This window comes from Heterocephalus glaber, unplaced genomic scaffold (genome assembly GCF_053883595.1).
Source record: "Heterocephalus glaber isolate CG9 unplaced genomic scaffold, H.glaber_assembly_v1.0 deba00001463, whole genome shotgun sequence".
NCBI lineage: Eukaryota > Metazoa > Chordata > Mammalia > Rodentia > Bathyergidae > Heterocephalus > Heterocephalus glaber.
Window position 1 is genome coordinate 17,942,128 of NW_028258310.1, and position 288,358 is coordinate 18,230,485.

Sequence of the window (288,358 nt, forward strand, 5' to 3'; positions counted from 1 at the left end):
ACTGTGCTGCCCACATATTCATTGCGTGTGTGCGCGCGCGCGCGCGCGCGCGCGCGTGTGTGTGTGTGTGTGTGTGTGCATGTAGTGCTGGGGATAAACCAGGGTCTTCGTACTAAGCAATAGCCCCAGCCTTTTTTTATTTTGAGACACCATCTCTCTAAGTTGCTAAGTGCTCCAGACTGGACTTGAACTTGTAATCCTTCTGCCTCAGCCTCTCAGTGTGCTGGGATTACAGGCATCACATACTCGCTCTTAATTCATCCTGCAATTTCAATTAAGCATTTACTGTGCTTCAGCTACCATTCCAGCATAAGCAATAAAGACAAGGCCCCTACTCCCTCAGAGTTTACAGGTTAGTGAGGGGAAACAAACCAATGATAACAAAAAACAAAAATCTGTAAGGTGAATAAATGCTACAATACAAGTAAACCAAAGCACCACCGTAGGACTTCTCTGGAGTGTTTACCATAAACTGCAGTCACGGGAGGCCTCACTGAGGAGGTGCTATGGTTGGACTGGATACCCCAAGGGGTAATGTGTTGGAAGCTTAGTGCCCAGTGTGGCAAGTGGGGTGTAAGATGTGGGGCTGAGTGGGAATTTGCCACAGGCCCCTCTCCAGTCTCTCTGGCTTCCTGTCTCACCATGTGATCTCTTCCTCTCACACACTTCCACAGTAGCGCCATCTGCCACATTAGGAGGAAGCCAGGGGAGCCTCACCAGAGGCTGAATGGACCAGGCTACCCGACCTTGGACATTCAGTCTCCACAACTGAGCTATACAAACCTCTTCTCTTTATAAAGCACCTACTCTCAGGTATTTTCTCATAGTAAGAACAATAAAAGCTGATTAAGAAAAACGGTAAAATTTAAGCCAAGACTCAAATGACAAGAGGGATCCAATAAGAAATGTATTATTTTTCATATATTCAGAATTTTTATATTTTCTAGATATTGACTTTAATTCTTAATTTAATTCCATTATAGTTAGAAAGTATATTCTGTATCCTTTTAGTTCTTATAAATTTATTAAAACTTGTTTTATGATCCCAGATATCATTTATCTTGCTGAACGCACTCCAAGCATTTGAAAAGAAGGGGGTTTTTTTGGAGTTGTCGCATATATATTTGATAAAAGTGACTGGTGGTGTTATTCCTGGTGGTGAATTATATTTTTGTCTACTTATTTTGTCAATTGTTGAGTTTTCTAGTAATGCTTATGGGTAGGTCTATTTCTCCCTCTAATTCTGTAAATTTCTGCCACATGTATTTTGAAGACCTGTCATTAGGATCATACAGCTTTATGGTTGGTCAGTTATGCACTAAGCATCTTATCACATGTCGCTCATCTCTATATTTTAAAATCTGCTTTAATATTAATAGAGCCAAACTCCTATGCTTAACAATTGCATGCTCTATCATTATCCATTTATTTTTATTCTATTTGTGTCATTATACTTAAATGGGTTACTTATGATTGAATTTTTCATTTTTAGCAATCACTGCTTTTTTTTGTTTTGGAAGCAGATACTTTTTATTAACTGACCAAATCATAAAAACATCATGGTAGATACCTTAGTTCATCCTTCTAATAACCCTCTTGATCTGGTCTTCCCTATTTCTAGCATCTCCACTTTCCATAAAATGGGTGGTCTTTTTCTTCATTCCACCTCGTGGAGATCATTTGAAGGGCCACAGGAAATTATTTGCCTCTTTGAAGCATTTTCCAACTGTATAGATCTCATGAATCAGATCTTCCATGCAAATGATGCTATATTTACCAAGAGATCGAGCAATCAGTCCATTATCGGTCAAGCCAATTCTCTTCTTATTGCTTTTGCCATAGCCACACTTGCTTTGCTGACTTCAGGTTTGGGTACCCCATGCAATATATGGTTCCACAATTCTCAGCTTGTTAATTGAAGCCTTGTTAAGCTTAAGAAAGGTACCACTGAAGATTTGGCGAAGGCAAAGAAGCTACAACACCGTATGGACCTTTAGGCTCACCCCATTGATCCCCCTGATCCGGATGACAAATGCCAATTGGGGTTCTGCGGGGACATAGAAGTTTCCAGCTTTTCTTGCCCTCCTAGCCATTCGAATCTCAGTTCTGTCCATTTGTCTGTACTCCTTATGATAGCGCCTGGCTTTTCCATAGATGAGCTTCCTCCTTGCCTTTTGAAGCATTTTTTGGGCAAACTTCTTTCTCGGGCACTTTACCTTCAGCTCTTCAAAATGTCTTCACTTTTTCTGGCACAGCAGGAACCTTCTTTTTCTTCTCTTCGACAACCTCCAAGGTTTCAGCCGGAAAAGAGAGCAATCACTGCTTTTAATCAAAATGTTTATTGTACTTACATTCATTGTAATTATTTATTACCACTGGCCCCTCTCCAGGGGTTAGATTTAAATCTAACATTTAACTATTTGCTTTCTGCCTATCTTTCCTATTTTTGTTCCTCTTTTCCTCCTTTTTACTGAGTTAACCAAACCTGTTTTGGAATTCCACTGTAATTTCTCTATTAGCTTTTTAGCTCTACCTCTTTGTGTTTTGGGTTTTTTTTTAGTAGTTGCTCTACAGACTACAGTATGCCTCCTTAACATTTCAGATGTAGAATTAACATTATTATCTGAATGTGAGAACCTTGCAACTGTATAAGTTCATTTTCTCCATCTTCATTCATTATACAATAGTTTTTAGATATAAGACAATAATGAACCCCAAGACACGATGTTGAAATTTCCCTTTAAACAGTCACATGTGTTTCAAAGGAATTAAGAGAAAAAAAATCACCTTTCTGATTCTTACACATACTTACCATGTCCACTGCCCTTCTTTTTTGTTGTTGTTTCTTTTTCTTTTTCTTCTTCTTCTTTTTTTTTTCAGTACTGGGGATTGAACCCAGAGCCTTTGCAGTGGGCTACATCCCTGGCCCCACTTTATACTTTATTTTGAGGGATGTTCACACTATGTTACCCAGGCTGGGCTCAAACTTGCAATCCTCCTGCCTCTCTTTCCAGAGTGCTGGGATTCCAGCCATGGCACCACACCCAACTCCCCTTCATTCCTAAAGTGACTTTATGTGCACAAAGGATTCTGAGTTGACAGATTTTTTTTCAGTACTTTAAAGTCACTATTGCACTGTTTTCAGACCCGTGGAGATTATAAAGTCACAGTCAGTAATTCCCATCATTTCCCTCTCTGGCTCCTTTCAATGTTCATTATCTTTGCTTTTCTGCAGACTGATTATGATTTGCATGGGTGGAGTTCTCTATGTATTTATTCTACTCAGAGCTCACTGGATTTCACAAATTATTAAGTGCATGACTTTTACTAGGGCCTAGTCCTTTTCTCTAGTCCAAAAACTCCAATTAAATGTATGTTAGACTTTTTAATATTGTTCACAGGTCCTTCAGGCTCAGCTTATTTTTTTGTCTTCTTCCTTTCCAGTTTTCAGCCTAGAATATTGCTATTGACTTATCTTCAACTTTGTGGACTCTTTCTTCAGTAACCTCCAATTTTCTGTTAAGCTCAGCAAGTGAATTTTTCCAGATACAGCACTATTCACTTTCAGAATGTCCATGTGGCTCTTTGGATAGCTTCTCTTTCTCTGCTGAGATTCCCATTGATTCATACATTGTGAGCATACTTTCTTTTATGTACTTGAACACAGTTGTAACAGCTGCTTTAAAGTTCCTGTCTGATTACATTCAACACATGGATGTGAAGACTTGTTTTTGCAGTCACATCATCCTCTTTGTATGTCTACTAATTTTGGATTGTATCCCAAAGAAAATGAAATGTTGCAAAGCCTTTGGATTCTAATATCCTCCAGATAATGTTTAATATTATCTCATTATTTTAGCAACTGGACTTGACTTGTTTTCAATCCCCAAGTTCTATCTTCCCTGCACGGTTGGTAGTTGACAACTTTTGGGAGCTCTGTAAGCCTCAGTCAGGTGGTTGGAGATCATCCTAAACACACATAATTTAGAGGTTGGCCATAATCTGGGACAGTTATACTTAGAATTTGAAGACACTCCCTTACTTTATCCCATTTTTTATGTATAGACCCTCTCCCAACTATGTCCCCTTTCAGTCACTCTTCAGTACCTCCAAGTAATTGGCTCTTTTTCCCCCCAGAGTCTATGGTTGTTCTCTATGTGAGGGTTGGTCTGAGAGGAGTTTGCCGGACAATATTGGAAATGGTCCATTAGAAGTATTTAGATGGGGCAGTGACAAGAATGAACTTAATTTAAAGAGATAATTTTGGCTCCTAGGTGGAAGAATGAATTTAATCAAGAATCAATGGTAGAAGCACAGGAACTAGTTAGGAGGCACTGTGATGGTCCAGGAGAGAGGAGGCCGGGGTCTGCATAAGCACAGGGGCAGACGAAATGGAGAGAAGTGGACTGATTCAAGTATGAAGGTAAAGTCAACAGAATTTGCTAAAGGATTAGAAGTGGCAAGAATGGAAAATTCTAGTTTAACTCCTGAACTTGTACTTTCAACATTGAGGTGGATAATGGAGCCTATTAATGAGCTACAGAAGATTTAGAAAGAAGCAAGTTAGGGGTAGAATATATTAAGACATAAAGAGTTTGAGATGTCTGTTACACACTGAAGAAGCAATGTCAAGGATGTGGCCAGATATGAACTCCAGAACTCCCTAAAGAGGGTGAAAGGATTTATTTTGCTTCTGATGTGTGTGTGTCGGGGGGTACTGAGGATTGAACCCAGAGCCCTCACACTGAGCTACATCCCCAGATCATTTTAAATTTTTATTTTGACTAAAAAAAAAACACACAAAAAAACCCAAAACAGTACAAGCAACAATTTATCAAGGTTAAATTAAACTAACTCCTCAAATTAATGAATACCCTGGTCCTTTCGATCTCAGCAAGCACCCTGCCTTGTTTTTCCTTTCACGTTTTTTTTTCGTAGTTTACTGAAAGCTTTTTGTATTTAATACAGTAATAGAAAAATCTTCACCTGCAAATACAAGGTAGAATTTGTTTTCACAGTTATAGGCTGTGGCATTAATTTCTCCAGATAGTGATGGAGAACAGAAAAAAATACTTGGCATTGTTAATTCCAGATTCTAAGAAAACTGTCCCAGGAGCCTGTTGCTACAGTCATGCCATCATCAGTTACACCTAAACAGCTGACGCAGTTGTCAGGACCAGCAGGGACACCTGCACAATCTCCTTTCAGCGAGTCCCACACATTGCAATTGAAATCATCATAACCAGCTAGCAGGAGGTGCCCACTTTTTCAGAAGGCTACTTGGTGTTTGCTTTTTGTTAAGAACATTTTAAATTTTGTATACGTAAGAAATGTCTTATCATTGAGTTTTGTAGTGCAAGAATCAGGCCTCACAATAGGTGGAAGTTATAATATGTGTGTGCTATGTTTAAGGAAGTCCTCTTGAATTTGACATTTCTTTTGATCTAACTCTTAATGTTTAAGAGTATTGTCAGTGTGGTGGTACACGCCTGTAATCCCAGCATTCAAGAGTCTGAGGCAGGAGGTCACTGTGAGTTCTTGAGGCCAGCTTAGGATCTACAGTGAGTTCAAGGCCAGCCTGAATTACATAGTGAGACCCTGTCTCAAGAAAACTAAATAAATTAATAAATAGTGTTGACAGGGGAGGTACCTCTGAGAAAAGTCATTAGTTTCTTGTGCATCCTTTTCCATACCATTCTACACAAGTGTTCATTTTCAGTCCTTTGAGGGGACAAATAATACGAACACCAGAGAAAAAAGATTACACTCTGACATTTTGGATACACCTAAGAAACTTCATTAGAATTTATTATATTAATAAAACATAAGTACCAGCATATATATAATTCTTGGCACTTTAAAAGCCTGGTCATGATCAGTTGAAACTTTTGTGTACCTCTAAGCCGCTGGACTTGCCCATTGACTTCATATTCTGGAACCAAGTTTGTAGAGTGTAGTTACATTTCAGAAGTTTGATAAGCATCTGGATTGTCTCTGCATCTGAAGACTTTTACCTAGTGTTCTCTACTAGTAACATCTAGACAGAAAATACTGTGTGACAGCAGTAACATTTTTGAGAGAAATGTAAAATTTGACCATTTGCTAGCACTGATTGTTATCAATTCTAACAAGGTGGCTTTATGAATTTTATGTCATATAAAATAATTATGTGGCCCGGCATGGTGGCACATGCCTGTAATCCCAGAACTCAGAAGGCTGAGGCAGGAGGATTGCCATGAGTTCAATACCAGCCTGGGCTATGTAGTTGAGTTCTAGGCCAGCCTGAAATACACAACGAGGCCCTGTCTAAAAAAAATAAATAAATAAATAAATCTGCATTTATGTAAACTATCTAAGCTCCCACCTTTCTTAAAATGAAACATTTAAGGCCGGGGATTTAGCTCAGTGGTTCCAGCACCTGCCTCGAAAGCGCAAGGTCCCAAGTTCGATCTCTGGTACCAAAAAAAAAAAAAAAAAAAGCAAGAAACATTTAAGCTTTTTGCTCTCTTGTAATATTTCTCTCCTTCCCACAAAATACTGGTTTTTAAGTGGTTTTGCTTCAAAGAATATCTGAATCTCAGTGACACAACTTTAAAGCCAAATTCCTAAAGCAAAGGAGTCAGGAATATACCAAGACATTCCTCCACTTGCCAGTGGTATAATATCAACTATTACTAGAATATTCCCACCCCTCAATTTAAACAAAGATACTTTTCCTCTCTAGTTTCTCCTAGAAATGTGACTGATAGAATACTGTTAGTCTTGCTTGATGTGAAGTCATGTGTTATTCTGATATATAGAAGTGCACTGTTTTGTAACTTAGTAAACTTACTATTCAGTTAACTTTTCATCACCTGTAACCCTAAGCTAAATACTTCTAAATTTTACTTGTAAATTTTCATTTTTATATTGCACATATGCTGATATTGTGCATCAACTGTAGTGAAAGCTGTGTTGTTTATTAAGGTCAGTTGATATTAGAAATAGAATAAAATGGATAGAAGCAATGTAGGACCAAAACAGAAAAAAAAAATTTGTTGTTTTGAAACAAAGTCTCATTAAATTGCTAAATGGCCTGTGATGGGCTCCAATTTGTAATCCTCCTGCCTCAGCCTCCCAGAGCTCTGGGATTATAGGTGTGCACCACCATGCCTGGCATATTTCACTATATTTAATACAAATAAGGATTGGTTAATTAGTATCAATAGGAACAAAATCCTACTGTTATCTGATTATCAACAGATAACTAGTAGTCATTGATTTCAATGAGTCCCTCATGAACACCCTGTGTAAAATTTTAACTATATATGTGTCAAAAGTCCTGTATAAGAATGGTCAGTCAATCCTTTTAATGATGAATTAAATGGGATTTTCCTATAATTGTGAGCATAGGGAGCCTGAGCCAGGCCTCAGTATCTGTGGTGTGGATGTGCAGACACTCCACACCTCCAAAGGTTTCCGGCCCCTGGTGATGGCTAAATTGCATAAGCTGGTGTCTGTGCAAAGTCCAAGAGGTTAATAATGAACAACTCTATTTTATCTGTGGCCAGGGAAATGGACTCAGTGTTGTCAACACCAGGCAAACATAGAGCAAAGCGCTTCCCAAGAGAGACCCAGAGAGATAAATCCCAGAGACGCACACCTGTTAGAAAGGTGATGCTTTCCCCAGGATTTTCTCCTGCTTTCCTAACAAATGCTCTTATTTGTCCACATGAGTCATTATTTGCACTTCTGCCTTACTTAGCTTAACTAACAATACTCAAAACAAAGACAAAAATTAGAAATTTTGTTTTCTTCTGAAACATATTAGAAGGAAGGGTAATCTTCATCAATGCAAAAACATCACAGCTGGGGGTGTAACTCAGCAGGGAGTGCTTGCCTGGCATAAGTGAAGTCCTCAGTTCTGTCTCCAGGACCACAAGAGAAAAAAAAAGACAAAAAAGATGATCAGATTTCCCATCTACAGTCAAAGGAAAAGCTCTGAGGGTGATACCATTTGGTTTCTAGAAATTACACAGTGAGGCATTTATTCAAAGGCCAGATTTCCCATTGTTCTCATTTTGGGGTCTGGAATTTGCCTGAAGGTAAAGCAACAAGAAGAATAGCTATTCCCTAATGATTTGCATATATTTAGTATGCTATCCCAACAGCCAGAACCATCATATTCTGAAAGTAGCAAAACACTTTTAAGATGAAAAATAGAAAAAAGTGTCTCTCTCCAAGTTAAAAAAAAAAAATTCCAGGTAAGCCTTCTGAGTTTTCACTTAGGTTTACCAGGAAGCCAAGCTCCAGGGCCCTTGCATTAAGTAATGTTCCTTCTCTGGCCTCTTTAACATTTTAAATGAGCAGACAAGGTTTTGTTACCACCAGCAACTCATCCACAAGGCCCCCTCTGCACTCGCACATGCAAGTATGAGAAACTCAATCTTCCTGCTTCTACAACATGAAAGGCTGCCTGGCCTCTTGGTGCCGAGGAGTCTAGGATATCCCAAGAAAGGGCTTAGATCACAGGCCACCTAGGCCTTCTCTGGGAGTTGCGTGCTGACAGCAGGCAGAGAAAACACCTCCAAGGCTGGGTGCTTATGCGTGAATTCTTGTTACTTAAATTGTCTTCTGAACTGTAAAACTTTTTTCAGGTCTTCAAGCAGCATGAAAAGCATAGATTCTGCACCAAGTAGCAAAACTGCACAGAGAGGAGATAACAGAATCAAACATGCAGAGTGAACAGGAAACAGGCACCTACTATTGATCTCTAGGTTCTCTGGTCTCCCTGGAGTTCATTTTTATCAGCCTAACAAATATCTGACTCCTTTAGGAGAATTAAACCCTTCACTACAGTCACAGAGGAAAAGCTTGGGTTTCTTCCCATTTTTATTAAATGGGTGGCTAGGGAGCCTTTTTAACACATGAAAGTAAGAACGTGTATATGTAAATGAGAGAGCATGTATATGTTAAGGTGAGTCCCCTGGAAGAGGTAAAGGATGAAGAGGAGACAACTATATGTTCTGTTATGAGGGGCAGACCCAGAGAGATAAGTTTCTCAGTGTGGTCCACAGGTCACTTGCATCAAACTCACCTGTGATGTTTGTTAGAACTGCAAATTTCTGGCCTGGACTTCCCACTTCTAGAGTCTGACTGAGTGATCTGGGGTGGGTCCTAGGAGTCTCCATGTTTTTATTCACTCCCCTAGGGGTTATTAGGTACCCTGGAGTTTGAAAATCTCTAGCATAGAGTATGGGAAGCACTGCTATTCTGCTGAGTCTCTTGGACTAGTACAAGTCATCTCTTTCATATTTGTTTTCAGACTGATCAAGGTTATTTCACAGCCCCTATTAAGGGTACATAATAAAGTTTAATTATTCAAAGTGTGAGGCCAGGACAAGTGGGCACATATATGGAAAGATAAAAACTTAATTTCTGACCATACCATACATAAGATTAATTTTAGATGAATGAAATTTTTTTTTTTGGTACTGGGCATCAAACTCAGGACCTTGACCTTGTGAGGCAGGCAGCGGCACCACTGAGCTAAATCCCTGGCCAATGATTGAAAAACTTAAATGTGAAAAAATCAGCAATCTGTATCTTCAGAAGAAAAACAAATGTTATGATAAGGAAGGATTTTTTTTGAACAAGCTCTAAGAAAGTACAATGTATAAAGAAATAATTTATTAATATGGCAACATGAGAAATTTTAAACTCTTTATGATAAATGACTTGAAATATAAAAGACATACAACCAAGTGGGAAAAGATACTTGCAACACATAGATCTGGAAGATTACTATTCATACTTTCTAAAGAACTTCTATAGATCAGTAGGAAATAGACAACCTAATACAGAAATGAACAAGGGATATAACTGGCAACTCACTGGAAAAATTAAAAACCAAAATGTCTCATAACAAATGAAAAGATGTTCAACTTCACCATCAAATCTCACTGGCAAATCCAAACATTTTAAAAAATTAGATATTATTAAATATTTATTTGGGTGTTTGTGAGAGTGGGAAGAAATGGCAGCTCTTCTGTATCATTAATGGTACTGTTAATAAATTTAAACAGTTTAGGGAATGACTTCTTAATTTCTAACTTAAAAAGGCACATACTTTATGACCCATCAATTCTACTTCCAGATAGATAATGAAGAAAATTTCACATATGTATACAAGGAAATGTATGTAAGGATGCTCAGTTTGGCATCATTTATAGTATTAAAATAGTAGAGAATAGCAAAATATCTATGAATAGGGTATTGAATAAATTGTGCTATATTCACACAGTGGATTACTGGCAACAGTAATAACACAATAGGTATGCTGGGTCTACAGGATGAACCTGCAAAACCTCAAGTCAAAAGAAAAGCATTTCTGAACCACACATACAGGGTTGGAAATGTGGATCAGTGGTAGATCACTTTTCTAGTACATACAAGACTCTGGGTTCAATCCCCAGCACTGCAACAAACAAGCAAAAACAATATAAGCAGGGGCCGGGGATTTAGTTCAGTGGTTTCGCTGCCTGCTGAGGAAGTACAAGGACCAGAGTTCAATCCCCAGTACCCAAAAAAAAAAAAAACTGCAGTTATTTTGCCGGGGATTTGGCTCAGTGGCACTGCGCCTGCCTCAAAAGCACAAGGTCATGAGTTTGATCCCCAGTACCAAAAAAAAACAAAAACCAATAAGCAAATAAAAAACTAGCATACATTAGCATACATAAAGAGTAATACCACTGAAGTACATCATAACAAAAGAAATAGTATTATGTGTTACTCGATGAATAATCAAATGTAATAAGCACTATAAAGCACATATACAAATGATCCACTCAACTTTGTTAATTTCAGTTGTGAGTAAATAATGTTTCTCGTACTATCTGTGTAGACTAAAATTTTTATATACAATCAAAAGAAAATCTAAGAACAAAAGCAAGCACAAAGATATTATCAGGTTAGAGTCTGGCGCCATCCATTAATTGTCCAGTGTGCGGAACGGTTCTCTGAGAAGCCTTGGACTAGCCCGGCTCTCTTCTCTTTTTCCCTTGTAGTTCTCACTAATGACTGGAGCACATGCTAGGGATGTGACGTTCTGAGATAAGAAGAACTGGCTGATACAGCCTCAGCCCTGTTCATCCCCCCTAGTGACAGGGTGTCCTCTGATGCTTCCTCCCAGTAAGTCCTGTTTCCCCAATGTACAAAACCCAAGCCAGTCTGCTCTCTGGGGTCCTGTCAGTGCAGTGTGAGTGGGACACACAATTTGGACTTTATTTGCCCTGTGCAGCTTTTCTGAACCTCGGGGGACAAGTTCATAGCAATCCTAGGCTTCTGTGGGCTCTGAATGGTTGTTTGTAACTTCCTGCTTGGTATAACTTATACAGCCATGTGCGTGGGTGTTCAGTCTCACTAGGCCCAGGGAAGTTGGAGTCAGGTATTAGTGCACAGTGAATCCACTTCGCACTGGGATACACAGAAAGAAGCAGGGAGTTTAATCAGTCTCTTCAAAGAAAGATGGCAGAGGATGGAAATAAAAGACTTCTATAAGAGCTAATTCCTACCGTATTTGGTTAACCAAAATGTAAGTATTTACTTGTGGACAGAAGACTGGGACACTGATAACTATACAAGTAGAGCGATCTCTTACACTCAATGTTTTTAGCAGACAGGAGTCAATGTGGTTATACTTTTTCTCACTAAATAAATCGGTCATAAAAAAATTGGTCATAAAAATAGCATCAAAGTCAAAGAGATGAGGATACTTAATAAGGTGAAATACAAAACATCACATTTGTGACATCCTAAAACAATATACTTTGCTCAGGCCATACACTGTCAGAGGCTAAGATCCAAACATATCATATTCTGAGACTCAGAACTTGAATCTTCCTTGAAGTCATGGACTAAGGACCCTGAGGTCAACGCAAGCACCTCTTTTTCTGGGAGTCTTTGACCTAACACCATGATCTCCAGGTCCATCAGGTGAGTGCTTGGTAGAAAGTAGCTCTGTGGAGCAGTCTGCATTTAAAATCAGGTTCAGTAGGCCAAGGGAAACTCGTTCCTTGAGGATTTTTCAATCTTTTTTCCTGGGCAACATTTTAGAAAGCACTCAATAAATATTTACTGGGCACCATCGAAAAGCCAGGCCCTATTTCAGAAGTTGGAATAATAGTGAGGAATAGGAATGATGGCTCACTATTTTCATGGAGCTTACATTCCAGGGAGGGGAATTAAGAAGTAAACAAGTTGGGCGGGGATTTAGCTCAGTGATTCTGCCACCTGCCCTAAAAACACAAGGTCCCAGGTTCAATCTTCGTACCAAAAACAAAAAAAAAGAAGTAAAAAGTCAATGAATCAAAAGAGTTCAGATAGTGGGAACTGCCCGGCAGCAATGAAGCAGAGAGCTGTGTTCAGCAGTGATCAGTAGGAGCGAGACCTGCTTTTGACACAGAAATGGCACAGGTCCATCTGAGAAAGTAACATCTAAGTGCAAATCAGAGGAAGAGTCAGCTCATGAGCACCTGGGCACAGAGTTTCCATAGCAGAGGTAAGGATTGTGTGCAAAGACCCTGAGGAGGAAATAAGCTTGTAGAACTTGAAGATCACAAAGTGCATGCATGTGGCTGGAAAGGCATGAGAAATATGGGCATGGTGGATGAGGTTGGAGAAGTCAGCAGGGACCAGGTCAGGTAGGGCCTTGACCATGGCAGTGTCGATATTATTCTAAATGTAATGGAAGTCACTGGTGCAGCTGCAGCGAGGGCCGAATAATGCGTGATCCTGTCCCCAGGAGGTTCCATTTCAGCCTGCCTCTGGTGTGACCTCTCAAAAGACCACTTTACCTATTTCTCTGCAGGACCGAGCCCTCTGAGGCTCAGAGTTTCCCAGGATACAGCCCAGGTCCAGGGAGCAAAAGGAAGAAGGCTGTCTTTATGCCAAGGCTCTGGCTTTGGTCCTGTCCCCATGAAGCCACTGGAGGCTGGCTCATCTCTATGAGGGACACATGGGGTCTGACATATTAAAGAATCTCCCAAGGCCTGCAAACTCACATTTCTTCGACTTCTCTGCTTGTTTGAAGTCTCATAATAAGCAGCAAAACTTTCTTTTAGAAAAAGAAAGAAAAAAAGTAGGTCAGGGCTTGTCTGCCTGGTAGCGCACGGAGTACTGAGCAAACTCCAAAAGCAACTGCTCCACTTGGAGGTCTCTATTGAGCAATCGTGGTGATGTCAGATCTGAGGGCCTCCGAAGCAATAGGATTCCTGAACCTGACCTCACCCGTGGTTTTCCTGGTAACTTTTTAAAACCATTACTTCCTGCCCTGTGCTTTATTTATCCCACTTGTTTATTTTCTATATAATCTATTCCAAAACAGAGCTCTGTGTGAGTTTCCAGGTCACCGTGTCCCATCGGGGCAAACTCAACAGATGTGGGATGAGCTGAAAGATAAAACCAGCCATCGCTGCCCTTGCTGAGCACAGGCTGCCACCCACTGCAAGCGTTCTCATTCTGGGCTGGTCAGGGAAAGCCAGCGCCTGTCATTTGTGCAATCAATCTTCCTTCTCTGAAGGTCAGGCTGTGGGAGGGCAGGTCCTCCCAACCCCCACACCTATGGTGTCCGTGCTGACATGTTCAACATTAGAGTGGAGGTCAAAGCAATGTCCAGAGATTCCTGAGAAGCTTGCTTTAATTCCTTTTTTGCTTCGGAGGGCACCAGCAATTTCCTCCCATTTAATTCATTCTCTGAGTCTCCTGGCATGGCCTGCTGTTGTCATGGCAATGGGGACCAGCACTGCTGCTGAGGTTAGTGTACCCTGTGGCCCACTGCCCATGGGCCTCTCAGCCTGGCCCAGGCAGCCAAGCCCGCACCGGGCTAGCATGCTGCCCACGCCCTTCCCCCAGCAGCCTGGCCACCACCCCAGGACCAGGAGCTAACAGAAGCTTCAGACGAGATTGATGTCCCCTGTTCCTCTACTAGATCCCAACAAATTAGAAAACCAAAAGCGCTCCCTAGAAAACCAAACCCCAAACCTTTGAGCTCTGCTTTGCTAAAATTAAAATTGATCTTTCGTGCTTCTGAAACCACAAGCAGAAGTTTGGTTTTGACTGCAGGCTGTTTTCTTTGACCTCTTCCGGACAGGAACTCATTCTTCAGGGCCATGCTAGGGTGCCTCAGCACCAGGAGGCCAGCACGCATGGCAGCGGCGGTGGCAATGAGACAGTATGCATAAAAAACGATAGCGCAAGTAATCATGGTCAAAGAGAACAGTTGGTCTGTGCCCTTTGTTCTTTATTATTGTTTATCATGCATTATTTATCATTACTCCATTCTCAGCACCTAGAACAGAGCACTAGCACACAGTAGGTCATCAATACAGATTTGTTAAAATAATAAGTAACATCCCCTTAGCTCCTACTGTGTGCTAGACACCGTAATAATATATATACATCTGTCTCAACTTTTATTATAGGAGTATTGTAAAATCTAAAAAAGTAATTCCCTCTCCACTGGAAAGGCATTCTCCTTCACATGTTACTTATATTAACACAACTGATGTTCGCACCAACCCCGTAGCAAGTTGAATGGTGGCTCCTAAAAAGATACATCCATGTCCTAACCCCTGAAAACTATAAATGAGAACTTATTTGCGAAAAGGATCCTTGCAGATGTAATTAAGGATTGCAGGATGAACTTATTTTGGATCAGCTGTGCATATCTTAAATCCAGTGACAGGTGTATTTCTAGGAGAGAAGAGGGAAAGGTTATGTGAAGATCATGGCAGAGAATTGCTGCCATAAGCCAATGACCACAAGCTGGTGGAGGAAAGAGAGAATTCTCCCCAGAGCCATCAGAGGGAGAGCGGCTCTTCAACATCTTGATTTTGGACTTTCACCCTCCACAGCTCTCACAGAATAAAATTGTGTTTTAACCCATCATTTTTTTTTGCAATAATCAGTCATAGTAGCCTTAGGAAACCAATGCAAATCCTCTCTGTTTTCCAAAAGAAACTAAGCACTGAAGATGGAGTGACTTGGACAAGTTCACAAAGTAAGTGGCAGATAGAATCTGAACCCAGGCTATTTGGCCTTCTTGCTCTTAATAACTACCTTTATCCCTGGGGGAGATTATTTATACACTTTTTTCATATATATATATACACACACACACACACACACACACACGTATATATAGTGCTATGCATGTTAGATGTTGAGATACAGCTATAAACAAAAGAGATAATGTATTTTATAAAGCTTATGTGGGAACTGATGTGATGCTCAGAAGGGGTGAATACTTTGCCAAAGGTCACACAGCTAGCAGAGTAGGGATTTGAACTAGAAAACATGATTACAGATCCTGCCCTCTACTCACTGAAACAAAATGGGAGCCACTGGCCTAGGTGGGCCTTGTAAACTATAACTAAAAGAAGGTGAAGTACAGTGGTCTGCAGCCACTGTCCCCTTCCCTCTGAGCAAAGTCTCTTGTCAGAGGGCTTCACTCAGGCTGCCCATGACAGTGGAGAGATGGTACCAGAGCAGACCATGGTAGCCAACTGGTCCACCAGGAGGTGGAGGTAGAGAATCTCTTCTGCCACATCTGGGAACTACACCTGGGGATGGGGGACATCGACTTTGCCCCTCCAGATTGAAGGCAGACTAAGACATTTGACCCAACCCTGCCAGCACCAGGGGCAGATCTGCTTCTAAATTTGCCACAGAATAATCTGAATTCCACCTGGAGAACAAAATGACTTATTAAGTGAAACCAGATGTCATTCTCCAGGTCCAAGGGCAAAATCTCTGAGGGGTGCATCTGCACTTTCAATGAGCAGAGATGTTGTGTCCTGGGACTTCTGACACTTAAAGACAAACACATTTAAGAGGATGAAGGTGCCAGAATGAGCTGGAAATGTGTTTTTAATTTTTTTCTTCCTTGGAGGAAAAAAAAGACCGTGTGTGTGTGTGTGTGTGTGTGTGCGCGCGCGCGCGCGTGTGTGTGTGTGTGTGTGTGTGTGTGTGTGTATGCTTAACCTGGATAAATGTGGTGTAATTTCCTTTTTGGAATTGAATTTTAACTTGTTCAACTGCAAAAGCAAAGAAAGCCAAGTAGCAGAGTGAGAGGGATAAAAGAATGAAAAAGTGAAGACTGGAAAAAGTAGAGAGATAAAATAGGGAAATTCTTCCATCAAAGAAGAGAGAGAAATAGAGGATGAAGTGGTGGCAAGGGACAATGTATAAAGGGAAAATGCCAGGGGAAATGCCAGGGAGACAAAAGGCAAGACAGGTGACCAGAGGAAGTGGAGGCAAGAAAGATGGTTATTTTCTGTGTCTTTCTCCAAATGATCCTCCCACTGAGGCTCCAGCACCCCTCCCCTTGGCCGCTGCTCAGGGGACTCTCTTATCAGTCTATTCAAGACGCAGGAGGCTATCAGTTTACAAGAAGAGAGGAAGCAGAGGAAGAGGAAAGAAAGCAGACAAATTACTAAATGAGGAAGCCAATTAGCCAGTGCACCGTACTTCAAGCTGTCATCAGGCTGCTACTCCTCAGGCACCTTTGGGCAAAGGGGTACTCAGACCCGGAGGCTCTGCTGCCATCTGTTCTCCCCGATGAGGCAATCTAGACAGACTTCCCCTAGCACGTTCACATCAGAGTCCCAGCATCCTGGCTGAGATCTTTCCATCCCAGAGACCAGTATTACAGTATCACCAGATCACGAAAGCAGGCGAGGTCTCCAAATAAAGCTGCCCAGGAACTGCTTTGGTTTCCTATTTGGACAACTACAGGGTTTCTTTGGAGCCTTTGCGGACTTCTCTAATGGCATCAAGTGTAAAAAGCCAAGAGTAATAGATTTGCTTCAGTCAAAAAGCACAGGAGGGTAGAGAGGGAAAAAAAAATCTTTTATGGCTGCCAAAGACTAGAACATGGAAAGCAGCTCAGCACACAGTATCTTCACTGATGAAGAATTCTTTCACATAAAACCCTTGTGAACATGGATGCAGAACAAACTAAATACCACCTCATTTCACCCCCTGGGCTGGCACCGGCACAGCTGTACAACTGCACTTCCAATAATTGGATATGGGGAGTTGAGGGCACAGAAGGGCAGACAGAAAGGAGATCAAACTGCGTGGAAAAGAATCCTGCTAGTCAGTGGCAGATTCCACTTTGCAAGAAACATGAATTACGCCAGGCTTGGTGGTGAATGCCTGTACTCCCAGTACTCGAGAGGCAGAGGCAGGAGGATCACCACAAGTCCAAGGCCAGCCTGGGCTACAAAGTGAGTTCAGGGCCAGCCTGAACACAAAGCGAGACCTTGCCTCAAAAAAAAAAAAAAAAGAAACATGAATTACAGGGCTGGGGATTTAGCTCAGTGGTTCTGCTGTCTGTCTCGCAAGCACAAGGTCCCGAGTTCGACCCTGGGTACCAAAAAAAAGAATATGCATGGAAAAAATATGAATTACAGAAAAGAGACAAGGCATGGAGTGAGTAGCAGCAGCCTGGTTACATAACACCTCCATCCAGAGTGAACAGCCAAAGAAACACCAGTAGGGGAGACCTCTGAGAAGTTTTAAATTTATGATACCCTGTGTTTTCTTATCCCTTGAATGAAGTAAAGTGGTTGGCAAAGAACCCTAAGGAAAATGTGGGGTTTGTGATGAGGCTGCCCGGGGGATGAAGGATGCTGACCTGTGAGTGATTACCACAACCCCGGATTCCTCTGAAAGCAAAACCCTGCCCAACATCCTGTGCAATTCTACAAACGCCTCTGCTTCCCCATAGACAGCAATGACTGTCACTCTGGAAAACAGTGATGGCATCCAATACAGCCACCTTCCTGCTCCACAGGTTAAAAATGATGAGCCACTGTGACAGCCTCTCTAATAACGATCTCAGTGGTACCTGCATCAGTCTCCAGGAACACAGTGATGACGGACATAGCTAAATCAAAGTTTCTTAGCCATGAGGCTCAGAAATGTGCTTTTTTTAGTACTGGAAATTGAACTCAGGACCTTGCACTTGCAAGGCAGGCGCGGTGCCACTAAGCTAAATCCCCGACCCAGGAATGTACTTTTTAAAAGCAGCTCTGCTGGAGATTCTCATGCACTCTAAAGTTCAAAAACTACTCTTCGGGCCAGGGATTTAGCTCAGTGGTTTCACCACCTGCTGCACAAGCGCAAGGACCCAAGTTCGATCCCCAGTACCAAAAAAAAGAAACTACTCTTCCATGAAGTGTACTTGTTTCCTTCCCTCCATCCATTACAATCTTCAGGAGGCACCATGTTCAATGCTAAAAGTGTTATTTTTTTTTTTTGGTACTGGGGATCGAACACAGGTCCTTGTGCTTCAAGGCAAGCACTGGAACCACTGAGCTAAATCCCCGGCCCTCTTAAAGTGTTATTGCCAAGACTAGTTGGCCACACCCCCAGCCAGGTCCCTGCAGCTGTTTTTGCCTCTCTCTACAGCTGTAGGAACCTGACCCAGGATGTGGCCCTAAGACAGTGTTGTTCATCCTCTGTTCATGTTATACCAACATGTTCCATGTCAAAGAAAATACAGTGGCTCTGAATTACATTGATGCAATACCTTTCTTGAGGCAGTAAAGATGAGAAATTCCTTAGATTCTGAAGAGACACTGACAAACGTTACCAGTGCCTCCCTGCACTGAGAGGCAACATCCTTCTCTCATTCCTGAGGTTTCCTAGTTGGCTTTCATTTTTGTGTAACATCCTAGCAAGCCTCCAGCAGCCTTCCTCCTGTTCTCCTATAACTTTGTGTGAGTTCAAGATTTGCTGTCCTTTCCCAGGTTCATAGTTTCCATTTCTCTTTTCTATAACAGTATCTTTGATCTTTACCACCATCCCCCCCTGCATCTTTCCAATGACTACAACTTTCAGAGAAAAATGAAACAAATTCCTTGTCCAAGTTTTGCATGTACTTTAGTTCTACAAATAAAACTGGCAAAAGGAACTCCAAGAATTTTAAGTCAACCCTAAAGCATGCTTTTGAGTATGTATTTCTTCCTAGACAATCACAAGGCCAGAAATGGCAGGTACCATGAAGGATCCAGAGGTGGCAACAATGCTGTTTCTGCTCTGCTGCCCCACTTAAAGAGAATGGAATGAACCAGGAGGAAATCCTGCCTGGTAACTATTAACAGACCCTACTGCTTAGTAAGAAACAACAGATTTCCTGTGAGATGGGAAGTGCTGCGTGCCATCACTCAAGTTGCAGAGCAAGTTCGCCATGGGAAAAGAACGAAAGAACCTACTAGTCCTATATGATGTCTGTTTCTTTTTTTTTTTTTTTTTTTGGTACCAGGGATGGAACTCGGGTTCTTGTGCTTGCAGGGCAGGTGGCGGACCCACTGAGCTAAATCCCCGGCCCTATTTCTGACACTTTGAATTTGGGGTAAAGCTACCTACCATTACTGGTTTCTTTTCCTTTCCTCCATCCCTCCTTCCTCCTCTCCCTTCCTTCCTTCCATATTGTTCACATTTCTTTTCAAACTGTGTTCAATGGTTGTGTTCAATGAGTGCATGTTCTACCCTGCCTTTAGAGTGGGATCCTGGATCAAGAAAATTAAACCATAAGTACCAAAGGCTTGAAAGCCACATGCACAATAGTTTCTGTGGGTTTTCAGGTGCTTGAGCCAAGGCAGAAGGTGAATACAAAAAGGAGAGAGGAAATCATTCAACCTCAACATTGTTCACTGTGGACCACATCAGGTTGGCTTGAAATCTACTGAAAAATTATCTTGGCTCTAGGAGCCATCAGTACTGGGGCCAGAGCAGGGTAGGCTGGAGAAATGCCTTTGTCAGGGAGATATTCTCTTTCTTCATTTCCTCCCCGCCCCCTGCTTTGTGGTACTAGAGATTGAACCCAAGGCCTTTACACTTAGCTCCCTCCTCAGCCTTTTTGAGTCAGAATCTCACGAAGTCATTAAGTTGCTCAGACTGGGTTTGAATTTGTGATCCTCCCAGATTGCCTGGGTTACAGGCATGCACACCATGCCTGGCTTTTCTGTTGTTGTGACTTATCGAAGGTGACTTCTCAGAATATTCCCAGCAGCTGATACAAGCAGTAGGGAAACTCTCCAAAGACTGAGACCCTGGATTTTTAGCAACCCAGGCTTAATCAGAGACTTCACAGGTGGTGAGTTCTGTGATCATCTTTAACTGCTTCAGCTGATCATCTCTCTGGCTTGTTGTGGATAGCAACCTTTCTGAGTTCAATGAGTGGCCAGTGGACGGATTCATTAATCTTTTCTATTGAAACAGACCCAGGGAGCTCCCATAAAGCTAGAATGTGCAGGTTCTCGGCAGGAATCAGGCTTGCAGGAAGGTTCATTATGAACTCCTCCAGTTTGTAAAGGGGATTCTGTGTTTCTAGAAAATCTTGCCTGTTGTAGGTGTTGGGTGTTGAAGTTTTCTACAAAATAATTTAAAAGACATCAAAAGGAGGATGAGGTAGGGGCTTTCATCACATGGGCATGTAGGAAGAAAATATCCCAATTTCTCAAGAGGCGGAGGCAGAGGGATTGCAAGTTCAAGGCCAACTTAATACACAATGATGGGATCTGGATCCTCATCCTCCTCATGCTCCTCCCCATCCTGCTCTATGGCTGTCATCATGTGCTATGCACACTACCTCACTGGTCCTTGAAGTACACCTGCAGATACCATCATTATCAGTGCTTTACAGGTGATAAGCCTGCTGCTCAACACTTTTAAATGATCCCCTAGTTCATACCTAATTTGTGATAGAGGTAGGCCTCAAAGTGATGTCTTTAACACCAGAGGCTGAGCACTTACTTAGCAAAGAGATGAGGAAGTCTTAGCTCAATTTACCCAGGGTGTGCTCTGAGATACAATAAAGAAAAACTTAGGAAGATGTGAGTACTTAACCTTTATAAAGAGCTAAGGCAAGGCAGATTTACACAGAAATTTTAATACATATAATTTGAGATTTCCATATACAAGGTGAGAAATTTATGAGCACATAGATTCTTTAATGAATCACAATGAAAAAATAAAAACCATTGATTTGTTTAGCAACAAAAGACTGGAAAGACCTCTCTCTTTGAAGGCTCCTGTGCCTGGGCAGGAACATGAAAGGCAAATAAAAACATGAAAAGGTGCTCTGCTGGAGAAATGTGTTGAGTGTATCTGTCAGGGCTCCTGCACTGAAAGTTTGGTCCCCACTCTAGCAAGGTTGACATGGCAGAACTATCAAGAGTGGGTGGGATAAGGGCCTGGTACCGAAAAAAGAAAAGAATGAATGGACCATTGCTCTGCACTAACTCGCACTGCAAATAAACAGAAAAAGACAGGACAGACAATGGAATTTTACTGCTTTTTGTGGGAAAGCTCATGGGAAATTCAGTAGAAATTTAGGTTTAAAATACTATAGGTAAACACTTTAAAGTTCAGGAATCCCAGTGTGAGAGAGCATGTTTAGAATTCACTGGCAAATTTTAGTCAGAAAAAAGGGCTTAGGAGCCAGGGATTTAGCTCAGTGGTTCTGCTGCCTGCCCCATAAGTGGAAGGACCTGAGTTCGATCCTCGGTACCAAAAAAAAAAAAAAGGAAAAGAAAAAAGGGTTTAGGAAAAAAGAAGACCAGAAGTTTAAAATCTTATTTTCTCATTTGCACTTTATTTTTCACCAGATTTCATGCTTTTTACTTCAGTCTACGTTTTAATTACAAGGCCTGTACTATCCTCGCTCATTTCTTTCAGGCATAGCGAACCTGTGCTCTTCAGTGTGAGTCTTTTGGAATTGGATCAGACTTGGGGTTGTAAGGGAATTTGGAGTTAAAGGGTAAAAACTAGTTTATCTCTGGAAATTAGTTGATTCAGTAACTACCAGCGTTTCATGGTACCAGAAAAAGATCATGAATAATTTTATTCACATTGAGGAAGTCTGTTATTAATATATGTTTGGTTAATACATAATCTTCCTTAAAAGTATGAACTGTTTGTATAATTTTTCAAATTAAAATGAAAAAGTTCTTTTGTCTTTTACACAAGAGACTATGTGTTAACACTCCACAGGTGGCATGATCACCATATTGTTTTTCAGAAGCCTTGCTAAATTTAAAATAATAAGGAAAATTATTAAAAGTTTATTTCTTAGTTCTGATAATTGTATATTTTCTAATATAAAACTGTAATTACATCAACATTTTGAGCTTGTATCTGGAAAGAATATATTTTAAAAGTGTATCATTTAATATTTTACAGATTTTTTTTTTTGGTACCGGGGATGGAACTCGCATCCTTGGGCTTGCACAGCAGGCGGCGAAGCCACTGAGCTAAATCCTCGGCCCCTTCATTTAATATTTTAAAAGATCACTATATGATTGATCCTTTTTTGGCATCATAAATTGTCAGTCTGCATTTGATTTAAAACTTGAATTTAAAATATTTAAAAAAAAAAAAAAAGAGTGAGATGAATCCCTCACCTGTCTGCTTCCCATGGACTGTTTCTCCTCTGCAATCCCCCTCTGCCTTGGAGCCAGCTGACTACGGACTGAAATCTCTACAAATCCTGAGTCATATAAACCTTTCCTCCCTTAGAGAAAAAAAAGAGGTAGGACAAGTGTAAGGTGGTCGGGTCATGAGGGCCCTGGATGCACAGGGATTGATGTTTTTCTCTTGGTGAGTTAGTTCTCCGGAGAAAAGGTTGATATAAAGGGCTCACCCTGCAGGCCTAGTCCTTTCTGCAAGTGGGTAACCCTTTCCTCTGACACCTGTTGGGAGCCCTTGCCAGGATGCCAGCGTCATGCTCTTAAAACTGAAGAACTATGAACTAAATACAGTGGACCTTCAAGTCATGACCGGCCTGACATACAAACAACTTGGGTTATGATCAGAATTTTAGTTTTAATTTATGACCAAAGTCTTTAGTTACGACCCAAGCGCCAGCTGCTTATACTTCCAGATGGTCTCAGATATAAATTTAACCTTTAAAGAGTTCTGGTAGGAACATTACAGCATCCTTTCATGTGTGGGGTTAATTGAGAAATCCTGGGCCAGTGTCTCTCTAAGGACACTGAGATCTGCCTGTGTGCAGGAAAAAGACTGTGAAGACTGTGAAAAAAGACTGTGTAGAGGAACCTGAGCCTTCAATTGACCAATTTGAGTTGCAATCAGCCCTCGGGAATGAATTGAGTTCATAAGTTAAGGGTCCACTGTAAACCTCTTTATCAAGTATCCAGTCTCAAGGTATTTTGTTATGGCAACACAGATGAAACAGAGACAGAAGGGTAATACCAGGTTCCCCCATAACTCAAAGTTTGTTACAAGAAACATAGTTGTCTAAGAGAAGTCTATCAAAGATGACTGCAGATGGGAAAGTTGATATTAACACGTCCTTTGGTGTCATCTTTGAGAATGTGCAAACAGTATGGTTAGAAATGATCATAGAAAAAGAAAAAAAATGATCATAAAAGAGTTTTTATTAATAGTAAAAATAATAAAATCTGCATTTATACTATTTTTTTTCTACAGTACTGGGGATTGAACCTAAGACCTTCACACTGAGCTATGACCCTAGTCCTTTAATTTTTTTTTTTAATTTTGAGACAAGGTCTTGCTAAGTTGCCCATTCTAGGTTCAAACTTGCAATGCTCCTGCCTCAGTCTCCCAGAGTGCTGGAATTACAAGCATGTTCCTAATCTTTTGATCCCGGCTGTATCCTACCTAATCTTTTGAAAGACCAAGTGAAAAGAAAATACTGCCATTGCCAAAGACCTCTGCCCTATCCCTTCAGCACTAAGCTCACCAGATCAGGGTATGCAGTCTGCCAGACATGGAAATGGTAAGAAATGGCCACACACTTATCTTGTTATCTATAGGGATAATAAATATTACAGAATGTTTTGAACATGACAAGGATGTCAGTGATGAGATTATTAATGCAGTCCACAGATGATTTGCAGAGCTAATGCTGGGCAGCACAGGGCACCAAAGAGTTTTAAATAGTTTGATGGACTATATGGAAAATGGGAATTTCTTGGGTTGACCAGGGATTAGCCAAGAGATTGGCTACTTCCAAATCCAAAAACAAAACAGTCTGTACTAAGTAGAGGGAATGGGGTAGATCCCACTGAGGAGGCTCCAACCTCAGCCCAGATGGAATGGAAAACCCATCCCATATTACATAAAGGAGCTGCCTGAGAACCAGAAGTGTTCCCCGAAGACATGTAATGACAAGTAGATTTGGGTTTGCAGGGTGATGTATTAGCTTATTCTGTGCTACTTTAACAAAATACTACAGACTAAAATTGAAGACCAAGACACCAGCAGGTTTTGTGTCTAGTAAGGGCTGCTCTCTGCTTCCAAGGTAGTATCTTATTGTTGTAGCCTACAGAGCAAAGGCATCCTGTGCTCTTAACTTGGCAGAAAGGATGGAGAGTGTGAACTCACTCCTTTTAGTCCTTTTATTAGGCACTAATCCTTTCATGAGGGCAGAGCCCTCAGGGTCTAATCATCTCTTAACAGCACTTCCTCTTACACTGTTGCACTGGGGATTAAGTTTCAACACATGAATTTTGGGGAACACATTCAGACCACAGAACACACACACACAAACACACACACGCACACACACAGACACATGCACTTGCATTGCTCCCATACAGATACAGATACACACAGCACATGCAAGCAAGTAGCTATGTTGCCTGTATCTCCAGAGAACAGGTGAAGGGCAGCCTGGGGCTGGAACGAAGCCTGCCAGAGGAGACACAGGGACTGACAGCCATAGTCATCTAATCTACAGACTTCCTCTATGCTTTGCTCACAGTGAGTCCACATCCTGCCACCTTGAATGTACCTGCAAACATGCATGCTCCCCATGAACCATTCTGCAGATGCATGAGCCCCATGAACCATTCTGCAGACATCACCAGGGGTAAACTGTTCTTCTCCAAGGAGTCTAGCCTTGGGGAAACCTTTTTTTCTTATCAGTTCTTTTGCCCCTTCCCTGTGCATGGTCAATTGTCAAAGTTTAAAACTATTTTACCAAAGGGCGCCAAGCACATCGGGATGGCAGCTTTCCTGGGTAATTAATGAAACTAATTCCACACACTTGCCAAGGAGCTGTGTACAGGGATACTCTTCATAGTGATGATGGCATAGAATTGGGAATTACCGAAGTGCCCATCAAGAGGAGCACAGCCTAATAAAGTGGGGGTCACTTAACCCAAGGAACCGGTCCAAGGGACGGAGGTAGATCTAGATAGATCAATGCACAGGTCTCCAGGGCATTTTTTGAATGACAAAAGCAAGTGGCAGAATAATACTTACCATCCAATTAATATGTCATAATTCCTCACCAACAAGTAAAACTATGGTTTATAAATCTCGTATTTACTTGTAAATCAAGGTCTGTCAGGCAACATACCAAATTGAAATCCTAAGATTCTCTGGAGAGTAACTGGGGGTGCTGGAATTTGGGCCAATGGCTAAAAACTTCAGTCTTGAAATTTTCTGATTTTGACACCGAGTTACTCAGGCTTCTAATTCCAGCTACTTAGGATACTGAGGTAGGAGGATCTCAAGTTTGAGGCCAGCCCAACTTATCGCGACACTGTCTCAAAGTAAAAAATGTTTCAAGTCCGATTCTGTTTATAAGATCAATGTAGGTATTATTTATAAAATTAGAAAAATTTAAATATGTTTCAATACTTCAGATCTGTCTCTTCTAGCAATGTGACACCCCCAACATACGTAAAATAAAACTCCTTAGCCCCAGGGACCTCAACTTCATTGCTGACATAATTTCCCTAACCATCATTCATTCACATAGCCAGCAAATGTTTCCAGAGGGGCTACTGCCCCGTTCTGTAAACCCTTCACTCAGCACAGAGCTGCCTTCCGTGGTCTCATCATTCCCTGATCCTCCCCAGAACTCATGTCCTAAGCCCAAATTCTCTTCTGTCAGGATCCCTCACCAAGGCTGGGATTTAGCTCAGTGGTGCCACCGCCTGCCTCTCAAGTGCAAGGTCCCAAGTTTGATCCCCTATACCAGAAAAAAAAAAAGGATCCCTCGCCAAATAAGGTTTCCAAGCTCTCACATGAGCTCCCACCCACTCAAAAGTGATCCTTTCAGACACTCAGCTCTTCCCCAACAATACTAACTCCACCATTCCCCTGCCTACCACTGAACCAAAGGGCAGTTGCTCCACCCCTGATCTGACTGGAGCATCCTCAAGTCCACAGAGGGTAGGATTGGGAGAGGTGCTCCCCACTACCTCCGCCCCCATGGCTCACTGTAGAGAAATTTATGAGGGGCCTGGGATGTAGCTCAGAGGCACTGCACCTGCCTGGCAAGTGCAAGGTCCTGAGTTCGATTCCTGGTACCAAAAAATATAGTGAAATACACTCCCCAGCTGAAAACTGCTCCCCACCCCCTTGCTAGACACAGAAATGGACTGTTTGTCTGAGGCTTGGCGCTGCTGACCTGACCACACATCCTGAGGTACTGCTCTGGCTGTAGCTGGACAGAGAGGAGACATCTGACACTAATGAGGTTTGGGTCTTGTCTCAGCTTTAAATCATTTCTGCCAGTGAACACTCTCCAGGCCCAGACTCAGCTTCACTCTCCCTTGCTGTTTTAAAAAGGCGTGTGGACCTTGCACTTAAAGCCTAGTTTCTGTTAACTTCCCTTTCTTCAGTCAGCCTCCCAAACCAAAGAATGTTAAAATTCAAAAGCAAAATTCCGCCTGGTGGTGGTTTGGCAAGATGCAGGTTTCTCCCAAGGAGAAAGAGAATTTGTGGGTAAAGGGTTAAACATTAACATGCTTCCCTGGCAGGTCCTTTCTAGCCTGTTAATGGAACTCAAGTGCAAACCTTGGCAGGAATTGAGCATTAGCTCATGACAGGTGTAGGCTTCATGCTGGCCGCTGCTGCATTTCCAGCAAAAAAAAAAAAAAAATCAGGGACATGGGGACTACTCCATGACACAGTAGGCTGGAACAGATTGCTTTGCAGAGATCTCTTCTGGCTGAAATAATTCCCTGTAACAACTTCCTTGACACGCTGTTGGGATGGGCTGTTTCCAAGGTAATGGCTGAGGCCTGGGGACATAATAATAGACATCATCTTCGACCTTCCGGAGATGTAGTCGCCTGCTGCATTCTTGAAACAGAGTTGTTGATTGATGTAGCAGCCTCTTCTACCGTGGCCCCCTTGACTACATGCTCCCCAGCAGCCCCCAGGTGTTCCTACCCCATAACAGTATTCCCTTTTCCTGTAAGTGTGGGTCAACAACTCAAATGTCTTTGGGAGCCTGCCAGGCGACATAAGTGACCATGGCTGTCTGATGACCAGAGTCCCTCGTGTCCAGGAGAGGCCACTCGCAGCTCTGGCGGATGGATGGTTTCAACCTCAGGAAGCTGTTGTGAGTTTTTTGTAGCACTCTTCTGGATGAAATAAGGTTCTGACAAATGTTAGGGTGGTCTGTGCTGGCTAGAACCTTGTCTCCCAGAATTTATGTCCACTCAGAACCTCAGGATATGACCTTATTTGGAAATAGGGTCTTTGTGGATGCAGTTGAATTACAATGAGGTCACACTGGATTGGGGTGGACCCTGAACCCAATGCCAAGGAGACAGAGAGATGCAGACACACACAGGAGAAAACCACGTGAAGGCAGAGGTGGTGGAGAAGCGATGTTAGTACCCAGCCAAGAAGAGCCTGGGATCCTTAGCAACCCCTACCTGACTGAGAGGTGGCTCCTGGGCTTTATTTCTTTTTCCGGTACCGGGGATCAAACTCGGGTCCTTGTCCTTGCGCAACAGGTGGCAAAACCACTGAGCTAAATCCCCAGCCCTTCTTTTTCCTTTTTATTTGCACATAGGTATGTAGGTAGGTAGGTAGGTAGGTATTTTTGCTTATAAAACAGCAAAATCTTTCAATGAAAGAGAACAAAAACAACATACTTTTGGGCCTCTGTGTCTCATGGAGTTTTATCTGAACAACCAGAAAGACCCCAGATCCACTCAGGCCCCTTTTAATCCACTGTACACTGTAGCCAGAGGGATCTCCTGCAAGCTCAAATCAGATGATATCACTCACCTCCCTGAAATCCCTTCATGACGGCCTAATACTCTTCTACTAGTGACTAAAATCATTACACAGCTCATAAGGCCCCTTGGGCTCTAGAGGTCCCTGCTCCCCTTCACTCTCTGCGTTAGTCTCACTGGATCCCTCTGTGTAGTGATGGCAAACCTTTTAGATATTTCAGCGATAACAAACAGCCAGTGGTGACATGTGTGGGATAGGTTCGCCACCACTGTTCTGGTGGCGCTGCTCCCTGTGCTTTCTTCAACCTCAGGACCTTTGCACTTGCTGGTGTCTCTTCCTCAAATATCCTCACTCCCCCACATACAGGGCTCACATCCACATCCACATCCACAGACACACATACACATACACATCATACTTAGACAGTATTTGTTGGGTTCTTAAAGACATATTCTTAAACCTTTCCTTTTTAATAATACCAGAAAAGGCCTGATATAGTTGCAGAAAGTGTGGCAGAGGTTAAGAGCTGGGCTCTGGAGCCTGAACCCTAGGCTTGAATCCACTTCGTGGCCAGCATAAGTCAAGGGAGGATAGCTTTGGACAGGAGGGGTACCTCTTTGCAATGCTAACTCTACTGCTTTGAAAGCCTTCGTTAAAAAAGCCAGATTTGCCACCACATAGGTTCCCATCACTTACAAATGCCTTGCTCAAATGGGCCTAAACTCCAAGTTTTACCGGTTCTCGGGGGTGATTCCCCCAGTACCCCTCCCCAAAGGCATTAATGTGTGGAGACATTTTTGGTTGCTGCCATCTGAGCTTGGGGCAGAGGCAAGGGTACAGGCCAGGACTGCTATAAATGGGTGACTCATGGGTGGAACAAGACATCCAGACATCCTGCGGCACCAAGGATAGCACGACACCTCTGCCCCAGCTAAGGATTATCCAGCCCAAAGTGACAACAAAATCGTGGTTGAGAATCCTTGTTCTAGACCATTGCAACTAATGTGCCAAGGCTCCTGGACTCACAGACATCGCATTGCAGGTCTCAGCAATTCAGCCTCTATGGCCTCTCTATTTGCCCTTCTTTCAAAAGAAGAGCCTTTGGGCCAGGGATTTAGCTCAGTGGTTTTGCCGCCTGCTGCGCAAGTGCAAGGACCCGAGTTTGATCCCCGGTACCAAAAATAAAAAAAGAGCCTTCAACAATAATCAATGTGTTTCCAATTTTTGTAGACCACAACATAATTTGCCCTGATCCAAACTAAATCTTTTATCTGTCCATCCAGGCCCTGAAATGCCCTGTTCTGGCCATCGTCCTTCTGAAAGGAGCACAGAGTTTCAAGGAAGTCCAGGCCATTCAGTGTATGCAGGACATTTATGCTTAATCACTTGAACCTGCATAACTTCAACGGTGATTTTCCAAGACCTGTTTATTGTTTCGCTGTTCGGCTGCTCCAGAGTTATCTATGACTGAAGTCTTAAATTTATTTGTAAAGCAGAACAAGGTATATTTTTATTCTCACATCCCTTCCAAGTCTCTGAATTAAATTAGTGTGAACTTTCCAAAATAAATTCACCTTTGAGCTGAAACGAACCATGGAAAGTTCCAGCCCCAAAAGATACTTTATTGGAAAGTTAGAAGAAAATGAATGTGGGATTAGAATGGGCATTTCTTTGTAACTTCTTCTTAGTAACTGGTAGTTACCAAGGAGAGAGTATTTGTTAATGTAAAAGATTCTCTAACAGGGTTGAAGTATGCAGTCCAGGACTTACTTTCAGTTCCCTTTTCTTCAGACTAAGAAAGAACAACTAGAAATAAACAGAATGGAAAAATCAGCACATGTGGATCTCATTCCCTACCATGTCACTGGTTAAAATGCAAGAAAAGAATGTTTTATCAGAATGAGAAAAGAGGAACAATCAGTAATAGGAAGACCTCCGATTCTTTCACTCTATAAACATAATTTGTTGGACCATGACTGTGGTCTAGTAGCATTTGTCAACAACTCCAAGTTCACGTTTTATGTGGATGGCCACCTTGGTTTTTCCTACAGAAAACTATTCCCATAGCTCTTGGCAGTGTGCACCATAGAGAAACGGTAGGCCTTTTGCAGCATGTTTCCTCTGTTAATACTCAAGATGGAGAAATATTTTCCAAACACCTCCAACCCCTAGAAGATTAAAAATCTAGATGATTCTGAGGCATGCACCTCTAAAAATCCACCCAACTGGGATTTTGCCTACATGAGGCCCAAATGCTATTAGTCAGTACAACACTAAAACTAGCACAGGGCTGGACATGTAATTCAGTAGTAAAGTGCTTGCCTAGCATGAACTGGGTTTGAGTCCCAGCCTCTAGACAAATTATTTTCAGTTTTCAGCAGTAAGAGTGCTTCCCTTCCACACAGTCTTGGGCAGAATATAAACATTTAAGGCTCCGATAAAGCAAGGGTCCCAGAAGCTCAATATTCTTTCTCCTCTACTGTGTGGTAAAACACACAGAAAAAGACAGTTTCAGAATGTTGTGCAGGATTTTTATCATTTTTCAATGAATTGAACTGGCATCATTTAGAGCTTGTCATTATTTAGGTATAAGAGCAGGTATGTACTTCTAGATTAATTGTAGTAACTCAGAGAAATAATGATTACTGTGGAATATAATTTGGGGGGAGTTGACTTTTTTTTACTTTCCTTGATTCTGTATTATTTGCATTTTTATCATTTGCCCCAAAAAGCAGTTTGTACTTTCTAAAAAATGTCTTGAAAAAAATTATGATTTTGTCACATTTCTTTTTGTCTTTTAGATTGTACACTGGCAAATGGAAGCGAATAAAGGGACAGATTCCATCTTCCTTTTTCTTCACTCATAATTTGATCAAACAACCACACATGAACATAGATAGTCAAATGGATACATACCATAAAGCTATAAAAGGGTCCTCTGCACTTTCCCACGTGCGTTTTCACTGATGTGGTCTCTAGGAACGTAAGAATCTGGGCCTGTGATCTTTGTCATCCACTAATGGCCAGGCTTCATTCTGGTGTCTTGGATGGAGAGAGAACAATCCTATCCTTCAACCACAGCCTTAGACAGTCCTCCCAATACTTAGCATTGAAGAAATCCCATTTCTAGATGAAGGAAGAGACTAGTTCTGCCATGTACCAAGACAGTTCTGCCATGTACCAAGGGCACATCCTTGGCACAGACTAATAAAATCAAAACGTGCATAATGTAAAGGCTATGATGAGTATATGGGGTAATTCTAGGTTTTTAATAAAAACATTTAGTTAACTTCACAGAGCCTTTAATTTCTACTTCGAATAGGAAAACATCTTTAAAAAGTTTTTCATCAGAAAATGGTCTCCCCAAATGCATACTATTACCAGAAAAATAATCATCACTTCAAAACTGTAATCCTGAAAAAGAAAACTGTATGACAAGAGCAGTTAGATGACAGGGGCTTCTGGAAGGTTGACTCCCTAAAATATCCTTAGCATTCCTCTTTAAAAAGCATGGGGGCAGTGGAAGCAGCTGAAATTGTAGCTTTTTCCTGGCTAGTTCTGAAAAATAATGTTCCAGAGTCTCTGTGTCTTATCTTACGGTCCACATTTCCAGTGGGGTTGAATACAGAAAGTGCATTTGGATTGGCACATAGTTTGAACTATTTTACTTTAGAGAAAGAAAAAATTGAGCAACCTTGGAAGAACTCCATATTCTTCTTTAAAAAAAAAAAATTTTAAGTTGCTCTTGAAAACTAGTTAGGACTTTGAGCAGGAAAGAAGGGTTTGGAACAGTTGTCCCTGAGTGAGTTGGGAGAATGTTAATCACTGTCTTTCTTTCTTGTACTTAAAGATTAGCTCACATCCCAGGCCCCGGCAAAAGGAAAGTGCATATACTTAACTTGCGAGCCCATCGTGAGAAATATTTCTGTAACAGTAGTAGCATGTCAGCCGGATCTAAGATACTAAAGTCCGGAAACTTACCCCCCAGCATGGAGAGACCACAGGGTCAGCAATGGACATTTGAGAAAGTCATTTATTTCTTGACTAAAGTTCCCCAGGAAAAAGCATAACTTAACAAAACAGAGTAAAAATGAAATTTCCATATACATGGGCATCTGTAACTTTAGCCAAAGAGTATTCTTAGGCAAAGAATATCTGGATTAGGGCCGGGGATTTATTAGCTCAGTGGTTTCACCTCCTGCCTTGCAACTGCAAGGTCCCAAGTTTGGTGCCCTATACCAAAAAAAAAAAAAAAAAAAAAAAAGAATACCTGCATAAACCATGTTAGGTTAAAAATATTATTTTGAGTGCAATGACTTCTGTATATTGCTGGGTGGGGAGAGCAAAATATGAAAAAAAGATAATATATAATTCTATTTAATAAAATTAATAATGATTCTTCCAAGATAAGCTTTTGTTCCCTATATGATTGTAAGCACATAATTAGGAGTGGAAGGATAAATGAGTTGCTATGACTCATAACAAAAAAGGTAAGAAAACAGGCAGAAAGACATCTTTTTAAAAGAGAAATCGCTATGAGATACAAAAATATGCATGGTACAATATTGTGGAAAATTAAGACTAAAATTCTATCCTAGATTTCATCACAAATGTGTAAAAACTGAATGTGTACAGAGACAAGAACTGAAAGGTGACACACAGGAGTTGCTTTCAGGATGAAATCATGGATAATTTTGTTAAAGCAATTGCCGAAAAGCATCTTAGAAATACAGAATCTGGTAGGTCCTCTCTCTGCAGTAAATACCCTCTAACCCTATGCTCATTAGCTACGCCATGGCAAGACAGAAATGAGATGCACCTTAAAGGGGATCTGAGTCATTGTGAAGACAGACGGTGGTCTATGGGATCTGAGCTCAGAGCATTCCAGCCATGCACACAATGGGACAGGAGTGGGTTGGTTCCCCTCCACAGCTGATCTCCTCAGGCACCTGGGACCTCCCAAAGAGCCAGAGACCACCACACCAGAGCAGAGGTGAAGAGCTCAGTCCGGTCCCACTGGGTGAACATGAGTCCCCTCCGCTGGGTACCTGTCAACAAGGCACCAACATGACAATGCCTCTGGTCAATATGGCAGCAAGATGCTGGATTTCAGCGGTGGATAGGAAACAAATCAGAAAAAAAAAAATTAAGGAAATAAAATATTAAAAAATGTAAATGTGACGGAAATTATAAACAGCCTAAAGCTCTCTCCCTTTGGGAACAGCTGTGTCTGCTAATCCCTCGAGGAGTCCTCCCTGCGATCTCCCTTCCTTCCTTCCTCCGTCTCTCTCTAATAGCTCCCTTGTTCCTGCTGGACAAAACGAGCCCTTTGTGGCTGCTCTCAGAACAACATTAAAAACAGGAATAGGGAAATTGTAAACAGGAGGCTTCTGGCCTACAGGCGAAGACACACACAGGCCTCTGAGGCCTACTTCATGCTAAGCAAAGAAACAGACCTTTGTTGCTGAAGGGATTAGGACTGCGGATCTCGGAGCACTGCTGAGGTCTTCAGCTGGCCTGAAGCAGGGGCTTTGTAAAGAGACACCTCCATTAGAGGTCTGCGAGCGGAAGTCATTCCTGCTCTTTATACAATCTGGGTAATGTGATAGTGTTGCACTGCTAAGCGCCTCTGCTGAGGCCGGGTCCTATCTCCTTGAATGGCAAATTCTTCAGCAGCTAAATAGATGGTGGTATAATTACCTTCACTGACTTTTTGTGGGGCAGAGGATATCTTCTATCTTTAACCCTTGAAGGGAGTCACGTTTAAAGGATCATCAAGAGTCAGCAGGATGCAGAGTCTTTCCAAGTTGGCTCAGAAAGAGTCTTTGGCTTTTTAGTGCTGGCAAAGTGTCACCCAAGAAATGGAACTCTCTAGGCATCATCTTAACAAATAAATAGTCACTGACTACTTTGTGCCTACATTCACCAGGATGACGAGTGTTCCTACAATTGCCCTCTTCTGGGCCCTTGGCTGGGAATGTCCTCCAGTCTGCCTTCCTGTCCACCCTATGCCTGGAAGTGCCAGCCATTCCTGACCATTCCTGACCATGGTGGGTGGATGTCCTTTTTCTGAGATTTCTAGTGTTCGGTTAATCCCTGTCCCACTGCATTCTCCGTAAATTTTGAGACTGTGTCTGCCTGCCCTAGTCATTGCACTTCTGGGAAGTGGCTTACTTCCCACTCCCTGGCCCTTAACGGGTGCCTAAGGAAAGCATGTGCTCAGCAGGAAAATAAGATGGTTGGGTGGATCTGCCTTAAGATCGGTCACTATAGTAGCTAGGAAGACTGTATCCACCTGAGTATTTCAGTGGCTTATAAGCATTTTTAAATTAAAAAAAAAATCAGTGGAACGTCTAGTGAAGCCATGATTCTTAAGAGACCAAGCAAAATATACTATGGCCAAGTAGGAAAGAAAAACGAGCCCTTTCTCATTTTAGGAAGGGAGCAAATTGCCACTCCCATAAAGGGGCAGTGGCTTTCTGAGGAACCTGGGGGTCCTGACCCTGCCTCCACACTCTCCTTGGTGAGGGAACAGTCACCAATAGGATGAGAATGTTCTTAGGGTTACATTTGAAATCCCATGATCCAAATGTTAATTATAGCATCAGCTGTTGCAGGCTTCAAAACATTCTCCACTTAGAACTATACAGGGCCAAAATACTGCATCCTAGCTTAAAGGACCCTTTCTCCTGGCACGATCAGACCTGTCCTTGATGCTGACAAATTCCTTCTGCCAGAAAGTATGGCTCCCGGTAGATGTGGGGTCTTATAGTAATTTCACTTGGAAGGGGTCCAGGTTTCTAAGACTAGAATGGCAAATACGAGGGAGGCATGGTAACAACTGTTAAGTCTGTTGTTTTTCCCTATGGGTGCTTTTACATATCTGCGCCATACTCAGAAGCCAGACCCTGAAAGGAAAAACAAATTCATAAGCATATTTGGGACAACTAAGATATTTTGAATATAAGCTACATATTAGATAATATTATATTGATATTAAATTGGGAGATGGTAATGGCATTAGTAAGAGCGTGTCCTTAGTCTTAATAGACACACGCTGAACTATATATGGCCAAGGAGTCATGATATCTTTAAGTTATATTCAAATAGTTAAAAAAAAGATTGTTGTGTATGTATATATGTACATGGGAGGAGAGAATAAACAGAACATGTCAATTAGTGAATATACATGAAAGAGTATTAACATTCATTGTACCCAGGGCCTTTACACTGAGTTATATCCCCAGCCTTTTTAAATTTTTTTATTTTGAGATAGGGTTTCACTGAGTTGTTGAGTTGCCCAAGCTAGGCTTGAATTTTCAATCCTCCTGCATCAGCCTCCCAGAGGGCTAGGATTACAGGCATATGCTACCACGCTAGTTGTACAATTATTTATGTTTGAAATTTTTCAAAGTAAAACATTTGCTAAACAACTTTAAATATGCACACACGCACACACAGTTCAAAGCCAGGCATGGTGGTACATGCCTGCAATCCTAGCATTTTGGGAGGCTGAGGCAGAAGGATTGCAAGTTCAAGTCCAGTCTGGACAACTTAGTGATGTAGTGACTCTATCTCAAGATAAAAAATAAAAATGGGCTGGGAATGTACCTCAGTGTGGATTGAGCGTGAAAGGTCCACGAGTGAAAAACAAAAAAAATAATCAAGGGTTAACCATTGGACTGAAAAAGAACAGAGAGGTAGATGTTAGTCAGCTAAAGGCAGAGAGAAAGGCACTCCAGGGAGGGAGCATGGCCAGCTCCGGGAATTTGGAGGCAGTAGCGGGCACATCCCACGGAGGCAGGGACCTCATCTATCTTGTTTACCTTTGTATCTCCACACATTGAACCACTCCTGGCATAGAATTGGCACTTGTAGTTTTTGTCGAATGAAAGAGTTAAACAGCACCATTTATTTGGGAACTGCAAGCAGATCTGACTAAAGGGAGCATTCGGTTTGTGTTAAGGGGAGATGATTCAGCAGCCGAGGCAGGGGGCCTAGGCATGGAAGCCTTTGTATATTCTGCTAAGGTCCTGAGACTATCCTGTGGGCACTGTGAGGAGAGCAGGAGGAGAAGCAGTCGGATTAGCACTGAGAGGGGCTACCCTGGCAGCCAGGTGTCATGACTGACAAGGCACAGGCCCGGAGGCAGGAAGCAAGGGTGCCAGCCCGGATGATTTCAGCTGCCTGAACCCTAAAGCCCTGCCTCCAACTGGCCGCTTCTATGGAGAAACTCATTAGCCCAAGCAGCTAGAAGTTCTGAGATGACAGGCAGCAGAGGTGGCTGATTCAGTGCCTCAGTGATGGCACCTGGGACCCAGGTTCCATCCCACCCTCTCTGCAAAGTACCACTTGCTGTGGTTAGCTCTGCCTGTCCTTCTCTTCAGAAGATGGCTGTAGCAGTTCCTAGAGCAACATCTGGACAGAAATGACCACAGACCATCTTGTCTGTGTGCTACTTTCTCAGCAAGGAAGATTTTCCTGGAGCTTCCCAACAAACTTCCCCTCATTCCATTGGCCCCCACTGGGTATAAGTCCATTACAAAACCAATCATAGTCAGGGGACTAAGATGACATCCTTGGCTCAAAATAAGTTATATGTAAGGAGAATCAACTGTGATGAACCACCACTCAAAACCCTTGCAAGGCTACTGGTCCAGGCAAAAAGTTGCTAGAAGTCTAAGCTGGATAAAGTGGTTAGGGATGGAGGAGTGAAAACAGTCCCAAGACTTATTTGGAAAATAATGTTGGGAGGCTTTGGATGTGAATGCTGAAGGTGGAGGATAAGGAAAAGGAAAAGAAGAGAGCTTCCTCCACATTTCTAGCTTGGATGAGCGGACAGAAGATATCACTAATTGAGACAAGGTACACAGGAGAAGGAGAGGGGTTTTCCGGAAAAGCTGGTTTGGGAAGGTTCAATTTTAAGAACCTGTGAGCCTTAGAAGAAAGGTATTAGGTGATCAGTGGAATACAAGAGATAATCCATACTATTACGGTTTAGATCTAAAATGGCCTGGTATTGTAACACTAACCCATCTAGAGAACAAGGTGGGACACTGCATGAAGGTTTAAGCAGAGCTGGCTTTGGTACCTCCTTTATCCAAGGCCTCAGGCCTCTTTCAGAGGAGAGGCCAGCCAAAGCAATTTTGAGGGGCAATTCTTTTTTTTTTTTTTTTTTTTTGGTACTGGGGATCGAACTCAGGACCTTGCGCTTGCAAGGCAGGCACTGGAACCACTGAGCTAAATCCCCGGCCCAAAGATATGTCATTTTTGTTTTTTGGGGTTTTTTTGGTACCGGGGATCAAACTCGGGTCCTTGCGCTTGCAAGGCAGGTGGCGGAATCACTAAGCTAAATCCCCGGTCCTGCAATTCTTTTTTGATGAGGCTTTCTCTATGCTGGGGAGTCAGGCAGACTCCAAGGCAATGGGTTCCCCTGAGCCCATCATTGCAGATCAAGGTCTTGATTATGACAAAAATAAAAGTTCCTTCCTAGTTTGGGCCACAGGGGTCTGGTTTGGGTCTGAGGGCCCGGGTTGGGAGTACTTCAGTGGTCCACATCCTGTGATTCTAGCCAGAAGCCCTGAGGAGTGGGTAGCTGCCCACAACCACATAGTCAATCCTCTTTATGCCCAATTCCAGATACAATCTCCAAATTCAGTGACTTTCCTCTCAAACTGTACGTGGGACAATACCGACAGCAACCCGCAAGCACTCTGGTAAGCGGTAGCCTGCCCTCTCCCTGGCCCACCCATATTTTAATACAATTTCCTAAGAATAATGATTTGGATTGTCTCTCTTCTGCATCTTATGTTTTTATGGTGGCGTTGTTATAATGCCAAACGAAAGACAAATAGCTCTTTTATTAATTTAGAAAATGCAGGCAAAATATGTGTGGAAAGGCCACTGTCTTGAGAGCAGGTACCCCTGGAATAACCAGGACTTAGTTGATATAAAATTTTCCATGTCTCAAAAGCTACCTCTAATTGTTAAAATAATGAAAATCTAGATACAGCATTTGTGCTAGAAAAAAAAAATCAATATTCTTTAATTTCTTCTGAAAGTCAGGAGCATTAAAAATAGAACCCAGGCAGAAGAGGTAGGCACACTGGCATCCTTTCACCTGTTTTGAATTATGTGGTTTAACCCAGCATGCATTTCCCCAGAGGGCCTGTGGAATCTTCTTTCAAGAACATGCTAAACACCCATCTGTCAAAAACAATTTTGGGGTACTGAGGTGTAGAGATGGCAAACAGAACAGACCTTCCCTTGAGGTTGCTGCATGTGCAGAACAGTTCTATCTCTGCTAGATGCAGGGACTCATTATCCTTGATCAATGGTGTCCTGAATGGCAAGGAAGGCCTCCCACGCTGGGGACACAGCAGCCCATGTCCTCAAGAAGCTCATCCTCTCCTGGCAGAACCAGATGCCCAGACAGACCATTCCAAAGCACGGCCGCATTGTATGAGAACAGAATGCCAATGGGAGCCCAAACCAGACACTACTGTTACCAGTCTAGGCCGGTGGTGAGGGGCACCACTGAGAGCCACCTTCTTATGCTCATGGTCCTGAGAACATAAAGTGTTTCTCACCACCACTTCCAGCTGTTCAGGAGGGGGTTTTCTTTTCTCACCAAGGTGAGGAGGGGCAGAGCTGGGTATGAATCCAGGTTGCTCTGATTCCAAAGTCCTCATGCCCAGAAACACAAGTACCATGTATTTAAAATAGCCTTTCCCAATTCTCTTTATGAGTGTTATTTATTTGTACTTCTCTGGAAGTACAAATGGAGGCAATTGCCTTAATCTGGATGTAGAGTCCATTTGTGTTCTTATCAATTTTACTGGACCATAAAGTTCAAAGGCAGGGACGGAGTCTCTTTATGTGTTTTCAGAGTGTGTGTGTGTGTGCGGGGGATTTTTTAGATAAGGCATGCCTCTCTGATGAGGCGATCTTTAAGCAGACACCGCAAAGAATGAAGAGCAACCCTTGAGGCACAGGAGAGCAGGGTGGGGATGGCCCACACAGCGGCCACAGCAAGGGCACAGGCCTTGTGTCAAGGGGCAGTTTCGGAACAAAACCTTCACCCTTCTACCCTGCATTCTGTCTTCTCGAACGGCTTCATTTTGTTCAAAGCACATTTCAGTAATTGACACCATAGCTGTGCATTTACTTGCTTACTGTTTAGACCTCCAGCCAGATTATGGGTCCTATGAGGACATGACTTTGTCTTTACCAATGCTGATACTCAGCACCTGGTAGATGGAGAAGATGCCATACACACTTGCTTAGGAATGTTCTATGCATTATTTAGAGGTCTGTGTTTTGTGTTCACTAAGTTCTTACCGTGTACGACTACTGAGTGGAGCACTTTACGTACAACACCTCACTTGACCCTCACAAAAGCCCTACCTGTGTGAATACTAACATTTTACTCATATCACAGAGGTGAAAGTGAGGTTAGGTGAATGGCTAGGATGACTCAGCTACCAAGTGCCAGAGCTGGGATGTGAGCCCAAGTGCGATCCCAAAGTTTGTGCCTTTCAATCAAAACAGTATGCTAATCTTGCTAACCCCAATGTGGCCACCACAGTGTCATGAACACAAGAGGCCCGCAACAACTAGTCACTGACTACCTTAAACGTATTCAGTGCTGGGCGGTGCATCTCAAAGAGACTGCAGCCTAGCAGTCTCTTTAACCATCCCTAGGAGACAGGGTTAAAGGATGCCTCCTTCCAGTGTAGAAACTAAAAAAAGACCCGCATAAAGGAAATATGCACATTTCCCTCCCAGAAACCTACTCTCGTGAGAAACAACACCCGTGTGTGTCGCTCCGGTGATGAGGGAATTTCTAAAAGACAGGCTGACATCCACTAAAGGCAGACCAGTTCCAACATCAGAAATCATCTTCTCATCGTGGCGAGGGGTGGCTGTGACGACAGACCTTTCTGGTGACTCACGTAGGTGCCAAGAGGCAGAACACTTGCCTAACATGTGTGAGGCCCTGGGTTTGATTCTCAGCACCATAAAACAAACAAAAAACCAAGTGTGGGGATGCTGGAAAGGGAGAACTAGAGAAGACACCCTGTCACAGTTTACCCAGGAACCCTGCATGTGCTGGGGTGAGGAGGTTCAGTTCCTTGAAAGATAAACGACAAAGAGTAAGACCAACAGGTCTTCATCTAGAACCAAAGCTCACTATCCCCTTTGCTTTGATTTCTTTCTTGCTAAGACCAATTCAGTTCCTTGACACTAAAATCAAGATTCCCAAAATAATCAGCACAGGTTTCTCCATCTTCCTAGCCACATCATATACATCTCAGGAGCAGGGTGCTGGCAGATGATCACCCCAAGGTGAGCAGTGCTTGTTATGGCTTATATCTAGATTCCCCCCTAAAGCTTCATGCATGCACTCATAGGTTGGGCTTTTCAGAGCTGGCTGGATCTAGCGTGTGTGACACTGGGATTAAGGATGTGTAGTACTAAATTAGTCCGCTGACTGGTTTAGCATAGTTTTCAGTATGGATATTGGGAAGACCCACGCTGGATATAGGTGGCACCACCCAAAAGGCTTGTATCCTAGGTGGGATAAAAGGGAAAGGGAGGACGGCTACTGCTTGCTGCCTTCTGCCTGTTATGGACTATTTCTCCTCTGTGATACCCCTTTGCCATGCCACCCTGGGTTGGAACCAACCAACTATGGACTGAAACACCAACTTAATTCTTTCCAAGATTCTGGTCATAAACTGAACTAGGTGAGAACTGCATTAAATTTCCCCATAAGGTCAACATTGAACCTTGATTTGATTTGGTTCTTGTCCAATTTGGTTTGCAACCAGAATCATGGAAAGAATTAAGTTCGGAACCGAAGTACCACCCCATTTCGACCTCAGCTTCTGCTAAGACGTAAGACAGGCCCCATAAGAGGGGCTCCCCTGCTGGTCCACAGATATTTCCAGTGACTGCATCCTCCTCTCAAGAAATGACACCACTTCTCTCAAGACAGAAATATCTGGGACTCATCCTTGATTCGTGTTTTTCCTCAGCCCCTTTACTTAAATCATTGTATGTCATGCCAAGTCTACCTCCACAATACATCTCAAACCTGTCCTCATCTCTCTGTGTTCACGGCTCCTTCTCTAAGTTAAGCTGTCACCAACACTCACTCAGGCTTCAGACCAGCCTAACTGATCCATCCTTTACCCCTCTTGGACTCTGTAGCACACTGCTAGTTGTCCACGAAATCCATTCTCTTCTTTTGAGTTCAAAATATGAAGACTACATTTCTCAGACTCCTCTGCAGCTAGTTTGGCTATGTGACCAGATACTTGCAGGTAAACAGTGAATGTAAATAATGTGTGCAATTTTGAATCACTTGCTCCAAAGGAAATCAGTTCTCAGGTTTTCCTCTCTTAGTCCCTTTTGAATGGGCTAGAATGCAGAGGTGGAGCAATGCCAGCTTTGGCCATACAGATGAGCACAGAAACCTAAGGGAAGATAAACACCAAGGAGCTTCAACCCCAGGATGATTTTTGCAGAGCAGAGCTGCCTGCCAGTCCTGGATCGCTGTGGCTGCAGTGATGAGAAGAGAACTCAAGCAAGAGATAATGGCTTCCGTGAAGGTAGCAGCATCAGAAATGGTGAGGTGGGTGTGGCCAAATTCTGGCTCTATTTTGAAAATACAATTAGATTTCCTACTAAGTTCTATACACTTCTGGTATGAGAAAGAGATGTCAAGGATGGCTCCAAGGCTTTTGGCCTAAACAATGGACTGTGAGCTGAGATGGAGGAAAACCAGGAGGGGGACAGTGATCTTCGGAGAAAAATCAGGAGTCACATTTTGAATGTGCTTAAGAGGAAAGGGCTCCAGAGCCTTCACTAGGGTCAAGACTACCTGGATTTGAACCCTGATTCTAACACTTAGCCCCATGACCTTGCTCAAGTTACTTAAATCCTCTATGCTTTCATGGTCTCATTTATAAAATGACGCGCAGTAATACCCCTAACTCATAGAGTTGATGTTAACAGCAAATAAATGCATTCCAGGCTGTCTTTTGTGCTGCTTGATTCTTCAAAAAGACTGAATATTTGAGATCAGGAAGAGATCCTCCCCATTTCCATGTCTGCTTATCCCATCTCAAATAACACTAAGCCCCCAAGATTTTGAAAGGAGAGATGTGGCTGTCTGCTGCGGTTTGGGGACAGCTGTGAGGAAGCTTTCGAAGCAGCTGGTATAGGCACATAACCAGAACATTTTCTTCACCTCAGACTCCTGGCAAAACAAGGCCTGTAGTTAGAAGGGAAAGGTTTCAATTACCAAGCCACCTGTCCAGCCATCTGAAGCCAACCCCCTGGCTGGCTCCTGGTGGGCAATGGGGCATTTAGGGAGACCATGCTCAGAGTCCCTAACGCCTTTCACATTTCTCAGCACTGTACAATCAGGGAAAAAATAGCTCTCAAAAGCAGGCCCCATTACCATTTCCCATTTGTTAATAAGGATGGAGTCAGGCTTTGAGGGCTTGGGTCAGGAAGAGCTTGCATTCCATCCTTTCCTTTCATGTGTTCAGGATAAGGTAGCCCCTAAAACCAAATGATCTTATGCTCTCCAGTGCTAACTATATTCCCCTCGTGCCCTCTCCCAACAGAGGTAAGTGGCTCCTAAATTATAAATTATCCACGGAGTTAAAACAGATAAGTGTGCCGGGGATTTAGCTCAGTGGTTCCGCTGCCTGCCTCACAAGTGCAAGGTCCCGAGTTCGATCCCCAGTACAAAAAAAAAAGAAAACACTTAAGACAGATAAATGTATGAAAGGTGTGTTGGCTATATCCAAGCCTGTCAAATAAGAATAAAAATTAATAGAAATTCCTAACATCAAAAAGAAAGAATGAGAAAGAAGAGATGTAAGGAAGCTAGAAAGGACAAAAGGAAAGGAAAAGTAATAATTTGGGGCGAATCACTTATTTAAGCCATATAAAAACAAACTTTTTAAAAAGTTTTTTTAGACAGAGTCTCACCATGTAGGCAACACTGGCCTTGAACTTATAATTGCCCTGCCTCAGCCTCCGCAATGCTGGGATTAAAGGTGTGTTTCATTGGGCCTGGATTTTTTTTGTTTGATTGTTTGTTTTTGAGGTAGGGTCTTGCTATGTAGGTTCAGGCTGGTCTTAAACTCAGCGCTCTTCCTGCAACACCTCCTGATTGCTGGGATTAGAGGCATAACCCACCATACTCCCCCACAAGGGACAGATATAAGCCACAGAATAAAATGAGACCACGTAAAAAGGTGCAAGGACCAATTCAATTGCAGAGGATGGCAGATACTGGTACACAATTCACTACAGCTGTTTCTACTTCTTGGGCCCATAGCTAGAGTATTTCTCCCTTCTTTGAGGTAAACTGGGGCCTTGTGACTGAGCTCTGGCCAGAGGAATATGAGCAGAAGTGCTGAATGTCACTTCCAGGCCTGGCTCACAAATATCTCTCCTGCATAAAGCACCAGGCTCTTCTTTCTGCACAGCCTTGGAAAGGCTGTGGAAGATGGTGGGGCTACAGGATGGAAGGAACCTGTGATCCAGAAGAATCTCTCTTCAGAGAACCACTTGCTGATTAGGGTCATCCAGTGACAATTCAATGTGTGTGTTTCAAGCCGCTGAAACTTTGACGTTTACCTGTTAACAGCAGGTAGCTTGACATAACTTTACACAGCTCAAATAGCCTGTCCCCTCTGTGGAGCCTCACTTTGACATTTGCACACACTGAGTTTTCACAAGACCATGACAGGGGCTGGGGATTTAGCTCAGTGGTTCCACTGCCTGCTGTGCAAGCGCAAGGACTCGAGTTCAATCCCCGGTACCAAAAAAAAACACAAAAGTACAAGACCATGTCAAGAGTTACAGGCAAAATTAATGGAAGGATTAATCACAACCAACAGAGTACATCTATGTTGGCCTAGTCAGCCTCACCCTCATGACATTAACTAAAAAGCAATACTCTCAATAGAAGTACATTATTTCATAAAACAGCATGCATTAGGAACATGTTGTCATCCTTTTAAAAGGAACAAATTAAATTTAGAAAGATAAGAGCTGCTACAGAATTAAAGGCAGAAATGAAATAATCCATTAGCTTGCCACAATAGCATAAATGGCACGCCTTCTACCAGGCGGTTGTGAGCTCCATGGGGACAAGAACAAGTCTCTTCCTGCCACAGAGCCATTGCACATGCTGTTCCCTCTGCCTGAAATGCTGTGCCTGGCACACCCTCATGGCCTCCTCGGCCTGGGTATTCCTCCTCCTCTTTCAGATCTCAGCACAAGTACCCTTCCAGGTCTCTGTTATACTCCATTAGAGCACTGTGCATCTTCTGCGTGATTTTTACATTTACGTGTGTGATTTCCTTCACTGTATTTGTCTATATTGAAAGTTATCCTAGTTATTCAAACATGTTTCAATCACCTATCTCCCCATGACCTGGCTGGGGCCCTAAATGTTTTATCCACAGTCACCTCCCAATGCCTCCTTCAACAATGCATGATCCACATAACGTCCTCAACAAACAAGCTTAAAAGTCAATAAACAAGCATGGGATACAGCGTTATTCTCATTTAGTTGATTTTATCCAGTCTTCAACAGTCCAGGTTGACTTTTTTCCATTCATGTTTTAATAGCACATACTGAGAGTTATTTGTTAATATCAACAAGATGAAAAACCATAAATAAGACACTAATAATACAGAATCAAGAAAAAGTAACTCATCGTTAATTCTTCTGCCTGACAAATGTGTATCTGGTGCCTTTCCTGTGCAGGGCACTGTCAGTTATCCTAGAGAAATATGAGGAGGAATGAAACACAGTTCCCTGTCCTCAAGCAGCTTATCAATCGGGTAGCAGGAGGATATTATAAAATAAGGAGGGTGAGTTTTTCTCCAGCACTAGGCCAGGCTAGTCTGGGTTCCTGCCTCAGGGAAAAGATGACAAAACATGGAGAATGATTTCTTTTGAGCATCCAAGTTTATACCCTGCTGGGGATGGCATGGACCCAGGTAATTAACACTTTGGGGGCAGATACATGACAATATCAAAGTAAGCCTTCCTAACCCCTACACAAAAGCCCCTCTACCCAGCCCATGAATGTGGGGGAAGAGGAGACAGCAGAAGTTCCACAGAGGCTAGACGCTCTCAGAGGAGGTATAGCCAAAGCTCTGATCCAGGGTCAAAAGCTTTGAGAGGCAGGGCCACCTGGAGGCAGCTATGCAGCCCCCCTTGCTCTGGCATGGGGTGGGGCAGGAGGAGGCACCACGGGTCTACTGAGAACAGGGATGCAGTGGATGCCATGAGATGTGACCGTGAGGGTAACAGCCATCCACATGTCCTGGTGACCAAGGTCTGGACAGGGTTTTGCATATCCCAGCAGAGACCACCTGACAGGTGCCATCCAGCAGATGCCTTGACCGCAACCCTAGATCCTGCCCTGGGAGGGAGGCAGGGAAAGTGGGGAACAGGCTGGTAGACAGACACCTTTCCACTGACCAATAAATAGTTTGACCTTCAACTTTACAATGCTGGAAAAGTGGCAGGCAATCAGTAGAAAACATACTTTAATTTTGATCTTTTCCCCTGGCTAGCCACATTCAGGAGAATTTTCTCATGATGCTGAGCAGTGACATCAGGCTGAAGCTCCTGGTCAACCACATGATCCCAAGGGAAAGCAACTGAAATGCTACAGTGTACTGTGCTAAGCTATGATGTTTGGTACGTCAAGGACATTAATGGCATTTTAGACTTAGTTTTGACTTATGATAGGTTTATCAGGATGTAAGTTGAGTAGCATCTGCATTCACAAGCAGATGAGGAACTCAGCATAGAAAATGTGTTAAATAAAATTAAAAGTCCAATGCAGTGTCACACACCTGTAATACCAACTATTCTGGAGGCTGAGGCAGGAAATTCACAAGTTCCTAGTCAGCCTGGGCAATTTAGTGAGGCCTTGTCTCAAAATAAAAATTAAAAAGCGCTAGGGATGTACTCAGTGGTAAAGTACCCTTGGGTTAAATCCCCAGCAATGCCAAGAGAAAATTAAATTGAGCCTGACATAGTGGTGCATGATCATAGTCCCAGCTACTTGCAAGTATGAGGCCAGATGATCCTTTGAGACCAGGAGTCCAAGGCCAGCCTGGGCAACATAGCAAGACCTTGTCAAGGAAAAAGAAAAGAAGGAAGGAGGGTGGGAAGGAAGAATGGATGGAGGAGAGGAGGAGGAAAAGGGAGGGGAATCTGTGGCAGTGAGAGTGGTGCCTCCTATAAGATGAAAACAGTTGGGGCCGGGGATTTAGCTCAGTGGTTCTGCCGCTTGCCTCGCAAGCACAAGGACCCAAGTTCGATCCCCAGTACAAAAAAAAAAAAAAGATGAGAACAGTTATTCTATTAAGGTAACTGTGCCAAAAGGCAGAGGTCATCACAGAGCCACGGCTAGTGAGGACAGCTATGCACCAGGGAAACCATGGAAGGCTGCAGGAAGGGGGTGAAATAGGAGCAGGGGCCTTGTGCTGGGTAGAGTTTTAAGAGACAGAGATAGAAGAGCCAGGGACTTAGCTCAGTGGTTTCAACTGCCTGCCTTGCAAGCACAAGGTCCTGAGTTCGATCCCCAGTACCAGAGATAGGAAATGGTGAGGCTGAAGAAAAACGCATTTCAGAAGTAGGAAAGCAGGGCCGGGGATTGAGCTCAGTGGTTTCACCACCTGCTGCACAAGCGCAAGGACCCAAGTTCGATCCCCGGTACCAAAAAAAAAAAAAAGAAGTAGGAAAGCAGAGGCAGAAAAGCTTTGAGTAAAACAATGGCTTCAGCTGGGGGAGTAGCTCAGTAGTAGAGCATTTGTCTAGCACATACGAGGCCCTAGGTTCAATGCCCAGCACCACAAAAATACAATACAATAAAATAAAACAATGGCTCATCTGTATGTAGGTGAGGGTCCAAGATCACCCAACAGAGAGCCTTAAATGGTAGACCACGGAGTCCGGCTACTGTGTGGTAGGTAATATAGAATCACTAAAGCTAACTGCACAGCGATATGAGATGACCAAACTGCACCTTCAGGCCCCTGAGATGGCACAGAAGAACCAGAGGAAATAAGGGACCAGACATGGAGAGATGAGAGACTGAAATGCGAGACCAAAGTACAGCAGAAGTTGCAGGAATGGAGAATGGCTGGAGGTAGAGGTGGGCATCCTAGCAAGAACAGATGACAGGGAAAGAGAGGAAGGTGTTAAGGATGATGTCATCGGGGTTACAAGGACAAGAGAGAACAATTAGAGGAAGGGCAGCTTGGGATGCAAGTAGAATATGTAGGTTAGAAACATTGAGTTGGATCTGAGAGAGAGAGAAATATCAATTTTTAGCATTTGCTATCAGAGCTTGAAGGTATTTTAATGACTCCCCTAACCAGTGCTTTTCAAATCTTAAATGTAAAGGTTGTGATCAAAAAATATGCTGAGTGTTTCAATTTTTTGAACTTATTACATGAAATACACATCACCATTAGTCCCCCTCAAAATACTCCACCTCGCTTTGAACATTCTTATGCAATCATTATTGCCACTCTCTAAAGCAGGTCTGGAAGTTGTCTTTCATGAGTATCTCTAGTTTTGCTGTCCTGGCTGCCTTAATGTCCTGAATTGGTTCAAAACATTTCCCTTTCATGGTCATTTTGATTTTAGCGAAGAGCCAGAAGTCTCACTATGCCAAATCCGGTGAGTAAGATGGATGACGATACACTATAATATTTTTCCAAGCCTGTCTTTCTACTGGGTGGCACTCAGCAGCAGCATTCACCATCTTTATGATCACACCTCATAAAGACACAAACTTCCAGAACTGCTTCAGAAATAGCAAGAATGATGAGATAAGTGTGTCAGAAGCAAGGGGGAGTTTTGTGAGGGGGATGAATGCAAACGCATCTTACTGTAATCAATGGTTTTAAATACCCAGCATATGGACATATGTGAACATCACCTCCATTAAAAAAAAACAAAAAAAGTATATCCATCATTAGAGATCTTTTTAAAATGCAGATTCTGATTAGAGAGCTATGGGTGAGGCCTGAGACTGCCTCTAACACGCTCTCAGGGGGCTGATGCTTCCCAAGGACCACGGGTATGTTTGACAACACAGGCAAGGGTTTCAGATGACTCCTAAGCATTCTACAAATTTTCACTTACAACCATGATGAGAAGTTTCTTTAAATGCATTTGAGTATTAAAAAGTTGGTTTAAAGAAATAGTAAATAATAATAAAGGAGGCTAGCACTGGTGGCAGAAATCGGGGAAGTAGCTTGTAATTACTACAGTGTGAAACAGGCAGGGAGAAAGCATTGGAAAGAAAAAAATAATAATAGGAAGAGGGAAAAAAATTCCAGTTTAGAATAAGTAGCAGTGATGCGAGAGAGAGAAAAACGTGTGCGACATGATGGACACTAGAGTGCACCCTGAGTCTTAGAGCTCAGCACTGTGCTATAGTGTCACTGACTGCTCATGACGGGGGGCTGTCCCCTGTTGTCCCAATGAGGACACTGTGGCTTGGGGAGACTGCCCAAAGTCACACAGCTTGGGCATAGACAAGTAATTACCAGGGGCAGGATATGAACCAGGTCTGCGCGATTGGTTCCTGAGCAGCTTGCTCAGTGCCCTGAGCTCAGCCACCCTGCACAGCACACTGGGTGTTTCTGTACGGAGTTCTCCTTCTCCTAATGTTGCCACTTGCCCCGCTCATGCACCGTTGTATAACACTTCCGCATTTATGTCAGCCAGAGCTGTGTACATTCATATTCACTGAATCCTGTTTTCTAAATCCAGGTTATTATCATTCCCATTTTCAAGATGGCAAAGTGAAGCTTGCCAGCATACCACAGTCAAGATTTAAAATTCAGGCCCAGGGATTTGGCTCAGTGGTTCCGCTGCCTGCTTTGCAGGCGCAAGGTCCTGAGTTTGATCCCTGGTTCCAAAAAAAAAAGATTTAAAATTCAGGTCTCCAAGACACCAGATTCAAGGTGTTTTCAACAAATCTCACTGTGCAGGACCATGGTTCATACAGACTTTTCTCCCCGGGCCACTATTTGCCAAACACACGTCCCCCAACCTTGCTCTCCACCCTGGTGGATACTTGAGACTGTTTAAACTGATTCAGTTTAACCTATAATCTTGGTGTCAGCTGGTGGCTAATAGCTGCCTTGTAACTTTAAGAGGTGCACCAGATCTCCGACAGGTGCAGACAAGCCACAAAGAAACCCACTCTGCTTCTTCTGCTGGAGCTAGATTAGAAGCCAAACTCCATGCAGCCAACCATCCGGCACGGTTCTTAGTTTTATCGGGAATGCTACAGAGATATTTTTTAGAACTAAGCTTTATTTCAGATGTTACAAGGAAAGGTGCTATAAATAACTGTCATATGGGGCTAATAAATTATTCTTCTACACCAAGATCTATTCATATGGCATTACACCAAAGTCTGAAATACTCTTATTTTGCAAAGAGAGCATTCTAGAAGCGAGGATTTAAGTGTCAGACAAATAACATTTACTCCAGATTCTAGCCTACATCCTCTTTAATTTATGTGAAACATGGGCTTTTAAGCCATCACTTTTTTTCTGTCTAGAAGCCAGGCTCTCAGCCTTCCCTTTCTCGTCAATTCCCACAGCTCTTCTCTCCTCCTTTTCCCTGTTTCAGGCTATTTTACACAGATTTCATCTCCATCACTCTCTTCCCTATTCTGTACACCAGGAGAGTGGCAGGACTTCTTCCCACCTCTCCCACCAGACCCACTCCCCTAACAAAGTCTGTCCAGGGCCCGAAGGCACAAGCTGGGGGCCTGAAGGCAGACTCCAAAAGGTGAGACTCCTAGGGCACTAAGAATGGATTGGCCAGAGCACAGAAAAACCCAAGTTCAGCCACAAATCAGCCACCTTTCCCCATGAGGCCTCTAAGGGAAAGGAGATCCATAGAGAACAAAGCAAGGCAAAGCCACACTTTATTATGGGCTGGGTTGGGTTAGCCCCAGGCTCTCACTACTCCTCCTGTGTTCCCTTGATAGGGCCAGGACAGCAGGAGTGCCCAAAAGGCCCAGGTCAAAGCCTACTCTGCCAGGGCACACCAGAGCAAAGAGCAAGCCAGAAATGCCTTGCAACAAAAGTGATGAGCCCCATCCTAGAATGGAGTAAACCTAGACCAACTCCTCAGACCCTCTCCAACAGAGGAGAGAGCATGGGCACCCTCAAGGGGGTGGGTGGGATCAGAAGGAAGAAAGGAAGTGAAGGAAGAGGAGGAAGAGGAGTAGGAAGACTGTGGGGGAGAAGGGAAGGAAGGAGAGAGCAGACAAAGGAACAAGTAGCTGGTAGTGAAAGAAGGACAATCCGCCAGGCCTTCTCTGAGTGGCCCAGGCCTGCATCCAATGACTTCTTAGCCTTCTGAGAGGAACAGCAGATGGGGCAAGAGTAGGCCCCAACTCTCAGCCCTCAGGAGCAGAGGATGAAGACATTACAGGAGAGAGAAGATCCCAAGAGGGAACAGTGCTCGACTGTTACGGTCTAGTCACAAGAAGAGATAGTAAGGAAGGTCCATCCAAGGCTGTGTCCTTCTAGCAGCCTGAAGACTGAATTCCCTCCTGCCAGTCCTTCCACATAGGCACCCATTTCCATCCTGCAATACTACTCCTCAGGCCCATATCCGGAATGGGCCAAGAGGAAACAGAGATGGATCCGAACTCACTCTCCTAGATAGCTATGTTATACAGCCACCTATGTTTCTAAACCATGAAATCTTTTCTTTTTCTTTTATTGAGGTATAACTGAAGAATACAATTATATATATATATTTTTAAAATACATGAGATGATTTGATGTATTTTGAAATAACTACAATCAAGCTAATGAACACAAACATCGCCTCACAGATCACTGTCTGATTTGGCAGTGAGAATGAGAAAGGTCTACCCTCTTTGCAAAAGTCATGCCAAATGGAATTATTAATTATATTCCTACCATACTGTACATCAGAGCCTCAGAATTTATTCATCTTGTAACTAAAAGTGGGTACCCTTTGGTCAACATCTCCCTAATCTCATCCCCATCCTGCAGCCTGTGAAACAATCATTTGACTCTGTTTCTGAGTTTGAATTTTTTTTTTAAGCCTTAAATTTTGACTTCAGCTTTGCCCAAAGGGTTTAATGAACAAAAAGAACCTGGAAGGGGTTCTGCCACATTCTTCTCCTACCGTTCTTCCTCCATGGTGTGCTGGTCAAGCAAAACCAAGTAAGTCAGAGATGCCAGGCAGGATACAGCAAGCTCTGGTCCACCATAGCTACTCGAGGGCAGTGAAATTCCCAACTCCCTGCCTTTTATTCCCTTTGCTTCTCCTCAGCTGCTGGCCTTTGTCTCCCAAGCTGATGCAAAAGTCCTTCCTCATGTCAAGACAACTCTCACGCATGGCACAGGTTGGGGAGGCAGAGGACAGATGACAGGGCTGCCCATGCAGGTCACTGCAAAGACCACAGATTGCTGAGGGGTGATTGTCCTGGGGTTGTTCTCAACAGAGGGACACGACCCCAGAACTCCTGACATGAGGCTTACACCAAACACCCCATTCTCCTCTTTCCTCTCTACCCCCACTGCAATATAGGAATTTCTTTGAAGGGAAATTCATGGATTTGCTAAGCACTCTTCTAGTTCACTTCCTAGCTCCTACCTCCAAGGAATACTCTGGTAGTTGTTACAGTATTTGAAGAAACACTAGGAGTAGAATTTGTAAAAATAGTAACAGAACAGGAATTTATACCTTAAACAAATCATTCCAACAGATGGGACTTAAAGCATTTATTATCCTTCTCTGGTCTGGGACTTTTCAAACACTGCATTTCCAGCCGACCAGACGGGGAGCTGTTTGATAGTACCTCTCTGACCAATTACGTACTAATTAAAAGACCTTGGTGTGCACTGGAGGTAGCAGCTTTGCATATGGACTTTAATTACTGGGCCCTAGTTTTGCCAAGAAAACACAAAGGGCTTTTCTGGCTGGATGCTGAGGTTTAGGATGAACATATGGCCTGCGTGGGAGGGGAGGGTTCAGAGTGTAATCCTAAACAGGAAGCAGAGCCTTTCCCCCCTGTAATCTCCTGAAAGTAACTATGTACCAGAGTGATCCAAAATCCCCAATTCACGCCCAGAACAAAGGGCATCCTGAGCAGGCAGGGAGCAGCTACCCTAGCCACGTCATTCAATCCTGTTTCTGGACTGGAATTTGTTCTTGCCCTACTGGCCTTCTCTATCTCTATCTCTGTCTCTGTCTCTGTCTCTCTCTCTCTCTTTTTTTAATCAGAACCTCCTGCGTCTTCCATGATTTCATAGGCCCTAGGTAGCCCAGAATTACTTTTTGGCTGCTCAGAATCCATTCCCATCTTCAGGTTATGCTGCCCCAGAATCCAGAGCACAGGGCTGAGGCAGGCTACACCTCATGCTCCAGAAGGGACAAGTAGCCCAGTCCTGACCAATTGGCATGATTTAATCTCCCCAGCCATAACTTTTGGTTCAAGGATAGGCATATGACCCAAACCAGTGCAACCATCTTAACTTCCAGAATGTGTGTGGCACCACACACTTGAGTAAACATCTTCTCTACCTATGTCTGGGTTAAAAGGTGATGTTTAAAGCCACAGCAGTCATTTTACTGTCACAGGAAGACAGGTCTAAAAATTGAGACATCCCAAGGGAAGTAGAATCAAGAGAGAGAAAGAGGGAAACTAAAACAGTGGACTAGTATGTGAGGTCCCGAACCAAGCCATTCCTGAGTGAATCTACTTAGGACATTCTAGTATTGTAAGCCAATGAGTTCCTTTTATGCTTAAATTGGCTTCAGTTAGTTTTTCTATCAATTTGCAGATAAAATCATCCTATCTGGTAGAAATAAGATTGAGAGGCAGGAAGTTAAAACAACTGCCCAACCCTACAGGGATCCAGCCTAGAAAGAACATACTTCTACAGCCTCTATGGAGCCTCAGAGATCTTGGGGACAAAGCATCCTGTTCAGTCATCTTTGTCATCTTTTTCTAAACAGGTGTATATGTGAAGGTTCACAGAGGAAAGATATCACACAGCAACCAAGTGACAAACTCCTTCCATTTGCAGTCTCAATGCTTTGAATGTGGTTGTGACTCAGTAAAGCATTTAATATTAACATGGTCCATTAGCCAATAATCAATCTCTTCTCAAACATGTAGCTAAGGAAATAGTACCTTTAAATAAATCTCCTCTTAACCAATTCCTGCATAGAAGACCTTCACTTCCTATGACAATCTCTCTCCTTCCTTCTTCCTTTGGCTGACACTGGCATCTCATTTCTTCCTGGTCACCGCTTTGCCTTTCAGTTGCTATAATTGTCACCTTTCTGTTACTAGGACAAAATACCTGACATACACAACTAAAGAAGAAAAGGCTTGTCTGGGCTTACCATTTCAGAGGTTTGGATGGCTCCAAGGCAGAAACATGGTGGATGGGTATGAAGAGGAAAGCTTCTTATCTAATGGCAGGAAGGAAGCAAAGAGAACAGGAAGAGAGCCAGAGAGAAAGGGACCAGGGACAAGATCTTTCCTTCAAAAGCACTCCCCCAGTGATGTGCTTCCTCCAAGTGGGCCCCACCTCCTAACTGCTCATTCAGCTATGAACTCAGCAATGGGTTAATCCATTGATGAGGTCAATTCTCTCATGATCCAATCATCTTCCAAAAGCTCCACCTCTGAACACATGAGCCTGTTGGGGTGGTGTGATAGTTGAGTGATTGTGTCAATTTGAGTAAGAAAAGCTCAACTAAATTGGCTCAGCAATTCCTTATCCTAGGCTGTGAAAGACCCACCCGAGGGCAGCTTGTTGCCTGGATGGTATAAAGGGGAAATGAACAAGGACAGATCAGCTTCTGTTTCTTCAGAAGAGCTCCAGTCTTCGCCTACATCTTGAACGTCATCTCCTGGCTTCCATCTCAGACTCATCAGCCTTCTGATACGAACTTGCACAGGACACTACAGTGAGCACCAGACCTTCAACTGACTCCTTCAGTCTCCAGTGCGCAGACCCTCTGGACTCCTCCACGTCTGACTCTGTGGGTGGCCACTGTAAGCCAATCTTGTAAATTCCTATGTATTTGTCCATCTCCTGTTATATCTGTTTCTCTAGTAAACACTGACTGATACAAGTGGTGTGGGGGGACATTTGTTTGTTAATTCTTTTAATGGTACATTTTAGGTACACAATACATTTACATTTATCATTGGGTGCTTGTACCTGTACATGATGTATCTTGGTTCTTATTTTTTTCCCCATTACCTGTGCGCCCTTCACCCCCTCCACCCTTCCCTGTTTACATAGATTTCGTTTCCTTTTTTTTTTTCTTTTCTCATGATTTTTCTTTTCTCTTCTTTTGGAGTGGCATTTTTGATCCAAACCATAACAGTTACTCAAAACCTTTTGCTAATTTGATCCCACAATGCCTGTAGACACTTAACCTCTAAGTTGTTCACTTCTCCATTCTTTACCTTCTCCCTTAAACCAGCAGTTATCTACCTGGCCCCACTCATGCTTTCCCCATCTTTATAAATAGTTTTGTTGCATTAAAAATAGCCGCAAAAGGGCCAGGGATTTAGCTCAGTGGTTCCGCTGCCTGCCTTGCAAATGCAAGGTGCCCAGTTCGATCTCTGGTACCAAGAAAAAAAAATAGTTGCAATTTTTCAATTTTTTATACTTTACCACCGGCCAACACATAGAACTAAAAATCAATCTCTTACAACTGAGTCAGTATCTTTATGATGGTCAAGGGATTATTTCTTCTTAGGAGCAGATCTTACAGCCACTTGAAACATTTTCATTTTAGAAACAGACTCCAGGCTGGTCTTAAACTCCTGAGCTCAAGCAATTCTCCTGTCTCAGCCTCCCAAGTGGCTGGGCCTACAATTGCACACCACCACACTTGGCTTACTTGAAGTATTTCTAAATGGTTCAGGCCGGTAGTACAAATTAAGTCTAATGATCTATTTCTTGCCAACTCCTTAGATGCCATGATCAATTATTTTCATTTCCTATGACTAAACTCCTCCTCTGTCTATGACAGATTAATGCATTTGCCAGTGCCTAACGTCAGCCAAGTTCTGGTAACACTCAGATGGAAAGCTTCCTGCAAACGTGAAGCGAGGTTATTACTCTCTGAAACCAGTGTGCAGTTGGAACTCACAAGACTTAAACTTAGTACTTTTATATCCCTTTTAGAGTATCTTAGGAACTTACAAGTCTTCAGAGAAAAAGCTCTGGGAGTTTGGATGAGATTCACAAACTCATTTGCTCTCTAGTGAAGCCTTTTATTACAACTTTGGACTGAGAAGGTGGAAAGTTAATTCAGGATATGAAATAAACAAGCGATACCTTAAATTTATGTAGCCTTCCTTTTGCAAAAATCTGTAACTGCCCACATGTACCATTTGATCATCAGTGTCTTCGGTTACTGGAAGTTGTTCTGGAGAGAAAGAAAAAAAATGGAAAGACATTTACTCTGAGTGCAAATTCCAAACTTTTCTTAGCACCAAGTAACTCTAGTTAGAAAATTCTCCTAGAAATCCTTCTTCTTAATATTGAGCTTCAAATCTACAATCCATTATGGAACCAAGAATCCGCCTTTTCCAGCCAGACCTCTTTAGTCCACTGTGAAACCAACCTGTGCACCTTCTCACACCCCCTCCTCTGCTTCTTTCTTTCCCTCTGTCCATGTCCCATCTGCCCTCTACTCCTAGGGCTCTGAAGTCTGGCTTCCCACGGGGACAGGTGACCCAACCCACGAAAATGGGGCAAATTTTACAGATGGGAATAGAGGTCATGGCAAAGTGGGGAGAGACTCAAATTCCCCCCCTTTCTTCCTCTAGCCAGGCTGAGATACAGCTCCTCCCTGCAGCCTGTCTGGAGTAGCCCCACATGCTAAGAGACTTGGTCGATTCTTCATGGCTTATTCTGAAATGGGAGTCAATCTAGTGCCTCTTCCTTCACCCCCCTCACCCCTATCCTGGGAGTTCATCTCCCAGATGAGCATGAGCATCTTAGCCACTGCCTCAGCCCCTGCTTTCTGGAGGACCCAAACCGGAGATGTTTGTTTTCTCCGGTCCAGCATTTCTCAAGGTGTGCTCTGTGCACACTGGCAGCAGAACCCTCGGGGGTGCCTGCTAGAAAGACAGACTTCTGAACCCACCCCAGATGCAGTCAGGAGGTCTGGGGTATGAACAATCTCTGCAACCGACTCCTAAACACTAAAATGTGAGAATCACTGGCCAAAATTCCTTTCTGTGCCCCAGCTCTGCTGAAAGGACTTTCTGGTCACCCAAGCCAGAGCTACGGGCTCTTCACCTCTCATTCTTGCTAGGTCCTTTGCTTTTGCACCTGTCCTACCTTTTAAAAACCCACTACTCCAACCTGGCATATGTCCTTTCTGGGATACCACTGAAGCCTCCCAAATGGCCTCACCTTTTACCTTCTTCCAAAATGAGACTAAATTTGAGGATCAGGCTGCACACTGATAGAGAACCTAGAACGATGCAGTATAAGAACTGGGGACTTAAATTCTGCCAGAAAGTCCTGTGGGCCTTCCACTGGATAGAATCGGGTTTGTGCTGGATTTGCTGCAGTTTTTGTTTTGTTTTGGGGGCTTTTTTCCCCACAGTACTGTCGGAACTGTGTCTAGGGAATGCTGAACTCTATTTCCAGCCCTTTTTTTGTTAGCTGAGAGTACAGGTATGCGCCACCTTGCCCAGGTGCATTTAATTCCTGTATCCCTACTACACCCACTTTGTGAACTATGAGGCAGGTGCAGCGCCACTGAGCTACATGCCCAGCCTCACTCTGCTGACTGTGACAATCTGTCCAGTGAATTCCACAAGAGCAGAAGTCAGCTCATCTATTTCCATGAACTCCCATAAGGGGACATACTGCATACAGTGTCTGGTGACAGTCAGGGTAAGAGGGATATAAAATTCTCTCCTTTTCTTTCTTTTCCTCCCTTTCAGCCATCCCACCCCATGTTGCTTGATTCCCCCTCCTAATTTGGAAAACACTTCTAGGCTCCCTTCTGTGTGACTTCAGCCAAAATGCATGTGATTGTGTTCCATTTATTTCCCTCTCCAGGAGTCTATCTTTTCTGATTTGAGAAACTGAAGTAAAAATGTCCTTCCTTACCACTTGTATTGGTTAGCCGTGATAATCAGAGCTAACATTTATTACGCATTTACTATGAACTCAGCCAGCCCTTTTTCAAGTACTTTCTCGTGCAGACCTTTCAACAGCCCTAATAGATACCTATACAGTCATCCTGTGGTATCCACGGAAGATTGGTTACAGGACCCCCTCCAAAGACACCAAAGTCCCTTACATAAAATGCCATGGTATTTGCATATAACCTACAAATATCACATCATGCACTTTAAGTCATCTCTGGGTTACTTATAATACCTAACATGATGCGAATGCTATTAAATTATTATACCATATTGCTGAAGACATAGAAAGAAAAAAACGTCTGTACATGTTCAGTACAAATGCAGTTTTTTAAAAAAAAATTTCATCCATGGTTGGTTGAATCTGTGGCTGTGGCTACGGTGGGCTGACTGTGCTATTTTTATTCACCTTTACAGATGAGGTTTTGGTAGTTAGAATTTGCCTACAAAAAGTGCTGGAGGTTGTCTGCTCATGAGATGTAGGATTTTAACCATTCTGGTATCTTCTTTCCCACTGCCTGATGATGTAGTGATTTTCCACACTGTGGCTTCCTGATAGGAACTTCTCATGCTAACAACTGTCCATAAGTCCACATCTATGGTTTACCTAAGTCAACCCACAGGAAAGTAGGCAGCCAGCCTCACTGCCCTGGGCTTTTGCTCCCTCTCATCCAACCCTCTGCTATTTGCAGACCTAATTCTGCAGGGCCATTTGCCACATGGTTCCACTGTATCGAGCAGGCGATTCTTTCTGGGTAATACAAGCAGTCCTCAGGCTTGGACTGCCTTATGGGCATTCTTGCCACATCAAGCCAGGAGCTCATTTCCTCCCAATATTTCCTCCACAAACATCATCCACGCCATCAACTCTAAAGCCCCACCCCACGGTCTTTCATTCTGGCATCACAACCACTACAGAAGAGGGTCTCCGAGCATCCCCAGAGACTCCCAGTCCCACAACAGAATCTCTGTGTGGGCCTTTGACATTCTCTCCTTTGAAAGTCCTCAAATCCCCCAGTGAACAGTTGTCTCATCTCAGTAACTTTGCACGGAATCTATTTCCTCTGGTTTTTGTCCTTCTGAGCCTTTAAAACCAACAGAGATTTGAGCCAAGGGACAAGGTTAATTAATCGGCTTTAGCACGCCACTTGTTTCATCAAGGCATAAGTCTGGTCCTCAACCCCATTTTAATAAGTTCAAGGCATCCTACAATGGTACTGTCCCCCATCTTGGATCCTGAAGGGATAGTAACTGTCCCCCACCCCAAACAAAATTTAACTTTCAATTTTAAGTTGGCTTTTCAGCTATCTTGCTCCCCCCAAGCCTGCACATCTGGAACCATTCACAAAGTGGTGGTTGAAATTTTCACTAATTCAAATGGAATGCTAGGATGGAGGCCACTGGGAGGCCCTGAGCTTCCCTCAAGTCGCAGAGCAAGCAGTTCTACTCTCAGAAATGCACACATCAACAAACACCCTGGTGAGCACCCACTGGGGACAGAGCCCTGCACTAGGGGAAGGGGAGCAGCCCAGCTTTACATGCCAGGACATCAGGGGCAATGGTACAGACTGAACTGTGTCTGCCTCCTCAAAAAAAGCTCACAAGTTGAAGCCCTAACCCCTAATGTGACTCTAATGACGGTGTGTGTGAAGTGAAATAAGGCCACAAAGGTGAGGTCCTAATTTAATAAGACTGACATATGTAGAAGACAGTGATTCACATTCTCTTTCTCTCCACTAAGTGAAGATGCAGTGAGAAGGTGGACATCCTGCTAGCCAGGAAGAGAGCTCTCACCAGAAACCCACCATGCTGGCATCTTCATCTCAGATCTCCCAGCTTTCATAGCTGTGAGAAACTACTGCTGTTGCAGGCACCCAGCCTACAGTCCTTGGTAGCCCAAACTGACCACACAGACAGCAAGCTCTTCTGTCTCCAGTCAATGTGGTTCATGGGAAGAACAGGAATCCAGAGATATTACTCTCCTTTTCTGCCTAGCAATAGGTGTCCTTTTCTGTCTAGGAACAGGGAGAAATTGGGGAGAAACATGAAAACTGATCCATTCATCCATATCCATCTACTACCCACCAAACCACCAATAAAATTTATGGAGTAACTATTTTGTACAATTATACTTTTTAAACATACCATATTCATACTTATTTACAAATGCATTAAAAGATCTGGAAATGTACACACTAAATGGATTGTGAGTCACCTTTGGAGTAGAATGGAAGGGGACAGAGGAAAAAGGAGACTAGGTTGATGAGAAGGGAGTTTTACTAATGTAAAACTGTTATAAAATGTTCACCTATAAAAGCAAAACCACAGGGTCTCGCACATAGCTGCCAAATGATATGAACATAAGCAGCACTCCAGGCATAATGGGCCTGGCTTTACTGTTTGACAGGCCACCCTACCTTCCAGGCTTTTTCTCCCCAACGCGGGGATGTGACCTGCAAAGGTGCCGAGTTTGTCCCATGCTGGCTATATCCCCAACAGTCGGCACAGTGCTGTGCACATAGTAAATGTGGAAACACTGGTGGCCTGGATACACGCATGCATGAAGGAGCTGAGCAGGGGGGAAAAGAGAGAAAGAGGGGGAGTCTCCACAGAAACGTTCTGTGGGAAGCTCTCAGCTGGCCAGGAGCTTTAGTCAGGACACAAATCTGGGGGATTCTGTAGAATAAGACCCGAAGGCGGGACAAGTGGGGAATCTGTGTGGCTCTGAGGTTTAGATGTTTAAAGGGACTTTGGGTGCCACCTGGGAAGGGGCTCTGGAAGTACAACCAAAGTTTCCAGCACTTACAAGGGGCACTATGTCCCCAACAAGAGTGAATTGGGTTCCCCTCCAAGACAACCAAGGACCATGTAGTCTTCATATGGTCTCTGCCCGCCTAAAACACAGGGTTTTTTTTTCCTTGTATGAAAAGTTTTAATTATGAGCCAATGAACATTACAGACTTTAAGCCTTAATTATTTCTTCTTTCCTGTGTAAAACCAAGTAATTCAAACAGCTTAACTCAAATATGACAGAAGACTGTAGTATGAACAATAGTAATGTTTGCTTCCACATCTGCATGCTTCATTAGCGGACGAAAGAAGTGCTCCTGGTTTCCCAAGGCAACACAAGTTCGATTATACATTTTTCCTGATCATGGTTGCAGCCAAAACACAACAAACACTTTTCATCCACAGCACAGCACTTTCCCATTATTCTTTCCTTTACCCTCAATATCCTTGTGAGGTAGTGAAGAGAGGGAGCAAGAATTCTCTATTTTGCAGATGAGAAAAGTCTAAGTGAATTTTAGCTCAATGGTTCTTAACCTCGATGGCACACTCTAAGTATCAGAAAGTCTTCTAAAAATCCTTACGGCCAGGTCATATCCCAGACCAACATCAGAATCTCAGGACATAGGATCCAAGCATAAATATTTTTAAAAACACTTTCCAATGTGACTCCCAAGCACAGCCAAGGCTGAGGTCCGTGTGTAGGGGATTTACACTCATCTTCAGGTGGACTGTCTTTCACCTAACTGCTCTCTCAGCACCAGTGGAAAAGAATCTCCTTGCACATGCAGCAATCTGTTTGTCAGTGGAGAGGATAGCCACTCTCCGTCTCCAGTGACAAATCCACTCATCATGTCATTCCCCTGATGCTCATGCTGTGAACACCCATTTTATAGAACTTGCAAATGGGTAAGGAGGGAATTTGTTCAGATAAAATGGCTTGTTAAACATTTAGGAAATCACTGATCCTAGGTTCAATACGGAATGAATAACCATGTGTTTTTGTTTTCCAATCAGCACCTTCAAAACATGGTTATAGAAGAATGTTTACTAGCAAGACACAACAGAAGTTATAAACAAAACTCTTAGCAAAAGCTCTGGGAATTGGCCATACCACAACCTGAAAAGGCAACAAATACTTAAGAGGACTTGATCACTTTTTAACTAATTTTCATCCTAAACCAGTTCTCTTTTCAATCAAATTTTAGACTATGCAAAACTGAGTTGTTCTACCCCAAGAAAAATCAACTTGTGTATTTGCTAATACATTTAATGTACCGTTTCACTCTGTACAAGTTTCTTCTTGACACGGATATCAAAAAGAACCTTTAACAAATTTCACCTTTTTAAATGACCAACTACAGACATACATAATAAATACTTGTAAACCTTTCAGGTAGCAAAAACAGATCTTTGTTCTATGGCTGAAATCTCCTGCTTCACAGGAGTACTGATAATTTTAACTCTCAAGGAACAAGCTGCTTGCTGTCCCTAATTTTATTAGATTTAAAATAAAATATATATACGGCAATAATCTTAAAAGTACAAAAATCTCACTTGCCTCCATCAATTCTTATGTGTCTGAAATGTATACTTTCAAACAGAAATGTGTTGTTTCTCTTTTAACAAAAGAAAAATCTCAGCTCATGTGTGGTAGACTATAAATAGGAAGTAATATGAAGCTCTTCTGCAATGAAACTTTCAAAATATTGCCAACCTGAAGTTTTCAGCACAAGATGTTGGATTTCAAGTCCTGTGGAGGGAGTGACCTAGATTAAGAATGTTCTTAACCTGGACTCAGGTTGGCACTGTTTCAGATGAATGAGTAAACATTCTCTTGATCACACCAAGGAAGAGTTGGAGCACTAGGGTTTTGCATGATGTAAACAATATGAAATTAAAAGTTTTGATAATATGTACAGCACTATAAAGCTAGAAAATAAAAACCATTAATGAATTCCCTCATAAAGTTCATATACTGAGGACATTTTCTGTTAGAAGACATTTTCTCAAAGGGCCAAAAAATAAAACCTGATACAGAGAGATGTGCATTGTACTACTGTGTTTAGATCATCCTTACTGACACATATAATTAGAAATAGATTTGCCTTCCTTCAGGAGATTAGGGATTCTTTATTATAATTTTGATTAAAAAAAATGATGACAAACTGTATGAGCTAAGGGAACTTTTTTTTTCTTTTGGTACCGGGAATCGAACTCAGGACCTTGCACTTGCCAGGCAGGCACAGCGCCACTGAGCTATATCCCCAGACCGAGCTATGGAAACTTTTAAGCCAAAAATAATACAAAATGAGCCAATACAACACATCTCACCTTAAAATCCTCTTCTTTGTGGCTACCCTACTGTCCCCAAACGTTATTTCAATTTTATACCATATAGTGGTTTTTAAGAAATTGAACTTGAACAAAGCAGCCTCTTTGTCCTTTTTCTTTTTTATATATATTTTTTACACACATATTATATATACAACTTTTAAAATAGCTGCACAATTTTATTTCTCATTGTTAGAGAAGTGCAGTCCAGGCAGACCATGCTTCTCAATATATTAAAAATATTAAATAAACACCAACCAGTTTCATACTTTCCTAATGGTCAGGCTGGCTGGAAAGGGGACTGGAGAAAGAGCAGGCAGTTGTGGACATGATCCATCTTCCTTCACAAGCACACCGCCTTGAAATCTTGCTGCTACTTTACCTTATCCCTTTGACAGCATCTCTAACTCTCACCTTAAAGCTGGAAAGAACACACTGCTAGCTTAGAGACAGAATCTGTTGCAACACGCATATGCCAACTGCCCACTCAACCAACTGCAACCCTGAGGATTTTTCTGGCCCAGCAGAAAGAGGAAACGCTAAGGTGATCTCTGCTGTAGTAGAGCTGCTTCTCCAGTTGACAACTTCATGTTTTTCAGGATGTTACTTGGGCATGCACATATGACATTGTCACTTCATGATGCTACTTTCCACGAGTAGATTTCTTCTCCACTGTCTTTGATCCCAGAAAGCCACTGTCATCCATCCAAAGGTTTTCCAAGGTAAACCAAAGTCACTTCTGTGTTGCCATATACAGCAGAAACTGCTGGATATAAGCAGGCCTTTGGAAGTCCTCTAAAGGCAACCCCCAGGAACTCATATCCACGTTCAAAAGCTAAAGTCTTATCCTCCATGTCCAAGATGACTCGGATTCTTTCTCCTATCTGCTACTTTGGTGCGTTGTTGCACTGTGGGAAACTGCCATTGACTTCCCCGTTATGTAGTAAATTATTGTCCACCAGATTCCAGCCCCAGCTCTGGTCATCACTGGCCAGCAATGCCACATAACCTTGGCACTGCATGGGGGCCCGCTTCGTGGCAATTCCAATCACTGCCACGGTGCCCAAAGGGCCCTCCCACCACACTTCCCATGCATGAAGGCCCTCACTGAAACCGATCTTGGTCCTTGCACCATCAGTGCTCTGAGTGATGGGGTTTCGGTGTAAGGTAAAGCCATTCTTCTTAACGTAGACATTCCTGGAGCAGTCATTAGTGCTGAAGGCATGTTGGAAAGCACGTATCTTGGCCTTGTAGCTGGGCAGGTTGCAAAGGATGTCCATGCGCAGAGCCTCCTCGGCCAGGCCGCGGGCGCACAGGCTCCGCCACAGATCGCTGTTCTCGTCGCCTTGCAGGCAGCGGTACCAGTGCTTACACACCAGCGCGCAGCGCCGCAGCTCCGAGAGCTCCAGTTAGGAGAACACCAACTCCAACACCCGGCTGGGCAGCCGGCCCCCAGGTCCCCCGGACGTCCCGGCCCCAACCCCGGGGCCGGAGCCCGCGCCTGCGCTGCCCGAGGCTGCCCCGGCCCCAGGGCCCGGCGCCGCCATCCCCTCACCAACAGCCGCCACCGGCCCCGTCTCGGCGCGGGAAGAGGCCAAGCTTCACCTCAAGCCCTCGGCAGCTGGCGCACCGCGCCAACACAGGATTCTTGAAAAGATGTTAACTCATTTTAATGCCATATTGAGACTCAGCATAGCATGAAGGTTAAGAGCCCAGATTGGATCCAGGATGCATGGGTTCAAATCCAGTTCCATCATGTAACAGAGTTAGTTAATTCTCTGTACTCCAGTTCCCTACTGTTAAATTAGGAATGGTGCCTGGTCCCAGGAAAAAGGTGAGAGTTGAATGAAAAGGAGTAGATATGAAGATACCCAAGTAAAACCTTGTGAATTCAGTCACAAAGAATTCATCATCCTAACTTCTAGAAACAAAGTAGGTGGCATTAAAATCTACTTTAGGGGCTGGGAGTGTAGCTCAATGGTAAAACACTTGCCCAGCATGCTTACTGCCCTGGGTTTGATTCCCAGCACTACATAAATCTCTATATTTGATGTATCATTTGATCTTTACATGTGTCAAATTGGCTAAAGCAAAGGACAAAAACAGAAGATTGATGGCAGTCACTTTTCAGCACATACACTAAGCTTCTCCCAGTTATTCAATGAAACCCTAATATAGGTGCTGCTATGAGAACTTTTACAGATGTGATTAAAGGCCCTAATCAGTTGACCTTAAACCAGGGAGGTTATTTTTGGTGGATCCAGCCCAATTATGAGAGCCCTTGAAAAGGGCTGAGCTTTTCCTGGCCAAAAAAAAAAAAAAAAGACTCTAGTTAACAGTTAAGTCCACAATGGTTTCTCCTTTCCTAAATTCTTCCTTTCTGATGGTTTGGACAATCTTTAGTCATGCCCCTGTGATATTCCCTTTCTGACAGTTTGTTCTACAGATAACAGTTCACTTTCCCAAACTCCACAGTAACCTAAGTCAATTCCTGGTAAGCTAACTCTTAAGGTATATTATCTCTAGTAGTTTTGCTTCTCTAGCTGATCATTTTCTAGAAGTGTTAACTGAAGAATAAAATGGAGCCACTTCCCCCTTTCCATATGCATTAAGTAGCAAGACACTAACTGTTTGCAATACAATATGGTCAATTCTCATTACTTACAGCAGTTTTGTTCTACAAAGTTACAGCAAACACTGGCCTAGAGTCTACTTACTAAACATTGCTTATAGGGGAAACCCAAGGTTAGGTTCCTGTGAGTTTCCAGTCAAAATATTTTCATCAGGGCCAGGGATTTAGCTCAGTGGTTCCAGCACCTGCCTCGCAAGCACAAGGTCTCGAGTTCGATCCAGGGGATCAAACTCAACTGATCAATGCATAAACTTGCACATGCCCATAATTCCAGCACTCAGGAGGCTGGGGCAGGACAGCAACAAGTTCAAGGACAGCCTGGGTTACACAGTGAATTCAAGGCCACAGTGAGATCCTGTTTCAGAAAACAAACAACAATAACAACAACAAAACAACCTTGTTTTATGGGTATTTCTGCTTAAAGACATCTTACTGGATGTGATTCAGTGGTACAGTTCTTGCCTAGCATGATGTACAAGTGTGAGGCCTTGGGTTCAATTCCTAGCAGTGCAAAAAAAAAAATTTATTAATAAACATTCAATTCACAGCCAACAGCTCTGTATTCATGACTAAACAAAGTGTAGGTAACAACCATACATGGTATAATCAAAAAATAGTATTTAAATTTTAAAAATTTATATAATAAAATGTACATTACCATTAACCCTCCTCAAAATACTCCACCTCTCTTTCAATATACATATCCCATCATTCTTGCCATTTTCTGTAAGAGTTATGGAAGTCTTACAGAAAAACTGAAAGTGTAAATAAGGATGAAAATGCTTAAAACGAATAATTGATAATTTGAAATAGGAAAAGGTCCAAAGGTGGAGGGGTGGCGGGAGGGGAAGGGGAAAGGAAAAAGTATGAGAAAGAAAAAACATAAAGGAAACAAAGTCTATGTAAATAGGGAAGGGTGATGAGGGTGAAGGGCGCATAGGTAATGGGGAAAAAAATAAGAACTAAGATACATCATGTTCATGTACAAGCACCCAATGATAAATGTAAATGTATTGCATACCTAAAATGTACCAATAAATATATAAATTTAAAAAAAAGAGTTATGGAAGTCTTTCATATCTTTACAAAATATGATTATAAATACAGAGAATGCTGCTGCCAAGTGCCATCCAACCGAAAGGTGGGCTCATAAAAACACTGCAGTGTGTCTTCATCCACCTGACCTGGCCCTGTGCAACTTCTGGCTTTTCGCATCTTCATTTTGACCGTGAAAGGTAAACATCTTGAATTAATTCAAGACACTGAGGCAGCTACAACAGCACAACCAAAGCCTTTACACTCATGAAACCAGACTTTCGGAACACTTCAGAAAGTAGCAGGAATGACGGGGACAAGTACGTTCAGAGCTAGGGAGACTAGGGGGATTCGGGGCAATATATCCTTTACTGTAATACATTTTTAAAATTTAGGCCCTCACCGTATTGTTTTGTTTTGTGGTAGCGGAGATCGAACTCAGGTCCTTGCGCTTGCGCAGCAGGTGGCGAAACCACTGAGCCAAATCCCCGGCCCCCCTCACTATATTGTTCACTCACACCTTTTATTTTCCCCAGAAGTTACATCACAGCCTTGTGGAGCGGAGGAACACTACATAGCACTACACATGGGGGTTGTTTTATATAGCAACCCAAAAAAGCACAAAAAATACGGCACAAAGCAGGTTCCTAAAATGACACTCGATTAGGAGATCTGAGACAAGGCAGAGCACACCCCAGTCTACTTCAGCTGGGCCCATACACTCGGGCAACTCAAAGTAGTCACTGCTCTGACCATGTTCCTGAATGACCACAAAATCATCACCATCATTTTCGAGGGATGTGTTTCTCGTCAGAAGGTCAGTGTGTATAATGAGCATTCATTTTATTTTTCACTCTCTCTCCTCTCAAATATTGGAGAAAGTTTTTGTCTTCTCTCTCTCTTATCCCAGGCATGACTTTTTTCCAATTTGAATCTGCTCTCAACCTTTCTCTTCTGTTTTGCTCTCTCCATCTTCATCCTTACATGCCGTGTAGGACCCTCTTGGTTTCCTTACTGAGCCTGTGTAGGAGAACAGCGGGAAGACAGGTCCCTTTCTTGGTGAAGGATGAGAAAAAAAAGGGTAAAAAGGGTAAAAAGGAGTTGCAAGTGCATAGTTTCCAATGAATTCAGTAAACTCTGAGGAACTTTACTTGCGAGGAAGAATACAAGAGCGATAGGCCCCTGGGAGAATGAATGAATTTTGTTTGGGATCCATTGAGTCTGAAGTGGCCAAAGCATCTAGATGTTGTACATGTATATCAAAAGAAATCAGGGCTGGGGATTTAGCTCAGTGGTTCTGCCGCCTGCCTCACAAGCACAAGGTCCTGAGTTCAATCTCTGGTACCAAAAAAAAAAAAAGAAATCAACTCTAAGTCAAGCTGATAAAGAAATTACTAAGGAATATGCAGTGATGCGCAGAATTGCCATAACAGTCAGAGAATCAAGACTGGCACCTCTGTAGCCCTGGAGAAGCACCAAGTTCATTCCAGACCTACTGAGAGAGGCCTCATTGATGTCACTAGAACAAACTGAGGTTCACAGCCCTGACTTGGGCCTCTGCTACCAGAACACCAAGAACCTGGGTGTAGCCACTGCTGCCATCCTCACCAGGATGGGTTCTGCATGTGCTCTGACAGGTGGGACCTAGGCCACACTCTAGCTGCGGGGTGGGGGGCAGGGTCAGCCTCCACAATGGGGAAAGGTTCCTCCCTCACCCTTCACAAGGCAGGAGATTCCTACGGTAAGAAATGACATCTACATGTGGGCTGGCCATGAAGAAGAACACATGTCTGCTGGAAGAGAAGTAATGACAGCTCCTACTTAACAATGTGTCAGTGCCATACCAGATATTGAACATGCTTTGTAGCATTTAAAGTACACAGAAAGTATGAAATGGGAATGGTGAAGAAATCTAGAGAAAACAGAGCAATTTACTAGGGTGCCCCACTCAGTCCAGGACTGAAGAGTCTCCCAGTACAAAGGAATTGCTGGGCTAAAACTGGGAAAATCTCTGATAGATCAGGACTGTCTGGCAGCTTAGGCTGGTCAGGCCAACCTGGCTCCAAATTCTAGCTGGTCCTCTGGGGAAGGACAACTTAACTTCTTTGAACCTCGCTTTCCCTGTTTATAAAATGGGTTTCATAAAAGTACTTTCCTCCTAGGATTGTTGTGGAGCTCCAGAGACATATATGTATAAAGTACTCAGCACATTGCTGCCTATGTATCCAAAAATGTCAGAAATGTATTAACTCTCAGAAAACATGAGTTTCCCTACATCTCAACAAATAGTATAACTGAGATTTCAATCTAGGACCAAACAACTCCAAGTTATATTTTCATTCCCTAAACGTTCACTGCAGCCCCCTGGAAATGGTGATCAAAGCTGCAGGAGGATGAGGGGAAAGGGGCAACAAATAATCCCAGTTATGGGAGCTTTTAGCCACAAGAGGATCACACACTAAATTTACGAAACAATAGTTTTTAGATGTTGGATGGTTTTCATTTCTTTTTGAGACAGGATCTCACTATGCACTTCAGGTTGGCCTTGAACTCACTATGTAGCCCAGGCTGTCCTCAAACTCATAGCAACCTTCCTGCCTCAGCCTCCTGAGTACTGAGATTACAGGCATGTGCCACCAGGCCTGGCAGATACTGGATGGTTTTCAAAGTAAAAGACCTGAGAAAAGAAAACAAATGAGGTACACCCAAGAGCTCCCCAGCTCACTGCCTGGAGATGATGTCCAGCCACAGTGTAGGGAGGAACAAAGTAGGCTGAACAATTCCCAGAGCCACTACCTGGCCAAGAGTGGTTCATGTTTCAACCAGTCAGGAATGACCTAACACAAGCATCATCACGCACAGTCCTCAGGAGAATACCGTTCAATATCGAGCCTAAATTAGCTTAGACACAATACTGGCAATCTTCTTCCTGAACAGTAAACCTTTTATGTCCAGGGTCATGCAGCCACGGCTATAATTCCCCCGGCTACTTGAGCACAACAGCAGCCACAGACAGTATATAAACACAGGGGTGGTATGTTCCAATAAGACTTTATTTTCCAAAACAGGCACCTGGACTGTGAGTCACAGTTTGCCATCCCCTGGTTTGAACCAAAGGCTCTTCTAGCCTCGCCCTAACAATGGTGGAAAACAAGGCTCAAAGAGATCAAACCAATTCCAAGAAACTAAGTACATATGCCAGAATATCAAAGTCCAACAGTAATTAGAGAAACGAAAAAGAAAACCACTCTTCTTTATGTAATTCACCATTTCAGATCCAAAGTCACTAGGAATGCAAAGAAAACATACCCTCTAACAGTGATGGGAATCCTTTTAGAGCTTTCAATAATATAAATAGCCCACTGTGGCTCACACGCCATGGGTTCACACCACTACCCTACAACAAGGAGAAAAATCATTCAAAAGAAACAGATACAGAAAAGTCACAGATAATAGAATTAGTATACACAAATATTAAAACAGTATTATAACTATGTACAGTGCATAAAATTAAGGAAAGCATGAGCATGTGAAGGAGAGACATGGAAGGTAGAAAAGCATTGTAAATCAAACTTAGAAAATAAATTGGGTGGGATTAACAGCAGATTAGATACTACAGAAAAAGATTAATGAATTAAAAGTCAGCAATAGAAGCCATATAAAATATTGACAGAAAAAGAAACATTGAAGAAAATGAGTAGAGCATCAGGGAGCTATGGGACAATACAAAGCAAGCCAATATACTTCTAAGTGAACCCTGAAAAAAAGGAGTAGAGGGTGGAAAATACACCTGAAGAAATCATGCCCAAAAGATTTCCAAATTTGATGAAAACTAAAAACCCAGAGGTACAATATGTTTAAGAAATCTCAAACATAAAGACCATACCAAGGTATATGGTAATTATATCACATATAACTAGCAGTAAATAGAAAACTTTTAAAGTATCCAGAGAAAAAGGTCAAAGAGGAATAAAAATTGACAGACTTCTTGCCAAAACCAATGCATTTCAGAGAATTTAAACCTAAATTTCAAACACAGAAAGAGTCCATCACAAACAGATCATCTCTATTAGAAGTGTTAAAGAGGGGCCGGGGATTTAGCTCAGTGGTTCCGGTGTCTGCCTCGAAAGTGCAAGGACCCAAGTTCGATCCCCGGTACCAAAAAAAAAAAAAAAAAAAGAAATGTTAAAGAGTCTTTCAGGTAGAAGGTTACTGACAGCAAGTGAAATTTCAATCTACAAAAAGGAATAAAGAGCAGCAGAAATTAAAACAAATAAGTAGGTAAATATACTCTCCCCTTACTTAAAAGAGAAGTGACTGTTCAAAGGAAAAACTATAACAATCTTTGAAAAGGTTTAAAACATATGTAGAAATAAAATAAAATGAATGACAACAATAATACAAAGGTCAGGAAATGGGAAGGGGTACAAATATAGTGTTGAAAGGTAGATAAATGATAGGCTACTGCTTCAAGAAAGTCTGTGACAAACTAAAGATTTATACTGTAAACCCTAAAGGACTCTTAAAAAAAATTTTAAAGTTTGGCTAATTAAACCAATAAAGATAGCTGGGGGTTTAGCTCAGTGGTTCCGGCCACCTGCCTCAAAAGTGAAAGGTCCCGAGTTCAATCCCTGGTACCAAAAAAAAAAAAAAAAAAAAGGGAAAGTAAATCAATAAAGATAGAGCATAATCATATTTACTACAAAGGGCCAGAGAATGTTTTTGAGGTGATAGAAATATTCTAAAACTGGACTGCTGTGATGGATGTGTAACTATATAAATATACTAAAAAGCATCAAGTTATATACTTAAAATAGGTGAATTTTGTGGTATGTAAATTATACCCCTAATAATGTTGCAAAAATAATGAAATTGTGAAAAGAATTCAAAAATAATGCAGAAAAAAAGGAACAACAAAACATAAATGCCATAAATAAAAAATACATAACAAAATAATAGATGGGGCGTGGTAGCACATGCCTGTAATCCCAGCCCTCCTGAGGCTGAGGTAGGAGGATCATTGTGAGTTCAAGGCCAAGCTGAACTACATAGTGAGACTTTGTCTCAAAAACAAACAGGGCCGGGGATTTAGCTCATTGGTTCCATCCCCTGCCTTGCAAGTGCAAGGTACACCAAGTTCCATCCCCGGTACTTAATAAATAAATAAATAAATAAATAACAGGACGATAGATTTAATCACATTAAAGAGCAGAGAAGTATAAACAATTCTGGTTTTTAAAAATTGAAGGATTACAGATTTCTGGAACTCTTTTTGGGGGGGGGGGATGCTGGAGATCGAACTCAGGACCTTGCACTTGTGAGGCAGGCGGCAGCACCACTAAGCCAAATCCCCAGCCCCTGGAACTCTTGTGAAGCAACAGAATGGGCATAAAAATAGGCATACAGGTGACAGAATAGACTTCAGAAATAAATATAAGTATTTATGATCATTCGATTTTCAACTAAATTGCCAAGGCAATTCAATAGGGAAAGGACCATCTCCTGAACAAAAAAGTGCTGAGGCACTAGACCAGCCATAAGTGCAGACAGACAAAAAGTCTGACCTCGTACTACAAACAAATTTAACTCAAAATTAATCATAGACTTACATGTAAGGGCTAAAAATACACTGTACTTAGGAAAACGCAAGACAGAATTTAAGTAAACGGGTTAGGCAAATATTCTTTTAAATAGTATATAAAGCATAAAAATTATGTTATGCTTCATCAAAATTAAACATTTTTGTTCTGTAAAGGACACTGTCAAAAAATTTAAAAACCAAGCTACACATGGGAAAAAAATTTGTAAAACATATCTCTGAAAAAGAAAAGCTATGTATTCAGAATATACACAATACTATCGTAGCCTGAAAAAAGAGGTCCCACCATCTGCCACAACACAGATACTGTACAACAAGAGGTCATTATGCTAAGTGAAATAAGTCAGAAGCAGAGAGACAAACACTGCATGGTCTCATTTATATGTAAATCTAAAAACAACAACAAAGTCAAAGAGAGAGAAAAAAATAGTAAAAAAAAAGTGATAGGGAAGATGTAGCTCAAAGGCTACAAAGTAGCAGATATATGGATGAAGGAGTCTAGAGACCTAACATCCAACAGGAAGACTGCAGTTAATAAATTGTACTGTATTTGAGATTCCTGCTAAGTGAGTAGATTTCAGCTCTTGCCTTTAAAACAAACAAAAGATAACTATGTGATCTGCTGAATATGAGTTTGTTTCACTCTGGTAACCTTTTTACTACCTAAATGAATCTTACCACATTATATTCCTTAAACGTCCACAACAAAATTTATTTTTTAAAAAAGGTATATACAGATCAAGAACTCTTAACTGAATTATAGAAAGAACCTGTTAAAAATAAAGTAGATAAGACACTTTTCATCAAAGAGTAGATACTGATGGCAAACAAGCACAATGAGATACCACAACATATACCCTTGAAGAGCTATCAATACATGCTGCCACCTGAGTAAATTCCATCTCACCATACTAAGAGAAAGAGGCCACACACACACACACACACACATTCATGTACACATACAAAACTAGCTACCATGTGATTTAATTTATATGAAATTCTAGAAAAGGCAGAACTATAGTGAAAAATGGGTCACTCAGGTCAGAGTAGAAGTGAGGGATTAACTGCAAAGACAGGGGAGGGATGTTTAAGGCCTATGGAAATGTATGATATTATGATTGTAGCAGTGATCATAATACTATATATATTTGTCTAAACTCATTGAATAAGACACTTAAAATTGATTTTGATTTTTAGTTAAACCTCAAAGCTGACAAAAAAATAAAGCATACTGAAATCAGAAATTAGGCTAAAGTGATATGCAGGGAACTATGTGCTAGGAAAAATAATCCAACATATATATATATATATATTTTTTTTTTTTTTTTGTTCCGGGGATCGAACTTGGGTCCTTGCCCTTGCGCAGCAGGTGGAGAAGCCACTGAGCTAAATCCCCGGCCCCCAACTTCTATATTTAAATCATCTTTTAAAGAATTTATTTTGGCTTATATTTTATAGTATATTTAATATACACTGGCGTATATATAATTTACAAATGAGTATTCAAACATTGAGGCACATACTCAATTTTTCTCATTGATAGGGATGAACCACTTAAAATGTCTGGAAACCTCAGAGTTGCTCATGGTCAGCCTAGGAAGGCAGCTTCATCAGCATGAGAGAAGCAGAAAGCAGATTGTAGCAGGAGTCAAGAAGGGGGATGACAAGCAAACGTCTCTTTCACCATGTTAGGTGGAAAGAAAAGGTACAGCTACAGGTGTCAGGGGAGCTGAGGGAAGATGATCATCTTCAAGACCAATTATTTTATACAGGCTTAAAGGAAAGAGAAAAAACAGTGATAACATAGTTGAGAGAGGCAATATTGGTGCTCAAAGTTTATAGGAGGCGATGCTTGTGGGGTCTCAGTGAAGAAGTCAGAGGAAGCCTGAGAGACAGAGCTGTGAGTTGATGGTACCACTTTTCAGGAGATCGATAAGATGGGGAGTGTAGAAGTTGTCTTTGCAATAACTAGCCTGAGAAATAATATTTAGAATGACCAGATTCCCACACACTTGTGGAAAATCAGCTACATTTCCACCATGCAGATATTTTTATGGCACTGGTACCTGCTGCACAGTACCATTTCCAACCTGACTCCCCAAGGTGTGGCAGAAGTTAGGGTCTTAATCTCAGCACTGAAAGAACTACGTCTCTTTATGCTGGCTTTAGCATAGATGGCCCAACCAGTGGAAGGCGGCAGGGACTTAAGCGGAAACTGGGAAACTGGTTTCTCTATCTCTGGGCTCCTTTGTAATTCCTCTACCACCCACAGCGTCTTGGGCCAAGATTCCCACTTTGCCTCAGAAGCTAATTTTGATCCTGCTGGTCAGTTCTAACCTGGGTGTGGTGGCCACGTGGGTGGGACCACTAGGAAGTAAAGGAAGTGGGACTGGTGAATCAGGTAGGGGCCTGACTCACCCAGGACCATGGGAACGGGACTGCAGAGCTGGTGGAGCCATCTCTGAGCAGCACCAGGACACTAAGGGGCATCATTAGTGGTTGCAAATGCTTGTCCAGCACTCCTCACAGGATGGCCTCAGGGCCTGCCCACACACCACTTGGGCAGTTATGTCCTACTCACCCTCCTGCAGATTCAGTGAACCAGCAGTGGACTTTCAGGCTTGACCTCTCTGAGCGTGGCCCCAAGTAATACAGGTGTTAAGCCTTAAAGACATACTTCTTTCCAACCTCATTCAACCCTCTTCCCTCACTCCAAGGGGGAGTGGGCAGGACAGGACCCTAGGAAGACACAGAGCGAGGGCTCTGCCACCCTTCTACCCCTCCTTATCAACCACAGTGAGCTTTCTTGCAGAGAAGGACAGACTGTCCTCTTCGGCTGGTATGGCCACTTGGTGCAAGGGTTGCTCTGTTTCGCCCTAGCAACTCCAAGTCTTATGCTCTGTAGAAACATCTCTTCTTCACGATTCAGTCAACGTGGTTCAAGTGGTGCCAACTCCACCTCAGCCCCAGGGTGGCATATAAACCATCTGTTTTATCAGAACAAAGCTTCAGCTGCTTGACTGCTTCAGCACCAGAAACGCAGCCCACAAAGACTCAACGAGAGCCAGTCCTGAGAGTTCTGTGAAACTCTTAAGAGGAGAGACTCTTTGCTGCTCTTCATAGAGAACACCAAATGTAGGCCAAAAGTTACTGGCAGCTTTTTGTTTTTAAGATAAAATTAAATGACCCCCTATGCCAAAAACTGTGTCAACTGTCTCTAGTAGATCATTTAATTTCCACATCAACTCCATGACTTATACATGCCATTAAGTGAGGTAATGTAGCATGCAGGTATAACTCTGAAACCAGACTGCCTGGGCTTGAACTCTGGCTCCAGACTTGCTAGCTGTGCAACATGCAGTACTTAAAATGTCTGTGCCTCAGTTTCCTCATCTATAAAATAGATGATTTTAATAATAATTAGGAGCTAATAATAGTACCTATCTCATAGGTTGTTGTGAAGATTAGGGGGTTTATATGTGTAAAGTACTTAGAAGGCTGGCACAGTGGCACATACCTGTAATCTCAGCTACTTGGGAAGCAAAGGTTGGAGGATTACTTGAGCCCAGCTTGGGAAACATAGAGAGACCTTGTCTCAAAAAGGTAGGGATGAGAAGAAACTACCTGACAAGTGCCTGATAAATTTTAGTTATGATTGTCATCATCATCGTTTCTAATTTAAAGACAAGAAAACTGGCGCTGGGCATGTAGCTCAGTGGTAGAACATGTGCTTAGCATCCATGAGGTCCTGGGCTCAATCCTCGGCACCATAAATAAATAAATACAAGGAAACTGAGGCATAGAAATGTTAAGAGACTTGTGTATGGCTGTACAACTGGTAAGTGATGGATTGGGAAACTGAACCAGGGCTGTTTCTGACCCATCAAAGAATACTTCTTTGGCCGGGGATTTAGCTCAGCGGTTTTGCCGCCTGCTGCGCAAGCACAAGATCCCAAGTTTGATCTCCGGGACAAAAAAAAAAAAAAGAATGCTTCTTTTGCATTGGCAACCCTAGGGAGAGTCTGTCTGAAACCAGAAAGCTAAGACATAGCAAAGCAAAGCTTAAGAGATGGGAGAATAAGACAGACTCCTAAACAACTGTCTGTGCCCCTTGAGCCAGTCATGAAAAAAGTCAAATCTACCCCTGGAGTTTTCAACAATCTTTTTTTTTTTTTGGTCCCGGAGATCGAACTCAGGACCTTGCACTTTCGAGGTGGGTGGCAGAACTACTGAGCTAAATCCCCGGCCTGTTTTCAACAATCTTAATAAAATTTCTTCCAACCCAATCCACTTTAAATTGGGGTATTTGTCCCTCGCAGCTAAAATTCTTTGCAGGCTCGATCAGCACAGCAATTCAAATCTCATTCTCCAAAATGTCCTTACATTCTGGGCCTGATTATTCAAAGGAGAATAGCCACTCTAGGATCCCTAAAACAAAGCTGTTCATTTCTTGGGCCATTCATTCACTGCATTCAAGCATATTCTGTGTGTCAAAATATCCTGGGTGGGCCAAGCCTACAGCACTGCTGCATGCAAGCACAAGGCATGCTCTTACTGTCATAGTAGTCAAGACCAGCTGCAGCCCCATGCGGAATCTCAGGTCTCCTATCTGTCAGAACTGCAGTCTCTGGGATCTTAAGATATATGCCAGATCTTTCCCATGCTCTGCACATTCACTGCTACGCCGGACTCTAGCTTGTCTTTAAATGGAAGAGGTAATGGGGAATTTCTGCATGGACTAAATTATTCATCTCCATCGAACCACAGAACCAGCATCAATCTCCATCTCTAGACACAGTCTGCCCAGATCAAAATATTCGATTGAAGTCCAAACAGGAAATGCAGATACAAAATGGGTGACTTAGGATGCCAGGCTAAAGCCTTCCACCAGCAAGGTGCTTCATTTCCTTTTGTGCATCAGATATAGTTACAGAGAACCCTTGAGGGCTGGGAATACTTTTGATTTTTACATCACAAACGTCATAGAAAATATACAATGAAAACCCCAATGATTCCTTAGAAAATTCATTGCTCTCCCTCATCTTCTTTGATTCCCTTGCCTCCTCTCCACATCCTTTGAACTTCTGAAAAGACACTTTGAAGGCATGTCATAAAGCAGTTTTTCAATCATGCTTTTCTCTTTGATGATCTTGCTATTTGTCTGAACTGCAGCATCCAGGGGATGTCAGGCTGGGAGAGCTGAAAGCTAATACCGCCAAGCAAGGGCCAAGCGAGGAAGAGCCTGAGCTGCGCTTGTCAATGAGGAGGAAGGCAAGAGCCCACAGGGACCCAGACAGAACTCCTGGCCTGTGTTGCACCCTTCAGAGTGGCACTCAGAACAGCAGCTGATGGTCCAGGGCCCAGTTCACAGCCCGTGGAATGTCTTCCTCAGATGCCTCCCTCCTGCTCTGACCTCGAACACTAGCGTTCTCTGCTCAGTCTCAGACTCCAGAGACAACCCCGCTCCAGGGCCATGAAAACCATTATTGGTTTGATGGTTCCAACCTCCTGCTTTGTCCCTGATGAAAGATGCATTCCCTCCAGTGCTGACAGCCCTGAGTGGGAAGACACTGAGAACAATCTGAGGAGGGAGGAGGGTCTGCAGACACACACCTCCCCTGCCTACTGAAACTAAGTCTCAAGAGCCCTAAGTCACTCTGGAAAGGTCTAGTGGCCTCAAAGCAGCAGCCCTGGCTCCCCCGCCTGGGGCTAGGGAGCTTGGGCAGCAAGGCCGATCCTAGCCTTCCCTGAGCCTGATCCCACTAAGGAAGAGGATGTGAGAGCCAGGGATCAGGAGGAACCCATCGCTCTGAAGGATTTGGTGTCATAGAAAAGTAGACTCATTTCCTCACACAGATTTGGCGAGGGACTACTACTAGGTTAACTGGGAGGGTAACCATGAGCAAAATAGACAAGGTCTTTGCGCTGAGCTGTGAGTTTATGGGGAGGTCAGATGTAAAACAGTTGACTCATGTATGTATAATTATAAACTGAGATACAGGTCTTGAAGAAGTAATGGATGTTATTTTAACAGGCACACAATTTAGCCATGGCGTCAAACTACTCAGAGATCCAGGAAGGCCTATCTAAAAGGGGACATTAAAACTGAGACGTGAAGAGGAGAGGAAGCTAAGTAGGCAGAGTAGGGAAGAGTATTTGACACAAAAGGAACAGCATATAAAACGGTCTCACTTAGAAGACAGACTGGAAGGGTCAGTAGTGGAAGCAAGGAGCCAGTTAGAAATAAGGACTCAACACGTGTGTACGGAGGCCCCAGCTCCATGCCAGGTTTCTGAGCACTAGGAACAGCAGGGAACAGACAGACTGTCCTCCTGGAGTCCACACCAGATGCCAACAGAGGTGTCAATGGTTCGAGCTGCATGGCCACAATGAGGGAAGGGACAGTGTCACCTCCTACACGCACTTAAAGGGCCCACGGCAAGGGCTTCCAGAGAGGAATAAATGTCTGTTCCTTGTCTGCCAGGAAGGATGCCAGCAGGCCACCATGGGACCACAGCAGGGGACAGAACGACCAAAGCAGACGAGGGGGAGATCCACACTCCATGCTGGGAATTCTGGCTCCCAAGGCCAGGGTTCTGGGTGATTGGCAGCTCCTTTGTGGACCAGCCAGAGCTCTCAAGCGCATTCTGGCACACAGCACACTGCTGGGGGCTGGGGGAGCCTTCTGTTTTGTTCTTGCAGTAATACAGATTGAACCCTGCTAAGGCTGAGCTACATCCCCAGAATTTTTTAATTTTTTATTTTTTTTGGTACCGGGGATCGAACTCGGGTCCTTGCACTTGCACAGCAGGCAGTGAAACCACTGAGCTAAATCCCCGGCCCCCCCAGCATTTTTTTAAAAGACAGGGCTTCATCAGACACAGAAGGTTAACTATCACATGGTTTCTCTTACATGAGAAGCCCAAAGTGTAAATAATTTAAAGGCAAAAGAAAAGATGATAGGCAACAGGGAAATAGGCCTTTTACAGACAGGAAGGGGATTCAGGGATGGGGGAAAGAGTAAGTAAAAAGGACTAAGATGGGAATGTATTCATTACCTATGGCAAACATGTACTAATAAAGAAAAAGAAAAAAAGGCAAAACAAACAAAATACAAAGTTTCACTAACTTGCCTGGGCTGACCTCATCCTTGTAAATCTTCCTGTCTCAGACTCCTGAGTAGTTGGAATTATAGGTGTACGGCACCTATAAAACCCAGCAAGGACAAAGGATTTGTGAGTCAATCAATACACACGAGCTGGGCCCAGAACTCAACCTCCATGATCCCCAGTTTCTTGCTTTGTCTATACAATAGTTACCGGGATCCTTACTCCAGGGTAGCAGTGGTCAGGACTGAGCGTCAGGGTGTGTGACGTGCTGGGTGTCCTGGGTGGCACAGGACAAGTGTTCAGTTGGCATCACCTACTGTGGCGATTAGGACTGTGACACAGCCCACCCCTGAATGGAGGTGCATGCTGCAACGTAACTGTCCTAAATCACAGAATTAAGAGCCATTTATCAGGCATTTAAGTGCCATTCACAACCCTTTTCCCTTTATTCACACATTGCCAGGGAAACCAAGGCACAGCTCAGCATCTAGCCTGGCATAACCTCAGCACTTCAAAGTCAGGAATGTTCATTTCTGAGAACAGTGAGGCAACCACAGGAAGCACACTGCAGAAGGGAACAACTGGCTGAATAAGTCCCACAGGAATTACTCGGAAATATCTTCCATTCAGAAAGACTTTGTGAATTTTCCATTGCAAATATTTAATATCAAATTGGGTTCTCTCTTCCGCCTCTGTCAGTGGAGTGCTCAAAATAATTTTAATATTAGCCCAAGCCAAGTAAAATTAGGAAAATAAATCTGCAACATTTTCTCCCCTTCTCCCCACCTCTGCCTGCCCACAACATATCCCAAAGACAAAATTCAATGATTTGAAATCTTCAGCAGCTCAGGAGCACAGCAGCAAAGCAATGGCTTTGAAAACAGATGATACAGCTCACACATTGGCCCTGTACTTTATAAACTGCATGATGTTAGGCTAATAAGATGCTCTCTAAGCCCCAGTTTCCCATTCTATAAGATGGGAGGAGATGAGTACTTACTTCATTGAGTTACTGAGAGACTGCCAGGATATAACACACAGACAGCACAGAGCACATCAGGAAACTTCCACAGATGAGGGTTCGATGGTGCTAGTCCCACTACCTGTCCAATCCCACTTTTGATCAGGGTCATTCAGAGAGGACCTGGGTGCATCCTGGGACAGTCCCCCGAGCAGGCACCAGTGGACTAAGGAAAAAATACCGGGCTGAAGTAGGGCGTGGAAGCTTGGCATCCTCCTTGGAGAATCAAGGTAGAAGGACAGATCTGTTCGAAGCTAAAGAGAATCCACTGGAAACGGAGTCAAACTGCACTGATAGGGATGGAACTGTCTTCCTTGGTTCTCCCAGTTTCCAATTCCCCAGTCAGAGTGAGCAGCACATTAAAGTCCCGGACTTCTACAGTGTATTCAAGGACCTCATCAGGTTTTTCTTTTCTTCCCTCCCCATTTCTTCTCCCCACAGCAGATACTTCCAAGTCCTGAGCTTCATGGAGCTTCCAGTCTTAAAGAGAGGGTAAACTATTATGTCACAAATTCAGTGAAATTTGATGAAGGAAATAATGCAGGTGACGAGAAGGACAGTGGTGCCAACAGACTGGTCGGGGAAGGCCGCCCCAAGGCAGTGAGATAGGATCCGAGGCTGCATCATCTCGCACAGCACTCTCTTGCTTGTTCTTTACTTTCAAGGCAAAACTGGATCTGAAGAAGTACTCAAGCCAGGCAAAGGAAGAAGATGAGACTCTAATCAGTCTCTGCTCTTTTCTTGCCACTATCCCATGTAAAAGCACAGGATTGACCTAGGGGGATCTAACGACCTCCCACAGACGTCCCTAAAGCATTACCAGAAACACAGGGCTCTGGTTTTTTTGTGGAACGACCACTCAGTGACTAAAATCATCATTAACAGCAACAACTGTTTTGTGAGAATGCGTTCTGCACCAGGCACCAGGCAACATGCAACATACTTCTGCACATCACCCTGCTTAATCCCCATGCAGTGGGCATTGAGATTCTTCTTCTGACCATCCACATTTTACTGCTGGGGAATCCCAAGCTCAAGGAGTTTAAGTGGCCCAGCATGACACAGCTCACACCAGGTAGGCTGGGGACTCTATGATGAAGCCCTATCTGTACATGCTCTGAATGTGTAAGTGTGGGCTGCATGGAACAGCCACACGTGGCACCACCTTTCCAGAACTCTGGGCTAATAAGAAAGACAGATGGGCAAGTTTATCATAAATTATTCATTACCACTGCATAAGAGGGGTTTGGGGCGTGATGAGAGCAGAGAAGCCCATCTGAGGCAGATGGCCAGCAGATGAATGAGGGTTAGCCAGGTAGAAAGAGGGGACATCGATGTGCCAAGGATCGTGACCAACAGTCACAGTGACCCTGGAAAGAAGACACAAGCTAGAGGACCTGAAAGAAAGTAAGAGAACACACTAGTAAGATGAGGGAGGCAGGGTTAGCAAGAGATGAGGCTCAGGCCGGGGATTTAGCTCAGTGATTCTGCCGCCTGCTTTGCAAAAACAAGGTCCCAAGTTTGATCCCTAGTACCAAAAAAAGAGAGAGAGGGGAGGCTCAAGAGGTCGGAAAAGAAGAAAACAGAAAGGGAGGGAAGCCAGGCTAGAGAACCAATAGGCTCAAGTGATTCCCACAGCAGGGTAAGCAGAGGTGCAGTTTAGGAATGGGGACTGGAGACACTGTCAGGTGGCCTGGGAGGAAACAGGGCAGGTGGTGTGCAAACAATGACCACGATCCAGGTAAAAGGTAAGGAGGAGTAGCAGAAAAAATAAAAACAAAGGAAGGAATTCAAGAGAGACAGCAGAAGGAGGTGGGAAGGACCCTACTAATGTCTAGGGCTCAAGAGAGAAAGCACAGTCCCAGCTGGAGAAGAGAGCATTGGGAGGCCTCGGGCCAGGACACATTCGGTGTGAGTATGTTACAGGCAATGCTGCAGGGGTGACAGCTCCTGGGGCCTGTGCAGGGCTCGCTAATGTGCCCCAGAAACCAATGCTGTTCTGCCCATTTCATGCCCTGGAAAGCTGAGGCTTGGTGAGGTACAGTCATCCAGCTGTTCATACACTTGTGCACAGAGCACTGGGGCCCTCTCCTAGGCCTCTCCTGCAGCTATTCTTGGGGCTTCAACCCTTCCCTCATTTAAACCCACTGGCGTATGTTCAGCCATCTAAAAAATGGAGGCTTTCAGATGACCCCTGGATAAATCAAAACTACAAACCAATCTTTTTGTGTTTTTTGTTTTTTGGTACAGGATTTTGCTACATAGTTCAGGCTGGCCTTGAACTCAGAGCAATCCCCCTGCCCAGGCCTCCTGAGTGCTGGGATTACAGGCATGAGCCACCAAGCCCGACCATACAAACAAATCTTGTTTGATACACAAATTGTTTTGAACCGTGAACTTGTCAACAATTAAAAATCAGAAGTTTGCCTTTAATTTTTGTTTTGTGTTTTAGTGTTTCCTTTGGTGCTGGGGATAGAACTAAAAATCGGGTTTTACACACAAATCCAGATACCTGGCTTCGCTCTATGAAGCAGATCACTGTTGGATGTAGTGGCATGAACCTGGAGTCCCAGCTATTCAGGCAGTTAAGGGAGAAGACAGTTGGAGCCCAGGACTTCAGGGCCAGCCTGAATGACATAGCGAGGCCCTGTCTCAGAAAAAAAAACACAAAACAAAAGCAGATTATCTGGTGACAGTGAACCTGTGTCCTGTGGCCATAACTGCCTTGAGTTGCGAAGCAGCAGCCCTCTTATGTGGGTACAAGCTTTGTTGCTCACCATAGTCCCCACCCCAAAACATCAAACAACCAAAATAGAAACTAAGATATGTAACCACCCAGGAAGTCTGTTCTTTAAAGCCAGACCTCATTTTTACCTTGGGGACAATACGAATTGGTGGGCATTGGGGTTTACTAGAGTCTAGCTTTCAACTAACAGGACCTTCCTGGTCCTTGCAGAACTTGGTCTCTGGCCTCTGACTGAACTCTGCTATTTTACTCTTATGGGAAGGGTTAATGGCTACTCATGGATGGATTCCACTTCAGGACCACCCAAGAACAGTCTTCTATACCCCCCACTCCTAAATATCCCACGCACTGCCACACAGATTCTAAGTTGTAATTCCAAAAGCTTGGCAGCAGTATATCCCAGGGACTTGAGGACGTACAAAGGTATTTGCCTACCACCATTTGGAAACAAACACAATCCAAGTGGGCCAGGGCTCAGCGGAGACCGGAACAGGTCTTCAATGAAATGGGACATTCTTTCAGAGGAGTGTCCTAACAAAAGCTGAGACGAAAACTGATTACAGAACTTCTCTCCCTCACTGAGGTTTGGCACAGAACAGAAAAATGAAACACACCCGTTGCTTCTCTCCAGAAAATCCCAACATGGAGAATGGGAGCCAAGAAGTAAAAGGAGAGTGGAAGATAGTCGGTAGAAAGAAGAGGCAGACTCCTTGCAGCCTGCTGAAGGTTTTATTTCAGATGTCCTGGTCCTTGCTGTGTAGGATGAGAGGAAATGCCCAGTCACTCCGAACTCTAATGCTCAGCATCACAGCTCTCTCCCATTTCATCTTCCTGGGTCCTCTGAAGTCCACCCTGGATAAGTTAGCAACAGGCAAGCTCCTGCTAGCTGGAAAGTGACCCTTGCTTCCCAGACTTTACAGAAGCTTCCCCCAGGCACACACTTCCTATGGTTCCATTGTAACTAGTTTTCCAGAGAGCCTGACTGCAGCAAGTTAGGCACAGGGAACGGTGGGTAAGCTGATGAATGACCACAGACATGCCCTGTCCATTACAGTTTATAGGCAAGTAGAAGAGACAAAAGGCAATAGACACACACACACACACACACACACACACACACACACACACATGCACGTGCACATTATCCAAAATAGAACCAGCCACTAAGAAGGAAAGAGAATCCCATGCATGTATGAACAGTGAGGGTGGCAAGGAAGGCTCCTGAGAGCAGCAGGTGGCTAGCTGAAGAAGGTGCAGCAGAAAAGCGGTGCAGCAGAAAAGCGCTGCAGCAGAGGGAATGACAGATGCCAAGATCCTAAAGAATCGAGGATGGAGCAGGATGGACAGGACAGGCAGCTGGTGAGGAGGCACGCCGTAAGTCACCTTCCTGTGGTCCATGAACTCTTCAGAAACCTCCCCCTGCTCCCCACTCAGGAAGGGCTCAGGAAGGTTGGGATGAAAGAGTGTATAAGGAAAACACACCTCATGGAGGACACACATGCAGAACAATTAAATGTTCGAAAACAAGCCCAAAGCTAGAGCAGCCAGGTAAAGGTAAAACTGTAGCGTCAGTGATGCTGGGCCTGGCCCTGAGCCAACCTCAATCCTCTCCTCTCCTCTCATCTGGTTCTGAAGCTTAGAGCTGGTTGCCTGTGTCCTTGTGGCCCTCACACACCTGGAAGATACTCGTCCCGGCCTCCGCCAGCCAAGCCCAGGCCAGAGCAGCCATGCACTCACTGCATAGGCCCTGCTGGGGACAGGTGGCCACTCCCTGGGCCTCCTGGCCCATTTCCTCTTATTCTTGGTTTAGTTCCAGTGTGGGACTGGGACACCCAAATGTGGGGGGACTCCACAGCCTGCAACTGGCAAGATCCCCAGGGACCGCAAGGTTAGCTCTAGGGTGATGATGTCAGTGACAAAGACCACGAACCTGCAGACAAAATAAGAAAACACAAGCTGGGGAGGAGCACTTGCGAAGCATGCAGGGGCCCCAGGATCAATCTCCAACGCAGGAAAATAAAAATGGCCAGGTGTGGTGGTGCACACATATAATCCCATTACTCTGGGAGACCAAGGCAGGAGGATCCCAAGTGTGAGCCCAGCCTGGGCATCTCAACAATTTAGGGAGATCCTGTCTCAAAAATAAAAATAAAAATAAAAAAGGGCTAGTGATACAGCTCAGTGAGAAAGCCCTAGATTCCATCTCCAGTACTTAAAAAAATAATAATAATAACAGGAGAGAAAAAAAGATGAAAGAGATGTCTCTACAAACCCCATTAGAAGGCCAAGCATCAGAAATTACTCAACCCACCTGTAATCCCAGAACTTGGGAGGCTGAGGCAGGAGGATTGCCACAAGTTCAAGGCCAGCCTGGGATACAAAGTGACTTCAAGGACAGCCTGAAAAACAGCAAGACTCCTGCCCCCCCCCCAAAAAAAAAGAAAAGAAAAGAGAAGAAATTATACAGGTATAACCTCAAGCACAAGCATAAATCAAGATTTTTAATCATCTTTTGTAAAACCTCTAAACTCTTAGGTTGTGGCAACCTGGCAATCACCCTCGGGCACTTCAAACACTTGGGCACCTCCCTTTTTTTGTTTTTTTTTGGGGGGGGTACTCAGGATCGAACTCAGGACCTTGTGCTTGCGAAGCAGGGGCCGGAACCACTGAACTAAATCCCTGGCCCAGGACACCTCCCTTTTCTGAGCCCTATGGAGAAGGTCATACCAGTCTCAGGTCCTTCCTCTTACTGCTCCATTCACCAGTCAACCATGCTGACCGCCTCGGTTCCTCACAGCTGAACACACGCTGCCTCTGGACCTCTGCACGCTATTTCTCTGCCACCACCACCACCCCACCTCGCTAGGGGAACCCAGGTCTCAACTTCAGCATCACTGCCTACAAGACCATCCTTAGCTACCCATCAAAAGTAACACTATCACCACTCTCTTGTCTCATCTCAGATGTTGTGGGGGTACTGGGTACTGAACCCAGGGCCTTTGCACTGAGCTATAGCCCCAGCCCTTTTTCCTTTTTTATTTTGATAGGGTCTGGCTAAATTGCTAAATTACCCAGGCTGGGCTCAAACTTGAGATCCTCCTGCCTCAGGCTCCTAGAGTACACGACCACAGCCAGCTTATTTTTTAATGTTTTAGAGCAGATGAATGTCCAACCAGGAGCCACCTTCTGTCCTGTCACAGTATTTTTGACTTTTCTATAATTTTCTTATTTACCCTCAGGTCCTTCCACAAGACTGAGCACCAAAAGGAAAAAGATCATGTGGATTCTGAAGTTTCCTTGTCAGCAGCAGGGGGCCGGGCACCCAAGAACATTCCACTGCTACTAGGTGCTGACAAACGAGCTCAGTAATCGGCAGGTAATCAAGTAATCTCAGTAATCAGGCAGTGCCAGGCTCCTCCAAAGTGTCAACACATGACAGAAAAAGGAAAAACAGTTGGGGAATCATTCTTGATTAAGGGACACTTAGGAGATATGACAACGAATGCAATATATATCCTTGATTGGCCTGGATCACAAATAAAATTCTTACTAAGGACATGATGAGAACGTAAGGGAAACCCTAACACAGGTTCCACAGTAGAGAAGAGGGCTGGATCAATACTGTCTTTCCTGAGCTTCATATTTCCACCACTGCAAAGTAGGAGAATTTGAAGAGCACACGGCCAGTGCTTCGGGAAGGAAATGAGACACTGTCAGCCCCTTACTCTCAAAAGGCTTGGGCATGTCTACACATGCCCACATATAGCATGGTTCTATGCTTATAATTTTCCTTTAGATTTTTAATTCTTCAAAGTAAAAAGCTAGAGAGCAATAAAATGAAAGTAATACAGAGATAAATAAGTAAATGTCAGAGCATGCTGTCATTTTTGATTCAAGTGATAGGATTTGTTTTGTTTTGCTGAGACAGGGTCTCACTAGGTAGCCCAGGCTGGCCTCAAATTCACAGAGATCTTCCTGCCTCAGCCTCTCCATTACTGGGATTACAATGTGCACCAACACGTCCAACTTGAGATTTCTTCAAGTTCATATGAATAATCTCTGGCATAGCTGAGACTGACTGAAATATCCAAACCTCTAGAGTCTCTGAAATTTCCACAACATAAAACCACTCCTGACAGCCTCAAACAGGTAACTTTTTGGGCCCTGAAGCCTATTATTAGTCGGATATTCACCAGCTTAAAAAAAATTAAAACTTGTTGGGTGATTTTAAACTAGGACTGTGGCTTCCAGGCATTTTACAAGATAAAAGCCTTCTTATTTACTTGTATCTATCCCTGGGACCATCCAATTCCAGCCCTTCCAGTTCCCAAAGTGCGTGATACTCCTAATAGTGAGGAGCTAGACAAGCCCAGGGGGAAGAGGAAGTAAAAAGAAGACAGACATGTTATGTACATGCACCAACTCCCTGAAGCAAATGTCATTATGTACCGCAAAATTAACAACCAATAGAAAGTTTCAGGGTTGAGGAAACAAGGCTAGCACTAAGTTTTAATTTTCTATTTTTGTTTAAGTTCTTAAGCTTAAACTTCTCTTTTTTTCAACCAAGGGCCTCTGAAGCCTATATAACTGTGCAGAGTCAAACTCCTGTTCATCCTTCAAGTCTCACTAGGCTCATCCTCCAAGAAGCCTCCAACTGACTTCTCCAGGACAGTTAGTTTAGATGCCCTCTACCTGGGTTTCCACAACCCCAGAACTTTTTCTGCTAAAAATTAAACCTCACTACACTAATTTTTACTGCCTGCTGGCCTGTCCTTCTTCATTCTAGGCCACACCCTCTTATGGAAGGGACCCTCTACCCTCTGTGTAGTGCAGAACCCACTCTGAGCCATAGAGGACTCAGCAAACCCACTGAACTACACACCACTGAAACAGCTGGGCTAGTTCTGTCCTGCTCCTACTAAACTTTTTTTTTTTGGTACTGGGGATCGAACTCTGGCCCTTGCGCTTGCGCAGCAGGTGGCGAAACCACTGAACTAAATCCCCGGCCCCATTTTTTGTTTTTTAATGTGTTTTTTCCAACACTGGGAAATGAGTGTTGCCAGCCTTGGGCTTGCTAGGTAACCACTGGACCACTGAGCCACACCCCAGCCCCCAAATCTTGGATGATTCCCGGAGGGCAGGCTGAGGCATGGCCTCTTGAGGCAGCTTTAGTGGAACTCTTCTGCCTGTTGTTTCAGGTGCCCTGTATCATGTCCCCTTTGGGACAGGAAGTATCCTATGTCACTGTTTTCTCCTCTTGTTCTATATCAAAGGTTTGACCAGGGAGCTCCTAAGTGAAGATCTGGGAGCCTGGGTCCAGTTACCCATCACCTGCTAGAAGAGCAATTTGCCCCATTGCCAATTGGGAACAACATACCCTTTATTAAGTAATAGCAACAGAATGCACACTGCGCACTCCACAGCAGCACTGCGGCTCAGGCATCAGCTTTAAAGTCTTGCCAGGGTGGGAGAAGCAGAATGAGCTTCACAGGCAGCAGGAGGGGCAGGACATTAGGGGGATGCAAATTATTCGGATTCCCTGGATTTGATTGTAGAAAGGCTTTTCAATTGTTCTAACCCTTCCCCTAAAAGACTCCAAACAGAAACTGCACCCTACTGGAATCCAAGATGGTAATGCATTCCCACAGGACGAGGGGGAAAGAAACAAAACAAAACAAAAAGCAAGATTGATTCCCAGCTCTTTCCCTCTACCAGCCTATGGACTGGGGCCGAATATTAAACCTCTTAGAGCCACAATTCCATTATCTATGAGTGGGAGTCCATAGAATAGACCCCCTTTAACCATAAGGCGTAAAGTCCAACACCTCCAGTGGCTCCTGAAACCATGGATAGAACCAATAAAGTTTAATTTATAAATTAGGCACAATAAAAGATTAAGCCAGACATGGTGGTACACACCTGTGATCCCAGCACTCAGGAGGCTGAGGCAGGAGGATCATCATGAGTTCCAGGCCAGCCTGGACCACATAGTGAGTTCAAGGGCAGCCTGTACTACAAAGTGAGACCCTGTCTCAAAAAAAAAAAAAAACATTAATAGTGATAGCTAATAAAATAGAATGATTATAACAATACACTATTTAAAAAGTGATTCAAAACTTATTGTTTTATTTCTGCAATTTTCTATTTAAAATATTTGGCGAGCAGGTAATCTCAGGTAACTGAATCTTGAAAACGGAAACCACAGATAAGGGGGGGCGGTCTGCTGTACCATCTAATCCAGATATATTATACAACATTCAAACATTTGTTATAATAACTTTGGACACAAAGTGCTATGGCCCTGAAATAGGATTCATGAAAACCACTCCCCTCCAACACAAAAAAAAAGAAAGAAAAGAAAATCACTCCCTTGGATGGAGGCAGGAACAGAAAGGAGCCAAGGGAGTTTGACAGAGCAGGCGTGCCAGGGGGTACAGACTTGGCTATGGGAACACAGATGCCTGCTGTGAGTCCCTAAGGCACTCAGTCAAGGGTATAAAACTTGGTGGAGGCCAGGCCGGAAGTGGATACTGCATATCTTTTTGTCTAACCCCTCACACTTGGGCCCCAAGGTTTCCAAAAGACAAATAATTGATGTGGTGATGCTGTTCTCCCAAGGTTCAGCCAGTCAAGGAGACAGCCCAGGTTTTTTTAATATCACTGCCTTTAATATATGTGTAGACATACATCAGCAACCCAGAACAACTTAGCCCAAACCTCCATGTGTTTCTGTTTAAGCAACTGTTTGCCAAACTCATGCCTGCCAAGAAACCTGCATACTTGCTGGGCCCCGCAGGGACCACCCAGGACACCTGCCAGCTCCCCACCTGCAGGCTCCTTCTCATCCTTGGTGTCTGGCCTCAAATGTCACCACCTTAGGTGGGCCTCCCCTTGCCTCTCCATCACAGCCTCCCAGCTGTGGAGGGATCCACAGTAGGGTGCCAGCCAGGGGTCACATTCGAGTCTTACAGCTTGATTATCTGCCTCTCCTCAGGGATGGGAGACACCGTAAGGGCAGGGCCCCATCAGCAGTGTTTACCCCGTGCCTGGCAGTAACCTACTTCACAAGTGCTTTTGAGCCAAGGAATGGATGAATGAATGAACTAATCAACCAAAGGAGGGAAGGAAAGAAAGGCTGAATCTCCGGGATTCAGAAAAGTAGTTGTATTCTGGTGGGAAAATTTGAGACTAACCTCCAGGATTACAAATCTATGTGTTTTTTTTTTTAACCTGTTTAGAGAAAGTGACACAGAGAGGACTCTAACCAATTCATCCATTCTAGTGGTTTATGCAAACTTGAACTTTGCCTTCTCCAGGGGCAGTCCTTGGCAAGGACCCTGGAAGTGACCAGGCCTTGGAGGATGGCCTTATATGGCCTTGGCAAGGCCTGACAGGGAAGTACCACCACTGCTGTTTGCAACCTTTAACCCAACTCCCACAGGGCTGGGCAGGCCTAGAGCACTCCTCCAGTGCTGAGCACTTCTCAGCACTCCTGAGAAACAAGCTCACAGAATTGGTGTGCCCTCAGAAGTAGGAGCCAAAGCTGTGAGCACGCACTGACCACACTCCAGGCTGCAGTTCCCGGGGCAAAGGGGATTCGTGGCACTGGAATCTGTATACAACAGTCAGCCTTTGAGGGGCTTCTCAGGCACTCCTGAAGATTTTGCTCTCAGTCTGAAAATGTTTATAAAATGACAGCGAGGGAAGGCAATAGGGAGAGATTATTATTAAACATGCAACGAGAGCCACAGGGGAGGAAATGTCTTCGCTTACTCCCTGCAAGTCACTAATGTGAATGAGAAATAATACCACTTTAACAGTGCCAAAGAGGAAGGAAGGGCAAGAGGGGGGAAGATAAAGGAGATTAGAGAGGGGATAGGAAGAAAAAAAGCAAACGTTCCTTGAAGAGCAAAACTGTTCTGTAGGGAGACATCTCCCTGCAAGTTGCTTTCCCTCTGTCCTGCAGAATTGGTTTTTTGCCTGCTGGCTGGGAGGGCAGGGTCTTCTCTGCTCCTCTCTCCCTTTCTTTTTCCTGTTTTCTTTTTGGCTCACTCATAGGCCTCTCATACCTTCTGGGTCCAAGAGCATCCTGAGGATATTTACTAACAGGAAGCCAGATGAGGAGGGAATTGACATGGTCATTAGGTGACATAAGCCTTCTGACAAGCTGCCAGCTCAGCCTATTGAACATGCAACTGAAAAGCCAAGCACTTCACTCAAACTAGGTCACCTCTGAGCACTGTGGATGTCAGCTGGGAGTTCACCGCAGACCCAGAACTGGGGAGCCAAGTGGTTAGTGGCTTCCTCTGGGGACCAGCTGAGGTCACACAAGCGGAAGATAAAAACTAGGAGGGGAATTTGTGAGAATGGATAAAGTGGAAGTGGGGATGGGGGAATCCATGGACAAGTGGATTTCCAAAAGCAAGCTATGGAGATGTGGATGTCAATATCTGAGAGGCCAGAGGAGGACACCCTGTGCCACTTATGTGGCACTTGATATTCTGTTTTGATGCCTTTGCTTCTTTTTGCCTGACAAGCATTCTCTTCCCTGAGCTAAAATCCTCAAAGTGTCAGTTCTTTAAAGGCAAGGACTGTCTATTTTGTTGTCTAATTTCACCAAATACTGCACTAGATCCAAAGCTGACATTTAATAAATACCTGATGGCTGCATGGCGGTATAAGAAACAACATGGTGGATTTGTTCAGTCTGTGGGCTCTGAGGTCAGCCCACTTCAGGTGGACACTTGGCTTCATTTCTTGTCAACTGCATCCCCTGACTAACTTTGACTTCTGCATGCTCAGGCTCCTTGTTTATAACATAAGGACAACAGTACTAGCCACCTTCCTGGTTCTTGTGAAGATGCAGTGAGATGTGACACATGAAGGGTCTGGCACAAAGTGAAAGTTGGATAGCTGTGGGCTATTTCTATATTTCACCTGTAAGCAGGACTATAGCTACACGATCCTTCATAAGAATCCTGCATACATGGTCCAAAAACCAGTACAAAGCATTCAGGTTGCTGGAAGATGGGGTGTGGAAGTCCATGAAGTACGTGGACAAAAAAGACTCAGGACCCTGGTAACTATGAAGAGAGGAGGAAAAAAAAAGCTAAGTACTTTAAAAAAATGAGCCAAGGGCCCGGGATTTAGCTCAGTGGTTCCGCCACTTGCCTTGCAAGCACAAGGACCCGAGTTCGATCCCTGGTACCCCCCCCCCCAAAAAAGTGAGCCTTTGGTTTATGCCTTGCTTGAAGGCACATACCCTGACTCCAGTCCTGTAAATACACTGCTACAGTTTGGAAGTTCAGTATCTCCCAATGGTCTGTATGTTAAATGTTTGGTCCCCAACATGGTGCCATTGGGAGGTGCTGTGGACTTTCAGGAGGAGAGGCCTAGTGGGACAACCAGGGATCATGCAAGATCAGGTTCTTAGCAGGAGGGGATTGGGACTGTGGGACCCAGCCTCCTCCTCACCTTTTTGCTTCCGGGCCATGAGGTGAGCAGCTTATTCTGCCACCTACTCCCCATCACTGCCATCTGGCTCTGCTACCAGAAGCCCAAAGCAATGAGTCCACCTGACTATGGACTAGAACCTCTAAAATCAAGAGCCAAAATAGACCCTTCCCTTTTATGAATTAACTATCTCAGACGTTTTATTGTAGTAGCAGAGAAGTGACTAACATAGAAACTATCAAATTCCCTTCAAATAAAATTTAATCTGCAACCTAAATAATCCAAACTGATAGTATTTTCAGATAAACTAGGTTTCCCAGGAATTGTGAGGAACACAACTTTCCATGGAGAAATTAATGCTTCTTCATCCTGTATAGCAAACAGACTCCCTCAAAAAACTGTTGAAAAAAAAACCTGTTGAAAGCTCTGAAACTCTCCCTAGGAAAACAAACATCCAAACTAAATGCTACACATGTTTTCAGGGGGGCTGCTGTCCCTCTACCACCTCAGCCGAAGCCCACCCATGGATATCTGGAGCAAACCTAAACCAAGGTCAGGAACCTCGGGGTAAAAGCCCACCACCTGACAAAATGATGAACTTGGGTCAAAGATTGGCTATTACCCAGAGGCAAATATCAGCTCCGTGAAAGGAAGATGTCCCCACCACCCCTGCCTAAGGAACCAAAGGGCTGCCTCTCAAGGAGGGAGCTCCTCACCCAACAGCTGGATGGGTCTTTCCAGGGAAGCTATAAGAAGTTCCAACCATGCTACTGGACTAAGTGACCCAAGGCTTTTTAGGACTTTGCAACTTAAAATGTGGTCGGAGGGGCTGAAAGTGTAGCTCAATGCTCTGTGGTAGAGCACTTGCCTGGCATGTGTGAGGCTCTGGGTTCCATCCCCAGTACTAGGGTAGGGATGGAGTCTAGGGACCTCATGGGCATCACTAGGAAGCCTGTTCTAACTTACATTCTCAGGAGATTCATGTGCACAACAGTGTTTAAGAAACTCGGCTCTAAGATATCTACAATTCTCTATAAGGAGAAAGAGAAATATCCTGGTCCCTCAGCAGGAGACTTCTACCTATACCCCACAGAGCTGCTCCAATACCCAGATATAAGTCTATTTCAAGGTTATAAAAGTGAGGGCTGTGTTCTGAAATACCATCCCACCTCCCACCCAACTACATGAGTTATTTATCTTTTTAAATATTGCAGAGGAAGGGCTAAGGGAAGAATGGGATAATTCCTGCTTTGTTCCTAAGAAACATCCAGAACCTATATAGAGGAAAAGTAATTTAAAACATATTTATCTTAATGATCATCTTTTATTTTCTCCTGTGGTGGAGGTAGGGTTTGAACCTAGGACCTGGAACATGCAAAGCAAGTGCTCTACCACTGAGCTCCAGCCCTAGCCCCATAGCCACTTTCCTTAATAACAATAGATATGCTTTATTGTGTACTCTCATGTGCCATATACACTCATAATAACCCCATAGTATAAGTATGATTGTTTTTTTATTTTTGAGGTTTCTTTTTTTTTTGTACCAGGGATCCAACTCGGGTCCTTAGCTTGCAAGGCAGGCGGTGGAACCACTGGGCTAAATCCCTGGCCTTATTTTTGTTTTTGAGATAGGGCCTCACTAAATTGCCCAGGCTCGTCTTCGGCTCACACTCTTCCTGCATCGGCCTCCTGAGTAGCTGGGATTGCAGGCATCACCACCACACTTGGCTACTCTCATTTTCCTCTCCCATTCTGCAGATAAATCTGCAACTCAGAAAGGATCAGTGAGTTGCTCAACGCCACGCAGCTAGTAAAGGAGGGTCTTGCTGCCAAAGTTCAAGTTCTTAACCATTAAGCCCCATACCTATTTCCTTGAGAGGAAATCTCTCGTCTTCTGTTCTTTTCCGTAAGCAGTAAAGAGCCTAAGGGCCGTCAAGTTCCCACAGAGCTCATTCGAGTTATCTAGGGATACAGCCCGGCTGCTGGCCAGGTAGCCTCAGACACAGGTGCATGGGGTCTCAGATCTCAGCCCTCCATTATATTCTGTTCATTACACAGGAAGACTTAGAGGTCACGCTTTCAAATCCCAGCCCTTTCCTCATTATCTGCCCAGCATCAGCGTTCTCCCGGTCCTGTATTGACTTGCTTTATCTCCTGGCTGCTGGCCCATCTCCATTAGATCCCAGGCATTTGAGCAAAGCACACATCTATCCAGTTCTGACTGAAGGGAACTGACTTGCTGTCCCTTCTCTATAATTTTGGGCATAGTCTGAGAGGATTTAGAAGGTGTCATTGACTGGGAATTACAGTTCTTTGTTACAGAATGAATTTCCGGACTATGTTGAAGAGAGACCAGGGCTCCCCCTCACACTTACACCAGCAGCTTTGTTCCCATCAAAGTGTCCCTCTAATTGCACTGTGCACATTCACTCTGGACTGCGTCACTTCTCAAGGAGGAACTTTATCAAAGAGAACTCAGACTTCCTACAGTGCTGAACATCTGCAGCCTTCACTTAGAAATTAATCTTGGCCTGTATATTCTCTCTTCTTTCAATTGTCATTAACATTTTATTTCCTATAACTCTTACATTTTTTGTATGCCTTTGTCATATATGCCTCAGCTAGGTGTCTTAAGGCAGGAACCACATTTCAGGGAACTTTGTTTCTGTCACAGCAGTCTAGCACACTGCCCTGCCTGCCTGAGGGGCTGATGACCACGGGGCTGATGGGTAACTGACTGCATCTTACATGTTACCACACATCTGTTAGTCTGTCCAAAGTGAAGTCACTCTTCCAGACACAGAACTTACTTGGAGGGAGGGATTCAGGGGGGAAACTCCAAGCACACTGAGATCCTGAAGCAGATGGTGCTACGTAAAAAACCGTAACATTATGGTTTCTGCCTTATAAGAGATAACAATAAAACTTGCTCCCATGAGGTCAGACTAAGCCACTAATCCCCTTGGTACAGCTGGAAACACAAAAGCTTCTTAAAGTTCAAGGACCCCAACCCACCTGGTTAGACAATAACCAGGCCAAAACCTCATTTCTCAGCTGCTCTTGTTATCATTTGCTCCAACTCCCAAACCACTTAAAGAGAAGGCTAGGGAGGCTGGGGATTTAGCTCAGTGGTTTCACCTCCTGCTGTGCAAGCATAAGGACCTGAGTTCGATCCCCAGCACAAAAAAAAAAAAAAGAGAAGGCTAGGGATCTGCAAATAAACTTGTTTGAGAAATGGGACAAAACTGTTATCACTGTCTTACCAAAAAAAAAAAAAAGAAAGAAAGAAAAACTGTCATGATACTGGCTAGAAAAACAGGGCATTTTCTCCAATTATAAGGGGGGAAAAGTCATTAAATGTTTTTCAATTTCTAGTAGGTCCTGATTCATTTTTTAAAATTTTGTCAAATTTCTTCCTTTCTTCAGCTTTCAACAGATAACTCTTCCTGTCTATTTTTCATTCAACAAATGGTTCTAGATAGCTGACTATGTTCTCTATGGCCAGAGTCTACTCAGTGCAGAGACAAAAGCACACGTAAGCTGTTAGTCTGGCTTCTTTTTTTCTTTCTTTCTTTTTTTTTTTTTTTTTTGGTACCGGGATTGAACTCAGGTCCTTGCGCTTGCGCAGCAGGCAGCGAAACCACTGAGCTAAATCCCCAGCCCTCTTTTTCTTTTCTTTCCATACCAGGAATCAAACTCATAACCTTGCGCTTTTGAGGCAGGCACGGTGCCTCTGAGCTAGATCCCCAGCTCAGTTTGGCTTCTTTACACTGATTCCTTCAGTACCACAGTTTCTGGGGCTTGCATGATCCACTTGACCACTACAACCTCACAGGGCCTGGGAATCCCCAGACTACAAGGGAGGGGAGAGAGCTCCAGCCACGAAAACACAGCCCCCAAGGTGAGGTGAAGTCCAGTAAGTCTGTTACTCCATGTGGGTCCTGGCCTCATCCGTACCTCACTTGCTTCACACACAAAAATGGGTACTGGGCCAGGGATTTAGCTCAGTGGTACAGCACCTGCCTCTCAAGCGCCAGGCCAAGTTTGATCCCCGGTTCCAAAAAAACAAAACAAACATTCACACTCACACACACTCACACACACACACACACACACACACACATAATGGGTACTATGAATAAGTTACGACTCGAGGAAAGAATTCTGGTGTGCTCTTTCCAGGAGGGTCACTATAGGTGACAGCAACATACTTCAAAAGACTAGAAACCAAAATTTTAATGTCTTCACCGTACAGAAATAATAAATGTATGAGGAGATAGCTATGTTTAGCCTGATTTAAATATTATACAATATACATAGGTATCAAAACATCACACGGTACCCCATAAATCTGAACTTTTTTTCAGTGCTGGGTCTACCACTGGGCCACATTCCCGGTCCAATATGTACAATTTTTGTTTTTAATGTGTCAATTAAAAAATAAAATTTTAAAAGAGAAAAGAAAAATGAGGAGAAAATACTCCCTATCTTAAGAGGAAAAGCACCTGGCTCTTTTATAATATTCTTAACTCTGGGCCGGGGATTTAGCTCAGTGTTTCTGGCGTCTGCCTCGCAAGCGTAAGGTCCTGAGTTCGATCCCTGGTACCAAAAAAAAATATATATATATATATATATTCTTAACTCTAATATTATTATACAACCAGGGGTTGAAGACTAAAGCATCTGTAAGTCCAGGAGTGGGGTGTAGCTTAGTGGTAAAGAATTTGCCTAGCATGCTTGAGGCTTTGGGTTTGATCCCTAGCACTGCAATTTAAATAAATATGTCTGTAAGGGCCCAGGGATTTAGCCCAGTGGTTTCACTGCCTGCCTTGCAGGCACAAGGTCCTGAGTTCGATCCATATATATATATCTATATACAGACATATCTAGATATGTCTATATATATGTCTATATATAGATACATAGATATATGTCTATATATATGTCTAAGTAGAAATAGGTATAAAATGGGGGCTGGGGTTGTAGCTCAGTGGCACCGCACCTGCCTGGCAAATGCAAGGTCCTGAGTTCGATCCCTGGTACCACACACACACACAAAAAGAAATAGGTATATGTCAAATTGACATGGACTCAGGTCAGGAATGAGAGGGGTGAGGGGGATCGAGATGGGCCTGAGAACACTACATCACTAAGGGAACCGGCCTGATGAGGCAGCAGCCAATTGTGACCAGAGGAGATGCAGCCCAACAGCCTCAGTGCTGAGTTTTCAAGAGAAGCCAGCTGTCTATATTGTATGTAAAATCTCCCAATATTTAAATGTAGACTCAAAAAATCTGGAAAGGAAACAGAGTGCAATAGTTTAGGAGCACGGACTCCAGAACCACACCAGCTGGGCTTCTTAATCCTAGTGCTGTCATTTTTTTGTTTGTTTTTTGTTAGCAACTGTGGACAATCCACTTAACCTCTTCATGTCTCATTTTCCTCATCTGAAACGCAGAGATCATATTTGTACTTATTTCATGGGACTACTGCAAAGAACAATAAAAGCTTTACATATAAATGTACATATAAATATATATATAAGTGATCAGAACAGTGGCTGGCACATAGTGATCATCACAGAAGTTTTAGCTATTGCCATCATCAGTCTTGCAAACACCATGAAGAACAAACAAAACATTCTTTTTATGAAGGTCCTATATAAGGCAACACTGTAAGACCTTAGCTCTGACACAGCCTGTCATGCATGCAGTCATGCAGACTGGGTAAGAGGTCTCTCTGTATCCACCCGCCAGCCATCCCCAGAGACCCAGGGGCCCTCTGAAGCTAAACCCAAGGAAGATGCTTGCTATTACCTCATTAAATCACGTATCCTCCTTGCATCTTCTCTCCCCAGGGGTGAGAGTGGGTTGGCAATGTTCAGCCAGGCAGACGGCACCTCAGCGTGCCTTACCTGTCAGCACTTTAAGTCAGAGATGTTCTTGGCAAAAGGAACCCACTGGCAAGGTTTACACTGCTCACAAATTCAGAGCCTGTGGCCAGAGCACTAATGCAATAGCCCTACCCATCAGGACTCCTGGTTTCCTTAGATTAACTGATCATCAGGTATTTTCATGACCAATTGTCCCACCTGGAGCTACTAAAGCATCTTTGAGGCCCTGGCTTCCTGGGTTGCCACAGTCCTGAAAAGAGGTTGTTCAAACCGCTCGGCCTATAAATGTTTTTCACCATTCCATGCAGCTTCCCGATCCTTTCTCACACTGAATTTTTTCTCCAGCCATTCCTACAGTTTCTAGTGAGCTACCAGTGATGCATTTGTTAGCACTTAGTCACAGAAGGCTTAATTTGTAAAAGAGAGAGAGAGAGAGAGAGAGAGAGGAGGAGGAGGAGGAAAAGAAGACAGTAACTAGGAAATGGGATTGTATCTTCAATCCATATTTAAATCATCATTTTCCTCATTGATTTCTTTGAACTAATTTCTTCCAGGTGCTGCTGGGCTGCCCTTCACTATAGTAGCGACAATAACAATAAAAGCTAATAGCTATAAAGCACTGCATTTCAGCCCTTCACATCCATGCCTCCCAACAATCCTATGACAGTTATTATCCGATGCTCATGTTCACATGAGGAAATCACACTCAGAGAGGTTAAGAATCTTGCCCAAGGTCACATGACTAGTAGAGGGTAAAACCAGAGGTCCAAAACAGTACTACGACCCCAAAGTCCAGGTTCTTTTTTTTTTTGGTACCGGGGATCAAACTTGGGAACTTGTGCTTGCAAGGCAGGCACCGGAACCACTGAGCTAAATCCCCGGCCCTAAGTCCAGGTTCTTACCCACCTGAAAGAATCAACTATCTTTTGCACATCTGGTGGCAGTTGAGCTTTCCTGATGAGTACACTAGGCCAGGAATCATCAGGGGACTGAACTCTAGGCTAAATTCTGACTTTGGATAAAGCATTTTTCCTTCCTGGACTTGAGTTTCCTTCTGCTCCATCTTTCCTAAAAAGATACTTGAAGATTAATGAGCTGGGGGAATAGCATAGAATAGAGTCAGCATGTGTGAGACCCTAGGTTCAGTCACCTATGCCCCCCCCCACATACAATGTTAAAAAATAAGATCATAAAGGCAAAAATAACTCACTTTTCAAACCTAAATTGGTAATTAGTCCAAGAATTTAGACTAATTGGAGGTATCTGAAATACATTTATAACAACTGTGAGTCTTCTAGTCAGGCATATACTTTCAATCTAAATTTTTTAAAATTATAGATGCAATGGGCCAGGGATTTAGCTCAGTGGTGCCGCCACCTGCCTCGCAAGTGCAAGGGCCTGAGTTCTATCCCTGGTACCAGGAAAAAAAAAGAAAAGAAACTTAAGTCTATCATGTTCCAACTCCAAGTGAATCTATGTTTTTCTATGAATATATCAACACAGTATACATATATGCACATACAATTTTCTTTCTCAAGATCAGAATCATGTACTGGGGGGCAGGAGGGTTTCTTTTTCCAGTGCAAAGGATCAAACCCAGAGCCTTGTGCATGCTACACAAACACTCTACCATCAGCAACACCCCAACCCGTGTTTTACAGTTATAAAGCTTCTCTTCCTGTTCAACCCTGTATTTATTTATATATCTCCAGTCAGTCAGTACAAAACTATCAGTCCTTTAAACCAACACAAATAATGCATGACTTGAGATTTATAGCTCAGTTTCCTATTTAAGAACATATACCTTATTTCTATTTTTGGTACTGCAATGGTCAGGTACAATGTAAGAGTCTCTAAATGCAGCCTGAGTGGAATGGGGGGAAATATTTGCAAATTATGTATCTGATAAGGAGTTCACAAAGAACTCCAACTTAACAACAACAAACAAAACCAATTTTTTAATGGGCTAAGGAGCCAGGTACATACCTGCAATCCCAGAACCAAGGGAGACTGAAGCAGGAGGGTCACAACTTCAAGTCCTTCGTGGGCAACTTAGCAAGGCCATGTCTGAAATACTAAAAAATAAAGAAAAAATAAAAATGAAAAGAAATAAAATACTAAAAAAATAAAAATGGCTGGGGATGTATCTCAGTGATAAAACCACCTCTGAGTTCAATCCTCAGTATTGAAAAAAAGGTGGAGTAAGGGCTTGAACTGATGTTTCTCTTAAAGAGAAACCAATGGCCAACAGGTGCATAAAAAGTGCTTGACATCACCATCATCCAGGAAATGCACATAAAAACCACAAAGAGATACCACCACAAGCCTACTAATATGGTTAAAAAAAAAAAAAAAGCACCACCAAAAAACCCACCAAAGTAGGTGACAAGATAGAGAAACTGGAACCTTCATACAATGTTGGCGAGGATGTTGCAACCACTATGTAAACCTGAATGGGGCTTCCTCAAAAAATTAAAAATAGGACTGGGGATGTGGCTCACTTGGTAGCACATTGGCCTACCATGCATGAGGCACTGGGTTCCATCTGCAGCACCAAAATAAAAACAAAAAATAAAACTAGAACTACCAGTCGGGTGTGGTGGCATATGCCTGTAATGCCAGCTACTCCAGAGGCTAAGGCAGGAAGACTGCAAGTTTGAGGCCAGCCTGGGCAGTTTAGTGAGATCCTACCTCAAAATTTAAAAAATAATAGTAAGTAAAAAGATGTGGAGATGAACCTCAGTGGTAGTGCCTGACTAGCATGTGAGGTGCATGGGTTGAGCTCTAGCACTATACAAAATAAAAACAAACCAACAACCACCAAAAAACAAAACAAAAATGAGAACCAGCATATGATCAAGCAATCCTACTTCTAGGTATGCATCCAAAAAGATTGAAATGAGCATCACAAATAGATATTAACAGCCCCATCTCCATTCCAGCGTTGTTCATAATATTTGGAAATAATATAAATATCCCTTCATTCCACCTTAAACAAAGCAGGAAATTCTACAATTTGACAACATGCATGACACTGTATGGGGACATTATGATGAGTGAAGTAAGCCAGTCACAGGAGGACAGATACTGCACGCCTCCATTGACATGCGGTATCTAAAAGAGTCACAGATGCAAACGGGCTGGAGAGAGGCGGAAATGGGAGGTTGCTAATCAATGAGTATAAAGTTCCAAATACATAAGTTCTAGAGAACTGCTATTGTAATATTGCACCTACAGATTACAATAATGTATTGTACACCTAAAGTGCACGAAGCCCAGGGGTAGCACACTTGCCCAGCACTTGTGGGGCCCCAGTTTAAATCTCCAGCACCACGAATACCTACAAATATGTTAACAGGCAAGTCTGCATGTGAAATATTCTTACCACAGAATTCTTTAAAGTTTAATAAAAGATCCAACTCAAAACCATCTCAGTGGCTTAGTTTTCAATAATTAAACATATAACTCAACACCAATTCATTCTTTCACTCATTCATTCATCCATCTATTCAAGTACTTGAGGGCCGGGGATTTAGCTCAGTGGTTCCACCGCCTGCCTCAAAAGTGCAAGGTCCTGAGTTCAAGCCCCCGTACCAAAAAATGTTAAAAGGCAGTGTCAAGTACTTGAGGTCTACCAAGTTCTGCACCAAACCCAACAGATTAAAAATAATAACTCACAGGGACTAAGAATGTAGCTCAGAGGCAGAATGCATGCTTAACATGTATGAGGCTCTGGTTTAAATCCCCAGCACCAAAAAAAGAAAAGAACAGCCAGGGAGGCTGAGGCAGGAGGATCACAAATTTGAGTGCAACCTGGGCAACTTAGCAACTTGGCAAGACCCTGTCTCAAAATAAGCAATAAAAGGGGTTGGAGATGTAGCTCAGTGTAAAGGTTCTAAGTTCAAGCCCTAGCACTGGGGGAAGTGAAAGCACAGCCACAAGCCAGGCCTCATTTCCTGCTCTAGAGACGCTGACAATTCAGTGAGCAGACATATTCATAAATGAATTTTCTATCATGTTTCAGAGCTATGTTTGTTTTTTGGTTTTTTTTTCCTGGTACCGGAGATTGAACTCCGGTCCTTGTGCTTGCATAGCAGGCGGCGAAACCACTGAGCTAAATCCCCGGCCCATAGAGCTATGTTTGAAGAGGGGGAAGATGGGAGGGGAGGAAGGGGAAAGAAAGTAAACGTGATTAAGATGCAATGTGTATATGTACCAATTCCCCAAGATGAGTGTAATTATTCCGTATCACAAACATATACTAATTTTTTTTTTAAAGGAGCTACACTAAGATTCACATGAAGAGCACCCAACTCTGGAGGTGACAGAGAAGTCCTGAGAGGGAACACACAGCCGAATCGTAAGTGGGAGGAGTGAGCCAGGACCAGAAAGCAGGAACAGGGGAAGGGCAGCCTCCTCTAGGGTCTGCATCAGCAAGCCTACTCCTGTGAGGCCACCCAGAGTTCTCAGGGAACTTGGACACCTCAATTTAGAGAGCATCTGAGAGGAGAAAGAGACTATCATCAAAAAACCTAATCATCACAAATGCTGGAGAGGACGAGGGGAAAAGAGCTCTATAACACTGTTGGTGGAAATGTAAACTAGTACAACCCCTTTGGAAATCAGTGTGGAGCATCCTCAAACAACTACAATTAGAAATTGCATTTGACCTGGATACTTCCCTTCTAGGTATCTTCCCAAAAGAGTTAAAATCGACAGGCACGGTGGTGCACACCTGTAATCCCAATACTCAGGAAGCTGAGGCAGGAGGATTGCCAAGTGAGGCCAGCTTGTGGGTTACATCGTGAGTTCAAGGCCAGCCTGAACTACATACCAAGACCCTGTCTCAAATAAATAGATTAGACACAAGTTCAAATACATCCCCAGATTACAAATTCTATTGTTTTAAAAATATGTCAATATATGTAATGTCAATTGGTTTTATTTATACTATTAGTTTACTTACTTCATTGAAAAGAAAGTTTTGCCGGGGATTTAGCTCAGTGGTTCCACTGCCTGCCTTGCAAGCACAAGGTCCCATGTTTGATCCCCGATACCCAAAAAAATTTTTTAATTAAAAAAAAAAAAAAGAAAAGAAAGTTTTGTGTTATCTGTTTCTTTTTTGTAAGAATCCTTTTGGTTTTTGTCTTATACTTTGAGTAACTACTGTACTTTGAAGATAACAATATACAATGTGTTAACTATTGTTATTCTATTATTTGGTTGTTAAATTTTGTTTTATTTTTTTCACAAAATAAAAAAGTGAAGGGCAAAAAAAAAAAAAGACAGTATCTGAGAGGGACACGTTAGGAGAAGGATGGAAAGAGAAACTTGAATTTGACTTCTGAAGGGCCTTGAATATGAAGTTCAGAAATCTGGACTTGGATTCTCAGAGCTGACATTCGGATATACTATAGTATGTTTATTCGTCACCTGCAAATGGACGTCCATGTTGTTTCTAGATCTTGGCTCTTATAAATAAGAGCTGCTGTAAATATTCATGTAGCAGGCTGGGGATTTAGCTCAATGGTTCTGGCGCCTGCCGCATAAGCAGAAGGACCCCAGTTCGATCCCCAATACCAAACAAACAAAAAAATTCATGTGGCAGTCTGTTGCCTTTTTCTCTCTTGGGTAAATACTTGAGAGTAGAAGGGCTAGTTCATACAGGAGACGTATGATTACTCTTTTTTTTTTCAGTACCGGGGATCAAACGTAGGACCTTATGCTTGCTAGGCAGGAGCAGCACCCCTGAGCTGCATTCCTCGCCCAACTTTTTGAAGAAACTGCCAAACTGTTTTTCCAAAGTGGTTGCACCATTTTACACTGTCATTACTACTGCATCCATCAGACTTCCAATAACTTGATCTTTGCCAACACTCTATATAGTCAGTCTCTTTAATTTTTAGCCATTCTAATTGATATGAAGTAACATTTTGTTGTTTTTATTAGCATTTCCCCAAAGATGAATATGGTTAAGCATCTTTTCATGTGCTGATTTGCTAGTTCTACATATTTTTGGATAAAATGTCTTTTCTAATCATTTCTTCGTTGTAATTTCTTTCTTTTTTTTTTTTTTTTGTACTGGGGATCAAACTCGGGTCTTTGAGCTTGCAGGGTAGGCAGTGGAACCACTGAGCTAAATTCCCGGCCTCCTCATTTTAAAAATTGAGTTGAGGGCCAGGGATTTAGCTCAGTGATTTCACCACCTGCTGCGCAAGCAGAAGGACCCGAGTTCGATCCCCAGTACCAAAAAATAAATAAATAAAAAATAAAAAATTGAGTTGAGCTGAGCATAGTGGCACACACCTATAAGCCCAGTACTCAGGAGGCTGAGGCAGGAGGATCACCATGAGTTCAAGGCCAGCCTGGGCTACATAGTGAGCTCAAGGCCAGTCTGAACTACAAAGCAAGACTCTGTCTTAAACAAAACAGGGGCTGAGGATTTAGCTCAGTGGTTCCACCACCTGCCTCACAAGTGCAAGGTCCTGAGTTCAATCCCCAGTACCTGAAAAAAAAAAAAAATTCAAATAAACAAAACAACAACAAAATCAGGCTGTTTTCTTTTCTCTTTTCTTTTTTTTCCCTCCCTGGGCTGTTTTCTTATAATTCAGTTTTAGGAGTTCTTTATATATTCTAGGTACAAATGCTTTATCAAAAATATGGTCTGCAAATATTTTCTCCTAGTCTGACTTGTCTTCCTTTTCTTAACACTGGCTTTTGAAAAGCGAAAGTTCCTTTTTACGTTGAAACCCAGTTTATCCATTCTTTGTTTTAGGACCCATGATGCAGTGTCATATTGAAGAGCCTGGGGGGCTGGGGCTGGGGCTATGTAGCAGAGCACTGCCGAGCATGTGTGAGGCCCTGTGCCTGAGCAGGTCACAAACATGCTTCTGCCTTCCTGTAAAATGTTGAGGCTTTAGGCTTCGCGTGCGGGACTGGGGTCGGCTCTCCAGGCACTTTTGTCTGGGTACTAGGTGAGGCTCAGCCTGCAGCAGTGGGCAGGGCCTGGAGCGGAGGTCCTAGGATGCACTGGAAACAGGACAAAGGCCGCACAGCCACCAAAGGCCTACTAGGCAAAAACTGTTCATTATCTCATCAACATCTACTTGGCTTTCATCTCAAATTACTAAAACCTTTAAGGAAACAATATTAGCTGAACCTCTCCTTCTCTTAAATGCAAAGTTTTTCTTTAAGAGTTTCCATTTCATTCTGTCTTCCAGCTTATTTGTGCTTGTGCATTTATATATTGAATTAGGTGTTTTATTATAAACTCATTTCCTTTCACTTTTCCTTCATAATTCAATTATGGCATTAAATTAATTTTTTATCTTGTGTGTGTGTGGCTGGTTATATTATCATACATTACCAACGCAATGAGATTTAAAACAACACTGAGCTTATTAGTGAAGGAAGAATTGGAATGACATCTATAACAATATCACATATTAAAACATTGCCATTATATAATTAAAACTTTTAGAAACCTATACACACATCCACAGTTAGGGATCCAGGATGTACACTGCACACCCCGTGACAGCTGCCTACAGGAAGGAGGAAATGGGAGTGGAGGATAGAGGGGAACAGGAGAGCAGCCCACTACAGACCACCCAGGACAAAGCTCCACACACTAAGGAGTTCCCTGCACTCGAGCCCCTGCCCCTGAGGGCAGCTAGAACAGACACACACACTCCTGGGCTCAGGAGACTGCATCTCAATAAAGCACCACAAGCTGAAAATACTGTGAGTTGCAAATCGCTTACTACCTGCCCTGTAGGCCACCACAGCTGGGCAGCACAGGACACAGCAGTCTTGGTTTCTGACCCTCATAATCGGGTGGCTGGCTGAGAGCTGCTGCTGCCTAATACCACAAGAGAGTATTGTACCACACACTGCTATCTGAGGAAGAGATCAAAACTCAAAATTCCATATATGAGTCTCCTGAATGTATATCACTTTCACATCATGGTAAGCTTAAAAACTTACAATTCAATGATATAAATTAGGGTCCATCGTAATATATTTTAAAAATTATATTTTTGTCAATTTAACCTTTTTTTTCTTTTTTTACAACACTGAGGACTGAACCTAGGACCCTCTCACTGAGGGTCCCTGCCCCCTTTTTTTGAATTAGGTCTCCCTAAGCCACTGTTACTCAGGCTGGGCTCAAACTTGCCATTTTGCTTTTTGCCTCAGCCTCCCAGAGTGCTGGGATTACAGGGGTGCACCACCAAGCATGGTTTATCAATTCTACCTTGAAAAGCTATTTAAAGATATAGAGGCTAAAAACCAGCCATGGTGGTGCACCCTGTAATCTCAGCACTTGGGAGGCTGAGGCAAGGAGATTGCAAATTTGAGCCCAGCCCGGGCTATGCAATGAGTCAAGGCCAGCCTGGGCTACATCTCGAGACCCTGTCTCAAAACAAACAAACAAAAATAAATATAGGGGCTGGGAATGTAGCTAAGTGGCAGAGTACTGTACTTGCCTAGCATGCACAGGGCCTTTGGTTTGATTCTCAACATATAAGAAAGAAAGAACTATTTTAACTTCTCCTCTATATACCGGACACTGCTTTAAATGCCAAGGATACAAAAGTGAAGAAGACAGAAAAAAATCCCTGTCCTCATAGAGCTTACATTTTAATCAGGAAAGATAAGCAAAACTAATATCTCAAATGATAAGTTCTAGGGAAGAAAAACATGCAGAGGAAGAGGATACAGATACCCTGGGGAAGGAATTAAAATTTTGGTGGGGTGGAGACACTTTAACAAAGACCCGATAAAGATACTGAAGTCAGAATGATAGGGACAAGAGGAAAGCATTCCAAACAGAGGGAATAATAAGTTCTTCAGGGTCAGGCTGGGGATATCACTCAGGGATAGAGTGTTTGATTAGCAGGCCCAGGGCCTGGGGTTTGATCTTTGTCTTAGTCACAATACCTGACACCCACAAACTGAAAGAGAGGTTTTTGTTGGCTCGTGTTTTCAATCTATAGTCAGCTGACCCCAAAGCAGGAGGGCATGGTGGAAGGGTCTGGCTGAGGAAAGCTGCTCATATCCTGACAGCCAGGAAGCAGAGAGAGAGGAGCAGCTGGGAGGGAGGGAGATGCATCCTCAGTGACTCACCTCTTCCAACCAGGTCCTGCCTCCTCCCACCACATTCAGCTGTCACACCCCAGGGATCCAACTACCCGCCAAAGGCCCCAGCTCTGAGTACATGAGAATGTGGGGACTAGGACCATTGTTTGACCTAAACCCTAACAATCCCCAATATCAAGATGGATAGATATATTCTCTAAAGTAATAAACCTAGAATGTTCTAGGAACAACGAGACCAATAAAGTTGACACAAAATGAGCAAGGAGTGAAAGGAAGTGGTTTACCAATTAGAGAGAGGCGACAAATGAGTCCAGTCAGGAAGGGCCTTATGGCCTCCATGAAGACTTTGGTTGTTACTCTGACTGACATGTACCTCCACTGAAGAATGCGGATCACAGTGACACAATCTGATGGCACTTTAGAAGGCTTACTAGGGTTGCGACATTGAGAACATTAGGGCCACCAGCAGAAGCAAACAGGAACTGACTGCAATAATCTGAGGAAGAGAACAGTGACTGATTGCAAGATGCAAGCAACCGCAGCGGTGAGAAATGAAGATTCCAGACATACCCTGAAGGTTGTCAGGACCCGCTGGTGCACGGAATGCAAGTAGATTGAGGGACGGTAGGGGTCAAAGATGCCCGCAAGCTCCAAGGCTTGAATACCTTGTGGGATAGTCACTTCCTGGAGTTGGGGAAGAACAAATTTATCAGGGAGATATACTTGATTTGGACCTTACTAAGCTTGTGATGCCCACTAGATATTCAAATGGGATGCTGGATAATAGCAGGATGTATGTATGAGTCTGCATTTAGGAAAGGTCAAAGTGGAGTTGTAAAATTAGAAGATGCTATTTAAAGCCCTAAATTGGAGATCACCCAGGGAGTGAGGGGAGATAGAAGAGATCTGAGGACAAAACCCTGGGACATCTCAGGTCCTCTGGTCAGAAGGAAGAGGTGCGAGGAGGAAGGCTGCAGAGTTGCTGGGGATGGGGGAAGGGGAGGCAGTAGCAGAAGAGTGTAGAAGCCAAGTGAAGAGACCAGGTCAATGACAACTGTGCCAAATGCTCCTGACCCGTTAGATAAAATGGGAGTGAGAAGTGACGCTGCACTTGCCAGGAAGAGGCTGACAGCGCTGGCAGCTGCTGGGCTCTTCAGGGAGGCAAGGTACAGAGAAGGGACCTCTCACCCTCCTTTCTGCCCACTGCTCTTCCAGCTTGCTTTGCACATATTGTTCACATATTGTTCCCTCTAGAAAACACCTTCCGCCCCTCTTTACCAAGTTGCCATCTGCTCAGAATCCGGATCCCGGTTCCTTCTGGAGCCTTCCCAACTAGGCCACACCCACTCGGTGCAGACCACACTTCTAGGGGCTCGTCTCATCCCTAGCCTGGTTTCTAGTGGCATTTTCCTTTGGTGTCTGCTGTGGTGCCCACTGTGCCTTTCTCAGTCTACCTGCACTCTCTGGGGCAGCAACTGTGTCCTATTGCATGAACATGGCAGGACACCTGGTATGGAGGAGGCACACAAGGAAGAGGTCAGGGAAAGGGAGAGTTGGGAGCACTAGCGTGACTGGATTTGAGTGTGAAGATGAGAAGGTAAAAAGCACATCTATCCCGGAAGGGGAAATAGGACCTAGATCCCACAGGAAGACAGGAGAAGTCACCGTGAGGAGTAGGAAAAGAAGTCCTTCCTCCAAGGCATACAGCTAAGGGGCTGGGGCTCCAACTCAGTGAAAGAGTGCTAGCCTAGTGTTGCACAAGGGTTCATCCCTAGGACCACCAAAAAAAAAAAAAAAAAGCAAACATACTGCTGGGAGGGACGGAAGAAACTAAAGTCTCTGATAGCCATATCGATGGCAGCAATTAGAGGAGAAAGGAAGAGGAGATAGCAGAGGACTCTGAAATCTGGTCTGCCCCGTTTGGGCTCTTATTTGAGGCAGAGCACAGGTGGACTTTGTGATCACAGGTTGGGAAACCCATCTGGCCACCACTGCAATGAGACTCTCAGAAGCAGATGTTTCCTTGCAGGAGGTATCATCTACTACTGCAAATTAAAAACTGGGAGTTAGTAGATGAACCATTCATCCTTGAAGGAAGGCTAATAATCTGCCTTGTGCTGGGTGCTCTCATTTAATCCTCAACTCTCTGACTACCCTATCTAAGATCCTTCCCTCCTATCACTGTTTACTCCTGATCACCAGGAGTCACCTTGTTTATGTTTCTGTACTGCTTATCAGCTTCCTGAGCACAGGAAACTTATCTGTCCCTCTACTAGTACAGCACCAGGCACAGAACACATACCAGATGTTTCTCAAGAGAATGTCTGCTAGTTGGGCCTGGTGGTCTAGGCCTGCAATCCCAGCAGTCTGGGAGGCTGAGGCAGGAGGATCACAAGTTTGAGTCCAGCCAGAGCTACTTAGTGACTTACTGGGACCCTGTGTCTCAAAATAAAACATAAAGGGCTGAGGATATAGTTCAGTGCAAAGACCTTGGGGTAAAAAAAAGTCCTCATACCTATTTTACAGATGAGATCCTTGCTCATATTTAATTCTTTGTACCTTAGTGTTAAAAGAATTACATGGGGTTTTTTATTTTTATTTTTGCAGTACTGAGGATTAAGTCCAGGGTCTCACAAGTGCTACATGCATCCTCTATTACTGAGATGCACCCCAGCCAAAGCGCTGAGGCAGCTCTGATATTCTCGATGCTTTGCCCTGCTGCTCCACCGTGGAAAGGCTGGTCTTAGTCTCAAAGCTCTCTCCGAACAGCAACGTTTGTCCATCCTGTATTTAAAGTACTGGGATTCACCACTACCACCACCAGAACCCCCACTTGCCCACCTCTGCCAGGATACCTGTCCCTTCGGAGCTGAGCTGTTGGGCCTGTGTCCCACGGTCCTCTCTCAGGGCAGCCGTAACAAAGCTCCACAAACTGAGTGGCTTAAAAACCTCAGTTTATTCTCCAAGTTCTGGAGTTCTGGAAATCCAAATCTATGTGACAGCAGGGCCGTTGTGCTCTCCTTGAAGGAACCAGAAGGAGCTATACCAACCTTTCTCTTAACTTCTGGTATTTGCCAGAAATCCTTGACATAGCTCAGCCTCCTCTCTATGTGGTATTCTTCCTCTGCCTTTGCACCTTCTCTTCAAATACAGACACCAGTCCTGCTGGACTAAGGACCCACCTTACTCGTGTATGACCTCAACTTACATCTGCAATGATCCTATTTCCAAAACAGGCCACATTCAGAGGCACTGAAAGCTACGATTTCATATCCTTTGGGGGACATAATTCAACTCATAACTCTACCAAAATAGCTGGCCCCTCCTCTAGCTATTCACGTCCTATGCCTTACTTAGCTAACTTAGCACACCATGCTGCAATTATTTTTCATTTAATTCACTTGTTCTCCAAAAGGGGTAACAAAGATTTCATCCCAGAGCCAGGTATTTAGCTCAGTGGTTCCGGTGCCTGCCTCGCAAGCGCAAGGTCCCGAGTCCGATCCCCGGTGTCAAAAAAAGAAGGATTTCATCCCATGTATAAACTCATGTAGGCAGTTAGTGAAAATTTCTTTGATCAGCTGGTAATGTCTGTCACAGGCAGAACAGGGAGGAGCAGAACATGTGGACTAAATCAGTGCTACTCAAACTCCAATCCATATATGAAGCCCTGATGGATGACAGGACAATGCAAACTGACTCGGTAAAGGGATGGGACCTCAGATTCTGCATTTCTAACATGCCCTCAGGGGCTGCCGATGCTGCTAAGTCATGAACCATCTGCAGCAATATGACTTTTGTATTGTACATTGAAGGATATAAAATTGAAAGAATATTAAATTGCCGTGATCTATTTAAAAAACTAGGGCAACAGTGGCCAGGGATTTAGCTCAGTGGTTCCCTTGCCTGCCTTACAAGCACAAGGTCCTGAGTTCGATCCCTGGTACCAAAAAAAAACAAACAAAAAAAGAATTAGGGCAACAGAGTGTGGTGATGCACACTTATAATCCCAGCAGTCTGGGGGACTGAGGCAGGAGGATCACAAATACAACCCCAGCCTGGGCAATTTTCAAAACTAAAACAAGGACTGGGGATCTAGCTTGTTGCGAAGGTCCTCAGTTCAGTATTGTCAATAAAAGGGAAAAAACCCAACCCAACCTAGGGCAACTGAATTGCTGAGATTTTCCTTAGTAGCTGTGCTTTGGAAAGATCCTATCGGGCAGGCACTATCACCTATTGGCCTGGAATGGGACACATTCATATGTTCAGAGAGGGGAGTTATTTGACTCTGCATACCAAAGATCTCTGCTGCAGCCGGATCTACAGGAGCTGAGGAAGTCCAGGTCCAAGGGGAAGCCAGTTAAACTCTCCTCTCCCAGGCCTGAGGGGCTTCCAGTGAGGAAACAGTATCTCCAGAGCCGAGAGCCTGAGCCTTGGAGGATGGCAGGGGACAGGAGCCAGCATGTAATGAGGTTAAGGGTGGTGATGCTATTTAGCAACCCCTGCTGAACTTGAAGACCAGCTCTGGCAGCTGTTTCAGACTCGCTCCTGTGAATTAATCACCCCAGCCCTGGCCCCCAGGGTCACTTCTCCACCCAAAGCAGCCACGAGGCTCAACCTGTGAGAACTTGGCCCCAACTCTTCAAGAAATACATGCAGACCACAAGGTGCCTTCACACCCATGCACACGCGTACAGACACAGAACGTGCAACTATCAGTCAACCAAGTGCGCAGGCACCTTTGCTATTTCTGAAGTGGGGACCAGGTTCTGGCCCAACCCACCTCCGCACTCCCAAGGCCTCAAGCACAGAAATCCTGCAAAGCCTGGACAGAGCTGCTTCAAGGGTCAAGTAGGTCAGTCCCTGAATTCTTAAAGAAACAGGGGCACTGAATCCCACACACCAGTTTTGTTTGCAGAGGAGGCAAGGGGCATGGCCTCTGTCTGCTTCTGTGTTACAAAAGGTGCCTGGGCTGACAGCTACAACTAAGAATGAAAACGCAAGAGAAGTAGCAAAACAGGGCCAGGGATTTAGCTCAGTGGTTCTGGCATCTCCTTCGCAAGCGCAAGGACCTGAGTTCGATCTCCAATAACAAAAAGAAAGAAAGAAAGAGAAAGAAAGAAAGAAAGAAAAGAAAAGAGAAGCAGCAAAACAAAGGGACTGACTAGAGGAAAGGAAAATGGCCTAGAGTTAAAAACTTCTTTTCCTCTGGATAGGACTGATAGGTCTCCCACCACCTCAGCAGCTATTATGTATAGTAGCTGCCCTCTTCCTATGGTGCCTTGCCCCCTCCCCTGTGTGACATCATGCCAAGATGGTTGCTCCCACCAAAGAATAAACCCTTCTTCCCAGTATGCCCCTGTTCCCACCTAGAAAGTAACCTAATACTCGCTCACCTCCTACCACCTAGTGACATCATGGGCTCCTCCATTCCCTAGTCACTATCTCACTCAACCCCACCTCAGCCCCTACAAACCCCACCCCAGTCTCTATAAAAGACTCTCCCTGCCCCAGCCATATTGCTTTTGTCTCTCCTTTGTTCAGAGACAGCCCGGCAGATCTATTCCCCTAATAAAGGCTTGCTGTGGCCTGGTCTGGTCTTGGTCTTCGGCCCTTTTACCTGACAAGGACTTTAGAGCAATGTGCTTGATCTTCCCTACACTCTCTGCCTGGCCTCTGGCCATGAGATGCAGGAAGAGAGGATGCAAGAGGCACAGCCAGGGTGAAGTTCAGGGGGCCTGGCTAAGCCCACCATGGCCCAAGCCTCCAAAGGAGGGGACTGAGTGAACACAGAGCCAGGTGCTGGGAGCTGGGCCAACGAGAGTGGAGGAGAATCAGAACAGGGGATCAGGGGCTGGGGATTTAGATCAATGATTCCACAGCTTGCCTCCCAAATGCAAGGTCCTGAGTTCGATCCCCAGTACCAAAAAAAAAAAAAAGAAGGGATCAAGAAAATGAGGCAAGCACTTGGGAGGGTGAGGCAGGTGGGCTGCCGTGTAAGTTCCCAGCCCGCCTGAACTGTATACGAGACCTTAAGGAAGGAAGGAAGGAAGGAAGGAAGGAAGGAAGGAAGGAAGGAAGGAAGGAAGGAGGGAGGGAAGGAAGGAAGGAAGAAAAGAAAGAGAAAGAAAAGATGAGGCAGAGGATTTATGGAAGAATGTGGCCTGGAGCCTGGGAACTGGGCCAGCATAGGACACAACAGATGGCCTCTGAGATGGCCCAGTTCCCTCCACTGAATAGGGACGTGGGCCACATGCCCAACCCCAAGGTCCTCCCTGGCTCCAGCATTCTCTAGCCCAGGAGAAGGGACCCCAGAGAGTGGGGAGAGGTCTGTGTGTGAACCTGCATGCACGTGAGCTCCTGCAAATACACACACTTCCAATCAGCCTGGATGGGAAATCAGGAGCGCACTTAGGAGTGCAAGGGTCCACAGAGGAGATCTTAGGACCAGCAGTAAGGCTCAGCCGTAAGTTTACTACCAGTGTGTGGCTTGAGCAAGTCACATTAATTTTTCTTCTTGGAGCACCAGCTGGGAGTGAACCAGGGCTTTGCACCTGCTAGGCAAGTGCTCTCCCACTGACCTATATCCCGAGCCCTCAGCGAATGACTTGAACTTTCTAGGCTGCCAACTGTCTCCTGCTGAGTGGTACTGAATAGCATTTACTTCTCAGAGGTCAGGAGAAAGGCCTGAGCCACCTCCTCCGGGAGGCTTCTGTACACTTGACAACGATAAACTAGATTATCATTGTGACATATTCTAAGTGTTGACTTAAAAATTTTTAACATTAATAACATACATACAAATGACCTAATAGAAAATTCTAACATCAATTTCCTTGATGTTACACGGTTGTGACCATGAAGTACAATTATTCAAGATCTCACTAGGAGAAGATGGGTGGAGGGAACATAGAAATTTCCTAATTTTTTGTTCTGTTTTGGTTTTTTTGTTTGTTTGTTTTTTGAGACATGGTCTTCCTATATGGCCCAGGCTGGCCTTGAACTCCCAGCAGTCCTCCTGCCTCAGCCTCCTGAGTGCTGGGATTACAGGCATGCACCACCACACCCGAGTGGGTCCCTAATATTTTTTCAAATTCCTAAGTCATAGTATTTCAAAATAACAAGTTGCAGCTGGGCACAGTGGCACATGCATATAGCCTATAATCCCAGCACTCAGGAGGCTGAGTCAGGAAGATCACCACTAGTTCAAGACCAATTTAAACTACACCATGAGCTCAAGGTCAGTATGCACTACATAGTGAGACCCTGTCTCCAAAAAAAAAAAAAAAAAAGTAACAAGTTGCTTAAAAATTAACAAGCACACAAAAATTATTGCATATATAATTTTATTTCATAAGGTCAAAATCTAAATTTGAAGATTTATGTAAATGAGATGCCCTGGTAAACTCTAACCCCTCTCCTAACTTGTTGCTCTTATGAAGATTAAATTAGATGGGCCAGGGCTTTAGCTCAGTGGTTCTGCAACCTGCCTCAAAAGCGCAAGGACCCAAGTTCGATCCCCAGTACCAAAAAAAAGAAGAAAAAAAAAAGATTAAATTAGATGAATTGTGCACTTGGAAGGCTGAGGGAAGAGGATTCCAAGTTTGGGAGATACACAGTGAATTCCAGGCCAATCTGGAGTACACAGCAAGACCCTGTCTCAAAAACAAAAATAATAAATACATGAACTGCATACAGCTCACCATTGCACTAAGCACGGAGCTTCAATGTTTGCCATTTTTAACATAATAATTATCCAAAATAGCCACAGAGGAAAGTGGCATTGAAACACTCCATTGTAGGGGTTTCTCACAAAAGAGCCTGGGGGATGGGTACAGATGAGTGCAGGGCCTCACACAAGCTAGACAAGCACTCTACCATTAACTGCACCCCCAGCCCCAAGCCATTCTAAGTGACGCTCTTGTGAGGTTACTGACACAAAGACGTTCATAATAAGAATATTAAGTGCAGGGGAGCAGGTTACAAAGTGGTATGGTTTGGATCGGGGATTTAGCTCAGTGGTTCTGCTACCTGCCTCACAAGTGCAAGGTCCCCAGTTAACCGGTACCAAAAAAAAAAGTGGTATGGTTTTATTGTAGTCTCTTCAAAGTTGGTATAGTGAATGCCCAAGAGCATAGGCTCTGGAACCCCATTGCCTAGGTTCAGATCCTGGCCCGAACACCTGCTTCTGCCATTGTAAGCAAGGTATCTAATCATTTTGAGCCTCTGCTTTCTCACCTGGACAGTAGGTTTAATTTTTAAAAATCACTGGACTGTTTAAGATCAAATGAGTCCACACATATAAAGTGCTGACAAACTAATATTAAATGTAGCCACTGTCAATTACTATATTTTAGCCAGGCATACATAGTGGTGCAGGCCTATAATCATAGCACTCTAGAGGCTGAGGCAGGAGGATCACAAATTTAACCCCAGCCTGGGCAATTTAGCAAGGACCTATCTCAAAAGAAAAAATGGGTAGGAATATAACTCAGTGCAAAGGCCCTGGGTTCAATCCCCAGTATTACAAGAAAAAAATTAATATTTTATTTTACATTAACATATACTCATTAGGAAAGGCTGGACTAGCATATGAACAATGAAATAGCAACAGGAATGATATCGGTGCACAGGGCTTTTTGTTTTTTGTTTTGTTTTGTTTTGTTGTGGGTTTTTTTGCTGATATTTCCAATTGTTCCACAACATTGGCAAAAAAAGAAAGAAAGAAAGAAAATAAAAGGAAGAAAGGAAAAAAGAAATTCTTAGGATTGAAGATATTTTTTAAATTTTAAGACCTATTGTTGCCATATAATATGTAACAGAAAACAGGAAGTCTATAACATATAAAACAATCGATCATATGCTCACAGAATGAAAATTTTCTGAGCTTTGCTAGTGTCTCGAAGGAGCTGTCTCCCCCAGTCCATGGCTCTCAAAACACATTGCATAATGTGCCCACGCAGGTCAGCAACAGACTGGATGCATACTTTTAACCATACACATAATCCCATGCCCAAAAAATACTTCACATGTATGTATATATTACCAAAGAGCGCATAAATGCACGTTAAACCTAGTCATGGAAAGCACCTTGGCAAGGGCACAAAGACCTTTCTCTGGGTTCCCCCTGCTGAAGCTCCTGCACAGGCTCACACCCAGTGACACGCAGGCAGCACGGACCAGTGCCCTCCTTCCCAGAGTGGCCGCCTTCCCACGGCCGCTGCCACCGCCTTCATTGGCACTGGCCATAAAGGGACCTTACATTTAAAGACTGACAAGCCAAACAAGCGTCCAGAGGAAGCTGGCAATCCTGCTCCTGCTCTCCCCCTGGTCTTCCTGGAAGGAAGAGCGCTGTCTCCTCTGGCTGCCCCAGGACCCTGGCGATGCCCTTACTCGGTGGGCAGAGCCCCAGGCAAGCTGTTGCTGGCGAGCGGCTTCTGGTCTACTCGGCCTCGTTACATGGAAATGAAATGCCAGCCTGTTCGGGTGGGCCTGGCACGTTATTTGGAGGAAGCTGTAAAAGCTGCCAGCATAGGTTAACTCAAGCATTTTCCTTCTCAAGTACTCAGGGAGTGAGGTTCTGCCTTCCATTTTTTCAGGAAAGGCCTTCTGTGTCCCGCCTGTGTTTATTGACATCCCAGCCTCTTGGCCGGTCCAGATTTGCCAGTGATTCTCCCTCCTCACTGTTCAAAGTGGCCCCTGTTCTGACCCACTGCCCATAATGCGCTTCCAGACCGCACGGCCCACTGGCTTCTCAAAGTCTGGCTGGCAAACCAAATAAAAAGCTTTTCATTGACACTCAAGTTTATGTGCAGTCGCTCAAAAGCCTTATTTTCATGTCTTACGTGGCTCCCACCTGAATAAATTCGTTTTAAGTGCCACTTTTCCATTTGTGGAACACGCGTAGCTGTAAGGAAGACGGAAGGACAGCCCCTAAGGCTCCGGGAGATGCTACAGGATGCAAGGTAATCGCTTTGGGACCAGGCGGGCCAGATGATGCCAGGACCCTGGGCAGTGAACAGCACAGCCAGCAAGGGCAGGGGCCCCAGGGCTCTCCCGAAGCAGTGGCCTGCAGCGTCTGCCACAGTTCAAAGTAGGACCCTTAAAGGTCCTGGCTCCCAGCCCAGTGAGCTCCTAGCTGTGTGCTCTGGGCCATGGGATGGCCCTAGACTTTACTTTTTCTTCCGTAAAATGGGGGGAACCTTGGGGAGGGGGCTATTGCAATGAGGGAAACATGATGAAATATAAAACACTTACCACCATCACTGGCATGCAGAAAACACTCAACAAATAGCTACCCACTATCACCAAGACTCACGTTCAAATGTGTGAAGCACATACTGTGTGCTCGGTGCTAAATAACCAAAACAGACATGGCCTCCAGCCCAAAGATCTTACTGTATAGAAAACAAAAACAAAACAGTCCTAATGCAGTGTGACCACGTTGAGTATGGCCATGGGACTGTGTGTGCACATGACATAGGACAGCACAGGGACACGAGCAGCTAGTCCTGCCTGGGCCGATGTGGAAATCACAATTCCTCAGAATGCTGTTGATACATCCTGTGTAACCCAGTAGCCTCCACCCTGGCCTCATTCCCCACCTACCCTCTGCCCCCCGAAATGGGTGTGATGCTCCCTGTGCCAGATTCAGTCCCACCCCAAGGCCCCTGCCTAGATGCTTCCTCCCCCAAAGTGCTCCTAATGGCCTGTTCCCTCCACTAGAGTCTCTGCTCATAGCAGAAGGCCTTCCCGGCCACACGGGAGCTTCTCTGTCCACTTCAGTTTTGTTCTTCACTCCAATATTACAATCGAATGTTTGCATTCCTGTGTTTTGTCTACCTTGCCCACTGGAAAGTGACCTCTGTGAGGACCTTGTTTTGCTCATAAGAATGACCTATGAACCCAAAACAGTGCCCAAATCAACAAAGTAACGAGGCAGAATGTGGGCGCTCAGTGCTTGTGATGGGCTGGGCTGAGAGCTTTGCCCATCACAGCACCTGATCCTCAACACCTGCCCACCAGAAAGGTGCCAAAGTCACATCAGCCAGCGCCCTGGAGGCACTGATGTCTGAGGACAAGGTCTAAGATGTGAAAGGTTCAAAGGGAAGCTGGGGAGATGCTGACAGCCCCCCACACACACCCATTACCTCTGTGCCTCGCCCCAATCCACCTGGTGGGCTCCTTCTGGAAGCTCTCACTGAGCCCATTCTGCCCTCTCCCCTTCGCCCACTGCTAGGAAGAATAAAGTTGGACCACTCTGGGGGTGCTTTTCCCAGGCCTGGTCTCCTCCTCACCTTTCCCACCTTCAGTGGCTATAATTCTGATAAACAGCTCCCAGGGACACATCGCAGGATGAACAAACAAAGCTAAAGACCTCTTGTATGTCTGAGAGACCTGTCTACAGTGCTCTCCCTAAGGCCCCACAAGGACATCAACAGGACGAAAAAGGGCCAGAAGGCCCCGTTACCACAGCAGCCATCATGTATTAAACTTCCACCACAGCCCAGGGCTTTACATACATTCTCATGTCACCATCCCAGTCTCCCTTGGAACAGTACGACTCCTCCTTTGCAAGGGCATTCCAAGAACCAAAGAAGTCAAGTCACTTCCATGCCCAGGATTTGAACCCCAGTCTGTCTGATTTCCCAGACTATCCATTACCTACTCTGCTCCAGAGCCTCAGCCTGCCTACACAAGCTTTCTCCTATTGGTTTTGCCTCCATGGTCACTGAGGGTACACAGCAAAGCAAAAAGCCTGGACTCTGGGGCTGGACGGGCCTGGGCCCAGATCCCTGCCTCGCCACTTCCTGTGTGTTTGGGTGAGTGGTTACCCTCTCAGAGCCGTACTTCTGCCCACACAGCAGGGTGAAGGACACCTATCTCAGAGTGTGAATAACAGATACCGGCCTACCAGGCATAAAGCGACTGCTCTCTGGATAAAACTACTTAGCACAGCCGGCTGGGCTTCCTCCAGCTGGATCCTGCCTGGTGGCTACCAACAGGTGGGTCCAAGCACCACTCTCTGGCTTCCAACAGAGCCATCCCCACAGGACCAAAAGCAGTGAGGCTCACCAGCACATCCCAGAAGGCAGCCGCCCCCAATGAAGAGCAGTACCTTTTGAAGAGACCCTCATCTGAGCACCCTACCAAGTCTGGCTTGGCTCAGACATGCTCTATGGCTTCAGTTCTCATTCACAGGGAAAACACAATTAAGAGCATCTAGTAAGTGCCAAATCCATTTAAGTACATGAGTTCCAATCCCTACTAGCATGTTCCCGTCATCTGTAGACAAATGATACGATTTATTAAAGCCTCAGTTTACTCTTTTGCAAAGCAGATGAAAATTTACCTAAATTTTTGTATGGATTAAATGAGGCAAAGCATGTTAAAAGCTGATAGCAGCACCTGGGACATGAAAAATAATAAACGTAGCTTAATGACGCCATCATATCTCATAGCCAAGAAAACAGTAGGAAGCAACCCAATCTGCCCAACATTCCACAGATGGCAAGGTGATGGTTCACAGATCTGAACCCAGACAGGCCTGGCTGACACTAGGCTACCTTCCTTGCTGACATTTCAACACATCTACCCAATGACCACTGCTGGACATTGCACAAAGAAATTTTATGTTTCAATAGGCAACTACAGCATACCCTTGTGAGTTATCAAATTCTGGTTCCATTCATCCTCTTTGAGCTGTTTCACCAGCAAGTTGGACTGGATTCTGGATCTTGCATATTTTGTTGGTTCTTACCGAACTCTCAATTCATCCAGTTTTCAGTTCTTCCCCCATTCTTGACGTGGTATCCCTGAGAACTAACAGCTGACTGCCCAGGTCCTTATTGGAACCTTGGTTGTCACATACCTGATCTTTCTCCCCAAGATCTAAAGATGTGTGCTGAACTTGGACAACTTGATATAAATTTCAAAGGATACATTATAACAAAAGGCCCTGAATCTCTGTGTTATTACAACAAAATACCTGATAATGCATAAATAGGTTGGGCAGAGGATAAAGCTCAGTGGTAGGCATGAGGTCCTGGGTTTGAACCTCAACACTAAGAAAAGAGAAGAGATTTAGCTAACGCATTTGGAGGTCCCAGTCCACACGCAAGTGAACCGACTGCTCTGGGCCTCCAAGGAGCAGCGGCTCCCAGCCGGAGCACTTGGAAGAACAAACCACTGACCTCATGAACCAGAAAACAAGGAGGAACAGGAAAAGATGGGTCCTTTGAGGGCACACTGCCAGTGACCTCCCTACCTCCTGAAAGTTCCACCGCCATCTCCCAGGAGTGCAACCCAGGGAACCAAGCCTTTAACACACAGGCCTTTAGGGGACACTCATCCAAACCATAGCAATGCCCCACATTGAAATGCCTGACGGGGATGCTGCTCAGTGGTAGAGCACTCACCTGGCTTGTATGAGACCCAGGGTTTGATCCCAAAATAAAGAAAATGCTTGATGGTTCCTGCCCTCTGGCAAGGTTCCTCTTCTGCTCGGTCAGTCCCAACAATGGTTCAGCTCCTTCATGAACAAAAAGACACTGAACAAGAAATGGACTGTGCTGTTCAGAGGGTAGAAGAGTTCATCTTCTTTCCTTACATGAAAGGTGGCACTAAAAAGGCTCTCCTTGAGCAAGATTTACTCAGGTTCTTCTGAGACCTCTTCTCAAGTAGACCTCGGCATCCTAGCCTTCTGTGTCCCTCCTATCCTTATTATCTTGGGGGTTTTTTTCCCCCTGGTACTGGGGATCAAACTCAGGACCTTGCGCTTGCGAGGCAGGCACAGTGCAACTGAGCTAAATCCTCAGTCCTATCTTGGGTTTTTAAGATGGAGTCTCACTATGTACCCCTGGCTGGCCTCAAACTCAAGGCAATCCTCCTGCCTCAGTGCTGGGACCACAGGCGTGTGCCACCACGCTTGGCCCCCTCATGTCCTTGACAAGCCTGAACAAATCTTAGCAAGAATTCTGTCAAGTCAGTTTAGAAAGAATCCCCCATCTTTGATATTTAATCACATTCTTCATCTTCACCTTTGATGTATAAGCCCTTGACCTGCTTATGGTAAGAAGCCCTTGACTCTTTGTTTTTCTGAGACAAGGTCTCATTATTTAGCCCAGGCTGGCCTTGAACTCAGTGATCCTCCTGCCTCAGCCTCCCGAGTGCTGGAATTACAAGCATGCACCACTACACCCAGCTCCCCTGACTCTTGGTCATTTCTTAGTGACTTTCCACCCAGTGACCCCTTTGCTTTGCTCCTTAGCTATCAGTTCCCAGCTATCTTCGCTATATTCTGAATTGAACCCAATCTCTCTCCTCTACTGCAATAACCCTATTGCACTAGTTTGGTTTTGTTTGTTTGTTTGTTGAGACACAGTCTTACTATGTAGTTCACCCTGGCTTTGAACTTGCCCAGGCTGGCCTCAAACTCATGGCAATTTTCCTTCATGAGCTCCCAAGTGCTGAGATTACAGGCATGCACCACCATGCCCGCCAACCCTATTGCAATAGTCTTCAACAAAGCCTTTCCTACCATTTTATCAAATGCCTGAATCACTTCTTTAACAACACCCAGGCTTCAAGCAAAGGGGCCACCCCTGTCCAAAAATGTTCCATGCAAGTCCCAAGCATTCCCAGAGTACCACCTCCCTCTCCTCCCCACCAGAGACAAACGTATGACAATGACTGCATTGGTTTCCCCATCATACTGTGTGGATCTTTGCTGGCCCCCTACCTGCCCCAGCAGCTGCAGCCCCCAGCTTCACGAGTCCATTCACGCAAAGAACAAAGCTACGAGAAGATGGGAGAGAAACGCATTTCCCATCTGGAGAGACCTCAGAGTTAAATATTACGTAGGATGTAATGGTGTGCAGCTTCTGGCAAAAGCAAGGCTAAGAGAAACACTGAGACACAAGGAGGCAGTGAGCGAGGGGCCAGTGCGTCAGCAAGAGCTAAATTTAGCAAGCTAATCCTCTAACTTCATTCTCTCAGGAAAGAGAGTGGTAGGAGAAAATGCAGGAGTATACCTAAAAGAACCTTGGATAAAGGGCAGAATCCACATCCTCACGGGCCTGCTGCTACTTCACAGAAATGAGGCTGGAGGAGGCCCTTGGGGGACCTGGCCCCAAGATCCCCAGAAGGGCTCCACCCAAGGGACCACATCCCCTGCCGAAGGTCCCTGTGGACCCAGGGACAGCCTGGTACAAAGGAAACAGCAGATTGGAAAAATTAAAATGGTTACTTGCTGGGGGCAAGGGAAGCAGGTGGATTCTGCAAATCTGGAAGTTCCAGAAAAACCTGTAGCACAGCTCTCAGACAGATTTTGCTTTCTAGTGAGTGGCAGGCAGCTCATCACCAGGGCCCAGACTGCCTCCAGGGAGGGTTCAAAGGAAGTTGGAGACAGGAGCCAAGAAGTCCCAGGGAATGAGGAGTGGTGCGTGTACACACACACACACACAGCCCTAGGCTCTAGCCATAGCTCCAGCTCTATGGAGTTGGGCGATTTACCACTCCTCCCTGGGCTACATATAATCTATCCATTAAATGAAAGTAATGGCCAAACTACTCCAAGCCATTTTAGCTACTGAGATACTACACATTTCTGGATTTATGGTGAGAAAACCCTTGTGCACCCTCAGGTACCACTAGCAGGAGGAAAATTAGCATTACTCTCCAAGGGCCAGTTTGGCCAGGTGGATACAAAGATGATTCAATAGACATCCCATCTGACCCAGTGATGCCACATTTATAGCTCTGTCCTCTAAAACTATTCAAGGATATACACAAAGATGTGACTTTAAGGATTGAAGCCCAGTATTATTTTATAATCCTGAAAAATTAGAAACCATCTTCTATCAAATAAGAGGGATACACTACATACAGTAGAACAGTTAAAATTGTTAGTATAACTGAAAAATCAGGCTGCATGAAAAGTAAAGATAGATATATGAAAATGTCTATACTGAATTATGTATTATGTGGAAAACAGATTCTGAAGCTATATATACAGGAAAACCAAATTTTCCTTATAAGCCGTCTCTCATATACATGAAATACTCATAGGTACAATGAAATACATACTGGAAGGAGATACACAAAAGAATTACCAGCGTTACTTCCAGAAGTTGGGGGGTCATAAGATAGGTAGGCTTTTTTTTTTCCTTCTATGTATTATTCTGTATTCAAAATTCTTCAACAGATACATGGCTCTTTGGCATTCAGAAAAACTCTACATTCCCTTTTAAAAGAAACAAAGGAAAAACTTTTCCTGAGTCTTTCTACCCCTTGTCTACTGCAGCCTTCAAATAAGCGAGAGATGAACCACTTGAGAGCCAGAGAGCACACACAGTGCCCGTCATGGCTTCACAGAGTCAGCTCCTGTGAGCCTCGAGTAAACCCTGAAGTGGGCAGGCAGCAGTTGGCACTCTGGCTTTATCAAAGAGAAAGCGAGGTTCAGGAAGTCACACACTAAATCAGGGCAGGAGCCCAGAGCCCACTCCAGCTGCCTGCTAACTCCAGGCCTTCCTTGACCATGGCCAGGGACCCATGGGTGGAAGGGGACTGGGACCCTGGCATTTCTGGTCCCCCTTGGCCTGTTGGACCACCCTTCAGTCTGGATTCATCACATCCAAACCCTCTGCCCCACTCCCAAAATAGATTCAAGGGAAACTAGGAGAAGCTCCTGTCCTGACTCATTAATTCAGTTGTTTAATCTTCTACATTCCATCATCTCATACATAGGTCAGAACTTGCTCTGTTGTAAATGACAGAAACTCAAGCCAACCTGTGAAAAAATGGAGTTCAATGGCTCAAGTCACGAGGGCGTTCAGGCTGCAGATTGTGGCTGGATCTTAGAGGTTCACGCACCAGAGCTCTGTATGCCCTTTCTCCGCTTACTGAGCAGACATTCATCAATGCCTCACACATACATCCTACCAAGTCCACAAAAACAGACCACATTTGCCCAAGAGCTCTGGTAGGAAAGTACCAGGAAGGACTCCGCTGGCTGAAATCACTTGCCCACTCCTAGGGACACAAGGCAAAAGTTAACCTCACCCAGCTAACAGGAAGAGATGTTCTCGTCACAGAGGGAGTGGGAGACCTGGAAAGGAAACCAACCACAGCTTTCACCTAAACAAATCTCTCCCTGTTTAAGAACAAATCAAATTTGTGGCACAGGCATTCACTGGCAATGGTGATGAGCATGACTGATATCATCGGCTCAGTCACTTTGGCACTCAGGCAAAATGACTTACCAACATTCACAAGATACAGCAAATACTGCTGCAAAAATCTAGGCGAGAATGGAATTTTTAAATCAAGTTTATTGTAGTATGATTTACATACAATGAATTTCATCCTTTTTAGTAAAGAATTTAGTAAAGAATTCTATGAATTTTAGTAAATACATACTAAACCAAAGTCAAGATATAGAACATTTCCAACCCTTCAAAAAATTCCTTTGTGTACCTTGTCATCGCTTCCCCTTCACAGTCCCTGAAACCGCTGTTGTATTCTATGTCCTTCTAGCTGTGTCTTTCAGCGTGTAGTCTTTTCATACTTGCATGTCTCCCTTATCAGAGTGCATTAGAGAAGCATCTACATTGGTGTATCTGTCAGTAGTTTGCTCCTTTATTGCTGACCACCACTGATGTATACACCAGGATTTTAAAGGTTCACCTATACCCCAGCATGATGGTGCACACCCATAATCCCAGCACTCGGGAGCTGAGGCAAGGGGATCACCTTGAGTTCGAGGGCAGCCTGGACTACACAGTGAGTTCAAGACCAGCCAGAACTACATGGCGAGACCCTGTCTCAAAAAATAAAATTAAATTACATTTAAAATTCACCTATAAAAGTTTGATCTAAGATATGCATAAGGTTCCCTACACGGATCATCATTTTATGCATCAGTTCAATACATGTCTTGGCGTCTCCTGTATGCCTAGGACAGGAGTTACCTCACGAGAAAGACAAAGTCCTCACTCTCACAGCTCTTTCACATGAATGGGAAGCGACACAAAATAAACATGTGTGCCAGAAGGCGAGAAGTGACATAAGGAAAACAGCAGGATGGAGTGTGGGGAGGGGGAAGGGTGCTATTCATAAGAAAGTGACCAGTGAAAGCTGCAAGGGTGGGTACCGGGGACACCAAGAAGAACAACATTCTAGGCAGAGGGAACCACTTGAGTAGAGGCTCGAAGGCCCTGTGCAACTGCTCAGGTTGCACGTGGCAGCTCCAGCCTGCTCCACTCTCACTCTCCGTTTGTATAGGAGACCATGCGAATTCCGCTTCCATAACATCTACCACTCACTCTCTTCCGGCTCTTTAGAGCAGGCACACCATCCAAAGGGAGGCTCCACGACATCCAGTCCCACAAATTCTCTCCCCGCCTCTCCCCAAGGGTGTCCCCACTCCACTTGAGTCCTTGCACCACTACTCACCTCTTGCCTGCAGTTTCCACTTCTGGTCTACCAGATTCTTTCTCACCAGCAGTTAAATGAGCTCCAGTCTTCCATAGCCAAACACCACCGCCGCCACCACCCGTTTTGAATTCAAATATCCTGAGTGAGTTAGCTGCATCTCATCTACTTTCCTGTCAGCTTCCAGCCAACTTACTGCTCTTTGGGGGTCTCCCCCAGCACTCTAGGACACAACCATGCTATCATCAATGCCCTTTCTTTCTCTCCTCCTTCTTCAGTACTGGGGATTAAATCCAGGATGGTCTCGTGAATGCTCCACCCCCGCCCCATGACCTTCCTGGCACTTCCACCCTTACTGTTCACTCCTTCCTTGGCTTTATGGCATCAGAGTTTCCTGACATCTTCTGTTCAAGGGACACCTTGCTTTGCTACTGGGCCCTGCTTCCTTATACACCCGGGTTCCCAGGCTGTCCTACACTCTCGTCACCTCTTCCACTCACCCGCAGGGGAACACAGAGGTTCTAGTGTTGAAGGAGCCACATCTCTCTCCAGTCCAGACTCCTCCCCTGAGTTTCAGTGTCTATAGGAGAGCTCCACTGTGTCCTCTACTCCACACACTAAAACGAGACTTGAAATTTAAAGGGCTCATTCAGAACCCCACCCTCTCCCTTCACACCTCCTTTGTTTCTAAATGTCAACTCATTTCCAAGCCACAGGCTTAGGTGATGTCCTTGGCTCTTCTTTCTCTTCACCTTCCTGTCACCAAATCCTAACTCTGCTACCTATCTCTTGATTATGTCCCTTGTCTCCTCTATTTCAGGTCACCACTATCTCTTCCCCACTAGAACTACTCAACGACCTCCTAGCTCAGTGGTGGCATTCCTATGGCACTCATGCCACAGGAAGCTACTATAAACCCTCTCTAGCCTCATCCTCCAAGGCTCCAAGTCATACACTGTTCTAGTTTATATCTAAAATGTCCCTCAAAGCCTGATGCACTCCCAGGTGGGACTTTCAGGAGTGATTGGGTCATGGATGTGCAATAACTGGATTAGTCCACTGATTGAATTAGCATAGTTCTGGGTGTGGCTGAATGGATTTACTGAAGACAAAAGCCCCACCTGCGTGTGAGCAGCACCAACCCAAAGGCTTATAGCCTGAAGGGAATAAAAAGGGAAAGGGAGGCTTGCTGCTTCCTGCTTTCCGTCTGCCCTGCCATGGATTATTTCTCTTCTGCCACGCCACTCTACCAAGCCACCCCACCTTGGTGCGAGCCAACTATGGACTGAAACCTCTCTACCAACTGTGAATAAAATAAACCCTTCCTCATTTAACTTGCGAGTGTTGGGTATTTTGTCCTAGCGACAAAAAAGTAACTAAGACACACACTAAACTCAAGATTCACCAGTATCTCTGGTGTGTGCTGGAGATGGAACAAAGCCTGGTGCTGGAAAGCATGCACTGTATCACTGACCTGTATCCCCAGCTCCAGCTCTCAGAATTTTTCCATCGGCAGCTAGACGACACCATTTCTTGCCTCCACTGGAGCTCCTACATACACTCTTTCCTTGGCCTGGTATTCTCTTTTCTTCTATCCTTCTTTCCTCACTCAAGGAGGCTAAGTCCTACTTGCCAGCCATGAGAAGCAGTGTCTACAGTCAGGGCAACTTCAACCAATAGTTCTACCACTTCCTACTGCAACCTTTCTAGGCTTTGAATTACTCTACAGAAAAATGGAAATAGCTGTGGCCATATCATTGGTTGACCACTCAGCCATTCCTCTTCTTTATTAACAGACCCCTAGTATTGGGGGGGGGGGTGTTTCTTTTTTTTTTGGTATCAGGGATTGAACTCAGGACCTTGTGCTTGCAAGGCTGGCAGCAGAACCACTGAGCTAAATCCCCAGCCCAGCCCCTAGTATTGTTAAGGGGCCAGGATGAATTGTGATTGGCTTAAGTAAGTTGTAGAAACCAATCTTTTTGCCAATGATAAAATCTGGCCAATGAAATATAAGAGGAAGTCTCTTGAGGGTTTCTGGAAAACACACTACTGCCCTTAGAACCAAGCAAAAGAGGTCATGGCCCAGGCCTTGAACTTTTAGAGGATCTCAACTTTCATAAACACACATGCAAAGGTTAAAGAGCACCTAGGCAGCCCCGTCACTGAGGGTCACACAGCATGATCCATAACCGTCAACGTCCTCTTTCGTGACTAACATGTAACACCATTCAGGCCTCAGAGAAACACTTTATACCTCTCTCTCCATGCCCTCAAAGCAAGGGGTGGCTGTGTCCAGTCCAAACAAGAAGGTTGTGTATCAGGCTGCTGGCAGCACCACAGACCAGCACTGCAAGAGTGTGTGAGAGGCACGGAAGCAGCAGAGCCACTTCAGCAAGGGAAAAGACAAATCAGCTTGTCAAATCCTTCCTCTCAGCACAACTGCAGCGCTTCCTTGGAGAATGGAACTGGGCACAGCAATGCAATTCTGTGATCCTAGCATTCTGGAAGGCCGAGGCAGGAAGATCACAAGTTCAAACCCAGCCTGTGCAATTTAGCAATTTATGAGATCCTGTCTCAAAATATAAAAAAATATTTTTTTGGTACCGGGGATCGAACTTGGGTCCTTGCGCTTGCAAGGCAAGCGGCAGAACCAATGAGCTAAATCTCTACCCCAAACTATAAAATTTTTAAAAGGGCTACAGATGTAGTTCACTGTGAAGGTTCCGAGTTCAGCCTCAATATTGCAAAAAAAAAAAAAAAAAGAAAAAGAAACCAGAATCATCATCAAAAAAAATTTTCTTTGAGACAAAGTCTCAAATTGCCCAGGCTGGCCTCAAACTCAAGATCCTAAACCAAGTATGGTGGTACATGCCTGCAATTCCACCACTTGGAAGGCTGAGGCGGCAGGAGCAACACGGTTCTAGGCCAGTCTGGGCTACACAGTCAGTTCAAGGTCAGCCTGAACTACAGTTTGCTACACTACACAATGAGACCCTATCCAAACAAAAAAACCGTCAAGATTTTCCTGTCTCAGACTCCTGGGGGCTGGCATTATAGGCATGTGCTACCAGGTCTGACTTCCATTTTTCTAGCTTCTGTTCTTATTTGGGGGTCCAGATGTACTCAAATCAGTGCTGCTCAATTATCACCAGTTGTACCTAGCAGCTGAGAACATTTTGCAAAATTATATTGCACATATACAAATGAAATATTACTTGCCCAATTCATAACACCAATCCTTTGTTTTGGAAACTAAATGGACACTGAGTACTAGAGCTTCAAATATGAAATAAAGCAAAGATTTATACTGAATTTTTCAGCTTTTAAACAACTGATTAAAGTGTTAACATTAATTGTAAATTTACCACTTTTAAGAGATAAGTTTGAGCATTTTAGAAGGATTTGTTTAAAAAGACAATCTGAGTGGGGTATGGTGGCACATGCTGTAATCTCAGCTTTCTTGGGATGGGAAGCTGAGACAGGAGCACTGCAAGTTTGAGCTCAGCCTGGGCAACTTAGCAACTTGGCAGCCCCATCTCCCAATTTTAAAAAGGGCTGAGGATGTAGCTCAGTGCTAAGGTCCTGGGTGCAATGCCCAGTATTGGAAAAAAAAAAAAAAAGAAATCTGATTATCTAATTTAAATTATAATCTTGGTAATTTTCTATACAAATTAAATTAAATGCTCTTACATTTGCATTAGAAATCAGCATTGTACAACATAAAGATGACTAGTAAAATTCATGCTAATAATTTAACATTTTAACTTTACTTAGAACAACATTCAATGGTAAATTAAAGAATACCATTACAAGCAAAAGAGAGAATGCAAAAGTAAGTAAAGAGCTTTATGTTTTAGTATCTTTTTTTTTTCAGCACCAAGAATTGAACTCGGGCCCTTGTGCTTGCCAGGCAGGTGCAGTTTCACTGAGTTAAATCCCTGGCCCACGTTTTAGTATCTTTATTAGCATGTTTTTCCTGCTTTTGAACAGAAGGCTGGGTCCCACATATTATGTAGGTGGCCCTGATGGTGGGAACAGAAGGTCAGAGTCCTCGATGTCACCAGTGAGCCACTGTTCCCCTCAGATCCACCATTCATACTCAGTAAGGGTTTACTCAATAAATACCTCTCGATCAAAGCTGTATTAGATGAGGATTCCCTTACTTGCAGCCAAAAGCATTTCTAACTAATAAAATTCCACCCACCTCCGGACCATCGCCAGGATTAGATGAGCTAAATCGTGTGCTGGAGAGGACAGCTCAGGTTTGAACAATTCCTATGCGCCAGCACACTTTTCACTGGGAGCTCCTATAGCAGAACTGGGCACCTCATTCAGGTGCCACGGAAGTCACCATCCAAATGAAGGTGTTTTCTTGGTGGGTTTTTTTGTCGTTTTGGGGTTTTTAGGTTTTTTGTTTTTTGGGGGGTTTTTTTGGTTTTTGAGACAGGGTCTCACTGTGTAGCTCAGGTTGGCCTTGAAATTACTATGGAGCCCAGGCTGGCCTCAAACTCACTGCAATCATCCTGCCTCAGCCTCTGAGTGCTGGAATTACACATGGGCACCACCACACCCAGTCTAAGGTTTTGTTTGTTTTAGCAGTATGGAGGATTGAACACTGAGCTACATGCCCGGACCTTTTTATTTTATGAGCCAAGTTCTCCCTAAGTTGCTAAATTACCCAGGCTGGGCTCAAAATTGCAATTCTGCGCCGGGTGTGTGGTGGCACACGCCTGTGATCCCAGGACTTGGGAGGCTGGAGCAAGAGGACTGCTGCAAGTTTGAAGCCAGCTTGGACTATATAGTGAGTTCAAGGCCAGCCTAGAATATACAGCGAGACCTTGTCTCAAAAAAAACAACAAATTGCACTCCTCCTGCCTCAGTCTTCCAGTACTGAGATGGCATGCATGCACCGTCATGCCTAGCTTAAACCAAGCAGTTTTCACAGTAAAATATGGTACCAATATCTGCCAAGACCAAAGGCTTGGGGGCTGCTGAATAAGAGTAAACAATGTTAGCTCTTCTTATTACAGGGTTAACTTCAACATGACTTTCTCTGGGAAGGCCTTCCTAAGTCCTCAAGTCCCTATGAAAGAGTGGGCTCCAGCAGCTCTATACTCTGTCTCAGCATGCATCTCCAAAACTTGTTTGTAAATCTACCCACCGCACCCTGCTGTAGGTCCAGGAGAGTGGGACTTTGTTCATGCTCCCTGTATCCATGGGCACTAGCAAGCAGCTGCTGCTCAATATTTGCTGAATTAAATAATATGTCTTGGGGTAGTCTTTTTTTTTTTCTGAGCTGGGGATTGAATCCAAAAGCCTGGCCTGGCACATGCTGGGCAAGAGCTCTACCATTGACCTATACCCCCAACCTCATGTCTGTTGTTTATCTCCTTGTCTAACCATGGTCATGCTGTACAAGTGAAATGCAATCCTGGGCACAGTGGGAAAGGGCCTGTATTTTATTCCCAGATAATCTGCAGAGCCCAGGACTCAAGCAACATCTGCTGCTTTTCTGAAACCCTTGCCAATCATCAGACAATGCAGCTATGAGCTTCTACAGAGATAGAGGAAAGAACTGACTGCTCCCATTGCACACAGCAAGTTATACTGTAGTTCTACAAGCTGACAGTAAGGGGCCAAGCCGGAGAGCCCAACCTAGCGAGGCATGCAGGCCCCATTACTCTCCTATCAAACAGTTTTTAAACTACATCTTTCTTGCAGAAATATCCCCGACGCACCTCTGTGAACATGCAGCCGACTGGTACTTTTCCCTTCTCTTTCCCCACTGGGTACACTTCAGTGGCCCCACATATATATCTCCAGGGGACCCTTATATAAACAGCGAGCCAGAGGTATGGCCAAGAAGAGCCAGAGATTCTGGTATTCACCTCCGAAGCCAGACCCCACAACTTCAAATCCCCTCCCAAAAAAAGGAGTGAAAAATTCTGACCCAGGCTCTCACAGAAAAGGAAAGACAATTTGAAGAAAAACACAGAACCTGTTATCCTTCCTTCCTGCCCTTTCCTTATCATACACAGTCAGCCCAAATTCTCTTTGGGAAACACAACAGCAGCAGGCAATCTGACAGGTCTGCCTGGCTAATTTGGCCCAGCCAGCTCCACCAACAGAGCCCTTTGTAGGTTAAGGAGAAGGAGACTGAAGCCTTGGACCTTTATCACCAGAGCCAACCTTCTAGGATTTGAGGGCTGACATTGCCCCGTCCATGGTCCAGCTGCCCACAGCTCCACCAGGGCAGGGGCTCCACAAGGGTCACCACTGCAGCCACTCAAGTGAATCACGCTCCCTTATACCACTTTTATGGCCCTCCCTCCTGGACCCACAGACAGAACAGAAGTAGGAATCAAAACCATGCACTGGTTCCATGAGACTCTAAATTTTGTCTTCACGTTGTGCACCGAGGACTTCAGAAACACGTCATACCTTTCACCACTCACAGCGCCTCTGGCTCCATCTGTTTGAGGACTTTCATTTCTCCCTCATTAATGCAAGTGTCACTGGAGCACCCTATAAACCTAAGATGAGATTTGGAGCTAGTTATCTATCTTTGGACCTAAAGGAAGACTTTGCAATGAAAAGTTGATCCTGGAACTTTAAGGATTTTTCTCCCTGAATCCGTCATACCTTACCCTCCTGCTCCATAAGACTTTTTAAATTAATTTCATTGCGGGTGGGGGGATTTCTGGTTTGGGAAGGGGAAGTAGTGGTGAAACATACAAACACAGTGAGGCTCCCCCAGCCCCCATCTGTTCCAAATCTTCCCCTCACAGGATGTCAAGTCTAAAAAGCAAGAAAAATATTCCTTCCTCTTCAACATTCAGCAGGATCATGCATGCAAAGAAGAATGTCTGGTTACTCTGCGGATTTTCATCTGCTTTTTAACTCACACATTGCCAAATTACACCAGCCCCTCAACCCATTTCCCCTTCTCCTCCCCGCAGAAAACCCCACTGTAGAAGGCTCAGGGAGGACCATCCCAGCTCTGGCAAGGAGTCACCTCGCCTCCACTCCACACCACCAACCCCTCCGGCACAAAGGATTAGTTCTCTTCAGGCTGGCCAATGACTTTTGCAGATTTCGGAGCTGAAGACCCACCAGAGGGGTGTGTGGGCCCCCAGAGGAAGTGAGGCCATCCCAGGGACCAGGGAGTAGGCTCAGAATCTTCACCTTCTTTGGTCCCCTCCCCTGGCTGCCAGGCCCTGTGCATGCAGATGTGACTAGGCAGTGACTCCTGGACACAAGAACAGGAAGGATGTTCCTTCCCTGGTAGTTCTATTTCCAGGGCGGGGAGGGTGGGTGATATTTATAGGAAGGGCAACCAGCCAAGCAAGGCCAGCTCCAACTTTATTTCAACCCACCCTCTTTTTCCATCTTCTGTAATTCTCCTTCAAGTTAAACAGAGAAGCATTCCTCTCTTTATTGCTTGATTTTTACGCAAGGACTGAGGCTCTCATTAAAATGATTGAGAAAGTCTGACTGAAAAGACAGAAAAGGACCTGCATGCCCTGACCCTCCCTTTTTGGCTTGTAAGCTCACTCCCCTCGGCCACCCCACCAGGCTCCCTGGCACAGGTCCCTGCCACATGAACCCCCCCACACACAAGGTCCTCCAGATGGGTAAAGCACCTTCCTTCCCTAGGTCCAAAGGGCCCTTCCCTGCCCTCCACGCCTGCCTTATCACAGCCTCCATAACCTATCCTCACCTGCCTCCCTCACACCTTGTCTCTCGACTTCTACTTCCAACTGCCTCCTCCTTGCTGTTGTTCAAACACACCCAAAGGCTCTCCCTCCACCTGGGCCACCCGCCTCCACGGCCTGGCCCTCTCAAGTCACCCACATTTCTGCCACGAGAGATCTTGCCAATACTGTATTAAAAAGCACCCCAGGGCCAGGGATTTAGCTCAGTGGTGCCGTCACCTGCCTCACAAGCGCAAGGTCCCAAATTCGATCCCCGGTACCAAAATAAAACACACACACACACACAAAACAAAATAAGCACCCTACCTCACCAAGGTCTGATTATCCTAAGCACTTTATTTTCTTCACACCATCCACTGACTCGCTTCCTGACTCCACTTTAGACAGGGTGAGTCCTCTTCCAGCAGGCCTCCTCCTTGCCTGCCTTCTTCAAACAGTCCCACTAATTCATCCCACACTCTTGACTTCAACCCAGTTCCTCATCCTGTACCTTTTATGTACAAGTCTTTAGTTTGCCTTCCAAAGAATCCCTCTGTCCTTAGGGTCTCCTCTTAGTAACTTTGCAGCCACTGAGCCCCTAACTCACTCTGCTAATTATAAATCCCCAGCCAGGCCTTTGCTATTCAAAGATGAGCTCCATCTCTTTCCCCATGACAATAGAGTTGACGCCTATTGCAACAGTCTTGAATAAAGTGTTGCTTACCATGTTAACAAGTGTCAGATGGGCTGGGGATTTAGCTCAGTGGTTCTGCTGCTTGCCTCAAAAGCACAAGGACCTGAGTTCAATCCCCGGTACCAAAAAAAAAAAAAAACAAACAAGTGTCAGAACAAGGCTTCTTTAATACCACCTGCCATCATGTGATCTTTCTGGTTACCTGTTTCCCTCCCCTGAGCTGTTAAGTTCCACAAGGGCAGAATCTGAATGTTTATATTCTACTGGATCCCTACCTTTTAGAACAGGACCTTGGACCCAGCAGACACTCAACAAGTATTTATTGAATGCACAAATCTAGCTACCTCCACTTGTCTTTTGGTCTTGGTTTACCTGCTACCTCTAGGAAGTCATCCCTGAATCTTCCAAGGCCTGACCCTGGCTTCAATTACCACTGATCATATTGACCTCAGGGCTAATTCTCTGCTTTAACATGTACTTTTCATTTGTTAAGTATCTCATACATTAATATACAGAAGAAAGCATGGGAGTCTGTGTAGAGCATTTGCCCTTCTTCCCCTTGCAGGGTCCATGACACCCAGTCCCAGTCTTTTTTCTCCTCTCTTTACCTGGGCCCAAACAAGGGCTTCACTTAAAAGAGGGAGAAGGGATGGGGATGTAGCTCAGTAGTAGCACTTGCCTAGCATGCCCGAGGCCCTGAGTTTGACCCCTGAGAACTACCCAAAAAAATTAAGAATAAAAGAGGAGGAAGAGGAGCCGTGGAGGGGCTGATAGCCAGCTTGGTGTTATTTCAAACCAAGGAGAGGGCCGGGGGTGTGGCTCGTTGGTAGATCACCTCCCTAGCATTGATGAAGCCCTGGCTTCCGCAGGATGCAGGAGGAGGGATGGCAACACCCAAGTCTGATTTTGCCCCATTTCCTAGCTTTCTCTATCCCCAGGAGGAAAGAAGTCGTTACAGCTGGCTGCCCCTGGAGGCAGATGAAGTCCCTCAGGCAGTGGCAGTTTCCAGAGCCCTCACGTCCCAAGCAGCCCCCTCAAGAAGACTCAGCTGCCCCAGAAAATCACAGGGCTGGGGAATTCGGCCACCTGGAAGCCCAAGGAAGGGGGCAGCCTGGGGGAGGGGGTGCTGGTTGTGGAAACAGCCCAGGTAGGTTCTACACAAAGTAATAGTAAACAGATGAAGAAGGCTCTGTCTCAGCCCAACAGCCTCTCCGAGGAGAGCAGAGCTTCAAGTGTTTGCTGAAATGCCAATCCCATTTAAAATGCTTTGAAAGAGTTGGAAGAGGAAGCAAGGGCTACCGACAACCCCCTAGGCCTGCAGTTTAAGGGTGATGCCTCCCCATCCCCCAGCCTGGACCCAGGGGTCATACACAGAGGCTCAGAGATCAGGAAGGTACCTGGGGCAGATGCAGAAACCCGCCCTGTCTCCTAAGATTGGTCTGACTTCCTCCTGCCAAGGTGGGAAGAAGGCTTCTTGGAGGCAGAAAACGAACCAGGATCAGAAGGGCAGACTCCACCCTGAGGTAGGCAAGCTCCGTCATCATTCACACCCTAGGAAGCAGGAATATTGGAGGGTTCATAGGTGCGGTTCCCACAGGCCCTTAATTAACTCCTCGCCCCACCCCATGCCAGGTGGGCCAGATATCTGGCAGTCAGTTCACTCCCTTGGTTGCAGGTGAAATGTGTTTCCAAGTGGATTTGCCAAGCAATCAAAGGAAAACCAGGGCTGAGGATGTAGCTCAGCAGCTCGAGCCTGCCTGGGAAGCACAAGGCCCTGAGTTTGATCCCCATCACCAAAGGCAAAAAAAAAAATAAAGGAAAACCAAACTTTTCTCAATGCTAGAGCCTTGCTCTCTCTCTCTCCCTTGGAAGACGTTACCAGATCTTGTTACCCAGTGTCACCATGCTAGGGTGACTAACCACCACTGTCATGGTTTTAGCACTAAAAATACAGCCCCTGGAGATGTCACGTTCCACACCACTGTAGCTTCCTTCCTTCCATTTCACCGAAGTTTCAGGATGGGCTGTTATTTAGAAAAGCAGCGAAGCCAGCCAGAGATGGGCTTTGTGCTATGGTTTATGCATACCTCTCTGCTGGCTGGTTTCAGAAGTAAAGTGGTGAATCTTGTGGTTCAATTAGTTTCTTACAATCAGAAGCTTTCTTTTAAAGGGAGAGAGAAATAGCTAACACTCATTCCACACTTTTGGGCGGGGGCATAGTACTAGGGATTGAACCCAAGGCCTTCATACTGAACTACATCCCCAGCCCTTTTATATTGTTCCAATTTTAAGACAGCATCTCGGTAAGTCCCTAAATTCCCCAAGCTGAGAGTCCCCTCCCTCAGCATCCCAGAATGCTGGGATTACAAGAGCATTTGCCACTATACCTGGCCTCGCTGAGCACTTTCTGTGCTGTATATAATTTTCTATGGAAAAAAAATTTCAAAAATAAGAACCAAGAGAGACTATGTAAAGGTGCAAATTTCCAATGATGAATGTCATTATATTGTACACCTTAAATGTACCAATAAAATTTTTTAAAAAGTGGGCCGGGGATTTAGTTCAGTGGTTTTGCCGCCTGCTGCGCAAGTGCAAGGACCTGAGTTCAATCCCTGGTACCAAAAAAAAAAAAGAAAAGAAAAAAAAGCGCGCATCCTTCATCTAGAATCCAAAGCTCTTCACAGTCTTTCTGCTGTCCTCAGGGTCTCATTTATCGCCACGGCTTTTGCACAGTTGTTAAGTCACTAAGCAGAGGCACTAGGTGACATGGCCAGATCCGCGTTGGGAAAGAACACAGAACTAAGGGTAGAGGGGAGGCAGAAGACGGGGGAGCAGGTGAGGGGCTGCACCCTGGCTGCCCCACCGAGATGACCCACAGGGCCTGGCAAGTGGCCACTGCGCATCACACACTCATGGCAAGACCAAGGGAAAGCCACTGTCCTCGGAAAAGCATCGGCATCCAACCGAGGACCCGGAGCGCGCATCGGTCTCTGGGCCTCCTGCCTGGCGGGAGGAGGGGAGGCAGGGAGGCCCAGCGTCGTGGCGCTGTCCACACCACACTGCGCCCGGCCTCGCTCGGCGGCGGGGGTCTCCCTCCTCTGAAGGAGAGGGCAGGCTCCAGAGAAATCAGATCGCAGCCGCCCACTGGGCGACAGCAGAGCAGTAGCAGCACCAAGTATGAAACCTGCAACAGAGACGCTCGGATTTCACTCGATTTTCCAAACCTTGAACGCTGGAGGGTTTTCAAAGGAAGAGGAAAGAGAACCGAGAAATGAGGAACTTATTTGACAGAGGTTCTCAGCCCCTGAAGGGTCTCAGGAACACAGTGGTATGTAGTTAAAATACAGACTTTCAGGCTCAAGCTCAAGCATTCTGACTTAATAGGCCCTGCGCCAGCCTAGGAGTACACATTTGTAATAAGCATTTCCTCAAGGTGATGCGCAGCACTTGCCTACCTATCAAGAAGCCGCTGGGGATTTAGCTCAGTGGTTCTGTTGCCTGCCTCAAAACCGCAAGGTCATCCTAAGTTCGATCCCCGGTACCAAAAAAACCAAAAAAAAGAAGAAGCCCATAGCTGCGGCTGCTGGCACACACCTGTAACCCCAGGACTCAGGAGGCTGAAGCAAGTGGATCAGTGTGAGTTCGTGGCCAGACTGTGCTACATAGTGAGGTCAAGGTCAGCCTGAACTACATAGCGAGACACTGTCTCCTTTTTTGTTTTGGGGGGGTTTTTTGGTACCGGGGATTGAACTTGGGACCTTGCACTTGCGAGGCAGGCGCCAGAACCACTGAGCTAAATCCCCAGCAAAGATGGTTTGGGATAACTGCTGGGGAATTGAACCCAGGGCCTCTTGCATGCTAAGCATGGGCTCTATCATTGAGCTATACCTCTAGGCCCCCCTCAAGACCCTGTCTCAAAAAACAGAAAGAAAATGAAAAAGCAGCAGCCCTAACTTACAGGATTGCTGCTGATGCTAAAGACTGACATTGGGGACACTTTTAATTACTTTTTTCTTTTTTTTCAGAGACGCTGAAGCTGGGATCCAGGACTCTGCACATACCAGACAAGTACTCTAACACTGAGGTGCATCCCCAACTTGCTTAATTATTTTCATCTTTTTTTTTTTTTTTTTTTTGGTACCGGGGATCGAACTCGGGTCCTTGTGCTTGCAAGGCAGGTGCCAGAACCACTGAGCTAAATCCCCGGCCCATTATTTTCATCTTTTAAAAAATATATTACAAAGGGTATATTCTTTGTATTATGGAAATTCTTTGTATTATGTTTGCAACTTTTCTGAAGGACAAATTATTTCAAAATAAAAAGTTCAAAATACATGACACCTGTCATGGTGGCTCACATCTGTATTCCTAGTACTCTGGGAGGCTGAGGCAGGAGAATCCCGAGTTTGAGCTAAGCCTGGGCTACTCAGTGACTTAGCCAGACCCCATATCTATCTATCTATCTATCTATCTATCTATCTATCTATACAGTTTTGTTTGTTTGAGACAGGGTCTCACTATGTAGTTCAGGCTGGCCTTGAACTCACTATGTATCCCAGGCTGGCCTTGAACTCGAGGTGATCTTCCTGCCTTAGCTTCCTGAGTGCTGGGGTTACAAGTGTGTGTTACCAAACCCAGTTCAAAATTTTTTAAAAATAACAATAAATAAAGGGCTGGGATGTAGCTCAGAAGGAAGGCCCTAGATTTAATCCCCAGTCTCGAAATGTGATGTGGTGCTTTCGTAGCATGTATGAGGCCCTGGGTTCGATCTCTAGCACTGCAAAAACAAAGCAAAATAATTTAAGCGTGTATATTACAAAAGTAATACGTGCCTAGAGTAAATTATTTGTAATAGTATCACATTAAATAAAGTGGAAAATGAACATCCTTCCTTCCAAAAGCCCCATGCTACTCTCCAAAGCACTCACCAGGAGCAGTTTGGGTTTGGTTTTGTTTTTTTGGTATCGGGGATTGAACTCCGGACCTTGTGCTTTCGAGGCAGGCGGCGGCACCACTGAGCTAAATCCCCAGCCAGTTTGGTATATTTTTGTCTTTGTTTTCTGTGATGCTGGTAACAGAGCCCCAGGCCTTGCAGACAAGCACTGTGGTATCCCTGAGCTACACCCTAACCCTGTTCATTTTCACTGTTTCACCCTAACCAATGCTAGGAAGAACGATATGGAAATAACAGTCCCAAAACTGTTGGCAGAAGTGCAAATTACTACTGCTCTTTGAGGAGGCAGTTTAGCAATATGTACTTCAGAGCATGAGAACATCCTCATTCCCAGATGTGCCGCTCCTCCTGTGGGAACTGCTCCCAGGAACACTGTTCTCCATAACAGTGTGCGACCATCTAAACAATGGCAAGAAACAAGGAGGGTTATGGTGACAACATCGGAGAAACAAAGAAAGCAAGAAATGAGCATTTGACGTATCCTCTGATGACCAAATTGGTTTTTTTAAAATTTTCTTTTTGTTTAGATATATAAGTCAAAGGAAATAAACCTAAATCTACCAGTCTGTCATGAAAGTGTCTATGAGTGATACATATTTTTTTCCTTTCTCACTTATTTCCTCTTTGGAGAGGCTCAGCACTTGGACTCTACAGACAGCTGGACGGAGCTGGGTGAGAAATCCATCTACCACTTCCCACACGTGTAATGCTGAGGACTTGTTGCAGCTACCGAGTCTCAGCTTTCTTTTGGGGATTAAAAAAAAATATATCCCCTAAACTAGCCCTGAGAATAAAAATAAGAAAACAGATGGGATTCTTTTTTACCTGAAACTATGGAGTATGCCAGAGAGAAGAAAAAATTCCTTAATAAAAGGCACCGGGGTGTGGTGGACACCTGTAATCCCAGCACTAGGGAGGCTGAGGCAGGAGGATCCCTGTGAGTTTGAGCCCCCCCCCCATAAAAATACGCAAAGAAACTCCAAAGAGCTCAAGGTAAAGCACCTGAGAAAGAAGTTTATCCAAAAGATGCTTTGAAAGGCAAGGAGGGAGCTCATCTGAAAAAACAGGCACCATCGAAAGGAGTTTGGGCAGATGTACAGAACTGAGACCTGAACACCTAGGATGGCAAGAAAAGCAGGGAACTTCTACACACCTGCAGAACCCAGTTTGGTGTTTGTTGTCAGGATCAGGGGTATCAATGGTGTCAGCCCAAATGTCCACAGATGTGGCAGCTTTTCTGCCCTCATCAGACCTTCTGTGATACCTTTGTTAAACTCAACAAAACTAGCACACTGAGCATTGTGGAACCATATACCACCTGGGGTGCCCAATCCTGAAGTCAGCAAATGAGCTCATCTACAAGCGCAGTCAGGGTAGAATCAGTGAAAAGCAAACCGCCTAGACAAGTAACTCACTGGCTGCTCTGGCTCTCAGTGAACACAGCGTCATCTGCTTTGAGGGTGTGATTCATGAGCTCTACAGGCAGTGGAAAATGCTTCCAGGAGGCAAGTAACTTTTGGTGGCTCTTCAGAGGATCTTCTCCCAAGGTACAAGGAAGAAAAAAATCACCCTTTTTGTGGAAGGTGGATGTGATGAATTGACTAATGCGCAACTTGTAATGCCCAGCTGAACTGAATCAGGATGGTCTGGGCGTGGAGGATCCACCTGAAGATTGTTACCAATAGCCATAAAACGAGAACTGGAGGGGAAGATCTTGGCTTGTTGATTTTCTAGGAGAAGCTTGCTGTGGATGGTTTTACTGATGCAAACTAGGCTGTTCTTGTTGGAGGAGGAGCTCGGGCCTCCTGGGAATGGCTGCTGTTTTCATCAGGGGAGCTCTGATCTTCACCGTGAGCATCACTTCCTGACTCCTATGTGGATCCCTCAGCCTGGTGGCACAAATCCTTCATCTCACCAGCACAGATTTTCTGGCTTCCACCACTGGCCTTTGGGCCTTCCAGGTGCAGATCCTCAATACAGACAAGCATGAGACACTGCTGTGGGCTCTAGGCCACTGACTGGACTTGAGGAGGACATTGCCTTGGGATCTAGGCCCTCAGCTGAATCCTTTGGGCTTTTAGTCTGCAGTTAATGTCTTGCACTCCTTTGCATTTGACTTTTTGGGTAATTATCATAAAATAATCTTAGAAATTATGTGTCCTGTATTTAATGTATGCCCTTGCTAAATCCTGCTGACTACAACAGTGGAGATGCTGGAAATAGGGAAGATCAGTCCAACAGGCTAATTGTAAGGGTGAACTAAGTTATCCACCAGGGTATATTTGCAATCTAGTCAGTTAATAAATAGTGTCTGCTCCGGGAAAGAAAGGGGTGGGGAGAGAGAAGAGAAGACACATGGATGAGCAGGGCATGGTGGTGCACCCCTATAATCCCAGCTATTTGGGAGGCTGAGACAGGAGGATCATGAGCTGGCCAGCCTGGGCTACCTGATGAGACCTTGTTTTGAAATAAAAAGGGCTAGGGATGTAGTTCCGTGGGAGAGCATTTTGGGTTCAATCCCTAGGACAATAAACAGAAAAAAAAACCCACAAGGACACACTGGGCGCTTTGTGACTGGACACAGTGAGTAGAGCTGTTGTTTTCCCGCATTCTATGTGATGAACACTGGAGCACTGGAGTTCGGGAACATGGACCAGGACGGGTGCTTGCCTGGCATGCTGAGGCCCTGGGTTCAATCCCTAGCATTAAAAAAAAAAAAAAAAAAGCTTGGGGCGCAGGGATTAAACTTTTGATAGCCCTCACTTTCCTCACCCTAACCTCTGCTACACCCCTGCCTGATTTAACTCTGAAAGAGACCTTGTGCGAAGTGCATTAGAGGGTCCAGGCCCCACCCCCAGCAATGAAAGGGAGTAAGGCTTTCGAATTATAAAGCATCTACAAATGGAATGCCTCATGAGTCCATTTTTACTGGATGAGCCTGCAGGAGGAGAGGTTTAAACAAAGGCCCAAGTTAAGTACCTGAAGTATTTATAGGAGGTTTGATAATGCACTAAGTGACCACATTTAATGCAGGGGGCAAGAATGACGATGGAATGTGCAGAGGCTGTGTGTCAAGAAAATCACCATTACTCTTCCCAGGCCTGGCTGAGGCTTCCAGGAGCAGCCAAGACTGCAAAGCAAGGAGGAAAGGAGTCGTGATCCCAGGATGCCTTTCAGCCAGCCAATCAGAAAACAGCTCCTCTGTGCACTGTCAAGTAAATCATCCCAACCCCTCGCTACCCACAGTGGACCCACTCATCTTCCACTATGGAGTCCATCATGAACTATATCCCCAAGCTCTGAATTTTATTTTATCATCATCATCATCATCATCATCATCATCATCATCATCATCATCATCATCATCATCATCGTTATTGTTGTTATTGCCTTAACGTGTTCAGGTTTATTTTTTTCTAAAATTATTTGCTCTAGAAAATGTGGAGAGGGTGTAGCTCTGTGATAGAGCACTTGCCTAGCATGTGCAAGACTCCAGGGTTCAATCCCCAACACTACAGTAAAAAGGCAGTCCTGGGAATGAACCCAGGGCCATGACATTGAGCTACATCCCTCACCCCTTTTTTTGGTTTGTTTAATTGTTTTTTGTTTTTTGAGACAGGGTCTCGGTGTGTAGTACAGGCTGGCCTCAACTCACAATGACCCTCCTGCCGCAGCCTCCCTGAGTTTTGGGATCATAGGTGTGCGTCAACACATCAGACTCCAGCCCTTTTTATTTCAAGACAGGGTCTCTATAAATTACCCATGCTGTAATCCTTGTAATCCTCCCTCAGCTTCCCAGAGTTCTGGGATTACAGGAGAGTGCCACCACACCCAGCTTCTAGCTAAAAATTTTTAAATCTTCTTTCCATAGCCCATCTCACCTCCCACACTAGAGAGAATTGCTAACTGGATGTGTGTGCTTTCAGACCAGGAATAAATGTTATACATCCATATGTACATACACACAGTTTCTTTTTACATAAATAAGACCACGGGCCGGGGATTTAGCTCAGTGGTTCCGCCGCCTGCCTTGCAAGCACAAGGTCCCGAGTTCAATCTCCAGTACCAAAAACAAAAACATAACTAAGACCATGCCCTGTGGTGTGAATTTTTCACTTCATAATACGTCAAAGGCATCTTTCCATACTTGAATACAGGCACTGTGCAATGGTTAATGATGAACTTAACATCTTTTTTTCCATGTAAAAAATATTCTAATAATAGTAACCAAGGCTTATCAAGACTGAGTTAATATTATAAATGTACAAATATTCCAAAATACACAGAGCACTTGGGATAGTGTACACAGTGAACAATGTTGCTGTTTCTATCTACTTGAATTTTTCTTTAGCGGCCATACTCAGTCTACCGTGTGGATGGACTGTAACTTGCTGAGCCAGTCCCCTGCTCGGACTCCGAGGTGATTTCCTGTGCTTCGCTCCAGTGAGCATTTCTGAACACAGGTCCTTGTATAAATGTGCAGCCATTACTGTAGGACAGTTTCCAAAGCGTGGAAGTGCTGCATCAAAGGTCAGGCTCATTTGTTATGAAAGATGTTGCCAAAGTTCCCTCCAAAAGGCTGCACTAATTTACAGCCCTGCCAACAGCTTATGCGCGCCTGTCCCCAGGCGTCTCCGAACACTGGCAGCCTGGCTCTTTGGCACCCTCCGCTCTGCACTTGCCTTCCCTAAAAGAAACCTAAATCAAAACCACCAACACTGCATTTGTTAAAGTCCCGGGGACACCTAATCCCTTTGTCTCTTGTAAATAGAATTAGACATTCGGCTCTTTGACAGCCCTTCAGTTGCCTGGACACAGCTCGGGATGACTTTGAAAAATATAAATAAAACACACTTGCTGTTTCCTAACACCCTCCAAGAAGCTTGAGGAGGCCTGTGAGGCCCTGCCGCTCTGCTTTCTATCACATGCAAAAAAGATTTTCAATAGCAGCTGGTGTTTTCCTGGGTGGAGATCAGAGCCAGCATTTGTGTATAAATATTATCCCAGGGCTTGAGGGAAAATCAGGCTGGAAGCAGAGGCTGCCACATCCCAGTCGTATTGTTAAATAACAGGGGAGATGCGAGCACCATGGCCTGTCCCACATGCCCCCAAGGAGAGGGAAGCACCTCAGGTCCAGAAGGGCCCATGGGGCAGATTCTTTTGTTCATTTGTTTTGTTTTTTTATTGTCTTGCTATGTAGTTTGGGCTAGCCTTGAACTCACCTTGTAGCCCAGGCTGGTCTCAAACTCAAGGCAATCCTCCTGCCTCAGCCTTCTGAATATTACAGGTGTGTGTCCCCACACCCAGCTTTTCATGGGGCAACTTCTAAGACACTGGTGGTGAACCTATGGCACACGTTGCCACAGCGGGCTGTTTATATCACTGAAAGCTCTAAAAGGTTCGCCATCACTGGTCTAAGCAAAACAACCTGAGATGGAAGTCAGAGGCTGGTGCAGGTGCAGGCTGCACTGAGCAGAGGACAGGCAGGTAGAGGTGCACTCGGTCTGGGAAGCCAGAGTGGTTTGTCACCTGCTGTGCAGGTCTGCAGCCACCTGATTCCCTGGGCTTCCAGTTCTGCCTTGGTACAAGGTGATCATTGATGAATGTAGCCCTTCTGACCTCACCCCCATGGCTCTGAGGTTCTTCAGCTTTGCTCCCAGACCCCTCAGAGTGGAGGGGAGCCTCAGTACTCTCAGGCAGGAATGTCAGTAATTTCAGGGCTGCTCCAGCAAAGCTCCATTCACCCTCCAAACTTGTTTTTCAGGCTCAGTATTTTATCACTTCCCTTTGTTCTTCCCACTGTCTCCAAGCCTCACACCTTTCCCAGGGACCCACGATGGGGAAGAAAGGAAGACAGGGGTCTCTGGAACAATGAAGCACACTGCAGGGATAATCCAAAAGGATCCTGGAGAGGATAACTCAGAGGAGAGCTCAGACCTGGAGGGGTGAAGCTTCCTCCTCCTGGGGAGAGGCAGCTAGTGAAATGGAAAGGAGGCCACACAGCCGGCGTCTCCCTGACTACAGGATCTGACTACAGAAGCCCTCAGATGCTTCAGGTCAAGGCACTTAACTCACTGTACCTCAGTTTCCTTTTGTCTGAGGGCTGCCAAGGTTCTGCAGGTCAAGTGCTGAGCAAGGACTCTGGGAGACACCAAGGACACAGCAATGGACAATCCTACCGGACCCTCGAGGAGTTTCCATTCCCCACCAACTCCGAGCTTATTAAGAGGACCCAAGTGGAATGGAGGGTGTCAAGAGGGCCACACCACTGCTCAGCATGCTCCGTGCTCTCACTCAAAGACATGGCTTTTACAGGCCCGGGGATTTAGCTCAGTGGTTCTGGTGCCTGCCTCAAAAGCACAAGGTCCCAAGTTTGATCCCCGGTACCAAAAAAAAAGACACAGCGTTTGTTTTTTTTGTTTTTGGTACCGGAGATCGAACTCGGGACCTTACGCTTGCGGGGCAGGCGGTGGAACCACTGAGCTAAATCCCAAGCCCTAAGACACAGCTTTTAACCTTGGATATTAACAACAGCTAACCAGGAACCCCTTGGAGCTGGGCCCCAGCTAGCGGCAGCCCTGGGAAGGCTGGAGGGAACTGTGTTCACAGTCTCAGGCTTCTCCAACACTGGCCACCATTGAGTCATTTAGCCACAACTGCATCTCTCCACCCTGATTTTCCCCATCACTCCTGCTGTGCAATGGCAGGGTGGCCCTGGGCACTCTGGAATGCACACACACGCACACACACACACACACTTGGGAGTTGTGTTAGTGACACACTGAGTTTGAGGTCAGAGGGTTTCTATCTTTGTGGTCCATTGCTTCCACAGACAGATGGGTTCTTTTTTTTTTCTTGTGGTTTTTCTTGAGACAGGAGTTTGCTATGTAGTTTGGCCTGGCCTTAAATTCACTTTGTAACCCAGGCTGCCCTCAAACTCAGGGTGATCCTCCTGCCTCAGCCTCCCAAGTGCTTGATTCCAGGCATGTGCCATCACGCCCAGCACAGGTAGGTTCTTGCTAACCCTCTTGGTGTGGGCATAACCCCCAGCACTGCAAGCAACTAAGTAAATAAATAAAACGTGTAAATCATTGGAGCTCTTTTCTCACTCTAAATATTCACTTATAATTGTAAGACTGGATTCACAATCTTGTACTATTTATCACAAAGATGACCCTCAAGTTGCATAAGCTTCAGAATGCCATAAATCCTGGACCAAACCTGCAGCCACTGTCAATGGGCAGTGGGCAGTTACAATAGGCCAGGATCTAAATCCCTCTGTGTGGACTATCTTATTTAATTCTCAATCAACCTACTGAAGCAAATAGGGGTTGGATCATTTATTCTACATAATAAATCTTTTGTGTATGTGTGTGGTACCAGGGATCGAACTCAAGACCTTGCACTTATGAGGCAGGCATAGCACCACTGAGCTAAATCCCTGGCCCTCTACACAACAAATCTTTTTCTGCAGGGTTGTAGCTAGGATTCAAAATTCTTCACACAGAATGCAAGCCAATAATTCACTGGGTAATCTCTGTGAGCCCGTTTGCCCATATTTAAAGTTGAAGGGATACTGAGGCTGTAGCTTGGTGGCACTTGCCTAGCATGTTCAAGACTCTGACTACAGTCCCAGGCACCAATAAATAAATAAATATCAAAGGAGGAGAAAGAAATTTAAACATTTGTCCGCATGTAGGATATCTGAGAAGATACACACACTACTGGTAATAATGGCTGCCTGTGTGGTGGGAACTGGGGTGCTTGTGATGATTAATTTTATTAATCATCTTTATTGGGCTAAGGGTTACCCACTTAAATGGTGAAACACTATTTCTGGATGTGTGTCCAGGAGGGCACCTCCCCATGAGATTACATTTGAATCAGTGGCCTGATTAAAGAAGATGCCCTTACCAATGTGAGCTGGTATCATCTTATCTGCTAAGAGGCTAAACAGAACAAAGAGGAGGCCGGGTATGGTGGTGCACACTTGCAATCCCAGCACTCAGGAGGGTGAGGCAGGAGGATCACAGTGAGTTCAAGGCCAGCCTGAACTACATAGCAAGCCCCTGTCTCAAAAAAAAAAAAAAAAAAAAAAAATTAAAATAAATAAATAATAGAATAGGCAGAGGAAGAATGCTCCTCTTGTGCCTGACATGCCTGACATCCATTTCGTCTTGTCCTTGATCATCTGCACTCCCGATTTTAGGCTTCAGACTCAGTCTGGGGCTATGCCATTGGTCCACTGGGGTTCTAGCCCTTGGGTTTGCAGTTGAACTACACCACCAGCTTTCCTGGTTTTCTAGCATGCAGACAGCAAACTGGGACATCTTAACCCCTCACAATAAATCTCTATATCTATGCATGTCCTATCTGTTCTGTTTCTCTAGAGAGCCCTGACTAATACAGGATAAGAGGAAGACATATTCCTCTTGTACTTTCAAGTTGGGCGGGGGGGGGGGGGGGGTTGGTTGGTTATTTGAGACAGGGTCTCACTATGTAATTCAGACTGGCCTTGGAATCACAGCAATCCTGCCTCAGCCTCCCGAGTACCGGGAAGCATGCACCAGCACAACCGGCACATTCAAGTTTTTATATGTATGTGTGTGTGTGTGTGTGTGTGTGTGTGTGTGTGCACGTGCGTGTGTTTGGTACCGGGGATCAAACTCGGGACCTTGTGCTTGCAAGGCAGGCGCTGGAACCACTGAGCTAAATCCCCGGCCCTCATTCAAGTTTTTAAACAAGTTAATATAAGAAAATTACTTGGCACAGTGCCTGGTATATGTTAAGTGCTCAATAAAAACTAACTATTGGGGGGCCGGGGATTTAGCTCAGTGGCTCTACCGCCTGCCTTGCAAGCTAAGGACCCAAGTTCAATCCCCGGTACCAAAAAAAAACACAAAAAAACTAACTAGTGGGGCCGGGGATTTAGCTCAGTGGTTTCGCCGCCTGCTACGCAAGCGCAAGGACCCAAGTTAGATCCCTGGTACCAAAAAAAAAACCCAAAACAACTAACTATTGCTATTAGTTATTGTTATTGTCAATTCATTAACTCAATTAATTACACAGAGAGGTGGCACCTGATGTCTAAAGTCCTGTCCAGCTGGACTTTGTGTTTGTTTTAGATAACAGCATCCAGAACTTAGTAGTGCCAGGAGCTGCCATGTACTACTGCAAGTAATACTCTCTTGGAGGTAGAACTAGTCTCATTTCCATTTTGCAGATATGGAAACAAAAGTACAGAGAGTTTAAATAACGTCCTTGTAATTTACCACAGCCAATGTGGGACATACAGGATCAACCCTCAGGCTGGGTGACTCTGAAGCCAGAACGCAGAATGGTCTCCACAGACTGCCCTGCCAGAGGCGACTGGAGGCCCCAGCACTCCTCCCCACTTGGTGTGCACATCGCTGATGAACTTCAGGGGCAGCTCAACAGTTGCCACAGAGCCAGGAATGGGGTACAAGAATGCTGTCACTGCAGATGTGACAGGAGCAGGACCATCTTGCAGGACTTACTGACCAACCAGAAGTTACAAGGAAAGAAAAGCAAACGTGGAAGAGGGAGGGAAGGAACGTGTGTGGAGCACCCGCTGTAGACATCCAATAACAGCTTAGCCGTTTCTCACAGAACCTTCCCAAGCGCTGCGCAAGGGAGATGCTACCCCCCTGCTCCCAGCCTCCTCACTGGGCACACAGGCAGGGACAGTTCATGAAGCTCCCTTTGGCTTGAGGTTCCCTGAGAACAAAGGGCACCTCCCAGCAGCCCTCCCTCCCTCCCTCTGCACTTCCAGGTCTCCCTCGGGGCTCCGGCAGCCTGAAGCAAACTCATCTACGCAGCACAGCTCTCCTCTGCAGCCCATTCTAGTGGAGAGTATTTGGGGACAGGTCTCAGGAGCTCTCCTGAGTCTGTAAAGCAAAGCAGGGATTCCTTCCCCGAAGGGAGAGGGAGATTGATCAGCTCAGGAGTTGTGCAGCACATGATGCCATAGGCCCAGGACTCCAGAGACCCCTGCCTGGGGTGAATCTGTGTAGTATCTGCACTCATTTCAGGAGCACTAAGCCCATCTGTTTGAAGCACTTGCCACCTGTGCCCCTGGGTGTCCTTGCACCTGCCTGTTTTGGAGGTAGAAATAAGGTGGTCCACACAAGTCTTGGGCTGTTCAGGGCTTTCTGCAACAGCTGCCTAATAAAAGTCTTGCCACATCAGAGCTGTGTGACCTTGAGCAAAACACATGACCTCTCTGACTCACAGTTTCCTTAGCTGTAAAATAAGGATTAAGACTTGATAAATGTTTGTGTAATAAAGGATGACTATCCTCATTGCTAAATTGCGAGTATCCTGAAGAGAGGTACAGTTTGACCTCCAAGGAACATTCCTAACAAGGTGTTCTACTGCAGAGAAGGGGCTAACTTCAGACAGAACTGGAGAATATAAAACAGCATAGGCTCTGGGTCATCCAGACCTGGATTCAAATCCTGTTGCTGCCACTAATTTCCCACCAGGGAACCTTGTGGGCTTAGCTATTACACTTAGAATAACTACACCTCCAGGTCCCCAGGGTTGCAAAACTCTAGGGGCAGCTATTGCCGCCAGGTGTTCCTAGAGTGAGGAACACAGAAGCCCGGATTGCAAAAAGGAGTTGTGCAGGGCTTCAAGAAATACAGACAAATACAGGTTAGAAAAGGCATCAATTAAAGACACTTACATCATATAACAGCAGACTGGGGACCCAAAAGACTACTTGAAAGCTTAAAGAATGTTGCTAATATGCAAAGATAATACCACAAAGTTATATTTCCAAACTCCTTCCTTTTCTGGTTGTTCCAGGAAAGGTTTTAGGAGCCTCCTTTTTTATTTTTCATTGTGAATGTGGAAGTGGTTCCATTAGCAAAGGTATATGAATTTTTAAAAATCCCTCTCCCTTTAAAAATGGTCTATTCACTTAAATAAATCTTAATCTTCATTTTATATTGATAAGCTGCAGAGCTGACAGTTTCTGGAGTGTTTTTTCTTTTTTCTTTTAAAACTGTCTTGTCATTCTAAGAACTGGATGTTTTTGGCAAATGCCCTACTGAGGGACATGGGTCTCTGTATGGTGAACAAATAATATGCAGTGACCACTGCTACGGACTCCAAAGATGGGTCGCTGCACTCCTGCGGGCAGGGAGGCTGAGCGGCCTCTGCAAACCTTGGAGGTTTAAGGAGCCACCGTCTCCACCCAGGGCCCACAAGCCAAATGGCCACCTTCTACCCTAGACGTTTGTAGCAAACAAGTTCTGATTTTCTCTGCGAACATCCTGCCTTTCTAGGCCCTCAATGAGCGGTTCACGGACCTCCAAGAGCTGTATTATTTATTTAACCTCCATCTGCCTGAGAAGATGGATTGGGGCAACCACACACAGGAAGAAAAAGGTCCAGTTGAGATGAAGCAGAGAGAAACAAACGTTGGGGTGACAGAGAAAGGGACAGAATGCCAAGGCCCTGCTCTTCGCCTTGCCTCTTCTGAGTCAAGCCCTGGCAGGCCTCTTGGATCTCCAGCGGACTCTTTTTCCTTATCTGTGAAAGGGGGATGAAAACCTCTCCTGTCCACCTCCAGAGAGGTGTTTCTTCCCTGCTACCCTTGCCCGACCAGAGAACTGCTGCCACTGCCACCCAGCCCCTGACTTACACGGCTGTAGGGGCCAGGGATTTAGCTCAGTGGTTCCGCTGCCTGCCTCCCAAGCACAAGGTCCGGAGTTTGATCCCCGGTACCAAAAAAAAAATCACCACTGAAATTTGGGCTGGGGATTTAGCTCAGTGGTTCCGGCGCCTGCCTCGCAAGCGCAAGGTCCCAAGTTCAATACCAGATAACAACAACAACAACAAAAATACACGGCTGTAATCATGACCTCGAAGAGCAGGGCCTGCAAACTCCTGTGCCTGATGTCGGAGTAAATGAAAGAAGAGGAACAGACACTGTCAGACGCTCTCCTTCTGCCAGCTATGAGCTTCACCATGCTGCTTCCAACGGCCCACAGCTCCCCACTCTGGGGATCAAACTCAGGGCCTTCAAATGCTAAGGAAGTGCTCTACCACTAAGCTATATCTCCCTGCCCCTGATACGATATGCATTTCATATACCAGCCCTAAGTGCTTTGCATTTATCACTTATGTAATCTTCAGTCCATATCCTGTGAGATGGCATTATTATACCCATTTTACAGAAAAGGAAACTGAGATAAAGGTGAAATAACCTGCTTAACTTTTGTATATAAGGAGGGGGAGGGGGTGGAAGGGAGGGAGGGGAATGGGAAAAAAAGAAGCAAGATATGTCATGTACAGATTCAAATTATCTATGATGCATATTATCATTATGAATATCTAAAATGTACCAATAAATGTTTTGCTTCAAAAAAAAAAAAAAAAGAAAGAAAGAAAGGACCTGCCTAAGGTCATATTAGAAAGAGCTACAGGGCCGGGGATTTAGCTCAGTGGTTTCACCACCTGCTTTACGTAAGCACAAGGACCCGAGTTCGATCCCCGGCACCAAAAAAAAAAAAAAAAAAAAAAAAAGAAAGAGCTACAGATAGGATTTTGTTTTCTTTTGTGGTACTAGAAATTAAACCCAGGGCCTGCACAATGAGCTGCATGCCAAGCCCTTTTTATTTTTTATTTTATGACAGGGTCTCCCTAAGTTTCCCACAGATTTTTTTTCTTTTTTTTTTGGTGGTACCAGGGATGAACAGAGGGCCATGTGCATGCTAGGCAAGCGCTCTATCAACGAGCTGCATCCTCAGCCCAGAAAGCTGATTTCAAAACAAGTTTTGTCTACTGTAAGGCCTGAGCTCTGAACCACTGAACTCCTCTGACTGCTGTGCTACATTTCAGCCTCTCCTTGGAGGGGAGTCAAGAACTTGGGCTGAAAAGTCACCCAACATGTGGGATGAGGAGGAAGAAATAGGAGAAGAAAAGCTTTAAGCACAAATTTGTTCAGTGAAAAACTGAAAACAGTCCAAATACCCCAAGGAGAAAATGGTTACACAAATGATGGTTTGGGGAATCCTACCCTGCAGTTATAAACAATAATTAGAAAGCCTAGAGAGAAACACAGGAAAATATCTATAATGTAATGCTGAGAGGAAAAAAAAAGCCAGACACAAAATCATATCAATCACAAAGCTGGCAAGAGTCATACCTACAGTTGAATCCGAGCTCTACTATGATCACACAGCCCTTCCGAGCCTCAGCTTCTTTTTTTTTTTTTGGTACCCGAGATTGAACTCGGGTCCTTGCGCTTGCACAGCAGGCAGGGAAACCACTGAGCTAAATCCCCGGCCATTCAGCTTCTTCATCAACGCAGTGGGGATAATTCCTTCCTTCTAGAGTTATTGCAAAGATTCAATGAAAAATATGTAAAAGATTTAGCACATGCTAGGTGTGGCACACGCCCATAATCCCAGCTACTCAGGAGACTGAGCAGAAGGATCACAAGTTCAAGCTCAGCCTGGACAACTTAGCGAGAACCAATCTCAAAAACTCAAAAGGGGGCCAGGGATTTAGCTCAGTGGCACCGCGCCTGCCTTGCAAGCGCAAGGTCCCAAGCTCCATCCCCAGTGGGGCGGGGGGGATAAAAAGGGGATGTGGCTCAAAGACAGAGGCGTTGCCTACCATGTGGGACAAATGGGAGGGAGGCCCTGGGCTCTATCCACAGTACTACCAAAAAAAAGAAAAAAGTGATATGCTTCAGACCCACTCACCTTATGTGCATCTGTGCAGGGAAAAAGATGAAAATAAATTCCAAGCAAAAGCCAGGGTCATTTTAGAGACAGGAAGATTATGGACGGTCTTTTTTATTTCATTTAAGACTGGAACAGGGCAGGGGATTTAGGTCAGTGGTTCCAGCGCCTCCCTCACAAGCGCAAGGTTCCAAGTTTGATCCCCGGTACCAAAAAGAAAAAAAAGACTAGAACACAAGGGATGTGATGGTGCATGTGTATGGGAGGCTGAGGCAGGAGACTGCAAGTCTGAGCCCAGCCTGGGCAATTTAGGGATTTAAAGCAAGACCCTGTCTCTACATTTTTAAAAACTAAAAAAAAAAAAACTAAAAAGGGCTGGGGTTGTAGCTCAGTGGGAAGGCCCCAGGTCCAAACTCCAGTACCAGGAAAAAAAAAAAAATTACACAGCTGGAGAGATGTAGCTCAGGAGCAGGGATGTGGAAAGGGAGTGAGAGTAGAAGTAAAAACCTCTTAACAAAACATACAAACAAAAATATATAAATGAGGGCTTTGTCTAGAATACTAAAAGCAAACAAATTTCCTCTAAGCCACGGCCCGGCCATTGGCACTGGGGCTGAGAGGTGCTGATGAGATCTGCTCCTCTTGGGGCAATTAACACAGAAATCAGAAAGGCCGAGCCTCCACAACAGCCTGGCCCCAAGTTCACAGAACTCTTCCGCTGTGCCTGTTACCTGTTTTCTCAATGACATCTTCCACAGAAAACAAGGGCAGGGAGTGGTGAGGTAGCTGGGCTAGAAGATGAAAGGCAGATTCAAAATTTGAAACCACTATAATTAGCATTTTGCACCCACACTCAGAGGCGCTTGAAGAGCTTTCGCACCCAGTCCGAACCGTTACACACTTCAGCCACCCCACAGCCTGCCCATTACAAGATGTCCACACGCCCCAGAGCCTGCCTCTCACCCTGAAGCATGCATGCAGCCTGTGGGCTCTACCTTCCCAGGGCAGGAGCCAGGCTCACAGGCCGGGTGCAGCAGCTGGGCTGTTCAGCCAGAGGCTGAGGACTTCGGCGGGACTTGATTTGTTCCTGGACAGTTATTATGGAGACAAGCTCCATTATTTTCATTTTATAGAAGCAACAGAAGCGGAGGCATAGTGGGCCTCAGGCAGAGAAACAAAAGTTAAGGTGAAGGGGAGAAGGGGCCTAGAGGGGACCCCTCGGAGGCACATGGTGCCCACTGAACCATGCTGCCAGGGAGGGCGAGCGAGAGCAGGGAGACAGACGTCCCTTCCCCAGTTTAGCCCCCTTTTCCTCTCCAATAACAACAGCGGGTGTTATAAGGGTTTCCTGCACATCAGGAACCATGCTAAATATGTGACACACATCATCTTACTTCTTCCTTCCAACGACCCTATCGCTTAGGCTCCCTTATGATGGCATCTGACAGAGGAGGAAACCGAGGCTCAGAGCTGACATGACTCGCCAAGCTGGGAAAGTGGTGGCAAAAGCACCAAACCCAGGTCTATCCGACCAGAGTCCAAGCTCCCAATCGCGCATTCTTTCTCCTTTTCGTCCCCCGTTCACTGCTTCTCTGTGTATCCCAAAGGCTCTCTGCTCTCCTCTCCTTCACCCCAAGCAGGCCCCCGACCTTCTGGGGAGGTTGGGGTCACTCGGGAGTCTGACCTGGGGCCAGTGAGGCCCCACAGGTGGAGGAGGCCCGGCTTCTGAGATCTGTCTACAACCGGAAACTTCCGTGCTGCCTGCAATCAATCCAAGCCTCCCTTCCTTTGTGATTTCACCCTGGAGCAAGGGCTCCAGCATGACTCATCGCCAGGCCTACAGGAGCCTCCTCTGGAGACTGGAGGTGACCTTGGCCCGGCACTCACATCCGGTGCCTGTTTTCCCGTTTGTCAAGTGGGCAGCCCCGGCCTCCCACTGAGCCTGCCGTGGACTCTGCGTGAACACAAAGCATGTGGAAAATAATTTTGAAAACTGAATGCAAAATACTGACAATTCCCTACTCTAACCCATATCCCACATTCCAAGTGGGTACCTAACTCCTCTTCAATCAGAACTCTGCCTGTGGGAGGGAGTCCATGGGCACTATGGTAGCCTTCTTGGTGTCTGGTTGACCAGGAATACTGGAAAAAAGCAAGGCGACAGGAAGAGCAAATCTTCTCCAACTGTAGTTACTCCTTCAGCTCCCCCATCACCCCTTACAAGCACTTAATATTAATAACAGCCAACATAAGCCCTGATTATGTGTATACGTCATATATTTTTTTCTCATTTTATTCCTTTATGAGTAAAATAAGGTTCAGATCAGTTGATCACAGAAACTTAAAGGTTACTCAGCTAGTAGCTGTCAAAGCCAGAGTCAAGGGCCAGGGATTTAGGTCAGTGGTTCCGGCACCTGCTTCACAAGTGCAAGGTCCCAAGTTCGATCCCCAGTACCAAAAAAAAAAAGTCAGAGTCAAGATCTAAGATTAGCCTGTACCACACTGCACTGTCCTCACTGAATTTTAAAGCTATAGCACTCTTCAGCCACCTGCCCACTTCATTTTTCTACATAGTTCCTGTGCTGTTCAGGAAGAGATTTCATGCCAAGAGCCTCCCTTCTCCAGGTAAGTCAGTCCATGTGAGCAGTGTTTGGCCACTGCTATCTATAGTCCTTCACTGCCTAGAAGAATGCCTGACATGTAGGGGTTAATCAATATTTTGGCCAAAACAAATTTATTTGGGCAAAAGTTTTCATCAGCCATTTTTTGGTTTGTTTTTTGAGAGAGGGTCTTACTTTGTGGCTGAGGGTGGCCTTGAACTCACTATGTAGCCCAGGCTGGCCTCGAACTCACAACAATCCTCCTGCCTCAGGTTCCCAAGTGCTGGGATTATAGGCGTGCACCAATATACACAGCTTCGTCAGCCTTTTTTTTTTTTTTTTTTTGGTACTGGGGATAGAACTCAGGACCTTGTGCTTTTGAGGCAGGTGCCAGAACCACTGAGCTAAATCCCTGGCCCTGTCAGCCATTTTTGAACATCCCTTCTGCTAGGCTATAAATTCAACAGCACATTATTCACTTTTGTCCCACCACCCCTCAAAGCTAGCATTTACAGAAATACTTTGAACATAAGATACCTTTACAGAACTGGTTTTGGAAGATGCTGTGAGGGTAGCCTGCTGTTTGGGGAATTTACCTTCCTTTCCCCACAGGAAACAACCACTTAGTGGAAACTGTCTTCAGAAGGCTGGCAAGGGCTGGCCCCTACTCAAATTGTCTTGGGTTCAGCTCCCGTTCCTGCTCCATGAGGCTCGTGGCCAGGCCAGCCGCACAGACTCCAGAGGAAAGCAACCCCACTTCACCTGTGTCTGCTGTGTTCTGACTCACACTTCCCCGGGCTGTGGGACGGGGTTCGGTGTGTGGCTTCATAAACTCTGCTGAGCAACAGGCTGAGCGGGTGGTTGGAAATGATACAGAAAAAGGGGATCTAATTAAGCAGAGTAGATGACAGCGTCAGGAAGAAAATGTAAGCAAGTGGCAATTTGGATATTGGCCTGCAAATAAAAGAGAAGACTGTCATTTTTCTCCTCTGGCTCCCATTTGCCCTATAAATCTCAGTTCACTAATCCATGCGTTTTAATTATCGCTGTATAATATGGCAAGCTGTGTTGCACCTATCATGGGGAAATTAAAACAAAGGAGGGGGCAGAGGGATTCAGGCTACCTGGGTCTCCCATCCCTCTTGTTTACACTAATCTGAAGGTGTTTTTCCCCCTTCTGCCATAGATACAACATGAGGTTTTCTAGCATCAAACATATTACCTCCCCCAACTCACTGAAAGGAACTTCAGATCCTGTGCTCTGTCAGCCAAGCTACTCAGGAGACAGGAGTCATCTTCGCTGCTGTGGACACTTAATTCTCAAGAAACCCAAAGATCCAGATCCTGAACTAAATACCAGCTCCAGTTCTAAAAGGAGAGTCCCTCCAGTAGGAAGCAGCACGAAGATTAAGACTGAAATTTGAATAGCACCTTTTCTACCTACCAGCTGTGTGGCCTTGCACACAAATCACTTAATCTCTCCCAGCCTTATACTTCAAATAATACAGTGATAACACTGACCCAGGTGTGGTGGCACATGTCTGTGATCACAGCACTGGGGAGGCTGAGGCAGGAGGATCACCACTAGTTCAAAGCCAGCCTGGACTAATACTGAGTTCAAGGCCAGCTTGAAGTACATGGTGAGATCCTGTGTCAAAAGAAAAAGACAAAAATAGTGACAACAGGATTCAACTTATAACAACATAAAGCACTTAGCACGGTGCCCAGTACATGAGTGCTACGTAACACACTCTTGTCTCTGGCCTTTTATCTTTGCCATTCCAAACTCTGAACAAGCTTCTTCCTGAAAGGTGTGTGGCTTACTCCTTCCCTTCTCCCTCATCACTGCACCTTCCTCACCATCCTAAATAAATCAGCACCTTCTACCCCTGTGAACAAACCTCACTCTTCACTTTTGTCCATAGCCACACCTCGGCATATATTACACACACACATGTATGTGCATATATTTGTGGGTATACGTCTATTTACACAGATATACATATGCCTTGTTTACATGTATAATAGCTATTTATTTATGGTAGGAGGGTCCTTGCTCACCTAAAAGGTAATTCCAAGGCACAGCTTTTGTTTTCTTGACTGCTGTATCTGACACCTGTAACAGTGCTGCTTGGCATGTAATGAATGTTTAATAAATATTAACTGAATGAATGAACAGAAGCTATTCTTCCTGTAATGACTGGAAGGGTCATCAGAGACCAAAGTTCTTCATGGGCCAGGAAAAGGAGAGCAGGACATATCAGATGACCTGCCCTCAGGTCATCTGAGAGGTGGAGGAAGGGCCTGAGTCCTGGTGTCGCTGCTCTGCCATGGCCAGCCTGCTGGGAGCCAGAGCCCAGCGGGGTGGCAGGCTGGTGCTGGGGCTCCACATGAGGGCTAGAAAGGAGCTGATGGCTCTCTCCCCTAGGTGCTGGGTGCCTGGGACCCCAGCGACTGGCTTTTTATAAAAGCAGAAAAGGACAGGTGGAGATCCTGAAGCCTGCTCTGGAAACCCATCAACAAATGTGCTCAGAGCTGAGGGGAACTGCAGCAGCACAAGGAGCCAAAGGCACTGCATTTCCCTCTAAAATCCACGGCCATCAAGGACCAGCTCAGCTTTCTGCACTGATGGAAGGCAAGCAACTGGATGACTTTCTTTTGTACAGACACAGGGGTCTCTGGGGACAAATCTCACCCCAGCTCCATCATTCCTAGGTGTACAACCTTGCTTGTTACCAAGTTTCATTCTTTCTTTCTTTTTCCTGGTACTGGGGATTGAACCCAGAGCCTTTGCACTGCGCCACATCCCCAGCCTTTTTTATTTTTTTATTTTTTTGCTTTACCGTGGATGGAACTCAGGACCTTGCACTTACAAGACAGGCGTGGCGCCCCTGAGCTAAATCCCCGGCCCTCTTTTATTTTTTAGTTTGAGATAAGGTCTGGCTAAACTGCCAGGGCTGTGCTTGAACTCAGGATCCTCCTGCCTCAGCATCCCGGAATGCTGGGATTACAGACAGGTGCCACCACGCCAGCTCCAGCTTTTTGACTCTTAGGATCAAATGAGAAAACACAGGTACAGCATTTGGCACAGCACATGACACTGCAAGTACAGGATAGCTTTAGCTTTGATATATGACACCACTAATATGCAAAGTCACCCCATGAACCTCACCAGCTCTTACCATTGCCCCCTAGAGCTGGGAATCTGAACACAGGGTCTGCCACAGAAAGGGGGCAGCGCCAGGGAGGTTCTTAAAGGACCCCACTTTCCCACCCATGAAGAGTGGAAAGAACTCCGGTTCCACACTAGGCTCAAGCACGCATAATCATTCCGGCCTCACGTGGCCGAAACAAGGCAGATTCCAGCAGGAATGTATCAGCCCCCCAGGTCTCTATTCCCCCAGGGAGGTCCCTGGAGTTGGGGAGACAACTGCAAACATCCTGTGCTCCCTTCCCCACCTGTTCCACCACCCCAGTGAAAAAGTTTATTAAGGAACTATCCCACCAGTAATCAGAACGTGATGACTAAATGAGCCCGGAGTCTTCCACTCTGGACCTTAGTCTCTTCATCCCTATAAAAAGAACAGCAGCGTCTACCTCTCGGGATAAAGGCAAGGTTTAATTCGGTTCAAGCACTGTGCCTAGGACATCTGCTACTGCTTTTAATATTCTAGAAGCCTAGTGAAGCCAATACTGGAATAAGCATTAATTGCTTCAGAAGAACACTCTGTACAGCAGACGGCTCTTCTCTAGACCACAGCCAGGCCAGATCCTCCGCCAGGGGCCACACTTGGCAAACAAACATCAGCCGCGCCAGAGCACCCCAAAAACCTCAGGTGAAGGGGTGAGGGCCCAGGAGAGGCGAGGGCTCAGAAAGGCACTGGTGGAACTGAGGACCAAACAGCTCTCGAGGAGGCGCTGGAAGGTGAGATGTTCCCTCGTGATTAACCTGGACCTAAGATCTGTTACTTTGAACCCCCCAATGCAAACTGCCACCTCTGGTTTGTATTTCTGGAGCGTTCCTGCAGCAGTACAGTCCGCGGGTTACCCTGGAGTGACCTGAACCTGGAAAGGGGAGTTTCCAAGAGTGGGTGACTTTCGCCTATTCAAATAGCCACCCCGGGCCTCGGTTTCTCCTCGAAAGCGCGAGCTACTGATCGCCGCCTCTGCAGGGCGGCCACTGGGGTAGACCGGGTGGCGTGCACCAGAGCGCTTCCCCGGCACCGCGCACAGCGGCCTCGTCCCCCCGGGAGCCGAGGACGGCGCGCGCACCAGCCAGGCCCTTCCCCGGCCGCGGCGGCGGGAGCGCGCGGGGGCCCGAAAGGCCCGAGGAGGCGGAGGCGGAAGCGGGGGCGGACGGAGCGCGGTGGGGATGTTTAAAGGAAATTTACAATCATTTCCTCTCTGTGGTTTGGTGACAAATCAACAACATCCTGTTCTTTTGTGAGGCTCCGGGCGCCTGCGAGGCGGGGCGGCGCTCGGCTCTTAAAGAGACACACACAGGTCCCCTCCCCCACGGCTCACCCCCACGGCGCCACCTCCAGGGGCTGCCGCCCGGGCCGCGACCCGCCTCGCGTCCCCTCCCCCGCGGACCTCCTCCCGCTCCCAGGTCGCGAGGGGATAGCGGTGGCGGCCACCCCTCTGAAGATGTCGCAACCCGGGGCCATCTCCGGCCGAGGGGGCGGCGGGGCGCCCGCCAGGAGAGTCCCTTCCCTTCCCTCCCCGACGTCGGGGCAGCGCCGCCGGGGCTTCGGACCTCCGAGTAGTTTTCATCCCCCTCCCTCCTCTCGAATTTTCCAGCCCCCCAAACTCTGTGGATTTATGGTTAAAATGTCGACGTACACACACGAGGTTTATAAAACGCCAAGGCAAGAGAGACTTCCCGAGCTGTAGGAGTAATGAGAATCAGATGGTTAGGACCAGGAAAATAAAAAATATTCAACTACCCTCCTGGGATTTCGTTCATTCTGTCATTTAATGAGTATTTTTTACTAAGTGCTGGTCACTACTCTCCTCCCACCCCCAGCAGGAACAAGACGGACACAGTCCCTGCCCCCAGGGGCGACTTAGATCTTCAAAAATAAATAAGTGAAAGAACAGGAATATTTCAGCTCTAGAAACGCTGTGATAAAAAGAGCATCCTATTCCAGTCCAGTTTGAGGAGGTGACAGAGCTGAGACCTAAGGGTGAAAGGCTCCAGTTCCAGAAGGACTAGGTCATCAGGAAAGAGTCTGCAAGCTGGATGTGCCCCACAGAGCCTAAAGGCCACTGAAAGCCATCCCCGGGGCCAAATTTCCCCAGTGGACAACCCTGGGAGGTTGGCCTTGGGGAGAGTAAGAGACCTGAGTACTGCTCTCTGACCTAAGTCACCATGCGTCCTACCTGGAAACTTCGAACATGACCACGTTCAGTAATTCTTAGTCTGGGTGCAAATCAGAACTCTCCTGACCCACTTGAGATCAAGAGTCACAGAATCCCTGCCACAGGCTGAGACACTGACATTTGGGACGGCTCCAGGAAGAGCAAGTTTAGCTTGCAGACAGGATTAAGAGGCATGCAGGCACTGAGTGCTTGGTATCCACCGTACAACATCCTAAGTAGGCAACATATACATTTCCTCTAAATTACAAGGAAAACCGCTGCCAAGTAAGATAGGTGTCATTATTTCCATTTTGCAGATAAGGAAACAGACCCAGAGAGGTTGTGCAGTTTGCTCAAGGCTGGACAACTGATAAGCAATCTCATGTGTGTATCCTCTAAGCGGGGTGGCTTTCAGGTGACAAGGAGCAAATCTCTACCCGATGAGGTTGGTAAACAGGAGAACAGCTACCAAGACAGGAGCGTGAGGTACACTAAGCCAGAAAAGTTCCTACATCTCATATGGAGGTATCAGACCAGCCTGGATGCCCAGAGTGGGGGTTCCAAATGACAGGGTCTAGCACTAAGAAGACAGCCTTTATTTCCCTCCCCATGATCCTCTTGACCATTTCAGGGATGATTTCCATAAATCTGAGGCGTTGCTTCAGCCAGAAAGAGGAACCATTTGGTAGCATAAGGAAGAGAAAGAACTTCCTGTGTACCTTAGGAATAGCCAGCCCAGAATACACTCCTCCACACTCCACACTCTCCTATATGGGGCCCGACCCTGGCCTTTCCACCCTTTGACCACTTTCCCATTTGTGCATTCCCTGAGGCAAGACCCAAAAGGGTAAGTGTAGGCTGGGATGGTTCTCTAGGCAAGTAAAGATCTATGAAAGCAAAGATTAGAAAAAAAGGAAGATGGTCCCAGCTTCTGGTGAAATAGAATGCTGCTGTTAAAAAGAGAGCTAGGGCCGGGGTTTTATTTATTTATTTATTTTTATTTTGGGGGGGGGTACCCGGGATCGAACTCGGGACCTTGCACTTGCACAGCAGGCGCCAGAACCACTGAGCTAAATCCCCAGCACCCTGGGCCAGGGTTTTAGCTCAGTGGTTCTGGCACCTGACTCAAAAGCAGAAGGTCCAGAGTTTGATCCCTGGTCCCCCCGCCCCCAAAAAAGAAGAGAGCTGTGTAAATCAGAGATGTTCATGATGTATAAGGGTCAGAATAGGATCTCACTGATACATAAACACTATGTGAGCAAGTGCTTGTAGAGGTGCATGTATACATACATCCATCAGAACTACTTAAAGACAGACTCAAACTCAGTAGTGGCAACTGTGCAGATCCTTGGCAGGAGAAGAATACAGAAAAGGGGGTTTTTTTGTGGTATACTTTTTGCTTTCTCACATTTATCTCCACAGTATTTAATTAGTATCTAAATTGTGGCCAACAGTCATGTGGATTATTTAAAGATAACGCTTGTATTTACAAATAATAATATGAACATTGAAAGGGGGACCATCAGAACCCTCCCTGGATGGGTGGACCCCTGGCTGTGTCATCTTTTCAGAGTTTCTAGCTGACACCAGGTCTCTCCTCCTCCACCTGCCTTGCCAGCGGGAATCTCTTACCTGCTCAGGTGTCTCTCCGCCAGTCCGAGAGTGTTGCGACACATTCCTGGATGCTAGAAGACTGATTTGAGAGCTGCTGGCTCCAACTGACATAAGAGATGACAGAACTCATGTGGGAAAATATCGCAGGTGCTACCCGGCAGTGCTAGCAGAGGACCTGGACGGTGGGCGTGGCGGTGGTATTTGGGCCTCGAGACTTCCCTTTGTGTCTGCGTGTTGTTCTGGAACCTGAGAAATGGACTCTGACAGTCCAAACCCCGAAGAGAAACAGTGGTGCTTGGTGGTCAGAACACGAGTCCAGAAATCCCTAAAACGAAGGCCGGGGTCTGCTCACAGTGCATGTGAAGAAACGTCACACTCTAGAAAGCAATCATTTGTCTTCAGTGCTTCCTCTTACATATGTTTTCTTAGGTCTTTGTATTGTGCCATGATTCCAAGCATGCGCTAAGAAGACAGAGAAGTCAGGTGGGACTTCCAGCTCCATCACCTTCTGAACGCCTCAGTTTGCTCTTCTCTAAAATGGGAATAGTAATAGCACTTAGCATGTAGAGTCAATAGAATTAAATGAGCTAATACAGAAAAAGCCTTTAGCCCTTTAGGTACCTGGGACAGACAGTAAATCTAATTGCCAGTTTTGTAACTAACAATACAAGATTCTCCGAAGTTGCTGACTTTACCAAGCAAGTGAGAATAAAGCAAGTGACTGTGTAAAGTAGCTCAAAAGTATTGACTCAAAAAAAAAAAAAGAAAAGAAAAAGGGCTGGGGATTTAGCTCAGTGGTTTCACCGCTTGCTGCGCAAGCACAAGGACCCGAGTTCGATCCCCAGTACCAAAAAAAAGTATTGACTCACCTACTACCGTCCTCGACCTCTGGGATTAGTGGTCTCTCAGAAGGCTTGTGTTTGCCAAAATCCCACATGGTTGAGCTATTACCTCATTCAAACATTGTCACCTTCCCTGGGTGTAATGGGACACACCTGTAATCCAAGCTACTCAGGAGGCTGAGGCAGGAGTATCTCAAATTTTAATCCAACCGGAGCAGTTTAGTGAAACTACATATCTCAAAAAATAAAAAGGACTGGGGGTAGTTCAGTGGTAGACCACCCCAGATTCAATCTTAGTACTGGGGGGTGGGGGGAAGTGGAGGAAAAGGGAAAAGAATAAAGGAATATCTTCACCATTACCTAAAATCATTTAGTAAATCCAGATTTATAAATATCTCAGTGTGCTAGCAGCTGCACAGATAGATGCAGGCAGAAGAAATTCCTTCCTTCCTTCCTCCCAGGGCCTGGCCACCTTTGAATCTTCCTTAGACCCTTAAATGACAATCCCTTTTTTTTCTTTTTCTGGTTTCTTTTCTTTCTTTCTAACCTCTGCTTCCTCTTCCTTCAAACTAGTTATGAAAAAGAAAGTTTCTGGGGAGAGGAGGTTTAAACTGATGGGCCATTAACAGCATAACAAAGCAAAAGGAATTTTCCAGGTGACCAGCCAGCAACTTCAGAGCAGCTCTATTTAAAACTTGCTGCTTTGAAGGAGGGATGGTCAGAGAGGGTGGGGAGGGATTTTTTTCTAGCTGATGGAGAACTGGAAAATGCCCTTTTTTACAACCAGCAAAACCAGTATCATAACATGCCACCTGATGTGTGCAGACCTTCTTTTATCAATACTCAGAATGTAGATTTTTGGGAAAAAGATGTCTATTGGCTGAAACCATAAGTAAAAGATTCTCTCTGGCTTCAGACTTAGGGAATACCTGGATCCCTGCTCTGGCCTCAACTATGATCTGCTAAAATATAACATGCCCATAAATTTCTTCTAGCCCTCCAAAGGAACACAAGTGCGTGTGCATGTACACACGCTGCCTTATCCCAGCTGTGGCAAAGTTTGGCAGAAGCACTTGGATATACTGTGTCCCGTCCCCCCCCCCCCCCCCGCCCCGCGATGATCGTATTTTAAAGTTTACTGGCTGGCATGCCCTGAGAAAATTAGCTGGTGTCTCAAGTGGCAGCAGGACTGCTCTGTGGAAATGCTCTTCCAAGGGTCACCTTTGCGCTGAGGAGGGAACACTCAACAAAGCGTTGCTGAAATTCCACAGGGGACCCTTATCACCTCTCCCACCATTCTCCAGGATATTGCTCCAGGGATTTCCGCAGGCTGTGGCCACCTACAAAGGCCTTAAAATTCCTCTCATCCTAGCCAGGGACTTAGCTCAGTGGTTCTGCTGCCTGCCTCGCAAGCACAAGGTTCGGAGTTCGATCCCTGGTACCAAACAAATAACAAAATTCCTGTCATCCCTTGCCAGGCATAGCGGTGTGTGCTTGTAATCCCCGAGCACTCAAGGGCCAGCTTGACAAGGCTTACAAGGCCAGCCTGAGCTCCACAGTGAAACTCTGTCAAAAAAAAATTTTTTTTCCTTAACCTAGGACCTCCCTGGGGCCCTGGCAAACGGAACAAATCTGCTTAAGTAGTAAGAGATGGCCTCAATCACAATGGTTTGACTTATGATTTTCCAATTCTAAGAGGGCACAAAAGCAACTGAATCATGTTTTGAATTTTTCTTTTTCCAGGCCAGTAGTATGCAATATGATCTTATGTGGGCAGCAGTGGCAAGGGTGGCTCCTGGTCAGCCACGAAATGACCAGCCATGTATCACGGATACATGACAGCAGACTGTGTTGCTAAGCTGTGATGTTGGGTAGGTTAGCTGTGTAACATGCATGCTCAACTTTCACAGGTTTATGGCGATGTAAATACATCATAAATCTAGGTGCATCTGTAGTTATATACATTTTTTCCATTTCTGTAATGCAGTGGCTTCTAGAATTTTTAAAAAGCAATAGAACCCCTCTCAAAAGAATGAAAAATATAAAAAAAGGAATGAAACTATTGTTTATGGTTGAAGGCAGTCACGGGGGGAAATATATTTTAGAATAATATTATATTATTACTTTCAGTAATTTTGACATTATACATAAGGAGGTAGCTCAGTGGTAGGTAGAGTGCTCAGCTAGCATGTGTGTGGCCCTGAGTGTGATCCCTAGCACCCCACCCCACCCCCAAGGAAGGAAGGAAAATGGCATTGTATTGAAGTCCAAACTATGCAGCCCTCTGTGGTCCACCCCTGCCTACCTGAGCAATGTAGTTATTCTCTTAGGGTCCACACTCGATTCACTCTTTGGTTTTCTTGGTGCAAGTCCTCTACTAGGTACCTGGAAAGAGATATACAAGAGGTGGATTTTTTAGACCTTGCATATTTGAAAATAGCTCTATTCTTAATTTTTCTTCACTTTCTAATTTATTTATTTTTATTAACATTTTTGAGATGGAGTTTATGTCGTCCAGGCTGGCCTTGAACTCTGGACTCAAGTGATCCCTCTCCTTCAGCCTTCTAAGAAACTGGGACTACAAGTACACACATCTGAACACCTGCCCTTCTTCACATTTTGATCATTTTGCTAAGTATAAAATCCTAGATTGCCTATCATTCCCTGACACCACAACCTCTGCTTCCCCACAGACCTTAACCTTCTCCAGGGTCCAGATCTTTGAACTAGAAGCTACTTTTGCATGGAACATTTATCCCCATCCCCACCCCCGCCTCGGTATAGATTAACACCTATGAGAAAAATCAGGTCATTACTTTCATCAGGGAAACATCCCTGCTGGGCCACCTACCCCTACAAGGCTGGGCAGGTACGTCTCCTAGGAGTTCCTGCAGCACCTACCACTTGTCCTCTTGTTGTACTTGTGAGACCATACTATCATTACCTCATTGATTTATGTGTCTTCTGCTAGATTTCAAGCATGAGGACTGGGAATACGCAGCCATTGTGCCATTTTGAAAATATTTGTAGGCCAAAAAATGGTCATGATTTTTTAAATTAAAAGATAGAATCTGGGCCAGGGATGTAGCTCAGTGGTTCCACACCTGCCTGGCACACGCAAGGTCCTGGTACCCCCCACCCCCCAAAAAGATATAATCTATAATAAAGTGACAAACATCCTCATCAGTTTCAGATTTGGGATGAGAGAAAAGGATTGCTCTGAAGAAAAGAAATGCTACCCTGATAGAAAGAACTCATATTTTTCTTTTGTGTGTGTGTGGTTGTTTGAGGCAGGGTCTCATTATTCAGTCCAGGCTGGCCTTGAACTCACAATGTAATGCAAGCTGACCTCAAATTCAGCGATCCTCCTGCTTCAGCCTCCTGAGTGCTGGGATGAGAGGCCTGCGCCACTACGGCCTGCTGATTTCTTGTTTGATACCCACTTCCTGTGAGGACAGGTACCAGTTCTGCTTTGTGTACTGCTGTTTTCCCAATATCCAGGCCATTAAAAAAGACAGCTTAATAAAGAGTGGTTGAATGTAAAGCACCAGCCTAGCATGCTGTCATCAGCGCCAAGAAAAACACAAGGAGTTGCGAATGAGTGAACTGCTCCAGATAAAGCAAGTTCTATGCATTATACTACAAAGAAAACTAACAGAGAAAAAAAATACCTACGTTGTCTTTACCATTTCGGAATAAGGGAGGTTTGGACTGCCAATTCATTATCTCTTCCCTCTGCACCCCACCTCCAACAGCCCACCAGAACCTTCTCTTCATTCCTGATCCTAGGCACAGGCATTCTTCTTGGGACACCTGAACTTGAAGCTCTGGAATTTGTTGACCCTGAACCTCTCCTTCCTGGCCCACCTTTCTTCAGGGTCAAGTCCTGTTGTCTCCTCTTCCTTTACAACAACTTTCACAGACAGTCCTCCTGTGCTCCTCTTGCTGTTTCCCCATTGTGACTTCCATCACCCCATTCCATGCCTGTAATTTCACACAGCTCCTTCCTTTATTCCAAGTCGCCTCGAACCTTCAGATCAGTCTCTCGGAAGCGCCACTTTCATCCCGTCTGTTCACTGCCTGAAACACCTTCTGAGGTTGCTAATTTCCTTTCCCACTAAAGTGTAACTCCTCTGCCAGTTTTCAACCTTCACAATTACTTCTAACACGTCTGTTCTCCTTCCCTAAACACACCCACCACTTACTGCATAATACAACTCACTCTGGTCAAGCAAGATGATTCAGCGTCTCAGAGAGTACAGCAGACTGAACAGACCTTGTGCATTCTCTCCTCTGGAATGTTCTCACCTCTCCCTTAATCCACTCCATCTTTCCAGATCCGATTTAAATCTTCCCTCCTCCAAAATACCTTCATTGACAACTTTAGGCCTTGCTGATCTCCCCAACTTTAAAATCCAAACAGTGCTTATCATAAATCCCGATGTTGTGCCTTATCTAAGGCACTATCCAGTCCACACAGGTTAGGTCAGTGTCGTCTTCCTCCTCCTAGCCTCGGTGTTCCCTGATGGTAAACATGGAAGGATGTCCTGTCCTTGCACCTAGCAGCACCTTAGTAAGAGCTCAACACACACACACCCCAGTTCAATACAGTAGCATTCAGCAAGTGATAGGAGAGCTGCCTTCAGAAACAGCCATCTGGGATAAATCCCAGGCCTACAAATACATAGAATTGGTAGGTGGGCAGTTGTATTTGTGAGTGCATCTGGGCAAGCAATTAATATCGTCTGAGCCTCAGGGTACTGGTCTATGAACTGGCATAGCAGCAGTGCTGCCTCATCAGGTTGTTGTGCAGATTGCATGGGATCATGGCGGATAAGGCAGGTTGCACACCACTCTGATACATGGCCCAGCACTCACTGTATGTTATGTTGTTAGAACACACAGTCTGGTCCCTCTCCTTGGAGTTGAACTTTGGTCTTGGCTTTGTTTTTTTCTTTCTGTCACTGAGCTGGCCTTACAGATAGTGATGCCCTGCCAGTCCCTAAGTGATGCCCTGCCAGTCCCTGCCTGTATGCGGCTAGGGAGAAGTTCCATATAAGGCCCCACTTTGTCCTTCCTCCTGCCCTCAGCACAGTGCCGAGTTGTTGGGTGCCCTTGGTTTGTAAACCTTCCTTTTTTTTTTTTTTGGTACCGGAGATCGAACTCAGGACCTTGTGCTTGCAAGGCAGGCGCCGGAACCACTGAGCTAAATCCCCGGCCCTGTAAACCTTCTTAAGCCTTTCCTTCTCCTACTTTATCATTATCATTCTATTGTCAAAGCAAAACATGCTCATTGTTTAAAAAATTATTTTAAGGTGCAAAAGATGTAAAAATGAAGAGTGAAAGTCTTACTCCCCACCCAAACCTCATTCCTGCACTGCAGAAGTAGCCAGACAGCAGCCTCTTGTGTATCTTTCTAGAAATCTTCTCCATCTACAGAAGCATATACCTGCACGTGCACTCTTCTTCTATGACTCGAGTTAGTCACTAACCAGTCTTGAGCGCCTTTCTAGAGCCACGCCTACAAGGGCCACTACACACCATTTCATGGCAACATACACCTCCCTCAGAGAGCTGTCCTTGCTGATTTCCGCAGCTCCCTGCAGATGGGCAGCCAGGGTGCTACTACTAATACTGCAGCGAGCATCCTTGAATGTGGGTCTTTGTGGACCCCTTAAGTCTTCAAGGCTTCTAACTGCCACATTAGACAGGACTACTCTTCAATTTGGCCTCTTCTCCTGACTCTCCACCTGGGCACAGTGTTCAGTCCCAGGGCCTGCTGACTCAAGGATGGACAGCATTGGCCCCCTTCCTCCTAGGCTCAGAATAGAAGAGGTCACTGGGCTACTTCCTTGTGATCCTGCCCAACAAGAGCTCACGGAAGCAGGCTTCTCCTTTTCTCTGGAAACACAGGGGAAATCCTGGGTATCTGGGAACAGAACTGCAGAAACTGGCTGTATTCTTGGGTAGCCCAAGGAAGCCCCAGTGAAGGAAGGAAATGTGTATTTGACCCTTAAGACAAACCCAGCTGTTTTCAGTGGGGCTGAGGGCTATAACCGTGCTCACAAGGGCAGTAGCTTTGACGGGCTTCAGGAGGTGGCTGGGAGGAAGTGAACACAGGCTTCTCATCAGCAGTGACGTGGCACTATTATCCAAGCTCACATCCATCCCTACATGGTGTCCTTTCTTAGGCCAAGGACAGGATGGGATGCAAGAACTGGGGCTGCATGTCACCAGCTTGTCCTGACTCACCCAGCCACTGACTGTCCCCTGGAGGAGAAGCCTCAGGAGCTGGGAAAGGGGGGCCCCGGGCTTCGTCCAGGTTGCTCACTGATCACTGGGGGGTCTACAGCAAGGTACCACACCATCTGGAACTTCAGCTGGCCCGTTCCTTCTCAGTCAAAAAAGCCATACCCACAAACAGTGTCTGTCTTAGACTGTCCTTGAGAGCAGGATGTTCGCTGAGTGCTTAACACAGAACATGACGTTGCATAAGCAGTCAATAAATATTTGATATCTGCTTCACTTATGTCTCCTGCCCTAGCACAGCACTCAATCCAGAGTATGTGCCTGATGAGGCAGTTATTCATTTATGTATTTATTTTTGGTGCTGGGGATGACCATGCTAAGCACATGCTCTACCTCTGAGCCACATCCCCATCAGAAATGTACTTTTAAAGACATGAATAACCTCTTCCTTTCTGGGAAACAAACAGGAAAATTACAAAATGATTGTAAATGGCCTGTCCAACTTCCCTGTCACCCTATTCTTTTTTTTCTTAGTGCTAGTGATTGAACCCAGGGCTTCCTGTATTCGAGGCAGGTGCACTGCCACTGAGCTGTGACTGCAGCCCTCCTGCTCTCTTTACAGCTGTGGCGATGTGTTTGGGTTTGGTCTTTACCTTTCTTTTCTTCCCTCCTTCCTTTCCTCCTTTCCTTTTTTCCCTCCCTCCCCTCCTTCCTGTTTTTCTTTCCACACTGGATCTTGGTATGCTTCCCAGACTGGTCTTGAACTCCTGGCTCAAGCAATCCTCCTGCCTCAGCCTTTTGAGTAGCTAGGACTATGGGTATGTACCACAGTACCATAGTTGTTTATCTTTCTTTTTCCTTCTCCCTCTTTTGCTCTTCCTCCTTTCTCCCTCTGTCTAAGAGAAGATACTGTATTCTCCCTAGTTTATCCTCGAGATCTGGTCCCATAAGATGAATAAGTTCACAGTTAGAGTCCTAGAATGCAGGCCTTACCTCAGAGTTTCTAAAGAGAAACCAAACGTCGAAAGACCATAGAATATCTGAGGAGAGTCAGGTGTGATATTACATGCTTGTAATGCCAATAGTCTGGGAAACTGAGGCAGGAAGATCAGTAATTTGAGCTCAGCCTGGCCAAATGTTATGGTTTAGATAAAAAATGATCTCCAGAAGCCTCATGATTTCAGAGGTGGGGCTTGTAGAAGTGACTGGATCATGGAGGTGTTAAACTCATCAGTGGAAAGATGAATCCACTGGTGAACATGCTGTTGGGAAGTAAGCCCTTGTGGGAAGAGGCATCTCAGGGGGCATGACCCAGAAGGGCATATCTCCCTCCGTGAATCCTCCCTTCTCTCTGTTTCCTGGCCACAATGATGTGAGCAGGTGTTTTCGGCCCAGGCTCTCCTGCCACGCCATTTCTGCCTTGGAACCTGCCCACCATGGACTCAATCTGCTAAAACTGTGAGCTAAAATAAACCTCTTCTTTAAGTTGCAGGTATCAGGTATTTTTTCCAGCAACAAGGAAAGTGACTAAGACAGCAACCTAGCAATTTGGCAAGACCCTATCTCTGAATAAAAAATAAAAAAGGGCTGAGGCTATTGCTCAGTGTAGAAGCCCAGGGTCTGGGGACTGAGAAATGAAATTTCTACTGCATCAGAAAGGGGAATTGGAAGCTTAGTGCCTGGCCCAGCCCCTCTGTCTCTTACCATGTTGCCCCCATCTCTGCTGAAACAGCTCCTACAGGCAGTGCTTGGGGCCACCCTGCTATGCCAGGTGCCCTCTCCTCCATTCCCTGCCTTCACCACCCTCTGCACTGAACACTTGAGTTCTCCCTCCCAGCGCCTATCTACTCCTTTGGCTTCTCTGAGTGACTATATTCTTCGGTCATCCTCCTGTCTCCCTCCTCAGTCCCTGCTTCTTAACCCCTCGTATGGGCTTAACTTCCTCCCCCAAAATTTGCCTGCTGAAGCCAGGTGCAGAGGCACACATTGGTAATCCTAGCTACTCAGAGGGCTGAGGCAGGAGGATCACAAGTTTGAGGCCAGCCTGGGCAAGACTGGCCAAGCAGGACTATGTCTCAAAAATAAAAAGCTGGGGATTCAAGTTCAATACTAAAAAAAGTAAATACATAAACCATCAATCATATGTTGATTCTGTACCTCAGAATACGACCGTGTTTGGAGATAGGGACTTTAAAGAAGTAATTACGAGCCAGGTGTGCTGGTGCATTTCTGTAATCCCAGCACTCAGGAGGCTGAGACAGGAGGACTGCTATGGAGTTCAAGGCCAGCCTGCACTACATACTGAGACCCTGTCTCAAAAAACCAAAAAAAGAAAGAAGTAATTATGATAAAATGAAGTCATTAGAGTGGGCCTTCATCCAATATATAACTGTGTCTTTGTAACATGAGAAAATTAAGACACAACTAGAGAGAAGACCGTGTGCAGACAAAGACGTCATCTACAAGCTGAGAAAGGTCTCAGAAGAAAACCACCAAGTTTCTGCTGTTGAAGCCTAGTCTGTGGCACTGTCAGGGCAGCCCCCCACAGCCACAGTCACCAGAACACAGTCGTCACCCACAGCCCAGTCCCCTTACCATCCCCCTCCAGAGCTTTAACTGTGCGCCCCACCCGATGTCCCACTCGGTGGAGTCTACACACTGAGGCAGGAGCTGTCCCTCACTCTCTAGCGCTGGATTCCGACGGCCACTTAGAAAATTCTCTTTGCATTGTTTTGTTCATCCTCAAATCTGAAGCAGTCCAGAACTAGAGAGTCATGCAGGTTGGCCCAAACCACTTTGCCTTAGAAAGGAGGAAACAAAAGAAACCAAACACAAACCCAGCTTCTTCCTGACCTCCTTACACCTATGAGCAGCATCCAGCTAGGGTGCACTCAAAACGGTGACATTCGTTCCTTCTCCCTTCTGTTTCCTCCCCAGAGCCAATCAGGGAGCTTCCGTGCATTCCACAGCACTGTGTCTGTTGTCCTGACTTCTCTGAGCTTGTTTCTCCCCACAGATTAAACACTTCAGAACATTTGTGCACAGACAGGTATGGAATCTTTAGGCTCTACTTGCCTGGGCTGTTAAGGAGATGGAGAATAGCCCTGGTAACCATCACTTGGATTTGGTCTCTGGTTTCATCTGGTGGCTTGAACCATGTTTCCTGACAGATAAAATGATGCTAACAATGGTACCTGTATCATAGAGTTCTTACAAGAAATGTGGATTTGAACCCAGTATGGTCTAGACTTAAAAGTCCTTATACAACATCATGTTACCTTCTTGTCTCTCTGAAAAGGTAAAGGAATTGGTTCAGCTTCTGACATGGTGGCCAAAGAACCCTGGATAATGTTCCAGTGAAAAAAATCCAAAATATTGAATAAAATGTATCATTTTCCCCCCAAAACAATGAATTGCCAACCGGGCCAAAAAACAAACCAACAACAAAAGAAAAGAAAAGAGGCCAAAAAATAAATGACAGGAGGAATTCTGGAATGTAAGTGGCATGGCAGATTTGAACTAAGGGTTTCTGCCAAAGCTTGATGACTTAAAGCTTTTATTTTGAGGACTACAGGACATAAGGTCTGGAGTGGGTACGTGGCCCAGTGGTAGAGTGCTTGCCTAGAATGTGTGAGGCCCCAGATTCAATACCCAGCACTGAAAAATTAAAGAAAGAAAAGGTGAGGAAGAAACAGAAGAACAAAGGGTCCACAATGCATTATTCTCTCTGTGAATGAGAATTAAACCCATGCCACAGAAGGAATATCAAGGAAATATATTTGACGAACCTTGATACTGGTTGAGGGAAGAAAAAATAATCTCCCCTGAAAACTACTTAACAACCTTCCCAGGAGTTGGTACTCTGATTCATGTTACCTATACCCTAGGTGGTTTGAAAACTCTCAAGCAGAAAATTTAATTTAATGAGCTCCTGATTGGAATAAATCCTAGCAAATTGTAAGAACCAACACAAATCCTCTCCAAATGTTGCAATTTTAATCCATGCCAATTTAAGCCCAAAGTTAAAAAATCAAATACACAAGAAAACAAAGGACCATGAGTGATAGCCTGCAGACACAACAGGCAGCATGATTAGACCCACAAAATTATGACAGACTGTTTTTTAAATGGTGCTGGGCCTGCACCCAGGGCTAGATAAGCACTCTACCACTGAGCCACGCCCCTGGTCCCAGCCCCAGAAAATGATGAGGTAATAGAAATTATTAAGTATAGAACACAACTAGGTATTTATATTTCAAAAAAGTAAACATGAGGCTTAAATATAAAAGTATAAAAACAACCAAGCCAAGTTGGAAAAAAAGCTAAGATTTGTTAAACAGTAGATTTGACATTGTTAAAGACAGATTTCATAGCCACATATGGTGGAACATGCCTGTAATCCCAGCACTCTGAGAACTGAGACAGGATTGCAAATTCCAGCCCAGACTGGTCAATTTAGCAATTTAGAGAGAGGTCCTATCTCAATTAACCAATCAACCAATCAATAAAAATAAAACAACGCTAAGGCTGGGCATGGTGGCACGTGCCTGTAATCCCAGCACTCAGGAGGCTGGAACAGGACGATTCCCATGAGTTTGAGGCCAACTTGGGCTACATAGTGAGTTCAAGGCCACCCTGAATTACAAAGCGAGACTCATTCTCTGGAAATTAAAAAAAAAAAATACATACATGTATATATCTGGCTAGGGATGTAGCTCAGTGTAAAGGCCCTAGGTTCAATCCCCAGTGCCACACACACAAATAAAGAAAGAGGGCCAGGGATGTTGCTCAGTGGCACAGTACCTGTCTGGCAAGCACGAGGTCCTGAGTTTGATTCCCGTTACCAAAAAAAAAAAAAGAAAACGAAGAGTGACATGAGTGACATATGTGACACTAGACAATGGAATTGAGACAGGTTAGTGGTTATTTCATTGTTCATTGTGTTTGTAGAAGACAATAAAGGAAAGAGAAAAGAGAAGGTATTTGTACAGAATCAGCAGAGACTTGAGGGAGGTGAGTGAAATACAATTTAACGGTATAATTTAATCCAGATGCACAACTTACTCTCCCAGTCAAACCTACCTCTGCGGAACCTCAAGAATGAGCACCTCCCACATTTTATACCCTAGGTCTAGTCTAGTGCTAGTTTTACACTAATACTGGCCCTGCTGAGAATTTTTCTAAATTGCTCTAAGACATCAAAATCTAGGTCCAGAAATCCCAAGAAGAATAAAGAAAAATAAATGCACACCTAGATACATTATAGTGAAACTGCAGAGGGTGTGAGACAAATACAGATCCATTAGAAACTCCAGAGCTGGGAATGTACTAGCTCAGGGGTAAAGTGGTAAAGCGCTTGCCTGGCATGGGTGAGGCCCTGTGCTGCAAACTGGAAGGAACAAATAGAAAGTAAGACATCTCCAGGGAGCTTCCAGGCCCCCAGTCTCAGACGAGCACTGATCCTTGATCCCTCTGTTTTTCAGCTTCTAGCCTCTTGCATGGCTTAGCTATTGGACCCTCCAGCTCCCCACACACACAGCTGCTGCGGACACTCCTGCCTCTAGCCTGTAAGCCTGATAAATCCCCTTACTCATATTTACAGATAGGTAATTTTTTTCTATTGATTCTGTTCCTCTAGAGAACCCAACCCAATTCAATACAGAAGATATGAACAATACTCAACTAACTTTACCTAGTTGCCATTTTAGTACCTTCTATCCCAAACCAGCAAAATGTATACTCTTTTAAAGAGCACTTGGGCTGAGGATTTAGCTCAGTGGTTCTGGCACCTGCCTTGAAAGCACAAGGTCCCAAGTTTGATCCCCAGTACCAAAAAAAAAAAGAGCATTTGGATATGTACCAATAAAGACCACTTCCTTGGCTATGAAACAAGTCTTAAAAAAAGAAAAAGAAGACAAAAAAAAATCTAACTGAGGAACTTTAACTACTGAAAATAATACAAGCAGCTGGGCATGGTGCAACAGGCCTGTGAGCCCAGCACTTGGGTGGCCGAGGCAGGAGGATCATCTCAAAGCCAGACTGGGCCATATAGCTAGACCCTATCTCAAAAAAACAAAAGAAAGCAAAAAAGCAAGCATCCAAGCCTACTGAAATGTAGGGCTGGCTCCACATTGAAAAGGCAAACTTTGTTTGACTCACTAGAAAATAAAATGAAGCAATATATGAGCATTACAAGTAAAATAGTTGAATTAGGTTAAATTGTGATAGGAAAAATAACTCCCAACTTGTTAGATGTCAGATGTACAAGTCTGTAGCCTCACAACATCAAGGAAGGAAGTCTTGAAGCAAAGGAGGTCAGGGCAGTTTCATTGGAAATGAGAATAGCTCCTGGGTTTCCAGGAGGGTCCTGAGTGGGTGGCAGCATGGACTCATTATCCAGAGCTACTTAATAGATAAGCAGAGCACAGGAATTGCTCATCGGTTTAGTGACCACCTATCACAGGTGGCTCTGTGGATTTAAAATGATCAATTGGAATGCAGGCTCTCTAACCCCGTTCTTCAACATGTATGGTTTAAAGGTTACTGAGATTTTAGAGAAAAAAACAGGTTATTTTGCATTTTAAGATCCTCAGAACTTGGAAGCTTAGTAGGGAGGGGGCTTCATTCAGCCTGAGTCCAAACCCCACCACCACGGTCTTTTCTTCTTCAGGTTCCATCAGTATGGTTCGTCACCTGACTCTGTCTCGGGCCCTGCCCCTGGCCAGCTGCCTCACTCGTGAGCTAACTAAATAAACTGTTCTTACAAAATGACTGCTAAACGTCCCTCTTGCTTTATCCAGCCAATGCGGTGTCTCCCTTAAGTCACACAGAACAAAGCCAGTCATCTGAGGAGAGTTTGATAAAGGAACCATTTGCAGAGGAACAGCAGAGCTGGTGCAACGGCCTGGAACTAGAAAAAACAGGGCTCCATTATTATCACTCCTGGAACCCAAGGGCAAGGTGGAGGTGGGCAGCTACCAGAATCCACCCAGCCTTCTCCAGTCCATTTCTCACACTGTGCTGCCAGATGAGCTGTAGCCCAGACTGGCCCCAAACATGCAGTGATCCTCTTGCTTCAGCCTCCCAAGTCTTGGGATTACAGGCATGTGCCACCGCACCTTAAGTAGCCCACACTAGGCTCAAATTTGTGGTAATCTTCTTGCCTCAGCCTCCCAAGTGCCGGGATCACAGACATGCACCACTATGCTTGGTTTCAGATGAGCCTTTAAAGTTCAAATTAGAGGGCCGGGGATTTAGCTCAGTGGTGCTGCCACCTGCTTCACAAGCTCAAGGTCCTGAGTTCAATCCCCAGTACCAAAAAAGAAAAAAAAAATTCAAATTAGAGAGCTGGCCTTGGTGGTATATGCCTGTAATTCCAACGCTTGAGAGGCTGAGATAGGAAAACTGCCTCAAGTTTGAGGCCAGCCTGGGCTACATAGTGAGTTCAAAACCAGCCTGAACTACACAGCCAGACCCTATCTCAAAAATAAATAAATAAATAAATAAATAAATAAATGCTGACGAATGAAGGAATACATTTTTTTTTTAAGGAATACATTTTTTTCTCTCCCCAGGCCCCTACTGGGGATTGAACTCATACTGAACTTCATACTGAACTATATTCCCACCCCCTTTTATTTTATTTTTTTAAAATTCTGAAATAGGGTCTTGCTAAATTGCCAAGGCAGGACTCAAACTTGGTTTTGGTATGCAACCTGCATTAATTCATTTACAAGTTATTCACTCCCCATTTCTCTGTGTCTGAAAGAATCAAAGGGCACTTCTGTTGAGGGGCCCTCCTGAAAACAGAAACATTCCCTGGGCTCTTTTTTTGGGGGGGGGGTACTAGGGATCGAACTCGGTTCCTTGAACTTGCAGGCGGCAAAACCACTGAGCTAAATCCCCAGCCCAGAGCTCTTTTTTTTTTTTTTTTTTTTTTTTTGAGACAGGGTCTCACCATGTAGTTTAGGCTAGCCTTAAACTCACTCTACCCCAGGCTGGCCTCGAACTCGTGGCAATCCTCCTGCCTCAGGCTCCAAGTGCTGGGATCACGGGTATGCATCACCATGCCCAGCTCCCTGGGCTCTCAGTAAGGGGAGAACACAGCAGGTGAGCATCGGAGCCAGGAAGGGCAGATGGCCAGGCCTCCTACAAACCTGGCAGGAACAGGGAGTCGCTCCCTATTCTTGCTTGGCCCATCAGACTCAGGGCAAAGGCAGACAGACTGTACAATCTGTTTCGAGGTGTGGCTGGGGGGCAGCACATCCCCAGTGTGCAGGAGGTCCTGGGTCCCAGCCCCAGGACCTCAAAACAAAGAGCCTTTCCAAAGGGCAAGCGGTGGCCAAGGCCACATCGGACGGCATCCAGCTGACTGCACTCTGCTTGTCTGGGCAAAGCAGGGCTGATGGAAAGTTTGGTGGATTCCAGATAATTGCTAAGCACAGAGAAAACCCTCTGCCTTAAAACTCCCATTTGGGAGATGGACCAAAAGCATTTCCTCGTATTATCCAAACCTACATCCTGTTCTCTGAGTTGATTGACTTTGCACGTGGATGGTAATGGCTCTATGCCCTGGCTTACTGCTCCTCAATGGGAAAGAAGATTTTTGGGCTCCTTAGAGGCATCAATAATAATTCTAAAAGCAGTAGCAGCAGAGTCCTCTGCTTAAAACCCTCCAAAGACTTTCCATTGATCATAAAAGAAAACGCAAACTATTGACCATAGGTTTTATGGCCTTCCATGACCAAGCCACTGCCTATTTCTGCTGTCATCCTCAGTCAGGGGGATCCAGAAGGCCCCACCTTCTTCCTGTTCCGAGTCCACCCAGCTTGCTGCTACCACATGGCCCCTGCACCAGCTCACTCTGCCTGGAGTGCTCCTCCTTCAGGTCCGCTCAAGGCTGCACCTTCCTGTCATTTGTGAACAGGTGTCTGTCCGCTGAGTCACTACCACCCTGAACTTCCCACTGCTCTAGCCCCACCGCTTAGTTGCAGTCCTTGCTTTATTGCCTCGACTGCACATGATATATCGCTATCTAAAACTATCTTAACTATGTGTTTGCACAGTCCTCAACTGTGTTCCTGACTGAACACACATTCCAGAAGCTAAGCTCATCCCGGCTTCTCAGTGCCTGGAACAGAGCCTAGCAGGCATCCCATAAGGATGTCTCGGATATGGGAGTGGGTGAGAACCCTTCGGAATAAGAGCTACTAGACTTACACTGTGTTACAGACAGACAGCCTGAGGCTTGGTGACAAAGGGGGACTCGTCCAGGGTTGCAGAGGCAGTAGGTAGACAGAGTTGAATCCAGGCCTCAATGGCTCAAAGATTTGTGCTCTTTACCACTGCACACACTGAGCTCATTCCTGCGTGACATCACCCACCCTCCCTTCCGCTGCCCCCGGATTCATTCTTTGCACATGACCTGGCCCAAGAGCTCAAGGCGAAGAGGCACTGATAAAGCACTGCAGGGAGCAGGAATTGGTAAGGTCATTTCGGACAGCTGCTGGGAAATTCCTACTAAAGCTGAATCAGTCCTCAATATTAAACCTACAACATCCAAGCGTGTGTTCTACAAAACCCACATATAGCAGTGGTGCAAGTCTCTCTGCTCATGCTAGACAAGTGTGCTCCTCCTGAGCGCCACTTCCAGGCCTAGAAGCTGTTTGTTTATTCATGTACTTTTTTTTTTGAGACAGAGTTTCTCTATGTAGCCCTGGCTGGCCTTGAACTCCTGGCGATCCTCCTGCCTCAGCCTCCTGAGAGCTGGGGTTACAGGCATGCGCCACCATGTCTGGCTTAGAAATAATTTTTTTTTTTTTCCCCCGGTACCAGGGATTGAACTCAGGACCTTTCACTTGCAAGGCAGGTGCAGTGCCACTGAGCTAAATCCCCGGCTCTTAGAAATAATATTCTTTGCCTGCCTCGCAAGTGGAAAGACCCAAGTTCACTCCCCGGTACCAAAAAAAAAAAACCAAGAAATAATATTCTTAAAAAAGCAACACAGAAAACAATCTAAATGTGCAGTAATAGTCGAATGGATAAATATAATACAGTATATCCCACATTGGAATATTACATAGCAATACAAATAAAATTACAACTACATGCAACAAAATGAATGAATCTCCCTCTCATATTCATGAAGTATATACGCTGTATAACCCCATTTATAGAAAGATAACGGGCAGCACGAAGTCATGAGCATGGCTATTCTTGTTGGTGGGGTAGGAATGGGGAGCCTGGTGAGGGACAAGAAAGGTATAAATAGGGCTTCCAGAATGCTAGGATAAAGAACCAAAAGTCTTCTCTCCACTTTCCAGGCTTTTTGGATGAGCTAGAAATTAAATTGACACAAAATAGATGAAAAACTTAAGAGATAAGACAGAAAAGCTTAATTACATATGTACACGTAGGAGTCCCACAAAATGATACTTGAAGACTGGCTGATGATTGAAAAAAAAAGTTTACATAGCATGCTGGGCCTCAGAAAGAAATAGGGGCTGGGTGTTGTGGCACATACTTGTTATCTCAGCACTCAGGAGGCTGAGGCAGGAGGATCACTGAGAGTTCTAGGCCAGCCTGGGCTACATAGTAAGACCCTGTTTCCAAAATACATACATACGAACCAAAAAAAATTATTGAAAAAAGAAAGGAATAGGGACCTGGGGCTTGGTGAACAAGCCCACTGTGCTATGCAGATCAATTCTCCAGCAATGGAAGTTTTCAGGAGCAGCCCTATTTTTAATACAAAAACTCTTACTAATGTAGATTTCCTTTCTAGATGTAAATTTCCCTACAAAAGGACAGCTTTTCACAGCTACCCCTGTATGTGGAGTTTCTCTGAAGAATAAGCTCAAAATGTGCCAAAGAAGTATATTTTGGGGCAGCATATTCTGGTCCTCTATAGTCATGTCTTAGGGCAGTATAACCTGAACCCCAGCTGGTAATGTTTTATTTTTTGACCTGGATCCTGGTTCTATAGGTGAGTTTGCTTTGTGTCACATAAAAAGTGGCCTCTTTTTTTTTTTTTTTTTTGGTACAGGGGATGGGACTCCGGTCCTTGTGCTTGCACAGCAGGTGGCGAAACCACTGAGCTAAATCCCCAGCCCTCTCTTCTTTTTTTTTAGACAATCTTACTATGAAGTTTAAACTGGCCTTGAACTTCTAATCCTCCTGCCTCAGCCTCCCCAGTGCTGGGATTATAGGCATGCACCACCACACCTGGCTCAAAATTACCATTTTTGTATACATAGAGTAGTTGAATATTGGCAGTCTCATATGGTTCAACTTACATGATACACTTCAATAGAAAGATTATTTTATGAAAAGAAAAAAGTTCTGCCCAGTTGAACTGCTTTATACATAGCACTGTAGTAACAGTTTGGAGAAAACCACGACCTGTCTTCCAAGGGCTCTTCAGCATGGGTAAACAGGCAAGATGGTTGCAAAGTTGTCAATGGGGCCTGTGGCTGGTGTACTTGGCTGTCTATTCCACAGTCCCACGTAAGTTTCCTAAAAGAAGTCAGAGTGTCCTCAAGCAGGAATTTGCAACCCCAGCCGCTAGCTTGGGAAGGCACCTTGTGGCTGCCCCAGGGCCTTTGCACTTAGTACATCCTCCTTCATTTTTCTGGCCGTCTGCTCTCAGCCTTCAGACTGATCAAACAGGCTCTCCCTGACCTCTGGAAAGGAGCCATCTCCTTTCCCCAGTCTATGTCTCTTTATTATTTCCTTCATGGATTTAATCAATATTTGAAATTCTTACTATTTGAATATTCACTGTTTATGATGTGCTCCTCTCATTAGACTAAGCTGTATAAGAGCAGGGGTTCCTCTAACTTATTCATTGTTGTATGCTCAAGGTCTGGCTTGGTACTTACCTAGAATGTTCTTAACCACTGCATCACCAGAGTGTTCAAGGACTGAGGGCATTACTCTTAGCTGAGTTGGCTTTTATTATTATTATTATTAGAGACAGAGTCTCGCTCTGTAATTCACGCTGATCTTGAACTCACTATGCATCCCAGGCTGGCCTCAAACTCCCAGAAATCCTCCTGCCTCTGCCTCCCAAGTGCTGGGATTACAGGCATGTGGCATCATGCCCCACTTTTTTCCTGCTTGTATTTTATGTGAATTTGAACGGTGCCAGAAAAATATATTCATAAAAATCCTGATTCTGTTACCAAAGCTAAAACAATGCAAATATGGCTTCACATTCATGCCCACGAGGATATCACTCTTGAGTTATGTGAGGTCTTCAAGAATGCTCCTTTTATACAATATTCCACTGCCCTGCTCAGCACAGTGAAAACAAATGCTCTTACAAGAGGAAGGGATGGGAAGAGGAGACTAATGATCTGTATCCACAACCCAGTTAAAACTTTAAAATTTCTCTAACATGTAAGTAGAGGACCATAGAAATAGCTGTGCATCTGGCTCTGAGGTCAGTCACTTGAAAACCATTTAGTACTCATTGCAGTCCTCTGAAGATGATGCAATGTGTATCCCCTTTTTGCAGTGGAAGCTTGAGATTAAAAATTGTGTAGCCAGACATGGTGGTACATACCTGTAATCCCAGCACTCTGGAAGACTGAGGCAGGAGGATCCCAAGTTTGAGGCCAGCCTGACCAACTTAAGGAGACCCTTTCTCAAAATAAAAATTGAGGGGTCGGGGATTTAGCTCAGTGGTTCTGCTGCCTGCCTCGCAAGCGCAAGGACCTGTGTTCAATCCCTGGTACCAAAATAAAATAAAATTTAAAAAAAATTGAAAGGTGGGGAGGAGGGAACTAGAGCTCAGGGCTCCCTGTGTTCAATGCCAGGTACCCTCCTCCCAAGCGAAAAAATTATGGAAAGTTAACAAGTGCTTAATACCCTGCCTCCCATTTCAATACAAGGGAAGCAACATCACAGAACACTGAGCACTGAGTCACACTCTGCTAGCACTGTTATCCGAGTATCTGCATTGGTTAGGGGTTTTTTTTGTTTTGTTTTGTTTTTGGTACTGGGGATCGAACTTGGGTCCTTGCGCTTGCGCAGCAGGCGGCAAAACCACTGAGCTAAACCCCCAGCCCTGGTTAGGGTTAAATCAACCCTTTGGTCAACTATTATTCAGCCATACAACTGAAAATACAATTTTGGCCCTGTAAAAATTGCACTATATTAGCAATGACAGCTGCAGTATACTTGTTTTAAATTTTTCATTAATTTAGAGAACCTTTTTATGTATTTCATTTGTGTGCATGTGTATGTATGTGCGTGTGTGTGTGTGTGTTAGGGGTTTAACCTAGGATCTCACACATGCTAAGCAAGCGCTCTATTGCTGAGCTCTACCTCACAGACTGTTTTTGTATTTTATGTTGCGTTTCTCTGAGGTTTGTTTTTTTTTTTGGTACCGGGGATCGAACTTGGGACCCTCTACTTGCAAGGCAGGTGGCAGAACCACTGAGCTAAATCCCTGGCCCTTTCTGAGTTTTTGATATGCACAGATAAACAGGCTCCTCTTAAAATTCTCATTCTTTGCATCAAAACAACTGGATGTATTGAATAATCATCTAGTACTGGCACATTACTGGATGATATGCCAGGCAGTATTCTATCTAGGGGCCTTCTGTGCATTACCCTGGTCAAGCTTCACTCGGTCCTTTGTATTACAGATGGTGAAACTGAGGCACATAGTTTGAATAACTTTTCCTAGGCTCTGTACACTGGGAGGGTAGCATTAACCCAGGAGCCTTGGCCAGCGTCTGCATACCAGTGTTTCAAACTCTGCACTTCTCAAAGCTGAAACATCTGAACACATTGAACCACAAAGCTTCAGAGGTGCATGGATCAGAGCTTTAACCTTTGGTTCTGACACCCTCCTTTCCTGGAATGAGGAGGGCCGCTGGCCTCAGTCTCTGCAGTCCAGTGCTGCCAAGGCTTCCACCACTGAAGTAAGCTGGGCTTAGCTAAGTCTAGGTTCTGCAGCTCTGAGCTCCAGGGAAGCTTTCCAAGCCCCGGGCTGTGTCCCTCCTTTGCACTGGGCAAGCACTACTGAAGTTAACTATAATTAAATTATCCTTTGATCAACTATTTGTTTAATGTCTATCTCTCATACTTGACAATAAACAGTAGCAGTTATATATTTTCTACACAGATGGGGGCAGGTAATCCAGGTGGGTGGGGGTTTGTTTTCATTGCTTTCCCCTTGATGAAGGTTGAGAAATGGTCACTGAATACAGCAATGTATGAATGTGCTGATGCAGAGTAGAGAGGGCAAGTCCATCCAGCCCGCACTTTTCTGTTCCCTCTCCTCGGCTGGCATCACCACTGACTGTAAGCTCCATGGGGGAAAGGTACCTTGTCCCTTTTATTTCTGGAAATATTTGGCACTGTGCCTAGTACCCAGGAAGGGCATAATACTTCTTTGTGGAATACATAAAGGAAATGGAACCTTGAACTTCTTATCTGAAAAAGAGGAATGATAGATGATAAGACCAGAACACTGTAGTGTGTGTGTGTGTGGTAGTGGGGATTGAACCCAGGACTTTCATCCTGAGCTACATGTCCCTTTTTAAAATTTGTTTTTGCCTTTTGTTTTCACTTTTTAAGACAGAGTCTCAATAAGCAGTTCAGGCTGGCCTTGAACTCCCAGTGATCCTCCTGCTGAGATTACAGGTATTCGACACCACATCCAGCTTTTTTTTTTTTTTTTTGAGACAGGGTCTCACTAAATTCCCCAGGCTGGGCTGAACTTGTGATCCTCCTGCCTCAGCCTCCCTGAGTGCTGGAATTACAGACATGTACAACCATGGCTGTTTTGTTTTGTTTTGCAATGCTAGGGCTCAAATGCAGAGCCTCCAGCATGAATGGAGAGTCTTCCACAGCAAAGTATACTCCTAGGCTCCCAGGACACCAGGACCCTGCTTTTAAAGCAGCATTATATATGCAAACACGCTGAGCACTGGACTGGGAACAGTAAGTGCTCCACAAATATCTGTCATTCAATTTTAATTTCTTCCTCTCCTTACTCTCACTAACTCCTCTCCCAGGTTCTGGGGCTGCAAAGCCAGAAGCTTAATAAAAGAACAGAGGCCAGAACTGAACCAACTCTGCTCCCCTGGCCGTGTCTTGGTGAAGGTGAAGGCAAAGGCGTTTGTATTGGGTTGGATGAAAAGACTGCCCTTAGCCTCGGCAGGAATGCAAGGTTGTTAGGGTTTGGCTCTAGCAGAAAAGTTTACACAGGACCTACTCCAAGACATTGAGTACCTCTGGAATTAACATCAGCTGCAGTGGGAGAAAATAAAAACACAAAACCCAAATCCAGCATCACCCTACCAGCTACAATCCACAAGAGTGAACACAGCAGCGCTTTCCACCATAGTGAATGTTCTCCAACCCTCCCATTATCTTTCATTCTGGCCCCTCACACCACCCCCATTGGCTGCACGGTTGCTGTAGAGGTTTAAACACAAACCACACTGTGTTGCATCCCACTTAAAACCTTTCAGAAGATGTACCGGAACTCACCAGGTTCACTTCAACCTTGCTTTCCAACCTTTGCCTAACAGCAAAGAAAGAGATCTTCTGTCCCCACCCCCACCCCCAATGTGCCAGGCTTTTTCCCACTCAGGGCCTCCACCCACACTGCCACGGCCTGAGATGCTGAGATGTCCCTTCAGCCTGAGATGTCTCCTTCGGGCTCACGTTTCAGTCTTTCGTCTCAACTCACAACCACAGGCTCCCTCTTCGAGGGACACTCTCCAATGTGCAAGTCAAAATCTTTCTCCACCTGTCTCCCTTTTCCCCATGCCTTCCAATTGTGTTGATTTTTCCCTCTAGGCACTTCTAGCCTCAGATTGCAGTCTAACTCCTAAAAAAGACTGAGCTTCACATGCGCAGGGTGGGCTACCTGTCCCTCACCATACATTCCTAGAGACACTGCAGCACAGTATGAATGAATTTCTCACAACTGCTGTCCCAAACTACATCTAGGTTCAGGTTCCCAGTACAACAAGAATATGGCCTCCGGTGCCCTCAAAGGCTCTCAGAAAACCCTCCCAGCTGGGGACTGAGAGACCCTGCTCTCCCTACTTTGGGTTGGGATCTCAACTCCTTCTTCAGGAAAGCTGAGAAAAAGACCACCAAGTAAAATCCTGTTTCCTGGCTGATTCCTCTAATCAAGGAAGTAGGACAGCAGCCCTCACCCCCCTGTCCATCCTCCATAGTTTTAAAACAAGGATTTTATTTATTCTCATTTTGTAACTGAGCAAGCAACATGGGTGAGCACGGGCTGGAAAAACTATGGCTGTTCAACTGCTTTAAATGACACACAAGAAACAGAACTGTATTTTAGGTTTGCCAAGCTGGGAGCAGTAGAGAACCTAGCTGTAAAGATCTAGAAAATTAGCAATACAATTTACTAGAGCTTCCATTTATTAATTCAAGACCTCTAGCCTCAATTTCTACAATATCCCTAAAGGGAAGTCCTGAACAGCTGAAAAATTTTCCATTGTCCTGGTAAAGTTTCTGTCCTGCCTTTTATTTATTTTTTTTTGGTACGGGGGATTGAACTGGGGACCTTGCGCGTGTGAGGCAGGCACCGGAACCACTGAGCTAAATCCCCGGCCTAGTCCTGCCTTTTGATGGAAATCTTGGTCTTGGAAGGGAGGCAGAAGTCCTCCAGTCTACTCTGGCCCCCAGGATCTGAGTATGTGATTACTAGGAAAGGTGAGTCTGAGCGGTGAAAAGGCATTTTTTGACTAGGACACGTTGACCTTCGGTTCTGATCTGGGCTGCCTGTCGCTGGAGGCCCAGCCTCAGGCCAGACCTGAGCCGTAGGCTCGAGCCTTTCTGGCTCCTCTAACAACGGCAAAGCGCAGTTCTATGGTGGCGTAGGAAGAAAAAAACAGCCTTACCACCTCTCCGGAAAGCCCTAAAGACACACCTTAGAGAGGATTCGGACTCAGCCCAGCTTTTATCCCCGCATCAAAGCCACCCCCTACCCCAGTCTCCCCGGAGGCTACAGCGTCCTCGGTTCCTGGGCGGAGCAGGGCCTGCTGCGAGGGCCCGCAGCCTTCCAGGAGTCAGACCTAAAGGCCGGAGGGGGGGGGGGTCTTTTCACTGGCTTGGGCTCCACCCCCTCGCCCCCAACCCCCGTCATTAACAGCAAAGAAAGATCCCCGGCCATTTCCATTTCCTCTGCGGCTGAGGAGCCCTGTTATTTAATCCCTGCCGCCACTCCGGCAGCATCCTCGGCGCGGCCGGCTCCACCCATCCACCTGGCCAGTTTGCTGCTGCCTCCGCTTCCCTTTGGGGGAGCTGGAGATAGGCGGGGAAGAAGGGGGCTCTAGCGAAGAGTGCCTACAGCAGCAAAGGGTCATGGGCCTTTGCTGGACGGAGGTTCCTTAGCCTAGCGTCCTGTGAGGGCTGGGAAAGGAACGTGGGTAGGCCCGGGACACCTAGCCAGGGGGCGGAAGACCCCAGCACTGCAGACAATTACACTGAGGCGGGAGCAGAGGGGATCTTCAGGCGAAGGCCTGGCCTCTGGCTGAGTTGACAGAATCGCCCCGGGGGGTACTGGAGCCGGAAGAGGCCTCGGTCCAGTCCCTGTCCACACCCTAGAAACGGGGGGGGGGGGTCCGCACTCACGACTCAAGCCTCAGGAACCAAATCACTCCCTCCGCAATCTCCACTCCACCCATTGATATGGACATTGGACATTTTCATAGTTTTTGGTAAATACAGCTTCAAAATCCCTCCCTCCAAAGTCCTGAGGCGCCAGTGACCTACCGGGGACCTACTGCCTCCCCACCCCCTTGCCTGCCTGCGGCGGGAAGAGATACCCACATCTAGGTGTGTCCTCCCCCACCCTGGTCTCAGCCCAGGATCCGAAGGCCAACGGAGCCCCGCCCCCCAAAGACACAGACGGTTCCTGCCCAGGCCCGCAGCTGCGTGAAGGTGGCCTTTACCTCCTCTTGTAGGCTGGGAGGGGGTACAGCCCGCGCAGCTGAGCCAGCTGCAGCAGTCGCCGCCGCCCTCCATTCATTCAGAAAAAAAAAAAACACAAAAAACCAACCTCCACCCCTCTTTGTAAAAGAACGACGGCCCCTTGAGGAGCGAGAGCCAGCCCCAGCAATCACGGGTTAAGTTCTTTTCCGGCCCCCCATTCATAAAAAAAGGAGCGCAGCGCATGCGCACGCGGGGTCTCTTATGCCCACCCATTCATAGAATCGCGGACGGCGCGCTTGCGCACTGGGTCTCCTTTCCCTCCCATTCATAAAAAAGCCATTTTCCCAGGCCGTGGTTGCAACACCGCCGCCGAGGCAGCGAGCGGAGCTGACAGCGCGGAGCTGGCGCTGCGGGACCCTGGGAGCCTTGCGGGTTTCTCCGGCTGGCGTCTGCGAGTACAGAGGCGGCTGAACCGCTCGGCTTCAGGGATTTACACAGACTCGGAGCAATGCTTGTGACTCTGCAGCTCCTCAAAGTAAGTCCATGGCCGGTTTGGAGATCCGAAGCTGCCGCGACGCTACTCCCCATAGAGCTGGGGCAAAAGGTTCGCTGTTTCTAACCGCGACTCAGTGTTCCTTCGCTCTGCCTGCGCCTCCCTTAGTCGCTGCGGTGCGCCGAAGCTCCCTGACGCCCTCGGCCCGGCCAGCACGGCGCTGGGGTGTTCACAGCCTGGCACCGCTGTTTCCGACCCCCGGGCATTGCCAAGCCTGACTTCCCCGCCCTCTGCGACTCGGGAAGCCCCGTGCGTGTCTTCGGAGTTTGCCTCTGGCCTGGCCTCTTTCCTTCTGCCACCCCTCGCCTCCGACGCTGGAACGGTTGGCTCTGGGCTTGCTCAGAAGCCACCGTTTGGGTCTGGGGGTACCCTCGCCTTAGGCGGCTCGCCTCACCCCGGGCTGCTTGCCCACGGTGCAAGCTCTCTTGTAGGTCTTCCCGGCCCGCCGCAGCGGCCTATGCTCGACGTAGATTTTTCTTTCCCCTTCGGAGCCGGGACGGACTGAGTGGCTTTCTTCCCCTTCTGCCTCTCCCTTGATGGTCAGCGCGGGGCCGGCCCAGCACTGGGCATTTCTGCTCCCGCTCCTTGGCGAGGCGGTTCCAGGCCGTCTGACCTTTGCTCGGCAGCCGCATTTTATGCTGTGCAACTGCCTTGCAGTTGTCTTTTTCTTCCCCGGCTCTGCAGGGTCGAGGCTCTCGGCTACCCCTTGCCTCCCTATCTCTGGGCTGTGCAAGGCTCCAGAGCCCCCCGGGCGTCGCTAGGGCTGTAGTGGGGGCTGACGGTGCGTTTACATAACGCCAAGCGTGTGGGAGCTGGAGGAAGAGGTTGCATGCGTAGGAGAGATAAGACTCCTACTTTTCCTCCTTCCCTACTTGGTGGTACCAGGCTTGACATCACCTAGAAGAGAGAAGCATAGAGACGGTACGTTCTGAAAAATTCTGAATCGACAAGATCACGGGGGCAATGAGGGGGGTGAAGGGCGGATTTAGCCAGCCCGGGCAGCCGGAGCTTGGCTGCATCACTGGGGCCAGGGCTGTGCCCAGTTCCCCCTCCATGCAGGCGATCAAAAAGCCTTTAGACAGTAGCTGCTCTTGTGCAAGAAGATGGTTTCTCAATTTTCTTTGATTCGGGGCTGGGGGTTGTGGGCAGAGGAAGCAAGAGAGACGGAAAATGGTTACATGGCTTGAAGGGCTGAGGGATGGAGCGAGAGGCCAAAGGGTCTGGAGGGGATGGTGAACAGAGGGGAGGACTGCTAGCTTCCTCTCACTAGCTGCTGGATAGGCATCCATATTGCCAGTCTGGCCGAGGGCAAGAGGCCTCCTTATGGCGCAGCGAGTCTCCCGGGAGCCCTCCCACCATGGCTTATGCTGTAAGGAAAGGTGTGGAATCAGTGGGGTGCCCAGACCAAGTGGCAGGCCCCTCTTCCCTGTCTCCAAATCAGTGGCGTGATTCTCTCCAATTTGGGGAAAACCTAAACACATTGAAGGCCAGAGAACCTGTGGAGGGGCGGGAGCTGAGGCTTTGCTGTCTGGTTAGCTGACCAAGACTCTAACCTTCTTGACAAGCCCCTCAGGGATACAAAGCTGGAAGGTAAAAGGTCCAGAGCAGTTGGGAAATAGGAGTTTATCAATCTCTTAATAAGCTCCATCTGGCCTGAGGCCCTACCCAATATTGCACTGGTGGATTTCACAATGTTTAGAGTTCTCCCGATCTTCACACAAATGGAGCATAAACATTTTTTTCCCATGTAGTGCAAGCGTGGGGCAGTCCAGGAAAGGAAGGGCTACAGTTGAGCTCTCTCTCTCTTCTCTCTCCCCGTCTCCCCTTCTCCCTCTCTTCCCAACTCCCTCCCCTCTCCCCCCTTCTGAAGGGTAAGAAAGAAGTTGTATAGATGTCCACTGTGAAATCAAATTTCTGCTATTTCCATCCCTTGGGGAGGGTCCTGTGCTGGCTGGTTGGGTGAATCCTAACCTGGTGATCAGCAGACCTGCTGACCAATTGACCTGTGTGCTCACTATGGAGTGGGGAAGAGGGGAAGGGCATTTTGGTAGCAGCTTTCAGAAATCTCTTTGGGAGCGTATTGGCCAGCTAGGATGAGGGAAGAATTTAAAGATACCTGCTGGTTGTCTTCCATTTTAGTTTCCAAGCTCCGGAATCACTCCCCTTCTTGTGGGGTGTAAATACATGCTCAGCAGCCCTTACTCCTCATTCCCACGATCTTTTTTCTAGATTATCCTCTGAAATTGCAGCCTCTCACTAGAGCTTTGGTTGGGCCTGGTGGGTAGAGACAACATATAGAATGGGTTTATTCCAGGTTAAAGGAAGTTAGAAGCCGGGCACTGGTGGGCCTTTTGGAACTCCCCCATGTCATTTTTTGTTTGCATCTGTCTAGAACTGGTGAAAAGATGGCTTATTGGAAATTCACTCTGCCCAGTTCATAACTCTTTTTTTTTTTTTTTTTTTTGGTACCGGGGATCGAACTTGCACGCCAGGTGGTGGAACCACTGAGCTAAATCCCCAGCCCCCCAGTTCATAACTCTTATCCCCAGTCTTGTAAACCTGACATTAAATGTGCTCAGAAGTTTGGCTGACTTTCTTAGATAACAAATGAAGGCAAAATGTAAAAGTCAATGATTTAAAAATTAAGGTAGAGTCTGGTATAGTGGTACACACCTGTAACCCCAGCATTCGGGGGAGGCTGGGGCAGGAGGATCGCCTTGTGTTTGAGGCCAGCCTAGGCTACATAGTGAGTTCAAGGCCAGCCTGAACTACATAGTGAGACCCTCTCTCAAAAAAAGAAAAAAGGTAGAAGGGGAAATAAAAACATTAACATTTTCTAAAGTGGCCCTTAAGATGTGTTGCCCTGGGGTTTAATACTTTTGGATCATACTAGGGACTTCTCCAGTTTCTGATACTAGAGGTGGCTTTGTGTAGCATCTTCAGCCTGTAGGTTTGCACATATGCACACACTCCCACCACATTTTTCTGAAATTGAGTCATCTTGTTAGATCAGGCCTAGGAAAGAGCCCTCCCTCTTTCTTTTTTTTTGAGACAGGGTCTCACCCTGTAGTAGAGAATAGCCTTGAACTCTCAGGGATCCTCCTGCATCAGCCTCCCAAATGCTGGGATTACAGGTATTCAATACATGCCCGGTTTAGCCCTCCCTCATTTTTCAGAGAAGTTCTGATATTCAGAGTCATGGCATTATTTGGTTTTGAGTCCTGAACGCTAATCACTAGCACCTAATGAAGTGGAAGTTCCCTTTCAATCACAAAGTGGGGCATAATTCTTGCTTTCCTCTTTGGATTTGAGGATAAAGTTGAAAGGTTGGGCTTTGAGATGTAGACACCACGGGTTTTTTAAGACAGATGAATAGCAAGAGAGTGCAAAGAAAGGTTCCATCTCAGGGCATCTCAGGAAAGAGGTGACTCATGGGAATATATTTTGCCCTTCTAAAGAGACAGAGCAAGAAAGTGATGAAGAACATACTGAAGGCTGTATTAGTACTTTCAGATCAAGCTGGGGGCCAGGGCTCAGAAAACCCGCTAATTCAAGGCCTGAGAAGAGACCTGTGACCTTCCAGACTCCTTCCAAGGGTTAGGGCCCAGGGGAGCTGTTAGTGAGTGGCCAGGACTGGGGCCTGTCTCACTGTTATTACTGGATTTCTAAGAATTCCTAAGAGGAGGGCCTAGTTTTAAGGGCATCTGTAACCAAAGGCACAGGAGGTGTGGGGTGCCTCCTGATGTAAGGGGCGGGGTATTCTTGGCGCTTGGATCTAGGCCCACCCTGCAGATCCGGACAGCTGACAAGGCTGGAGAATGTATCCGGGACATGTGGCTGGGCTTAAGAGGCTCCACCGTTCAGCTGTGATCACGATTGTTCTTTCCAAGGACAGGCCCGCCAGTGAAGGAAGCAAGGGCGCTGGGGAGGGAGCACAGATGTGCCGAGCCCAGTGAAGGAGGGAAGGGGCCCTGCAGGGCAGGTGGCCACTTGCAGAAGAGTGGCTTCCCTTGTCGGGTAGTCTGTCTTTCTGGCTCAGAGAAGGGGGAATCATTTCCTGCCCTGACCCAGAAGTAAAGTAAAATTGTCAGTTCATTTCTTGGTGGCCGGTAGGGAGACAAATAAGACCATCTTGATGTCTGTGGGAAGAAGCCCTCCCCTGGCCCCACTCTGAGCCTTGTCTTGGGCCAGTAGTTCCCAAATTGGCTGATTGGCTTCTTCTTTTTTTTTTTTTTCTGAGACAGGGACAGGCCAGCCTTGAACTCACTCTTGTCTCAACCCCCAGAGTGTTGGGACTACAGGCGTGCACCACCACACCCGCCTGAGGCTTGGCTTCTGATCTGGGCGGGGGGGGGGGGGGGGGATCTAAGCAGACGATAATTAAGGGGGGTAGTAAGTACCACAGTGAAGAAGCAACTTGAAGCTGGTTAAAATAGTTCAAACCGAAGTGTACAGCAAGATTCCTGTGATATGCTGGGGCTTTGGAGCTAAGCGGTTGTGAAAAGGGAGAGAAAAGAACAGGGTTGGGAACTGATAACTGGTGATGGACAAAGTGATGAAAAGCAACTGTTCTGTTTAGTGATCCCTAATAGATTATCATTAGAGATGAACTTCTTGGTGCTGAGTTGGGAGAAGGAGGAATTCCCAAATCCAGCTACCTAAAGGCTTTATTTCCCCACTGGGGCTATTCAGATCTTCATTCATTGTCCTTCTTAGGGTGTAGTCAGGGCCAAGTCCCTGGCTTCCCTCACCGCATGTCCCCCTCCTTTACACTTTGTAAAGAGTTAGTCACCATTTGGTTATATCTTAATTAACTAAGGGACGTTGTCACAAAGAGAAGCAGTGGTGATGGAGAGTGGCGGGCAGGCTCTCTGGCGGCTTAGAGATCTTTATTCTATGTTGTTAAAGGGTTAAACAACTTTCATTGAAAGATCCCACAGAGACTGAATGGAACAGTGCAGAAACTGGCCATTCGTTCAGAGCCTCTTGCCAGTTTGTCACTAGTTGACCTGTACTTCTCAAAGTACAACCGTCAGGTTTTCCCAGTATTTCCCAACTCCCCTCCCTGTAGTTGGGCCGGAGTGGGTGGCTGGCCCATCCATTTGTGCAGACATTTAATATGCATCTTGATTCTTTTCTGCTAGCCTGTGTTCTGCTGGCCTGCAGCCTTGATGCTCAGCCGCTCCTCACTGGCCAGCTCTGGGCTCCCAGACCTGCCAACCAGCAAATACAGGGCTGTGTGCCCTGGGGTTTCCAGTGTTCTGCTGACTCAGTATTCTAGGACCTCTTCTTATTTCATTGTATATTGCTCCCCCTTTCCTTCCCCACAGACCTGTACTGGAAGCTCCATTAAGAAAAGTGCCCTTTCATTGTTAGGTGAGGAGGAGATGGGATTCCCTTCCACCCCAGGGTTTCCTTTTAAGGACTGCTTTGTAACGAAATTGTACAAGTGAGACCCATTCAACTTTAGGATAGCAAAAAATGAGAACAGTAAAGGGGAGTGAAGTGACAGAAGGATGTCAAGGAAACCTGAGAGTGAAAATAACTTGAGCTCTGAACCTTCCTTAAATGATGGAAACCCTCTTGCCTCCACTCCATCCACACTGATAAAAGCTGGCTTCATTTCCCTGCTGCTTGAGTATCCCAGGATGGCCAGGAGGCTCCCTGAGAGCTGAGAGAAAACTCGGAGGGTTGTCTGTGACTATGAGAGTGCTCACATACCCACATGTCACACAGAGGCTTCTGGAAGCTGGGCTGCAGCTAAGCTTATTGCCTCTGCTGTCTGAGTTCAAATCCTCCCTGATCACTTGCTATTCCTTTCATTCTTTTGTGGTACTGAGGATTGTACCTAAGGCCTTTGCACAGAGCTGCATTCCCTACTCCTTTTTTACTTTTTTTTTTTTGGTACTGGGGATCGAACTCCAGGGCAGGCAGTAGAACCAGAGTTAAATCCCCAGCCCCACACTCCTTTTTACTTTAAATCAGAGTCTCTCTTAGTCACTAGTTACCCAGGCTGGGCTCGAACTTGTGATCCTCCTGTCTCAGTCTCCTAGAGTGCTGGGATTATAGGTTTGCTCTCCTACACCTCGATGCTGTCCTCCAATGAGACAATAAGTCAACCATTGAGGGCTTAGGCATAGAGCCTAGTGCTGAGAAATGTTTCACAAATATTTGCTGCTTCGGTAATTATCATTTATTATTGAAGAATGAGTGGAAGTGAAAGTTCTCTTGCCTTATGCTGATCCATAAGACTGTCGCCTAAAACTCCGCAGAGGTGCTGCTTTGGCTAGGTGCAGCGCTGGCTTTGTATCTCTGTCCAGTCTTCCAAATTGGCCATCAGTCTCTTCTAAACTGCCTACATTAGGCAAAGCCATCTATTTATATTATAAATCTCTCCCTTCCTTGGAGGGGAAGCAGAGGCACTGATACTAAACTGCATGTAAGAACAAGAATGGCAGCAATGCCCTGACAGGAGGGTGGGTGGGTCCCAGTGAATGGGAATTGATTTAAACCAATGGAGAACTGGGCTGGGGGGTTTTGTTTTTGAGACATCATGGAGCTGTGCTGAGGGGTTATCAAACAGGCAGCCCAGAAAGTTGTTTTTCTTTATTAGCCAAATTAATTCAGCTGGGGCTTTTAGAGGGCCTTCCTGTGGTGGGTCCCTGCTAACGGGCAGGTGAGTCCCCAGACCTAAGGCAGTTTGAGCAGTGGGACACCGAGCTAGCCATTGGGTTTTGCTGAGCTGGTGGCCGGAGGAGACCTTACAGCAGGGTTATGATAGGGAAGGTACATTTTAGAATGTGCCTGCTGGAGAGTGATGGGAGCCTGCTGATGCCAGTGTACCCACTGCCTGCAGTGGCTGCTCCCACTGGCTTCTTGTTAGGATTTTTTTCTCCGAATTGGGGCGTATGCCCACCCAAGCCAGGGCCTGAGTATTGCCCGTGCCGTTTGCTTCATCTTCAGGAAGTGCAGCTAATATTGAAGAGTCACAATAATTGAATTGGAAAAGCAGATCATCTGCTTGGGAGGAGGGGAGTATCTTTCACTTTTTCCCCAGAGCACAGCCAATTCCAATCCTGGTCCTGAGACAAATCTTCAGCTACATGGAGCATTTTCTTTTTTCTTGGTTTTTTCAGACAGGGTTTCACTTTAGTTCAGGCTGGCCTCTTAACTCACAGTGATCCTCCTGCCTTTGCCTCCTGAGTGCTGGGACTACACAGTTGTGTGCCACCACGCCCAGCCTCTTACATGGAGCATTATAGCCTTAAAACTGCCACTGACTTTTTTTGCTTGTTTGTTGTTGTTGTTGTTGTTGTTGTTGGCACTGGGGATCGAACTCAGGACCTTGCACTTGTTAGGCAGGAGGCAGAACCACTGAGCTAAATCCCCAGCCCCTTGGAAGGTATATGTTTTTTATTTGGTACCAGGATCGAACTCCTGTCCTTGCACTTTCGAGGCAGGCACTGGAACCACTGAGCTAAATCCCTGGCCCAACTGCCACTGAATTTGTTAGCAACCTGGGCTTCTGGAATAAGGAAGTGGAGTTGTCTTTGTCTGATCTGAAGTTAGGGTTCTGGTGGAGGCACATCTTGGCTGGTATGCCAACTCCCACCTTTTTCTCTACCCAGAGTCTCCAGGGCTGGGAACTTGAACTCCTAACCCTGATCTGTTGACCTCAAGCTCATTTATTCTAGAAGCAAGACCTTTTAACCTTACTGAGAATAAATGGACAGACCGACGTAGCATTCCCTGGAAAAACACTTCTTCATAGACCCTTCCTTGCATTCCCTCTGTCCAGCTACAACCACAGGAGGCTGCTTTTGCCAAATGAGTGCTCTTTCCCGGCAGACTTGTCAGACACATAAGGCAAACTCTCCTCAAGGGATTCTCCCACTGGAAGGTGATGCTCTGATTTCATCTGAAGAGAAGTTTGAGGCAGGCATTGCCACTAGGTAGACTGGACCCACGACAGGAAAAACAAAGTGTGTAAAGAAGTGTCAGTATCTTTTAACTGAGCCGAGCTGTGGGAGCAGAGCCAATATAGTGAGTGCCCTGTGGGAGTGGGAACTATCAGTTGACTGAGCCCTGAAGCTTGTAGGAAGGTCTTGATGCTTTTTTTTGTGTTTAGGAGTATAGATGATACACAGACCAGAGATTTGTGGATAGCCCCTTTTTAGCCTCTTCATGAACTTTTTACCTAGAGCTAGCCCTTTGAACAGGCTACAGGTATCCAAGGAAGCCCTTCCCTGACGGTTTTAGCTACTTCTGATCAAACTATTGTCTCCAAGCAGGGGAAATATAATACTGAGTTACTTTGAATGCCTCCTTGCCCTGCCCCCTCCTTACTATACAGAGCCTGAGTATGAATGCATGCCAGCGCCCCAGCTGTCATTCTCCTGAGATTGGAAGCTGGAGATAGACCAAGGTGTCCAGAGGCCTATGGGGTAAACTGGAAGTGGAAACTCACCCACACTCCTTGGGGAGCACCTTTGGGGCACGATGAGCCGATGAGCCTAACAGCTGATGGACGGGGTCAGCTTTCCTAATTGCAATGTCATTAGCATCTTAAAAAGTACTTTTGAGAAACACCATTTGTAACACTGATCTACTGGGGGGGTGGTCCCTGGCGGCTTCCTCTTCTGCACCCCTCCTTCCACCAATCCCCTGGATTTCTTTAGGTTTGGGGTGGAATCTTCCCAGTCTAATCTCTGCCGCTGTGGATTCTAAACGGGGTCCCCTTGAGCAGAGGTCTTGGCCTTCTGCTGCTACTCCTTTAAATTGATCTCCATCTGAATTCCAAATGTGGGCCGGGAATTTAGCTCAGTGGTTCCGGCACCTGCCTCGAAAGCGCAAGGTCCTGAGTTCGATCCCCAGTACCAAAAAAAAACCAAAAACCGAATTCCAAATGTAAAGGTCAGCAGGCAAGGAAATGGCACTTCTAGTAGAAAACAATGTGCACTTTCTAAATTTGAACCAAGCTGTTTCCGCTCTTTGATTTAAGTGACTTCCTGGGGTTCCGTGTCAGGCACTGCAGTTGAATCTCTGGCCGAATGCCAACTTAAAATTGCTCGTTCTCAGTGAAATTAGAAACTGATCCAGGGTTGGCTTAGCTATTCTAGTAAATAGCATTTAGGCTGAATGTTCAGCTCAGCACTTGGAGAAATGGGTGATGTGAGTGCCCCTGGAGAAGGTTTCCCATCCAAGGTGTCAGAAGCTCACTTCCTCGGGAATTATTAGCCAGTGGAGGTTGCAGCACAGAGAAGTGGTAGCAATAAGTTAATATCCTGGATAATATCCAGATACAGCCCTTCCTTCTCTTGTGAATAGCTAAAATAAAGGCTTTTGTTTATCCAGCTAATAAACTCTGTGGGAGCACATAGGGGCTGTAGTGTTCACCACCCTGTCCTCAGGGTCTAGCACAATGCTTGGTACACGGGTGGTCGAGAATGCTCAGGAAATCTAAACTTACATTCTAGGGTAGTGATAAATTGTTGAGTACTTGCTATATGCCCAGTAATGTGCTAGATACTGAATAGGTATTTTCTCATTTAATTCTTGCAAGAACCCACTTTAAAGATGATAAAACTAAGACCTGCCTGGCATGATGGCACTTGCTCATAATCCAAGCACTCAGGAGGCTGAGGCAGGGGGATCAACACAAGTTCAAGACCACCCTAAACTACTATCAAAACCTTGTCTCAAAAACAGAAATGAGAAAGTTAAACAAAACTAAGGAGGGCCAGGGATTTAGCTCAGTGGCACCACGCCTGCCTTGCAAGCTCAAGATCCTGAGTTCAATCCCCGGTTCCACACACACAAAAAAAACCAAAACAAAACTAAGGTATGAGGCATAGAAGTTGAAGAACTCTTTCACAGCAACGTTCCTAGGCCAAAGTGAGAATTCAAACTCATATCTGATCCCAAGTCCTGTGTTTCTAACCATTGAGCTATATATCTTAAGGAGCATGTTTCATAGTGACCAAGAGAGTAAATTTAGACTGCCAGATTTGAGCCCTGGCCCAAAAATGTGATATAGTAGATACTTTATTAGGGTTATTGTGAAGATCAATGTCTTTAGTATATAAGGTACTCTGAAAAGTGCCTTGTTATTTCTCCTTTTTTTGTGGCACTGGAAATCAAACCCAGAACCTCATACATACTAGGCTGCCACTGAACTATACCCCATAGCTCAATAAGTTTATTTCTGTCACTGTTATTGCCATTATCATCGTTAATCATCTAAGCCTTAGAAATTGCTGCAGAGTCCACTGTGGAAATTTGGTCCTATTTCATTTGGGCTCCCCAGGACCTGCCGGGACATGGTGGACAGGGGTGTTAACAGGCTGCACACTGATGCCTGCAATCCATTCTCTTCCTTTTCCCTATCCTCCCCCAGGATCCCTAGAAGCCTGTTTCTCGGCGCAGTCCAGGACCTCCAGCCCCATGGAGCCCCCGATTGCACAGAGCGTCCCTTTGACTCCCAGCTCAGTCATGGTGCAGCCCCTTCTGGACGGCCGGATGCCCCACAGCCGGCTCCAGCACCCTCTCACCATCCTGCCCATTGACCAGATGAAGACCAGCCACGTGGAGAACGACTATATAGACAACCCCGGCCTAGCTCCCCCCACTGGCCCAAAGCGGACCCGGGGTGGGGCTCCAGAGCTGGCCCTGACTCCCGCCCGCTGTGACCAGGATGTCACCCACCACTGGATCTCCTTCAGCGGCCGCCCCAGCTCTGTGAGCAGCAGCAGCAGCACCTCCTCTGACCAGCGGCTCCTGGACCACATGGCCCCACCGCCTGTGGCTGAGCAGTCCTCGCCCAGGGCTGTGCGCCTCCAGCCTAAGCTGGTCCACTGTAAGCCACTGGACCTCAAGGGCCCAGCGGCCCCACCAGAGCTAGACAAGCACTTCTTGCTGTGCGAGGCCTGTGGGAAATGCAAATGTAAGGAGTGTGCGTCCCCCCGGACGTTGCCTTCCTGCTGGGTCTGCAACCAGGAGTGCCTGTGCTCGGCCCAGACCCTGGTCAACTATGGCACATGCATGTGCCTGGTGCAGGGCATCTTCTACCACTGCACCAACGAGGACGATGAGGGCTCCTGTGCTGACCATCCCTGTTCCTGCTCCCGTTCCAACTGCTGCGCCCGCTGGTCCTTCATGGGCGCCCTCTCCATGGTGCTGCCCTGCCTGCTCTGCTACCTGCCTGCCACCGGCTGCGTGAAGCTGGCCCAGCGTGGCTACGACCGCCTGCGCCGTCCTGGTTGCCGCTGCAAGCACACGAACAGTGTCATCTGCAAGGCAACCAGTGGGGACACCAAGGCCAGCAGACCCGACAAGCCTTTCTGACACTTTAGGTTGAACCCCAAGCGCTACCCCTGGAAACAAGGGTTCCTCCTGCCAGCCTCCTGAGGCTAACCTTGCTCATCTGTCATCTCCCTGCCTGTAGCTTGGGAAGAAACAGGCAGAGACCGCCACCACCCACTCTCTATTACTCCAAAAGGAGGAAGAAACACTTTGGGGGATATTTAGGGGTTTGGAACTTTTGTCAAGCAGATGGGCAGGGTACAGTTGGGGGGGGATTTTTCAGAAGACATAACAGACGTGGACACGTATCTGGAAACTGCAGCTGCTCGATGCCCTGCCTCGTCCCTCCTCTCTCTCCCTCCTGCTTGGCCATTGTCTCTGGCTCTCTTGGGAGCTGGCTGCCTGGGAGGAATTGTTAACTGAACCAGGGTAGTTGGGAGAAGACCTTCAAGTCCTGACTGCCCAGGGATCTTGGGGAAGGTGGAGAACACTAGCGATCTCGACTGTATATACTTTGAGTGCTGAGAACAGAGGACAGCCAAGGAGCCGAAGCCTCCCCAGAGCACGAGATGGTTTAGGAGTCACTGCGCAATGCATTCCTCTCTCCCAACCTTGTCAGTAACTCTTGGGGGTGTACCACTCATCTTAAACCGTCCTCTGTTCCAGTTCTTATGAGTCACAGACTCGCCTGCCTGCTATGTCCTGAGTTTTCACTCTGCTCAGATCCTTTCCAGAAACTTGATGGGTAGAGAAGGCCGGGGCAGAAAATTCGAGACCAAATATCATTTTGCCAATGAGCCCGAGGCTGTAGTCTCTTGATCCAGTCGTGATGTTTTTATAGAATAATTAAAACAGATGCTCACGGTGTTTTAAAGAACAATTATTATTGCTTCCTTTTGGGCCACCCCCAGGAAGGGCTGATTTCAAAATCTGGGGGCAAGCAACCTCAAGGAGCACAATTCCCCTGCCCACCAAGAAGAGGATTTTATCAGCGAAGAAGAGGCAGCACCTCCCGTTGGCAGAATGACAGTTGAGCTGCGCTGGGTTTGGGTTTCCTCTCTTCTGATTCTGCTGCTTGCTGTCATAGCCTTTTGTGTATAGCGATTCGATACATCTGTATCTGTATGTAAATAGATGGTGAAAAGAGAGTCTTATTTTAGTGTTAGGAAGCCCCAGGGGGGAGTGAGAAGAGCTCAAGAGGGTGGGGAGGATTCCCCAGGGGCCACTGTGACTGAGCCCTGCTTTTGTGCATAGCACAACCCTCTCTCGACAGCCCCCAAAGACGTAGCAACTCTTTCTCAAGGTGCTAAAGGACTCAGAAAGTGCAGCACGTCCAGTGGGTAGGTACTTGTTGCATGCAAAAGCTGTAGTGTGTCTGGTCCTCCCCTCACCCCAGCCGTTTGGGGTTTTTGCTTTGTGTGGTATTTTGTCCCCTTCTCCCTCCATGAGAGGAAGTAGCCTGGGCCAGAAGAAAGGCCCCAGGTGACATTGGAAGCGCATTAGGCAGAGTATAGCATTTCCAGCTCATTCTGTGGAAACAGCTGCCTGCAGAGAGACAAGGAGGTAGGTAGCTGAGAGTGGCCTGTATACCTGATGCTTCCAAGGCCCCCTCCCCTTGGAAACTAATGGTAACATCTTACGATTTAGAATAAGTTAATTGTAACCATAGGTATTTATTGATTGGAGGGAGGGTCTTATTTTCGGCTTTATTTATGTAACATTTGCTGGCTTGTAAAAGGCGAGTATAAAGAATTGCATCTTCCTTCTCTATGGCTGACTCATATAGCTACCCTTGCCATAGTTGTGACAGATGTATGGATGTTCTTGCACAATTTGGAGGGGATGGTAGAAAATGAACACGTTCAGCCAACCACTTACACTAATTGAATGTATCAGAAGTGTACTCAAGGGGCTGGAAATGTTTTTCTCAAAAGTGGTGTGCAGAGGTGTCCCCTAAATGATAGTGCATACACGCACTCTTTCTTCAAGGCCTCGGGACTCTTCCCAGGGCCCCTCCCTCAGATCATCTCCACAGGAAATTTGACCTGGTTACAAGTTGTGCTTTGGTGATCCTGGTCTACACACCCGTTCTGTGGAGATTTGATTTGCATAAGCTGTGTATAGACATGTACACGCATACATACACCCAGACCCTCGACCAACAGAGACCCTGCTTGCTGGCAAATGGCCTTCTGAACCCTGACTTTGTGTATATAGTTGTAAACACAGATTTTTTTTGTGGGTTTTGGTTTGCTATTTTTCTTTCCCCCTCCTTTTGGCTTGCATTTAACCTGCTAAATGGATGTCTGCAGAACTCTCTCTTGAGTTCATTCACCTTGGTGCCGCATGTGCTCAGCAGGAAAGGAGAAGAGTGAAGCAGAGTGTCCTTGGTCCTCCTGGCTCTGTAACAGTCCCTTGGTGGTTTTTCTCTGGCTCCTTGGCCAAAAAAGGAAAGTAAACATGGCTTGCCTATGGGCCCACCACCCCTTCCAGGCCAGCCAAGGGACACTGAGGGAACAAGCACGCAGAAACATGGCATCTTTCTATAGCTGCTTCTGGCTCGTTTCCTGTCACTAGAAGCTCGCTTGGCTGGGTGAAACCTTAACTGGGGAAGTGCCAGCAGTTCCCACTTGTCTTGGACCTGGGTGCACAGCAGTTTTCCCTGCAACTGGGATCCAGGACACTCTTCCAAGGGTGCCTTGGCTGGCTGTTTCCCCTCCCTGAGAGGGGCCAGAGAAGGCCAGCACTCAGTGGGTGCCCTGGGAACTGGGCCTAGAAGAGTGGCCTGTAGAGTCTTCCTGGACAAATGACGGGTGCAACTCAAGAGTCCTCAGCAGCCGCCTGGAAGAGTGAAGACAGCGCCTTCTGTTGGCACCAGGCAAAGGCACTCATGTGATGCAGGGTTCTTTAAACATGTGGGGTCTCCATTGATCCCTGTTGTACTGAAGAGTGTCCAGCTAGGCGGTGACTTGCCTGAGGTTGCACGCATGAGAAATGTCGGCCTGGGCTGGAACCCAGGTGACTGTCACTCAAAGCATCGAGTTCTCCAGTGCCGTCCCAGGAAGTATCCAGTGGGTGTGGGCAGCACAGCTTCACACTACACTTGCTAGGGCATTCACACGCTTCGCCAGCCTCTGGGTCATGCCTTTGATAAGCCTTTGTGCCCTTGGGCTTATTTGTGACCGGATATCAGCTCTGGTGTTGCCATTTTTGCTCTAGGTAACTGTGCGGCGTCTTACTTTGCTTTCTCCTCTTTCTGTCCCACAGTTGGGTTTTGTGTTACAAACAGTAAAGGTGGTCCCGGCTCCTCCGCTACATTCTTATTTCACTTCCCCCCTTCACCACAGCCCCTTTTCACCCCACCACAAGCGTTACCACAGAAGGTTTCCTTTGTATAGAATATTTATTTTGAAGCTCTATTTTAATAGTATTTATTTTAGAAAGTCTACTATTGTAAGAGTTCTTCTGTTTGTGAAGAAAAAAAGTTAAAAACTGAATGTACTGATCTAGAAAAATATCTATAAATATATATTGTTAAATACACACAAGACTGCTGTTTTCTCGTGTGTTTGTTCAGTTTCTTGACATCCGCACCCAGCAGGGCCTCGAATTTGTCCGCAAGCACTAGGCCAGCCCACCAGCTGCGAACAGCACCGCAGGACAGGAGCGGGCCAGGCCTCTGAGCTGGGGCAGACCCTGCCCTCCCTCTAGGAGAGGGGCACTGGAGGACCGCTTTGGCACTCGGGGAGGTGCATTCCCAGCCTTTTTATCTTATTATTTTTTTAAATTATGAGACAGGGTCTTGCTAAGTTGCCCAGGCTAGCCTCAAACTTGCAATCTTCCTGTCTCACCCTCCAAGTAGCTAGGATCACAGATTGAGTCCTGCCAGATGCTGCAAAGCCCTATTTCCTGGGCCAGCTGTCCTGTACACTGGATGTTTTGGTAACAACAGGAAAGCTGGGAAGAGTGATCAAGCCTGTCCATTTTCTGAAAATTCCACAGCTCTCCCCATGTTGGCCCTAGTACCCCACAAGCCAAGCAAAAGCCTTTGGTGATTTCCTTAATTCAACAGGATGGATAGATAGTGCCCCAAACCAGTCCTTTGCCCTCTTAAGCCATCCATACATGTGCGAACTTGTTGTTGCCCTCCTGGACCTTCCATTTGGTTCCTTTTCCCCCTCATCAACACCATCACTCAGGAGCTCCAGCCTCTTCTCAAATTACCTTTAATTCATGTACCAATCATAGTGAGATTGTAACTATGCCTCTTGTTTCCCCCCAAAAAAAATAATTAAAGAGTTACCAATATATGGGGGAAGGTGTGGCGGGAGAGATCAGAATGCTCAAGTCCAGTTCTTGGTCACTAAGTGTGGCCTTATGGCATCTTGGTGACATCCAAATGCAAGCCTAGGAGCCCCTGGTCACTGCCGTGGAAGACACAAAGGATGTTCTTCAGTGTGGTCTTCTCTGCAGTAGAGTATCTGGGATGAAGATAGTTTTAGGCCTCCCTCTGTCACCCGACCATGTGGCCTGCCCCATCCCCATAGTTCAGTGCTCAGTCTGTCTTCACCAACAAGGTAAGTAAGCAACACTTGGAGATAATTGTCTCCAGTTAATCAGCTCAGTCTCAGTTAAGGTCTGGCACACTTCGATTCTGTCTTGGGTCTCCTTGTGGGTGGGGCACACAGTGGGCCCTCCCATGGTTTGTCTAATTGTTGTTGGGGTTTGGGATTAAAAACCACCTCCTCCACAGGGCATTAGGTGCTCTAAGTCCCATCCATCCAAATGCTCCTGGAAAAATGAGTTAAGCAGTATCCACAGAAGAACTTCCATGAGTGTTTCTCTCATCTTTACCCACTTGGCCCAGTTCCTCTTAGTTCCCAGTATGAAATAGCTTTGGGGTGACAGTAAAGGTTAGCATTTGTTGAACAGTTTCTTGCCTGGCACCGAACTTTTCTTAGAGACTAAAATGGGGGTTGAAGTAAAATGGGGGTTGAAGTAATGTGTACTCCCAAAGTGTGATTAAGGGATGGAGTATCTGCTTTTTGTGGTATTGGGGGTTGCACCCGGGGCTTTCACACTGAGCTACATTCCCAGCCCTTTTTATTTTGTATTTTGGGGCAGGTCTTGCTAAATTGCCCAGTCTTGGTTTGAACTTGAAGTCTTCCTGCCTCAGCCTCCTAGAGGCCTGGGACTATAGACATGCATTACCATGCCTGGCTTGCGGGGTGAAATGTAAAAACAGCTGAAGGAGTTAGCAACTTGAATAGGGAGAAAGGAGAAAGTACAGGATGGAGTAGCTAGAAGGCTTCCCAGTGACCCGATGTAAAGCACAATTCAACCCTTTTCAAGTCTATAACCACACACCCCCTACACGTTCGGAGAAGAGGGAATGGTCTTGGTGGAGGGTAGCTCTGGTGACAACTAGGACCCTCTCCGTCTGCCCCAGCCCCTGCAGCCATGTCATCTGGGCAGGAGGTCTCCATTTACTCCAGCCAGCCTCTCCTGCCCCAGGAACCTGCAGCTTTCCAGAGGAGCCTTGTACAAATCTGTAGAACCCAGGCAGCCGGCTCCGTGCTGGAGGTGTGTGCTAGATGAAAGTCAAGAGGACAATTTTAAGAGCCTTAAGTTTATTCATCGGAACTTTAATAAAACAATATGTCCATAGCCCGGGGCAGGTATAATTTTCATAATTTATGGGTCTCTAAGACAGGAAGAGAGCTCAGGGTTTTATTGTGTTTTGAACGATAAATGGCATTCCAATTGTCTACATGATGTTCTTTAAGGACTTTCAGTCTGGCAGTGGCACAGGCCTTCTGGAGCCCACCTGGGCCTCCAGGCCCGAGGCAAGGGGTAATTATGAATACAGCTGTATGTGTTAAGCAGGAGATGATGGAAAACTCCTCCGTTCCTGCTGTCATTAGAACTTCCTTCGCAGACACCTATATTAACATTTAACTGTTGCAAGTCCTGGAACCCTCCCTCTTCTCTTCCTCTCCCACCGACTCCCTTAGGCCCAGTCCCCTTCCCTGTCCATGAAGAGACGCAGGCACATTCCTGACTGGCTTCCCTCATCTGGCATGGTGGAGGGACAGTGTTCCTTCATCTACAGACCAAGGTCATGGAGGATGAGTTGAGGTTCTGATGGGAACCAGTAGTTGGAAAACCTGCAGACTTGATGCTTCTATGAAGCCCTCAGGGAAATCATGAAATAATTCCAAAAGGTATCACTTCAGAGCACAGATGAACATTTTTGTTTACAGTTGTATAATTAGGTTGATGCAATTGGTCTCATTTTACAGATAAGAAAATCAAGGCTTGGGCCGGGGATTTAGCTCAGTGGTTTTGGTGCCTGCTGCACAAGCGCAAGGACCAGAGTCCGATCCCCGCTACCAAAAAAAAAAAAAAAAAAAGAAAATCAAGGCTTAAAGAGGTTAAGTCACTTGTCAAAGGGCACACAACTGGTAAGCGGTAGACCTCAGAGGCTCCGCCTATGGTGAACACTAAAGCCCCTTTATAGCCACCCACTCCAATGGTCACTTACCCTGATGTGCCCACCTGGGTCTCCAAACTGAAGCTTCCTTCCCACTTGGGTTTCCACAGAAGTCAGGAGACAGTTTAACCAAGGTTACTTGGACTCTAACCAGGATAGGACTTGAACCCAGGTCTCAGAAGTGCACCGCACATATCATGTGACATACTAAGTCCCCATTGTCAAACTGATAGCAGGAGGGAACCTCTATGACCACACAACATTGCCTCCAACCCTCCTGACGTTGCCCGGGCCAGCCTTCCTGCTTTCCTTGCCAATGGAATTATTCGGGCTGGGATGGCAAGTGGCAGTGTTCAGGAAAGGGAGAGAGGAAGCTATAAATGGCTTCAGATAATTTTAAAAATCAGGGTCTGGTGGATATGTGAGTGGTGGAGTAGAGATGCATGTGTCCACAGAGTAAAGGGTGTGGGCCATGCCTCTGTGCTTCTAGGGCAGACATGATCCTCTGTGCCAGCCTTGGAGTAGTCGGGTGCAGCAGGGACCAGAAAGCCAAAGTGGTCAGGGTGGAGTGGAAGGCAGTGGGACTGGGCCTCTGTCCTCCCCAGGACACACCCACTGCCCTGAGAAGCTGAGGGATCACTATTTCAGCATACCTCATACCTGTTGGTGAGCTTTCAGCACAGCACCTGGTGTGAGTGGCATTCAATAATTATTTGTAAACCAGGCATCGGGGCACATCCCTGTAATCCCAGCACTATGGAGGCTGAGACAGGCGGATTGCCATGAGTTCAAGGCCAGCCTGTGCTACATAGTGAGTTCAAGGCTGGCCTCAACTACACAGCGAGACCCTGCCTCAAAAAACCAAAAAGGAAAAAATTATTAGTTAAATATGCTAATTAATACTATGGGGAGGTTCAAAGAGGGTTGGGTAAACAACCTTAGACTACACTTCTGTCCTGACACTAGCCAAGTGATAGAATGTAACATTTCCACTACACAATCCTAATGATACGAACATTAGTACCAGCTCCCACCTCCTGAGGCTGACATTTGAGTTTCACCCTTGCCAAGGTACACAGCACAGTGTGAACCAACTAAGTACATTTGTGGGGGGAACTAGGCATGGAACCCAAGGCCTTACACATGCTCAACACTTGCTCTACCACTGACTACATCCCCAGCCCCCCAAATAAGTTGTATTTTATCTATCATTTTCTTTAGTCCCCACACTGTATCAGTAGTTTACCCCACTTTACAGATGAACGCACAGGGCTGTACAAGGTATAGGTGTATGCCTAAGGTCACACAGGCTCAATTTCAGAGCCTCAGCTTCCTACCGGAGCACCCACCCTTGTCAGCAGGGTCACAGCGGAGGTGTGGGTGGAAGGGCCTGAATCAAAAGCCCTGACTGCCGGCCTTACTCTGGTATCACTCATGGGCTGTGAAAGTTTGGGGCCAGTAGTTTGCAAATCAGAAGATTCCTAAGGAGAAAGCCAGTTTAGAAATTTATGCCATCTGGTTCTCCTGGCCCTTGTAGCACATGGCCACCAGAAGTACTTACGAGAGATCAGCATTGAACATTTGCTGCTTAGACTGGGCCAGCATAAGAATTTTTTTTCAGAACCTGGGATCGAACTCAGGACCTTGTGCTTGCGAGGCAAGCTCAGTGCCACTGAGCTACATCCCCAGCCAAGAATTATTATTGATCAGCTTGGAGAAAAAGAATCAAGGTGATACATAGATTTTAAACATATTTTTTAAAGTCAAATTATTCTCAAAAATTATGTGCCCATTATGAGAAGTAAAACAATGGGAAAAGTGATACTTCCTACCATATGCTCATGTATTCTTTTAAGAAATTATGAGTTTCCACTATGTGCTAGGCATTGCTGTTTCATCTTTAAAACTGTAAATAGGATCACACTGCACCAACACATTCTGCAGACTACTTTTCTGGCTTAATGACACAAAGGCATCTTTTCATATCTTTCTAGTTCTCCCTTCTCTCCTTTTTGTTTGTTTGTTTGTTTGTTTTTTATGATGATTGAAACCAATGCCTTCTCCCACATGCTAGATAAGTGCTCTACCACTGGGCTATATCCCCAGGCCTTTCTATTTTACTTGCAGGCAGGGTCATGCTAAGTTGTCCAGGCTGGCCTCAAACTTGTGACCCTCCTGCATCAGCCTCCTGAGTAGCTGGAATTACAGCTGTGCACCACTATATTGGCTAATAGCTAACATTGCATTGGATTGCATTGCATTTATGACTTCATCACTACGTCTTTAGATCTTCCTTTGGGATATGTTGTACTCTCACACCCAGCCCAAACCCCAGGAGTACCCCACTAGCCACACCCTCTGCTGCCCTGTCCATGGAGACCAGTGATCAAAAATGGGGGCCTCGCTTGGTCCCTGAGTGTGTGTGTGGTTGGGGAGTGTAGAGTGGCAGGGTGGGTCACTGAGGAGCACAGGAGATTCCTCTCTCCCCAAAGGATCTGCCAAGTGGTGTAACTTTGAGTAAAGGCAAGATCCTAGATGGTATGGGAGTCACCTTAAAGTCAGACAGGAGAGGGCCAGGGATGTAGCTCAGCTACACCTGCCTCGAAAGCACAAGGTCCTGACTTCAATCCCCAGTACCAAAAGAAGAAAAAGAAAAGCAGCAGAAGAAAAAAAGACAGGAGAAAAGAAAGGAAATAGACAGGAGAAAAGAGAAAAGTCTGTTATCTAAAATCCACAGATTTCACTGGGTGGTCAGCTCCAGGTCTTCACAATGTGGAGCATTCCACCTGTCCTTTCTTATCACTCAACTTACTGACTTGCTTCTAAAGAACAGCATATGGAAAGGGAAAAATAGCAACTTTACAGGGGAGAAGCCTGACAGGTGCCAAGTGATCAAGGTTAAACATTACCAGTGGTGAGTCATGAGATCTGCTACCCTGGATATCATATGCAAGAAGGACACTTCACCTCTAATATTCTTCCTCCCAGTGCATAACTATACTGAGAGAACTGTAGACAAACACAAATAGAAGGACATTTCTACAACATACCTGACTGGTACACACTTCAAAAAGTGAGCAGGTCTTATAAAATAAGAAAAGACAGATGAACACAGACTGGGAAAGATGTGATGACTAAATGTGACATGGAATACTGCACTGGTTCATGGAACAGAGAAAGCCCATTAGGAGAAAAACTAATGCAATATGAATAAAGTTGAAAGTTTTTAAAAAGTTGGAATAAAAGACTAATGAAAGTCTATGTAGCATTGTGCCAATGCTAATTTCTTGTTTTGGTAAATGTATCATAGTTATGTCAGATGTCAATATTAGGAGAAGCTGGAGGAAGAATATAGGGGAATTCTCTACTATCTTTCCAATTTTTTTTTGCAACAGGATCTCACTTTCTAGTGCAGGCTGGCCTTGAACTTACTATGTAGCCCAGGCTGGCCTCAAACTTGTGTCAATCTTGCCTCAGACTCCTGAGCGCTGGGGTTGCAATTCTCTTGTAATTTAAAATTATTTCTTTTCACTGAACCAAACGCAAGCTCCTTACAGAAGTATATATAAGATCTGCCTAATCTTGGACTAGCCACATCTCCTGTCCTCAGCTTATGCCCCTCCACACCATCCCGGGCTTCATCAACAGGCACCACACTGCCTCTGTGGGGAACACTTCCTACTGCCCCATCCCATGGGCATGCCTTGCTTCACCTGGACTGTCACTTCCTTGGGGAGACTTTCTGGGCCACTCTGTTGTGGCCCTGTTCTTTTCCCTCACTGTGCTTATTGTAGTTTGCAATTTTATTTCTATATATAAATATGTGCGTGTTGACTTTATTACTTTATTTACTGTCTTTCTCCTTTCAAAGGCAGTTGTATTTATTGCTGTATCTGCAGATTCTAAGAAATTGCCTGGCACATTGGTTATCAATAGTTTTCTTTTTTAATTTTATGAACGAATCCATCCTCTATTAATGGACATTTGGGTTGCCTCCAAATGTTTGCTCTTATAATTATTGTGGTAAACAAGTTAGCTGATATCCATGCCTGGTTTTTTTCACTGCCCGGATTTTATTTCAGAGTCCACCCTTTTGCTGAGTGAATTCTATTCCTTGTACCAGAGATAAACCAGGAAGAGTCTAATCAAATCATAGCTAGCCTCGTTCCCTGGATTGGGTCACACATGGGTATGTGATTCAGTGCTGGCCAACTAGATGTGAAGGGAAATCTGGGGCTGGGGGGCTGGGTGGGTGAGGGAGGTGCAGGGAAACTCTTTCCTTCCTCCCTCCTTCTTTCATTCTTTCCTTCCTCCCTCCCTCTCTCTCTCTGTCTCCTTCCCTCCCTTTTTTTCTTCCTTTATCTCACTGTGTAGCCCAGGCTGGCCTTGAACTCCCAAACCTCCCAATTGCTGATATTACAGACACATACTAACATGCCCAGGTTCTTCATCCTTAAAATGAGAACAAAAGGACTTCTGTGAAGATGGCAGAATGGTGAACAGCAGAGAAACAGCCTCTCTAAGATTTGGGGTCCAGATGCTAGAATATAGCAACATGAGGAAGAGAAGAGGGGAAGTGGGTCCCTAAGACCACGCAAGGATCTGAAGCAAGAATTGAAGCCCACCGGAAGAGTGAAGAGACAGATCTCAACACAGAAGGAGGTGGCAAACAATACTTTCTCCCTGAGCCCTGACTCACTGTGTGGGAGAGCTGGCTGGAAACTGCACATGCACATTGACTACTGGCAACCCCAGAGGACTTCAAGAAAAAATGCACCAGGGCCGGGGATTTAGCTCAATGGTTTTGCCGCCTGCTGCACAAGCACAAGGACCCAAGTTCAATCCCCAGTACCAAAAAAAAAAAAAGAAAGAAAAAATGCACCAGTGGAACAAAGCTGTGGACACAGCAGACACCAGTGGCTGGTGCATTATTCAGGTTCAGATGTCCTCTAAGAGAGAGCATTTGACCAGTAGCCATCTTGGAGACAACTGAACTTGGAACTCAGAGTAGCTGTGGGATGGCTCCATCTAGCAGCTCCCAGTGTCAGGATGAGGTGGAACTGAATTCAAGTCACCAGGAGGTCAAGGAGCAGAGTTCAAGGTGGCAGGGGGCCAAGTTCAAGCCAGCAGGAGGCACGTGGACCTTTGCAAGCTGAAAAAATCCAGTTTGAGCCTTACAGCTAGAAATCAGCCTGAAATTCACTGGAACTAAAGGGGAAGGGTTGCTGGAATTATCCACTACATCGCCTAAATCTACCTTGGCTTCATGGGATTAAGCAATATGGATCGGGGCTCTGTCTGCCCACTCTGTCTAGCAGCGACAGCACAAACATGCTCTGAAGTGGACATTTTTTTCTTCTTTTTCTTTTTTTGTTTTGCTTTTGTTTGGTTGGGGTTTTTTTCTTGATTGTTTGTTCTTGTTTTTATATCACTGTGAACATTGTTTCTAGTTTTCTTGTTTTTCTGTTCTTGTTTTTATTTCTTTTCTTTATTTTTTTCCCCTCTGGTCTTTACCAGTTTCCCAAAATTTGCATAATCTTCCTTTGTTCTCCAGCCTTGCTTCTAATTGCTTCCTCTTCCTCTATTTCTCTATTTTTCCCCCAGCCCCTTTTAAATTTTCTCTCCTGAGGGTAAAATTACCATATTGAGGGTATCTTTACTGTATATAATTTTCTGGTTTATTTTAGTTTTTTTTTAATATAACCACAAATATAGTTAATATGGTTAAAGGTGGAATATTAATAGTGACCACAGTTTGTCATTTTCTAGGCTGTGTTTTGAAGAGGACTATAATATTGATTATGCCCAAGGCAGGCTATAAAAAGTTAACCCCACAATTGACTTGTCTATAAAAGTGAGTCTGGCCAAAGCCTACATGCTGAGGTCAAAATAGCTCACACCTAAATTCCATTCCCACAGCTAAAACTTTCAGACTAAAAAAAAGTTCTAATTACAAGCATATTTTGTCTATTCTGTTCCTAATTCAAAAATGCTTTGTCTTGTCCTTTATAAGCTTTGTTTACATTAATTTCCATAATAACCACACGTCACCTTTACCCTAATTAATTGCCAATAAAAGTCAGTGCTTGAGACTGGCCAGGGCCTTTATCGGTTACACCAACATTGGTCGTCCTGACACTTCACTTTCTCTCTCTTAGTTCTGTCTCAATATATATTTTTTTCAGGGCTGCATCACACACTAGACAAATAAAAACTAGAGACTTACTACAAGAGTCTCTGACAGTGTTTGATGCTATTGTTATTGCTGATTGTACTACTTTAGCCAAAGTGACATAATTGTTTTAATCAGTTGTCCCTTCTGGCATACCAAGACTGAGATTACCTAAAAGTCATAAACAGTAAGATAGGCCAGTGCCAAAGAACCAGGGGCTAGACCAAACAGGCAGCAATTTCTCATCCTCGACAAATTTTTTTTTCCCATTTAGTTTATTGGTACATTTTAGGTCTACAATACAGTTACATTCATCATTGGGTGCTTGTACCTTTACATGATGTATCTTGGTTCTTATTTTTTCCCCATTCGCCTGCCCTCCCTTCACTCTCTTCACCTTTCCCTATTTACAAAGACTTTGTTTCCATGGTTTTCCTTTTCTCATATTTTTTCTTTTCCTTTATTTCCTTTCCCCTTCCCTTCCCATTTCCCCTATTCCTTTAGACATTTTCTTCCTATTGCACAATATCAATGATACATTTTGATTATTCACACTTTTGTTTTTCACACCAGAGAAACTATTTGGTATTTACACAAGTGTGTCCTATTTATTTCACTTAAGAGTATGGCCTCAATGTGCATCCACTTAGCTATAAATGTCTCCAGTTTCTCAGTCTTTATGGCTGAGTAGTACTTCATTTTATAAAAAAACCCACATCTTCTTTATCCAGTCTCCAGTTGATGGGCAAATGGGCTGTTTCCAAGTTTTAACTATTACAAACTGTGCTGCTATAAACACGGGTGCACATATATCACTGTGGTATGATTCTCATCCCTGATAAATTTAAGATGTAGGCTCTTACAACAGACTCAAAACCCCAAAGCCAACCACACCTGAAAGACATCTCTGAGAAGTAATCACTTGGTAAGGGATCTAAATACTAGTAATAAAGCTACTCATAAGCAATTTACAAGCATCAACCCAGGAATTAAACTAAAAAAAGAAAAAGAAAAGAAAACGAAAAGACGCTTAAGCAAGATGCAACCCCAGACTTCCATCTCACCAAAGGCAAACCCAGGAGGCAACAAAGTAGAATAATCTGAAAGCCACCGACTTTGACTCTGAAATGGTAATAGCAGAAGTAACAAAGAAGATGAATGAGGCTCTAGAAAAAAATCAAATCAAAAATAATATCTCAGACAACTACAGAAATGGTGACCATAATGAACGACATGTTTAGTGACTCTAGAGCAGATACAGTTTTTTTAAAAAAAGGAAGAAGAAGAGCTTAGGGAAATGATAGGAACTATTAATACCCAACATAAGAAAGAAATGGAATCCATGAAACAGATTCAAACAGATATCCAGGAGATTAAAAATTCCATTGAAAGTCTATGTAACAGAATGAGCCAATGTGAGGACATACAGATAAGTGAGGCATATAAAACTTCAATTAGGGCCAGGGATTGAGCTCAGTGGTTTTACCGCCTGCTGCACAAGCACAAGGACCGGAGTTCGATCCCCAATACCCCCCCAAAAATAATCCATCTTTAAAACTCCAATTAGCCATGATCAAAATATCTACACCAAAGCATGTAATAGTCAAGATTCCAGAAATCCAACACAACAGAATATTAAAATCTATTAGAGAAAAGAAACAAATCAACTATAAAGGAAAGCCCATCAGAATCACAGCAGACTTCTCAGCACAAAACTTCTAGGCTCCTTGAGCTTGGAGTGAAGTATTTCAAGCCCTAAAAAAAAAAAACCTCCAACCCAGATTGATGTACCCTGCAAAACTATCTTTTAAAATTTATGGAAAAATAAGATACTTCCACGACAAATAACACTTGAAGAAATTCATGAACATCTATCTAGCACTCCAAAGTTTTCTGAAGGACATTCTAGAAAGAGACAACAAAGATTACAACCCCAACAAAATGAATCCGCCAGTCAAGGCAAGAAATTCAGCAGAGGAGGAAAAAGGGAGCCAACAACAGGCAAATAACATGACAAGGATAAGTCAATACATATCAGTTAGAATCATCAATGTTAATGCTCTCAACTCTGCAATCGAAAGAGACTGGCAGAATGGGTCAAGAAGCAAGACCCAACAATATGCTGCATACATTTAACTCAAAAAGAAATTCATAGACTGAAAGTCAAAGGATGGAAAACAATTCTCCATGTGACAGGAAACCAGAAAAAAAGCAGGGGTACCTATTCTATTTGCAGACAAAGTGGATTTCAAGCCAAGACTGATCAAGAGAAACAAAGAAGATCGCAACATATTTGTAAAAGGAACAAATGAAGAGGAAGAGATAACAATTGTAAATATATATGCACCAAATACCAGCACACCCAACTATATAAAACATATTAATAGACACGAAAAATGAAATAAGCACTAATACAATTGTAATGGGGGACCTCAATACCCCATTGTCACAAAAAGATCAACCAGATAAAAAGCAACAAAGAAATACCAGAACTGAACCAAACTTTGAAACAAGTGGACTTAGATGTCTACAGTGCGTTCCACCCACAACATCAGAATTCACATTCTTCTCAATTGCATATGGGATGTTCTCCAAAATATACCACATACTAGCTCTTAGAACATGCTTAAGTAAGTGTAAAGAAATTGAAATTTTCCCATGTGTATTATCAGACAATGGTAAAATACAATTGGAAATCAATGGCAAAAGAAACCATAAGAACTTCAGAAACACATGGAAATTAAATAATACCCTCCTGAACAAGCAACAGGTCACAGATGAAATTCAAGAAGCAATTAGATGTTTTCTACAATTAAATGATAATGCCAATAGAACACACCAGAACTTATGGGACACAATGAAAGCAATCCTATGAGAAAAATTTATACCAGTGAATTCTCACATCAGAAAAACAGAGTGAGCTCAAATAAATAATCTAATCCTGAACCTCAAGCTTCTAGAAAAAGAAGAACAAGTTAACCCCAGAGCTCAAATAAGAGAGGAAATTATGAAGATCACAACAGAAATTAATGGAATGGAGACTAAGAAAACAATACAATGAGTCAAAGAGTTGTTTCTTTGAAAGACTAAAACAAAAAAGACTCAAATCCATGCAATTAGGATTGAAAAGGGTGAGATCACAACACATCCTGCCGAAATCCAGATCATCAATACCTACTTTGAAGGGGCTGGGGATTTAGCTCAGTGGTGCCGCTGCCTGCCTCGCAAGCGCAAGGTCCCGAGTTCGATCCCCGGTCCAAAAAAAAAAAAAAAAAAACCTACTTTGAGAACTTGTATTCTAATAAGATGGAAAATATAGAAGAAGAAATGGACAGATTCTTAGATATGTATGAATTGCCAAAGCTGAATCAAGAAGATATAAAAATTCTAAATAAACCCATATCAGTAGGTAAAATTGAAGATGTAATTAAAAACCTACCAACAAAGAAAAGCCCAGGCCTTGACTGATTCACTGCTGAATTCTACAAGAAATTTAGAGAATACCTAATGCCACTACTCCTCAAACTCTTTTTTTTTTGGTACCAGGGATCGAACTCGGGACCTTGAGCTTGCAAAGCAGGTGGCATCAAACTCTTTAATGAAATTTAAATGGAAGCAATACTCCCAAATTCATTCCTGGAAACAACCATTACCCTGATACCAAAACCAGAGAAGTATGTAACCAAAAGAAAGAACTATAGGTCAATCTCCCTAAAGAACATAGCTGAAAAAAAAAAAAAAGAAAAAAGAAAATAGATGCATGGGCCGAGGATATAGCTCAGTGGTTCTGCCGCCTGTCCCACAAGTGCAAGGACCCGAGTTCAATCCCCAGTAACAAAAAAAAAAAAAAAAGAAAAGAAAAGAAAATAGATGCAAAAATCTTCAATAAGATGGTGGCAAAAAATAAAAGATACTGGCAAAGGGGGGCCGAGGATGTAGCTCAGTGGCACCACACCTGTCTGGCAAGTCCAATGTCCTGAGTTTGATCCTGAGTACCAAAAAACAAACAAAAACAAAAAGATACTGGCAAATAGAATGCAGCAAATGATCAAGAAGACTATGTACCATGACCAAGCAGGATTCATTCCAGGGATGCAGGGATGGTTCAACATATGCAAATCAATAAATGTAATACACTATATTAACAGAGCCAAGAACAAAAACCATCTGATCCTCTCAATCAATGCAGAAAAAGTGTTTGACAAAGTCCAACACTCAATCATGATAAAAACCCTACAGAAAATTGGAATATATGGTATTGATCTCAATCTGATAAAAGCCATCTATGGCAAACTAACAGCCAACATCATACTAAATGGTCAAAAATTGAAAGCTTTCACTCTAAAATCAGAAACAAGACAAGAATGTCTACTATCACCATTCCTATTCAATATAGTTATGGAAACATTAGCTAGACCAATTAAATAAGAGAAAGAAATAAAACTGATAAGGATAGGAAAGGAAGAAGTTAAATTATCATAATTTGTGGATGTCATGATACTCTACATAGACGACCCCAAAAACTCCACCAAAAGACTTCTAGATTTAATAACCAAATTCAGTAGCATAGCTGGATACAAAGTCAACACTAAAAAATCAATAGCATCTCTGTATACAAATAAACTCACTGAGAGAAATAAATTCACACTTTTCACAGTAGCATTCAAACAAAGAAAGAAACACCAGGGCCAGGGATTTAGCTCAGTGGTTCTGGCGCCTGCTTCGCAAGCACAAGGGCCCAAGTTCAATCCCTGGTACCAAAAAAAAAACAACCAAAAAAAGAAACACCTAGGAATCAATCTAATGAAGGAAATAAAAGACTTTTACATTGAAAACTACAGTACTCTGAAAAAGGAGATCAAAGAGGATATCAGAAAATGGAAAGATAGGGCTGGGGATTTAGCTCAGTGGTGCTGCTGCCTGCCTCATAAGGACAAGGTCCCGAGTTTGATCCCTGGTACCAAAAAAATAAGAAAGAAAATGGAAAGATGTCCCTTGTTTTTGGGTAGGAAGAACCAATATAGTGAAAATGGCCATACTTCCAAAATTGTTATACAGATTTAATGCAATACTGATCAAAATACCAATAGTATCGCACAACATTAGAGAAAACAATCCTAAAATTTATTTGGAACAGAAGAGACCTAGAACAGTAAAAGCAATTCTGGGCACCAAAGGCAAGCTGGGGGCATCACAATTCCTGACTTGAAATATACTACAAAGCTACCGTGATAAAAACAGCATGGTACTGGCAAATAAACACACTCAAAGATTAATGGAACAGATTAGGAGGTGCAGAAACAATTCCAGACATACTCATCCACCTTATCTTTGGCAAAGGAGCCAAACACCTTCACTGGAAAAAAGATAGCCTCTTTAATAAATGGTGCTGGAAAAACTGGCTTTCTACTTGTCAAAAATTAAAACTAGACCCATATCTTTCACCATGCACTAAACCAAAATCAAAAGGAATCAAAGATCTAAATATTAAAACAGAAACACTAAATCTGCTGGAAGAGAGAATAGGTAGCACTCTTGAAGACATTGTTTTGTTTTGTTTTTTCTTTTTCTTTTTTTTTGTTTTTGTTTGTTTTTTTAGACAGGGTCTCTCTGTGTAGTTCAGGCTGGCCTCAAACTCACTATGTAACCCAGGCTGGCCTCAAACTACAGTGATCCTCTTGCCTCAGCCTTCCAAGTGTTGGGATTACAGGCATACACCGCCACACTCAGCTTTGAAGACATTGGTGTAGCCAAAGACTTTATGAACAAAACCCTGATTGCATAGGAAATATCATATAGAATCAACAACTGGGATCTCATCTTATTAAAAAGCTTCTCCACAGCAAAAGAAACCACCAACAGAGTGAAGAAACAACCAACAGTGTGGGAAAAAATTTTTGCCAGCTGTTCCTCAGAGGACTAATACTTAGAATATATAAAGAACTCAAAAAAATCAGAACCCCCAAGTTTAAAGGCCCAATCCAAAAATGAGCATCTAAAATGAATAGGCACTTCTAAGATGAAGAGGTACAAACAGCAAATAAATATTGAAAAAATGTTCAACATCACTGGTCATTCGAGAGATGCAAATTAAAACAATACTGAGATTCCACCTCACTCCAGAAAGAATGGCTGCTATCATGAAATCAACCAATAGCTAATGCTGGTGGGGCTGTGGGGAAAGAGGAACCCTTCACTGTGGTGGGAGTGTGGACCGGTGCAACCACTGTGGAAATCACTGTGGAGATCCTCAAACAACTAAAACTGGAGGTTTCCTTTGACCTAGCTATTCCCCTTCTCGATATCTTCCCAAAAGAATTAAAAGCATCATGCCACAGTGATATATGCACTCTCATGTTTATAGTGGCACAGTTTTGTAATAGCCAAATCTTGGAAATAGCCCAAATGCCCATCAACTGATGAATGGACAAAGATGATGTGGGTTTGGTTTTGTTTTTTTACACAATAAAGTACTACTCTGCCATTAAGAAGGACGAGCTTGGGACAGTTCTAGCTAAATGGATGCACCTTGAGGCTATACTCTTAAGTAAAATAAATCAGTCACACATGTTTAAATGTTGCTTTGTTTCTCGGGTGTGAGAAACCAAAATAAGGACTAGAATGTATAATAGATATTGGGAAATGGGAAGAAAATGTTCAAAGGGGAAGGGGAACAAGGGAGGGTGAGGGAGAAAGGAAGGAAGGGACAAGGAAAAAAAGTGAAAAGATAAAAAATGGAAACAAAGCTTTTGTACATAGGGTAGGGAGGGAGGCTTGAGTGGAGGGGAGAAATAGGAAAAAAAGTGCCAGGAGGTATCATGTACAGGCGTAAATTCCCTATGATGAGTGTTATCGTTATGTACATCTAAAATGTACCAATAAATGTTTTGCTATTAAAAAGAAAAAAATCTAAAGACTATAATGACATACTTGTTTTTTTTTAAAGGCTGGTGTTCAGAAATATCATAGGGTTGGGAAGAGCTTTCAGAAGTTATCTCACTGGGCAAGGTGGTTTGCACCTGTAATCTGGGGCTGGGAGGCTAAGCCAGGAGGGTTGAAAGTTGGGGTCCAGCCTGGGGCAATGTAAGGGCTGGGGACGTCGCTCAGAGTAAAACTCTAGGTGAAATCCCCAGTACTGCCAAAAAAAAGTGACCTCAGTGATCTGTATTTGTTAAATATGTATAGCTTTTTATATATGCCAGTCATACCTCAATACGCTTATCTTGACAATAACCTCAAATGTGCGAGTATGATGTCACCATTTTCTACCCTTTCTGAGACTTTCCTCAGAACAAGCATTATAGTCTTATCATCCGTGGGTCTGTGATTGTCTTGTAGAGCTGCATCCAGCTCTGTACAATCATCTATAGCTTTCATGGATTTGGCCTGTAGCCTGCCCATTGATAGTGGCTATTTCCACCCTTAGATAGAAGAAATGTAGGAGGAAGTCTCAGAGTTTTCAACCTGTTTTCTAATCTTTTACTTAACAACTCCATTTTTCTCAAAGATGAGGTTAGGGGCTTCAGAGCCACAACTCCCCAAATCTTCCAACGTAGATCCCATGGAATGCTGTCTCTAAAATCAAAATCATGTTTTCCTTGTAATGCCAGGAAGGAAGGAGGAAGTCAGATCTTAAATAGGTCCCGAATTAGAAACAGTCCCCCTCCGCAAAGCTTCACAGCCCAACAAGTCTTTCTCTTGTGGACTTTCAGACTGGAGCCCTGCCAAAAATGTGAGCAAGAATTTGGCCCATTGTTACTTTAAATATCCTGTGTCGCAGGCCATCTAGGAATGTCTAAGTATGGGAATTTTCCTTCTGAGGTCGGGGGTGTAGATATAAATAACTCACTTGTTAGATTCTGTCTCCATCCTGCCTCTCCTAGCTTCAGTGGCTGTGAATAGAATAAGCCAGCCTTGTAAATAATGCTCACCGGCCCCCTCAGTGGCGCAGCCAGTAACGTAACACATCAGGAGAATTTTCCGCTGCTGTCTAACAATAACTTGTTGCCAGGCCAGCTGGGGAGCTGCGGTGCCCAAGGCCACCCCGAATTCCTCTTGCAAGCGCAATCTAGGAGATCGTAGTGTAGGCTGATGCGTCCTGCTGCACGCTCTCCCCTACAATGTGAGGAGCTTGTGTCTGACGGAGAATGAAAGCTGCATTCCTGTTCTCCTTACCACTTCTTCCACTGAAAGGTCTGGTGGTGCTGGCCTCTGTCACTGTGAGCCTAGTGGACAGTTTGTCCAAGTGAATTGGTGACTCTTTCTCCACCCTAGCTGTGATTTCCCCGCTTCTCTGGCTTTGGTATTACACATAAACCACCCAGCCCGTAGGCAGCGCCTAGACTGAGCCCCTCATCAGGTAGGACTTAAAGAGTATGTTTGTTGGGTGTGGAGATACACACTTGTAATCCCATCTACTCAGGAGCCTGAAGCAGAAGGATTGCAAGTTCAAGTTTAGTCTGAGCAATTTAGTGAGACGCTGTCTCAAAATGAAAAATAAAAAAGGCTAAGGATGTACCTCAGTGGTAGAGGGTGGCCCGGGTTTGATCACCAGTGTGGATGAAGGGTGCCCAGGTAGTGTGACCTCACCAGGCCGCCTACCACCCCACCACCTGGACACACTCTCGGCTTGCCCAAGTCATCTCCACCTTCCTCCTCTTCCTCTCCGCCTTGCTAAGAAGCCTTCCAAGTGGCAGACTTGAGATCCTCCCGTTCTGGTGAGAGACTCTGTCTGTGAGAACCATGGCTCAGCATAGAGTTTCAGCATCAGAGATGGGCCCAGGCTCAAATCTTGGCCAGGTTATGTGTTCAGTATGTGAACATACAAGTCACAAAGTCTCCCTGAGCCTCTGTTTCTCCACCTGAAAAGTCTGAAAAGTGAAGGCAATAATGACTTAACTCCTTCAGGCTCTGGTCAGGAGTCAGCAAGAGTCTTCGTGCACAGCATTTACAATGAGGTGAGGTAAGAGCTTAGTAAATGAAAGAAGACAGAACAGAGAAGAGGAAAAGGAGAGCAAAGTAGAGGAACAGAGTGGATGGGATAGAGAGCCGCAGAGAGACAGTGGGTGGCAGGGGCCAAGGCAGACAGCACTGTGCTAGAGGCCCAGGGAAGTTCTCTGGGATGGCTCGGGATGCTCTTGACTGGAAAAGAAGAGACAGTGTGGCTTTCTCTCTCCTCCTCTAGGGTTGGCAAAGATCCACTCCCTGGGTCCTGTACCGGAAGTTGGGCTGAATGTTCACCTAGAGCCATGGCCTGCAGATAAAAGGTGGCAGAGGTCCCACAGGCCCAAAAGGGAAAATCCTAACACGAGGTCCTCTTCCCATAAACAAGGAGTGAGGCCCACTGCTGACTGGCCTTCCCCGGGCTCGGCTGGGCCTAGGCCATGTGGCCACAGGCCTGAGTGCTGGCCTCTGCAATGGACAGGAGGAGCACAGCCAGTGCTTGTGTTCAGTGAAGGAAGCAGATAATTGCAGAACAAACAGATGCAGGATAATTTTAGAGGATGAAAATTGCACGGGGAAATAAAATCAAGCAACAGGATAGATAGAGAATGTGCTCAAGGAAAACCTGTCTGAGGAAGTGATTGTTTTTCTTTTTGCAGTATTAGGGATTGAACACAGAGCTTCACACATGTCAGGCAAGTTCTCTACCCCTGAGCTACATTCCCACCCCTTTTCAAACTTTTTATTTTACTTTCCAGTACTAGCGATCAAACCTAAGGCATTTACACCAGGCTACAACTGCAGAACTATGTTGTTTTCTTTTGAGACAGGGTCTCCCTAAATTGCCCAGGCTGACCTTGAACTCCCCTGCCTCAGTCTCCTCAGTAGCAGGCCTGTGTGTGCCCTGCCCAGCTGAGCAAGTGATATTTGAGCTGAAACCCAAGAGAAATGTAAGCTGTGAACCTCAGGATAAAGAAATGGTCTTCCTTAGCAGGCCTCTGAGGATATGGTTCTACACACACCCCTCTCTGTGGGCCACATGCATTCGTGTACATCATAAAAGTTCATCAAAGAAAAAGCTGCAGAAACTGCTCAAATGAAACATGAGTGAGATGAGTCGGATTAGCAAGTGCAGTGCCTTTCAGGCCAGAAGACACTCCCCTCCCGGGCAGAGGTGGGACTGGAGGGGCTGCGGCCCCCTGGAATGCTCTCCCGGGGGATGTGGGGAAGAGATACAGACAAATGGCCCCGATAGAGATCTTTCCTCCGCTTGCTGCTTCCTTCCTAATGACAGCGCCCCTCCCTGAATCCGCCAGGCTTACCCTGACAACAGTAGAAACTTCACACTCCCGGGCCCTCAGTGACCCCCTCTCCCTTCTTCCGGGGGGCCTCAAGACCATAATTTACATACAAAGACAGACAGAAGGGGTGTGGGGGAGGTCAAGGGGAGTCAGGGAAAGAGTTCAAGGCAGGAAGCCAACCCTTGACCTAGGAGCACTAGTGGAGTTGAAACTGCTGTGTTGGGGTCAAAGCTGCGAAAACAGTTAAAGGTGTGAAAACAAAGTAAGAAGGTCACACAGCTAAGGCCTCAGTCAGAACCCAGTGGTGGGGTGGGGTGCGACATGGTCTCCCTGAAAAGCACTTTTCAGCTAGTGTAACTGCAGATGCTCCCCCATGACAGCGGAGTGTGGGAAGGCCGGCACACCGCATTCCCTGGCTGGTCTCCCCCATTCATAAACACGCATTCTCAAATGTTTTAAGCAAGCCAGTCTCCACTTTCTATCCCCCACCTGCTTTTCCGGCAGCTTCCCCTGTCTCACAGCAGAGATTTGATTTACCCTGTAGCTCAAGCCAGAAACCTTGGGCTTCTCTCTTTATTTCCCATCCTATATGTAATCCAGCAGCAAAGAGCATATTAAAAATTAAAGGTGTGCATTCAAACATATCCAGAATTCAGTCAGCTCTCACCTCCCCCAAGCCAGCTTCCATCCCCTCTCTCATCTGCATTATTTCTACCTAGCCTAGGCTCGGCCTCCAGCACCTGTACAGGCACCTGTGTGCAGCAGCCAGAGGGAATTTACTGAGAACTCTTAGCAGCCGGGTGGCCTTGGGCTGGAGGTCTAACCCTGCTGCACTTCCGGCTCTGGAATAGCATCTTCCTCCAGAGATACTGTGAAGACTCTATGAAATAGGGTAAGTCACGGCTTCAAAGCTCCTGGTGTGGAGGGAGCCCTAGCATTATGGCTCATCCGTCTTTCACTCACCAGGCTGTGTTTAGCTTGTTGTTTAATGGTCATCTCTTCCCAGGAGATTGGGTGCTACTAGAAGGCAAGAACCAAACCGTATGCGGCATGGGAAGAAGTCTGCCCAGATATCTCCCAACTCGCTTCTCATTTCCTTAACAACACTATCTGAAGTCCTTATCGTGGCCCTGGAGGCTCCTATGATCTGACCCTGACTATCCCTCCCCCCGCCTTCCTCTTCCTTCCTTCCTGCCTCGAGGTCTTCCTTGAGCCCTGTCCATCACACCAGCCTCTCTGTCGCAGGGCCTTTGGATTTGCTGGTCCCTTGGTCTGGAAAGCTCTTTGCCTGGCTAGTTGCATGGCTCCTACCCTCACTATATTCGGTCGGTTTGTTATATTATAGGTTTTATTTTTTGCCAAGAGTGTCGCTATGTAGTTGAAGCTGTCCTTGAATTTACAGTGATTTTCCTGCCTCAGTGTCCTGAGTCCTGGGATTACAGTTGTGCACCACCACACCCAGCTCAGGTCTGTTTGTCACCTCATCGGTAAGGCCTTGTCTGACCTCCCTGTCCAAAATAGTCCTCAACCTTCCCAATGTCCTTAGCCTATTTAACGTCTCATCTCCACCTGTTCTTATGTTATAGGTACATTTATTTTGGCTTCCTTGTTTATTGTCTGTCTTGGTTGATAGAATGGAAGCTCCATGAAGGTAAGGAGCTGGTCTTGTTCACTATATTCCCAGTGCCTGGCTCATGATAGGGTCTTTATAAAAAATGTGTTGGATGGATGAATGGAATGAGCGAACAAACAAGTGAATTTACTAAGGGTCATGCACCAGAGCACTGTGTAGGACACTTTATTTTTTATTTTTTGGTACCGGGGATCGAACTCGGGTCCTTGCGCTTGTGAGGCAAGCATCGGAACCACTGAGCTAAATCCCTGGCCCAAGACACTTTACACATTATATACACATTTGTTTTGTCCTCCTAATCATTACCACCACTAAACATGACTCCCCCCGCCCCCCTTTTTTTTTGGTACCAGGGATCGAACCTTGGGTTTGCAAGACAGGTGCAGTGCCACTGAGCTGCATCCCTGGCCCTTACATGACTCCCATTTTATTTTTTATTTATGTATTTTTTGGTACTGGGGTTCAAACTTGGGTCCTTGTGCTTTCGAAGCAGGTGGCAGAACCACTGAGCTAAATCCCCAGCCCATGACTCCCATTTTAAAGACAGAGGAAAACAGGCCAAACTCCAACCCTTCTGTAGCAGAAGGAACCATCCCATGCTGGTCCCTCTGCCTGCAAGTCCCTGCCCCCTGCGCACTCCTGCGTGGCCTGCTTGACCTTCAGGTCAGCTTGATGCCTCTCCTTCCATGCAGTCTCCCCTGCCCCAGGCTGGTTAGTTCCCCTCTGGACTCTGTGTAGACTGCCTGGCTTCTCATCCTTCCCCCAACATCTGGGTCCCCTGGAAGAGGTCCCTCCACCCCTCTGCACTTCAGCCTCAGTGCAGAAAATAATAGTTGCCTCCTGTGAAGGTTAAAGGAAAACAGAGAAATAATGAAAGATCTTTGAAGAGTGCCTGGCATGTAGTAAGTCCTACAACCAGGATTTGTCTGTCATTTCATTTACCAGGCTGTGTTTTTGTTTTGTTTTGTTTTGCTTTGCTTCTTTTTGATAGGGTCTTGCAAAATTGCCCAGACTGGCTTTGAAACCATTGTCTTCCTGCTTCAGCCACTATGCCCTGCTTATAACTGGTTAACAATCCATCTCCTGAATGTTTGTGTTCCCTCTAAAATTCATGTTGAAACCTAACCCCCAGTGTAATAGTCTTCAGAGGTGGGGCCTTTCCGAAGTAATTAGGTCATGGGGGCTCTTCCCTCATGAATGGGGTTAAGGCACCTGTCTGTCTAGTTAGAAGTACTGGGGATTATTGATCCCAGGGAGCACTGAGCCACATTCCCAGCCTTTTTCTTTTTGAGACAGGGTCTTACTAAATTACCCAGGCTGGCCCTGAACGTGGGAATCCTCCTGCCTCAGCGTCCTGAGTAGCTAGAATTACAGGTGTGTGCCACCATGACTGATGGATTAAGGTCTTTATAAAAGACGCATCACACAGCATTTGGCCCTTTTGGTCCTTCCATCTCTTCCACTATGTGAGATCATAGCTTGTCTCCTCAGAGGATGCAGCATTCAAGCCGCCATCTTGGAAGCAGAGACTGGGCCCTCAGCAGACACCAAACCTGTCAGTGCGTTGATCTTGCACTTCCTAGCCTGCAGAGATGTGAGAAATACATTTCTGTTGTGTATAAATCACACTCCCAGGCATTTTATTATAGCAACACAAATGGACTAAGATATCCTCTACTAATTGGATGTTACCGGAAGGCAGGATCACAGCTAGCACCTAGCACACCAGCACACCTAAACCTCATTACAAACCCAAGAGGTGCTGTTATTTTTGCCATTTTACAGATAAGGAAACTGATGCTTTCAAAGTTTAAGCAAATTACCACCCAAAGAGTGAGAGGCCAGCATTCAAACTAAGCGGAAGGAAGGGATGAAGCAAATCAACTTGACCTTACTATTGGTTTAGCGAACCCAGGGCTCAGGGGATTAGTGTACACTTGTGTGTGAAAGGGCAGGAGAGAGCTAATAAACTTGCAAATCTCCAGCCGAACCCCTGGCCTCCCTCTGGCTCCAGCCTAAGTAATACAATGGCAGCTAATTGTTTCCTGCTGCTCCGAGCTATCTCTTTGGCAATCAAGCACCAGGCTTAGGGTGGGGGTGGAGATCTCATTTTCCTCTGGAGAACTGTCATTGTTCACTTCTGGGTGAGGGTAGCAGGGATAAGAACCCCATGGGTTTCCTTGTGTCTCCACTTCCGGCTACAACACATCCCTGCAGAGGAATGTCCAGACCAAAGCTACCCTGAATAAATCATCAAGTCCCGAGGAACACATCCCAGACTGCCGCCCTGATTGTGACTCTTTCAAAATCAGGAGAGAGAGCTAGAGACAGAATATTCCATCTCTGAACACCATACTGGGGGAAGTTTCCACTTGCCCTGAGTTTCAACTCCCTTCAGAGACTGTCGGAAATGCACCACTGAGTGCTGCCGGCACCCAGCTCACAGAGCAGTTCGGGCTTGTCCAGGGCTGGAAACAAACCCCAAGTCGGTCTGCTCTTTCCAGTGGTCCCACTGGCCTGGGAAAAAGGCGCAGAGAAAAACATGACAGATGCATTGTATGAAAGCCACAGCAGATCCATCGTGGTGACATGCCTATAATCTCGGCCCTGTAGGAGGCTGAGGCAGGAGGACTGCAACTTTGAGTCCCACGTGGTCAATTTAGCAAGACCCTGTTTCAAAAGGGCATATGGGGTGGGTTGGGGGTTGCTAGGGATGTAGCTCAGTGCAAAGGCCCTGGGTTCTATCCCTGGTACCACAGAAGTGAGTGAAGGAAGGGAGGGAGGGAGGGAGGGAGGAAGGAAGGAAGGAGAAAGGAAAGGAAAAGAGAGAGAGAGGCAGCCAGGGTGGGCTAAGCTGGCCAACACAGGAAGTTTGGGATAGTTCAGAGGACACAGGTTCAAATACCATTTGTACCACCCACCAAGTGGGTGACCTTGGGCCGGTCACTTGTCCTTTCTTTGCTCCATTTTCCTCGTGTGTAACTTGGGGATCATTCCTCTCCCATTACATGACTGGTGCTGGGGTTAAGAGGGAAGATGCTGTGAATGGCAAGGGCAGAGGCCATCACAGGCACCCTGTGACATGACACTTTCAGGTCTCTGATTCAGAACTGCTCTGTGTCACTGCCAGCCAGCCTCATGGTGACTTCCCTGTCCATTACAACTCACCATCACACTCCTAGGAGCGTGGGTTTACTTTCAAAGGCCTCTGAGATACATAGCACAGTTCAAACCTCTCGCTGGACATGAAGCAGAGTGCTCTGGGCTCCCGTCAGTGCAGAATACATCCAATAACCTTTGCTTTCTTTTTTTTTTTTTTTTTGGTACTGAGGATGGAACTCAGGACCTTGTGCTTGCGAGGCAGGCACTGGAACCACTGAGCTAAATCCCCAGCCCCCAGTAACCTTTTCTTTGGTTTGATTTTGTTTTTTGAGACAGGGTCTCATTTTGTAGTTCAGACTGGCCTTGTACTCACTATATAGCCCAGGTTGACGTCAAATCCAGTGATCCTCCTGCCTCAGCCTCCTGAGTGCTGGGATCACAGGCATGCATCACCATGCCCAATTCCAATAACTGTTTTTGAGCACTGACTCTGAGCCATACCCAGGAGCTGGGAGGAAGAAGACAGGGTTGGAGCCTGCCACGGAAAGACTGACCACCCATTGGGGAAACAAGACACAAGCCTGGCGGGACACCAGAACACCAGGTGGCAATGTCAGGTGAGCCCCTTGTTGGGTTTCATTTGGCAGAGCCCCTGGTGTCGAGATAGCATGATGTCAATATGCTGTTTGTTGAAATGAAGAAAAGAAAACACACCAAACGCCCACAATGCCCCAACCCACATTTCAAGGTGGCTCAGGGCCTGGTTCTGTCACTGCTTCCTGTGCAACCTGTGCTAGGCTCTGGGCCTCGGTTTCCTCAGTTATCATGAGGGTGCCATGAAATCTACCTCCCTGGAGCTCTGAAGAATGAAGATGGAGGCCACAAGGAATACAAACAGAGCTTATATTTGTGTATTACGAGTGGCTTCTCATTAATTTTGTAGCTTTGCCACTTAATTTACAAACTGAGATTCTGGCCTCAGACCCACAGCTCTTTGGGGAACTCCACTGTGGACGAAGAAGAGCCAGCCTTGGCCAAGGGGCTGGGCTGCCCAGCAGCCCCTTCCTGAGTCTGGGGTGGCCTCTGGTTTCCCAGGCGGCTGTGGGCCCCACAGTTTGCCTCCTTCCCGTGTAACCCATTTCAGGATTAGCCCGCCAGGAGGTCATAAAATTCGAAGAGGAAGTGGGAGCATCCCACAATTGTAGGAACCTAGTCTCCAGGGGAAGTAACCTGTCTGTGGGTCTGTCTGCCTGCAGGGAAATGGGCCATAAATTGCTGCCTTAAGGGCTGGTGAAAGGATACGAGCTATTTATGAAAAGTCTTGGGCTTTTGAACTCTTTACAGAGGCAATAACCTTCACTAGGGTAATTGGGGTTTGGCAGCAAGAGCTCAAATGTTGCAGCAAACAAAGCCCCTGACACCCAGCTGAGGAGAGCAGAGGGTCCCTGAGCCTTGGAGCTTGGTGTGGCTGTGGGATGGCTGGTCCTACTGTGTGTGCCAGGGGTGGTCACTGAGCATGCACAGTAGAGCTAGATAAGGGCGCCTCCAGGTTTCTCATAAAATGCTTTCACTTGGTGTCTCCTACCTGAACATTGTTCTCCTGGTGCCATCTTAGAAGTCACCTTGTTCAACAATCTTTCCCTGACCATCTTGGCACCTTGAATCACATTGCTTGGTTCTTTTCTTCTTTTCCTTTTCTCTCCTTCTCTCTCCTCCCCTCTCTCCCTTCTCATCTTCCTCTCCCTCTCCCCCTTCTTCTCCCTTCCTTCTCTCTTCTTTATGTGGATCAACACCAAGGTCTTGAGCATGTCAAGCATGTGCTCTACTGCTGAGCTACACACTCCCTCCCTCTAGTCTTATTTTCTTCAAAGAACTTTCAACCACCTGAGGTCTGGGCTTCATGGCTCTGTGTTTCCTGTGGGCCCTGAGCTCCGGCAGCCAGCTTGGGCTGTTGCATGAGAATAAACAAGGACAACACGAGAAGTGCCTCCACTTGGGCCAGGGGCTCTGGGGAGTGGAGGGAGACTGGCCTGTGGCCAGAGAAGGTGGCCTTTGGACTGGGCCTAAAGCCATGAGTAAGAAGGAGCCCTGCAGGAAGGCAGCCAGCTGGGCCTAGCTGGGGCACAGCTGTCCGAATCTGGAGACAGTGGGCTGGGTCACAGAGCCCACAAGCCACATGGTGTGGCCAGGGCTCCGGAGTGGCTGCACATGAGGGAGGAAGCTTGTAGTCAGGTTAGGAAAGAAAAGCTGTGAAAGCTGAACTATAAATCACTTTGGGAAAACTACATCTCCCCCAGGAGTTTGGGGCACGTGGCAGGAGAGAAGTAGAGCTCCAGGGATTTCGGGGGCAGTGAAACCATTCTGTATGAGACTGTAATGGTCTATGTCACGCATTTGTCAAAACTCATAGACTAGCCCCAGTATAAACTATGAGCTTCAGTTAATAATAATGTAGCATGGGCTGGGGATTTAGCTCAGTGGCACTGTGCCTGCCTGGCAAGCACAAAGTCCTGAGTTCGATCCCCAGTACCAAAAATAATAATAATAATAATAATAATAATGTATCAATATTTACTCACCAGTTGTAACAAAAGAACCATACAAATTCAAGGATGTTAGTAAGGAAAAATTGGCTGGGTTCAGGGGTATGTGAGAGCTCTGTTCTTTTTTGTTTGTTTGTTTGTTTTCCAATAGGGTCTCGATATGCAGTCCAGGCTGGCCTTGAACTCATAATAGTTCTCCTTGCTCAGCCTCCTGCCTCAGTCCTCCTGGGATTATATGCCAGTATCACCACACCCAATGAAGGATTGTATCTTATCCTTGTATTATCTCCTCCTCGGAATTTTGAACATTCCTTGCACATAGTGCACCCAGGATGTTTTTGTTGCAGGAATGAATGAATGACTCCAATTGATGTCCTAACCTGCTGAGCTAACATGAATAACCAGCGTAGGTGTGGACACTGATATCCCATCTAACCCCCACAGTGAGCCACTAAGATCAGCACATTAGTGCAAATGAGGAAACTGAGGCTACAGACATTCAGTAACTTGGTCAGAGTTACACAACTACTCAGCAGTGGAGCCTAGATTCCGGCCTGGGGAACCCAGAGAGTAAAGAAGTTCCATGCTCCCTTCTTGCCCAGGCTCCAGCCTGGGAAGGCTTTGAGATTACACCACAGGATGCGGCCCCAAGTCTCACAGGTGACCAGGTGACATTCTGGGATCTCTTCTGACTGAGGCAGTGCCAAGACTGGAGCTCGGGGACTGAACCCTGTGCGCGCTAGGCAGGCACTCTCCCACTGAGCTACCTCTCAAATCTCATAGCAGGGATAATTTTTAAAAGGATCACTTAATGACAATGGTCCCCAGCAAAGAGTACCTTCAGTGCACCATAGAGGTAGGTGGCACAGGTAATCAAAGGTGGGCTGCCAGGAGGATGGCAAGTTTAAGCCTGGCCTGGGTAACTTCGAGACTTAGTAAGGCCCTGTACCAAGAGGACAGATTCCTAAACAGAGGAGGAGCCACGGTGGAGCTACTCAGAGAAAATCATAGAAAAACACAGGTCATTGGAAGAAAGGGAGGGACATATGTCCTGATGCCAAAATCAATCTGAAATAAAAGACTTGTAGATCAAAGACACTGTATCATGTCAAAAATAAAAAGTGGGCTGGGATGTAGCTCAGTGTAAAGGCCCTGGGTTCAATCCTTAGTACCACACAGGCGTGCATGTGTACACACACACACACACACACACACACACACACGGAGTGGGCTGCCAGCACGGGGTGGGGTGGGGCAGTTCCCACTGAAGGTGGGGGGACAGTGTGGGTGCAGGGAGGAAGGGGAGAGAACCAGGAATGAATGGAGCTCTCTGGGCCTTGTAAAGGCCATGCCAAGGCCCACCTCGTGCACATGGTAAAACCACCAGATCCACTACCCTAGTCAGAGAAGAGACAGGGGTGGACAGCACTGCCACTCGGATCAGAGCAGCTAGATTGGGTGAGTTCGGGGGCTTGGAACCCTTCATAGTTTGGTCAGGAACAGCATTGCAGAAGGGCATGGAGGTGGATGCCACAGAGGGACACAGCAAGACGGGAGGGTTGGCAGTTAAGACTATGGAATAAAGCTAAATCCTTCACCCCCATGTCTAATAAAATGAAAAATATTTCTCTTAAAAATCCAACAACCTGGCTGGGGATTTAGCTCAGTGGTGCTGCCACCTGCCTCAAAAGCTCAAGGTCCTGAGTTCAATCCCTGCTACCCAAAAAATAAAAAAATCCAACAAGCATAATTCACTAGGAACAACCAGACAGCCTCCATGTGTAGGTATAACCTACTTAGCCAGGTGTGATGGTGCTTGGCTATGTAATCTCTGGTACTTGGAAGGCTGAGGCAGGAGGATTGTAAGTTTGAGGTCAGCCTGAGCAATTTAGTAAGATCTTTTCTCAGAATAAAAAGGGCTAGGGCTGTAGCTCAGTGGTAAAGCACTTGCATAGCAGGTGAGGCCCCAGGTTCAATCCCCAGCACTGCACAACAAAAACATATGCTTGCTGACAAACATGAGCATCTGCCACAAGCAGGATGCTTTGACTCTGCGTGCTGGGCCTGTTTGAAGCTCTTTGCATCTGTCACCCCTTGCCACCCAGCAGCAGGAAGAACAGGATGCTGTCGTCATTTACAGATGAGACAGGCTCAGAGGAAATATCTCAGGTCTGTCCGCCTAGTGTGGGGCAGGTGTTCAAGCACAGCCCCATCTCACCCAAAACATAGGCCTCGAGTCCTCAAACTCTACGTGGAGCTCACTGCCAGACACATGCTGAACACTCAGATCACATTATCACATCTGATCCTTGCAGCCACCAATACCTACTGCCACTCTCAAGGCCAGGACTGGGTGAGACACAGTCCCTTTAGCTTCTCTGAAGAACAAGACCAGAATTACTCATTGTTCCTCTTGCCTCGGGCTCCAACATGGCTTGCTATGCCCTGCTTTACTTAATTTTACTATTTTGTTCATCATGGATTTTTTTTTTTTTTACATTGACTTTGATGATCTAAACATTGCATTTAAGCGATTTATTTTAATGGCTGAGATTTGGGGCAGGGGAAGTATAAATTTTGTATTTACACCAAGTATCTTGCTCACCTCCTGTTGGTCTAAGCCCAGTTCTCAGATGAGGAAACTGGTACCCAAGGACAGGCTATGTTATTTGTTTTGCCTACAGAGCAGGTAAGTGCTAGAACAGAACAGGAGCCCACTGTCTTCACTTCATATTTAAGTGCCCCCACACTCCATACTCAGCCTCCTGCTTTATTTTATTTATCTTTATTTTGCAGTATAGGGAATAGAACCAGGGCCTTGCCCATGCCAAGCAAGCATGAACCAAAGTCCCAGCCTTAGTGCTTTCTTTTTTTCGGTACTGGGGATCGAACTCAGGACCTTGCAGTTGTGAGGCAGGCGCCGGAACTACTGAGCTAAATCCCCAGCCCAGGGCTTTTTTAGTAATAAACATTTAAAGCCAGGCTTGAGGGTGCATACCTGTAATCCTAGCACTTGGGAGGCTGAGACAGGAGGATTGCCATGAGTTTGAGGCGAGCCTGAGTTACTTAGTGAGTTCAAGACCAGCTTGACCTACATAGTAAGACCCTGTCTCAAAAAACAAAAACAAAAAATAATAAACATTTAGAAAAACGATTTTTAAAAACTCAGTGTTGGGGCGGGAATTTAGCTCAGTGGTTTCACTGCCTGCCTTGCAAGTGCAAGGACCCAAGTTTGATCCCCAGTACCCAAAACCAAAACAAAATAAAACAAAAAAACCTCAGTGTTAATGATAGGCATGCAGGCTGTGTATTCAGGCCAGCTGTATTTGAATCCTGACTCTGCCACTTATAAGCTGTGCAACTTTGGGCAAATTACTCAACCAGTCGGCTTCTTCCACTGAGAAATGGAGGTAATCCTGGAGGCCTCAATGTAAGTTTCTAGAACGTCTAGCTCACAGAACACGCTCACTAAAAGTTACCTGTAATTATTAAGTCCTCCATAAAGGAAGCGATTGTCAGTAGGAAAATAATGTTCTTGTCATTATGGGATGGATTAGAGAGGCAGAGGACAGGCCAGACTAGTCAAGCAGGCAGAGAGTGTGGTGAAGAGGACAGACAGAGTTGGGAAGGGTACAAGGGACAGCATAGTGAAGACCAGTGGGTGCAAAGAAGGTACGGCCTCCGGGTAAGCTGAAGGCATGGTGTGTGTGTGGGTGGGTGTACATGCCTGTGTGCGTGTGCATGTGTGTGTTTAGCCCCAGGTCAGTGGCTCCTGGGAACTGTCAACACCACTTCTGCACTGTGGAAACCACAGGCCACCTTGTCCAGACCAGATGAGGATGGAATCTAAAACACAACATGGTGTAACCAGGGGGATGCTAGGGACTGATAAACACCAAACCACAAAGAGGAAGGCACAGGGCTGCTCAGGGCCAGGAGTCAAGGAAGCTTCCTTTCCCTTCAGACAAAAGTGGTGGGATTGCACAGTGCATCCCTCTCTTGCAGCCCCAAGGTGCTAAGTTTCTTCACTGGGTGGTGTGGGGTCCTTGGGCAGACCAACGAGGGGACTAAGCGCTCCTCCCCGCAGGCAGGGGCATTTGGTCAAATGGCCAGCAGGTCCGTTAGGACGCCATAGAGGACAGGAGCCTTCTGACCCGGGCCCTCTGGTCATGCCTTGCAGAAGGGCCAGGATCAGCATGAACAAAGGCTTTTCCTTGGCAGGAAGTAGTGAGAGGGTCAGTCGTCTCATTTCTTCCCACTTCCTGCCTCTTGCTGTCCAAAAGCTCCTCCGGCTCACTGGGCTTCAAGCTCTGTCCTGTTCACAAAGTGAGTGTTTAATGTCAGAAGAAAAGAAACCTCCTTACTATGGCAGACTCTGGAAATAAAAGGAGTGACCTCCCCGGGGTGATGGGGTGACGAGGGGGACCAAAAGGTCATCTCCATTTGGTGCCTGCAGTTCCCACCCCAAAGGACCACCTGGGTTCCAGCCCTGGGAGGTGTCATTGTCACCTATTCGCTTCATAAGTAAGTTTTAGTGTTCAGGAAAAGTTCCTGTCCAAGGCAGAGCTGGAAGGCGGAAGACTCAGGAGGCCGGAGGAAGGGGCTCCAAACCCCATCACCCTGGGGGTGCTGTGAGAAAGGACGGTGTCAGGCTAAAGAAGACAAATGCTATTGATGTCACAGTTCCCAAGTGTCTCTGTCTCTAGGAGAGCAAGGGTGTGCTGCATCCTTAGGGCCTGTGCATCGTGGCTCTGGGGCCAAGATCCTCAAAGCCGAATCCTGAAAATCTCTGCTCATGGAATCACTCCCTTCCTCCAGTACTGTGGCTCCAGACTTCTGGAGAAAACAAAATCAAACAGAGTTTCACTTCAGTCCCGAAGGGCCTTGGAATGTCAGCAACCCAGGATCCAAACCCTCCTAGTCGGGGTAATGTTCATACCCTCACAACAGCAGAATCTCCTTTACTCTCTAAACTGGCTTCGTGCTCCAACCTCAGGCTGATGCTCCCGCAGAAAAGCCCCAACTAGAGGGCGCTTTCCAAACAGGATGGCTGGGTAGATATGCAGGGCTTGGGATTGGTGCTACCATCAGTCAGGCTACAAGTGGCTGCCAAAAGCCGTGCTGGGCAACAACCACTCTGGCCTCAGTTTCCTCTGCTGTAAAATGGGGCTGATAACACAGCTGCCTCCTAAGACTTGTGAGAGAACTAATGTTTTACAGTCAGGGTAGAGACCCAAATACCCGGCCCAACTAGGAAGCCTGATGGCCCCAGTTCAGGCCTGCTCTTTCCCTCCGCCCTGGCCTTCCAGCTGCTGAGTCCTGCCAGAGGTCCAGCTCCCTGTAATATCTCTCTGCTTGAGTAACTCCTGCCTTGAGCCTGCCCCAACCAGACCAGGCCCCCTCTAGTCTCCTTCTCATCACTGCACTGAGCACTGTCTGGCACTGGATGTCACTAAGTGATGGTGTGTTTGAGGCTGGCACCTCTTGCTATAGCAGAAGCTCATGGAAGACTGAGGCATTTGTGGTATTCATGGTATAGCCCCAGTTCCTAGTCCATAGTAGGTGCTTAGTAAATCTTGGCTGAATAGAAAACTAATAAAATAAAATGAGAAGGTATGGGCAAAATGCCACAGGCATCTCCATCCATCAACTGCAACAGCCACTTTGGCTGCTGATCTAATACCCTTCCAGGGACAAAGGGAAGGCAACAGGCCACTCCTTGCAAGCTGAATAAAGACAGCCAGGAAGACAGGGCTATATCAGCAGGGAATAGGAAGGGACAGTATTGAATTAAATGTTCTAGTGTGGGTTGTAATTGCTTCAGTGGCTCAGGGAACAGTTAATGAGTGCAGAGAAAAGTATATCAGAAAAACAGAACTGAAGCTGAAGGAAGTGGTATTCGGACTGCAAAGGAGAGCAAGGCAGGCTTCTCAGCAGAGAGCGTCCTGTATTAGCTGCATTCGTGCAATTCAACACTTACAATGGGGCCAGGCTAGATATCAAGCCTTTTATAGAATTGTTTAATTTAATCCTAGAAACAACCGCAAGAAAGGTTTTTTATGATTACCATTTTGACAGTAAGGAAGGTAAGGCTCAAAATATTCTCTAATTTGTGTGCGCACTCATAGCTAGTAAATAAATAGAAGGTCTGACACTCACAGTGAGACCACTTTCTGACTGACCAAGGCCCAGTGGAAGTTAGGACAGCCAGGCAGCAGCATTTACAATGGCTGTGACAGCCGAGCTAGAACTATCTGAGAGCAAAGCTTGAGCGAAGACGAGGCAATGAAAGCTGGCTTGTGGGTCCGCTCAAACACAGAATGAGCAGGAAGGGCCCAAGCTGGGAGCAGTGTTTCAGGTGCCAATCTGAGCCAGGGGCTGGAGTGGCCACAGTGGAAAGGAGGGAGGGAGGGAGGGATCCAGGGGATCATTTAAGGAAGGAATAGACAAAGCCGGAGAGCTGATCAGTTGTATGTGGGGGCTGGAGGAGGTTTTAAAGAGTATTACTTGGAGAGAACTCTAGGGCTTGGGAGCTCAGGAGTAGAGTGGTAGAGCCTAGCAAATGCAAGGCTCTGGGTTCGATCCCTAGCACCACACAGACACACAGACATCACCTAGGTCTGAGAATTCTGGAGTTTTAAGTCAAAACATAATGTGGTCCATCCTCCTTCCCATTAAGTAGTTACTTTTGACAGTCTAGTCCAGAGCTCAGGAACCACCTATTTTTCCTTAGCAATTTGTTTGTTTGTTTGTTTGTATAGTTCGAGACAGGGTCTCAGTATGCAGTTCAGGCTGGCCTTGAACTCACAATGTAGTCCAGGCTGGCCTGGAACTTGAAGGGATCCTCCTGCCTCAGCCTCCTGTGTGCTGGGATTATAGCCCTTTGCCACTACATCCAACATCCTTAGTACTTCAAAGATACCTTTCTCTGACTCCTAAAACCTGACTCTATACATCTCATCCAACTCCATGTTCAGCAACATAACTTTGGTTGTTTGAAATCAGGCACTGTAGGAGTATTTACATTGTGGAAATCAGCAAATGCTACAAATCAGAGCTTTTATTTTCCTAGAGCACTGGTTGTTAAACATTTGCCAGTACACATCTGTCTGGATGTGACTTAAATTTCTCCTGGTGCTTGTCAGAGGTATTTTTTCCCTTTCTGCTGTGAATGAAAAATAAAGAGAGGATAATTAAACTCAGAAGGGGTGCAGGAGACCCCTGTCAGCAAGCTCCCCTCTGGAACTAAAGGAATTACAGTAGCTAATATCCTCTAAAGACCAGCTCTGTGATTGACTCTGGACTGAGAACTCCATTCATAGGAGCTCACAGAATTGCTAGAGAGGTAAAGAATCAAGCCTGGAAAGCCAGCAGGAACCAAGGGAGAACAGGCCCTGCTGCCCACCTGGCGGGGACACCGCTGTCACCACACCACTCAATGCTTCTGCTGGAAACCAGACAGTTGCCACTTCCTGGGATGAATCCTCTTTTCCTGCTTCTTTGGATCCCATGGCCCAGGAAGAGTATGTGACTTTCTGTCAATCACTTGGTGCATCCTAACCTCCAGGGGCCTGGAGTGGGCTTTTGTCATGGGAGCCTGATTTTTCCATCAGGATTGTGGAGATCCCCCAACATAGACAGGGGTTCAAATGCTGAGAGCTCTCAGGGAGCGCTGTCTTTTTCACACACTGGTTTTCCTTGACTCCGTGGCTGCTTATGCACTGTCAACTTGTTCGTGGTCCTTTGGCCTGGTTGCACACTATGGCATATCACCCATCATTTTTTTTTTATCCTGTTTCCTTTTCTTTCTTCATCATAAGTTAGAATATATGACATAATTTGATTCCAGTGACAAATTAAAAAACTGTAGCTCAAACAATAAAGAAAATTTGGGGGTTGATGTAACTGAAAAAATCATTTCAAGTGACATCATGAAAACCGCTCTTCCTTTCTGTTTCCATACTCTACTCCTCAATCTCTGCTTCATCTCCTGTTTTGGAAGAAGGTTTTTCTAGCGGCTCCTACATGGGTTGAGATTTCCTGTCTGCTTTTGGTTTGAACTGGAGAAACATGCCCCTCTCCAAACCAACAACCAGTCGTGAGATGGAAAGACTGGCTGATGCAGGCCAGCCAGGGCCCAACCTGGAGCTGCGCTTGGAGGTCAATTCCATCAAAACCCGAGCATGCATGCAGGAGGTACAGCTGGCCCAAAGAACTCGCAGGGGACACTTAGGATTCACGCTGTGGACATAACCAGAAAACGCCCATCATTGTGGCAATGAGTTCACTGTTCCATGTTACCTCTGGGATGTTTAATCCCAAACATATCAGGACGGTGTAAGCGCTTGGTGACAATGATTATTTCTTATTATCTTTATAGCTCAGTTTCTAGCATATATACACATATATACATATATCTAGCACCTGATATACAGGCACATATGGCTGTCGAATGAAGAAAATAGTTTTCAATACATCAGAAGAAAATGTTAAGATGGGGGATTCTACGTAAGATTCATAAACTACTGAGCGGCACGTCTAGGGAGGGGTCTTCAGATCTGACCTACGCAGCTCCACCTTGAGGTTTACACAGGGCAGTGCCAACTGTACTGTCGGTGGCCAGTTGTGTTATCTGAGGTGTTGTGTTGTCTGCCTTCGCAGGAATCTCCCTGGGCCAGGTGCCCTTGGCTGCACTTCCAATCTAAGGGACAAGCGTGAGTCACAGTGGAGGGTGTGGGAGCTGGGTTATCAGTGCGGGCTTTGGGGAACAATGCTCCTCTGTGGAATGTTCCTATTCATTGAGTGTGACTCACTCTGTCTTTTTAAAATAGGCATCCGGTCTTTTTTGGGACTCTGGGGCTTCATGGCACAGGCTCCATAGAAAAGTATTGTAATAATGACAATAAAAACTGGAGAGGAAGAGAGACAAAAGGAGAGAAAACTGATGAATGCAAAGGGCTCCTCTTCTTTCCTCTGGATCAAATGTTTAAAAAATATTGACTTCTAAGCAATCTCACAGTCATCCGAACTGGACCCTCATTTTAGGAGAATACATATATTATCCCAAATGTATCATCTTTCTTAAATAGCTTTACTATGAAATTGATTTGTTCCAAGAATAAGTGACACAAAACCTTCAGGGACAACAGGATTGTGTTTTCTAGAAAGGTTTTATCTTAAAATCAACCATAGCCTGACATGGTGGTGCACACCTATAATCCTAGGATTTGGAAGGCTGAGGCAGGAGGATTGTCATCAATTTGAGGCCAGCCTGGACTACATAGTGAGTTCAAGCCCAGGCAAAATTACATAGCAATAATAAATAGGACACACATGTATAAATACCGAATAGTTTCTCTGGTGTGAGAAACTGAAAGTGTAAATAAGGACTAAATGTATAATAGGTCATGTGAAATAGGAAGAAAAGGGGCAAAGGGGAAGGAAGTGGGAGGGCCAGGGGAAAGGATAGAAGGGAATGGGATTAATATGAGAAAATGGAAAAATAGGAACAAAATCTTTGTAAATAGGGAGGAATGGAGGGGTTGAAGGGAGGGCTGGGCAAGGGTGAAAAATAAGAACCAAGAGAGACTATGTAAAGGTGCAAATTTCCAATGATGAATGTCATTATATTGTATACCTAAAATGTACCAATGATTAGAATGAATAATTGATAAAGCAAAATAGGAAAGGAGTAGGGCTAGTGGGAGGGGCAGGGGAAAGGAAAGAAGGGAAAGGAAAAATGATGAGAAATAGAAAAAATGGAAATAAAGTCTTTGTAAATAGGGAAGGGTGGAGGGCGTGAAGGGAGGGCTAGGAATGGGGAAAAAATAAGAACCAAGATGCATTATGTAAAGGTACAATTCCCAATGAGAAATGTAATTGTGTTGTATACCTACAATGTACCAATAAAAGAATTTAATTTAAAAAAATTACATAGCAAGACCATGTCTCAACAAAACAAAACAAACAAACAAAATCAACCTACCTCATGTTCTTATACTCTTTTTAAATAAATAGACTTTTATTTCTTAGAACAGTCTTGGATTTACAGAAAAACTAAGCAGAATTCCCATATAATCTCCTCTCTCTCCCAGGTCCCCCTGTTTTGTACCGGGGATCGAACCTGGGACCTTGCACTTGCGAAGCAGGCTGTGGAACCACTGAGCTAAATCCTCGGCCCCCAGGTCCCCCTGTTATTGCTGTCTTGCACTAGTACAGTCCTTTTGTTCCAACTGATAAGCCAATATTCATATGTTAGCATTAATCAAAGTCCATAGTTTGTACTAGAGTTCATTCTTTACATTGTATATTCTGTGGATTGAAACAATGTGTATGACATGTATCCTCATTACAGTATCATGCAGAATAGTTTTAGTGTCCTAAAAATCCCCTGTGCTCCTACTCTTCATTCTTCCCCTTCATCTTTCCCTCTTTCCCCACTAAGTCCTGGGAACCACTGACTGATCTCATACTGTTTCTATAGTTTTGCCTTTCCAGGAGGCTACATAGTTGGAGTCATACAATATGTTGGCTTCTTTCACTTAGTAATGTGCATTTACATTTGCTCTATCTCCTTCTATGGCTTGGTAGCTCACTTTTTAAAAAAAATCACTGAATAACATTCCACTGTCTGAATGCCACACACTCTACTTGCCTGTTGAAAGGTATCTTGGCTACATCCAGCTTCTGGCAATTATATACAAAACTGCTGCTATGGTATGGATCTTAAACATCTTCTAAGGGCCAGGATTTAGCTCAGTGGTTCTGCCACCTGCCTCGCAACCACAAGGACCGGAGTTCAATCCCTGGTACCAAAAAAAAAAAAAACCAAAAACACATCTTGTAAAGGCCCATATACTAGCAGCTTGGTCACCCACCTGTGGCACAAATTGGAGGTGGTAAAAACTAGGAGATGGGGTCTCCTGAAGAGAAGTTAGGTCTCTGGGGACACAGCCATGAAGGGGATGTTAGGACCTCAACCCCTTCCTATTGCCCTCTTTTTACTTCCTGGCTTCCATGAAGTGAGCAGTGTTGCTCTATATCACATACTCTTTCTTGTGATGTTCTGCTTTACCCCAGGCCAAAAGACAGGGCAGCCAACCAACCATGGACTGAACTCTCTGGAATGATAAGCCTCCTTTGAAGTTGATTTTCTTTTTTTTGGTACCGGGGATCGAACTCGGGTCCTTGTGCTTGCGAGGCAAATAACGGAACCACTGAGCTAAATCCCCAGCCCTGAAGTTGATTTTCTCAAGTGTTTTGTCTGACTGACGGAAAGCTAACTAACACAGATGCTACAAGTATTCACGTGCAAACAGCCCTACACATGGTGAGGCTGCCGTGAAGAACATGGATTAAGTTTCACTGACACAGTAAATGCTGAGAAACACCTTCTCCCTGAGTCCTCCTTCCTTCCTTGGTTCCTGGTAAGCTGGCAACTAGTCCTTCAGTCTCTTGGCAGGAGATTAGGAACCCCTTCTGTGGGGAATCTGACTAGCCCAAGAAGAAAGATCCAAAATACTAGATCCAGTATTGTCAAAATGGCCATGCTATCAAAACTGATACACAGATTAAACTAGAAATAGCATTCCTCACAGAACTAGAAAAAACAATCCTAAAATTTATGTGGAACCAGAAGAGATCTAGAATAATAAAGTCAATTCTAGGCAATAAAAGCAAAGCAGGAGGCATCACAATCCTGGGTTTTAAGTTATATTGCAAACATACATGATTAAGATAAAACAAATCAAAACAGTATGTTACTGGGCCCAGGATTCAGCTCAGTGGCACTGCACCTGCCTCACAAGCACAAGGTCCTGAGTTCGATCCCTGGTACAAAAAACCCAAAAAAACAAACCCAAAACAAAAAACAAAAACAAAAAACTCGGCATAGTACTAGCACAAAAACAGACATGCAGACCAATGGAACAGAATGGAAGATGCAGAAACAACCTCAGACGCATTTCAGATATATGGTCTTTCACAAAGGGCCATAAACATACTGGAAGAAAGATAGCTTCTTTATCAAAAAATGCTGAGAAAACTGACTATCCACATGTAGGAGATTGAATCTAAACCCTTATCTCTCACCATGTACTAAACTAAAATTGATCAAAGATCTATTAAGAGAAACACTTCATGTGCTGGAAGATAAAATAGATAAACTTTTAAAGATGCAGACATAATCAAAGACTTTCTGAAGAGAACTCCACTTGCATGAGAAATAACATTAAGAATCAACAAATGATAGGGCTGGGGATTTAGCTCAGTAGTACCACATCTGCCTTGCAAGCGCAAGGTCCTAAGTTCAATCCCTGGTATGGAGTCGGGGGGAGTCAACAAATAATATCACATTAAATTAAAATCTTCTGTCCAGCAAAGGATACAACCAAGTTAAGAGACAACCTACAGAATGGAAAGTTTTTGCCAGCTACTCCTCAGATAAAGGACTAATATCTAGAATATACGAAGAACTAAAAAGAAAAATACCCCAAAATAAAAGGTTCAATAAAAAATGGGCAGCTGAAATGAATAGGTACAGAAAGACAATAAGTACATGAAAAAATGTTCAACATCTCTAGCCATTACAGAAATGCAAATTAAAACAACACTGAGGCCAGGGATTTAGCTCAGTGGTTCCAGCACCTGCAAGCGCAAGGTCCCGAGTTTGATCCCTGGTACCAAAAACAAAACAAAACAAAACAAAACACCGAGATTCCATCATACTCAAGAAAGAATAGCCATCATCAAAGTATCAAATAACAAATGCTCATGAGGCTGGGTGAGAAAAAGGAACCATTCTACATTGTTGGTGAGAATGTAAACTAGTATAACCCTGGGAATCAGTATGGAGATCATTCAAAAAGCTGAAACTAGAAATGACATTTGACCCAGGTTATTTCCCTTCTAGGTATCTTACCCAAAGAGTTAAAGACATCATATTACAGTGAGATATGCACACCCATGTTTATAGCAGCACAACTCTAATAGCTAAATCTTGGAAGTGGTCTATATGTCCATTAACAGATGAATAGATATGTGATGTTTATTCACAATGGAGTACTACTCTGCCATAACGAATAAATTTCAGTCATTTGTAGGAACATGGGTGCATCTTGAGATCATCATATTAAGTGAAATAAATCACATAAAAGCTTAAATATCACATGATTTCTCTTATATGAGAAAACCAAAGCACAAATAATTTAAAGACCAAAATAAAAGATAATAGGAAGAAGGGAAATAAATCTTTTGCAAATGGGAAGGAGACCAAGAGATGGAGGGAAAGGAAGAAGAAGAAGAAAGAGTTAAGATGTTATGTATGTGTACCAACTCCCTATGATGAATGTAATTATGATGTACTTCAAATATGTACTAATAAAAATTTTAAAAAAGAAAGATCCAAAAGTACTAAAATCAGGAGTTTCCCAATAAAAGAGCTCCCCAAACCAGTAAACAGCAAACATCACAGGGTCAATAAGCTCCTCATACTCAGAGCTTCCAGGAAGTACCTCGTTCTTAAATATGAACAAACAAAGCTCACTAGACATTTGAAGAAAGTCGGGTGAAATACAGAGACCAAAACAAACATTAAAAAGTTGAAAAAAATGTTTTAAAAACATGTTGGAGAAAATAGAAACAATATCTTAAAAGACTTTTTTTAAACCATCATTACTATTTCCATAGTGTTAAGACATTTTTGTGTTCATAAAAAAGAACAGTATTCTATAGAAAAGGAATATTTAGAGAACAAAAAATGGTGTCGGGCTGTTTTCCATTACTGTAATAAATACCCAGGGCTGGGTAACTTATAAAGAAAAGAGCTTTATGTAAAGCACAGTTGTGGAGATTGAAAGTCATGGTGCCTGTTCCAACCCTGATGAAGACTTCATGCCACTTGACATAATAATGGGGGTACAAGAGAGAAAGAGAGATACATCACCAGAGAGAAAGTGTGAGAACTCAAGGGTCCCAAGAACTAGCTTAAACCCTTTTGAGGGCAGTGCGCTCAATGACCTATTAGCTCCCACCTCTTTTTTTTTTTTTTGGTACCGGGGATCGAACTCAGGTCCTTGCACTTGTGCAGCAGGCAGCGAAACCACTGAGCTAAATCCCCAGCCCTTAGCTTCTACATCATAAAGGACTCACTACCTCTTAATAGCAATGCACTTGGGACCAAGCCCTTGGGTAGCAAGCTATACCCAAACCACAGCATCTGGAGATGACAAATAGCATAAACTGTAAACTCAATAGAATTGTTGGGAAGTAAAACTAAGAACTCTCCTAGAAAGTACAGTAAAACAAAAAGAGCTGAAAAATAAGAAAGATGTGATAAGAAAAGTGGAGAATCTTCCAGAAGGTGAATCTTCAATTAACAGAGTCTCTAGAAAGAAAGAATAGAGAAAATGAAGGAGAGGAAATCATTCAAGAGATGAATCCATCAGGGTTTGACCAGACCCAGGTCAAGGGATATAGGATAAGGGATTTATTATGGATTAGGCCTTCCTAATCCATTGCTATGGTTTAGATCTACAATGTCCCCCCCAAAAAAGTCTCGTGTGTGTGGAAGGATCCTGGGGGTGCTATACTCATCAGTGGAAGGATGTATTCCCCACCCCCATCCTCCCTTCTCTCTGCTTCCTGGTTGGCATAATGTGCACAGCTTTCCTCTGCCATCCCGTTTCTGCCTTGGAGCCAGCCAACTATGGACTGAAACCCCTAAAAACTGTGAGCCCCAGAAAACCCCTTCTTTAATTTGTGAGTGTCAGGTATTCTGACTGGGCAACAAGAAAGTGACTAAGACATCCGTGGAGCTGGGGGAGCAGTCTACGTAGATCACTGCCTTTCCAACTAGAATGGAGCCCAGAGTATCTGAAGACAGGCAGTTGGGAAGGAAAACTAATGTGAATGAAAAAAGGGACAGAATGGCCTCCAAGAGGACAAACTTCAACCCTTATCTTTTACTACCTCCAACTGAATGCCATGGTGACCACCAACAGAATCAATCACTGTCTCCGTGCCACAGAACTCCCCACCATGCTGCCCAAAGAATATGGAGAGGGTGAAGTAACAGATTTTGTAGAGCTCATGGAGCAGTGAACCTTGTGCTGCCTCAGATGCCTCGGTGCCTGGTATGGATGTCAGCCTTTGGGGCATCGACACACGGCTGTGGCTCCACTTCCATCTTCTAAAGCTGGCACAAAATCTGGCTGACATTAGCCTGATACCACACAGAGAAAGGAATTCTAGGAGGTGTAATTCTACCTCAGCTAAGATGATGTAGTACAAAGCCACCATAAGAAATAATTCAGTAATATGTATCAGGATGGAAAGGCATTTTTAATTAAAAGAATCCACAGAGTGCTCTGAATAATGGATGAAAATAGCTTCACATCAAAGCCTAGCACTGAGAAAAATTTTAAAAACCAGGGACAAGGGGGAGACAAGCTCCCAAAGAATCATACATCATATCTTTCCACAGCAACTCTGAATGTTAGGAGAAAATGAAGCTGTGTCCTCAAAATTCTGAAGGAAAAAAATATCTGATGTAGAATGCCTCACCTAGTCTCTCACTTAAAGGTAAGAACAGAAGGAGGCATTTCCTCCAAAGGTCAGAGGAAGCCACTGAGTGATGTGCTCCCCCAAAAGGCAATAGATTTTGGAAACAGCAGGGGAGTGGAAGGAACCCGGAAAACAGTGTGGTCAGGTTCCCAGAGCAGCCTTGCCCAAGGCCCAGGACAGGGCAGCTGGCTGGCTGGGGTCCTGCCCAAGGGAGGAGGGAAGAGGGAGGGAGAGGAAGGAAAAGAGGAGGAAAGGAGCAGGGGAAGGCACAAGAGGGAAGCACTGGCTCTGCCCAGGAACAGGAGTGAACCGGAGCACAGCCCTGACCAAGCGGCTTCTACATGGTGCCTAGGTTTTCATATTTGAGTCAGGGCTTCTAATAGCTGGAGCTCAACAAATGTCTGTCGAGTGCAGACTCTTGAGTAAAAGTCCGGGACCACTTCTCAAACTCAGATCACCTACGCAGGTTCTGAGCAGCATCAAAGTGGGTGTATTTATTTATTTTTTTTGGTACTGGGGTTCGAACTCGGGTCCTTGCACTTGCGGGGCAGGCAGCGGAGCCACTGAGCTAGATCCCCATCCCAAAGTGGGTGTATTTTGAGGCTCTTATTAGACAAAGCTGGGGAATCTGTTTCTCACTGAAACCCCTGTCTACCAGCAGAGGCTTAGGTTCAGTCCTCTGGAAATGAGCGAGCCTGAAGGCACCATGTGGGTAGCAAAAAATTGGCTGTGGTGGGAGAATTAACACCACAGAAATCAGTGAAAACTACAAATTAGGGCTTTTTAAAAAGTTTGGAAAGCTAGTTGTTGAACATTTACCAACCCATCACTGCCTACATGTGTTGGAAGAGGGAAGAATAGACACAGACTGAGTGAGGAGGGAAAGTATAGTGACAGTGGTAATTACAGAAGCTAGCACTTCTGAGAAGGACTATAGGCCACAGGCGACATGACGGGCTGGAATGTAGTGTCGCATCTATAGGAGAGGTAATCATTTTGTATCATTTTATGTACCCTGTGACAAAGGCCCAAAGAGATGTCTGCTCAAGGATGCAAGCCAGAGAGTGGGAATCAAATCTCATGGCTCAGATTTAAAGCTCAAGCTCGACCATAAACTATAGGAAAGGCAAGACCACAAAGAGAGTAAGTGTGAGGATGCTCGACCAGTGTGCCTGGACTCCTATGCCAGCTCTGGTGCTAACTGACTGCATGAGCTTGAGTGAGATATTCAGGGCCTCTATGCCTCAGTTTCCTCATTTGCAAAATGGAGTGAATAATAATATCTTCCACATGAAGCAGTCTTTCTCCCGGGACCTGGCACCTGCCTGGGCATTAACAGCCACGAGAGTTATTCCTGGAGTTATTGTAGCTCAGGCTGGCCTTGAACTCATGGCAATCCTCCTGTCTCAGTCTCCTGAGTGCTGGGATTACAGGCATGTGCCACCATGCCTGGCTACTCTTATTCTATATTCAGTGAAACAGTTTGACTCAAAGAATTGGCATTTGATCTCCGGAGGATACATAAGAAACCAGTCTGTTGCTTGCCCCTGGGGAGAAGAGGGGACAGATATAGAAATGAGGCTGAATCAATCAATGTCTATCCAGCAGCCAGAAACCACACTGGCCATTTAAACTGTGAGAACTGGATACAAAGAATTGTTAATGTGATGTGAAGCCATTAACCAGGTAAGTGAAAGGTGAACACCCCAACTTTTCATGGAAGTAGCCATTGTGGGTGGGGAAACACAGAGAAGAGGTTGGGTTAAGTTATTAAAACTAAGACATTTGTTGGGGGTTTTTTTGGTTAGTTTTTATTTATTTATTTTTAAAATTCTTTTATTGGTACATTTTAGGTATACAATACGTTTACATTTATCACTGGGTGCTTGTACCTGTACATGATGGATCTTGGTTCTTATTTTTTCCCCATTACCTATGCCCGCTTCACCCCACCACCCTTCCCTATTTACATAGACTTCCTTCCCATTTTTTTCTTTTCTCATAATTTTTCCTTTCCCTTCTTTCCTTTCCCCTTTCTCTCCCACCACCCCTACACCTTTGGACCTTTTCTTCCTATTTCAAATTATCAATTATTCAAAAACTAAGACATTTGGAGGAGGGGCCTCCTAACATGCTGGAGCACAGGCCTCTAAAGAGCAGTTGCCGATGGCTGGGGCTGCACAAGGAGCTGGTCTGAAACACACTGCCCACTGGATTCCGAGAGAAGGGGGTACAAGGGCAGACAGGGGCCCGTGGTAAGGAACAGGCCCTTCTTCTTCTCTGGTCCCACCCTTTCCCCTGGCTCTATGAGTGGAGAGTCTCACGTGAAGCAGCTGACAAAGCAGAAAGAGGAGACAGTTGGAGCCAGGCCCAGGGTGCAAACACTGAGGATGCAAGGAAGGGTGTGTTGGGCGCTCAGAGCCAAGAACTTCACAATCAACACACAGGCTCTTACCCAATACCTGTTTTACCTTTTGAGTTTTATCCCATTGGAAGTTGTGATGGTTGATTGATTGTGCCAACTTGAGTAAGAGATCTCAATTAAATTGGCTCAGCAATTCCACACCACAGGATGTGGAAGACCCGCCCTAGGGCTGCTTGTTGCCTGGATGGTATAAAGGGGACATGAAGAAGGACGGACCTGCTGGACCTGCTTCCGTTTCTTTGGAGGAGCTCCAGCCTTCACTTTCACCTTGGACGTTCTCTCCTGGCTTCCAGCGTAGACTCTTCAGCCTTCAGATACAGACTCATATAGGACAGTACAGTGAGCTCCAGACCTTCGAGTGAATCCTTCGGACCCCAGTGCGCAGACCCTCTGGACTTCCTGACATCCGACTCTGTGGGTGGCCACTGTAAGCCAATCTTGTAAATTCCTATATATTTGTCTATCTCATGTTATATCTGTTTCTCTAGTAAACACTGACTGACTGAGACAGAAGTCTTCCTTAATTTTAAAAATAAATAAAACTAAGTTTAAAAGAAAAGGAAATGTGATGTTTGTCACTGAGATTGACCTGTAATGCCTGTGTGGCACAAATTAAGTGCTTAACACATAATTGTTGAGTGAATGAATATAAATAAGCAATTCATGATCACATGCACTCGCAATCATTTGTTATAAGCCACCTCTGTGCCTTGGTCTAGATTTTTAGGACACAGTGGGCAGCAAAACACTGTCCCTGCTTCTGTGGTAGGGGTGGGAACATTAAAGAAAATGCACTCATTTTAAACAGTGACAAAAATTATAAAGAGCGTAAGTGGTGCCGGCATGGTTGGTAGCCCGGTGTGTTGGAGAGCATTCAGGATGGGCCAGGGTAGAGTCTGTGATGGAAATGTTTAAACTGAGACCTGAAGGGTGACAAAGGACCAACCCTGAAAGATCTAGAGGAGGAGGGTCCTGGGCAGAGCGAACAGCAGCTGGGAAGACCAAGGCAGGAGAGAGCAGGGTGTGGTGACGGGAGTGCGGTGGTGCAGGGGCAGGAGGTACCCAAGCTGGGTCTGACTGGGCTTCAGAGATCTGCAGTTCTTCCAAGACATGGTGAAAAAGCCGCTGTGGTGTTTGTAGCAGAAGTTAAAATCAGACTTGGATCTCTCCAGGATCACCCTGACTGCTGGGATGAGATCGTTTCTCAGTCAGTCAAGAGCACGAGCAGGGCTGTGTGTTAGTCCCTCAGGGCCCATCGAAAAGAACCACACAGGGGGCTTAAGACAACAGAAATCTTGGGCTGCAGTGTAGCTCGGGTAGAACACTTGCCTAGAATGCATGAGGCCCTGGGTTCACTCCTCACCACTGCAAAAAAACAAAACAAACAACAACAAAAAAACCCAAACCAGAAATTCATTCTCTCCCAGGCCTGGAATGGAGACAACTGACATGAAGGTATCAACAGATCCAATTTCCTCCAGGGGCTCTAAGAGAAAACCTGTCTCTTTCAGCTCCTGGTGGCCCCAGTCAGCCTTGGCTTGTGGTAGCATCACTCCTGTCTCTGCCTCGGTCTCACATGGCTTTCTTTCTCTCTGGATGTTCTCTGAGTGTCTGGCTCTCACATGGGCACTTGTCGTTGGTGTTAGGGTCAGTCCAGTTAAGGCAGGATGATCTCATCTAGATCCTTAACTTAATGACAGCTACAGACACAGTTTCCAAAGAAGGTGACACTACAGTCAGGAGAGGCGGGTAGGGGTTGGACACATCTATGTGTGGGAGGCAGCACAGTTACAGAAACCAGTGAGGAGATTAACACAGATCTGCATGTGAGGGACTGTGGTGGACTGAGCAGACACTGCGGAGATGGAGGGAAGCAGATGTGTGTAAGATGGATTGGTATATTAGCCAGGGTTCCCCAGAGGAAGAAAAGAAGAGAGAGAAAGAGAGAGAGGAGAAAGAGAAAGGAGAAAAAGGAGAGAAAGATATTTTTATTCTCTGCATATATATATTATATTATAATAATTATAATATATAATATATAATTATACATTATAATATATATTATAAGGAATTGGCTCACATGGTTGTGCAGGCTGAGAAGTCCCAAGATCTGTCTTTGGTAGGCTGGAGACCCATGAGGTAGTGTGTTGTTCCAGTTGGAGTCTGAAGGCTCAAGAATCAGTAAAGCTGAAGATGTAAGTTCCAATCTCCAGGCCAGGAGGTTGGAGACCTATGAGGAGCCAATGTTTCAACACAAGTCTGAAGGCCAGAGAAGACTACCATCCCAGCTCAGTGGCCCGACTGGGAGCGTTCCCTCTCACCCAGCCTTTCCACAAAGATGTCCAACTTACTGAACGAGGCCCATCCACATCAGGAAGGGCTGTCTGCTTCACTCAGTCTACTGACTCAAGGGTCAGTCTAGGAACACTCCCATAGGTGAAGAATAATGTTTGGCAAATATCTGGGCACTCTCTGGCCCAATTAAGAGGACACAGAGAATTAATCATCACAGATGAAGAGTAAGGGAAGAAAAGCGTGATTGAGGAATCTCATGTCCCAGGAAGTGACACTGTACATATTTTCATAGTCCAATTCAGGGGCAATTGGCAGAGGTTGGGAGGGCAGGCCTCGGAGAAGCCAGAGGCCGTGGGTGCCCCATCGCACACGAGAGAGAGCCCGGTTGCTACTTCAGTCCTGATTACCATCTTGTTGCTTCTCTCTTCCCCCAACCCTGGAAACATTTTTCCTTCCTCATGCAGCTTGCTCCTTTGAGGAAGACAACCTTGGCTTGGTTTGACAGTATCACCAACCAAATGGATCAGTGCAGAGCTGGAGGCTCAGGGCCCGGGAGGCAGGTGGAATGTTTGGAAACCTCTCCTCTGTGCCTCCAGCTCATGCAGGCTCCAGCAGGAGTATACAAGAGTTAGTAATCTGCAGTGCTGCAGGAAGTCTCGCATTCTGATTTCCATCTGAGTGGGCGGTTTCTGTACCAGCAAAGTTATGAGACCCATGGCTACACTGTAGATGGCCAGCTTTTCCCATCTTACTGTTTTTTTCTTAGAGTAAGATAGAGTCCTCTCTACAGACTTTCACCCTAGTCAGTCTTTTATTTTATTTTATTTATTTATTTATTTATTTGTACCGGGGATCGAACTTGGGTCCTTGCGCTTGCTCAGCAGGCAGCGAAAACACTGAGCTAAATCCCCGGCCTGATTTTGTTTTTTGAGACAAGGTCTCGCTGTCTAGCTTAGGCTAGACTTGAACTCACTATAGCATCCAGGCTGACCTCCAACTCATGGTGATCCTCCTGCCTCAGCTTCCTGAGTGTTGGAATCACAGGCATGCACCACCACGCTCAGCAAAATCTTTAGAAAGATGTTTCCTCTAAGATCTAGGTAAAGGCACTGTATTAGCTCTCTATTGCTGCATAACAAATGACCTCAAAACTTGGTGTCTTGAACAACAATTAGTTCTCTCACAGTTTCTGTGAGGCAGGAATCATAAGCAGCTCACACCATGTGGCTCTGGCTCGGTCCTGCATGAGGCTGCAGTGAAGGTGCCGGCTGGGGCTGCAGTCATCTGAAAGTATGGCTGGGGATGGTGGCTGCTCGTCTGCCTGGCTTGCTCACATGGTCACTACCCTTGCCACGCAAGCCTCTCCAGGGGCTGCTTGAGAGAGAGCAAGCCCACAGCAAGAGCAAGAGCCAGAAGGGGACTGTCAAGTCTTTGATGATCTGCCCTTGTGTGTCACAGCCCCCTCATTTGGGCCACATTCTGTTTGTTACAGTGAGGTATAAGTTTAGTCCACATGCAGAGGGAGAGGGACTAAGCTCTGCTCCTGCTCCTTCTTTTGCTGGAGATTGAACCCAGGCCTTGTATATGCGCTCTACCCCTGAGCTACAGCCCTACCCCTTAAGGCTCTACTTACTTACTTACCTATTTAGTAGTACTCTGGATTGAACCATAGGCCTTAGCACCAACCTATATCCCCAGGCCTTTTAAAATTTTTTGTTTTGAGACAGTGTCTTGCTAAGTCACTCAGTTGACCAGGCTGGGCTCAAATTTGTGATCCTCCTGCCTCAGCCTCCCAAAGTGCTGGGATTATAGGCATGTGCCATCAAGCTCAGCTAAACGATCGTTCTTCAAGGGAAGAACATCAAATCATTTGGAAGCATATTTTTTTTAACATCCATATTCTCTGGAAGCTTGTCTCTCACACCCAGCAGGCTCTCAGAATGGTTGGTATACCATGAAGGATGGATCTTTTAGACCAAGCTTAGTCAGGAAAATTAGTGAGCCACAGCTTAGGACCACATCTCTCCTCCCCATGAGGTGGGCAGTAAGAACATCATTATCAAACAGCACCTATAAAACAACAATAGTAATTTCACTTCGGAGTTGCTGCCCACACTCAAATTGTCAACATCTCAAAATCAGGAACATCGCCTGTCTAGTTATCTATTTACAACCTACAAGCAGGTGTTCAATAAACATGTAGGAATAAATGAACCCATTTCTCATCTTCATTTCACAACAACTCATGAGACTGTTCTCATTCTACAGGTGGGTGGTCGCTTCATCAGCACATATACTAAAATCATTCTACAGGTGGGAAAACTGAGGCACAGGGAGATTCATTTGCCAGAGTGGAATGGCTAGTAATGAAAGAGTTAAGAAGAAAACCTACACTATCTGACTCCGAATGGCCACAGAGAAATAGATCCACAACTGATAATTACAGAACCAGTGCTAGTAATGATGAGCTGGCATGAACTAATGGAAGGAAGATGAGGCCTGAATTAAAACAAAACACTGCATAATCCAAAAACCATTTTCATCTGGCTCAGGAACACAGCCAGAGACATACTCTCGGAGGAGCGGCTACATTCAAACTCTCTGGACTTGGCCCAATCTCTACCCAAGGCTGACATTCTCTGGAAGGAATCCTCAAAGGATTCAGCCCCTGCCCTCCAAGCTTTCTTGAGCTAATTCGTCTCTAAGACTTTCTAGAAAAAGAATTCCCCGTGATCTCTTCTAGAAGCCATGTCCCAGTTTTTTAGGCTTATTTCTCCCTGCAGTCTCACAACTCTTGTTTTGCAAACAGCGTATTTCTTCCTGTTGGGTCCTAAGGAGGAAAACACCTTCCTTAATTTTAAAAAGCAACCTAGGATTGACCCTGGGCAGACTCTGCATGAGGACGCTGCATGCGAAGGGCCATTCCCCAACATGCATCATAGGGTGGGACCCCAGGGCCTGCTCTCTTATTAAATGTACCTAGCTCTTCTGGTTTCTCACAGCCCCACCTGCCAGGTGCAGCAACCACAGGCAGATAGCACTGTGAGCACAGCCCAGATGAGAGTGGAGGACAATGCTGAAAGGCCACTGCAGCCTGACAAGAGGGCCAGCTTCACATGGAAACTGAGAGCCTGCGTGGTGGCAGCCCGGCCTGATCCTGCATCAGCAACTACTAAGCAAACTCCCTGGCTCTTTTTGGACTAAGTTTCACCTCTAAAACCTTAGAGACCAATACAGGGTTGTCCTCTGAGAAGTGAGCTGAATGTGCTAACAATTGTCACAGGTAGAAGGACAAACTGACCCTGAGTGTCCCATGGTTTGAATCTGACTTGTGGATATTATTTGAAAAGAACACATTTCTTTCTAAATTTAAATTAGCTGCTGACATTTAAAAATCAGGAGATTTTACATTTTTAAAAATTTAGAGGGCTGGTTGTGGTGGCACATGCCTATAATCCTACCACTCAGGAGGGTGAGACAGAATTGCTGCAAGTTCAAGACCAGCCTGGGCTACATAATGAGTTCAAGGCCAGCCTGAACAAGAGGAAAAGACCCTGTCTTCAAAAAACCAATAAATAGCCAGGGATTTGGCTCAGTGGTTCTGCCACCTGCCTTGCAAGAGCAAGGACCTGAGTTCGATCCCCGGTACCAAAAAAAAAAAAAAAACAACCAATAAATAAATAAATAAATGAATAAATAAATAAATAAAAATTTAGATATTCAAGAATTGGGAAGTGTAATATCAGATGGGCTGATCCCCAAAAGGTGACCTAGAGCTGAGAAGAGCCTGTCACTGACTTTAGGCAGGGCAGGATCTAGCCAGTGTGCAACAGTCTCCTCTACTCCTTTCTTTTACCTGTTTTATGTTCATCATTATATATATTTAACTTAAATATTTTGAGTTTTCCAGAATATTACAACTCTCACACAATGTTGAAATTATGAGGGTTCCTCCTAGCTTTCCTTTTTGTACAATGTTGCATAGTTCATCAAAGCTGAGCTTAGAGGATGTCCTTGCTTTGTAGATACCCGTGTGTATGTTTGTCTGCTGATCAGATAATCTGAGCACCCATAAACTTCTGGGCTTGGGACTCCTACCAGGACTAAAGAGGTAGCTGGCTAGCCAGGAAAGTGGCAGGGCAGTAGGAGAAAAGAGGGTACAGAAGGAATGTGTGTTCCATATACTGCCTTCTTCTTAAGACTAAGACTCATAGCCAAATGAGACCTGGGCTGGACGGAACGGGATTCGGGAAGGGGAGGGTCAGGCTCCCTAAAGATTAGAGTCTTTCGTCCCAGGTGTGCACCACACTAGAGCTTTAATCTAGCACAAGAGTTGGCAAATGTTGGCTGACAAGATGGTCACCCACTTTTGAGAATAAAGTTGTACTGGAACATAGCCATAGCTATTTATTTACACATCGTTTATGGCTGCTTTTGCCCCAGAAGGCTGCACTGAGTAGCTTCATCAGAGACCATGTGCCCTTAAGAGAAAAAGCTGCCAAGCTCTGGTCTTGCACCTCGGGTTGTAAGAGTCAGGGACTCACCCAGGTTATCTCAAGCAAAGTATGTCTGTGGTCAAGCACAACAGGGAGTGTGTTAGGTGCCAAGAACACAAGCCTCAGAGAAATTAGGCCCTGGGAGAACTGAAACGATAACCACATATCTTTCTTGTGGAGCTTTTGCTTCTGTTTCTTCTCTTGTTTTTTTCCCACTACCTGATTCCTTTGGCTTACTTTGCCTTCTCCCAGCTTGCATAAAGATCCTCAGGACTGCCCAGACCCCTTCTGTGTCATGCAGTCCAACCACCCTTCCAGCTTTGGTTTCCATTGCTGACAGTTACAGCCTCTACATTTCCCAATTCTATACTCCCAGGGGAGGGGTTTGATTGGTCCAGATCACCTTTGCAAGCTTGTGAGTCTTGGAGATCCTTGGCCAGCCTGTGGCTGCCCCCTCCCCAGGACCAGAAGTCCACCTCTGGATCCATATCAGGGACCATGGGGGATTGTCACATGGAGTAGAATATGTTGTCACTCAGCAGGGGTGGTAGGCAGAGGCCCGACCTAGCTACCTCAACTGTTAAGGAACCTGGTCTTTCCTTAGAGCCAAGGAGAATTCTTTTAACCTCCCTGATGCACACGACTGTAAAGCATGCCTTCTCATGTCTCTCCCACCCGGAATTTGCAGAGGGTGTAATGTCAGCAGAGGGAGAGAAAAGCCAGACCAATGGTAGTAATTGGTGGGATGTGGAAATTATGGCCTTGTCTCTGAAGTGGTAAGAGATTGGGCAGAAAGAGAACCAGGTGTTTGGCCAGGTATGGCTGAACTTGTCCAGGTTCTACCACAAACAACTGGAGATAAGCTGGTTATTTTTCTTCCTCCTGTTTTACTCTAGGCCTCAGTTTCCCCACTGATCAAATCATTGGGCTGAATTAGACCAGTGGTTTTCAGACAGCCTCCTGCAACAACCTCCCCATAGGGCTTGTCAGAATACATATTGCTGGGGCTACCCCTAGCATTTCAGATTCCCTAGTCCGGGTCATGCCCGAGAATTTGCATTTCCATCAAATTTCCTGCAGGTGCTGATGCTGGGGATCCAGGACCATCCTTCCAAAGTCCCTGGTGCTAAGCACTAGCAAGACTCCTTCCAAGCGTAACATGCTGAGTCTAATCTCCCTCTGCGGCTAAGTTTGATGAGATTTCTGGTTGGTGTGGAACACTGAGACTGCGGGCCCAGGGAAGTCTCATCTGGGTTAACAGGCCTTTCCTGAACCTACAGTAGTAGAGATCAGATTGAGCCCCGAGCATGGCCATCTTTCGTTCCTCTCACCACCACAAGGACCATGTGAGCATTTTGGGCTTGAGAAATACCCAGCTGCCTTTCCAGCCTGCTGGAAAATGTTGACTTTCTATTTCTCCTCTTGGCCAAATTTTGTGGGCAGCATGGCTTTCCGACACGTAGGCCGCACAATTGGCTCTCACAACGCACTTCCTCAAAGGTGATCCCATGTCATTCTGCTGTCCATGATAAACAGCTCCAGACTGGGCAGCCTAGACCCAGGGGCAGCCAGCCTGTTGTGGATCTGGAAAGTTCCCTGTAGGCAGATAGATGGCAGCTGCTTCTCTGGCCTAGGCTGAGGCCAAGCCACAGCCAGGGGGCACAGCTCAGAGCTCAGGCCTCCAACCAGTGCTGCAAATTGGCCCTGCAGGGCCTGGCCAGGTTGGAGCAGCCCAAGGAGCTAAACTCTGAGTGACAGCTGAGTGGGGAGACACCTTCATCAGCCCGCTAAGTCACTAAGAGGTTTCTGAAACAGGTGGCTCAAATTTCCCTGAAAACCCAGAATAATCCCCCATTTGAAGGGTGCGAGAATCTTGTTGTCACCACCTCGTATTAATGGGCAGGCACTGCAGAAGGAAAAAGGGGTTTTCGGCTACTTTTTTGCACAGTGACTTGCCTGACAAGCTCAATAAAAGCTTAAACAAATATTAAAAAACACACAGAGAGTCAGGCTGGTTTAAATTAATTTCCCAAACACTTTACCTACTGTAGGAAGAAATTATAATAAAATGTCAGAGCAGAAATAAACCGTGTATGGAAATAAAAATAAAACATAAAATGCTCTCTTACAACTGTTCACTATGATTTACTTCATAACACCATATCATCGTACATGAAGTTTTCATAGTCCTAAAGTGTATTTGGACATTAGAAATGTTGACTGAAAAATTCATATTTTACCCATTGGGAACCTGTATGTTTCCCAGAAGTCTCACAGATGTAAGTTGCTTTAAAACAAAACAAAACCCCTAAAAAAGAAAAAGAAAAAAATCCTTCTTTGTTAACTCTGACATAATTCTTCCAAGTAGAATACGCCAGTTGACATGTGACAAGTTCCATTTCTCTCAGGCCTTCATGAAAAGCCTTGACCTGCTGCTCTGGCTCCTGAAAGAGTGTGGGGCTGAGAGTGAGGTTCCGCTGTGACCATCCTATCTCACCCAGAGGCGAGGCTGGCACGAGAGACACTCCGTAGTCCCTGGGCTATGCCTTGTCAAATGCCCCGACCTTGGGGCCTAGAGTGAGCTGGATATATGGAGAGATTAACAGACAAGGGTGTTGGGGCTCTCTCTACTGGACTAAAAAAAGTGAAAGAAGAGAAGCAGGAGAAGGAGAGAGAAAGGAAAGAGGGAGGGAAGGGAAGGAGGGAGGGAGGAAAGAAAGGAGAAAGGGGAGAAAGGGAAGAAAGGAGGGAGGGGAGGGACAAAGGGAGTGAGGCAGGGAAGGAGGGGAGAAGGAGAAGGAGGAAGAGTGAGCCCTCCTTCCCAGTTAGCTATCTTGTGAAAGTTCCCTCAGGGTGGGTTATCCTAATTCAGTTTCTGGAGCCAAGCTGATACGCCCTGGGTTTCTAACCAGAGAGAACACAGGGCCAAGAAAGACCTTTTGGGTCTACATGTGCTTCCCTCCCCTGCCAGATTTCTGTCACACCGCAAAGGTGATTTTCTGGGAAAGGATTTCTTGGCAGGGCCTGGGTGGAGCAGCCTGGTACATCCCTCCATGTCTGGCTCGCAACAAGAGTTTCCAGTGGGGATCTGTGCTGGCTTTGGAAGGCCCAGCCTCCCCTTCCTCCGGCATCCTGTCGAGGACTCCCACGGAGTGCTCTATACCACAGAGAGGAGCCAAGGGACCCCAGGATGGCAGTGGAAAAGAAACCAGCCACCAGCGGGTACATATAAGTGCATACAAATGTAAGTGTACAAGTGGGTGTCTCCACATGTAGACACGCGTACACATGCATGTGCATCTTTCCTGGTGAGTTAATTACAACCTTCCCAAGAGACCAGGGGATGAGTGACCAGCTGGCAGGTCTAGGCAGCCATGCCAGGGACACTAGTCCCAGTAATCTCTTCAGAGCAGACTAGAAGCCATGTAGAACCAGAGACCACGCGTGAGGAGGTCCAGTCCAGGGAGCTAACACAGACTCAAAAATGCAACTTATTTCTCTAATCTGCTTGAGCTGATTGTGCCAGAAACAAATACCAGCAGGCCTGGAAAAAATGTTTCTGTTCATTTGCCTCGGCTCCGAGCCACCCACCCCAAAGTGGAAGGAAAAAGAAGAGGAACAGATTCTGGGGCTGTTTGTCTGGCTTACTGGACCCTTCTGCCCCCTTCAGCACTGGGAGGAAGGGGTAGAATGGCACTGTCTGGAGCCCCCACCCCACCCGACTCAGGACCTGAAACAGCCCCTTCAATTTCGCACAAAAAAATATTTCAGAAGCAGAAACTGGCCATGGCTCCCCAGGGCAGAAATTGAGAGCTCAACTCTAAACCACTTCCTTTGCCTGGTAACAATGCATGAAGGAATTTCCACAAATCCCCTTAGCTGTCATGGCTTCCGCTCCTCAACTTGGGAAAAGACAGCCTGGGACATTCCACCCCCCCACCTGCACCCTATTTGATCTGTTTGGCTCCTGGACAGGCCCTGGAGAGCGGCAACGTACATTTCCTTTCCCTACATTTCCTCCTGGAGGTGAGAGATGCTCAGATCTGACCAAGTGTGGGAAGAGGCCTGGAAATATCACCAAGAGGCTGTTCCTCTGCTCCAGAGAAGAAAGGTGCTTCAAGGGAGAGAACTGGGAGGACCCAGGTGGAGAGATACAACATGAAGAACACAAACTATAGAGTCAAACAGACCTGGCCTGTGACTGGGCTCTACCATTTCCTAGCTGTGTCACTTTGAGGGGCTACCTGAGCTCCTGGATAATAAAAGTTCCTGTGAGTGTAGCTGTGAAGACCCAATGAGAGAGGTTTATAAAGCACTTGGTAAACATGAGTAGCTACAGTCCACCGAAGATCTACTACCTTGAGACTTCCCAGCCTTTAACAGAAGAACATTGGTGTCCCTGACTCCCTGAGTACGCCCCCGCCCTATGGGTACACAGACCACCATTACCATGTGGGCTCTTATCAGCTCATCTGCTCCAGCCCACAAAGTCCCTTGGGAACATGCCCTATGTTCATGCCAGAGTCCACGCCAGTGGCACTTCCCACACTGCTCCTAGAGCTCCCCGCTCATTCTCAGGGTACTGGTGGGATGGTGGCCTCTGAGCAGAGGCTGGGAAAATAGTGCCCTCGACTTCACTCAGCCATCACAGGTCACCAGAACAGCTGAATCTGTACTCAGAACTGTAGAGTTTGTCTAGTCTAGGCTTAAGCCCTGATTTCCAAAGCATGCTGGGAGGAATCATCTATCTTTTTGGAGCCTGAATTTCTTCTGGAAAATATGAAGGTTTATGGACTAAATTATGTCCCCACTCTGATTTCATATGTGGAAAGCCCTAACTCCCTAATGTGACTATATTTGGAGCCCAGAAGGAGGTAACAAAGGTTAAATGAAGTCATATGATGGGGCTTTAATGGTGCCCTTGAAAAAAGAGGAAGAATCACCAGAGTTCTCTCTCCATGTGAAGAAGAGAGGACACAGCAAGAAGGCAGCCATCTAGAAGCCAGGAAGAGTGGCTTGCCAGAAACCAGCCCTGCCAGAACCTTGATCTTGGACTTTAGCTTTCAGAACTGTGAGCAAATACATTTGTTTAAACCATAAGTCTATGGTGTTTTGTTACAGCAGCCCCAGCAAACTAATACAGCGGGGGTAGACTGAATCAGTGCTCTGCAACATGAGAGTGTAAATGAACAGTGCCTCAGAGCCTGGGTGAGTTAGTCAGCTTTCTTATGGCTAGACACAATACCTAATACTAACAGCTTACAGGAGGAAAGCTTTAATTTAGCTCATGGTTTTGGGAGATTCAGTACATAGTTGGCAGGCCCCAAGGCAGAAACATCATTGTGGGGAGGTGGAGGAAACCTGTTCACATCATGTTGTTCAGGAAGCAGAGAAAGAAGGGAGGAGCTAGGGACAAGAATTCACCCTTCCAGGTCACCCCCAGTGACTTGTCTCTTCTGCCCATCTCCAGATAGCACAGTCAACTATACTTCACCAATGGGCTAATCTACTGATGAGTAGAGTACCCCCATGATCCAATCACCTTCCAAAAGCCCCACCTCTGACACGTGAGACTTTTCCGGGACATTTTAGATCCAAACTATAGCACTGAGAACTCTCTGAGGCTGGAGGACAGGCCTCCAGGGCCTTTGTACCTACTTCATTGGGACCAGTATTTATTTTACTTTTTTTTTTTAATGTATTGAAGTTTGTGGGAGTTAATTGTAGTATCAACTGGAATAGATTAAGAAATGCCTAGCACAGTGATGCTGAACCTTTTAGAGTTTTCAATGATAACAAACAGCATTCTGTAGCACATGTGCCATAGGTTTGTCACCACTGGCCTAGTGGAATATTGGAGCACAGTTCTGGGTGTGTCTGGATGATTAACTTGTAAGCTGCAAAATGAAGAGGGAAGACTCATCCTGAATGTGGGTGGCACCGACCAATAGGCTTGTAGCCTGGATGGAATCAAAAGGGAAAGAAGGAAGTCTCCCTTTTTGGCTTCTTTGGAGGAGCTCCAATGTTTGCCACCACCTTTGGATAGTTGTCTCTAGTTCCTTCAGGCTTCCACCCACAGACTCTTTAGCCTTCCAATACAGATCCTTCCACTTGCCCATTCAGGCTTGCATGGGACTCTTCGGTGAGCTCCAGGCCTTGGACTTTTTTTTGGTCCGGGGGATGGAACTCAGGACCTTGCGCTTGTGAGGCAGGTGGTGGAACAACTGAGCTAAATCCCTGGCCCAAGGCCTTGGACTTTTGACTGGATCCTCTGGCTGTCCGGCACACAGACAGTCCTTTTGCACTCTTCCACACCTGACTCTGCAGGCGGCCATTATAAACCTATATCATCCTCGTATCAATTATATCTGTTCCTCTAGTGATACAAGGCTTAAGAGTCATTTTTCTTTTCTGTTCTTTTCCTTTTCAAAGAAAGTTCTCTTTCAAAGCCCATGCCTGCTATGGTAACAGTATTCTATTCCTATGCTAAAGGACTATGAACTTATAGAACCCAAGGGCCTGCCCAACTTTAAGTGTCTGACTAGAGAGCAATTTTAGATGCCAACATTAATGGTGCATTTAGCAGGACCTAGATTGTCTTACACAGCTGACATGGGTTAACCCATTTAGTCCTCCCTGCAACCCTGCAAGGTTGGGTTGCTTATTTTCCTGTGTTTCTGTGGCTCAGACAGGCTCAGTCACTTAGAGCCACACAGAAGGATCCATCTGATTCCAAAGCCCACACCTATCCTCCAGTATCCTAGAAGCAGAGGAAGTCATGAGCAGTCATTCTGTTAGCAAGTGTACCCCTCAAGCTCCCCATTAGCAGTTATCTGTGGTAATAGTGAGGAATATTCCTCAACCAACTCAGGACTGAAGTCAGTGGGCTGTTTCCCCAATTCTTGGAATCCTGAGTGCCTCATAAATGGTGGTTTAGATATATTGTCCAACTTATTTTTGTGTCTTATTTTTGTGCTGCATCTTTGGATTATGATGTAAATACTAAAATGAATTTATGGAAAATGAATACATGGTCATTTGAATCCAGTAAGTGGTACTTAATGTTTTCTTATTGGACCTGAAGGACTGATAATGTTCCATTAAACACTACAGAGCTTCAAGAAAGAATAGGCAGAATAAAATGGTTGATATTTGCAGATGAATGACCAGCTATGTAGAAACCCCCAAATAATATGTGATACAGCATTTGAACTTACAACAGAGGTTTATAAGACTTCTTTTTTTTTTTTTTAGTACCAGGGATCAAACTTGGGTCCTTGCACTTGCACAGCAGGCAGTGAAACCACTGAGCTAAATCCCAGGCCCTTATAAGACTTCTTGATAAAAAAATTTATGTTTTTATAGGGTTTCTATTATCAGTAATCAGAAAATGTAATTTTCCTATAAAGATAGGTGTCAAAATGTTTAAAGTAATAGAAATACATCTATAAAAGACATGTAAATGTTTTATGGAAAAAATGAGGACAATTCATTCATTAAGTTTTTTTGTTTGTTTTTTTTTTGGTACCGGGGATCAAACTTGGGTCCTTGCGCTTGGGAGGCAGGCACCAGAACCACTGAGCTAAATCCCCGGCCCTCATAAAGTCTTGATGAATTATCCAGGCTGGTCTTTAACTCCTAGGCTAAAGCAATCCTCCTACCTCAGTTTCCCAAGTGCTAGCACTATAAGCACATTTTACTGTGCTTAGAAATGATCAAATTTTATTTTATTTACTTATTTTTTTGGAGACAGGCTGGCCTTGAACTCACTGTGTAGCCCAGGCTGGCCTTGAACTTGTTGCAATCATCCTTTCTCAGCTTCCTGAGTGCTGGGATTACAGGCACGCACCACCATGCCCAGCTCAAATTTTAAATGATATTATAAAAGATATAAAAAATGGAGAGATATACAATGCTGTTGGTTAAGAAGATTCAGTATCATAATTGTCAATTCTAATGAAACTGATCTATACTTTTAATGTAATACCTATTAAAACGCTAATAGACATTTTTAAGAGACTCGAAAAGCTATTTAAAAAATGTATATGGAGGGCCAGGGATGTAGTTCAGTGGCACCGTGCCTGCCTGGCAAGTGCAGCTAGACATGGTGGTACATGCCTGTAATTTCAGCACTCAAGAAGCTGAAGCAGGAAGATTGACATGAGTTTGAGGCCAACCTGGGCTACACAGTGAGTTCAAGGCCATAGTGAGTTCATAGAAGGCTACAAAACCAGACCCTGTCTCAAAAAACAAAACAAAACAAAAGTGTATATAGATGGGATGGGCATGTAGCTCAGTGGTAGAGAACTTGCCTAGCGTTTGTGAAGACTTTGTAGGTGCACACATGCATGTGCGCATACACACACACACACACATGGAAGGCTGGGTGTGGCTCAGTGGTAGACCATGTGGTTAGCATGAGTAAAGCCCTGGTTTAAATCTCCAGCACAAAATAGAAGCATATGGAAGAGCAACTGTACAAGAATGCCAAGACAGTTATGCAAAAGAATAAGTTGAGGGGCACCTACCCAGCCAGATAGCATGGCTTACTATTAAAGCTAGAGTGATAAAGATAGAGCAGCAGTGGAACAGGATAGACAAATGGACCCGTGGGACAGGACAGAACCTAGCATGATATCCAGGCATATATGGAGACTTGACTTATAACTGATGGGTGTTTCAGGTCATGAGGAAAGACTGGGCTATTTAATAAACGGTGTTGAGACATTCAAGTAATTAAATAGAAAAAAATGAAGTTGCATCCTTGCCTTACACTATATATCAAGAAATCCATTCTGACACTTAAATATGAAAGGCAAAACTATAAAGTCTTTAAAAGGCAACAAAGAGGGCTGGGGATTTAGCTCAGTGGTTCTGCCACCTGTCTTGCAAGCACAAGGTCCTGAGTTCGATCCCTGGTACCAAAAAAAAAAAAAGGCAACATAGAGAAATATTTTTATATGCTCAAGGAGAGGGGAAAGATTTTTTTGTTTGTCTTTTGAGACAGGGTCTTGAAGACTGGCCTTGAACTCACTTTGTATCCCAGGTTGGCCTCAAACTCATAGCATTGTTCCTGCCTCAGCCTCCCAAGTGCTGAGATTACAGGCGTGTGTGTGTGTGTGTGTGTGTGTGCGCGCGCGCTACCACACCCGGCCCTGGGTGAAGACTTTTAAAGCAAGAACAAAAATTCCCTATGATGACTATGATCACTATATATACCGAAAGTGTACCAATAGAATTAATTTAAAAAAACAAGTTAAAAAAAGCTCAAATGATAAAGGAAACAATTGATAAATTCAACTACATTTTAAAAAGAGAAAGTTAAAAGACAATTTACTGGGTGAACATATTTGGAACATATTTAATGAAGGATTAATATAGAGAACATATAAAGTGCCTTACAATTTTTTAAAAAAGGCAAAATACATGATAAATATGTGCAAAAGCCTTGAGAAACATTTGTCAGAAGAGAAGACCCAAATGGCCATCAACATGTGAAGATATGGTAAACCAATTAGTAATAAGTGATATGCAAATCAAAACCGTGACAAGTTACTTTTTCATACCCCTGGGGCTGATGCAATCAGAAAACTGGACAATGGCAGGTCCTGGAACAACTAGAATGGGATGTGTAGGAACAGAGCTGCCATCTATTACTAGTGGCAAAATAAATTGGTAAAACCATATTAGTAAAAAGCTTAGCCTTGCCAGGCATGGTGGCACATGCCTGTAAAACCAGCAATGAACAGGCAGAGGCAGGAAGATTGCTATGCTTTAAGCCCAGCCTGGGCTACACAGTAAGCTCAAGGCTAGAACGAACTAAGCAGTGAGTCTGTGTCTCAAAAAAGACAACAAACAAACAAACAAAAGCTTGGTCTTACCTAACAAAGACTTAACATGCACATGTTCTACCACCCAGCAATTCTACTGTTGTGTCAGGTACTCTGGAAAACTCCTGTCCCAGGCCACCAGAGGACACTCACAGATGTCCATAGCGGGGGTGCTTAGCAGAGGCAGAACCAGAGAGTGAAGACAGGCTCCTGGGGCATAAAATTAAGGAGTAGTCAAAGGATCACCGCATGTTGTGGAAAGTGGATCTACTGATAGCCCTCCAAAAGATGTCCTGAAAACTGTGAATATGCCCTTGTTTGGAAAAAGTCTTTGGAGAAACGTTAACGATCTGGAGATGAAATCATTATGAATAATGTGGCCGGACCCTAAACTCAATGATAAGTGTGTTTATAAAAGACACAGAGAAGACATGGAAGAGATTCACAGGGAGAGGGGGGTCGGCTATGTGGAGATAGAGGCAGAGCGTGGGGTCACACAGCCTTAAGCCATCATCCAAGGACATGCTTTACTCAGGCCCCACCTCTGTTCCTCAGAATAGTAAAAAGATGAAACAATCTTAGTGACCAGCAACAGTAGAGTACATGGATAAATTGTGGTGCTGTCTGATGGAATATTATAGCAGAAGGAATGAACTACAGCTACACGGATCAATGTGGATAAATCTCAAAAACAAGGTTAGGTGAAAGAAGTAAATCAGAGAAAAGTACAAACATATGATTCCATAGATACACATTTTACAAATGGGTAAAAGGGCCAGGCTCAGTGGCTTACACTTCTAATACCAGCTACTAGGGAGGCTTTGGGAGGAGGGATCCATCACAAGTTCCAGGCCAGCCTGGAAAACAAAGGGCCGGGGATTTAGCTCAGTGGTGCCACTGCCTGCCTCGAAAGCACAAGTTCCCGAGTTCGATCCCCAGTACCAAAACAAACAAACAAACAAAAAAACCAAATAGGGGCTTGGGGTGTATCTCAGTGGTATACTGCCCCTGGGTTCTATCCCCAGTGCCCTAAAAACAAAAACACAGAGACAAAAAATACCACCAGCACCAAACAAAACAAATGCATAAAAGTATATTGTTTCTATGCACAGATGGTAAAACTTGAAAGAAAAGCAAGCGATGAACACAAAATGGTGGGGTCTTCTGAGGGGGAGGGGCATGTGACCAGGAAGAAACACTTAGGACTTGTCAGGTTATGGTATTTGGTAGGATCCACAATGGTAGTTCTTACATTATTCCTCTTTACACCCTACATTCTTCTATACTTTTTAACATCTTTGATATAGTTTGTAATAAATTTTAACTGACAAAGAAAGTATAGTTATGGAAATTAACCTGTCTCTTTTTTTTTTTTTTTGGTACTGGGGATCGAACTTGGGACCTTGCACTTGCGAGGCAAGTGCCAGAACCACTAAGCTAAATCCCCGGCCCAACCTGAGTATCTCTTACAATGAGGGGTTCTGTAAGATACGGGCTAGTCATGTCATCTATCAGTCAGTTAGTTACCCAACACTGTGGGGCAATCTCTGAATGAGAACTAGCACAATGCAAAGGCTCTGGGTTCCACAATGAGGTAACAATTGTGGAAGCATGGTGGGAGGGGAGAGAAGCAGAAAACACACGTTGACTTATTTGCAAAATTAATTTGGAAGACCAGAAATGAGTTTAAGGGCTATGATTTTACACACACACACACACACACACACACACACACAATGTTTTTTGCCCAAAGCCTGAAAGCTTTAGATGATCAGTAAATGCAAAAGCAATTCAAAGATAGGAGACTGAACATACATATATTTAGCATTCTAAAACCCACTAAAATAAAGATATAAACTGAGAAGGACAAAGTGGAAAGAGACAGCAGTCAAAACACAAACACAAAAACAAAAGCCAAAAGACACAAACCAACAGAAATCTAGTCACAACAAGAAAAAGAAAGCTGAGAACCAGATGAATAAGTGGTAGCAACCCAGCAGACCCAGCAGACTGAGCCCTACCTGAGCCAGCAGCATGGAAAGCTGCCCTGGCCCTGTGGTTTGCACTGCAGGTCCCTACCAGGGGCTCAGGAATCCACAGCACTGAGGACAGGTTTAAAACCAGAGATGGGCTGGAAGGCTGCCTAAGTTGCAGCCAGACTCACCCCTCCTGTCATCTCTACATGCGACCAGAGGTGAGGTTCATCCTTGCAAGAGGGAGTCACAGAGGATCTCATTCTGGGGCGGGGGGGCAGCAGCACAGCTAATGACAGTGGGACTAGAAGGTTTGCATATGTAGCTGAGACAGCCTGACCCCTCTGCCCTCATCCAGTCCGGAAGGCTGGCAGCCAGGAGTAGACCCTCAGGTGGCCGACGGAAGGATCTGTGTGTGAGGAATTTGACCCGGTCAGGAGGAGAGACCTAAAGACATCAGAGACAATGGTATTTCCACTAAGAAACAGCCCATTCTTTCACACCCACCCTGAAGGGAGATTGTCATCTTAAGAGCTCAGGGGCAAATATTCCTGGCACCACTTCCTATCAGCTGTGTGAAAAATGGGTAAGTTCAAGCCGGCACACAGAGACACCAGCTGAATAAGCTGAGCATGGTGCTTAGCTCCATAAGGAGCTCTCATTACCATGGTCAGTAGCTTGTGTCTTTTTTAGGGGCCCACAGCTGAGGGGCAGGACTGTACCCAGACACCCCCTCCAGATTTTCCAAGCCATGCTCATTCACATCTTCCTATTAGCTTGCTTATCTAAGGCAGTCACCCCCTTCTAACCCCTCCTCATCCCACTGTACCCAGATCCAACAATTACCTCAGACCTTCCAAATCATGAGGGAGGCCCAACTACCTTTCCTGGGCCTTGGTGAGCTTGATTGAGACAGGAAGGTAGGGCATGGCTAACACTGGCTGGGAAAGGAGGTGCATAGTTCTCCGAACCCTGCATGTGGACTTCTTATGAGAACTCAAGCAGGTTATTGAGAGGAGGACCTCACTGTGACCCCAGTGTGAGAAATATAAAAAAAGAGAAAGTTGCCATTAAGTGTTGACTATCTTGCCTCTTCATGATAGCCCACCCTACACTGTACATTTTTTTTTTTCTGGTACCGAGAATCAAACTCAGGACCTTACACTTGCAAGGCAGGTGTGGTGCCACTGAGCTAAATCCCCAGACCTGTATTTTTATTTTTAATTTTTCCTCCCTTTTTGCTCTACCCAAACTCACTCTACAGAGCCTGTTTTTTTCCCACCATTCTGGATTTTTTTTTCCTACCTGTAATAAATGTGAAACCTTGCCACCATTTTTGTTTGTTTCATTCAATTCTTTGTCTGAGACAGAAAGGACCTAGAAACCACCTTCAGAAGTAGACTTTAGCACCCTAAAACCCACTACACAACCTCAGTCCCAGGGTTAGTCAGCTTTTTGTCACTGACAAAATGCCTGACATAAACAATTTAAAAGACGAAATATTTATTTTGGCTTATGATTTCAGAGGCTTTAGTCCACGGTTAGCTGGTTCAGTGGTGATGGGTCTGAGGTGAGGCAGAATAGCAAGGTTGAAAGAGATGGTGGAAGGTACTCACCTTGTGGCAGCCAGGAAGCAGAGAGAAAAAGGGAAAGAGCCAGAGAGGAAGGGGTCAAGGACAAGAAATAGTTCCCAAGATCATGTGCCCCATGATCTATTCTCTTCAACTAGGCCCCACTTTCTGTTTCTATCATCTCCCTGTAATGCCATCATATTATGGTGTCAATGGATTCATCCACTAGTTGAGTTTAAGTCCTCTGATCCAATCACTTCCCAAAAGCTCAACTCATTGAGTTTTTGGGGCACATTTTAGACAATCACAACAGACTTCCAAACCCAGGTTACTCCTGGGGCCCAGAGAGAATCCCTCCCATCTCCTCCCAGCCTCAGAGGTACCCACTTAGGCCTTTTGAAAATCTGCAGACCTGAAGAGTTCCCAAGGGGTCTTGGGACCTGGGTGAGACATGGTATCAAGGGGCATAGTCTGGTCTTTGTGGGCCATTCTTGAGACATTCTTATCATACACAAAGGTTGTCAAGCAATGAGTGCCCTCTGCCCAGAGAAGAGGGAATTCAAATGACTGCCTTATCACATGGAGGAGAGAGATGAACCAGCTTCTGGGAATGTTTAAAGGCCAGGAGTAAAGGGCTCAGCTAGGATGAAGGCCTGCCCAGATGGGAGGCACCAGGCACAGCAAACCTGCCGAGAGGTCTGCTCCGGAAGCCAGAAAAGGCTCCCGTGACTTAGTGCCTCGCGACAGAGACCCCATAATGAGCAGGAAAAAAAGAGCAAAAATACTCATTAGAAACCCAAGAGAAATTCTGAAAAGATCCAACCCCCCCTCCCCCTCCCTGCTCCAACCCTATTGTCATCTGCTCTGGCCACAAAGCCTTCAGACCCTGGGGAGTCAGGCTGTTCTTCCCTGTGGGCACCACATAGCCAGGACAAGAAAGCATTCCTCTCAGAGGGGCGGAGGAAGTGGGCCCAACCCTGCAAGGCAGGAGGGGACTTGGGATTCTACTTGCATTGTTCTCTCAGACTACCCAACTGGGGAGAAGCGGGAGGAAGGAGGTGCCTGGAGAGAGTCTGACCAGCTGGGGCAGGAGCCAGGCGTCTCCCTCCCACCTCCCTCCCCTGGATTCCCGCATCCTTTCTTCAGCCTGTCTCCCTTGCCCTAAGCCTTGTCTTCAATGTGCAGGAAACTCTGAGGGCTGAGGGACCCAGCCCTGATACCTGTCCCTGATGCCTGTCCCTGATGCCTGCTCTGGGTTGCCTGGTGGGGCTGTCCCTCTTGCACATCTATAGCCATGATCCACAGAGGTAAAATCTGAACACATTTCCAGTCATGTAGACCCCATGCCACAAGTCTCAGATCCACAACCCACAGGGTCATTTGCTGATCAAACTTGACTTCTTCTACGGTCCTCACCTATACACACTCACAGGCTGGGTATATGATGGCTAAGGTTGGGTGACAAATAGCCACTAATGGTCTGTCTTTCATTCTTGGAACAAATATGTGCCAGGCACTATTCTGGGTGGGGGAAACAGCAGTGAACCAAAGATTCCTGTCTTTATGAACCCTCTGTCCCAGCAGGCAGTTGTTCTCTTGTTCTCTGTGGTCACCCATGTGCCAGGTCCATGTGGCAATAAAATGCCTCCTTGGGTGTGTGGCCAGGAATGTGACAGGAGTAGGGTCCTTAAAGCTAACTAGTTCTGGGTTCCATCTCACCTTAGGAGGGACACCCTCCCCACTTTCTTTCTTCATTTTATTTTTGGGTTTTTGAGGCAGGTTTTTGCTACACAGGCGAGGTTGGCGTCACACTCATGAAACTCCTGTCTCAGCCTCCCAAACTCTGGGATTACAAGCCTATACCACCATGCCCAGCTCCTGAGAAGTTCCCTAGCCTTTTGAATTCAGCTTCCTCATCTGTAAAGTGGGGTTTTACCATTGAAAGAAAGCTTATTGTTAAGGGTAACAGTAGTTCATTGTCACAAGGATTGTTTTAAGAGCCCAATTAAAAGATGTATCTCAGCCGGGGATTTAGCTCAGTGGTTCTGGAGCCTGCCTCAAAAGTGCAAGGTCCCAAGTTCAATCCCTGCTACCAAAAAAAAAAAAAAATGCATCTCAAGGGTTTGGCCCAGAGTCAGGACATAATAAATAAATGCTTGTCAAACACTAGCTATCACCAGGGGATCATTCCTTGTGGGGGAGTTTTCTGCAGGAGGAACCTCTGCCCTGGTTTACTGGGTACCTACAGCTCCCTTTTTTGCAGTACCTTATTGTAAGCAAACCCCCAAGCCTGAAACTCCTCGGGCTGCCTATTTTCCATTTGTTCATATGTTCACCACAAACATAGAGGGGCCTCTGAATGAGGGTTACACTTAGGAACTGTAATCCCACCCATGCAGCTAATGCATGGAGCCAGGGAGGGGACCTAAGTGCAAAGAACTCTCTATATGGTGCAGATTTCCTGGGACCCCGAGAGGCACAACCCAGGAACGCTTTTAATTATGCCACTGGGTGCCACCAAGAAGACCCTTTGTGAGCCCCTAAGCCAGGAGATGGCTCAAGTCTTATCCATTGTTTTGTTGGTGTTGGGACAGAAAGACAGGTCCCATCACGGGCACCATCCCCCTGGGAAAACACAAAGGTGTCTGAGGTCATTCATTGGACAAAGTATGGTGGGACAGGAGTGAGACAGGGGAGTGTTCATCATGGTTACAAATAAGTCCTGCCCACAATCGAGGTCCAACTCTTCATTTTTGCAATGGAAGTGAGAAAACCATTTCCAGAGTTGTTATAAAACAAGGTCCTTAATTCATGAACCCCAGCTTCCCCAAAGATGTTAAATCCTCATTTCATTTGGGAGTCAATTATTCAGTTATTGAAAGACTAGAAGAAGCATATGAATAGAACATGATCCAATCCTATTGTCTTAGGCAAATGTGTTTTCTGAGTGTTTCTCATCACGAACTTGACTTAAAGAAGTCTCACACTGCACATGGTATCCTTCTAAGTGTTACCATATTTGTTCATCTGTTGTCAGTGTGCCTCAGACATTCAAAGAGGTCCCATTGAGCTCTTAGGCTCCTAGATACCCAGAGTAAAATGGAAAGGCAGCCAACATTTCTCTCTGAAGATTTGGGGAGGGCCTCACTAGCCCAGGATTCAAGTCGGGTATGTTGGGGATGGAGGTGGGGAAGGGATGCTGGCTTGCTCATCCATGAATACCAGCCCTGGTATAAGAAATTCAGCTCAGAGATCCCCAGGGGAAAGGGCTGAAATGAAGACATAATTAGCTCCAGCAGGGACTGTGTCCTTTCACTAACTGTGACACCTCCCAGGGCCTGGCATCATGATGGGTGCATAGCAGACCCTGTGCCAGACAGGGTTCTGGTAGAAATAGGTGGCTCAATGAGCTGTTTAATAATAGCTCTGCAGTATTTAGGAATGTTAAGGAAACCAACAGGAATAGTGCATTGTCCCAGGGCAAGCAAGAGTGGAACAGCCTTGACATCCCCAGGCATGCCCTGTCCCCAGGGGCAGGAAGAGGGGGTGGCTGTGCATTCAAGGCCAGCCAGATGGGCAGTTTCTCTACCTCCCTCTGACCCAGACAGACACCCAACATTAGGCCCCAAGGTCAGCCCCTCAGGTTACAGGGCAGGTTAAGGAGGCCTGAGATTAGATGTGGAAGGGCAAATAGAAGACATCCAGCCCTGTCCTTAATGATGATTTGCTGGTTGTCCAAGAAGCTAGCTCTAACCAAACATGAAGCTCATAAAGTACTCACGTGGCACTCCACTGAATAAAATCCACGTACTGAGCACTGTTACATTACCTAGGTGAGCTTACTAAATCTCCCTCATATCCTTACGAAGTGAGCACTGTTATTAATCCCATTTTATAGATAAGCAAACTGAGTCTCAAAAGATTTATGTAGCAAGGCATGGTGGTACATGCCTGTAAGCCCAGCACTCAGGAGGCTGAGGCAGGAGGATCATCACAGATTCATGGCCAACCTGGGCTATGTAGTGAGTTCAAAGCCATCCTGAAATACATAGTAAAACCCTGACTCAAAAAAAAATTATGTAGTTGGCTCAAGACCTATACTTATTAGTGGAGAAAAACTGACTCAAATCTAATCTCATTCTTTTTCATTATAAAAAATTTTAAATATAGAGAAAAGTTGAACAAATAAAACAAACAAACAAAAAAGAATAAAACAATGAACATCCTTATACCAACCACTTAGATTCAACAATTATAAATATTTTGTCATATTTACTGTATTTTATATGCATATATAAATAGGTAGACCCTCTCCCATTTATCATTTCTGTATTTTTTCTAAGTTTTTTATAGTATTAAAATACAGGGCCGGGGATTAACTCAGTGGTTTTGCTGCTTGCTGCCCAAGCGCAAGGACCCGAGTTCAATCCCCGGTACCAAAAATAAATAAGTAAAATAAAATAAAATAAAATACACATATGACAGCTACGAATTCCCAATGATGAATGCTATTATAATGTATACCTAAAATGTACCAATAAACTTAATGAATAAAAAAATACATATAACATTATAACAGAATTTACTGACTAATCTGGCATGGCAAAGAAGGAGGATCATAAATTTAATCTAGCCCAGGTTGTCTCAAAATAAAAATAATAAAAAGGGTGGAATATGTCTCAGCACTCCCAGGGCTCAATTTTTAGTACTGAAAATTTTTTTTTTTAAATCTTATTTTATTTTACTATTTTTGGGGGTTTTTTTTGTTGTTGTTACTGGGGATCGAACTTGGGTCCTCGTGCTTGCGCAGCAGTTGGCGAAACCACTGAGCTAAATCCCCAGCCCTCCAGCCTTTTTTTTTTTTATAAGTTAAGGTCTCACTAAGTCGCCCAAGGTGGCCTCAAACCTTTGATCTTTCCATCTCTGCCTCTGGAGTGGCTGGGGTTAAAGGCTTGTGCGCTCTTGCCCAATGTAGGTGTTATTTTATGACTTTCATATCTTTTTTTTTTTTTTGGTACCAGGGATCGAACTCGGATCCTTGAGCTTGCAAGGCAGGCGGTGGAACCACTGAGCTAAATCCCCGGCCCCTGACTGTCATATCTTACTTGGCATTGTTCTCAAGGTACAAGCACATCATAGCACATCAGAAGTTCCTTCCTTCTACAGGTGAAATAGTATTCCACTGTGTGTGCAGACCACATCTGTCAGTGGACACGGGGTGCTCCTGTGTTTTAGCTGTTGACAACAGCATCACCTGCTATGAACTTGCGTGGACACATATCTCTGAGATCCTGTTTTCAGTTCTTTTGTGTATACACCCAGAAGTGAAATAGCTATGCTAATTCTATTTTTAATTTTGGGGGGAACTATGATATTGTTTTTCTACCACACCCATAACTTTTACATTCCTAACTTCTCCATCAAGGCTTGTTATTTTGGAGGTTTTGATACTAGCCATCCTAATGGTTGTGAAGCAGTATCTCAATAGTTTTGATTTACTCTTCCTTAACAATTAGTGATGTATACCAGGTGTGGTGGTGCATGCCTGTAATCCTAGCACTTGGGAGGCTGAGGCAGGAGGATTGCTGAGAGTTAAAGGCCAGTCTGGGATACATAGAGAGTTTCTGTCTCAAAAAAAAAAAAATAGTGATGCTCAACTTCTTTTCATAGCTTATTGGTCATTTGCCTAGAAGGTAGACCTTTTTTTTTTTTTTTTTTGGTACTGGGGATCGAACTCAGGTCCTTGTGCTTGCGAAGCAGGCGGCAGAACCACTGAGCTAAATCCCTGGCTCTGTATATATTCTTTGAAGAAATTTCTATTCAGGCTTTTTGGTATTTTTTTTTTCTCTTAACAGTACTTAAAACTAAACCCAGGGCCTCACATGTGCTAGGCAAGTATTCTATCACTGAGCTACATTTGTAGTTCTTTTTATTTTTTTTTAATTTTTAAATTTTTAAATTTTTTTTTGGTACCAGGGATCAAACTCAGGTCCTTGCGCTTGCAAGGCAAGCAGTAGAACCACTGAGCTAAATCCCTGGCCCTCACAGTTCTCTTTAAATTTTAATTTGAGAGAAGATCTCCCAAAGTTGCTTGGGCTATCCTTGAACTTGTAATCCTCCTGCCTCACCCTCCACAGTACCTGGGATTACAAGTGTACACCACCACCACCTTGTTCATTTTTTAAAATAGCTGTTTGGCGCCCAGGAGGAGGCTCCCCCACCGCCATTCCACTGCTACTAGGGCAGAGGAGGTGAGTCGTGTGGGCACCAGCAGCACCCCCCACCACCACCATGGAAATGAGAACACACATAAACAAGCCTCAAAAACAGACTTCCAGATCACCTACAGCAACCCCAAAGGGAAATGAGATGGAACAATCTGATACTCAACCACCTGGACTCCTTGAACTGGCAACAAAAGAGGATCTGGAAAAAATGAAATCAGAAGGGCCAGGGATTTAGCTCAGTGGTTCTGCCACCTGCCTCACAAGCGCAAGGACCCAAGTTTGATCCCAGGTACAAAAAAAAAAAAATCAGAAATAATTTCTCAGATAACAGCAGAGATTGTTCCCATAGTGCAAGACATGATTAATAAATCTAGAGAGAACACAGATTAAAAAAAAATTGAGGAGCTGAGGAACATGATGGAATCCCAACATAGGAAACAAATGGAATCCATAAAACAGATACAAACAGATTTACAGGAGATTAAAAACTCCATTGAAAGTCTATAAAGCTAGCGCAAGGACCCGAGTTCAATCCCTGGTACCAAAAAAAAGAAAAAAAAGAAAGTCTACAAAGCAGAATGAACCAATGTGAGGACAGAATTTCAGATATAGAAGAAAAGATTGCAATTAGTGACCAGGAAAAGAAAAATTGCTTTAAAATTGTAAGGGACCACAAGAAATCAATCCAGCAGCTGCTAGATGATGCAAAGAAGAATAACATAAGACTGATTGGAGTCAATGAAGAAACAGGTGAGAGTGCAGATGACATAAAAAAAACTGTTTACAGAAGTGATGGCAGAAAACTTCCCAAGGAGGGGAAAAGAATTTGACATGCAGATAAGTGAGGCATATAGGACTCCAGCTAGCCTTGATAAAAAAAAAAAAATCTACACATAACCATATTATAGTTAGGATTCTAGAAACCCAACAGAAGAACAAAATTCTACAAGCAGTGAGAGAAAAGAAACAAATCACATACAAAGGAAAGCATCATCAGAATCACAGTAGACTTCTCAATGCAAATCCTCAAGGCAAGAAGAGCTTGGAGTGATGTATTTCAAGCCCTAAAGGAAAACAGCCTCCAACCCAGATTGATGTACCGTGCAAAACTATCTTTCAAATTTGATGGAGAAATAAGATACTTTCATGATAAAGAGAACCTTAGGAACTTCATGATTACCAAACCAACACTCCAAAAAATTTTAGACAATATCCTAGGAAAAGACAGTGAAAATCACAACCCCAGGAAGCCCAGCAGAATGAATCTGTTGGGTGTGACAAATTAAACACAAAGAGGGAGAATCCAACGACAAAAAAGTCATGACAAGGCTTTTAAAAGTTTTAACTTCATCTCCCTAATGAGTGTATAATTCAATCTTGTTATTGTACTGATTAGTATTTTTCTGATTCTAGTGTTGCACACCTTTCCTTGTGCTGTAGTGGCTATTTAACACCTTGTGTCTATTTTTTAATTGGGTTGTCTATTAATGAGCTCTAAGACTTCTTTATATATTCTGGTCATAGGTTATACGCATTGTAAATATGGTCTGTTTAAGGACTACTTTTCATTTTAATGATGTCATTTAAAGTTCTAAATTTTGATGCTATCACATTTATCAATTTTTTTCTTTTATACATCATGTTTTTTGTATCCTAGGAAGTTCTTGCCTACCCCAAATTCATAAACATTTTCCCTTATAATTTCTTCTTAAAGTTTTATAGTTTTAGTCTTTTGTATTTAGGTTCATAGATCCTTTCAAGTCATTTTTATGTATGGAAATAAAGGGTTAAGGTTAATTTTTTATATACGGATACCAGGTATTCTAGAGCCACTTGCTGAAAACACTATCTTTTCCTCTGCTCTTGAATTGAGTTTATATTCTATAAAATGTTAATGTTAAATAATCTTTTGAAACTCAGTGGACCATCTATGTGTGGTTCTATTTCTAGATTCTGTTTTATTCCAATGATCTATATGTCTTTCCTTACACCAACACTGCCTTGATTACTGTAGCATTACAGGAAGTCTTAAAATTAGGTACTAAATGTCTTCCAACACTGTTTGTTTTTTTCTTTTTCTTTTTACTTTTCTAGGTCCTTTGTACTCCAACATAACTTTTAAATTTCAATATCCAATTCTTCATTTATAGCAAGTATACACAGACCTGAATTTTTATATATACCTTGTGTTTTCTAATCCTGCTAAATTCAAATACAAGTTCTAGGGTCTCCTAGAGATTTCTTAGTATTTTCTCTGTAGATGATCATTTCATCTACATATAAAGATTTTGCTTCTACCTTGCCAATCCTATCCTAGATGTGTCATTTTATTGTCAGACTATTTTGGTTTAACCCTACGTTTCAAAGTTTAATGGACAGATGAAGAGTAGGCATATCTGTCCTTGTTCCCCACCTTAGGGAGAAGGCATTGTATCTTCTCCCTTCATATAAGGCGTTTTTGCTGGAAGTATGGAGTACATGTCTTTAATCTGTTGAGAAGGTTCTGTTCTACTTCTAGTCTCCTGATAGCTTTTACAATGAACAGCTGTAGAATTTAGTTCAATACTTTTTCTCCAACTAGTGACAGGATCATATGGCTTTTTCCTTTCCTCTGTTAAAATGACTTCTGGGGGTGGATCTTCCAATGCTGAACCAACCCTGCCATCCCTATAATAAAACCACTTTCTACATACTGCCAGATCTGACTTCTAATACTTTGCTTTGTTAAACAAATTTCTATCTATGTTCATACTTTTTTCTTCTATTATCTTTATCCAGTTTTAGGATTAGCACAATGTTGATTTCCTAAAATGAAGGGGAAAGTGTTCCTTTTTTTTTCTGCTTTAAATGTTTGATATAATTTATCAGTTAAAATGTATATGAGCCTGTTGTTGTCATATAGGTAGGTTTTCAAGCTAGGAATATACTTTCTTTAATAGGTGCTATTCAAATTTTTATTTCCTCCAGAGTTAGTTTCATTAATTTATCTTCCAAGGTGCTTCTTAGAAGTTGTCAAATTTATTTCAAAACAGATTTTTGTAATATGCTTTCTATATCCTTTTAAATTCTGTAAAATCTGTGGTAATGTCTCCTAGATCTTGATATGCTAATTTTAAAAATGTATAATTGATATTGTTTAATAGGAAGTAAAGGTCTAAAGGGGCAGGGTAAGTGGGAGGGGTAGGGGAAAGGAAAGAAGGGAAAGGAAAAAATATGAGAAAAGGAAAAAAATGGAAACAAAGTCTTTGGAAATAGGGAAGGGTGGAGGGGGTGAAGGGAGGGCAGGGGAAGGGGAAAAAAATAAGAACCAAGATACTCATGTAAAGGTACAAGATCCCAATGATGTATGTAACTGAATTTTATACCTAAAATGTACCAATAAACTCAATGGGGAAAAAAATGGGTGTTTGCTTTTCATTGTTGTTGACTTATATATCTTGATTTTTAATTTAAAAAAAGTAAAATGCCCTGTAAAGACTTTGTCATGTATTTTCCAAAACTATAACATTCTCCCCATAATTGCTGTTTTGTCAGGCCTAAAAACATTAACACTAATTTCCTAACATCAATCAAGTTAGTTTATTTTTTTGAAGCAAAACATTTATTGGTACATTTTAGATATACATGACGATAACATTCATTATAGGAAATTTGTAACTGTACATGATATATCTTTTTTTTCTTAAGTTCTTTTATTGGTACATTTTAGGTATACACTATGTTTACATTTATCATTGAGTGCTTGTACCTGTTCATGATGTATCTTGGTTCTTATTTTTTCCCCATTACTTGTGTGTCCTTCACCCCCTCCACCCTTCACTATTCACATAGACTTTGTTTCCATTTTTTTCCTTTTCTCATAATTTTTCCTTTCCCTTCTTTCCTTTCCCCTTCCCCTCCCACCACCCCTACCCCTTTGGACCTTTTCCTCCTATTTCAAATTATCAATTATTCATTTTAATTATTTTAATCCTTATTTACATTTTCAGTTTCTCACACTAGAGATACTACTCAGTATTTACACGTGTGTGTCCTATTTATTTCACTTAAGAGTATGGCCTCAATATGCATCCATTTAGCTATAAATGTCTCTAGTTTCTCATTCTTTATGGCTGAGTAGTACTCCATTTTATTTAAAAAAAAACCCACATCTTCTTTATCCAGTTTCCAACTGATGGGCACTTGGGCTGTTTCCAAGCTTTAGCTATTGCAAACTGTGCCACTATAAACATAGGTGCACTTATATCGCTGTGGTATGATTCTTTTAATTATTTTGGGAAGATACCCAGCAGGGGAATAGCTGGGTCAAATGGGACCTCTAGTCCTAGTTCTTTGAGGTATCTCCATACTGATTTCCACAGTGGTTGCATCAGTCTGCACTCCCACCAGCAGTGGAGAAGGGTTCCTTTCTCCCCACACCCCTGCCAGCATTTGTTATTGGTTGATTTCTTGATAGCAGCCATTCTTTCTGGGGTGAGATGGAATCTCAATGTTGTTTTCATCTGCATCTCTCAAATGACCAGTAATGTTAAACATTTTTTCATATATTTATTTGCTGCTTTTACTTCTTTGTCTGAGAAATGTCTGTTCATTTCAGATGCCCATTTTTGAATTGGGTCTTTGAATTTGGGGGGTCTGATTTTTTTCAGTTCTTTATATATTCTAGATAGTAGTCCTTTGTCTAAGGTACAGCTGCTAAAAATTTTTTCCCACATTGTAAGTTGTCTCTTAGCTTTGTTGGTGGTTTCTCTTGTAGTGTAGAAGATTTTTAATGAGATCCCAGTTGTTGATTCTTTGTGCTAGTTCCTGTGCTACTGAGGTTTTGTTCATAAAGTCTTTTCCTATGCCAATGTCTTTAATAGTTCTACCCAATTTATCTTCCAGCAAGTTTAGTGTTTCTGTCTTAATATTTAGATCTTTAATCCACTTCGATTTTAGTTTAGTGCATGGTGATATGTATGGGTCTAGTTTTAATCTTTGGCAGGCTGAAATCCAGTTTTTCCAACACCATTTATTAAATAAGCTATCTTTCCTCCAATGATGGTGGTTGGCTCCTTTGTCAATGATGAGGTGGCTGAGTAAGTCTGGAGTTGTTTCTGCATCTTCTAATCTATTCCACTGATCCTCAGGTCTGTTCTTTTGCCATTTCCATGGTGTTTTTATCACAGTAGCTTTGTAGTATAGTTTCAAGTTGGGGATTGTGATACCCCCAGCCATGTACATGATATATCTTGATTCTTGCAAGGGATTTAGCTCAGTGGTTCTGCTGCCTGCCTTGCAAGCAAAAAGTCCCAAGTTCGATCCCCAGTACAAAACAAAGAAACAAACAAACAAAAATATCTTGATTCTTTTTTCCCATACCTCCCCCCTTTGACTCCTCTTTCCCTCCTTATTTAGAAAAACGTTGTTCCCATTTTTTCCTTCTATTCTCTTGTCCCTTTCTCCTCCTCGCCTTTGTTCTCCTTCTCATTTCAACATTTTCTTCACATTTCTCAATATCTAGTATACATTTTGGTCCTTATTTGTACTTTGGGTTTCTCACACCAGAGAAACAATGCAGAATTTAGACATGTGTGTCTGATTTACCTCACTTAAGAGTATAGTCTCAAAGTGCATCCATTTAGCTAGAAATGTCTCGAGTTTCTCCTTCTTTCTGGCAGAGTAGTACTTCATTGTATAAAAAGCCCACATCATCTTTATCTATTCATCAGTTAATGGGCATTTGGGTTCTTTCCAAGATTTAGCTATTACAAACTATAACACTATAGCCAGGGATTTAGCTCAGTGGTTCCGGCATTTGCCTCACCAGCACAAGGACCTGAGTTCAATCCCTGGTACAGAAAAAAAAAAAAGGCCTATGGTAGCACAAACTATGCCACTATAAATATGGGTGTGCATATAGCACTGTGGTATGATGCTTTTGGGAAGCTATCAAGAAGGGGAGGGCTGGGGATTAGGTCAGTGGTTTCACCGCCTGCTGCACAAGCACAAGGACCTGAGTTCAATCCCCGGTACCAAAAAAAAAAAAAAAAAAAAAAAAAGGGGAACAGCTGGGTCAAATTGTACCTCCTCTAGTTTTAGTTTCTTGAGGAATCTCCACACTGATTTCCACAGTGGTTGTACCAGTCTACACATTTACCAACAGTGAAGAAGGGTTCCTGTTTTCCCACAGCCCTGCCAGTGTTTGTTATTGGTTGATTTCTTGATAGCAGCCATTCTTTCTGGAGTGAGATGGAATATCAGCATTGCTTTAATTTGCATCTCTTGAATGACCAGTGATGTTGAACATTTTTTCATATATTTATTTGCTGTTTCTACTTCTTCATCTGAGAACTGCCTGTTCATTTCAGATGCCCATTTTTTGATTGGGTTTTTTAATTTGGGGGTCTAATTTTTTTGAGTTCTTTATATATTCTAGATAGTAGTCCTCTATCTGAGGAACACCTGAAAAAAATTTTCCCACACTGTGGGTTGTCTCTTCACTCTGTAGATGGTTTCTTTTCTTTTCTTTTCCTTTTCTTTTTGTACCGGGGATCAAACTCAGGATCTTGTACTTGCAAGGCAGGTTGGAGCCACTGAGCTAAATTCCTCACCCCTGTTGGTGCTTTCTTTTGCTGTGGAGAAGCTTTTTTAATCAGATGAGACCTTAGTTGTTGATTCTTTGTGATATTTCCTGTGCAATCAGGGTTTTGTTCATAAAGTCTTTGCCTACATCAATGTCTTTTAGAGTTCCACCTATTCTATCTTCCAACATATTAAGTGTTTCTGTTTTAATATTTAGATTTTTGATCCATTTCTATTTTAGTTTAGTGCATGGTGAAGATATGGGTTTAGTTTTCATCTTTGGCATGTGGAAAGCCAGTTTTCCCAGCACCGTTTTTTTTTTTTTCTGGTATGGGGGATCAAATTCAGGACCTTATGCTTGCCAGGCAGATGGGGCATCACTGAAGTAAATCCCCAGCCCTCCAGCACCATTTATTAAAGAAGCTACCTTTCTTCTAGTGAAGGTGTTTGGCTCCTTTGTCAAACTACGTGGCTGAGTGTGTTTGGAGTTGTTTCTGCATCATGTAATTGGTTCCATTGACCGTCAGATCTGATTTATTTATTTATTTAAAATAAGTCAATACCATGCTGTTTTTATCACAGTAGCTTTGTAGTATAATTTCAAGTCAGGAGTTGTGATGCTTCCTCCCTTGTCTTTGGTGCCCAGAATTGCTTTTACTGTTCTAGGTCTCTTCTGGTTCCAAATAAATTTTAGGATTGTTTTCTCTAATGCTGTGAGATATGCTACTGGTATTTTGATCAGTATTGGATTAAATCTGTATAGCAATTTTGGAAGTATAGCCATTTTCACTATATTGGTTCCTCTTACCCAAGAACAAGGGATATCTTTCCATTTTCTGATATCCTCTTTGATCTACTTTTTCAGAGTACTGTAGTTTTCAATGTAAAAGTCTTCTATTTCCTTCATTAGATTGATTCCTAGGTATTTCACTTTTTTGGATGCTTCTATTAAAGGTGTCGATTTGTTTCTCTAAGTGAGTTTGTTATATCTATAATGCTATTGATTTTTGTGTGTTGACTTTGTATTCAGCTATGCTACTGAATTTGGTTATTAAATCTAGAAATCTTTTGATGGAGTTTTTGGGGCCTTCTATGTAGAGTATCATGACATCTGCAAATAACAATAATTTAACTTCTTCCTTTCCTATCCTTATTCCTTTTATTTCTTTCTCTTCCTCTGGCTAATGTTTTTTGAACTATATTGAATAAAAGAGGTGACAGCGGACATCCTCGTCTTGTTCCTGATTTTAGAGTGAAAGCTTTCAGGTTTTGTCCATTTAGTATGATGTTAGCTGTTGATTTGTCATAGATGGCTTTCATCAGATTGAGATAAAGACCATCTATTCCAATTTTCTGTAGGGTTTTTATCATGAATGGGTGTTGGATTTTGTCAAACTCCTTTTCTGCACCTATTGAGATGATCATATGGTTTCTGTTCTTGACTGTATTAATATGTTGTATTACATTTATTGATTTGTGTATGTTGAAACATCCCTGCATCCCTAGGATGAATCTTACTTGGTCACAGTGTATAATCTTCTTGATGATTTGCTACATTCTGTTTGCCAGTATCTTATTGGGGATTTTTGCATCTATGTTCATTAGGGAGATTGGCCTGTAGTTCTCTTTTTTAGTTGGATCTTTCGCTGGTTTTGGTATCAGGGTAATACTTGCTTCCAGGAATGAATTTGGAAGTATTGCTTCCCTTTCAATTTCATTAAAGAGTTTGAGAAGTAGTGGGATTAGGTCTTCTCTAAATTTCTTTTTTCTTTTTTCTTTTTTTTTTTTTTGGTACCAGGGATCGAATTCGGGTCCTTGCACTTGCGCACCAGGCGGCGAAACCAGAGCTAAATCCCCGGCCCTTCTTTAAATTTCTTATAGAGTTCAGCAGTGAATCTGTCAGGGGCTTGGCTTTACTTTGTCAGCAGGTTTTTAATTACATCTTCAATTTCATTTACTGATATTGATTTATTTAGAATTTTTATATCTTCTTGATTCAGCTTTGGTAATTCATATGTATTTAGGAATCTGTCCATTTCTTGTGTTTTCCATCTTATTAGAATACAGATTCTTGAAGTAGGTATTTATGATTTTCTCGATTTCTGCAGGATCTGCTGTGATTTCACATTTTTCATTCCTAATTGCATGCATTTGAGTCTTTCCCTTTTTTTTTTATAAGATTGGCTAAGGCTTTATCAATTTGATTTAATCTTTCAAAGAAAGAACTTTTCAATCTATTGATTCTTTGTATTGTTTTCTTAGTCTCCATTGCATTAATTTCTGCTCTGATATTTATTTATTTACTTACTTACTTACTTATTTATTTTTGCTACCAGGGATCGAACTCAGGTCCTTGCACTTGCGCAGCAGGTGGTGAATCCACTGAGCTAAATCTCCGGCCCTGCTCTGATCTTTATAATTTCCTCCTTCATGTGAGCTTTGGGCTTGAATTGCTCTTCTTTTTCTAGAAGCTTGAGGTTCAACATTAGGTTATTTGAGCTTGCTCTGTTTTCCTGATATGGGTATTCACTGCTGTAAATTTCCCCCATAGGACTGCTTTCATTGAGTTCCATAGGTTCTGGTATGTTGTATTGGCATTATCATTTAATTGTAGAAACTGTCTAATTTCTTCTGGAATTTCATCTGTGACCCATTGGTTGTTCAAGAGGGTATTATTTAATTTCCATGTGTTTATGATGTTCTTGTGGTTTCTTTTGCCATTGATTTCCAATTTTGAAAGATAGTTTCGTAGGGTACATCAATCTGGGTTGTAGGTTGTTTTCTTTTTGTTTTTGGTACTGGGGATCAAACTTGGGACCTTGTGCTTGTGAAGCAGGCAGCAGCACCACTGAGCTAAATCCCTGGCCCTGGAGGTTGTTTTCTTTTAGGCCTTGAAATACTTCACTCAACAAAGTTTTCTTTGCCTTGAAGGTTTGTGTTGAGAAGTCTGCTATGATTCTGATGGGCTTTCCTTTATAGTTTATTTATTTCTTTTTTACAACAGCTTTTAATATTCTGTTCCAGTGCTGGATTTCTGGAACCTTGACTATTATGTGCCTTTGTATAGATATTTTTTTAACCTGGGATTGAACTCGGGACCTTGAACTTGCGATAGATTTTTTTTTTATCATGGCTAATTGGAGTTTTATATGCCTCACTTATCTGTGTCAAATTCTTTTTCTCTGCTTTGGAAATTATTGCCATTATTTCTGTTAATAGGTTTTTAAATGTCATTTGCTCTCTCTTGCTTTTTCATTGACTCTGATCAATCTTACGTTATTCTTCTTTGCATCTTCTAGCAGCTGCTGGACTGAGTTCTTGTGGTCCCTTGCTTTGTTTTTGGTTACCAGGGATTGAACTCAGACCCTTGCACTTGCGAGCAGGTGGTGGAACCACTGCACTAAATCCCCGGCCCCCTTTGCTATTTTTAAGAAATCTTTCTTTCTTTCTTTTTTTTTTTTTTTTTTGGTACTGGGGATTGAACTCAGGTCCTTGTACTTTTGAGACAGGCAGCAGAACCACTGAGCTAAATCCCTGGCCCAAGAAATCTTTCTTTTCATGATTGCTAACCACAATCTTGTCTTCTGTAACTGATAGTCTGTCCTCACATTAGCTCATTCTGCTGTGTATACTTCCAATGGAATTTTTAATCTCCTGGAGATCTGTTTGAATATGTTTCATGGATTCCATTTCTTTCCTATTCTGGGCATTCATGTTTTCCATCATTTTCCTAAACTCGTCAATTTTTTTTATCTGAATCTGCTCTAGGGTCCCTAAGCATGTCTTTCATTATGGTCACTATCTTTGTAGTTATCTGAGAAATTATTTCTGAGTTGATATTTTTCTAAAGCCTCATTCATCTGCTTTGTTCCTTCCACTGTTATCACTTCAGAGAGTCCAGGTGGATGGCTTTCAGATTGTTCCACCTCATTGCCCACTGAGTTTGCCTTTGGTGAGTTGGAAGTCTATGGTTGCTTCTTGTTTAAGTATCTTCTCATTTTTTTATGTTTTTTAAAAAGTTTAATTCCTAGGTTGATGCTTGTAAATTGCTTATAGTGAGTAGCTTTATTCCTAGTTATTTAGAATTCTTAGGAAATGACTACTTCTCAGAGGTGTCTTCCAGGTGCAGCTGGCTTTTTGGCTTTTAGTCTGTTGCAAGATTCTATTTCTTCAATTTGTTGGAGATGAGAAATTGCTGCCTACTTGGCCCAGCCCCTGGTTCTTTGTCACTGGCCTATAGTATTTTTTAAAGACCCTTAGGCATTCTCAGTCTTGGTATACCAGAAAGAACAACTGATTAACACAATTATGTCATTTTGGCTAAAGTAGTACAATCAGCAATAACAATAGCATCAAATATAGTCTAGGAAATGACAAACTGTGGTAACTTAATTTGCCACCTTTGACCATATGAACTATATTTTTGGTTATATAACAAAATCTAAAATGAACCAGAAAATTGTACGCAGTAAATAAGCCCTCAATATGGCGATTTTTACCCTCAGGAGAGAAATTTTAAAAGGGGTTGGGGATGGGGGGTAGAGAAATAGAAGTAGAGGAAGGAGATTAGAAGCAAGGGTGGAGGACAAAGGAAGATCACACAAACTTTTGAAAACTGGTGAAAAAGACAGAAGGGAAAAAGAGAAGGAAGAAATAAAAACAAGAACAGAGCAGAACCACAACAAAGAAAACTAGAAACCATGTTCACATTCATATAAAAACAAGAACAAACAATCAAGAAAAAATAAAATAAAACAAAAACCAGAAAAGAGAGGGCAAAAAAATGTCCACTTCAAGGTGTGTCTCTGCTGTCACTGGTAGACACTGTGGGCAGACAAGAGTCCAGATCCGAGTTGATTAATCCCAGCAAGCTAGCCATAGTTTTATGGTGGAGTAGTGGATAATTCCAGTAAACCTGCACTTTAGTTCCACTGAAATTCAGGCTGTCTTCGGCTGTGAGGCCAAAACCAGATTTGTTAAGCCTGCAATACCCCATGTCCCTCCTGCTGGTTTGAACTTGACTCCCTGACCTCCTGTTGACTTGAACTCAGCAGTCTCACTATGAAATAGGGAACCACTAGGTGGAGCAGGCCCACAGCTCTTCTGAGTTCTGAGCCTGGCCCATCACCCTCTCCTGGAGGAAGTCTGAACCTGAATAAGTCGCTAGCCACTGTAGTCTGCTGCATCCTGTACTATGTTTCACTGGTGTGTTTCTTTGTGGGGAACTCTAGGGTCACCAGTAGTCAACTATGGGTCTGCTGGTTTGAACCACCTCTCCCATGTAGTGAGTCCAGGCTCAGGGAGAAAGTGCTGCCTGTCACCTCCTTCTTCTTCATTGAAATTTTTCTCTTCATTCTCTCTGGGCTTCAGTTCTCGATTTAGATACTTTCTGGGTCCTGAGGACCCACATCCCTCCTTTTTCCCTTCCTCACAATGCCATAGTCCAGCATCTGGACACCAAATCTTGGACAGGCTCTTTCTCTGCTGCTCACCACTTTGTTGTCTTCCTGGAAGTCCTCCCAATCACAGCAGTTTAGACAAATTTCTCTAGTATTCTGTCAAATATCTTTTATTTACTTTTTAAATTTTTTTTTTGTACCAGGGATCGAACTCGGGTCCTTGCACTTGCGCAGCAGGCGGCGAAACCACTGAGCTAAATCCCTGGCCCTTATCTACTTATTTTTATTTGAACCAGGAGTTGATTAAAGTTTGTGTACTACATGTGGTTGTTACAAATTTTTGGCCTCTTTTAATATAGAACTTGTTCCTCAACTTTTAGAGGACAGCAGGCCTAATGACCATATTCTCCACTTGTCTCACTCATTCCTCATTGTATCATCCAGTTTGTTCCTCTGTCTCTTATCTCTGTGAGTTAAAACTAGAGGAAGGATGAGATTCATTTGGCACATTTCTGGTCAGAATCCTGTGCAGAGTGGTGGTCCCTCTGACAGTGTCTCCCCAGAGGGCTTTGAGACCTAGTAGCCTTCAGAGCCTCTATTCTCACCTGCTTGTCCAGACTCAAGTCAGTTTCCAGTCTGGGTGAGGGCAGGGAAGGACTAGAGACAAGATTGCCAACCACTAGGGGGCCAGGGATTTAGCTCAGTGGTGCCATGCCTGCCTTGCAAGTGCAAGGTCCTGAGTTCAATCCCTGGTACCAGAAAGAAAAAAAAGAAGAAGAAGATTGCCAACCACTAGAACAATCTGTCTTGAGAAAATACAGTCTGGAAATTCCTTACTAAGAGTTGTCTGGATGCAAGAATGGAAAATCCATGGGAAAAAATAGAACAAGAAGGACAGAGACAGATGTGGCTCTCCTCTGGGAATCTCTGGTCTTCTGCATCCAGTTGCAACATATCTGTTTCCAACCACTCCAAAGTAAAGGGAAGCCCCCCCAGGAGGCAAAGAGCTTTGTCTCACTCAGAGGCAAAACCACCCCTCCGCTCCCCACCACCGCCACCAGGCTCCTGCTCATGCACGTGCAACCAGGCATGTTCGCCTTTCTTGAGTGGTCCCTTTGCCCATCAGTTTATGGGCTGTTTTTTCAGTCAAGCATTGTCCCATTTTAAGAAAGAAAAATCGACTCCAGGTAACTGAAATGAGAAGGGACACATTATAAGGAAACAGGCATATAAAGAAACAGGTTCATAAGCATTCTGAATAAAGAACTGTCTAGCACTTCTCACACTGTATCCTGATGAATACAGCATAGCAGCTGTATTTTGGGGTGTCTGGCCAGCACACCCCCTCCTGTGAGTCCTAAAAGGCCCAGTTTTCAGGGCATCTTTCTTCGAGCATCACCCACACTGGACCAATTAGATTCTGTCTACCAAGAATCTGGAACTGGACCTGAGAGAAGCAGGCCAGACTCATGCTGGCTGCTGGAATTAAATAAAGCTGAGGACACAACACACAGAGACACAGAGGAGCAGAGAGGCGTCATGGGGTCCTAAGGAAAGGAGAGAGGCTTCTCCCCAAAGGCCCCAGTTCCACTAACACTTCATCTTTTTGGTTTAAGCCAGTTTGTCCTGAGCCTCTCTGATAGTTTGCCACTGAATATCCTACCCGTAGAGTTGCCTACAGAGAGCAGGGCACAGGGGAGGAATATTTTAGCACTGCTATTGCTTAGAATTACTGGTGTATGGCGATTCTGTTTATTGTATTCTTGACTTTTCAATCTCTGCAGACAATCTGCCCCTATTGCCCTCACCAAGAGGGACCGCTGCCACCACCCTGCTCTTTGTACATCACTGTGACTGAGTGGACACCGAACCGGAAGTGTTTTAGCAATGCTTTCTAAAGCCTCTGTTTGTTTTCCTCTGCCTTCTTGTCCCTAATTCAAAAGTGCATCCGGGAGGAGCCCTCAGAAAGCTAAGAATTCCCAAGGAGGCTGAAGAAGAAAATTTTCGCTTTTGCCAGCCTAAAGAGGGGCCAAAGAGGATGTCTCTATGTGTGTGAACCAGCCCTGGACAGAAGCCAGTCCCCAGGTCCAGCTGAGCAGCTTTCCAGAGCCCACATCTGTCCCAGGATCACAGAGTGTCCTCATGGCTGGCATCTGCCTCCTGTCTTCTGCAGGCTTTGGCTCTTCTGTTTATGCATCATGATCCAGTCTTAAAAGGAAGTGAGGTTCAAAGATGGAAGCACAGAAGGCTTCCCAGTGGAGGACAACTTGAATAAAGATCTCAGGATGCAAGCAAAATGTTACCTTTTCCACAGACATTGCAAGAATGGAGGGAGGCAAAAATATGGTCTCTTCTAGCTGGGCATGGCGCCACACGCCTGTAATCTTAGCTACTTGGGAGACTGAGGCAGGAAGATGGCAAGCTCAAGGCCAACATGGGCAACTTAGCAAGATTCTGCCTCAGAATAAAAATTGAAAAGGGCTGGGGATATAGCTCAGCACTCCCTGGTACTCCCTGGTACCACCTGCCCAGGTTTGACCCCTGACTTTGCTAGCTGTTAGTCTTGGAAGCTTCAGGTGAAAGTTACTCAGTCTTCCTCAGCCTTGACTTTTTACAAAAAACTTCACTGAGGTATAATTTTTAGTAAATTTACTGAGTTGTGCAGCCACCACCATGATCTGGTTTAGGACATTTCTATCAGCCCAGTAAGATCTCTGGTGCCTATTTACTATTAATCCTCATTCGCACTCTGAGCCCTGGTCACCACTAATCTGCTTTCTGTCTCTAGAGATGTGCACGTTCTGGATATTTCATAAATGGAATCATACAATACATGGCCTTTTGTGTCTGGCCTATTTCACTTAGCATAATGTTTTTGAGGTTTATCCATGT

At 44.9% G+C, this 288,358-nt stretch overlaps 1 protein-coding gene and 2 pseudogenes across 3 annotated transcripts; 1 reads left to right on the plus strand and 2 right to left on the minus strand.

The window, feature by feature from the left end:
• Positions 1–1,502: 1,502 nt before the first annotated feature.
• Positions 1,503–187,339, minus strand: LOC101717212 (large ribosomal subunit protein uL30 pseudogene; annotated as a pseudogene). Its single transcript, XR_015438791.1, has 6 exons — positions 187,105–187,339; positions 165,213–165,292; positions 162,084–162,597; positions 99,889–99,977; positions 55,462–55,552; positions 1,503–2,286 (listed from the first exon to the last, which is right to left on the minus strand). The product of XR_015438791.1 is annotated as a large ribosomal subunit protein uL30 pseudogene (transcript).
• LOC101717445 (F-box/SPRY domain-containing protein 1 pseudogene) lies at positions 62,972–63,961 on the minus strand (annotated as a pseudogene).
• A 99-nt stretch (positions 187,340–187,438) lies between the features above and the next one.
• Positions 187,439–202,500, plus strand: Spry4 (sprouty RTK signaling antagonist 4). 2 transcript variants are annotated; one of them, XM_004854315.4, is made up of 2 exons: positions 187,439–187,619; positions 198,034–202,500. In XM_004854315.4, exon 2 carries the CDS (start codon positions 198,081–198,083, stop codon positions 198,978–198,980), a length of 900 nt encoding a protein of 299 aa, XP_004854372.1. In that variant the 5' UTR covers positions 187,439–187,619; positions 198,034–198,080; the 3' UTR covers positions 198,981–202,500. The 2 variants fall into 2 exon arrangements, with proteins under 2 accessions (XP_004854372.1, XP_004854373.1); XM_004854316.4 differs by lacking the exon at positions 187,439–187,619 and adding an exon at positions 188,439–188,558.
• Positions 202,501–288,358: the final 85,858 nt, after the last annotated feature.

What these genes read in the sequence shown, in the direction of transcription:
- Spry4 (XM_004854315.4), top strand. Translation starts at nt 198,081, where the DNA reads ATGGAGCCCCCGATTGCACAGAGCGTCCCTTTGACTCCCAGCTCAGTC.